Genomic DNA, 288,358 nt, shown 5'->3' with positions numbered 1-288,358 from the left:
ACTTTTTCTTTGAGTTATTTGAATCTTATTTCAGTTAGTTTTAATACAATAATTGTTGAAATGATTCCATTTTCTGTACCTACCTGAATCAAATCAACTGCTTATTGAAGAAGGAACTTTTAATCAAGCATTTATAATCAGCTTCCCAGCGATTTACTTATACAATTTCGTTATCAACATGCAGACACCCAAATCGAATCAGCCTAACCGCCAATACCAAATAACTTGGAAAATCTACCAATAAGGTGTCGGCACCTGTCATTCCACTTGTAATTTCCTACGCAATTTTCAATTCTCAGGATATTACATTAAAAGGGGCGTAGGCATATAAGTTGCCTCAGGCGGTAGCAGACTCACAATTGGCTAAGCCCACCGATGGATTTACTTAGACCCGTCTTGGAAAAAATCAAATTGACGAGGAAACTCTTCAAAATGCTGGGAGTGGTAATGAGTTTCCTTCCACAGGAATGGCGAAAATGGAAAATTTATGATTTATACTCACGAGCTAACGCCGAAATAAAGCATGGCACCTCCCTTCATTTCCGGACAATCTTTATGTTTGTAATAAAATTGAAACGATTTAGGAGATTTGGGAAATTAAAAATTTCCATTTATATGATTTTAAACTTTAACAGGTTGTTCAATAAGTTTTGCGGTTCGATAAGAAAAACATGTTGTGATTTGAAGTACCTAAACTTTATAGTCTCCCTGAACATCAATACACTTGTTTCAGCGAGAGTTCAATTTATAAATTCCATCAATGTAGTGAGCAACTGAAAGGGTTGCAAAATGAGTTTTCACAGCTGTTATGAACTTATCATTTGATAAAAAGCGTTCTCCACGCATGCATTTTTTAGGCATTAAAAAAGATAGGGGAGATATGCCTGAGATGGCATACTGGCTGAGATGGCATATCACGCGTTTTTCTTAAACTATTTCAAATTTGGTGCCTAGTGCGACAGTTTTCAGTTCCTCAAGTTAGAATTTGTCAACATTTCTGAACTTATGCATGTTAGTTTTATTTTGACAGCAGTAGCCTTTGGAATGTTTAATAAGTAGGACAATATATTTATTGGCTTTTTTTGTATCAAATTATAATTCGCGAGTCTTTACACCTAAAGTAGGTTTTTAAATTTTGTGATGTTATTTTACCTTATGCCTATCAGGCCTGCATCGATTTATATCTTAAAAATGTGCTTAAGAAAAATTAGGTTAAAAAAACGGTCTGACTGCAATGTTGCCTGAGATGGCATATTAAGTAGGTGGATTAGATCGGATTAGATAGCATACCTATGCCATCCCCTAAAACCTTATGCGTTTTTACACTGCATTAATTTTGTTATATGATTGGAGTTTATCGTTACAATTATGGGTCGTTTTAAGACGGGTTTTATGGTTTAATTCAAACCGACAAAATCGATTCCGTCGAAGTTGAGACAAGTGACGAGGAAGATGCTGCTTGCATTTTTTGTAATGGCCTCTTTTCATTATCTTGTTCTCGAGAAATCTAAGATGAAAAATTTGTGGCAAGTGGTCATATTCCGAATGTGCCGGTGTACCCAAGACTGCAAAAAACTTATTTGTGACTCATGTCGAGATTAGTGCCTTTATTTCATAGACCGATCAAAGGATAATCTGACCCAAAAAAAATAAAGGAAGGGTGAAAATTTGGGTATAGGTAGTCGAAATTGTCTATTATTATATAAGAAAAAGTTTACAATTCCACATCCCCTCCATTTTACAAAAATGGAGGGGAATACCCCTTCTCGGGGGTGAAAAAATATACATTCAAAATTAGTTCGGAATTGGATAAATTAACTAATTCTAATTAACTTTTGTTCTATAGAGCTTTTACACTAAGTCAATATTTTTTGAGTTATTTGCGAGTGAATATGTTCATTTTTAACAACAAAAAACATGTTTTTGGACGGTTTTTCGCAAATAACTCAAAAAATAAGTATTTCGTAGGAAAAAATATTCTTAGTAAAAATATAGATTATAAAAAGTATGGTGTACGCATGAAGTCTGTATACTCATTAGAAGCGGAGTTGTAGCTAATGAAAGTAGTCTAATTCCAAATCGAATATTTCAAAGTGAAACAACCAAAAAAGGGAGAACTTTCCGGGGAAAACTTACTACAACTTTTTTAAAGTGTTTAAACAAAGGTTTATTTTTGTTTTTTTTTTAATTTTTTAACATTAAAAGTAAGTGAGTTACGCTCAAAATATTGTTGCTTCCTTTTATATTTTGGTAAAAAGCAATCGCGAAAATCACCCCCTAATTAGCATCCCAAATAAAATTAATTGTTATCGCTTCACAATGTTTATGTATTCTTTATAATGATCTATAAGTTTCATTTGTTTAAACGGTTCGGTTTAAAAAAAATTGGTTTTAAAATAAATTTTTTTTTCTATATTTGAAAAAGATTCCTTTTGTTTTGAAAATAACTTAAAAACTATTAGTGATACCAAAGATCTCAAACAGTAATAAAATGTACGTTTTACTTTTCAAAATATTTTGGATTTTTTGTTTTCCTGGTAGATAAAAATTGGTTATGCTATGACTGTTCAAAATTTGCATACACTCGTGATTAGTGACTCGTTCAAGCCATTTTGACTACAGCCTTTTCAAAAAGAAGCACTTTGAACCGATGAAGCTTACAGATAATATAAAGAATATATAAGCAAAGTAACTTGTGAGGCGGTAACGATTAATTTTATTTTGAATGATAATTAGGGGGTGAATTTCTCGATTTTTTTACCCAAAAATAAAAGCAACCAACTATATTTTGAGCGTAACTCACTTAGTTTTAATGTTAGAAGATTTTTAGAAAACAAAAATAAACCTTTTTTAATTACTTTAAAAAAGTTGTAATGAGTTTTCCCTGAAAAGTGCTCCGTTTTTTGGTTATTTCACAATGAAATATTCGATTTAAAATTTGACGAAGAACAACCTACTTCTCATTAGCTATAACTCTGCTTCTGCTGGGTCAACAAACTTCATGCATACACCATTTGTTTCACTTTTTTATAAGCTATATTTTCGCTAAGAATATTATTTTCTAAAAAATACTTACTTTTTGAGTTATTTGCGAAAAACTGTCCAAAAGCATGTATTTTTTTTTGTTAAAAATTAACATATTCAACCGCAAATAATTCGAAAAATATTGACTTGGTGAAAAAACTCTATAGAACAAAAGTTGCTTAGAATTAGTCATTTTATCCAATTGCGGACTTATTTTGAATGTATATTTTCTCACCCCCGAGTAGGGGTATTCCCATCCATTTTTGTAAAATGGAGGGGATGTAGAATTGTAAACTTTTTCTTATATAATAATAGACAATTTCAACTACCTATTCCCAAATTTTCATCCTTCCTTTATTTTTTTGGAAGTTTTCGTAAAGTTTTGTGTTCCTTGATCGGGTTATCAAGGGTATGCCATCTTACCCACATGTATGTGGGTGAGATGGCACATGTAATACTTTACAATTTATTTTTTCAGAAAAAACTATAATATGTACATTGTTAAAAAGTAATGTTATATTTATATAAATGGTCCTAGCACTGACTCTCATTTTTATTACATGTCTAACACTATCGATTATTGATTACAAAACATTTAAAAAAAAGTATGCCATCTCAGGCATACCCTAGAAGTCGCTAGGGGCCAAATATGATAAATGGGGTGAACACTCCAACAATTCGAACTTTAATTCATGGACTTTAGCCATTGTTAGAATGCTCATATAACACGATGCATTGTTCGGATGAAAAACATTTTTTTTTCTCCTGCAAACTTGGTAGAATTTTTTCCTTCAGCTCTTCTAAAAGGTTAAAACAATATCCTAAATTTATTGTTTTACTAGTTTGTAAGTAATCCACAAACAAAATTCCTCTCGTATCCTAAAAAACTGATACTAATACCTTCTTAGCTCATTTCTGAACATTAACTCTTTTAGAAGCCGAGGAACCAGGTTCACACCATTCTTTAGCATCTTGTTTTGATTTAGGATTATCGTAAAGATCCAAGTCTCACCCACAGTAATCAATTGACGTACACAATCTTTATTCTTTAGAAACCTCTCTAAATGTTGCTGAGAAAGTCGCATTCGAATGTGTTTTTTTTTGTTGTTAGCGAATGCGGCACGCTTAACCCATCAACGCGCAAAGAATGTACGCATCGTTCTATACGGTACAAGAGATAGCTGAAATCTTCTCTTTTTGAGATGACCTGCGGCACTGCCATCAGAGTAGATGGCGCTCTTGTACTTTCTCACTGAAATTGTGAATTTCCTCAGACACGTCGAGTCTCTTGTGGTTACGATTTCGTGTTCTACTCGGTTGGCTGATGAGTGACGAGAGTCCGAAACAGCGCTGTATCATCCTATTGAACACCAACTCGTAACCATGAGAGAAATGATGTGTGCTGTTTTTACCATTTATTTAAAATTTTTATTTATTTTGTATTTAACATCCTAGCGTTAGGCAGCGCTCTCTCAGTGAGACAGTACAAGAGCGCCATCTACTCTGATGGCAGTGCATCTCAAAAAGAGAAGATTTCTGCTATCTCTTGTCCGTACAGAACGATGCGTACATTCTGGATTCGGCAGACAGCGCTCTGCGCAATATTGTTTTAATTTTATTAAAAGCAAAACTTTCGCTAGTTTTTAGCAGATGTCGCCACGACATCCGTACTATCATGTTATTTCGTTGTACATCGATACTAGCAGCCCGAATATTAGTCTGTTTAGAGATAATCATATACGCACTCTCTGATGATAACCTAATAAGGTTTGAAATCGGGTGATTATGATGCTTTCTGAACAAACAGAAATATATGACTGCTCTTGTTTCGTTATACAACGACAAGATTATTTATTTATATCAGTTTTACTCTTATCTGAGTATGCAAGACCATTTTTCGTGGGAATTTTACCGCGAGGAACAGGCGAGAAGTGAGATGTAGCTTTTAGATCTCCCTCAGTCTTTTTTGTTCCAGCAATTCGTTGGTTTGCAAAATTTTAGAAACCTTGAAGGTGCTACCAGAAAATTGATCCCAATAAAGTTTTGTTTTTAATATTATTTTAATTTTATTAAAAGCAAAATTTTCGCTTGAAATAAAATTATGTAAAAACGCCAATAGTTATAGTATACAGTCGAACCCGCTTAATGGAATAGCCTTCGTGCCAAGCAAAAGTATTCCTATAACCGAGTTATTCTAATAACCGATCATTTGTGGCTAGTAGAAACATTTCGGGATTTCAAATTTCTATTCCTTAAACTGGGATATTCCTATAACCAGTATTCTAATAAGCGGGTTCGATTGTATTTGAAAAATATAAACCTTCAAACGTTAGCAGTTAAACAACACATTGTTTCTTCACGTAAAAGTAAATGCTTATGTGCCACGACTATATGACTAAACATATCAAACTTTGTATATTATGTTATTTGTGACTGCGGTAAATAATGTATTTCACCAAAAAATGACTCTTTCCCGAACTTATATCGCAAATCCGTATAATACCAACTTTTGATTGCCGGGATAAGTTTTTAATTGGATACACATACAAAACGATGGATCTCGCTAAAATTGAGTTCGGAGTTAAATCATAACATAATATTTTATGGTAATATCCGGATCTATTCCCGCATTTGTGATAAATAAACTAATGCTTTCATTTTTTTGTTGCAGGTAGGTGAGTTGGTGAAAATGGGTGAGTAGGAAATAGGAAACCTGGCATATATTTGTTTTATTACAGAATAATGTTCAGTTTCATTTAAAAATAAGATTTACAAAACTTCACGCCGCAAAAACTAATAGTAACTTGACAATATAAATTTAAAATCTGCTGTGTATTTAAATCATTTCAAACGATCAAAAATGCGCTCGAAACCTTTTGACGTCATACAGCGGTGTCATGGTGCGGGAACGCGTGGGAACGCCGTTCCGGCACTGGTTAAGGAAAGAAGAAAAAATAATAGAGAATTTAGGTTTTGTAAACAAAAATTAGCAGTGCGTTCCGGCACTGCGTTCCGGCACTGCTAATTTTGCCATGACACCACTGACGTCATATCATAATATTTTGTAATGACAGTTGTCATGTCTCATATAATATTATATACCATTTTGTATACTTTCAGCAGTTTAATTTAGTTTTTGAAGAGATAGTATTGAATTGTGTGTGTGTGTGTGTGTGTGTGTGTGTGTGTGTGTGTGTGTGTGTGTGTGTGTGTGTGTGTGTGTGTGTGTGTGTGTGTGTGTGTGTGTGTGTGTGTGTGTGTGTGTGTGTGTGTGTGTGTGTGTGTGTGTGTGTGTGTGTGTGTGTGTGTGTGTGTGTGTGTGTGTGTGTGTGTGTGTGTGTGTGTGTGTGTGTGTGTGTGTGTGTGTGTGTGTGTGTGTGTGTGTGTGTGTGTGTGTGTGTGTGTGTGTGTGTGTGTGTGTGTGTGTGTGTGTGTGTGTGTGTGTGTGTGTGTGTGTGTGTGTGTGTGTGTGTGTGTGTGTGTGTGTGTGTGTGTGTGTGTGTGTGTGTGTGTGTGTGTGTGTGTGTGTGTGTGTGTGTGTGTGTGTGTGTGTGTGTGTGTGTGTGTGTGTGTGTGTGTGTGTGTGTGTGTGTGTGTGTGTGTGTGTGTGTGTGTGTGTGTGTGTGTGTGTGTGTGTGTGTGTGTGTGTGTGTGTGTGTGTGTGTGTGTGTGTGTGTGTGTGTGTGTGTGTGTGTGTGTGTGTGTGTGTGTGTGTGTGTGTGTGTGTGTGTGTGTGTGTGTGTGTGTGTGTGTGTGTGTGTGTGTGTGTGTGTGTGTGTGTGTGTGTGTGTGTGTGTGTGTGTGTGTGTGTGTGTGTGTGTGTGTGTGTGTGTGTGTGTGTGTGTGTGTGTGTGTGTGTGTGTGTGTGTGTGTGTGTGTGTGTGTGTGTGTGTGTGTGTGTGTGTGTGTGTGTGTGTGTGTGTGTGTGTGTGTGTGTGTGTGTGTGTGTGTGTGTGTGTGTGTGTGTGTGTGTGTGTGTGTGTGTGTGTGTGTGTGTGTGTGTGTGTGTGTGTGTGTGTGTGTGTGTGTGTGTGTGTGTGTGTGTGTGTGTGTGTGTGTGTGTGTGTGTGTGTGTGTGTGTGTGTGTGTGTGTGTGTGTGTGTGTGTGTGTGTGTGTGTGTGTGTGTGTGTGTGTGTGTGTGTGTGTGTGTGTGTGTGTGTGTGTGTGTGTGTGTGTGTGTGTGTGTGTGTGTGTGTGTGTGTGTGTGTGTGTGTGTGTGTGTGTGTGTGTGTGTGTGTGTGTGTGTGTGTGTGTGTGTGTGTGTGTGTGTGTGTATGTTTACTAGGGAAAATAAAAGTAAATACTATGAAAGTGTTGTTTAGTACCATTGTGTTAAACTACAACCACTAAAACCTCAATAAAATATCTATTAGATTACCAGTCGATTAATAAGCTTTAAAAATATTTTGTATATGTATAGCTGGGACATTGACAACGAAACTTGTGGTTTCATTTGCCTAATCATATTTGAAATTGATTCTTAGTACAAAAACCAACCGGTTACTAAAGTCATTCATTATTGTACTCATTTGCCCTCATTTGCTGCAGTAAAGTAAAACTTTATTGTACTGAAAGAAGAATTTTACTTTACCTGCCGCGATAAATCTAATTAACCGAGATTGAATGTAAGTGATCGATGGCAGTAATCGAATGGCGAGTATTTGAGTGAACTTAAAATTTATTTACTTTAATTATTAAAAATATTGTACACAATTGGCGATATTATCTATGTCAAAAAGAAAAATTCTGTAGTAATTTGTAATTATATTCTTAAAAAATAAATTAAAACTTTACCGATTTAGTAATTATTTAATATTGATAACTATCGATTAAAAATCGAAAGCGTCCATCTTGCAAAAGTTGTCTGTCATCACTGTCATGAAATTATTATAACGTCTAAAATTAAAAAAAAAATTTAAATTGTAAATTGTAAGTAAGTGTTAAAACCAATATGTAATATATGTAACATAAATGTAATATAACAGAAATGTAATAAATGTAAAGAGCATGAGAGGAGCGGACTGTAACTCTGACCACTACTTGGTGAGAGCAGAATACAAAATCGAGCATAACATAAAGCGAAACAATAAAACAACGGAAAAAATTGGAAAACAATTCAACATAGGACCACTAAAAGATAACAACACACAGAAGAAGTATGAACAGGGAATAACCAACAGACTAATCAGGGAACAAGAAACGTCAAGCCCAGACAAACAATGGCAAAATATCAAAGAAGCAATCTTGAACACAAGTAAAGCAATCCTAGCGAAAACCAAAAGAAAACACAAAACAAAAGATTGGTATGATGAAGAATGTCAAGAAGTAGCAGAAGCAATAAGAAAAGTAAGACTCAAAAATCTCACAAATGACGACGAAAGCACTAGAGAGGAATACAGAGAATTGAGAAAAATCATGAAAAGAAAATGTAGAAGCAAAAAGAGAAAATACAATGAGAACAAACTGAAAGAAATAGAAGAAAAATTTCAAAAAAAAAGAAATAAGATCATTCTACCAGGAAGCAAAAAAATGGAAAGAGGATATCAAAAAAACAACCCATATATGAGAGATGATAAAGGGATGTTGGTAAATGAGCCGGAAAAAATAATGGAAAACTGGCAAAACTATTTCACAGAATTGCTAAATAAGAGAGAAGTACAAAAGGAAACAAGCCATGAAATTGAAGATGATCAGATAGCAATAGAAATACCCACAGAACAAGAAATAAAGAACGAAATAAAGAGCTTGAAAAATAACAAAAGCCCAGGAATAACAGAAATATCGTCCGAAATGATAAAATCAGGAGGGAAAACACTACAGAAAGAGATATATGACCTGATAAAAAGAATATGGGAAGTAGAAAAAATGCCAGAAGAGTGGACCATAGCAAGAATATGCCCTATACATAAAAAATGTGATAGAATGCTATGCGAAAACTACAGAGGCATCGCACTATTAGAAATAGTTTACAAAATCTTGGCACAAAGTATAAGAAACAGGTTAAGTCATTATTCGGAAAAAATACTGGGGGAATACCAGGCAGGTTTTAGAAACAACAGATCAACGATTCGTCACAGAAAGAGATATATGACCTGATAAAAAGAATATGGGAAGTAGAAAAAATGCCAGAAGGGTGGACCATAGCAAGAATATGCCCTATACATAAAAAAGGTGATAGAATGCTATGCGAAAACTACAGAGGCATCGCACTGTTAGAAATAGTTTACAAAATCTTGGCACAAAGTATAAGAAAAAGGCTAAGTCATTATTCGGAAAAAATACTGGGGGAATACCAGGCAGGTTTTAGAAACAACAGATCAACGACTGACCAAATATTTGCCTTAAAAGAAATACAGACTACCTGTTACGAACATAAAACAGTACTATATGCTTTGTTCATAGACTTTAAGCAGGCTTACGACACAGTAAATAGACAGCAGATGTACGAACTGATGAAAGAACTGGGGATACCAAGTAAAATTGTTAGGATGATAAAGATGACGATGGAAAACACAACAAACGAAATAGCTTGGAAAGGGTATACATCCAAAAAGTTTGAAACCAAGGAAGGATTACGACAAGGAGACCCACTATCAACAATGGCATTCAATCTAACATTGGAAGGAATAATCAGGAAAAGCAGAATAAACATGCAAGAAACGATATTTAAAAACGACCACCAATGCATAGCATTTGCAGATGATCTGACGCTATTAGCAACAAGCAAAAAAGAACTACAAAAGTTAATGAAAAACACAATAACGGAAGCCAAAAAATTCGGACTTAAAATAAATGAAGAAAAGACAAAGTATATGATAATGGGAGAGATCCAAAAATAAAAAGAGAATAACATCATAGTACAAATAGATGGAGAAAAAACATACTCGTTCAAAAGAGCCAAAGAAATTATTTACCTGGGAGCCAAAATAGATGACAATGGTCATGAAGAAGGGGAGATAAAGGCAAGAATAGCTAAAGGAAATAAAAAATATGGAGCATAACGCACATTATTTAAATCCAAATACGTATCAAGAAAAACAAAAATAAGAATTTATAAGACTGTTATCAGACCTGCAGTAACATACGCAAGTGAAGCATGGGTGCTCAAAAAGTCAGAAACAGACCTATTAGAAAGATGGGAGAGAAAAATCAAAGAGCAATATATGGAAGTGTGAAAATAGAAGGTCAGTGGAGAAGAAGAACCAATAAAGAATTGGAAGAACTATATCAAGAGCCAACGATTACGACGACGATCAAAGCACAGAGAATACGATACTTGGGGCACATAGAGAGAATGGGAAGTAAACGAATGCCAAAAATGGTACTTTCATGAAGACCAATACAAAAGAGGAGGAAAGACAGGCCAAGGAAAAGATGGAAGGACAGTGTATATGAAGACTTGAAGAAAAGTAACATTGAGAGATGGAAAGAACTAGCATTGGACAGAAGGAGATGAAGAGAGGTGGTGAAGGAGTGTATAAAAAGACTGAAGTGTATTTAAATAAAATTTACAAGTTTTATAAGTTGTGTAAGTTATACTAAGTTATTTATTATATTATTTATGTAATCAGAAATTAAACATTTTAGCCCTAGGCCTACAAGGCCTGTTGCGCTTAATAAATAAGTAAAACCAATATCAAATTGCTAGCGATAAAATTTTATATGCTCCACGTCAGTAAAGACTCTTTATCGAACTCGTCTGTTACTCGCCTCGATCGCTATGCTCGCTCTTCTCATAATATCCGACTCGTTCCATTAAGAGTAACTTTACTGACTTGGTAAATAATAGTATATTACTTTATGAGGCAGAGAAGCATGACTTTTCTTGACGCGCCCGATATTACGCGCCGAACGAAGTGAGGCGCGTAATAGAGGGCAAGTCAAGAAAAGTCGCTTCTTTGCCGAATAAAGTATACTATTTTTTCTTCAAACGTAACAATTTTCAATCATAAATAGTACAATTCATACGCTATTTTTACTCGAAATTAACTGTGACAACTATCAAAGTCGTCTAGATGTTAGAAATTAAAATAATTAAGTCGTCGGAATGATTGCTGAAAGTTGTGCTCGACCATCAGTATCATCAACAATTACCAATGCGTATCAAGAGTCGGGAACATTTTTGCACGGTTTCAATTTTGAAAATGCCTCATTAACTAATTGTTCTTTTAATATTACTATAAATAAAAATGATGTTTAATTGTTGTTAATGACATTTGTATTGTTGCTCTGTGACATGTTTCATATTGTTGCCATGACAACAATAATTGTTGGATAAAGAAATGAAAAAAAAAACTGCTGCCGGCGGAGACATCAAACTTTGACAGGATCAAGTTAGATAAGTAATGTCATCATTATTTGACGTTTGAAGAAAATAGTTATTAATGTACCAAGTCAGTAAAGTGACTTTTTATCGAACGAGTCTGATATTATGAGCCGAGCGAGCCTAGCGAGCGAGGCGAATAACAGACGAGTTCGATAAAGAGTCTTTACTGACGTGGTGCATACAAAATTTTATCGCCAATCATAAAAAACATTAACACTTACTTAATTACTACATCCTAATAAAAAAGGGTGTGTGTACTTGGTACGCACGTAAGACGTTATACTTCTGTTATGATTTCAACGAAATAAATATATTTTAAACAGTTTAATCGTATAGGTCTGGATCCCGCGTATGAAAAAAAAGTTGATTAATAGCAAGCTGAAAATTTGTTAATAGCTTAAGGGTGTCTAGTCGAACAAACTTTGATTTATAGGAACATTGGAACAGGGGCAGTTTTAATTGTGGAACAGATTAAAAATTTGGAACGGTCACACCACGAAAACAGCACATTTATTTTGTCCGACAAAACAGACTTAAACTCTCCGAACAGAGATTAAACTCTCATGCAAAACTCAGACTGCTATTTATCACAGAATGGGCGTTTTAATGAGTGGAACATGTAGAATATGTCAAGTGACAGGAATTATGACAGGTGATAAATAGCTTTCTGATTTTTGCATGAGAGTTTAATCTCTGTTCGGCGAGTTTAAGTCTGTTCTGTCGGACAAAATAAATGTGCCGTTTTCGTGGTGTGACCGTTCCAAATTTTTAACCTGTTCCACAATTAAAACTTCCCCTGTTCCAGTGATCCCATATATCAAAGTTTATCCGACTAGACACCCTTAAGCTATTAACAAATTTTCAGCTTGCTATTAATCAACTTTTTTTTCATACGCGGGATCCAGACCTAGTATTTTTATTTAAAGTTTAAATCAACTTTAACACTTAAAATAAAATACCAATAATTTAAAATACCGTTAATAGTTACGTTACGTTATGTTTATGAAGTGTAGCCTACCGTAGCGCAGTTGCTTTTCCCTTGATGAATAGTAGAAAATCTAAATAAATTTATTTGCTCACAAATTATCATTAATATCTGTCACTGTCCTATATACATATAATCCAATTAAAAAAAACACCATTTCATAATATAAAATTTGTATTTGAATTAATACAAAACTTAAAATATTTAAGAATTTTATTAATTTTAGACGAAATAAAAATTTTGTGTGACAGTAATGACGATGACAGAAAGCTTTTGCATGATAGCCGATATCGATGTTTAATCGATAGTTGTTATCAATATTGAATAAGTACCTAATTACTAAATCTGTACAGTTTTGATTTATGTTTTATACTAGAGAATTTCAATTTCTGACATAAATTTAATTAATAATAACGTAAATTTTGTACAATATTTTTAATAATTAAAGTAAAAAAATTTTAAGTTTACTCAAATAAATAATCGATTACTGCCATCGACCACTTACATTCAATCTCAGTTTATTTTGATTAATCGCGGCAGGTAAAGTAAAATTCTTCTTTCAGTACAATAAGGTGTTACATACTTTACTGCCGCAAATGGCTTCAAATGAGTACAATAATGAATGATTTTAGTGACGGTTGGCGATAAATATAGTCGGTTCGCTAAACTCAGACGCAACTGGCTAGATATTTTAGTCGATGATTTTTTTGTTTTTTGTCAATTTTGCAAAAATTGGCAAAATTACTATTTAGTGATTATTAACTATTTATTTATTTATTTATTTTCAACGGGACACTGCCCAATAAGATTACAAGTTTTGTAAGTTCAATATACATAATACATGTGTCAATAATAATAAAACTACAATAATATAGTAATAATAAAACAATAATACAATAAAATATAAATATCACAAACTTAATCACATAAATCAGATTCATATATCACAATAATGAATATCCAACAACTACTCAAACAAACAAACGTCTGAGGCCAGAGATGAATTCAGACTTCGGTGCAAAGAAATCTAGATCAGGTTGAGTGTTTGCCCATCTTAGTGCTCGAGATAAAAAGTTGTTATATGCATAGTTGGTTCTATGGATAGGAACATAGAATGTTTGATTTAATCGAGTTCTGCGGAGAGGAACATGGAGACCAACCTACTCAAGTAGCTGAGGACACAAAACTGTTGAATTAATTATGCCATAGAGCATCCTTGCGTCCTTAATTACTCGTCGGTCACGCAATGAGAGAATACCCACTTGGGTTTCAATTTGATAATAATTTAACTGATTTAACTCAAAAGGTATACTCAGTTTATATGCTATGCACCTTAAGAACTTGTGTTGGACTGTCTCGATTTTTGTTATGTAAATATGGTAAGATGGAGACCAAACACAAAAACAATACTCTAGATGAGGTCTAACTAAAGAACAATATAGTAATTTAATTGCATCAATATTCTGAAAGTCTCTCTATTTAGTAATTATTTTTTGCCAATTTTACTAAAATTGGCAAAATTACCGACTAAAATATCTAGGAAGTTGCGTCTGAGTTTAGCGAACAGACTATAACTATTATCACAATAAAAATACGGTAAAATCTACATTACATGTACAATAATATTAACAAACTTATAAAATAACGTCATTTTTCTAACGTGTTCAGTTTTCTAATATCCATTTTCATATCCAATATTTATATTTTCCAGTATTATCCAGTGGTTATATTTTTTTCAATATTTATTTTCAATATCAACTTATTTATTTATTTTTTAAGTAACTTTTATAATTTTCTTTTTTACGAATACATATTTTTTATCATTTTGACATTGACATTTAGTATGGTATAGTTAGACCCAAACCCAGACATCCAAAGTGAAAGTTATCCTCCAACACCAAATTGTTCTATATGGTCCACATAATGTTCAGAAAAAAGTCACACCATTTTGAGCGTCGGGTTTGGGGGGAGAAGCCGGTAAATTCGTAGTTTTTTACGTTTTTCGTCAATATTTCTAAAACTAAGCGGTTTAGCATAAACAGCCTTCTAGACAAAATTGTTCTACATTAAATTTGAAATAAAAAGGCCGTATGCATAACCCTTCTAAAATGAACGGTGCCAAAGTTACGGAGGTAGTATAGTATAATTGGTCCAAAAAAAGGCCTAACCCAGACATCCAAAGTAAAAGTTTTCCTTTAACATCAAATTGTTCTATATGGTCCACATATTGTTCAGTAAAAAGTTACACCATTTTGAGCGTCCGGTTTGGGGGGGGGGGGGGGGGGGAGATGGGGGAGAAGTCAGTAAATTAGTATTTTTTTTTTAAGTTTTTCGTCAATAATTCTAAAACTATGCTTTAGCGTAAGAAATGTTCTATAGAAAAATGTTCTACATAAAATCAAAACAAAAAATGTTCTATACATTAATTGTTATAAAATCAACGGTTCCAGAGTTACGGAGGGAGAAAAGTGGAGGTTTTCGATACTTTCTATATCTTCCGATTTCTCCCCACTCTCCCCCCTAAACCCGAAGCTCAAAATGGTGTGACTTTTTTCCGAACATTATGTGGACCATATAGAACAATTTGGTGTTGAAAGATAACTTTCACTTTGGATGTCTGGGTTTTTGGTATAGTTATATCATAAATAGGGAGCGGATTTTATGCTAACTGCATATTGCTTGCATATTTCGCATATTTGAGAACTTTACCAAATTTTGCATATTTTTAAAGAAACATGCATATTATGTGTCTATTTAAAAACATAATTGTCTAAAAACAAATAAATTCTAAAAATTTTTAATTCGACACAATTGTTTCACCGCACATGCGGTCGTATCTTTTCGAGAACTACCTGAAGGGGGCGCATTCACTGCCTTTTCGGTGTTTTTTAGAAAATACCCGATCTTTCCCCACAAAGTGCACATAGTACGCCGTCATCAAATGATTTACTGGATGGTTTACTGGGAAATTTGGATTTTATTTAATTTTTTTAACTTTTAAATATCCGATTAAGAGAATTTAGTAGTTAATATTTACTTATTTTATGATATAAGTGTTAAAAATACAATTTTAAGGCACGCATGTGAAGGTTTGCAGAATGAGCGAAGCGAATTCTGCAATTCACATGAGTGCCTTAAAATTTATTCATTCTCAATTACAGGACAATACCTACAAAAACTTTTACTTGAACTTGACTGACATTCCATTTTTATATTTTTCTTGACATTAAATCAAAATTGCCTGTACTGTCAATACGTAAATCATAACAACTATAGAATAACATCTACTTTTATTGTTGTATATTCTAACAAATTTTAATAGTTTTTTTTCTACAAACGTGTTAAAAATGCCATAATACAGTTTAAATTAAATTTTAAAAAACCTTCTAAAAAACCTTTTTCTAATTGCGCAAGTTGTACTGTTAATAATAATGTTTATAATTGAAATATAAAAAATATTTTGACGTTTGTTTTCAAAATTTGATATTTCAATTTTAACTGCAGTGCCTTAAAAATTTTAAAGCACCAGTGCTTTAAAGAAAAATTTTTAACGCTCCTATGGGGTGCTAAAAGTTGCATTTTTAACACGTTTGTAGAAAAAAGTTTTAGTATCTGTTCCAGAAAAAATAACGGCTTTAAAACTTTGAGGGGCATTTACTTATTTTTTGACGGAAATTTTGAAATTGGTTTTGGTGTAGAATTTTCGGGTTTAACAAGCTATTTTAAATATGCCCCAATTATCTCTGTTGATGTTGAAAGGAGTCTTTCAAGTTATAAAAATATTTATCAGATCAAAGAAATTCGTATTTCCTTCCTAAATAATTTGGAAAACACATTGTAGTTAATTCTAATAGGTACATACCTATTTTATTATTGAATCAGTTTTTGTAAAAAAAGGTGAATAAATTGCGTATATATAAACAATAATGTTTTATTTCAAATTTATAAAACCCACTAGGTACTTAGTCCTTTTTTTGAATTTTTGTGCATATCTTGCGCATATTTCGTAATTTTTTACAGCATATGTATGCGCATATTTTATCAAAATTGATCGCATATAAATCCGCTCCCTAATCATAAATATTGCCCAAAAAATATATAAAGTATCGAAAACCTCGAATTTTCACCCTCCGTAACTCTGGAACCGTTGATTTTATAACAATTATGTATACAACATTTTTTGTTTTAAATTTCATGTAGAACATTTTTGTATATAACATTGTTTACGCTAAAGCATAGTTTTAGAAATATTGGCAAAAAACTTAAAAAAACTACTAATTTACCGGCTTCTCTCCCATCTCCCTCCCAAACCGAACGCTCAAAATGGTGTAACTTTTTACTGAACCATATGTGGACCATATAGAACATTTTGGTGTTGAGGAAAAGTTTTAATTTGGATGTTTGGGTTAGGCCTTTTTTGGACCAGTTATACTATACTACCTCCGTAACTTTGGAACCATTCATTTTAGAAGGATTATGCATAGGGCCTTTCTTATTTCAAATTTAATGTAGAACAATTTTGTATAGAGGGTTGTTCATGCTAAACCGCATAGTTTTAGAGATATTGGCGAAAAACTTAAAAAACTACGAATTTACCGATTTCTCCCCCCTCTCCTCCCCAAACCCGACGCTCAAAATGGTGTGACTTTTTTCTGGACATTGTGTGGACCATATAGAACAATTTGGTGTTGAAGGATAACTTTCACTTTGGATGTCTGGGTTATGCCATCTTTTGGATCAACTATACTATACTAATTGACGAAAATTCGAAGCTATTTTTGATATAATTCTATTTTTTAAATTCTGCCAGTTTTGTGGTCGATCCATGTAAAGTTTTGATTGTCCGGTACACCTAAATTGGCTTTAGGTGCACCGTCTTGCTTACATTTGGTAAACTACGATCATTTTCATTTGGAAAAATGTCTGTAAGTAAAGGCGATTATAAATCAAGATGTACATTTGCCACATATAAGAGGCCCATCGAAGGAAAAAGGTCCTGTAATTCTATTCTCGAACATCCCTGTCCGTAGGTTTATTTTTTAAGGGTGTTGTGTATCCGCCATAGTCATCCAATGAGGATCATCTTTTTCTCATTATTATTATTCTCATATTACGCCAGTCAATGGGAGCAAGCATAGGATGTTACCTCCGAATTCTATCCTACCGCATGGATCTAAATGAAATTTTGGGAATAGTCTCTACTTATCTCTTTATTCAAAATCTACCCTATACCAATGTGTGCTTTTATCTTGGGGGTGGTTCCCACCCCTTCTTAGGGGTGGAAACATTTTTGGTTAAAATTACAACCGAATTCGCTAGAGAACCTAATTCTAAGTAAAAACTGTTCTATAATTTTTTTTTTGAAAACTCGATACTTTTTGAGATATTCGTGGTTGAAAATTTGCCATTTTCATTGAAAAATGACACCTTTTCGAACGGTTTTTTGCGAATACCTTAAACACTATGCATCTAACTAGAAAAACTATATTAAACATTTTTGTAGGTTATAAAAAACAATGGTAGGGGAGCAAAGTATGCTAAATGTGTTATGGGGGGCGTTATGGGGAGCGTTATGGGGACCTATTGGGTTGTGAAGAGTAGGTCCTAAAACCAAAAAAAGTTAAGTAAAATTTTCCATTTTAGTGGGCGCTTGCCATTTTTTAATTTAATTTTCCATTTCCAATAATCGTTTTTTCCGATTTTACCGCCATCTATCCATAATTCGAAAAAATATTTCGAATAAAAGTTACTTATTTTTACGTAAGGAATCCAAATCTGCAATAAAAAATGGGGGCTTCTATTTAAGATTTTAAAGTAATCCCCCCACCCACCTCCTTGGGGAGTCGTGTTTGGTGCCATTCGATAGATTTTTTAAAAGTATCGAATAAGTGTATTTTACAGTTTTTCTATCTGATGTTCATTTCGCGAAATATCGCGGGATTCGTATTTAAAATATTAAATTTACCCCCGCCCCTCTCCGTGGGAAGTCGTGTTTGGTATCATTCGATAGATTTTTAAAATATATTGAGCACATATTTTTTAGTTTTTCGATCTGTCATTTATTTCGCGACATATTCGCTTATTTATATAATATACACTCTTTTGCATGTACTTAACTTACCTTATCTTAATCTGACAATTTCGAGTATTTTTAATGATAGATTGTTTTTTCGGGCCCCCCTTAACGAACTCCCCTGTGTTAAGAGCCAATATAGGGTAGAGGTTCATCTGCAGGGTACCAGGTTTCTCCCATATGCTAATCTGACGCGCTCGAGTAACTGCAAAAATCCCCGCTTGGGCTCCCCTACCAAAAGAGACACTTGCCTTCATAAATCTTCTAGTTATAATACAAAAAGAGATATGGTAGGTGAAAATAATTTGTTTTTTTGGTACATTCTCAAATTGGTGTATTCAACTTGAAATAACAGAGAAACGGTCAACTTTAGGTGTTAAATGCTACTAATACCTTTTGTAGTGCTTGAAAAGACCTTAAAAATGAGTTATATTAAAGGTCCATTACATTAAAACTAAGCGAGATATGCTGCAAACAAAATTGATGACTAATGTATTTTAAGAAAAAAATGAGAAGAAATTTTAACCCCCATCCACCAAAATGTACATGCATCGTTTTCCTTCGCAATACCTTTAGTGTTATTATAGTGTTATTTCTATGTTTAAAAAGTTAGACGGGTTTAAAATGAATGGTTTTTGAAAAAAAAAATATAGAGCGCATTTTTAAAATTTCTTAAAAATCTTTCTTTTCCTCCATGTAACTTGAAAATAATAAGAGATACAATAATGAAAAACAAAAAGAAAATTTATATCTGAAAATGCTCTACATTTTTATGTAATATCTTTTTTTCGTATCTCTTATCTTTTTCGAGTTACATGGAGGAAAAGGAAGATTTTTAAGAAAATTTAGATTGCGCTTTATAATTTAATCTTATTTTTTTCAAAAACAGTTCATTTTAATCCAGTCCAACTTTTTAAACATAGAAATAACACTGTAGTAAAAAGTTTTGTAGAAGCAAAACGATGTATTTAAGTTCTGATGGATGAAGGGTTAAATATACTTCTCATTTCATCTTAAAATACATTAGTCATCAACTTTTTTGCAGAATATCTCTCTTAGTTTGAATGTGATCGACAATTAGTATTGCTCATTTTAAAGGACTCTTCAAGCGCTACAAAAGTTATTAGTATCATTATACACTTAAAATCGACAGTTTCGCTGTTATTTCAAGTTGAATAAACCGATTTGAGCATGCAGCAAAAAAAAACAAACTCTTCTTACCTACCATACCCCTCTTTGTATTTTAACTAGAAGATTTATGAAGGAACAAATCTCTTTGTTTTTTTATAACCTACAGAAATATTTCATGTAGTTTTTTTGTTAGATGCATAGTTTTTAAAGTATTCGCAAAAATCCGTCCGAAGAGGTGTAATTTTTCAATGAAAATGGCCAATTTTCAACCACGAATAACTCAAAAAGTATTGAGTTTTCAAAAAATAATTATAGAACAGTTTTTGCTTAAAATTAGGTTCTCTAGCCTCTTCCGTGGCTATTTTAACCAAAACATTTTTCACCCCCGAGAAGGGGTGGAAACCACCCCCAAGATAAAAGCGCACATCGGCATAGGGTAGACTTTGTTTCTTGAGCTATTCCCTACTTACGGTGAAAATATCAAGTGAATCGATTTAGTAGGATGGAATTCGGAGCCAAATACTCTCATTGACTGCCCTATATCCTTTGGCATCTCAGACGTCGGATTGGGATTTTGGTTCTTCCTTTTTTTTTCATGTATTTCTATTTTTGGCCAACGTCTCTAATACTTACTTTCCCTTTATTCCTTCCCTCTTCGTCGATCTAATCTATTGATTCTATTCTGAGTCTTTACCTTCTCCGAGATATTTTTCCCTTCTCGGTCTTTACCTACAGGAAATGATGTACCTTCAAAGGCCATTTACAGATGTTGCTCATTTTTAAAGAGTCATTAAAGAATGGGTTCGTGCGTATATTACTTCGGCTATGGTAGACAAGGTATATATGACAACAAAATCATAATTAAAACAAGCTGAACATGCGAGCATTATCATAATGAAAACTTTGTTTATTTACGTATTTTTTATAATATGGAAAATTTATATTATGAAAAGTTGTTTAGTATTAAAAGCTATGTTTTAATACACAATTATATCCTTCTAATTTAAATATTGTGAACTATAAAGGTACTTTACTCTCGAGCGAAATTCATATTTTTAGACATACCTCGAATATAATTGATAAAATTTGATATACATGTATGATGATTGCATCTTAGATTTTAGACCATGCAAATCTTTTTATGAAGAATAACTTTTCTTCGTTAAATTAATAATAAAAGAGTTATAAATGAAAATGTTGTTGGTATCCGTAATTTGAGAAACATTTTCAAATATTTTTTTCATTAGAAGGGTGTACAAGTAATTGCATATTTATATTAGAACATTGTGAAAAATTAAGATACTTTAATTTTGATCGAACGTCATATTTTTAGACATACCTTGTATAATGTAGATATTATTTGATATCTCATGGTCGAATATTTAGTTTTAGACCATATTTAGAGGAATATTTATAATCAATGACCATACAGAACTTTTTATGAACAATAACATTTTTCGTAAAATTAAAAATAAAAAATTTCCCATAATATGTGTCCAATTTAAGTACACACGCTGTATTATAATAATACATAATTACACTCCAGGTCAACTGTCATTGTATACCAGGTGTACGAATCAAACTGTGTTTTTTTCTCAAAGTTCGCATCACCCTGTGGACTATTTATAAAATACTGAAATTAAAACCCAACTATAGCCTCAGATCTTCTTAACATTCTGTTTTTAGATTCATTCGCTTATGTTGGATAATAAAAAAGTTAGGTCTTTTAACAACTGCCTATGTTCGTCATCAGTACAGGGTGTTTATAAATAAGTGCGATAAACTTTAAGGGGTAATTTTACATGAAAAAATAAGGACAGTTTGCTTTATAATCTTATGTCCGCAAATGCTTCGTTTCCGAGATACGGGATGTTCAATTTTTTTTACAAACTGACGATTTATTTATTGCTTAAAACCAGTTGAGATATGCAAATCAAATTTGGTGGGTTTTAAGACGTAGTCATTGCACATTTTTTGACTTGCACATTTTTTGACATACAATTAAGAATTTAATATTCACTATTGGCGTGCATACGGGTAATATGATCGGTCATAACACCCGTTTGCGCGCCAATGGTGAATATTAAATTCCTAATTGTATGTCAAAAACTGTGCAATAATTACGTCTTAAATCCCACCAAATTTGATTTGCATATCTCAAATGGTTTTAAAGCGATAAATAAATCGTCAGTTTGTAAAAACAAATTGAACATCCCGCATTAGTGGAGTCACTGAAGGTTTTCACCTCCGATTTCGTTGAACCTCCATCGATTTTCATGAAAATTGGTGAGTGGTTAGAGGATACCTCAAGCAAAAAGGTGACATGATGCAAACTTGTGCTTTTGCCATGGAGGTGGAAGCCACCCCTTCTCGGGGTGAAAATTATTTTATCAAAAATAATACCATAAATCGATCTAAGTATAAATTCTAAGCAAAATTTGTTTTATGAAGTTATTAATATAAATCAATGCTTTTTGAGTTATTGAAGATCAAAGATTTTATTTTTTCGTAAAAAATGCATACTTTAAAGCTGTTCTTCACGTATAACTCAAAAACTATAAGCTTTTTCAAAAAAGTTATTATTACCAAAATTGAAGATAATTAAAAACTGAATGCACTCCTCACTTAAAGAACTAAACTAATGTTAAGTCAAAGTGAGTTATAGGTAATTGAATGTAAATTTTTTTCGACGAGTACTCAAATCTAAGTATTCAAGCTTATATAACGGGAAAACGATGCATTTTATAAAATATACCTGTTAAACAGTTGTCAAAATACTTCGGATTACCTATCAATTGAGCTTCAGAAGAAGTTAATAGCATTAAAATTAAGAAAGTTATGATGAAAATAAGAGAACCCTTTCGAATTTTTTAGGAAAAAGTGAAAAATAAAACATACGCCATTTTTACAAAAATTAAAATTTATAGTAATCCTTACAATAATTTCTTTATATTAGCATAAGTAATGATATCAACAATTTTGACCGGTTTAGAATGAAAATTTTTGAAAAAAGGTATACTTTAAAAAAATCAGAATTTTTAAAATGATCATAATTTTCATTTTCTTTTAATAATAATCCCAAAAATACTCAACACACGTAAAAATGATAAGTATGTTATTTAAACAAATTTTAGTTTTTTCTGTATCAGATATTTTACCTGTTTTATTATTTCTATAGGGTACAAACTAACCGAGATAGAAACGTTTAAAGCTTAAATTTTGCTACGAGAACCATGTAACCAGGGCCATTTAACCTTTTGTTTTTAAAAAAGTAATGAGTCTAAAAGATTAAATTTAACGCCGTTTAATTGCCCTTGGAATTAACTTTCAAATGGTTATTATGCGAACCTGATATCCTAAGAATTAACGGAGTTATTAAAAAAAACAATAACATTTTTTGGAAAAAAATTTAAAAGATAAATTTGAAAAAATTTTGGAGCATAAATTTTGGAGCAACTCAAAAAGTTTTCATTTATGTTAATAACTTTATATAACAAATTTTGCTTAGAATTTGTCCCTCTATCGAATGGTGGGGTTATTTTCAATAAAATCATTTTCACCCCTGAAAAAGGGTGGCATCCACCCCCAGGGTAAAAGCGCAAGTTGGCACCATGTCACCTTTGTTCCTTGAGATATCCTCTAACCACTCACCAATTTTTATGCAAATCGATGGAGGTTCAACGAAATCGGCGGTAATAGCTCATATCCACCTTCAGTGACTGCACTATATCTCGGAAAAGAAGCGTTTTTGGACATATGATTATAAAGCAAACTGTCCTTATTTTCTAATGTAAAATTACCCCTTAAAGTTTTTGGCACCTATTTAGAAACACCCTGTACTGATGACGAACATGGCCAGTTGTTAAAGTACCTAACTTTTTTATTATCCAACATAAGTGAATGAATCTAAAAACAGAATGTTAAGAAGACCTGAGACTGTAGTTGGGTTTTAATTTCAGTATTTTCCAAATACTAAAATAGCCCACAGGATGATGCGAGCTTTGAGAAAAAACACAGTTTGATTCGTACACCCAGTATACAACGACAGTTTACCTGTCTAGCAACAATATTATTACAGCGATATTGTTAATGACTATAACAATATATGGCTGTAACATGGCAAAAAAATCACTTAAATCGGAAAACGGGTTTAGGAATTTCGTGACATCAAATTGATCAAATTTTTAAGTGGATCGATTTTTTTGGCACGTGAGTGTATAATATAATATAAGTTATAATATAATATATTATACACATATGTCCAAAAGTTTGGAATATTGGAATATTTCATCTTTTTATTGATTTTTATATACAAACTCTTCTGAATAGTTAAACATAATTTTGTTTCAATTCTCAACAATATTAAATAAACTTCAAAACCAGATAAACGATATGCAAAAAAATGATTTATTCTCTTGAAGTGAAAAACTTACAAAATACTTAAATGTACAGCTTACATTTAAAACTAAATTAGTATAGAAAAAAATAATTTTTAATAAAACTAATAATTAGTATTTCCTCCATTGGCCTGTATGATGCATGTCTGTAGGCGATTTGGCATGCTGCCGATTAACTGGTCGAGCTGGGCTTGCGGAATTCTCTCCCATTCTTCACGAGCAGCATCTTTTAGTTCTCGAAGTGTAATAGGAGGATTGTTTCGCTTCTTGATGCGTGTTTTCAGAATGTCCCAAGCATGTTCAATAACGTTCATGTCGGGGGAATACGAGGGCCACTGTAATGTGTAGATATTCCTTCTTCTTCCAGAAAATTTTGTACTGCTGCTGTTCGATGAGGAGCAGCGTTGTCATGCATAAACACAAATTCAGCACCTACTGCCCCTCAGTATAGACGTACGACAGGATTTAAAGCTTCCTCGATGTACACAGCACCAGTGACTCTTCTCTCCAGAACCATCAGTGGCGTCCGTGTACAACTCATAATACCACCCCAAGCGATAATACTACCACCTTCAAATGGGACACGCAGTTGGGCTGTTTCTAGTCGGGCTTGTCGTTCTAGGGCCCTCCAAACCAGTGTTCTTCGCCAATCAGATACCAATTCAATTTTTGACTCAGCAGAGAACATCACGTTATTCCAGTTAGGACCATGATGCACCATTTCTCTAGCCCATTGGAATCTTATCATTTTGTGTTGGTAGGTTAGTTTAGGAACATGTAGGGGTCTTCTACGATACAAATTTACCGCATTTAGTTGGCGTGTAATTGTTTGCCGTGAAATATTCAGTCCTTGCAGCCTAGAAATTTCTCTGGATATACCACTTGTAGATTCCAGACGATATCTACGACGTATCAATGTTATCTGCCGGTCTTGCGCTGCTGTTTTACATCGACTTCTACCACTTCTGGGACGATCCTTTACGTCATTTGAATCTTGGATTTTTTTTTAATTTTCGATACAGCACTCTAAGTAACATCAACAATATTCGCGATATCACTTTGACGAAAGTCCTGTTGTAATAAAGCAATTACTCTGGATCTGTCAAAATGAGATATCACGTTTCTAGGCATTTTTAAACGGCTCAATTCAACTTTAAACAAAGACTGAAATAACGTGTAAATACGCTAATCAGTTGAATGTGACCAAAATGATACAAAAACGATTGAAATTTTTTGCCGTTTTCATTTAAAAACTCTCTAGAATGAATATCAACAACAGTTTTGAAACCACCATAGGCGTAGATATATTATTTGTACGTATTCCAAACTTTTGGACACGTGTGTATCATTGAGTAGACAGCTCAAATAAAAAAAGCTTCTCGGGCAGGCCGGGATGATTACGACTACAGACGTTTATAGCCGAAGCCAGCCGAATGTGATGTTGCATATTTATATTTATTTATATAAATATTTGCCAGAAAATTAATATTTAAACTATTTTATTGAAAAAATATATAAATACAAAATAAACGAAGTTTTCGTTGAAACTGGTGAACTTTAACTTAACATTACATTAACATAAATAAATAAAATTTATTTATTTGACGTTTCAATTTTATGTTGACGTTTAGTTGCGTCAAACGAAAACAAGTTGAGTTGACGTTTAGGTGTGTCGGAAGAAAATAAATATTTGAAGAAGGATTGTGACGTCACAATGATGACTTTTAGGTAGGATATCTCGAAGATGGTTAAAGATACCGAAATGCCGTTTTCAGATTTGGATTCAGAAAACAAAACTACATAGGGCTCCATCACTAGGTGGCCTCTAAATATTGCAGGAGCGGCGACGGACGAACGAACGAACAGAATTTGAGAATTTATTAACGAAAAGTTTTCGTTGATAAAAATCAATCTGTTTTGGGATTTGTTTCCAAAAACACCTATTCTCTAAAAAACAAAAATATTCCCAATTTTGCTCCACACTGTATAAATTAGTTCAATGGTAATATTAATGTAATTTTATCTATCGTTTTTCAGAAGAGTTATACCCTCATTTCAGATTTGTTTCGAGATTCCCTCAGTTATTACTTCTCCGCCATTAAAATTATGACGTCCAACACGTTTGATTAGAATTTAATATCATCGAAGAGGTGCCTTAATGAAGCATAGAAGCATGCTTTATAATCAGACACCCTTGCAACAGCGTCTTGTAATGAGAAATTAAAGCCCACGGTTTTCTACTAAAACACCGAATGAAATAGAGAATCTTTAGCTCGAGAGCTTTAAGGCATACATACCAAAAGCATCTGTGATGCTTTTATAGTACAGTCACTAAAGATTTTGACTTCGGATTTGTTTGAACTTTCATTGACTTTCATAAAAATTGTTGAGTAGTTAAAGGATACCTCAAGAATTAAAAATACCATTGTTCGAACTTGCGCTTTTCCCCTGGGAGTGGATGTCACCGCTTGTTGTGGGTGAAAATTATTTTATTAAGAAATAACCCCACAAATCGATAGAGAGACAAATAATTCTAAGCAAGATTTTTTCTTATTCTTCCGGTGCTCCTGTTGATGTTCTACTCATAACATTAATATCATCGGCATAAGCGGCCAGTTGAACCGTTCGGTTAGTCAGTAGGTTTCCTCGTCCAGTCAAGGTAGCATACAAATACCTAAAAAAGATAAGAAGTGGGTATAAACCTCAAACAAGTCTATGTAAAAATGAAAGTGGGCAAATAATCAGTGACCAACAGAAAGTCACAGAAACCTGGAAGCATTATTTTTAGACCCTACTTATAACACAAGTAGACACGGAAGATGAAATGGGTATGGATTATGTAGAAGAGAATGAAGTAGATAATGGAGTAGAAGCTCCAACTATAGAGGAAGTTCTCGAAGCTATTAAGGCCCAGAAAAACAATAAAGCTCCGGGAATTGACGAAATACCAGCAGAACTTATAAGGTAGGTGGCGACCACCTAGCAAGTCACATCCACGCGATCATCTAAGACATATGGCAAGAAAAGGAAATACCCGACGACCGGAAGAAAAGTATAGTATTTCCGATCTATAAAAAATGAGACAAACTCCAGTGCAAAAACTACCGTGGAATCTCTCTACTAGTACAGCATATAAAGTCCTCACGTATATTATAAACCAGCGGCTCCAACCACTAGCAGAAAATATTATTGGAGAGTATCAGACGTCCTTCCGACGGGGAAGATCGACACTGGATCAAATATTTACAGTCAAACAGATCTTGAGCACATCATAGGAACACGATGTTGATATTCACAACGTGTTTGTAGACTTCAAACAGGCATACGACTCAGTAAAAAGAAACAAACTATACTATATATTGGCTGAATTGGCAATACCACACAAGCTAATAAGACTCATTAAAGCCACAATTGATGAAAATCAGTTATGTGTACGAATACAAAACCACCGGACAGACTTTTTCAAAATTTCGCAGGGACTAAAGCAGGGAGATGGGCTGGCCCCAACATTGTTAAACATGACACTGGAGTATGCGGTTAGGCAAATGAAAACTGGACGAGGACGAGCGAGACTTTACCAAAATAAAATTCAGAAAATTTCGAAAAACCGAACGTCAACAGCAGTGTGCATCCAAATCTCAAATATAATACAAAGTGAATCTGGTGGGACTGTACATGATACTCGCTGTAAAATTTAGGTTTTGAACGTTTTTATCTGTTATTTTTTATCCTAAAAGAATTTAAAAAAGTAAAATCTATACGTATATCGGGTATTTTTGGAGTTATCGAAAGAAAATGAAATTTACTAAAATTTAAAAAATTATAATTCTATTAAATCATATTTTTTTTTTCAAAAATATGCAAGGAAATATAGCAGTGAAAATTTTTGAGGTTATTCAGTTGTTATTAACTTTTTTGTAAAAACTTTAGATTTGAGTTTTTGAGTCATTTATGAAAAAATGCATTTTTTCACCAAAAATCAAAAGTGTTGATTTAACGTTTTGTTGACCAAAAAATATTTATTTATTTTAACAACTTTATATAACAAATATGGCTTAAAATTGGTCAACCTACCCATTTCTGGAGTTATTTTCCACTCCCGAGAATGAGTGGCATTCACCTCCAGGATAAAAGCAAAAGATGGCACTACTTCACTTTTGTTTCTTAATACATCCTCTAACCACTCACTCATCACTTGGAAGATGAAGTAGCCGGCATAAAAATAATTGGCCTACCCATATGTGAAATTAGATACGCCGATGACATAATACTCATAGCAGAAACTATTAGAGATCTACAAAGAATTTTAGATAAGGTTGTTGCAACTAGTGAAACATTTGGTCTGTCACTAAATATAAAGAAAACGAAATTCATGGTTATATCAAAGAAAAATATTAGAAACATAAATGTACAGGCAAATAATAAGACGATAGAACGAGTTCAGAATTATAACTATTTAGGGATAAACATTAGTGAAACAAACGATTATACCAAAGAAATCCGAATTAGAATAGAACAGGCTAGAAGTGCATTCACTAATATGAAACAAATATTATGTAGTAGACACCTCAGCCTAAATCTTAGAAAGCGAGTACTAAAGTATGTATTTCCTGTCCTTTTGTATGGTGTGGAGACATGGACTCTCAATAAACAATGCCTCAATAGATTGGAAGCATTTGAGATGTGGACGTATCGAATAATGCTGAGAATCTCCTGGACAGACAGAATAACCAATGAGGAAGTACTAAGGAGAATACAGAACAGCAGGGAGATACTGGATTCCATCAAAATAAGAAAACTTTAATACTTGGATCATATAACACGTGGTGACAGATATGAACTCCAAAATTAATTATGCAGGGAAAGATTCAAGGAAGGCGCAGCATAGATAGGAGAAAAATGTCCTGGCTAAGAAATTTCAGAGAATGGTTTGGATGCAGCTCAACTGAACTCTTTCGGGCTGTAGTATTAAAAGTGAGAATAGCAGTGATGATTGCCAACCTTCGTCGCGGAGATGGCACGTAAAGAAGAAGAACCACTCACCAATGTCCATGAAAATCGATGGAGGTTCAAAACGAAATCGGAGGTGAAAACCTTCAGTGACTGCACTAAAAAGCATCTGTGAAGCTTTTAAAGATTTAGAAATGAATCTTGTCTATTGTTCTCTCTTCCTTTCTAAACTGGAATTATTAAGACAACTACAATGAATTCAATTATTTCCGGCCGAAAAGTTTATTGTTACGAGAATTTCTTTTAATTAATTTTTTCTTTATTTCGCACAAACAGTAAAAAACGAAACAATTACGTGAATTTTAGCGTTTTCTTTGTAATTTTAAGCTTTCTGAATTGGACCGTAGCTAAATTATATATTTATGAAACACACAAAAAATATTCTTAACGTTGTTGTACATTTAGAGCAATTTAACTTAAATTTTGTTGTTTTTAACAGACCAGACCAATTTGTAATTTTACTCAGTAAACAAAATTATCTTGACAAAGTTAGTAGCTGAAGAAAACGTTGGGCAAATGTTTCAGTAATCTTACCACAATAATTTTTACAGACTTTTAGTAAATATTTTATATTTATTCAAAAAGGTTGTTTGAAGAAGTTGGACAAAAAAATGGAGGGGGAGAACAATGTAGAACAATATGTAGACAAATTCATAAGATTCATTTATATTAATGACGAAATTAATGATGACTTAAGTGTCAAAAAACTAATCAATACTGTGTGTCTCCAGGTGCTATCTTAGGTGCCTTTTACTTTATCCCTAAATGGCTTGGCAGGAACGAAAATAAATGCAAATATTAAATGTTTTGCTGACGATACGGTTATTCTTTACACCAGTAATTTTGGAGACAAACTTAAAATTTTAGCAGAATAAGAAACTGTGAAAGAGTACTAGTGGTATGGTATAGCTAGACCCAAACCTAGACATCCATAGTGAAAGTTATCTTTCAACACCAAATTGTTCTATATGGTCCACATATTGTTCAGTCAAAAGTTACATCATTTTGATCGTCGGGTTTCGCGGGGAGGTGGGGGAGAAATTGACAAATTAGTAGTTTTTTACGTTTTTCGTCAATATTGCTAAACCTACGCGGTTTAGCGTGAACAATATTCTGTACAAAAATGTTCTAAATTTGAAACAAAAATTTTACTGTTGAAAATATATTTATGCGACATTGTTCATATAAAGTTTAGAGTGGGTTTCTTCCTACCAGAGATTTATATGGCCTAGGCCTGTAGAAGCCTCTTGAAGATGGTGTGGTTGACGTTCCTTCAAGAGCTTATCAGTAACATACCACCGGTTTAAAAATCCTGTTAAAAAATTAGTTTTCTCAGTAATAATACTATAATTTGCCCAAAAAATATAAAAATTTGGAAGAGCTCCACTTTACACCCTCCGTAATCCCGGAACCGTTGACTTTAGAACAATAATTATGCATAGAAACTTTTCCGTTTCAATTTTAATGTAGACAGTTTTTAATAAAATATTGTTCACACTACAGCGATTACGTTTAGAAATACATATTGACGAAAAACGTAAAGAAACTACTAATTTACCGACATCCTTACCAATAATAAACGATTTTAACAGTTTTCCCCAGCTTTGCTAAATTATCTACGTACAGGTTCTTTGATAAGGATGAACTTTATATTGTTCATTAGAGATGCAATAAATATGATGTTGATTTATTACATAACGATTCGTACTCATTTATATATGATTTACTTAGGGGAGTAGGCCTAAAACTTACTTAGGGGAGTAGTGCTAAGAAAACGATTAGTATGTTGTATGTTTAAAAAATTTAAACGTGGAATGACAGATTACATTATTACCGAGGGCTGAAAGTCCCTTAGAATATCCAAAAATTTTCTTTTGAATGAGATATTTGAAATTAAAAATCACACTAAAGTTTCTTTTTTTTTCACCCCTGTAGCACAGTGTAGCTTATTAACCTTGAACTACCCGCGCATCAAGTTATAATAGTAAAGTACACGCGTGACGTACTTTATACGCCACAAGGGAATACTCTTAAAAACAGCGGTTTTGTTTATTATTTTGTTTTAATACACTTAGTTGTTTCTTATACACCTTATTCGGTATAGGCGAATGCTTGCTTTTCCTTCTCAGTAAGCCAATTGGGAATTCTAACTGGAATCTGATCCGTTGAAAAATAAAAGAACTAATAAAAAATTTCTTTAAATGTGATTTTTTACATGAGAAAAAGTATTGTTTATAAAGAAAAATATATTTTGTGCCATATTGACTAAAAAAAAAACAATTGAAATATGTAGGTACTTATATTACTACAAGCGTGCCGTATTTTGTACACCACCGGCAACAACAAATAATAAAATGGTAATTACGATCTTCTCAGAAGGCCGATTATAACGAAACTAAAATCAATTGTAAAGCACATTCCAGTGATAGGCTAGATAGATAAACAAGGTCAAAAATTAAATATTTAAATAAATTTGCAGTAAAATTCTTATATCTGGCGTACAAAATACGCCAGCGCGTGTAGTTAAAGGTTAATATAAACATTATAGAAGTTCTCAGGGACTTTCGGCCCTCGGTAATTATGCACTCTTTTATTCTGCGTTAAAATTTTTCAAAAATATCTACTTATTAGTTTTTTGAGGATTCGAAAAACGTGAATGCATTTGAAACACATTGGCGCTAAATTTTGCGCCTACGCCTTTAACAAGTAAATCAATAACAAAATTACTAACTGCACTAACAACATTCTACAGTTTCCAAGCATAATAGATTTCTTATACTGGGTAAGAATGGGCCATAGCTTAACCTTAGATTCCTGAGGTTGAAATAGGTCGATTTAAGCTAACTTACCTTAGTACAAAAGTTGATAATAACCGAGATATAGGGTGTCAAAGTTAAACTTTTATTTTATTTATTTATGAATATTTCCTGACAAACATGGGACAACAACACGAAATTGGTAAGTGGAGCTGGTACTGTACACCCTACTATATTATGTTAAACAAACGTTTCTGGCTGCCACCAGAGATGTACGACGGGGGAACGTGAATGGTTGACCCTTCCCAAATTCTACGCCACTGGTGGAATTTCTATTTTAGTGCAATTTTTTGTTTCTCCAATACTTTCTGTGTAAATAATATACTCCTCATTCGTAACGATAAAGCCATTAGTTTTCGAGATATTTGAAGCAAAATACGAAGGAGCATAATACATTAATCAAAATTAGTTTGCCTTTTTATTTTTAACTTCAAGTATCTCGAAAACTAATGACTTTATTATTACGACTGAATGACTTTCATAGAAAGTATTGGCAAATCTAAAAATTATGCTAAAACAGCAGTTTCATCAGTGGCGTAGAATTTGGGAAGAGTAAACCATTCATTTCCCCTGTAGGACGCCTCTGGTATTAATCACTAACGATTATTTAACATAATTTAGTAGGGTGTATAGTACCTACATTTTCTGTCAAGTACCACAAGGATATTATGTCAAATAGTTTTATAATACCAGGCACACATACATAGTTCTGAAAGTTTTAAATAAAGAATAAATTATTAAAAAAAAAAAAGAATATTTTAAAATAATTTGACATATCCGTGTGATACTTGGCAGAAAGTGTAGACACTGTACACCCTACTAAATTATGTTAAATAATCGTTTCTGGCTACTGCCAGAGGCGTACGACAGGGGAAAGTCAATGGTTGACCCTTCCCAAATTCTACTCCACTGATGAAACTGCTATTTTAGCATAATTTTTAGATTCTCCAATACTTTCTATGCAAATAATATACTTTTCATTAGTCTTCGAGATATTTGAAGTTAAAAATGAAAAGGAACACTTATTTTGATTAATGTATTATGCTCCTTCGTTTTTTGCTTAAAATATCTCGAAAACTAATGGCTTTATCGTTACGAATGAAGGGTATATTTGTTACATAGAAAGTATTGGATAATCAAAAAATTGCACTAAAATAGCAATTTCGCCAGTGGCGTAGAATTTGGGAATGGTCAACCATTCTCGTTCCCCCGTCGTACGCCTCTTGTAGTAGCCAGAAAAGCTTATTAAACATAAGTTAGTGGATTGTACAATTACAGCACCACTTTACAATTTCGTGTTGTTGTACCATGCCTGTCAGGAAATATTCAAAAATAATTAAAATAAAAGTTTAACTTTGACACCCTGTATTTCAGTTATTATCAACTTTTGTACTAAGGTAAGTCAGCTTAAAGCGACCTATATTAACCTCAGTACTCTAAGGTTTAGTTATGACCCATTCTTTACCAAAAACCCTGTATTTTAAGGTTCTTTTTCCATCTGTGCTATGATTGAATCGGATATTATATCTAACAATCCATATTTATTGAAGAACTGCTGTTTACTAAGGGTCGTAAAATTTTTATTTTCTCTTACAGTATATTTTCTTTAAGATATGATAGCCCATTTCTTCAAGCACTATCTTCATTACGGAAATTGGAACTTATCCTTACTTACTATATTATTGAAAGCAATTGCTCTAAATCATTATTTTGGGCTAAAATTCTCCTTGGTGCTTCAGCTAACTTTTTTTATATTATTTCTTTAACTCCTCTTTATTTATTTATTCATTCCTCTTATTAATATTCTGACGGTCTATCCAAGAGACCTTAAGATGCCATCTAAACCTCCACATATCAAAGGAGTTAAGTCTTCAATTCATGGTTCTGATATAGTTCTAACGAAAGCTAGTTCCAGGTATTTATGATATTTATGTTGTAGACAATATATTTGAGCTTTTCTATTGTACTTTCGCAAAATCTGCACTTTGTTCACTTTGTTTATTGTACAAAGATGATAATATTCAAGTGAGTAATATCATTAGATTTATCTATTGTACCCCTTGATGTACTCGTTCTACATTAATATTGGCTTACCTACAGAATTTTAACGAACCTTGTCAAAAAGCTGATCACCGTGTTCAATACAAATTACATTAGCACTGAACTAGAAGTATAATATATTAATTTATGATTTTGACCTGAGAAACCAAATTTATATTACCTTAGAAATAGGTATGAGTCTATAATGGTAGGGGAGCAAAGTATGCTAAATGTGCAGTCTCTCGAGCGCTTTTGAGACCTATTGGGTTGTGAAGAGTAGGTCCTAAAACCAAAAAAAGTTTAGTAACATTTTCCATTTTAGTGGGCGCTTGCCGTTTTTTAATTTAATTTTCCTTTTCTAACAATCGTTTCTTTCCGATTATAACGCCATCTATGCATAATTCGAAAAAATGTTTCGAATAAAAGTTACTTATTTTTTCGTAATGAATTCAAATGTGCAATAAAAAATGGGGACTCCTATTTAAGATTTTAAAGTAACCCCCCACCCCACCTCCGTGGTGGGTCGTGTTTGGTGCCACTCGATAGATTTTTTAAAAATATTAAATAAGTGTATTTTACAGTTTTTCGATCTGATGTTCATTACCCGAAATATCGCGGGATTCGTATTTAAAATATTAAATTTACCCCCCACCCCTCTCCGTGAGAAGTCGTGTTTGGTATCATTCGATAGATTTTTAAAAAATACTGAGCACATATTTTTTAGTTTTTCGATCCGTCATTCATTTCGCGAAATATTCGCTTTTTTCTTGTGAAACTTTGGGACTCGCCCATTTCCTTACGCCCAGCTCAAATCGTCAGATTTTTTAAGTATACACTCTTTTGCATGTACTTAACTTACCTTATCTTAATCTGACAATTTCGAGTTTTTTTAAGGATAGATTTTTTTTTCGGGCCCCCCTTAACGAACTCCCCTGTGTTAAGAGCCAATATATGGTAGAGGTACATCTGCGGGGTACCAGGTTTCTCCCCACATGATAATCTGACGCGCTCGAGTAACTGCAAAAATCCCCGCTTGGGCTCCCCTACCATAAGATACCTGCTGACTATAAAACTGCAAGGTTAACCTAATTATTTTACATGGCTTTTATAAATAACTAAAAATAATTTTATCTATGAATCAGATCCGCTAAAACATTGTAAAGTTGAATGTATTTTGGCAACAGTTCAAATGAATTCCATTTCACACAATATCGTTCAAAACATATATATTACAATACTATTATAACTATGATGTTTTCATTGATATGCTGTTTAATATATGTCAAAAGACTTTTATATTAAAGACAAGAAATAAACAATAATTAATTCATCAAATATTAAAACAAATCTAGCAGGAAGAAAATGGGAAACATTCAAACACCCTGAGATAGCAATGATATACCTAATCCATAGTTTTGCTGTATTATTTAAAACACCTTTAATGCAGAACTTACAGTTTATCTTTATAGTTAGTTATCTTTATATAATTATTAGAAACATTACCCAAAAATACCCCGTTTTAGCAAATTATAGTTATAATGAAATCGAATTATCACGGAAACTAGGAAAATTTGTGGCAATTTTACAAGCGTTCCTAATTAACGGAGATATTAAAGTCAGTGCGCAAAGCTTAGGGCGGAATTTGAGCTATTTAATCTTCTAGTTGATTTAAAAACACGTCCATTCCGTTTTCTCAGCAACGACCCATCCGCAGCATTCCTAATAGCACACGCAAGTGCAATAAAAGTAGTCAGAGAATAGAAACGGTGGAGTCAGGTATTTTAGTAGCCATAAAATCAAGTCAGTGGTGATGTTAAGTATTTGAAGCTGTGCCATCAAAATGGAAAAAAGGTACTAACGCTGATACATGTAGAGACTTTAGAGGTTGAAGTTCCACAGAAAACAACCGGTTTTACAGGATCGTGTAATTACATTATGGCTGACGAGATGTGAAATTCTGGTCTTGTCAAATGTAAGTTGAGTAGTTGTGCAGTAAGCGTTAAAGCTGTATGTATGAGGTTCTCGAGTATATGGGATTGCAAAAGTCTTTATTTGAGTTTTAAAGCAAACACATAAACACTGTTCATGAAAATAATACCTTTTATATGTGTTAGAACTAATCTTTTAAACACTTGATGTTTAGCGAGACCTACAGAATAACTGCAAGCTATCGAATATGAGAATAAAAACTATACAGAAAATCAGGTGAGTTATACTCGAGGTGGCATCCCCATTATCTAACTTATCTAGCTATATATTGTTAATATGTAAACCAATATATAATCTTTTGTACAAGTTTATGGTCAGCTGAAAAAGCAACTGATCAGTAAAGAGATGGTTGAAGTTAATCCTATATATTTCTAAATAGAAATACCTAATTATACTAAGATTACTTGCTTAGATCTAATTCGAACAAGTTCGCGAAAAAAAGATAGGTCTTGTCTCCTAGACAGGCATACCAGAAGTGTCTGTCCTGCCTTTAGAAAATTTTACCAATTCTCCTAAGAAATTACCAATGACTTTAACTTTTTCTAATTCTACCGAAAATCTATCAATTTAGAAAAGGGTAATTAAAATTAGAGAAAGTATGGTGTGTCTAATTGGAGACGCTTTCAAGTATCGAGTAAGAGATTAAAAACTTTATGAAGTCTAAGTCCGGCGGGCGGACTAAATATTTTTTCCATGACACCGAAAAAAAGAACTTAGTCACTACAGGTTTTTGATCGTTAAAATTTATAACGTTTTCATTGAGATAGGACAAAAATCTTTAGGCAACTGATGGAAAAATACAGGAATAAAGAGACCAACGCTCATATGGTATTCATTGATCTTGAGAAAGCATATGATAGAGTTCCTTGAGAGCTTCTGTGGTTGGCACTCAATAAGAAAGGAGTCCCTGGCGAATATGTAAAGATTGTGAGAGATATGTATGAGGAAGTAACGACTAGTGTTAGGACAGGTGTGGGAGAGACTGATAAATTTTAGGTGAAAGTAGAATTACACCAAGGCTCGGTGCTTAGTCCTTATTTATTCTCATTAGTTTTGGACCAGCTAACAGCGAAGCTACATGGTAGCATTCCGCGGTGCCTAATGTATGCTGATGATGTAGTGTTAGTAGGAAATAGTGAAAGAGACTTAGAACAAAAACTGGAACAGTGGAGACAAACTCTGGAGGAAAAAGGCTTAAAACTTAGTAGGACAAAAACAGAGTATTTGGAATGTTCATTTAAAGATGGAGTTACTACAAATAAAATGGTATCTTTGGATGGTGAAATGATAGTGAAAAGCAATAGGTTTAAGTACCTAGGATCGGTATTAGAGAGTAGATGAGATGCATGCAGTAGAATTAGGGCTGGATAGATGAAGTGGAAAGAAGCGTGTGGTGTGTTTTGTGACAGAAAAATTCCAATGAAGCTGAAGGGAAAATTCTATAACACAGCCATATGACTGGCTATGATGTACGGAACTGAATGTTGGGCAGTGAAAAAGAAAGAGGAACAAGGAATGCATGTGGCGGAAATGAGAATGCTTAGATGGATGAGTGGAGTGACAAAGAAGGATAAAATTAGAAATGAGTATATTAGGGAAAGTCTAGGTGTGGCACCAATTGATGCCAAAATGAGAGAGTAAAGGTTAAAATTGTTTGGTCATGTTCAACGTCGAGATGTTAATCACCCAATACGAAGAATAGCTGAAGTGTAGATTCCTGGAAGGAGTAGGAGAGGAAGACCAAAGAAGACTAGGGCCCAGAGCACGCCAAATAGAATTCTATTTTGCTGACGTCACAAAATAGAATTTCATAATGGGAGAATCGACGGTTGCTAGGCAATGTGACGTTACTAAAATAGAATTCTATTTCGCTTGCTCCCGTACCTAGGTGGAGACAATAAGGTAGGACATGTTGGTAAAGGGGATTAACATTGATATGACCCAAGATAGAATTGTGTGGAGAAATGCAATTAGGGAAGCCGACACCGCATAGGGATAAGGCAAAGGGAATGATGATGATGAGGACAAAAATATGTCCTTTTTTTCACTTGTGAAGAAGTCGGTAGAATCAGTCCCTAGAACACGAGACTGTGATCTCAGGGTCGTGAGGACGGGTCCGGGTTGGGCGCCAGTTATTATGATATTTAAATCGATTAGAAAATTAAATAAATTAACAGAAAATTAAAAACTACTACAGAAATAAGCCGCAATTTAATTGTTTTGCTTACAAATGGACTTTAGATCAAAAAGTCCCTATCTCTTTTTGGTTACCAAAATTCCTCTTATCAATGAATCTTCCTAAGAATACTAATTTGTTTGTACTTACAGATACTGTAAATTCTGCCAATCAGCATTCATAGACCAGAACTGCTACCACTCATTTTAATACATATTTACTGCTTTATGTTAATGTAAACAATTGTCCAACATTTTACAAAAAAATCCATATACCAATTACCTTAAATGTCAACAAAAAAGGGCATAACAAAAATCCGCTATAAAGAATGCGATAAAAACCGATTTTTCTTTCTTGATATGCTTTTTCTTTGTAAAGCCATTAATTTCCTGAGACTCATAAACGTTTCGAGACAATATTAATGAAGACGCTAAGTCCGGCGGACGGACTAAATATTTTTTCTATGACACCGAAAAAAAGAATCTATTCGCTACAGGCTTCTGATCGTTAAAATTTATAGCTTTTTCATTGCGATAGGACGAAAATATGTTTCTTTTTCACTTGTGAAGAAGTCGGATTCCAATTTATTCGTAAATGGGCACTCGTATTATCATGATTTATTATTTTCCAGTCAAGTAAATCATTGGAATGGCGTTATACTTTTGTTTTTCGGAAATATCAGTTTGGTATTTACTGAACGGAAAATAGTACAGGCAACGTTTAATCGTGCGCGTCTGTATTTATGTTTTTGCAGGGACATTTATTAACATTTAATAAAATATACATATTGCTTTATAATTATTTATTTTCTCAAGGTTTATTTATTTTAACAAGAAAGAAATTCCTGTAGCTGGCTGTATACCATTAAATTACAAGTAAAATTTAATAAAAAATGTTGTCCTGGTAAAAGGTATATTAGTTTAAAAAGACCCTATAGGGCTACAAACATATAAACAAAACGTTTTCGCTCTGTAACAAGAGCGTCATCAATTTTACCTAAAATAAGTATAAACTTATTAAAATAATGTACTTTTATAATTCCAACACACAGATGTTAGCTGTTATCATTGCTTGCACAATTAACAACTTTAAATTTTATTGGCTAGTGTAACCAACATTTCATAGAACTATAAGTTTTATTGAAAATTGTCGTCTTGACATCAGACAGATTCGCTTTGAAATCTCATCTGCTATTAGTTTCCTGTCACCTCTTATAACACAATGACCTAATTAATTGACCCACTTACCAACTGTGGGAGTCATATGTTGCCCTAAAGCCGCATCCATTGGAATTTTATCCATCCTTTGACCCCAAGTACCTATCTTATTCTTTGTATTTTTGGGCATGTTCTTTACGATTTGCTTTTCATTTCTTCTTGGTATTTTGTCTTCTCCATCATTTTTTCGCCTTTATTTCTCCGTTTAAAATGTTTAACAATTTTCTTTCTGATGGCCTATAACCACCTTTTATATACAGATGTACGGTTGCTCAGACTATGACCTTGAATACCGGGTGTCCACTTATATTTTCCCCCATTTTAACTGCCTATAACTTCTAAACGGCTCAAGAGAGAAATATGCGGTTCTCGCTGAAATGTTTTATTTTAGCAAAAGTTTTGTCTGAATGGATTAAATTTTTTATATCGCTTTCAAATACGAAAAAAAAATGGCGGATTTTTGAAAAAAACGTGGTTGCTTTTTTTTAATGGAATACCCAGTATATTTTTTTGTAAATTGAAAGAAAGGTCATTCACCTATCCAGTGATATAAAATTTTTCAAAATCGGTTGTCAAATCACTGAGTAATTAATTTTTAAAATGAGAGGTGCAAAGTGGATGTCACATACCTAAATAAAATGACTAAACAAATTGATATTATGTTATGTGATTTCCACATTGCATCTCTCATTTTAAAAATTAATTGCTCAGTCATTTGACAACCGATTGTAAAATTTTTTATATCGCTGGATAGGTAAATGACCATTTTTTCAAGTTACAAACAAGTATACTGGGTGTTTTAATAAAAAAAGTCAAAAACGTTTTTTTTTTTTAAATCCGCCATTTTTTATTTAAAAGCGTTATAAAAAATGGTCATTTACCTAAAAACTTGAAAAAACGTTCATTTACCTATCCACCGATATAAAAATTTTTAAAATCGGTTGTCAAATGACTGAGCAATTAATTTTTAAAATGAGAGATGCAATGTGGAAATCACATAAATTGATATTATGTGATGTGATATCCATGCTGCACCTTTCATTTTAAAAATTAATTACTCAATGATTTGACAACCGATTTTGAAAAACTTTATATCGCTGGATAGGTGAAGGACCTTTCTTTCAATTTACAAAAAAATATACTGGGTGTTCCATTAAAAAAAAATCAACAACGTTTTTTTCAGAAATCCGCCATTTTTGTTTTCGTTTTTGAAAACTATATAAAAAGTTCAATCCATTCAGACAAAACTTTTAATAAAATAAAACATTTCAGCGAAAACCGCATATTTCTATCTTGAGCCGTTTAGAAGTTAAAGGCAGTTAAAATGGGGGAAAATATAAGTGGACACCCGGTATTATACCTTTAAGTTTTCGTGGAATATATTTTGATTACGTGTTTAACTTTACCTTCTAATAGAGGTCTTCTGTAATTAATCTTAAAATATTCATATACCCATAAAATTTTTAGATGTTACGTCTTTATTGTCCTTTCCTACAGAGTAAGAAGTTGGAGCCCATCTTTAATTAACCCAAACTGAGGTTGAATCCAACTTTACGTATTTTTTCACTTGGTAAGGAATCTGTGATGTCATATATCACAAGTAACACCCTGGTAGTGTTGGGTTTCCAACTGAATCGAGATCTGTCCGACCACATTGATATTATGCTTCTTCGTCTTTCCACACTCTAAGACGAGTGGAATCCACTAAACCCTTCCCCTCAATGCTGTTAACGAGGCAAAAGTCTCCTTTTTGGGGTATACATATTATCATCCCGATGCCCATAATTATGTCGATAATTGGCGATATATGTTATAGCTCCTGATCTCTTCGTTCGCTTCAAACTCTCGTTTGCTCAAGACATCGACCAGTGATCTCCCACTAGTTCGCTCTCAGTCGTCTCGCTTATTAGATCGTGCATTCATCTATACGTCTTAAGCTGGGAGGTCCCCCAGTTATTAGGAGCGACCCCATTCAAAATACACCCCTTCTCTCTTTCTGGTTTCTGAGAACCCTAATCACTTATTCACAGCAAGTTTCAAGGCGTGTTAATTCATCCAATTCTGATGCACTCTATACCCGATGCATGAGTCATACCGAGAACGTCCACAAATGTTTAGGGGGTAACAACCTCCCCAAATTCATGATTCATATCATAACTTCGTCAAACGTCAGGTTCCACAACGTCGGAAGGAGAGTTTCCTGATCCCTTAGCTGTGTTTCTGACCAATGGATTCCACTATAGCCATTATAGTCACAACTACCCTTCTTTCAACCATAATTTGTCCCTTGAAGAGATAATTTGAAACTATATTACTGAGATACTTAGACCATTACCGTCTTCCCAAGAAACCAATGACGCAGCTCTACGTCAGTGTGTTACAAGCTAAGTGTTCTAACTGCCGGAAATCCATTACCGCATCCATTGTAAATTTACCCTTGTAGAAACTACACGGTCTGTCTGTGGGATAAGTCCCAAGACTCAATCACCTCATTTGTTGTATAGCTTATTCTCTATTAAATTTGACTGATGCTCGAAAGAAAGCAAATCGTCAGATATTTTCTTGTCCTTTTATGGGATCTTATCAAATATACAAAGTACGTTAAGCTAACTTAACCAAAATGTACCAATTAATACCAATATTTGCGAATTTTAAACACAAAATGATAAAACTTTGATTGGAGATATCTCAATAACAAGAATCTGAATCACAAAAGCTTTTGCAGCATCCTATTAAGTGTCATATCCTAGTTTACTTGTCTGAGTTCCAGAAATAGACTACACAAATAAACACAAATATTCTGGTAACCACACAAACAAACTATGAAATCATAGCGAGGTTACGGCAGCATGGGTACCAGAGCACGAGGTTTGTTATAAGTAAAGCTCGGATTATAGGCAAAATGTCTTTTTTTGCCTATTTTGCCTATTAAAATGGTTTTTTGCATTTTTTGCCTTTTTTCGTAAATTCCGCCTATTTGTGCCTTTTTTAAAATTTCATGGTAATACCCATGATACTATTCTATTACTAAACCATTCTATAATAAAATTTTGGGTCAATAATAAAATATCAATAGTTTGTTTATATAACAGATTTCTAGGAAAATGTACCTGATCGAGACTTGAGGGTTAACTATTTGGAAATCCCTAAGCTTTATTAGTTTATTATCAGTTGTACAGTCGGTTACTGTATCAGAGTTTAGTCACAAATTGCTATATCCTAGTTTAGTTTTGTTGCGTATACCGAAAAGCAAAGAACACGTTTTAAAACGTTTTAAACATTTGTGTGAAAAGATGACATCTAAATTAAGGCTATGGATCGCACCTTATTCGGAACTTTCTCTAGAAGGAGATGAAGCATTTTGTAAACCATGCGGCAAATCGGTAAGTTTAATTTTTTCTCTTTTTTCCTTGTCCCACAACATAACTAAATTCTAAAGCGGTTTTAGAATTCTAATTATTTTTTTTTAAATTCTCAGATTTCAAGTAGAAAGAAGTACTTTATTGACCAGCATTGTGGAACCCCACTTCATAAACGTAATTTGGAAAAATTAAATTCCTCTAAGTTAGCCCAAATATCTCTGCGGGATAGTTTAAGCAGTTCAAAAAAAAAGGAGGAAGACGCATTTAAATTTGATTTATGCCAGATGATGATTGCATCCAATATACCTATATATAAAGTTAATAATCCTAGTTTTAAATGCTTTTTCGAAAAATATCTTAATAAATCCTTACCGGACGAGAGTACATTGAGAAAACATATTGTGGAAAAATTTTATGTGGAATGTATTTCAAAAATTAAGCGGGAGTTAGAGGGCAATTTTTGTATATTATCGTAGATGAAACGACAGATGTATGCGGCAGGTATATAGCTAATTTAATGATTGGAATTTTGAACGAAAACTTTGCGAGAAAACCTTATTTAGTTGCCGTTAAAGAATTGGAAAAACAAACAATTTAACAATAAGTCGATTTATACAAGATAGTTTAACAAACCTCTTTTTACCCAACCTTATACCAGTGAATAAAATAGTTTTAATGCTTTCAGATGCTGCGGCCTATATGTTAAAAGCTGCTGTTAATTTAAAGATTTTTTATTAAAATTTAATTCATTGCACTTTGTAGCCCACGGGGTAAATAGAATTGCTGAAGGAATGAGAAATCTGTTTCCGTTGGTAAATAATTTTATAAATTTTATGAAAAAAGTTTTTGTAAAGGCTCCGTTGAGGGTGCAAATATATAAAGAAAGACTTCCCGGTGTCCCTTTGCCACCTAAACCAGTAATGACAAGGTGGGGAACCTGGCTTGAAGCAGTTTTTTTTACTTTGAACACTACAATGAAATAGAATTAGTTATGTTAGAATTTTATGATATTTCCGAAGCCATTCGAGAAGCAAAAAAAATATTAAAAAATCCCAAATTGAAATAGGAACTCGCTTATATCAATGACAATTATAAATTAATAGTTACCACAATTACCTTATTAGAAAAACAAGAGATAAATTTATGTGAGTCAGTAAAATTAATAGATAATTTAAAGACGAAAATTAAATCGGCACCTGGAAGTAACGGTCAATTAATTTAAAAAAAAAAATGAAATATGTTTTCAACAAGAATGAAGGTTTTTCGTTTTTATCTAATGTTGCTAAAGTTTTGAATCGGACATTTTCCGAGGAATTACAAATTATGCCAGATTTATTATCCGCTCTGAAATATCCTCCAATTACATCTGTCGATGTCGAACGTTCGTTTTCAATGTACAAATTAATTTTAAGTGATCGAAGACATAGTTTTAAGACCGAAAATATTGAAAAATATTTAGTTGTTTCTATTAATGATAAAATTTTAAGTGGTTACAATGTTTAATTATTAATTAACAGTTATTTAGCTACTAGTTTATTTATACTAATGTTATGATTATGATGTGTAAATATACCCGCCTTAAGTTAATATTACGTTAATTCACTTTGTACAATAGATAATAAGTTATATTCCTTCATTGCCTATATTTTGTCTAAATGTTAATATTCCTGCCTTTTTTAATAAAAATCTTTGCCTATATAGGCGACTTTTTCTTCAATTTTTGTTGCCTATAAATCCGAGATTTAATCATAAGGGCAATTAAAAAGCAGATGGTTCATTAAGCCCTTTCATTGCACCGGAAGCCTTGTGCGGCATTACAAATAATACAAAGGCATTAACAAGAACGGATACAAGAACATAAATAGTTGACAAAACTATAGAATGGTGGAGGAATATATCGGTACAAAGATAGGCGAAACAATTCAGTATAGAACATTCGCCAAAATTTACAGCAGACGTAATAAACAAAGACAGGAAAACAGTCAATGCACTAGTAGGTCTTCTAACATTTCGCTGAAAGCTGAATAGGCAGGTGAAGCTGATAGGATTGGCAGATGATGACCGGTGCATATTCTGTCACCTTGACACACAATCTTTTCGTCCTCTCTGTGTCGGCTCGTGTTTCTGCGTATGTCATTATTGGTCTGATGACTGTTTTATATATTCTGCCTTTCATTTCTGTTCCGATATTTTAATTTCTCCATATTGTGTCATATAGTCAACCTGCGGCTCTGTTTGCTCTATTCACTTGATCTTCCACTTCTGTTTCGAGCCTTCAGTAGCTAGATAGTGTGATGCCTAGGTATTTAAACTCCATTACTTCTTCTATTATCTGACCTTCCAACTCTAATTTACATCTTATTGGATCTGCTGTTATAACCGTGTATTTTGTCTTTTTTGGAGAAACTAACATGTTAAATTTTCTGGCGAATTATTAAATTGGTGCAGCATACGTTGTAAATCATCTTCATTTTGACATATTAGTATTGCATCGTCTGCATAGCAGATTATTTTAAGTTGTTTGTCTTCCATTTGGTATCCGTTTTTAGTTCTTCTTTTTTTATTATTTCGTCCATGATCAGGCTCAACAATAAAGAACTCAAGGAATCCCCCTGTCTTATCCCATTGTCGGCTTCAATTGGGTCAGTTAGTTCATCTTCCACTTTTGCTTTTATTGTGTTGTTCTGGTAGATGTTTTCGATGGTTTTAATTATTCCTACAGGTACCACTCTCGAGTATAATAAGTGGATAACGTCCTTTAATTTTACCCTGTCAAATGCTTTCTTAAGGTCCAAGAAACAAAAATATGCCGGTTTGTTCTATTCCAACGATTTCTCTTAAACTTGCTTCATTATAAATATAGCATCAGTCCATGACCTTCCCGAACTAAAACCTTGTTGTTCTTCTGCTAATGGTATAATTTCATTCAATTGGTTATATTTTGGTTGTTAATTTTAATGTTGTGTTTAATAAGTTAATTCCTCTGTTTTTCTCCTGGTCCGATTTGTCTCCTTTTTTGAAGAAAAGTTTAGGATGCTTGATCTCCATTCTTGTGGTATTCTGTTTTGTTCTATTATTTTTGAAGTTATGCTTCTTTACGCGCGATATGAGGGTGAATTTTTATATGTTAAAACCTACGATCCGGGCGCATGCGCATTATATCTTTGTTCTGATTGGATGTTCAAATGACATGTCAAAAATTATTCAATATGGCGGCTGTGGCACAGCTGTGGTTTCATAGAGAAATAAAAAAATGTTGTTTTTATTTCTCTATCTGTGGTTTGATTATTTATGGTTGTTGCGTTTTGAAATTTGTGGGAAAAGAAACAGCAAACAAAAGTTAGTTAATAGTTAGCCTTTTTAAATAGTTTTCATATATATTTTTGGACTTTTGGACAAGGAAAACTCATTCTAATTTGGTAAGTAGTTTTTATTATAATCATGTTGTAATTATACATTTGGATTAGGTTGGAATAAATTTATTTTCTCAAGAATGGGGATTCTAGAGAGAAATCCGAAATTAGGTCCGATTTTTATTTTTAAATTATGATTTTTTGGCGTAGATTTATTTATCTAGTAGGTATGTAATGCTTTGATTTACATACTTAATTTGACTACCAACAAAAGTTCTACCAATCTTCATCTAATATATTGTTTTCTTACTGCTTTGTCATATTTTAATATTTTCTTCCACAAAAATCAAACTACATAATTTGATTAGGTAAATTCAGAACAACTGTCAAACAGTAAAACGTTCAGTTGCCCTATTTTTCCACATGACAAATAATGTGTAATTGGATGAGTGAGCGAGTCTAGGCTTCGATTACGAATCAAAGCGTCCCCAAATTCGCGGGTTCGAATCCCGATGCAAGTTTTTATTTTTTTATTTTTTTATGCATTTTATGATTGTAACTATATTTGTTATATATTTTTTTTCAGAAAATGCGTATTTAAAATTTTTGCCAACAATTATTATCGTTCAGAAATCATTTTTTCTTTTGTGGCATTTTTCAATGTGTTTGTGTGCGTTTTATTCTTTTATCTTTTAAAATTTTTGGTATTGTCTTAATAAAAAATTTTGGAAAGTAGTAAGTATTAAAATTCGTTTAATATTTAAATGAAATATAAATAAACTGTTTAAAGTACATTATATCAATTTCGTTAAATTCACATAATATGTAACAGAAATATAACTTCTTACGTGCGTACAAAGTACACACACATTCTTTTTTTGTATTAGTTTTAATCGTTGTTTAGTTAGATTCTCTCCTCCGTACTTTAGGAGTTCGTTCGAATATAAAAAAAACAACAGACTAAATTACTATGCAGCTAGCATCCAAATTGTTATTTTGTTGACTGTGCTATGACGGCAAAGTGGGAATGGAGGCGAGAGAACAGTCTATTAGGTCTGAATTTGATAAGCAATGCTCTATCGACAATAAGTATTCGAAATGATATTGGAAATGAGAGAACGTTATCTTTGTTGTAAGATGTATTACGTGGAAAGAATATTTTGGATTTCATTTTATAGCATCTTTAAATATTTCATAGTATTATGGATATTATGATAAATCACTTAGCGGATTATCGGTTTTACTTTAAGAAGGAAATTTTTAAATTTGAATAAAATTTTTATATTATTATTGTTTTTATTATAGCTTGAGAACATTGCTTTTTAATATAGTAATGGACAAAATCATAGAAAACATTAAAACTACTGGAAAAGGATATAAGATGGCAGAAAAACAAATAAAAATCCTCTGTTATGCTGAGACGGAATCTTAATCTCCGATAACGAGGATAATCTACAGCGAATGGCATAAACTATCAATACAGTGGCGAAGAACTACAGCATGAAAATATCAACAGCTAAGACAAAATCCCTGGTAGAGTCAAGGGAACCCATAAGATGCAAATTAGTAAATTAACAACGAACTAATTGAACAAGTCTCGAGATTCGAATATCTGGGAGTCGAAATACCTATGTAGTTATGGAAAGGTTAAAGAGAGCGTCCGAAAGCGAGCAAATAAAGCCAATTACGTGTCAGGATGTCCGAGGGACGTCATCTGCAGAAATAAAGATATAAATCATGTGTAAGACCGATCATGACGTACGCGATAGAAACAAGATGTGACACAGCAGAAACCAAGAAGACACTGAGAACTTCAGAAATGAGAACGTTGAGGTCAATAACTGAGAAAACACTGAGAGACCAAAAGACAGAGAAGATGAGAGTGGAATCAGCATGTGACAAGAATGGACAGCGAGAGAATAGCCCGTATAGCCAGACATTCGAAGTCAACAAGCAAGAGACCAATAGAAAGACCGTTTAAAAGATGGTGAGATAGCTCTGGCAGTCAACATCACACCTACGAATACAAGCTCAAAATCGGTCAAGAACCGCCAAGAGGCCTAATATAAGAAGAAGAAGAAGAAGAAGAAGAAGAAGAAGAAGAAGAAGAAGAAGAAGAAGAAGCAGAAGAAGAAGAAGAACAAGAAGAAGAAGAAGAAGAAGATATTATTATCAAGGATCATTGATTAATATTTAATGAATGAGTAAAATGAGTACTTACAAAATGATTAATAAATAAACGAGGACGATTGGGGACGAGGAAGAGCACACATAACACACTTGAACTTGAATTAGTGTTGGGCCATTCCCATTTAAAGTCCCCTAGACATTTAACACCCCTCACATTATCGAAAGGGACAATAATTCGAATGACTGTGATAATGGTCCGTTATAATAAATTATTAGTAACCGTTTATGATTATTACCAAAACACTGAAATGCGTTAAACGTTTTCGCACTCGAACGTTTCTATAAATTTCTTTTGTGTATTTAATTTCAGAATAGAGTTGCTTTATTAGTTTTTACTTAAATTCTGGAGTACTTTGCGACTGGCATATTAAATTATGTTATCTCCTTCGGTAATCATGTGTAATTGATTTTGCTGGTAATTAGATAAAAAAAAAATGTCTGACAAAATGCCTAAGAGACTCAATATTATTAATGGCTCCAGTCATCCGAAGCTCGAAATGGTATCAGATGCAGTGTAACCTAAATATAGCTTAGAAAAGCCGTTTACCTTCCTCTTTCCAGGAAGGGATGAATGGGAGTCGATTAACACGAATCAGAAAATAGCAGATGAATGTTGGTATAAAAATGGCTCTGAAGCCGATGAAGGGGTTGGAACTTAATTAATATTAAGCAAGAATTAATATTAAAATTAAACAAACCAGGCTTCCGGGTTAAACAGCGTCGATATTCACAGGGCCCAGCTTTCGACATCCTTTCTGACGTCATCTTCAAGACTTCAGAGGTCTCAGTCTCCTGATATCCCAGACACTATACTGTACTCGTGTGTTTAATACTAGGTCAATATATTCTGCAAATGTCAATTTGCTCCTCCTCGATGGAATACTGTAGTCGGTTTCTCGCTTCTTGCTCTCCTGATTATCTGTTACAGAACTAAGTTGATGAGTTATAGTGAAAGGGCATTTTTCTGTTTAAGTTCATTGTTCATTTCAAATATCTTCGAGTGTTGTTGTCCAACTTTCAGCTTACATCGTACCCTTCCATACATATCCGTATCAAATTAACTATTTGTGTTGATAAGTTAAGTTCTTGCATCACTGCCCACAGTCTAAACTACTCCAGCTGAATGTATACCTTTCATACTATACCTTTCATACTCCAAGTATGAAAGACGTAAACAAACAAGAACCGAGGCAACAAGAATAATGAAAAGGGAATAGAAGGAGTACCAGGAATAAATAATCATAAATATAGAAGAAAATCGAAAGAACAATCAACTAAGACTGACTCTTCAAAGAAGTTTCAGAGATCAGGCCCAGGTATGAATCAAGAACAGGAAACTTATTTAAAAAACAATAGCAGATAGCGTATCACGTAGCCTGGAAGGAATACTTTTGTCAACTGCTAAATGAGAACTCTAGCAGAAATATATGAAACATAAAAGCGTATACAGCTGGAATAGAAGACTAATACCCGACATACGAAGAAGTATAAATTAAAGTAAAGGGTCATTGTACGAATTCATAAAAAGGAAACAAAAAGTAATGTATCAACTACCGGGGAATAATGATCCTAAATACTACCTACAAAGTCCTTGCAGACATCCTGCAAGAAAGAACCATAATATAGACAAATAAAATCGTTAGGAATTATCAATGCGAATTTAGATCGTGCTGCTCTACTATTGACCAGATATTCCCAATAAAACAGATAATGGAAAAATGCTGGGAGTTTTATAATGAGCTTAACCAGATGTTCATACATTTTAAGAAGGCATTTGATAGAATATGCAGGATTAAACTGTCGACCGCGATGAAAGGACTTGGCTTTCCAAAAAAACATGTTAATTTTATACTGATGTGCATGAAAGGGTTGCGGTATAACGTGAGAGGGAAATGCACTTTCACCAGAACTCTTCAACTTAACTCTGGAACAGATAATCAGAAGGGCAATAAGAATCGAAAAACAGACTGGACAGGACACCTCAGAAGACATTCTGACGAAAGAATAGCAGGGCTGGTATGGGAACAAGTTACAAGTGGAAGAACACGTGGACGATTTCAACTACGGTGGTGAGATAATATGGCAGAAGACCTTAAAGAAATGGACGTGGAGAATTAAATGTCGATTGCTCAAGACAGAGAGAAATGCAGGCATGTTGTAAAGTTGGCTAAACCTCAAGAAGGATTGTAACCCCAGGGAGTAAGTAAGAGTATAATATACGAGTATACCTCCTTGAGAATATTTTATAGTAAAATGTATAAACATTTTCAATTTCGAAAATGCAGCAGATTCATAATACTCTGGTTAAATCTGAGAATGCAGGAAGAGTATATACCGGTTTCAGAGGTTTTTTTCCTCCTCATCAGTAGTCCCATATCTTCTGCTCTCCGATTTCCCCAGGTATCATACGAATTACAAAGAACGAAATGCCGCGGATGAACTAGAGCCATCTACCGAAAAACAAAATAAGTCATCAATCGAAGTAGCACAGAAAACGACAATAGATATCGTTTCCATACCACCAGATTGACAACAGGTGGAACACTTTCCTTGGTTATAACCTCCTGAGATTTTCAAAAATTATAAATCATACAGGATGCCGAGGAAATTGAGATGAGAGAATTTTAAATAATTCACAACCTATCTGCTCAGCGTGGTAAAAGTTTCAACAAGAAAGATTCCTTAGTACTCAACAAAAGAGTAAATGAATTAAAATGTATATACATTTTCAATTTCTTTGCAATACGAAAATGCAGCAGCTGCATAATACTCTGGTTAAATCGGAGAGTGCAGGAAGAGTCTATACCGGCTTCGGGATTTTTTCCTCCTCATCAGTAGTCCCATATCCTCTTCTCTCCGATTTTACCAGGTATAATACTTTGGGCCTTTCCGAATTGCAAAGAACGAAATGCCGCGGATGAACTAGAGCCATCAGCGACAATAAATATCGTTCTCATACCACGAGATTGACAACAGGTGGAATACTTTCTTTGGTTACAACCTCCCGAGATTTTCAAACATTATAAACCATACAGGATGCGGAGGAAATTAAGATGAGCGAATTTTAAATAATTCACAACTCATCTGCTCAGCGTTGTAAAAGTTCCAACAAGAAAGATTCCTTAGTACTCAACAAAAGAGTAAATGAATTAAAATGTATAAACATTTTCAATTTCTTTGCAACACGAAAATGCAGCAGCTGCATATAACTCTGGTTAAATCGGAGAGTGCAGGCAGTACCTTAACCAGAGAGTTATGCAGCTGCTGCATTTTCGTGTTGCAAAGAAATTGAAAATGTTTATACATTTTAATACATTTACTCATCATCATTCTCTTTGCCTTATCCCTATGCGGGGTCGGCTTCTCTAAATTGCATTTCTCCACACAACTCTATCTTGGGTCATAGCAATGTTAATCCCTTTTACCAAAATGTCCTGCCTTATCGTCTCCCCCCAGGTATTCTTTGGTCTTCCTCTCCTACTCCTTCCAGGAATCTGCACTTCAGCTATTCTTCGTATTGGGTGATTACCGTCTCGACGTTGAACATGACCAAACCATCTTAACCTATGCTCTCTCATTTTGGCATCAATTGGTGCCACACCTAAACTTCCCCTAATATACTCATTTCTAATTTTATCCTTCTTTGTCACTCCACTCATCTATCTAAGCATTCTCATTTCCGCCACATGCATTCGTTGTTCCTCTTTCTTTTTCACTGCCCAACATTCAGTTCCGTGCATCATAGCCGGTCTTATGGCTGTTTCATAGAATTTTCCCTTCAGCTTCATTGGAATTTTTCTGTCACACAACACACCACTCGCTTCTTTCCACTTCATCCATCCAGCCCTAATTCTACTGCATGCATCTCCCTCTATTTCTCCATTACTCTGTAATACCGATCCTAGGTACTTAAAACTATTGCTTTTCACAATCATTTCACCATCCAAAGCTACCATTTTATTTGTAGTAATTCCATCTTTAAATAAACATTCCAAATACTCTGTTTTTGTCCTACTAAGTTTTAAACCTTTTTCCTCCAGAGCTTGTCTCCTTTGTTCCAGTTTTTGTTCTAAGTCTCTTTCATTATTTCCTATTAACACTACATCATCAACATATATTAGGCACCATGGAATACTACCCTGTAGTTTCGCTGTTATCTGGTCCAATACTAATGAGAATAAATAAGGACTAAGCACCGAGCCTTGGTGCAATCCTACTTTCACCTGAAATTTATTAGTCTCTCCCACACCTGTCCTAACACTAGTCGTAACTCCCTTAAACATATCTCTCACAATCTTTACATATTCGCCAGGGACTCCTTTCTTATTGAGTGCCCACCACAGAATCTCTGAAGGAACTCTATCATGTGCTTTCTCAAGATCAATGAATACCATATGAGCGTTGGTCTCTTTATTCCTGTACTTTTCCATCAGTTGCCTTACAATGAAAATTGCATCTGTTGTTGATCTGCCCTGCATAAAGCCAAATTGATTATCGGATATTTCTGTTTCTTCGCGTATCCGTCTATCAATTACTCTCTCCCATATTTTCATGGTGTGGCTAAGTAGTTTTATAGCCCTGTAGTTTGTGCATTGTTGTATGTCTCCCTTGTTTTTGTAGACAGGTACTAATATACTGCTTCTCCATTCGTCTGACATTTGTCCAACTTCCATAATTCTATTAAATAGACCTGCTAGCCAACTCATTCCTGTCTCTCCCAATGCTCTCCATACTTCCCCAGGAATATCATCTGGTCCGACTGCTTTTATAGCTGTCATTTAATAAACTGTCAAAATACTTTCTCCATCTCTTTTTGACATCCTTTTCGTGAATTAGTATTTTATTATTTTCATCTCGGATACATCTAATCTGATTAAAATCTCTTGCATTCTTTGCTCTTTGTTTGGCTATTTTATATATCTTTGATTCGCCTTCCCTGGTATCAAGCTGATCGTATAGGTTTGAATACGCTTCTGCTTTAGCTTTTGCTACTGCTACTTTCGCTTCCTTTTTGGCGACCATATAGTTTTAAAGATCTATGTCCGATTTAGTTTCTTGCCAGTTTTTATGTAATTTTCCCTTCTCTTTTATTTTTTCTTGTACTTCATTTGACCACCACCAAGTCTCTTTATCCTCAAATTTCTTTCCTGACGTTTTCCCAAGTATTTCAATAACCGTCTCTCTAATAATATTGGCCATTTTTCTCCAAATTGTGTTAGGGCTTCCTTTCATGTTCCAACATATTTTTTTACTATTCTTTCCCTGAATAGATCTTCCTTCTCATCTTTTAGCATCCACCACTTGATTTTTTGTGGTCCTCTCCGATATTTTTGTTTAGTTTCGCTTTTTACTTCGATATCCAGAACAAGCAGCTTATGTTGTTGGCTTACTGTCTCACTAATTATTACCTTGCAGCCCTTGCATTCACGTATTTTTTCTTTCCTTTTCATGAAGTAGTCTATTTGGGATTGATGTTGTCCACTTTTGTAGGTAATAAGTTGAGTTTCTCTCTTTTTAAAGAACGTTTTAACAATCGCCATATCCAATGCTGTTGCTAATTCTAGCATGTCATCTCCAGCTTCATTTCTAGTTCCAAAGCCTAATCCCCCATGTATTGTTTCATATCCTGTCTTGGCTTCGCCCACATGTGCATTGAAATCACCTCCTATTATAACTTTCTCCTCTGCTGGAATATCACTCAGTACGTCTCCTAATTGGTCATAGAAAGCTCTTCTTTCATTCTCACCCAGACCTGTTTGAGGAGCATACACACACACACACACACACACACACACACACACACACACACACACACACACACACACACACAACATTCAATACCTCTTTATCAATTACAAATTTCACTGACATCATTCACATCCACTAACTCCAGACTCTTACCTGTAAGACTACCAAGATTCCAAGACCCTATCCTGATTTTTCTAACCTGTAATGGTGTTCCCCCTGAGATAGTCCTCACCCGGAGATCCGAACGGAGGCTCATTTTACTTCCGGAATATTTTACCTCAGGAGATGCCATCATTTCAGTATAAGTTTTTATTGCGTTTGGAGAAGGTCTTTTCATTATTATGACCTGAAAAGATTTTTGGATATTTGATGCCTGAATGCCTTTTCTATCAGCACCATACCCTGCCCTGCACGTTTAGCCAATACACCACCAATGCAACCAAAGTGCAGTATTGCCCCACACCCGCCTGCATTTTTCTGTATAGGCCAGGGTCCCTACTGTAAGGATTGCCCTATAAGCCAATGTATTGTTGCCCGTATCCCGCCACTAGGAGGCACGTTCTTTATTCGGGATACTAATACATTTGATGATTTTAATTTGATGATTTTAATACATTTACTCTTTTGTTGATTACTAAGGAATCTTTCTAGTTGGAACTTTTACCACGCTGAGCAGATGGGTTGAGAATTATTTAAAATTATCTTAATTTCCTCGGCATCCTGTATGATTTATAATTTTTGAAAATCTCGGGAGGTTGCAACCAAAGAAAGTATTCCACCTGTTGTCAATCTCGTGGTATGGGAACGATATTTATTATCGTTTTCTGTGCTACTTCGATTGATAACTTATTTTGTTTTTATTTTATAGTACTTACTTTATGTATAATTATCCAATTATTATTCTTCTAGATTTTGGCTACTTTTAATATTTTAAATGCCACCTCTTTTGTATTTTTAGTCATTAATTTGAATTCTGATAAATCGTTAAGCTTTCTAATAGCAATTTAATATATTAAAGCCACAATTAAAGCTTCTTTTCTAGTACAAAGCCCGTCTAATCCACCTGCTACACCAAAGGCTAGAGTCTTTTGTTCAAAATTCGAAATTTAATGTCTTTCGGGTCTAAAATTCCCTAAAAAGGCCCAGCAAGCCCGCAATTATGAACTTTAAATATAATATCCTGCAACAAACATTGAAATTTTTCGTAATCGCATTTTAAAGGTCGAATTCCCCGTTCCCTGTTCCAGCTATAATAAAGGGAAGGGACTGAAAGTGACGACATATTTTGGGAATTAAACGTGCCAAATGCGGCCCTATATGTCGGTAGGTTTATGGTTGAAAACAATTTTGAGCACTGTTAACCGCCATTTCGGTTTTTATCGTAAACATGCGTTTTATATTCATGGCATTAAAAGCTGGTTATCAAAGCTAACTTGTTTTTACAAGTTATTTTTAAAACAAGTCTTAATTTTATTCGAATTCGGGCGCTCTGCGACACAAATTACGGATTTGAAAAATGTTCGTCAGATTTTAATTTAAAAATAAAGAAAACGTAATAATATAAAAATAATATAAAAGTAGTATACAATAATTAAAAAAATTCGAATTTATAAATTACTATTTATTTTTATTTTACAGAAAATACAAATTTCTTATATATAAGGTATAAAAGAATAACTTAATGGATTTACTGATTAAATGAACATAACTTGCTTTAATCAAATATATCTAGTAAAATGTTTAATTCAAACAAAATATCAAATGGGCTTTTAAAAATGAGATACTATCTCATCATCTGGAGGACTGTGGTACTCCGACTTCGGCCGTGTCTTCAGTGGCGTATACTATGCCGATTTATCCATGTAGATGTGGCATTTGTTTTCTGTTGTTTCTTTAGATATTCTGTAGTTTCCACACATGACCCATGTTCTGCTCTTTTCTTCTTGTTGTTTCACGTGGTTGTTCTATATTTCGCTCGCGTGTTTTTCGAGTTCGTCTTTAATCTGTCTACTTATGTATTTGCTCCGTTCTTGGCCGCATGGACTCTTATTCTACTGGTTCTTTTCTTTGCTCTCTCTTCTTCCTAATTTGTTACCGTAGCTCTTGGCTTGGCATCTCCGAATGTACCTCTGTTGCTGGTATGTTCCTCTTCGGTAGTCCTGATATTTATGTGTTCTAAAATGGGGCCTCTTATTCTGTCCTAGAGGATACAACTTAATTTTTGCTGTAGCACAGCTCGAATGATTCTAGTTTTTTCATCGATGCAGCATTCAAGGTCCAAGCTTCCATTCCATAAAACAAAGTCGAAACAACGTAGCACCTAGCCAACCTAACTCTTAGCTCCAACTTCAAATCTCTTGTGCAGAGCACTTCACTGATTTTGATTTCCTGTAAGTAATCTCCTGTGGAGTTGATCATTGTTCCAAGGTATGCATATTGGTCGACTCGTTCGATATTGGATCAGTTTATGAAGATATTTTCGTTATTTATTTGAGTTTTCGATATTCTCATAAACTTTGTCTTCTTGACATTTATTGTTAGCCCGTATTCTTGTCCAAACTCTGCTATTCTGGTCACTAGCCTCTAAAGATCCCCAATATTTTCAGCTAAGATAACAGTGTCATCCGCATATCTAATGTTGTTAATGGGAACTCCATTTACCTTTATTCCAGCTGTTTCACCCTCAAGAGCTTTTTTCAAGATCTCTTCCGAGTAGGCATTAAAAAGAATTGGCGACAACACGCATCCCTGTCTCACTCTACGTCTTATTTCAATTTCCTCTGACAGCTGGTAGTTAACACGTACTTTTGCCCGTTGCTTATAGTATAAATTCGATATAATCCTGAGGTCATTGTAGTCCAGCTTCTTTGATTCCAGGACATTCATTAATTGTTCATGTCGTACTTTGTAGAATGCTTTATTATAGTCAATAAAACACGATATTCGATATTATACTCAGACTAATATTTTTGTTTACTTCGAAATGTACGCAATACTTTCTTAATTTAACTAAATTCTTATCGTTCTCTAGCCCTTGCTTTTAATTTACGTTACCTTTGCTTTGAACTTTTCCATCTAATTTGAACTTCATTCAACTCGCATATAGCTCTTGGCCCATCTCCTTCCTTACCTAATCTCGGTGAGCCATCATGACACATTCAAAGAAATCTTGTTTATCTTTGCCACGAAATGGTGTCTACCTTAGAGACTAAAATTGAATAAATGCTTCTAGCGTTTAATAGCAGAGGCGTAGCTCAAACTTTGCTAGATTGATCGAATTTTAATAACAATTTAAAGAATATCCAGAAAAGTACTAAAGTTTGCTTGCTATTTAGGTATTGAAATAAACAAGGAAAACGAATATATTATATCATCGGAAATAAAGTTATAACATAACTTTACAAAGCATTTTAGTAAAGCTAAATAAGCTGTTTCAAGTATTTTATTCTTTCCGAAACAGCTTTTCTTTCAAGACTAAAACTATAATACTTAAGACTAAGTTTTCAATCTAATAGCACATAAAATAACACTAAAAATATTACTCTATATCCCACCAGATTGAAAACAATGGGAACCTTCTCTGGTTACACCTCCGATGCTTCTAAAATTTGCAAGCCATAACGGATGCTGAGACTAAAGAAGATGAGGGAATTTTACAATTTATAATTCACGTCCCATCTGCTCATCGTGGTAAAGTTCCAACGAGAATGGTTCCCTTCGTACTCCAATCAGATTAAACATGTAAATCACAAATGAATAACCATTTTCAATTTCGTTGCAACACGAAACTACAGCCGCATCATATTCTAATTCAATCACAGAGTGCAGCAAGCACAAAATGTGCCTCCTGATGAGAGTAATAAGTTTAGAAACCGGTAGAGGTGCTTGCTGCACTCTCTGATTGAACTAGAATATGATCCGGCCGAAGTTTAGTGTTGCAACGCAATTGAAAATGGTTATTTATTTTTGATTTACATGTTTACTCTAATTGGAGTACGAAGGGAACCATTCTCGTTGGAACTTTACCGCGCTGAGCAGATGGGACGTGAATTATAAATTGTAAAATTCCCTCATCTTCTTCAGTCTCAGCATCCGTTATGGCTTGCAAATTTTAGAAGCATCGGAGGTGTAACCAGAGAAGGTTCCCATTGTTTTCAATCTGGTGGGATGTAGAGTAATATTTTTAGTGTTTTTTTATGTGCTATTAGATTGAAAACTTAGTCTTTTGCTAGCAGTTGCCGCTAGGGCATCCCTGCCATTTCGTTCGTTGCAATACGTAACTGTACGCCGGTGTTTGTGCTGGTTGGGTCAGAGAGAGCAGCATATGTGCCTCCTGATGAAAGAATAAGAAGTTTCGAAACCGGTAGGGGTGCTTGGTGCACTCCGTGATTGAACTAGAATATGGTGCGGCTGCAGTTTCGTGTTGCAGCGAAATTGAAAATGGTTATCCATTTTTGATTATAATACTTCAATTTTAAATTAGTTGAAAACTTTATGTATAATAAAAAGTGATTGAATTGTTCTAAAGCAGAACTTATTGTGTGTCAACGAAATAGCCAAAGAATAACAGGTAGAACAATAAACAAAAAATATCATACTGCATATCACGAGCATTCAAAGATATTTACATGTATCGATTTTAGAACGTCTTTTCGACGTCCGATGCCCAACTTCCACATCCTTCTATCATCCCATTGCCATCTCTAAGATCCCTGGCACTCATCGCTTTGGTTACCCATTCTTTCCATGTATTTTTGGGTCTTCCTTGTTTTTGGTTTGGTGGTACCCCTGCATAATCTTTTGGGCAATCTTGTGTCTTCCATTCTTTGAACATGACCATACCAAATCGACTGTTTCCTCTTAATGTCTGTTGTTAAGTAACCGTCTATTTCCATTCGTCTTCTTACTTCCTCATTTCAAACTCTTTCCCTGCAGATTACACCGAATGATCTTCTAAACACATCCATTTCTACAGCTTCTAATTTTTTTCTGTTGTTCTCGGTTATTCTCCAAATTTCTGCTCCATAAAGTAGGCTGCTTTTAATTAGTAATTCATAAAAATTGCATTTTCGCTTTTTTCCTCGAAGCTCCAAAATATTCCATTTAGGCAGTCAATTATTCTTCTAACTTGTGTTATTCTTTTTTTATATCCTTGTCGTCTTTTCCCGTTCTATCTAAGATTACTCCTAGGTACATGCATTTACTACAGGATGTGATTTCTTCATTATTCTCTAGTTCTATATTGGATTACTCATCTCCTATGGGTAGGTATTTAGATTTTTCCACATTAATTTTTAAGCCCCACTGTTCATATTTCTGCTTTAGTTTTCTTGCCATATACTCTAGATCATCTTTATCATTAGCTATGGTGACTTGGTCACAAGCATTCAAAGGTAAAAAACTCTAATTTCAAAGCCTTGTCGAAAGGAATTGCTTCTGATGAAACTTCTTCTTGTGTTATTCCAATGAAATACCACTTTTTTCAAGCGCTTTATCACGAGATAATTATACCGAATCATCCAGTCTTTTTATTGAATTTAACCAGTTTTCTACTATTTGTAACCACCAGGACTTATCGTAAAGGCTTTAGGACTTTATTTTAGCTAGACAATTCAAATCTACGAAAGATTCATAGATCTTGATATCCGTGACAACTGTTGGGGATGATCATGGAAATCTTTATCTTATTAGCAGCAACGCTTGAAATCTGCGCAAATGTTTAATCCTGTTCTTAGGTTGTTTCACAGGATCTTAAATATTCACAGATATAGCCACATCACAAATGGTTTAAATATTCTGTACATATCTTCGTTCTGTCGCAGCATTCTTATTTTTATACCAAGATAGAGGTATATAGAGGCTCTTGATGAAGACCCCATCCGGTTAAAGGCGGATCTGGCTTTTTCGATGCGCGCTCTTCTGGCTGTTAGTCCATTCTGCATTTATTATGGTGCAGAGTTAGTTGCCTCTTCTTCAATAATGATTCCATAAGAAATAGGACCACACGCAAATGCTGGATATCCGTTAACACATGGGTGGTCCAATAAGTACTTAGCCTCTTCGCCTGATAGCGCCACTATCGCAAGAAAAATTTAATATTGTGTAATACATTCATCTACACAGCATATGTCCAAATCTCAGCCAGATCGAAGTAGTAGTTTTGTTTTCACCGCAGATGGAAGCGGACGTGCCTGAAAATTTTAGAATAATGAAATAAGAGCAATAAGATTGGTGCCTATACTAAATTTATACAATTAAGATGCAGTAGCATCTATATGAAAATTCTACATCACAAGTAAAAATTGGCAACACACTATCTAAAAAGTTCATCGTTAACAAGGGTCTGCGCCAGGGCTGCTTTATTTCACCAACTTTGTTCAAGATATATGTTGCAAAAGCACTAAACCAGTGGAAACGTAAATGTCACGGTATGGGTATAAACCTCGAAGAGGCTTGTTTATATACCTTACAATTTGCTGATGACCAAGTCATCATAGCTAATGATAAAGACGATCTACAGTATATGGCAAGAAAACTAAAGGAAAAATATGAACTGTGGAAAAATTAATGTGGAAAAATCTAAATACCTACCCATAGGAGCTGAGTAATCCAATATCGAACTAGAGGATAATGAAGAAATCACATCCTGTAGTGAATACACATACCTGGGAGTAATCTTCGATAGAACGGGAAAAGACGATGAGGAAATAAAGAAAAGGGTAACACAAGAAAGAAGAAGAATTTTCTGCCTAAATGGAATACTTTGGAGCTTCGAAATAGAAATACAGTGAAAATACAATATCTATGAAACACTTATTAAAAGCAGCCTACTTTACGGAGCAGAAACTTGGAGAATAACCGAGAACACCAGGAAAAAATTAGAAGCTGTAGAAATGGATGTGTTTAGAAGATCCTTAGGCATAACCCGTAGGGAAAGAGTTCGAAATGAGGAACTAAGACGACGAATTGGAATAGATGGTTACTTAACAACAGACATTGAGAGAAAACAGTTAATTTGGTATGGCCATGTTCAAAGAATGGAAGACGCAATATTGCCCAAAAAGATTATGCAGTTGGTACCACCAAAGAGCAAAAAACGAAGAAGACCCAAAAAACATGGAAAGAAGGGGTAACCCAAGCAATGAGTACAAGGGATCTTAGAGATGGCCAATGGGATGATAGAATAACGTGAAAGTTAGGCATCAGACAATGTCGAAACACGTTCTAAAACCGATACATATACAAGATGCAGTAGAAATAAACAAACCAAGACACGTTAGATACTACTAGGAGCACTTTCGAATTATAATTTACAATGTATATACATTGTAAATCCCAAATCATGATTTCCAAAGTTTATACATTTTAAATTATGACTCGGGAGTGCTCCTAGTAGCATTTAACTAGTAGCATTAACCTCTTGGTTTGTTTATTTCTACTGCATCTTGATTTTAATTTTAGTACATATAGATTCTTGTATAGATAGTTCTTTAGTATAGATCCACGACATTTTTATAAATGAGGTCATTCTTCTGTAATGATAACTTGCAACTTCAACTTCGAAAGCGCATGATTAAATGTTACATTTGGTCAGTCCTCTTGTATGGTGTCGAAGCATGGACGAAGCCACATTTGAAATGTGGCTGCACACACGTATACTGAAAATACCATGGACGGTTATGCTGACAAATATGGCAGTCCTTAAAAGAGCAAATGCTGCCAGCGAGCTGTTTGATAACATCAAATATAGAAAGATGGCCTATTTTGGACACGTAGTAAGGGGAGACCGTTATAACATTCTTCAACTTATTATAATGGGTAAAATCAAAGGACACAGAGGAATTGGTAGAAAGCAGGCCTCTTGGTTGAAGAATATCCGGGAGTGGACGGGAATAAAGAAAGCAGAACACCTATTTAGAATATCTCGAGACAGAAAGTTTCGCCATGTTAAGAAGAAGATAGATTCTTGTTTTTTAAGATAAATCGCGCAGCTTAATCAAAGTGCCCTTAAATACTGTGTACGATGACTATTCTTCTTCGATGATGATCATCAAAATTTAGTTTTACGCGTTTCAATGTGTATCGGTTTTTTATAAGTCACACCCAAGTGCTCCTAAAACGGCTACCATGAAGGATAACGTGAAAAGAAATCCACGATCTCGTATGGCAGACCACCGACTGAAGGTACGCAAGATAGCTGAGATGGTAGGCATCCCAAAAAATCGCGTGGGTCATAACCTGCATTAAATTTTGAGCATGAGAATGCTTTCGGCCTGATAGGTACCGCTTTTGCTCATTCAGGACAAGAAGCGCTACAATGAGCCCATGATAAGCGTAATCTAAAGGAATGAATTAAAAAAAGACTTACTCTCAATCTGTAACTTCCGATGACCGGTTTCGCTGTCTAAAGTATGCAGAGCGTCTTCAGGTCTACGGTTACAAGTCACTAAATGCTACAAATAAAAACCAGAGTTCGAACAATGTCTGGTTGTAAAGGATGCTAAAGATCCATAAGATCAACCCGATATTGAACAACATACATAAAAGTAGTTATGACAGCAGACAAATACATATGCATGTACAATCGGGGACGGTAACAAACGTCCCCAAGCAGATGTATGCAGATGTATGTCGTCTGTAATCATGCAATGATAACGTGTCGTACATACATTCGGTTACAAGGAGCTACTTCCTGAGTATTCATTAACATGATATCTGTTACCCGTTAACTTAAGCAAGATATGAATTAATGAATTAATGAATTAATGAATACTTCCTGAGTATTCATTAACATGATATCTGTTACCCGTTAACTTAAGCAAGATATGAATTAATGAATTAATGAATACTCAGGAAGTAGCTCCTTGTAACCGAATGTAAGTACGACACGTTATCATTGCATGATTACAGACGGCATACATCTTCATGTGTTTGTGAGCTTGGGGACGTTTGTTACCGCCCCCGATTGTACATGCATATGTATTTGTCTGCTGTCCTAACTACTTTTATGTATGTTGTTTAATATTGGCTTGATCTAATGGATCTTTAGCATCCTTTACAACCAGACATTGTTCTGGTTTTACAACTCTGGTTTTTATTTGTAGCATTTAGTGACTTTTAACCGTAGAACTGAAGATGCTCTGTATACTTTAGAGAGCGAAACCGATCGTCGGAAGTTACAATAAATGATTGAGAGTACGTCTGTTTTTTACTTCATTCAAAATGAACTCTCACATTCAACCCATTCAACATTTGTAATCTAAAGGATTTTTTACGTTATTTCATAACCGTTCACGAAACATGAATCCACTGTTATAAACCAGAGACCAAGAAACAGTCAATACAGTGGACGTACTCAACGTTTTCTGGAATTCACAAGGTGTGATCTACACCAAACTTCCTCTGATAGGGAAAAATGGTCACAGGTCTTCACATTGAAGCATTATTGGATCGATTCGACGACTTTCAGAAAAAACAGCCCCAGTTGCGGAAGGAAAAACTGCTCTTTCACGATGAAAACTCACCTGCTCGCACCTCCGCCGTCGCCATGGCCAAATTGGTCGAATATGGATATGCACTTCTGTCCCATCCACCGTTTTCTCCAGATTTGGCCCTGTAGGAATTTATTTTATTTCCAAACTTAAAAAAGTCTCTCGCCTGGAAGCAGAAAAATGGTAAATCTGACAACACTGCAAGCATCAAATTTGAAATCTCCATATTTATCATCATCACGTAGCGCTACAACCCTGGGTGGGTCCTGGCCGACTGTACAACTTTCTTCCAATTTGTTCGGTCTTCCATCAACCTAGGGCCAAATGGGATGTTCATTTTTCGGAGATCTGCTTGGATGTTATCTCTCCATCGTATTCTGGGACTTCCAAGTGGTATTTTGCCTATAGGAATCTCCTCCCATACCAGTCTTACAAGTCTCTCGTTATGAAGTCTGTACACGTGGCCTGCCCATCTTAGTCTCTGTGATTTAATTTCTTGGACAATATCGGTGTCATTGTAGAGTTCTTTTAATTCGAAGTTGGTTCTGATCCTATACTGGTTTGTGTTAATGTCGTGGTGAGGTTCGAAAGTTTTTCTAAGTATTTTTCGTTCAAAACGTCTGATCTTCTCTTCGTTGGATTTGGTCATGGTATACGTTTCGCAGCCATATATTAGTACAGGTCTGACGATGGATTTATAGATTTTGATCTTGGAACTTCTTGTAAGCTTTTTTGATTTTATAAGCTTATCCAGTGCGGGATAGACAGCGATTTGCTGATTGGATTCTGTCTTTTATTTCTTCAGTAACATCGTTGTCAGCTGTGATTACGGCCCCCAGATACTTAAAACGTTGTACTCTTTCGAAATTGAAGGTGTTGACCGTCACATTTTGTCCTATCCTGTCTCTTCGTGTCGCACATATATTTCGTCTTCTCTTCATTAATTTTCAGCCCTACTTCGCCTGTTGCTCCTTCCACCTTGTTGAAAATTGCTTTTGTGAATAGGATGGAGTCTCCAACGAGATCAATGTCATCTGCGTATGCTAGTAATAGCTTGGGACCTTGAACCGATAGCAGTTCTCTTTGTATTTCGGCGGACCTCATGGCTTTCTTTAATACAAGGTTAAAAAGTAGTGGAGATAACGCATCACCCTGTTTGAGTCCACTGATTTCGAAGCTGTCAGAGAGTTTATTATTTACACGTACTTTTGATATTCCAACCTCCGTACGGACTTTAGTCATCCGAATGAGTTGCTTTGGTATTGAGAACTCCGCCATGGAATTCCATACTTGGCTTCTTTCTACTCTGTCATATGCCTGTCGGAAGTCTATGAAGATATTGTGTATGGGTCTGTTATACTCCCATCCCTTTTCTAGAAGCTGTCTCAGCGTGAATCTCCATATTACAGAATAGATATATCCCGGTACCATTCAGACAATCCATTTAAGGGATAATTAGAGACTTTTCCTTTACCCAGTATATAATTCATTGCTCTGTCCAAATCAACTTAATTATCCTGGAATGAAAATTCAACAAACATCAACATCATTTGGATTGAAACCTTGTTTTGTAATTCCCGTTAGGACGCCGTTGGTAATTTCCATGGAGATGGCAAGTTTATCACGATGAAAGTGAGCGTTATCGTAACTAATTTAATATGGGAATGAATTCATTAGCAAATAACCATTCGCAGAAACGTATTCCTTAGATGCTGAGCCGTTGGGTTCGGTCTCGTGGAAGGGAGACTTAGTTCGTGCTGGTCGTGACTTCCTAATACTCTAACTACCGTGTAATTTATTTAACAGGTCCAAACCACTCTAATTAAGGAAGTAATAAAATTGTTAAATATTGATGTAAGGTGAATGCCAGTGTTTAATGTTTAGTCTTCATTACTCAGTTGATGGCAAACATTTGAACTAGTATCTAACTCTGTAAGGTGATTTAACCTTTATACAAACAAGTTTGTTTAGATGTTAACTTGAATCGGAAATTCCGAAACATCTACAATTTTTTTCTTTTGTGATTTGTGACAGACTATGCAGTCTGTTCCTTATTGTATATGTCAGATAGCTTTTAAATTACTTTTTCTGAAAGACGTGAAAAATTTGCCATAACATTTATAGATCTTACGGCTGCCTATGACACTGTGTGGAGAGAAGGCCTTATTTCTAAGTTGACGAAAATCATACCCTTCCTCAAAACTTGTCAGCTGATAAACAATCTACTAACTAACAGACTGTTTCAGGTATATATAAATGATGCACGAAGTAACGTTAGAAAACTTAACAATGGCTTATCTCAAGGTTCAGTGCTAGTTCCTTTATTATTTAACCTTTATACGGCAGATTTACCTGAAACAATATCGAGAAAAGTCGCTTATGCTGACGACCTGGCCATTGCCTTCCAAGATAATAGTAAAGAAGCTGGAGAGCGAGCTCTAAACTAGGAGAAGAAAAACTGAAACCTGTCTCTTTCACCTGTCGAATCAACTTGCGGGCGATACTCTCAATGTAACTGTAAATAATACAGCTATCAAACATAACAACGAGCCCAAATATCTAAGCGTCACACTTGACAGAACACTCACCTTCAAAAGCCATCTTACAAACGCAGTCGGTAAACTGAGAAGAAGAAACCATATAATAACAAAACTTGCTGGAACAACTTGGGGTGCTTCTGCAGATACCCTTCGGACCTCTGCTCTAACTTTGGTTTTTTAAGTAGCAGAATATTGTGTACTAGTATGGTTAAATAGTGCACATACAAACAAAATCGATGTCCAACTTAATCAAACCTTGAGAATAATCACTGGAACAATAAAATAAACCTCAGTGAGATGGCTGCCTTCGTTGATCAATATTGCTCCACCAGATTGACGCCGTACAGCAGCATTATTGAGAGAGTACCAGAAAATTGTAGCCAACGTACAATTACCAATCCATCAAGACATACCAGACATCTCAAAAGAGCAACAGCGACTGAGGTCTAGAAATCCTCCAATCGGATCTGCCCGAAAAATTGGTGATTCCTATGATATACAAAGGCAATGGTCCACAAGATGGATGCCAACAATAGCAGCAGACTATATTCAGATATCCACCCCAACCCAGGGTTTCATCGAATCGGGTCTGCCCCGATCCACCTGGGCGAGGCTATTCGCATACGTACCGGACATGGTAAATGTGCTGATTCTCTGTTCAAATGGGGTCGTGCCGAAAGTCCAAATTGCGATTGCGGATCACGTAGACAGACCATAAGCCATTGTGTTTCAGATGCCTAAGTCATGCCTGCTGTGGAAACCTCCAGGACTTTGTGGAATGCTCCCCAGGAGTAATTGAACGGCTATGTAAATTTAACATTAATATTTAGGTTCATTCATTATATTTCAGTGTTTGAGTAATATATCATATTTGTGTATTTATCGTACTGTGAAAGTCCATACGCTAAAAAAATAGTTATTTATGAAACAGTTCGTGAACCATGCTTTTTGCGAACGCACGCGATGTTTAGAGCACGAGCGACAGGGGAGCGAGTGCTATACATCGCGTAAGTTAGCAAAAAGAACTTTACGCACAGTTTCATACAATATTTTATCTACGATAAACAAATAAAAAGCTGTAACTCTTCGTCACTAGAATTCATTTCTATTCTACAATTTGTAGAATTTCGACATTTAAAAATTCTAACTTCTTTCAAACCACAAAACTGTCAAAACTTTTGTTGTAATTTATTGTTCACATGTCATTACAATGACAACGCGAATGTTAAGGATATTTGATTATATGAAAGTGTGCCAAATAACAGTGCGAAAAATTAAATCCCATTTAAAATACATTGTTACTTCACGCACATTATAAACCATTCACGCACTGCTAACTGCTATCTATAATGACAGTTTTCACAAACTAACAACTTATACATAATGTGACATAGAGTAGATAAAATACTTTTTCTTACGTTCTTCATGACTCAAGGGACTTTAAGAGCTTTTGATTTTCCCCTTTTTGAGGTCTATCCTCTGTATAAGATTGAAAATTATCATGGTTATAGGGATCTTGGTGACCACCGCTCTAAAAAATTCTGAGTTGCTTCATTCAAACCATTCCCTCCGGTTACATAAGCCATGATATTCTTCGTCTTTTCTCAGATTTTTCCTTGCACATTCAGTTGTAATAATGATTATTTTGAAAAAATTTAAGAAAAACATTTTCTGTGTAAAAGGTATATTTATTTGAAAACCCCAATAAAGGGCTACATTAAAAAACAGAACGTTTTCGCTCTAAAGAGAGCATCATCAGTGTTCTTTGCAAGCTCTACATGCTAAGCCACCAAAAATACATGGGTTAAAACCCTTAAAATGTCGACTAAAAGTCTTACGTTGACATGTTGCCTCAGCAATTTTCTACATTTTTTTTTGTTCTCAAGTGACTCGAGTAGAGCCATCTAACTAACGCATTATTAAATGTCAAGCTTGATTTGTTTTGTTATAACTGATTAATTCATTTATAAGAAAAAAACCACAAAGTTTTTCCAGTTAAATACTTTTTTTAGATAAACTTACTACAAGTGTACCTTTTAACGTTAAAAACACAAATATTCTCATTTGAAAGCTGTATAATTATTTAAACAATCTTTATTTAAACAAATTAAAAATTTTTGTTATAATGAATAAATTAATTTATTATAACAAAACAAAAGTAATTTGGCATTTAATAATACATTAGTTAGATGGCTCTACTCGAGTTACTTGGAAACAAAAAAAAAATGAAGAAAATTGCTCCATGGGAAGCCGAGAAAAAGCATTTTTTTAACGTATACCGATTTTGAACTTTGAGATTACATTTTCTCCAACCTAATTTTTGATCAGAATTTTGCTATTTTTGGGAATTTTCACGTATAATATCGATAGTCTTTATTATAATAATATATGTTATACAGGGTGTCCCGAAAAGAATGGTCATAAATTATACCACACATTCTGGGGTCAAAAATAGTTCGATTGAACCTAACTTACCTTAGTACAAATGTGCTCACAAAAAAAAGTTACAGCCCTTTGAAGTTACAAAATGAAAATCGATTTTTTTCAATATATCGAAAACTATTAGAGATTTTTTATTGAAAATGGACATGTATAATTCTTATCTCAGGAACATCTTAAAACAAGATTATAGTGAAATTTGTCCACCCCATAAAAAATTTATGGGGATTTTGTTCCCTTAAACCCCCCCAAACTTTTGTGTACGTTCCAATTAATTCATTATTGTGGTACCATTAGTTAAACACAACGTTTTTAAAACGTTTTTGCCTCTTAGTATTTTTTCGATAAGCCAGTTTTTATTGAGATGCGACTTCTTTTTCAATATATTTACGTAAAAATTTTATGGGGGTTTTGTTCCTTTAAACCCCCCTAATGTTTGTGTACGTTCCAATTAAACTATTATTGTGGTACCATTAGTTAAACACAGTGTTTTTAAAACTTTTGTCTCTTAGTCTTTTGTTCATAAGTCACCTTTTATCGAGATGTAGCTTCTTTTTCAAAATATACCTAAAAATGTAAATTATAAATAAATTTTCAGATTATTAACAGGTCTCTATAACCGTACTTAACCATATACAAATATGTGGTGGATTCGACAAATATTCAAAATATCTCGATAAACACTGGCTTATCAAAAAATTACTAAGAGGCAAAAAAGTTTTAAATATAATGTGTTTAACTAATAGTGCCACAATAATAATTTAATTGGAACGTACACAAAAGTTTGGGGGGGTTTAAGGGAACAAAATCCCCATAAAATTTGTATGGGGTGCACAAATTTTACTTAATTTTTTTTTAAGATATTGCTGTCGTAAAAATGCCACATGTCAATTTTCAATAAAAAATCTCTGAGCGTTTTCGATATATGAAAAAAAATCGATTTTCATTTTGTAACTTCAAAGGGCTGTAACTTTTTTTGTGTGCACTATTGTATATAGGTAAGTGAGGTTAAATCAACCTATTTTTGACCCCAGAATCTGTGGTATAATTTATGACCAATCTTTTCGGGACACCCTGTATATGTTATTGTTTATTATTTTAAAATATTCTTGAGGCCGCTTAAATAGTACAATTTCAATTCTGTAAAGTATATTAAATAGGTACAGTGTCTTTTTATATAAAAATCATAGTGATTCGTATGTATCACAATTATTGTGGTTATAGCGACCGTAAATTTTTAATTACCAATTCAATTGTTGCTAAACTGTTCATTCAATTTCCATCGGCTTCTGGAATTATAATCTGTATGAAAATAGCTTTTATATTACCAATTTATTTAATTACTCGTAAACAATTACTTATCTAAAATTTTAGTTGAAAATTGAAGATTTTGTAGGCAAAACCTGAAGTTTCCGGGAAAAATTTTCGTCAAAGTAAATCGGGAAAAACACGTCTCTATGTATAATTTAATTACGGTGAATTTTTATTTGAGTGTTTTTGGTGCAAAGTTAAAATCTTTGGATTTATAGAGCAAAAATTGAAATAAACACGATTTTCGGGCGCCATTTTGTTTATAAAAAAAGTAGCACACTATCTGCGAACTTCGTATACCTATATTATTAATATATACAATCATAAGATTCGATTCCAGTAATAAAATTGTTTGTAAATAACTCTTCCCAAAAATGGCCTATTCTCCGGTGATCTGCCTAGACTATTTATTTGTTCGGGATTTCTTGTGTATGATTTTTTCTATAGATCTATAATATATATTATTTATTAGGTATTAGGTATTATTAGTCTTAATTATGAGTAATGATTTAATTTGAATAAATATAGTTAGTAGTCCATTCTTTTACGGTTTTTGCTCTAAATTTTAAAGAACCGCTTGGATTGACATGAAATTTGGCATACGTATAGCTTACATATCAAAGAAAAAAAGTGATATTGTGCCGATGTGTGCTTTTGCCCTGGGGGTGATTTTCACTGACTAATTTTAAGTAACTTTTATTCTATAGAGCTTTTTCGCCAAGTCAACACTTTTCGAGTTATTTACAAATGAATATTTTAATTTTTCAACAAAATAACCACATTTTTAGACGGTTTTTCGCAAATAACTCAAAAAGTAAGTATTTTGTCGAAAAAAACGTTCTTGGCAAAAATATAGCATATAAAAAAATAAAAAAAATGGTGTACGCGTTAGGTCTCTGGATCTCGTAGAACCAGAGTTATAGCCAATAAAAAATAGATTCATATTCACCAAATTTCAAATAGAATATGTCGACGTGAAATATCCAAAAAATTAAGCACTTTTTGGGAAAAACCTATTATAACTTTTTTAAAGTGTTTACAAAAAGCTTTATTTCTGTTTTTACAAAAAGTTTATAGCATTAAATTTAAGCAAGTTACGCTCAAAATAAAGTTGGTCCCTTTTGTTTTTGCAAAAAAAATCGGGAAGACCACCCCCTAATTAGCAACTTAAATTAAATTAATCGTTGCCGCTCCACAAATTATTTTACTTATGTTGTGTTTATATGATCTGTAAGTTTCATCGATTTAAAGCGCTTATTTTTGAAAGAATTTGGTTTCAAAGTAAAATTTTTAAAAATTGAAATTTTTCAAAATAACTTAAAAATTGTTAGATATACCAAAAATCTCGAAAAACAAAAAAAGTCAGATTTACTTTTCTGAATATCATGTATTTTTTTGTTTTTCTGTTAGACAAAAATTGATTAAGATTTGTGGTTTCTAAATTTGCATACATTCGTGATCAGTGACTCGTTCAACCCTTTTATCTACAGCCCTTCCAATAATAAGGAATTTAAACCGATGAAACTTACAGATCATATAAACAATATATACACGAGTCAAGAAACTTGTGAAGTCGTAACGATTAAGTTCATTTAAGATACTAATTAGGGGGTGATTTTCTCGATTTTTTTACCAAAACCACAAGGGACTAACTTTATTTTGAGCTTAACTTGTTTAATTTTGATGCTAGAATTTTTTTTATAAAACAAAAATGAAACGTTTTTAAACAATTTAAATAAGTTGTAATGAGTTTTCTCCGAAATGTGCTTCATTTTTGGTTATTTCACGTTAAAGTATTTCATTTCGAATTTGACTAATATGAACCTATTTTTCATTAGCTATAACTCTGCTTCTATTAGGTGTAGAGACGTGATATTCTAAACCATTTTTTAAACATTTTTACAGGCTATATTTTTGCTCAGAATGTTTTTTCGACAAAATACTTACTATTTGAGTTATTTGCGAGAAACCGTCTAAAAGCGTGGTTGTTTTGATGAAAAAATGAACATATTCACTGCCAAATAACTCGAAAAGTATTGACTTGGTGAAAAAACTCTATAGAACAAAAGTTACTTAAAATTAGCCAATTTATGCATTTCCTGACTTTCTTTGGACGAATATTTTTTCACCCCCAAGAGGGGGTGAAAACCACCCCCAGGGCAAAAGCACATATCGGCACAATATCACTTTTTTTCTTTGCCTTGTTAGCTATGTGTATGCCAAATTTCATGTCAATCCAAGCGGTTCTTTAAAATTTAGAGGTTTTGCAATATTTTACCGTTAAAGAACGGAATATAGTGTATTTTGAGGTCTAAACACTTTTTATTATACTAAATAAATTATTGAAAATTTGATTCAACAAAAAATTAATTCAAAGTAATATTTATTTATTCTCTTCGATTAAAATCTATCCACTGCCGGTCTTTGTTTATCTTTAACTCATAACCTAAAAATATTTTCATGCCGGGGAATATTATCATTCAATTTATATTCATTTTCTTCATAAATGCTTCGTTAAAAATATGCCTCATCCGAATAAAATGTAAATATATGCAAATAAACTGAAGCCATTATTTTTCTATGTTAAAGAAACAGCTTTTCGATTCCCAAATGAAGCGTTTCTGGCGGGGGCTCAATTTAAAATTAAATGAGTCTGGGATTCAAAACAACTCAAATTCTTGTTTAAACGTTACGATTAAATTTTTAATGTCTGCCTGAAAGAAAAAAAAATCGTTTAAGGTTTTCATTTGATGTGTTTGTCTTCGAATTATCGAGACTTATAATTTAGCGACAATATTTATTCGCATTTTTTCAAATCGAACGGAAAAATTAGGTTATATTATTATATTGGAAATTTTCTCATTTTATCTACAGTCACCCAAAAATAACAAGAATTCCTTTCTTTTCTTTTTATAAAAATGACTTCAATTTTGTGATCCGTTTCTGTTTTTTTTTTTATATTTTTTTTATGAAATTCGGTTAATTTTATGAATCATCAGACAAATTACCTAGGAAAAATGATGTGAATAAAATAGAAAGTTTTTTTTGTTTTGTTTTCTGGCCTTGGTTTAGAACCTTTAGCCACATAACTACATACAGTTGAGTCCGCGAGTCTTTACCCGTGCGTCATCACTTAAAGCATACGAAATAATTCGGAAATCTATTTCACGCAACAACAACTGACAGAAAGTGGCTACTGTTCCGATTACGGGTTTTATTATAAAATTTGACGTTATCAAATATATAGAATGTCAAATGTAAGTTTTGTAAAATGTAAGTAGCTTAATAAATTCTTTTATTATTATTGATTAATAAATAAATAAACAATTTATAAAAAAATCCAATAACATATTTTATTTTTGTTATTTTATTCACTTTGACGGAAATCTAAACACAGTCATTTCTTTACTGTGTGAGTGACGTTAGCTTTGTATGTTTTAAATATTAATTGCCTAAATATAATTATTTACCTTAAAATTTCAAAGCCCAATATAAAATTAGTTGTGAAAACAACTGTTTGTGTAATATAAAGAAACTTCAAAACGCAAAAATTCGACAAAAACCGCAAAAAGTTCAACTGACTGACAGCCACAAAATTAAACAAATCAGAAACGTCAAACAAATTGTTAGTCCATTCTTTCACGGTTTTTGCTCTAAATTTTAAAGAACCGCTTGGATTGACATGAAATTTGGCATACGTATAGCTTACATGTCAAAGAAAAAAAGTGATATTGTGCCGATGTGTACTTTTGCCCTGGGGGTAACTTTCACCCCCTTTTGGGGTGAAAAAATATATGTCCAAAATAAGTCCGGAAATGGGTAAACTGACTAATTTTAAGTAGCTTTTGTTCTATAGAGCTTTTTCGCCAAGTCAACACTTTTCGAGTTATTTGCGAGTGAATATGTTCATTTTTCAACAAAATAACCACATTTTTAGACGGTTTTTCGCAAATAACTCAAAAAGTAAGTATTTTTTCGAAAAAAACGTTCCTAGCAAAAATATAGCTTATAAAAAAGTAAAAAAAATAGGTGTACGAGTTAGGTCTCTGGATCTCGTAGAACCAGAGTTATAGCCAATGAAAAATAGATTCATATTCACCAAATTTCAAATAGAATATTTCGACGTGAAATATTCAAAAAATAAGCACTTTTTGGGGAAAACCCATTATAACTTTTTTAAAGTGTTTAAAAAAGATTTATTTCTGTTTTTACAAAAAGTTTCTAGCATTAAATTTAAGCAAGTTACGCTCAAAATAAAGTTGGTCCCTTTTGTTTTTGCAAAAAAAATAGGGAAGACCACCCCCTAATTAGCAACTTAAATGAAATTAATCGTTACCGCTCCACAAATTATTTTACTTATGTTGTGTTTATATGATCTGTAAGTTTCATCGATTCAAAGTGCTTATTTTTGAAAAAATTTGGTTTCAAAATAAAATTTTAAAAAATTTAAATTTTGAAAAATATCCTTTTTTTCAAAATAACTTAAAAATTGTTAGAGATACCAAAAATCTCGAAAAACAAAAAAAAGTCAGATTTGCTTTTCTGAATATCATGTATGTTTTTGTTTTTCTGTTAGACAAACATTGATTAAGATTTGGTGTTTCTAAATTTGCATACATTCGTGATCAGCGACTCGTTCAACCACTTTTAACTACAGCCCTTTCAATAATAAGGACTTTGAACCGATGGAACCTACCGATCATATAAACAATATATACACGAGTCAAGAAACTTGTGAAGTCGTAACGATTAAGTTCATTTAAGATACTAATTAGGGGGGATTTTCTCGATTTTTTTTACCAAAACCAAAAGGGACTAACTTTATTTTGAGCGTAACTTATTTAATTTTGATGCTACAAATTTTTTTTATAAAACAAAAATGAAACTTTTTTTAAACACTTTAAATAAGTTGTAATGAGTTTTCCCCGAAATATGCTTCATTTTTGTTTATTTCACGGTAAAATATTCCATTCGGAATTTGACCATATGAACCTATTTTTCATTAGCTATAATTCTGCTTCTACTAGGTGTAGAGACGTGATATATACACCAATTTTTAAAAATTTTTACAGACTATATTTTTGCTAAAAATTTTTTTCGACAAAATACTTACTATTTGAGTTATTTGCGATAAACTGTCTAAAAGCGTGCTTATTTTGTTGAAAAAATGAACATATTCACTGCCAAATAACCCGAAAAGTATTGACTTAGTAAAAAAACTCTATAGAAGAAAAGTTACTTAAAATTAGCCAGTTTATCCATTTCCTGACTTTCTTTGGACGGATATTTTTTCACCCCCAAGGTGGGGTGAAAACCACCCCCAGGGTAAAAGCACATATCGGCACAATATTACTTTTTCTCTTTGACTTGTTAGCTATGTGTATGCCAAATTCGATACTGAATCTTCTTTTTTGTACCTATCTCTTTTCAATGCACTGAGTCAAGATGGTTCATAAAAATAACATGTGTTGTTACTTAATAACAAACGGCAGCTGGTTTGTCATGAGTTTCATGCGTGGAAGAGAATGATGCTAGATAAAAAGTATGTGTTTTATCTCGCCAGGTATTAATGACGCACGGGTAAAGACTCGCGGACTCAACTGTATACAGGGTGGTGCTTAAGTAATTGTACAAAAAGAAACAGTAGATTCTACACTCTAAAATATTACGATTTAACCCAACTTAATTTAATAAAATGTTGATATTAAGAAAGATACAGGGTGATAAAGTTGAAATTTAAAATTTAATTTTTTGCGGTAACTTTCATGTTTATGGAGATTTATTTACAAAAATTTATAAGTAGAGGTTTTGAGTACGAGGGATTATAATTTGATGCATAATTTGATGTATCTCATAGAGGACGCCACATATTTGGCATACATTTGCGCTTAACTTTGTTGCTCTTCGAGTTTACAATATTTTTCTGATAAAATATTAAAGATACGATATTTCAACAAAAAAAGGTATACTTGTTATTATGTAGCTTCAGAACTGAACAGTTTTCCAGATAATCGCATTTTACAAATCAGCTGCATAACTCTGATTAACGCAATTATTCCAGGCAACGAAGGAAAAATAGAAAAAAAAAACATCAATACTTATAAATTTTGGTATGGAATACCTTCAACTAAAGTTGATAGTTTCCAAAACATTAAAGAAAAAATAGTATACGCTATTATTTTTTTACATACATCATTAAGATAATATTAATAATCTGTTATTGGAATCAACTACATAATAATTCTTAGTTGTGATATTTGTGCATTAAAGCACTGAATATCTGATAAATGCTTCATTTAGAGCCAGTTTGGATGTCATCATTAGACAACCCCATTCTTATTTAATTCATTACGGCAAGTTTTAACATAGTAGGCCGATATCACGAATGATTTTGACAACTTAAAATAAGTATTGTTTCATTAATCCTAATGCGTATAATGGGTGGGTAAAAAATGTCCACCTAATGCGTATTCCCTTGTAACATTTTTATTACGTGTTTAAAAATTTTTAAGAAATTATTTATTGTTAAAAAGACAGCCCTTTATGGAATGTTAAATTGGTTCTACCGATATTTTTGAAAATAAAAGTAGCATCTTGAGTTAAATATGGGTGGGCATAAAAAGTACACCCTTGGTAAAACTTGTTACTAAAGGTTTCTATATAATTTCTCGTTGGTAGGAAGATAATCCATATAATAATCGACGTAAAATTACATAATCTACATAATTATCCGCCAACGAGGAGGTGAAAAGGAAGAATGTTGAGAAAATCGACAAATCTGAATTACTGGCTTTTACTGATATTATGTTAATTTTGATGTACATTGTAATTTTGTTGTAAGGTTTGTAAATTGTTTATATTGATGTTTTAGAAAATGCTGTGTTTATTAAGCATAAGATTCTTAAGATTAATCCATTTCCAACAACTCTCAATAAATATATTAGCTATTTTCGAGGTGGACATTTTTTACCCACCCTTGGGCGTACATGGAATCTAAAAAAAGTTGGGCGTTTAAGGGTTACATAGTAGGCTGATGTCACTAATGATGTAGACAACTTCCAATAAGTATTGTGTCAATAAATGAGTGACTTTTGAAATATTTAGTTTATTTTGGTTTATTAAACAAAAGCAGGAAATGCCGAGGCATAATAATTTTTCAAATATCGGTATGAGAGATATGATTGCTATTTATTGTCAGCAATATTTTAACGGGCGTGCAGCGAAAAGGGAATATTTAAGACCATACCCAGACAGGCTGCAACCTAAACACCAAACATTTCAACATATATTTCGGAATTTAGGCAAAAGTGGTTCATTTCGCCCTAAACGTGACAATTTAGGCCGACCGAAAATGATTACGCCTGATCAAGAAGATGAAGTAATGGTTCGCGTTAAAGATGATTCTCAAGTAAGTACACGACGTTTATTTTCAGCGTTAGCAATCAGCATAATTTCACTTTTAAAAATCCTACACCGCGAGCATTTTCACCCTTACCACTTTACACCTGTACAAAATTTATTGCCAACAAATTTACCTTTAAGATGCAGATTTGCAAATGATATCCGAAACAGGCAAAATCTTGACCACTACTTCGTCGATAGAATATTATTTAAGGACGAAGCTACATTCACACGCCGTGGGGTTTTTAATTTAAGGAACAATCATTCCTGGGATATTGAAAATCCTCGTGTTAAAAGAACATTTTCTACATGGATTCAAAATAAACGTATGGTGTGGAATCATTGGAAATCATTTTTTAGGGCCATGCGCGTTACCTCGTAATTTGAATGGTGGTAACTATTTACATTTTTTACAAAATAATTTTATTGATTTGCTGGAAGAATTGCCATTAAACTTAGGGCAAAATATGTGGTTCATGCAAGATGGTGCACCACCACATTATACGAGAGCAGTGAGAACATACCTAGATAACAACTTTCCTGGACGCTGGATTGGCCGTGGTAGTCATTTTCCTTGGCCACCACGTAGCCCAGAATTTAATCCGCTCGATTTTGGTGTATGGGGAGCAATAAAACAACATGTCTACAAGAATGTCATAAACACTCGCAACCAACTTTGGGAAGAAATAAATTCTCCAGCTGTTTCTTTTCAACCAATATGAGACGATCTTTTATGGAGCGCATTGATAAATGCATTGAAGAAAATGGTGGACATATCGAACACTTACTTTGATAAAAAGTTTTATGTTATTCAGTTAAACTATTTCTAAATTTCAATTGAAAATTAAATATGATATTATTATGACTTTTAATTTAAGATGAAATGTAAAATGTTTGATGTCAAATCCAATAACAGATTATTAATTATCTTAATGATGTATGTAAAAAAATAATAGCGTATAATATTTTTTCTTTCATGTTTTGGACACTATCAACTTTAGTTGAAGGTATTCCATACCAAAATTTATAAGTATTGATGTTTTTTTCTATTTTTCATTCGTTGCCTGGAATAATTGCGTTAAACAGAGTTATGCAGCTGATTTGTAAAATGCGATTATCTCGAAAACTGTTCAGTTTTGAAGCTATTAACAAGTATATATTTTTTTTGTTGAAATATCGTATCTTTAATATTTTATCAGAAAAATAGTGTCAACTCGAAGAACAAAAAAGTTAAGGCAAATGTATGTCAAATATGTGGCATATGTGGCGTCTTCTATGATATACATCAAAATTATGCATCAAATTATAATTCCTCATACTCAAAACCTCTACTTATAAATTTTTGTAAATAATTCTCCATAAACATGAAAGTTATGGCGAAAAATTAAATTTTAAATTTCATCTTTACCACCCTGTATCTTTCTTAATATCAACATTTTATTAAAGTAAGTTGGGTTAAATCGTAATATTTTAGAGTGTAGGATCTACTGTTTCTTTTTGTACAATTACTTAAGGACCACCCTGTATAATACCGGGTGTCCACTTATATTTTCCCTCATTTTAACTGCCTATAACTTCTAAACCGCTTAAGATAGAAAATATGCGGAGTTTGCTGAAATGTTTTATTTTAGTAAAAGTTTTGTCTGAATGGACTGAATTTTTTATATCGCTTTCAAATACGAAAAGAAAAATGGCGGATTTAAAAAAAAAAACGTTGTTGACTTTTTTTTAATAGAACACCAAGTATATTTCTTTGTAAATTGAAAGAAAGGTCATTTACCTATCCAGCGATATAAAGTTTTTCAAAATCGGTTGTCAAATCACTGAGTAATTAATTTTTAAAATGAGAGGTGCAACGTGGATATCACATACCTAAATAACATAACAAAGCAAATTGATATTATGTTATATGATTTCCACATTGCATCTCTCATTTTAAAAATTAATTGCTCAGTCATTTGACCACCGGTTTTAAAAAATTTATATCGTTGGATAGGGAAATGACCGTCTTTTCAAGTTTTTAGGTAAATGACCATTTTTATGTCGGTTTTAAATAAAAAAAATGCGGATTTTTGGAAAAAAAACGTTTTTGACTTTTTTATTGAAACACCCAGTATATTTTTTGTAGCTTGAAAAAACGGTCATTTACCTATCCAGCGATATTAAATTTTTTAAAATCGGTTGTCAAATGACTGAGCGAATAATTTTTAAAATGAAAGATGCAATGTGGAATAATATCATTTTGCTTAGTTATGTTATTTAGGTATGTGATATCCACGTTGCACCGCTCATTTTAAAAATTAATTACTCAGTGATTTGACAACCGGTTTTGAAAAACTTTATATCGCTGGATAGGTGAATGAACTTTCTTTCAATTTGCAAAAAAATATACTGGGTGTTCCATTAAAAAAAGTCAACAACGTTTTTTCTTTTCGTATTTGAAAGCGATATAAAAAATTCAATCCGTTCAGACAAAACTTTTACTAAAATAAAACATTTCATCGAAAACCGCATATTTCTATCTTAAGCCGTTTAGAAGTTATAGGCAGTTAAAATGGGGGAAAATATAAGTGGACTTCCGGTATAAATTAATATTCATTCATACAAAATTGTACCACATACACTCATAAATAAAGAATAATAAAAAAATAAAGCTGAGAAATAACAATTTCTACTTACTATATTAATAAATACAATATTGCTATTTATTTCTTTTATTTTTTTTAAAATTTTTTTTTATTTTTTATTTATTTTTTTTCACTACGATTTAGTGAGATTCACTACTCGGAGATTTAGAACATCTTAATGATTTTTTTTGGTTGCTTTGGTCTGGGATAACGATAGTGTTTCGGGCCGTAAGTAATGACTGGAAGTACACATCGATCGAACGTCTTCTTTTCCAGATAATTAGACATATTGCTCTTGAAGATGTCTGAATGCGGCCCATGCTAAGGTGATTCTTCTTTGAAGTTCGGCAGTTTAATTGCCCCTGGTAATTGGGATTTCATGCCCTAAGTACTTATGTTTAGTGGTATTTCGTTGCAGCAGACTTTTGGATTTTCGCTTGGTACCAGGTTTGTTATGTATTGTGTACTTCCGAAATTTATGTTCAAACCATCTGCCTTACAAGCGGCATCTAATTCATCTCGTTATATAGTCTAGTAAAATAAAATTACACTACATGTAAATCAAAATGTAAATTCGTACATATTGAAACAAATTTTATATCAAAGTTTAGGTGGGTCCAAAAGATATTTTCAAGAAAGTATCCAAATCATACAAGGGGATCATTGTTTAAATAATTAAAAAGGGGTCATTTTTGCATAAAAATTACTTTTTTAACTGCTGAGGTCATCCAATTAGTAATGAAGGTCTATAGGATTGTTTTCTTTAAAGCTGAAGGGTAAATCTTTCACATATGACTTACTAAATTAAATTTGGCCCCCTATTTATTTAAATAATTATACATAAAACTTTAAAAAAAATTTACAAAAAAATATTTTTAGCGTTTTAAATAAGCATTATAAAATATCTTATTTTAAAAGATAAGTTGCGATATGTTATCAGTAATAATAAAAAAAAATTGGTGCAAAAATATTTAATATTTTTTGAGATATTGAATTTGTTATTAAATATTACTCTATTTTCAATTTCAAAAACGCGGTTGTTGCAAAAGAAATATTAACCTGTATTAAATCTTATTATTTTTATTTTTATGTATATTTTCGATAAATGTATTGATAAATTGAAATTTCAATTAAACTTCCCCCTAAAATGGCATTTGAAAATTATTCAAATTTGTTTATAATTTGTTTTTTAATAGCGTCGCGGGGATTAAATATTTTGAAATGCCGTTTCGATAATTGGGTTCCTGGGAATTTTTCACAAATTAACAAATTTTTTTGTCTTTTTTCCTTTTCTTTTTTTTTCTTGGAATTATATTACTACGGGCCCTTTTTGGGTTAAGTTTCATTAAGAATGTCGAATCTCTAAGTTGTAGATTCTAGACCTAAAAATATTAAGATTGGTCTAAAATCACTTAAATAAAATGTGAATACTTACTGAGCTACAGGGTGTTTTATTTAAAAATTTAAAAATTATTTTTACAGAGTACTTTCAAACTATTTGGCGTATCCTTATCATACTTGACAGAAAGTGTGAGTACTATACAGTCTACTAAATTGTGATAAATAAAAGTTTCTAGCTACCACCAGAGGCGTACGACAGGGGACAGTTAATGGTTGACTCTTCCCAAATTCTACGCCACTGAGGGATTTACTATTTTAGCGAAATTTTTTGATTCTCCAATACTTTCTATGTAAATATGTAAATAATATACTCCTTACTGGTAACGATTAAGTCATTAGTTTTCGAGATATTTGACGTTAAAAATGAAACGGCATAGTTATTTTGATTCATTCATTCATTCATTTTAAACTTACAATATCTCTCAAACTGATGACTTTATCGATACCAATAAAGTTATTTACATACAAAGTATTGGAGAATCGAAAAATTTCGCTACAATAGTAATTCACTCAGTGGCGTAGAATTTGGAAAGAGTCAATCATTCACTATTCCCTGTCGCACGCCTCTGGCACTAGCTAGAAACGTTTATTAATCACAATTTGGTAGGGTGTATAATAGCCACACTTTCTGCCAAGTATGATAAGGATACGTCAAATAGTTTTATAGTACTTGGTAACAATAATTTTTAAATTTTTAAATAAAACACCCTGTAACTCAGTAAGTAGCCACATTTTATTTAAAAGATTTTAGTTAAATATTAATATTTTAGGTCTAGAATCTACAACTCAGAGATTCGACGTTCTTAATAAAATTTAACCCTAAAAGGACCCGTAGTAAAATAACTCCAAGAAAAAAAAAAAGAAGAAGAAAAAACGGCAAAAAATCTTTGTTAATTAGTAAAAAATTCCCAGGAACCCAATCATCGAAACGACATTTCAAAATACTTAATCCTTGCGACGTTATTAAAAAAACAAATTATAAACAAATTTGAATAATTTTCAAATGCCATTTTAGGGGCGAGTTTAATTGAAATTTGAATTTATCAATACATTTATCAAAAATTTACATAAAAATAAAAATAATGAGATCTTAAGGAGGTGAATATTTCTTTGGCAACAACTGCGTTTTTGCAATTAAATATATAGTAACATTTAATAAACAAATTCAATATCTCAAAAAATATTAAATATTTTTTGACCAATTTTTTATTGCTTAATACAGGTAACATATCGCAACTTAGTATGTAAAATAAGATATTTTATAGTGCTTATTTAAAACGCTAAAAATAATTTTTTGCAAATTTGTTTTTAAAGTTTTATATACAATTATTTAAACAAATAGGGGGTCAAATTTCATTTAGTAAGTCTTATGTGAAAGATTTACCCTTCAACTTTGCAGACAAAAATCCCATAGACCTTCATTAATAAGTGAATTACCTCAGCAGTTAAAAAAGTATTTTTTTTTTGGAAAAATGACCCCTTTTTAATTATTTAAACAATGATCCCCTTGTATGATTTGGATACTTTCTTGAAAATATCTTTTGTACCCACCTAGACTTTGATATCAAATTTGTTTTAACCTGTACGAATTTACATTTTGACTTTTTTTAACTTTATTAGGCTAATAAAAATAATATAATTTTTCTACAACCACTATTCAAAGTGCACTTTTCTGCACGGTTTTATGTTAGAAAACTTGATATTTTCTCACAGTATAAGATATTTGACATTAGTGTGCAGAAAAGTGACGTTTCTGTGCCGCAAAGTGACGTTTCTGTGCTGCAAAGTTCTTTTCTGCACAGTTGACTACCTCATTCTGAGTAACGTTATATTCTGTTTACATCCGTGGACTACCGCATTCTGAGTAACGTTATATTCTGTTTACATCCGTGGTTAAACTTTAGACTAATATACAGGGTGTCCCGAAAAGATTGGTCATAAATTATACCACAGATTCTGGGGTCAAATATAGGTTGATTGAACCTCACTTACCTATATACAATAGTGCACACAAAAAAAGTTACAGCCCTTTGAAGTTACAAAATGAAAATCGATTTTTTTTCATATATCGAAAACTCTCAGAGATTTTTTATTGAAAATTTACATGTGGCATTTTTACGACAGCAATATCTTAAAAAAAAAATTAAGTAAAATTTGTGCACCCCATACAAATTTTATGGGGGTTTTGTTCCCTTAAACCCCCCAAACTTTTGTGTACGTTCCAATTAAATTATTATTGTGGCACTATTAGTTAAACACATTGTTTTTAAAACTTTTTTGCCTCTTAGTACTTTTTCGATAAGCCAGTGTTTATCGAGATATTTTGAATATTTGTCGAATCCACCACATATTTGTATATGGTTAAGTACGGTTATAGACCTGTTAATAATCTGAAAATTTATTTATAATTTACATTTTTAGGTATATTTTGAAAAAGAAGCAACATCTCGATAAAAGGTGACTTATGAACAAAAGACTAAGAGACAAAAGTTTTAAAAACACTGTGTTTAACTAATGGTACCACAATAATAGTTTAATTGGAACGTACACAAACATTAGGGGGGTTTAAAGGAACAAAACCCCCATAAAATTTTTACGTAAATATATTGAAAAAGAAGCCGCATCTCAATAAAAACTGGCTTATCGAAAAAATACTAAGAGGCAAAAAAGTTTTAAAAACGTTGTGTTTAACTAATGGTACCACAATAATGAATTAATTGGAACGTACACAAAAGTTTGGGGGGGTTTAAGGGAACAAAATCCCCATAATTTTTTATGGGGTGGACAAATTTCACTATAATTTTGTTTTAAGATGTTCCTGACATAAGAATTATACATGTCCATTTTCAATAAAAAATCTCTAATAGTTTTCGATATATTGAAAAAAATCGATTTTCATTTTGTAACTTCAAAGGGCTGTAACTTTTTTTGTGAGCACATTTGTACTAAGGTAAGTTAGGTTCAATCGAACTATTTTTGACCCCAGAATGTGTGGTATAATTTATGACCATTCTTTTCGGGACACCCTGTATAACGTATAAGACAATTATTATATTTAACTATAGCATAGAAACTAAATTATGGATGTTACAACTGTTTTATTTTACAATTTTATTCTTATTAAACATTTTATTATTATCAAATAACCAATAAGGATTTAGCAACCTGTGCAAGAGACGTCGAATGAAGTAGGTTTTGTGTAAATCCGTGACTGCATAAATATAATGTCAATAATGTGTAATAATTGTTTAAATTTAAACAAATTAAGGCAGTGCATTAATTTTTTAACTGATTTCTGTGCAATTTATTTAGGTATAAGGAATTTAAATTGATTAGTAGGTATTAATTAAATACAGTTTAAAATTTATCACAAAGGTACCTATTATAATTAATCGTCGTTTGGAAATTGTGATTTTTATTTTTAGGAAAAACTGTGCTTGTAGAAAAAGTATAGTGTGAAACACGTGCAGAAAGGTAATTTCTCACTCGTTTGAATTGCGGCACTCGCTTGCGCTCGTACCGCAACTTTTCAAACTCGTGAGAAATTAGTACCTTTCTGCACTTGTTGCACAATATACTATTATGCACGACTGGGCGGTAAAGTCCATATTATGTGCAAATTTGGCGGACGTAAAGTGCCACTTTAGCGCCCGTGGGCTTCTTTATCGCCCTCCGCGCGGTAATTTTAGATGGCAGGTGTGGTTAGTGAAACACAAAGTTCTTATTTATTGTATTTTATTTTAATAAAGAAATTATATCTTTAGCAATCAGACATAAGTTTCCTACATCTATAATTTTATATTTATAACACAATTTAAACAATTATTTATAATTACCGTCTTTAACATTCTCCAATTTGCACCAACTAACAAATTCATCGTAGACCTTATCGTATATTTCTTAGATTTAGCGGGTAGTAAACTTAATTTTGCATCTTCTGCTTCTTTAAAAATTTCCTGTGGTGTTCCAGAAAATGTTTCATCGTCACTAGTTTCCATTATAAAAGAACTTCTTAAAAAATGTGTCATGAAACTTGCAATACGATAAATAATGACTATTCTTGACTTATTTACTTTGTTGCTAGGATAACGCGAACATAGCTATAGAGATTACTGTTCTATCATATTATTATTTTTTACACATATTTCTTTCAATATGACATTTTTTATTAACCAACCAATTCAAATGATTCGGGGAATTGTTATACATGATGAGTTTTAATGAATTGAGCTATAAAGTTCATGCAACTTTTAAAACGGTATTTATAATAAATTGCTCGCAAAAGGTGGAAAGAAAAAGAAGCATTAAAAAATAATCACTAAGACGAACGTGCAAGAAATTTTGTATCTTTATTAATAAATGATCATTAAAACAGTTGTGCATAAAAATGTGTATGTATTTCGGGCGTAAACAGCGTTTATGGACCTTACGTGTTAATAGCCCTTGCCTATCGGCTCAGGCTCTTACTTACACGTGGCTGTCCATAAACGCCTATTTTACGCCTTTGATATACTACAAAAAACTAATATTTTTAAGGGCTATATATTTATATTGCAGGTCTACCTTTAATATTAAACAAAAAATTTCCCGGTCACCTTTAATTACCTTACTTCTCACCGTTTTTAGTTGAACTAGAAAAGGATAATTGCTCGCGCCAGTTAACTACGTTAGGTAGCTCGCACGGTGTGAAGCGAGACTTAAGGTGTTTTTAATAAGTTTATAAAAGGCTTAATGGATAAGTATGTTTTTGCTTTGCATAGAAAAACGTTTTGATTATATAGCTTCGCCGGCGGGCGAAAAGCCCTTGCGGATTTTATAGAGAGATTATTGTATTTTTCGCTCGGTTTTATCCCGTGTAGCCGGCTAAAGGCCAAGCAATTTCTTAACTTTGGCGACTAAATAACTTTTAGTGACGCAATTTTGGTATGAACACAATATTGTCAGAACGGGATAATGTTTCCAAGTTTCCATAACGGTTATTATTTTTAATGATTTACTATTTTTACAAATGTATTAAATTAATAACTTTTATAATATTTAAATATTATGTTCATACGAGATTAACAGATAAAACATAATATGGACCCTAATGTCCATAAAAAGTGAAAGAAATGACAGGTCCTTCCTTCAGAAGGAAATGAAGTTTAAAATTTAGCTTCTTAATCACGTTTATGTTAAAATTGAGACTACAAAAAAGTTTTTTGTTAAGTGTTAGCTCAAAATATTTTATAGAAAAAAAATAGTGCAACTTTTAATGTCGACATTAGAAATCCCCAATATAACGCTTATTTTTCGAGATACTGACCATGGGTTGTGAATGGCTAATTTTGGTCTTTGATTAGGTTTTTGACCGTGGTGAAAACGAAAATGAAATTTATTCTAAATTTTAGGTGGGGAAATATTGTCAAACTTGCAATTGTACCCTAAAATTAAAAAAAATGAAATCATGTTTTTTGCGTTTAGCTCGCTACAACTCTGGTCCGTTTTAATATTTTTTTCTAATGTTTGTACACTATATATCGCTCACTTTTTTTAAGACAATGGTTTCTGCTTTAAGCTTTTAGTCTTATTCTAGTAAAAGTTATGAATCTTTTAAAGTACAAGGTGCAGATTCGTGAATTGCATAAATAAAACATAAGTACAAAAAGTTTTCTGAAAAGTTTTGGATCAAAATGATTTATAGAAAACAAATGATGTAACTTTTAACATCTACGTTAAAAATCTCCAAAATAACGCTAATTTTTCGAGATACTGATCATTGGTGGTGAATGACTAATTTTGGTCTTACTTTATGTTTTTGATGGTGCTGAAAACGAAAATCAACTTTATTTTGAATTTTAGGTGGGAGAACATTTCTAAAAATAAAAAAAATTAAACCACGTTTTTCTTAAAATTAAAAGTTGCACCATATTTTTTTTATAACACATCTAGACCTAAAACTTCCCGTAACACTTCTTTGAACTCTACGGTTTAACATAAACGTAATCAAATAGATAAATTTTAACTTTTGTCACTTAATTTTTGCCATTTAACTTTGCACTTCACGAATCTGCTCCTTTGATTTTTAAAAATTCATAGCTTTTGTGTAGAAAATACTGAAAGACTACAGTTGCTTTCATAGCCTTCACAAAGGTGAGAAATATATATAGGGTGAGGCAGATAAAGGGCCTATTAGAAATATCTGGAGAACTAAAAGTAAGAGGATCATGAAAATTGGAATGCAGAGGTTTTGAGGTATGGACTATTTAATGAAAATCTTTTGAATTCTTTGCAACTTCCGGTTATACCGGAAGTTCATTGTAACTTCGTTTTTTCAAATGGGACACCCTGTATATTTTTACATTTTTGGATTCTGCTCGATGTCTTCTTTCTTAAAATATGAGGTTTTGTAATATTATTCAGGGTAGTTTAAAATATAATTACGGTTTTTTATAAATTTTATAGCAAACTTCACACCCTGTAGAATTGTACTGATTTGATATCAAAAACTCCATTTACACGGTCGAAACACGGAATGAGTATTATCTGAGTTTTCTTAAATGGAACACCCTGTATTTTAGTATTGTAATGAAATGATATTTTATAGTACTTTTTTATTTCTTAAGCATTCCCTATACCTAATTGCTTTAATTTGTAAGGTATTCGTAGTTCTTTAAGCCAAACATTAATTTTAACAAAAATTACGTGAAATTTTATTAGGTTTGCCGTGAAAATATTCAATCATAAATAATTTTTTTAAAATAAGTAACATGTTAATCTTGGATGATCCTTAATTTATTAATATTGGATGAGATACCAAAATGCCTACGTTGTTAAGATTGTTGGTGCATAAAATATTAATAAAAACAAACCATATTCTACTGAGTTGGCTATGACTTAGACACTAAACTTGATTAAACATTAGACATTATATTATTTTTATAGTTCCAGTTGTTTTGTTACCATTATTAATATAAATTTTTGTAATGGAGAACTGATTAGTAAACTTTTTGTTTTAGGAGAGTAAGTATAACAAAAATGTACTAATAGCAATAGGAATTTATAATCTGTAACTCCCTGATAGACGACAGCCAGGAAGAAAAACTTTACATAGTTTAGAAGAGAAACTTTTCCAAGTTTACTAGAATAGTTTCGACGTACTAGACACTTAGATTACGAGAACGTTCATACTAATATGCAGATTCTCAGTGGCAGTAACATTTAATTCATTTTAATTATTTAAAATAATTTTTTTTTGATCAGATTTCTCGTAATCTAAATTTCCAGTTCATTGAAACCGCTCTACATAGTAAATTTTAAAAAGTTTCTCTTTTTGGTTGTCATCTATCATGGAATTGCTGAGGATAAACTCTTATTGCTAGTAGCACATTTTTATTAGTTATACTCTCCTAGAACAAAAAAGCATCTGAATCAGTTCCTCATTAGAAAAATTCATATTAGCAATGGTAGCAAAGCAACTGGAACTTTAAAAATGATAGAATGTATAAGCAAAGCAAATGTTTAAGCATATTTATTGTCAGTCATAACCAACTAGATAGAATATTGTATGTTTTTATTAATATTAAACACACCAACAATGTTAACCACGTAGGTATTTTGATATATCAACCAGTATTAATAAATTAAGGGTCAGTCGAGATTAATATGTGTTTATTTTCGAAAAATTATTTGTGATTGAATATTTTCACAGCAATCCTAATAAAATTTCACGTAATTTTTGTTCCAATTACTGTTAGGCTTAAAGAACTACGAATAACTTAAAAATTAATGCAGGTAGGTATAGTGAATGCTTAAGGAAATTTCATTACAATACTAAAATACAGGGTGTTCCAGTTAAGAAAACTATGATAATACTCATTCCGAGTTTCGACCAACCCTGTATACTAAAATTAAACATTTCGCTATATTAATAATTTTTAATAATAATAGACTATATTAAAAATCACTTGAACATAAATGGAGTTTTTGATATCAAATCAGTATAATTCTACAGGGTGTGAAGTTTGCTAGAAAATTTATAAAAAACCGTAATTATCTTTTAAACTACCCTGTATAATATTACAAAACCTCATATTTTAAGAAAGAAGACATCGAGCAGAATCCAAAAATATAAAAATATACAGGGTGTCTATATATTTCGTTTTATACAGCTATCGTGGTTTTTGGATTATAGCAGGGTAGTCTGCTATATACAAGGAAGGTAACAGGGCCAGTGCTACGCTTCAACCGCCTATTATTACCCCCGGTTTTACCCAAGGTATTCATTTTTATTCAGGTTGAGTCGACCTGGGACCTATAGACATTTTCAAAATGCCTAGATGTTCTCACCGGCATTGGGTTTCGAACCCCTGCCTACCTGCGTAGAAGTCTGGCATTCTTCCGCCTGAGCTACCCGAGCCCTTCCTTACTCTAAATCCTATCCCTTCTTTACTCTAAATCCATGTTGTTCCTGCCTTCGATTAGGTTGAAGTTCCTTAGATGAAAATCCAAGTCTATATTGACGCTTAAATTGATCTATATTTCTGATTTTTTGTACTATTTAAATTATGATAGCAGTAAAAAATTGTCACCCTGTATAACTTCGGATAAGAAACACCAAACAGTAGATTTAGTTAATTTAATTCGTCGTTTGTAGAAGACGTTAAAAATCGAAGCGATATTAAGTTAATGGCGAAAGAAAAAAGACGAGCAGTTCGGGAAATAAAAAGCTGTTGGGGTTGGGAAAGACGAAAGATGTTGCGAGAGAGAAGCATGAGTGCAGTTTGTCGTGAAGGGTCGCCTCATGAATGTTACATGAATGTAAACTTGTCCGAACGGATGAGGATCGAGGATTGTGACCCACGTCTTCTCATCCTACAAGGATGTGTCTCGGTGTGTGTATGTGTATATGTGTCGTCGCAAGAGTCAACTTTTGAAATCCTGACTAGAACATGATATGTGCGCTATGATGTTGAATTATAAACGCGGGCTACCAATAAATTCTAAGCAGGATTTGCGTATTTATAAGAATGAAAAGAGAAATGTTGGCCTTGATTTAAATACATTGCCTTTTAATATTCCCCTTTTTATGGAAACACAACAAATATACTTTCAAAATTTACGCAAAGTGACATAAATATAATAATATACCAGAGAAATTCTTAAAAAAAAATCTTTTTCGATGGATGCTATACAATATGCAACTTCTCTCACTACTTACATACATTCAAAACGAACAATTCCTCATGCAGTGATAAATATTTTTTCTCACGGGTCCTCCTACGGTCTTTTATACTATGATCGCCATTTCCATGGTAACATGCACAGTACAAACACAATTAATGTTATCAAATAAATGTGTTAAAGCAAAACCTACCAGAATTACCTTTCAAAACTGTTCAAAAATAACTGTTAAATAGAATTGAAAAAATAAGGTATATAAATTTTAAGAATATTAAATACCTACATGTATATGTATTTTGATTCAATTTGTGCATACATATAATATACCTAAAAGCACCTAAACTATTTAATTTTGAAGTTTGAACTCTTGACAAAACCGCATCCATAGAAAAAGTACAGTGTTCAATACAAGAGAAAATGACATACTTCTCTCTCGCTTGATTTGCGGCCCTTGTCTCGTGCCTCGGCTCGTGCCAACAAACTTCTGCGCTCGTGAGAAATATGTCTTTTTTCTCACTTGTTGTACAATATACTATTTCGTGACACTCTTTGATAGAGGTATCTAACTACGAGTAGGGGAGCCAAATCGGGGATTTTTACAGTTACTCGATCGCGTCAGATTATTACATGGTGAGAAACCTTGTACCCTGAAAATGTACCTCTACAATATATTGGCTCTTAATGCAGGGGATTTCGTTAAAGGGAAACCGAAAAAAAATCTATCCTTAGAAAAACTCAAAATTGTCAGATTAAGATAAGGTAAGTTAAGTACATGCAAAACAGTGTATATTTCAAAAATCTGACGATTTGAGCGGGGCGTAAGCAAATGGCTGAGTCACAAAGTTTCACAAGAAAAAGCGAATATTTCGCGAAACGAATGACAGATCGAAAAACTAAAAAATACGCACTTAATATTTTTCAAAAATATATCGAATGATACCAAACACGACTTCCACTGAGAGGGGTGGGGGGTAAATTTAATATTTTAAATACGAATCCCACGATATTTCGCGAAATGAACATCAGATCGAGAAACTGAAAAATACACTTATTCAATATTTTTGAAAAATCTATCGAATGGCATAAATCACGATCCCCCACAGAGGTGGGGTGTGGGGTTACTTTAAAATCTTAAATGGGAATCCCCATTTTTATTGCAGATTTGGATTCCTTACATAAAAATAATTAATTTTTAATTGAGACATTTTTTTTGAATTATGGATACATGGCGCTATAATCTAAAAAAAACGATTGTTGGAAATGGAAAATTAAATTAAAAATGGACAAGTCCCCACTAAAATGGAAAATTTACTTAACTTTTTTGGTTTGAGGACCTACTCTTCGCAACCCAATAGGTCCCCAAAGCGCTCGAGTGACTGCACATTTAGTATACTTTGCTCCCCTGCCATATACAGTGTGTCCCTGTAAGTTGTATCCATATGGAAAACTTTTTTATTATTAATTTTACGAAAAAAGTTATTCTTTATAAAAAGCTCTGCATGGTCCAAAACCTAAGATTTAACCATAAAATACCAAATTTTTTGAATATTATACGAGGTATGTCAAAAAGTTTGAATTTCACTCAAGAGTAAATTAGCTTTATTTTTCACAATATTGAAAATTGCTATTATGAAAAGTTGTTTGGAATTAAAAACTCTATTCTAGTATGCAATTACATCCTTCTAATTGAAAAATTTTTTTTTGAAAAATTATGGATAACGTAACATTATTTTCAGTTATTTTAATTCAGATAACTCTTTTATTATTAATTTTACGAAAAAAAGTGATTCTCAATAAAAAGTTCTGCATGGTCTAAAATCTAAAATACAACCATCTTTTGTCAAATTTTATCAATTTTATACGAAGAATGTCAAAAAATATGAATTTCACTCAAGAGTAAAATACGTTTATTTTTCACAATATCGAAAATTGTTATTACGAAAAGTTATTTAGAATTAAAACCTATGTTTCAGTATCTAATTACATCTTTCTAATTGAAATATTCTGAACTATAAAGATACTTTACTTTTGATCTAAATTTATCTTTTTGACATACCTTTGACAGAACTTTTTATTAAGAATCACTTTTTTTCGTAAAATTAATAATAAAAGAGTTATCAGGATTGAAATACCTGAAAAAATAATGATAATTATCCATAATTTCTCAAAAATATTTTTTTTTTTCAATTAGAAGGATGTAATTGCATATTAGAATATAGTTTTTAATTCCAAACAACTTTTCATAATAGCAATTTTCAATATTGTGAAAAATAAAGCTACTTTACTCTTGAGTGAAATTCAAACTTTTTGACATACCTCGTATAATATTCAAAAGATTTGATATTTGATGATTAAATCTTAGGTTTTGGACCATGCAGAGCTTTTTATAAAGAATAACTTTTTTTCGTAAAATTAATAATAAAAAAGTTTTCCATATGCAACTTACAGGGACATACTGTATAATAAACAAAATATGCAAAAGATTAAACGTAATTTTTTAAAGTAAAGACCGGATGGAAAAGTCACAAAATTTTAATAATGAAAATAAGAATGAAAAACCATAGAAAATCTATTTTTTTTTAATCCACGAGGGAAATAAACTTCCTGTAGCTTGCTATATACCATAAATCACAAAACTACTAGATTTGTTGTAAAAGGTATATTTTAAAATATCCTAAATAAGGGTCAAAAGACAAAACGCTTTCGGATTAAAAATCCATCATCAGTGTTCTAAAAGCCAAGAAATAGCATGCCTGAGCCACCAAAATATGTTGGGTAAAAACCCTTTAAATATAAAAGATTATTTTATGTTACCCAGGGCAACACAGGAGTCTTCCCACGTGGTTGGAATTTTTTGGAGAAAATCTCACATATTGGATTTCAATGGCCAACTGACATTGTCATGTCAGTTGTCATGTCAATGTCAGTTGTCATGTCAACTGACATGTCAGTTGGCCATTAAAATCCAATATGTGAGGTTTTCTCCAAAAAATTCCAATCACGTGGGAAGAGTTCTGTGTTGCCCTGGGTAACATCCAGACATATCTAGAACATCATTTACATTTTATATAAATATGTAACATAAAATAATCTTTTACATTTAAAGGGTTTTTACCCAACACATTTTGGTGGCTCAGGCATGCTATTTTTTGGCTTTTAGAACACTGATGATGGATTTCTTAATCCGAACACGTTTTGTCTTGTGACCCTTATTTAGGGTATTTTAAAATATATCTTTAACAACAAATCTAGTATTTTTCTATTTTTTTTTAGTTGGTTTGTTGGTTTTTGCCTCTCACCATAGTACCACGTACGTGCCTTTCGAGCAGGAATGTGCATATCCTCTTAATGATTTTAATTCTTTTAACATCGACGACGATCTACGATTCATCGAACATGAACATGACGACTTAATGTCGTCATATTCATTAATTTAAATACTTTAATTATGTAATTTAACGGTTTTTCGTGAGTTTTTTGGTTTTTTGTGAGCTGCTTTCTGACAAATTCTGCGTATTCATACTACAAAAACATGATCGTTCTGCGCATCATTCTTCCGATTGTTCCAACATAAATTGTGATCGTCCAGTGACAGTTTTGTGACGATCATTTCAGTAATCGGAAAAATGTTAGTACTCGTTGGTCTGACTTGCGCACTAGAATCACTGTTTATATTAAAAATAAAAATTATTTTTTTGTCCGGCCATTTTAAAGAAATGTGAAATAAGGGGTTAATACGTGTTGCAAAATTGAAGACGTATATTCCAGAAAGCTTTTTTATCTAAAACGTTATTATGCGTAAACTGTTGCGTCGCGATTTTGATCTTATAAACATGTAATATAAAATAATCAACGCATAAACGACGCATTAACATGTAGGAGGTTAATTTTTTTATTCGTAATTTTGGCATTTTTATACAGGGTGTTTCATTGGGAAACGGAAATACTTTAATGGTGAATAGAGGTCACCGAGCCGTTTCTAGATATACTGCATGTTTTGCCCTACCGACTTTTATAACCAAGTTACAGCGTGTTTTATCGATTTTGCCCATTTTTTTCCTAAGCCATAACTTTAGAAACACCCTGTATATTTTTTTGATATTTGGTACACTTATGTCTCATTCAAAACCCAAATGACCGACATACTAACCATAAGAAAAATCCAGGTCCGGATTAACAAAAAATTATAAAGTAATTGTGACCTTAAAACAACACCCTGTATACTCAAATTTTAAAAATCTGTTTGCATATTTGAAAAGAGCTTTCAATTTTTCGGCCAGAAAATTTTCTGACTTTAATTTTGAAATTATGTTGAATTTTTTAAGAAGTCTGACATTAAAAAGGAGATATTTTTAACCTTTAGTTATAAATTATTAAAGTTAATGAATAAGTACTCATTTTAAAAATTAATCAATACTTATTTACCACATTGGAACGACCCAATCACTAATCACAAGAAAAATCCAGGTTCGGATTAACAAAAAAAGTATAAAGTCATTGTGACCTTGAAACAACACACTGTATATTGAAATTTTGAAAATTTATTTGCGTGTTTTAAAAGAGCATAAAAACTGCATTAAAAAGTGTATGTCAAATTTTTGCGCAGATAATTTAATTACGGCAATTTTGAAATCATATTGATTAATAGGGAACTTGCATAAAATTTAAAATTGGAAACAAATGTTTTAAATCACAACAGAACATAATTTAAAACATGTATCAATGATAAAAAAGTTTTGTTTGTCTTTCGTTTTTCCCCTAAAGACGATTAAAAATTCAAATTATTCCAGCCAGCAAAAAACGCGTCGTGACGTCATATGGTTTTGCATTTACATTTTACACCAAAAAGTAAACAAAATTAATTAGACATTATAAACGTCAGTAAAAAATACAGTTATGTGACGTTAAAAGTGTTTTTGTTCGTTTGAACTATTCATAGAAAATTTTTACTTTTACAAAATGGTTTTATTTTCAATAGTAAACCTTCTTTTCTTTCCTTCAAAAACTGTATCAAACTTTAATCTCAACAAACTGGTGTATATTATTACAACGACATACGATAAATGTCATTAGAATATAAATATTTTTCCTTTATTACTCTACGACGAGCTGGCCAAATACCCAAGTAGGTGGAGGCCAATAAACTAAAGAAGGAAAAGAAGAATATACCTAAATATAACGCTGTGTCTAGGTACACGCTAACGTGTACGCAAATAAAAAAGTTAGTGTCAGAGTGTTGGAATTTGTTTAATTGCGTTGTGTTTATACTTTAATTTAAATATTGATTAGTAAAGAGATTTCTTACTTTTTATTTGTTTAGTGTTTGTTTTTAAATTAACTATGCAGTGTCGACAATTATTTAGTTGTTTTAATGAGTTTAAAAACATTTTAAAACAGTATGAAAAAGTTAAGAGACTATAAATTAATATATATTTTCTTAGTTATGAGTGAAATACAGTATTTGGTATTACAATATAGTACAATATGTTACAATTTAGTATATACAATATTTAGTATTACCGTCCAAAATTAAAATAAAAGGAAGACCTAAAGCTTTCACAATAATAATTAACTTTTTATGAAGCTATTTCCTTGTGGCATTTTTGTAATCAACTATTCTAAATGGGAACTAAGCCACAATTTAACTAAAAAAATGATGTTATTAACGTTTCAACGTCTAAATCGGACGTCGTTGTCAAAATACAAAATATTATTAAATTAAACAAAAATGTTCTTGCTTAGTAAAAAATTTTTCTAATAATTTATTTAATCTGACTAATTTTTGTATTTTGACAATGACATCCGATTTGGACGTCGAAACGTTAATAAAATCTTTTTTAGTTAAATTGTGGCTTATTTCCCATTTAGAATAGTTGATTATAATAATTAACTTACGTATAAAAATTATTTTAGCAATATTTTGTACGTGTCATGTCAACTAAATACATATATTTATTTTGCTAACCTAAATATATACTTTTATTATATACATTGATTTATTACAATTAAGTTTGAAACATCTGAATAGTTCTGCTTCTCTTCCCTTAACAAATATTTTTCTATCAAACAAACACTAAACATATCAAAATAGCATGTATTTACCAAAATATACAGTCACTGCGTACGTTAAATAATGACGTCACTGGCTTGATGAAGTTTAATTCGCGTGTATGTACCTAACTTTTTTATTTGCGTACACGTTAGCGTTTACCTAGACACAGCGAAATATAACCATAATAATAACTAATGTAAAACTAGGTGACGTCACGGGCCGTTCGAACTACTTTAAAATACCGAAGACTTTAAATTTGTACTTCTAAGTTATTATGAGGTTTTGAAGCGTGAAATTTTGGAAATCTCATTTTTATACAAAACTGAACGTTATTATGTAATAAAAAAAAAATGTGCAAGTTCCCTATTCTGTCAAGGTGACAAGAAAATGCCAGAAAAAAATAAGAACAATCCCAATGTAATTAGAAAATCGATTCGAAATCTTTTAAAAAGAGCAAGAAAATGGATCTAACAAAATGGCGGACATTTTGAGTAACAGTTATAGTTCAAATATTTTTGAATTATGTTAAATTGTTGAATTATTGTTTAAACGAATTTTTTTGTATTTGATATAGCTGTTTTTTTTTTAAATTATTAACTAAATCATTAAAATATCAAAATTCTCGCAATTCTAATTTTTAATGATGTGCATACAGCTACAAATCCAGAGAATCTATGAAGCCAGCGTAGTAAATAAGTATTAAGTATTTTTAAAATAAGTATTGATTCATTAACATTAAAAGTTAATAACACCTGGTTTTTAATCTCAGACTTCTTTAAAATTTCAATATAATTTCAAAATTGATGTAATTAAATCAACGGCGCAAAAAATTAAAATGAACCTTTAATCACAGTTTTTTATGCTTTTTTAGATTGCGTAGACAAATTTTCAAAATCTCAGTATACAATACAGGTTGTTGGTTCAAGGTCACAATTACTTTATATTTTTTTGTTAATCCGGACCTGGATTTTTCTTGTTATTAGTAATTGGGTCGTTCCAATGTGGTAAATAAATATTGATTATTTTTAAAATGAGTATTTATTCATTAACTTTAATAATTTATAACTAAAAGTTAATAATACCTGCTTTTTAATGTCAGAGTTCTTAAAAAATTCAATATAACTTCAAAATTAAAGTAATAAAATTGTCTGGCCGAAAAATTTAAGCGAACCATTAAACTTATTTTGTTGTGCTCTTTCCAAATATGCAAACAAATTTTCAAAATTTGAATATACAGTGTGTTGTTTTAAGCTCACAATTACTTTATAATTTTTTGTTAATCCGGACCTGGATTTTTCTTATGGTTAGTATGTCGTTCGTTTGGGTTTTGAATAAGACATATGTGTACCAAATATCAAAAAAATATACAGGGTGTGGTTCTAAAGTTATGGCTTAGGAAAGAAATGGGCAAAATCGATAAAACACCCTGTAACTCGGTTATAAAAGTCGGTAGGGCAAAACATGTAGTATATCTGGAACCGGCTCAGTGACCTCTATTCACCGTTAAAGCATTTCCGTTTCCCAATGAAACACCCTGTATATATCTAAAAAAAAATCAATTTCCTACGACCCGCGACCCTTAAAATCCGAGTTAGTTCTATTTTATTTCAAAAACTAAAATTTCAAATTTTGTCAAAACCAATTTGAATACAATTTCTTATAAAAATAAGCCGTCCATGATTCTCCATAGATGAATGGCTTACAAACAAATGACTTATAGCCGAATTTTGTCGCGAATTGACCTTTAACTCATTATCAAAAAATAAAATGAAAAGTTCAAGTAGTGTTTTTCCCGCAAGATCATATTTAAAGTTTTCTTATTTTCGGTGCAAACGATCAAAAAACAGAAAATGTGTGTAAAAAACCAACTTTAGTCGTTCAGACATACACAATAGCTGTGTTAACATTTCCACAATGCTTTTTTAGCGAAGCTATATTATTTGAATAAAATACAATATTAAATAAAATATTTTAATTAAATGTTTATGGCCGTCAGTTGACAGAAAACAAATTATCAAAATTAAACTGAAATCATTCCAAGTTTTTGTGTAAATATTATTTCAATCGAGGCAAAATATTTGTAAAATTGTTTTATCAGTATTTGCAGTGTTGTGTCGAAAATTCTTTTTTGTATAGTTTTTCTACTGGTTATTTTAATAAAGTGGGGGTTCGAGTGAAGCTATCTCCCTATTTTTTCTCTCTATAATGTTTGCGGTTCGAAATCACTACCGGCTTGGTGATTAATTTGAAGTAATAAAAATTTTATATACAATATAATAATTACAAATATCCTATCAAATTTAATTAAATTTTGAACAACATACATATTATTAATCACAACATATTCGTTTTTGGTATTAAATCTAACGTTTACATACCACTTCATTAAATTTTGTAGCAATTATAATGATATTAATTGTATATTAAACATCTAGTTTAGAAAAGTCAACTTTTCACAGTCAAATATAGTGGTAGGGGAGCCCAAGCGGGGATTTTTGCAGTTACTCGAGCGCGTCAGATTATTACATGGAGAGAAACCTTGTGCCCTGAAAATGTACCTCTACCATATTGGCTCTTAATGCAGGGGAGTTCGTGAAGGGGGGGGGCAGAAAAAAAAATCTATCCTTAGAGAAACTAGAAATCGTCAGAGTAAGATAAGGTAAGTTAAGTACATGCAAAACAGTGTATATGTTACAGTTCAAGTTGATTATCCAGTTGGAGTTGACTCCAACTAGTTGGAGTCAACTCTAACGGCTGGTTTCAGTAAAAGTTGATTATAAATATAAAATGAAGATTTATATTCAACATTTACTAGTAAAAGTAGACTCCAACTAGGAAAAGTATACTCTTCCCAATGCCATTTAGTAAAAGTTGATTCTGATTCACACAAACAGCCGATTCTAGAAATTAAATGTTACTGAATATGTTCAAATTAGTCTAGGCTGTATCGTCGCTCGCGTTAGGTAAATTACTCCGATTCGAATTTTTTGCACAAACTTACTCAAAAAGAGGTCCTTATAACAAATCTACTGGGTGCCAGGCAGTACCTTGATCGATAAATTGTTTAAACAATTTTTTTTAGACAAATTCACAAAAATAATTTTTTCACTTCGAACAATTTTTTTTTTAGATCATTTGGGTTATTCTGAGCAAAAATAGTTATTTTTCTACAACCACTATTCAAAGTGCACTTTTCTGCACGGTTTTATGTTAGCAAACTTGATATTTGCTCACAGTATAAGATATTTGACATTAGTGTGCAGAAAAGTGACGTTTCTGTGCCGCAAAGTGACGTTTCTATGCCGCAAAGTTCTTTTCTGCACAGTTGACTACCTCATTCTGAGTAACGTTATATTCTGTTTAGATCCGTGGACTACCGCATTCTGAGTAACGTTATATTCTGTTTACATCCGTGGTTAAACTTTAGACAAATATATAACCTATAAGACAATTATTATATTTAACTATAGCATAGAAACTAAATTAGGGATGTTACAACTGTTTTATTTTACAATTTTATTCTTATTAAACGTTTTATAATTATCAAATAACCAATAAGGATTTAGCAACCTGTGCAAGAGACGTCGAATGAAGTAGGTTTTGTGTAAATCCGTGACTGCATAAATATAATGTCAATAATGCGTAATAATTGTTTAAATTTAAACAAATTAAGGCAGTGCATTAATTTTTTAACTGATTTCTGTGCAATTTATTTAGGTATAAGGAATTTAAATTGATTAGTAGGTATTAATTAAATACAGTTTAAAATTTATCACATACGTACCTATTATAATTAATCGTCGTTTGGAAATTGTGATTTTTATTTTTAGGAAAAACTGTGCTTGTAGAAAAAGTATAGTGGGAAACACGTGCAGAAAGGTAATTTCACACTCGTTTGAATTGCGGCACTCGCTTGCGCTCGTACCGCAACTTTTCAAACTCGTGAGAAATTAGTACCTTTCTGCACTTGTTGCACAATATACTATTTCCTAACAAGTGCAGAAAGTCATACTTTTCCGCACGCGACTGCAGTTTGCCGAACGACGCGAAGCGGGAGTTCGGCAAGCAGTCGAGTGCGGAAAAGAGACTCTGCAAGCGTTAGGAACAATATTTTTTCTACGAGTCTTTAAAAAATGACTAAATCTTAATCGATTAATTTAATTAATATGAAAATACATACACAAATTAATTCTTTGACAAAACCAAACTTTTAGCATAATTGGTTAGCATGACGACGATCTTGGTTTCCATGATGACGATTCAAAACCACTGTTATTGTCTACTGATTTGACTTTCGAATATTATGTCAAAATTATTTTATTTCATCGAATTCTCGCGTTAATTTCATTAATACATGAACACAATAAGATATATTTGAAATAAATTAGTAAATAATATCCAAATATTAGTTTATTGTATGTACTATAATTACTTTAAGGCCATATTAACATATCTAAATTAACACGCGTCCGGAAAAGTAAAACGCGTGCGAAAAAATAACACGCGTGCGGTAAAGTAAAACTTTCTAAACTAAAACGCGTCGCGAAAGTAGACATTTTTGCACGCTCGTAGAAAAAGGTATTTTGTGATTTTTCTCTAAAATTGATTGTTGTCGAGTTATATGCGATTTAAAATTTGAAAAATGCGAAAATAGCCATTTTCAAGGCTTAATAACTCGGTTAAAATCCATTATTATGAAAGTCAGAAAGTGATTAAATCAAAGTTTATAGCCCCCTCTACAAGATTCAGCAGAAATTTTTTTCACTATTTTATTAGTAAGCTTTATCTTTAATTATTAACAATGAGCGCTAAGTACGTATTAGGCGGCCGTCAATGGTGAGTGCTAAAGAGATGCACCATTCCAGCCGTCCAATGGTGAATCTCACTCGCACTCACATTGACGGCCGCCTCAATACACGGTTAGCGCTCATTGTTGATAATTAAAAATAATATCTTATTAATGAAATAATGACAAAAATTTCTTCAGGATCTTATAGGGGTAGCTTTAATCTTTGATTTTTTTAGTTTCAGACTTTCATAATATATAATATCGTATGGCATTTTTGCCTTTCGGACAGTTCCGGCGCCAATTACATCTTTAACCCTGTTTCAAGTAACTAGTGTCGATGTACACTAGCCCAGGGGGACCGACGGCTTAACGGGCTCTCCGAGGCACGGTGAGACGGCTCATGTCATTATTGGAATTGAAAATGGTTTGTCTTTAGCAGGGCTCGAACCCACGTGCACTGGCGTATGAGGCCAGCGATTATGCCGTTACTCCACGGCCGCTCGCTCGACTTTCACAATAATTATCTTTAACCGAGTTATTAAACCTTGAAAATGGTTATTTTGGCGTTTTTCAAATTTTAAGTCGCGAATAACTCGACAACAGTCAATTTTAGAGAAAAAAAGGTCAAAAGGATCTAAAAGAAATTTGTACGAAGTGAAAAAATTATTTTTGCGAATTTGTTTAAAATCATTGTTTATCGCCAAACGTCACTAAAATCATTCATTATTGTACTCATTTGCACTCATTTTCGGCAGTAAAGTAACACTTTGTTGTATTGAAAGAAGAATGTTACTTTACCTGCCGCGATAATAAATCAAATTAACCGAGATTGAATGTAAGTGGTCAATGGCAGCAATCGATTATTTGTTTGAGTGAAATTAAAATTTATTTACTTTAATTATTAAAAATATTGTACAAAATTTATCTTATTATTAATAAAATTTATGTCAAAAAGTAAAATTCTGTAGTGTTTCGCAATTATATTCATACAAAATAAATCAAAACTTTACAGATTTAGTAATTAGGTAGGTATACAATATTGATAACTATCGATTAAACATCAAAACCGGCCATCATGCAAAAGTCATTTGTCATTAGTCATTACTGTCATTCGAATTTTTTATTTCATCTAAAATTTAAAAAAATTCCTCAAAGTTGTAAGTAAGTGTTAATGTTTTTTATGATTGACGATACAATTTTGTACGCACCACCTCAATACTCTTTATCGAACGCGTCTGTTTCTCTGCTCGTAATATCAGACTCGTTCGATAAAGAGTCACTTTACTGACTGACTTTATTGAAATTGGTTAAACAATTTCTCGACCGTGGTACCGCGTGACACCCTGTGTCACGCGGTATGTGTTATAAGGATTTGTTTTAAGGATTGTTATACGGATGTATTTCTTTGAGTAAGTTTGTGCAAAAAATCGAATCAGAATAATTTACCTAACGGGGGCGACGTTACAGACTATACTAATAAGTAGTTGAAACGGTCAAAACAAAGAAACGCACACTCATCAAAAATGCACTTGAGATTCTCGTATAATCAACATTTACTGAATCGATCCAGGAAGAGTCAACTCCAACTAGTAAAAGTTGATTTAAATTTTTAAAATCAACTTTTACTGCTCGTTTCACTTGGAGTTGACTCCAACTAGTTGGAGTCAACTCTAACTGAGAATCAACTTGAACTGTAACATATATATAAAAAATTTGACGATTTGAGCGGGGCGTAAGGAAATGGGTGAGTCCCAAAGTTTCACAAGAGAAAAGCGAATATTTCGCGAAATGAACGACAGATCGAAAAACTAACAAACACGTGCTCAATATTTTTCAAAAATCTATCGAATGGTAACAAACATGACTTCCCACGGAGAGGGGTGGGGGGTAAATTTAATATTTTATATACGACTCCCGCGATATTTCGCGAAATGAACATCAGATCGAAAAGCTGAAAAATACACTTATATTCAATATTTTTCAAAAATATATCGAATGGCACTCAACACGATCCCCCACGGAGGTGGGGTGGGGGTTACTTTAAAATCTTAAATTGGAGTCCCCATTTTTTATTGCAGATTTCGATTCCTTACGTAAAGAGAATTATTCGAGACATTTTTTCGAATTATGGATAGACGGCGCTATAATCTAAAAAAACGATTGTTGGAAATGGAAAATTAAATTAAAAATGGAAAGTCCCACTAAAATGGAAAACCTTATTGAACTTTTTTTGGTTTTAGGACCTACTCTTCACAACCCAATAGGTCCCCATAACGCTCGAGTGACTTCACATTTACCATACTTTGCTCCCCTACCATAGCGTTTTAGTGACAGGATACTGCAAGAAAATAACTTCGAGTGTACCTACAGCATATACTGCGAGGCATAAGTTAGGGATATAGAAAATTTATGCTCATTCTCATAGTTCAGTTTTTTCGTGAACGGATTAACGGATTTCGGTAATTTTTTTTTATTTTAGATATTTCTTTAGTATTTACACAGTTGTTGAAACCTTTACTCAAACTTATTTTTTGTACTTATACCGGGTGGAAGAAAAAATGATTTTCTTATGTTAAGTTTGAAACACCCTGTAGGGAGGATGAGGTACAAATCTGAGTATACATCAGAATCTTATTGTATTCTTCTGTTTTGTGAATATTTTTTTAAATGTGCCTGATATCTTTAGAAGCAAAGAAAATATAGGGATTTTTAATTTAACATGTGTTTTAACCGAAATAAAAGTTTGAGACACCCTGTAGGGAGGAAAAAGTAAAAAGTTAGTTATGCATCAATACTATCTTTAATATCTTTAATAAGAAAGAAAATAGACGGTTTTACACTTTAATAGTCCAGGAACCGAAGCTTTTCACCTCGCAATTTTTACAGAATGGATCGATTTGCTTGAAAATTTGAGAATAAGTAGTAGATAGTCCAAGGATCAAAATCTATATAATGCGGAAAGGCGCTTCTACCATGGGGGTGGTTGCCACCCCACTTCGTTGGTTGAAATTTTTTATTATATTTTAACAACAAAAGTTGGTAAAAACATTCATTCTAAGCAAAAAATATTCTATACATTTTTTTGATAAAATTAATAGTTTTCGATTTATTCGCTATCGAAAATGTTAGTTTTATATCAAAAAAATCAATGTTTTTCGATATATACTCATTTAATATTCACTCAATTTTTACCACAGAAAAAATTTGTTAACACCAAGTTATTGGGAATTAAATACCCTACAATTTCTTATTAAAATATTTTTTAGTATATATGATGCTAATCTTTCTATTCTGAAGAAAATAGCATCTTTTACCAAACTACAAAAATTCGTTATTCGCTTTTTACTCCAGTTTTTTTAAAACTGATCATTCTAAGCCAGTCAAACTTCTAGACTCTATTACTAATACATAAATAAAGAAGACTGAATAAGGGCAATGACTAAAAACACCGCTAACTTACATTATTATGCTTCCAATTTGATTTATCCTTTTTTTTTCAAAAAAATTTATTGATTTTTTAACCGTAACTTTTTATTTTTTATCTTAGAAAGTTTAGTAAAAAAGAATTTTGTAGGTGTTTACAAGGTCTATAAGGCTGTTGAAATTAAATCCTTTTAAAATCCTCAGTCGGAAAAATTGGTGACTTTGAAAGGGTTGGTAAATGTGGTTTTTGCAAGTTATTACAAGTTTTAGTTATCAATAGCTCACTCAATTTTTACCGCAGAAAAAATGTTTGCAAACCAAGTTCTTAGGAATTAAATAAGCTACAATTTCCTATAAAAACATTTTTTCCACCTACCTCTACCGAAAGTATACTTTTCCGGACCTGATTGTAGGGAGCAAAGTTGTACTTTTCCTCCCTAGGGAGGAAAATATTTTTCCTCCCTAGGGAGGAAAAGTAAAAATGACGTCATGGTATTTCATTCATGAAATATAACTTATTGACGCCCTGTATAATATCTATTTTCTATTACGAAGTATCTATACATTTTAACGTTTATTTATAAAACATCCTGTATTTTGCAGAATGGTAAAAAACAGTAAATTGTTATTTTGATTTAACAATGTTTACATTAATAATTTGACTTATATTTGACAGTTGACAGTTATATTGTACCTACTTGTTGTTTTAGTTCTAATAAATTTTGTTGGTTAGTTACATAAATAAATTAAGTAAAAATGAAAAAATTACTTGTTACTTGAGGAAGGTGGAAAACCCATATGTATAACATGGGAGTAAAGTGCCTTTTCCTCCCTTGAATGATTACTGCCCTCCGCTACGCGTCGGGCAGTAAACTTCATTCTCGGGAGAAAAAGTTACACTTTCCTCCCTTGTTATACAAATAGCTATTTCGTATCTCTGATGCTAATCTTTCTATTCTGAAGAAAATGGCATTTTTTACCAAACTCCAAAAATTCGTGATTCGCTTTTAACTCCTTTTTTTTTAAACTAATCATTGTAAGCCGGTCAAACTTCTAGAACCTATTAATAATACATAAATAGAGAAGACCAAATAAGGTCAATGACTAATATTAATTAGGGTGGTGATTAGGGGGTTGCTTCCGATCACTTTTTTACTGAAAAAAATTAGAGACTGACAATATTTTCATTATAAGTCATTTAATTTTTGAGCTATAGACTTTTTTTATTTCTCGTGATAGATATTTGTAAATAATTTAAATTAGTTTGAACAAGTTATTCTCGAAAAATGCATAGTTTTCCCGTCTTTTGACTTTGAAACTACAATTTTTAGCATTTAACGAAGAAGAGCTAACATAAAATAAAGTATAGCTCGATTACTATTGGTCTTAAAGAAAACAAAAAAAAAACGGTTTTGTGTATTTTTTGAAAAGGTACATTTTTGTTATGCAAAGTTGTTTTGATAAAACAAAACTTTTTGAGTTATTAGCAGAAAACTGATTGAAAATCTTGATTTTTTCGATTTAAAACTAACACTTTTGATAGCGAATAAGTCGGAAATTATTAATTTTATCAAAAAAATGTATAGAACGTTTTTTGCTTAGAATGAATGTTTTTACCAACTTTTGTTGTCAAAATATCATAAAAAATTTCAAACCCTGAAGTGGGGTGGCAACCACCCCCATGGTAAAAGCGCCTTTCGGCATCATATAGATTTTAATCCTTGGACTATCTACTACTTATTCTCAAATTTTCAAGCAAATCGATCTATTCTGTAAAAATTGCGAGGTTTTGTCCTATTTTAAGCTTCATTACTTGGACTATAATATGTGTTTTAACTGACGACTGCGATATGTGACGAGGTTGTCTTACCACATCATTAAAATGGAATAATTATTTCCTATATACAGCATTATTACAGTCTTTAATTTTTAAGCATTTTTGACACTAGATTAATAAATTATAAGGTAGTGTTCTACTAAAAGTTTCTCTTGATTTAAGTTGGTGAAATACACCGTTTATTTTTGAAAAATTTTAAATTTTTTTTCAAATTTAAGAAAACGAAAAATTTTCAAATCGATTTTAATATAAATCGGTGGGTCTTACCGACTTAAAGTAAAAGTACCTTTTAGTACTAGAATACCTCAGAATGTAATAATCGAGAGCCAAAAATGCTTAAAAGTTAAAGACAAGAAAGTTATGCGATAAAATATCCATAGCCCTACCCAAAACGTACGCCTATGACTCGCACTATAAATTTGCAATAAATGGAATCGATTTACCTCTGGAAGACAAATATGTTTTAAGAAAAACTGATTACAAGACGCGATCTTCAAAGAGCTCCAGCTCCCTTAGGAAGCTATTTCGGACTAGGTGAATTGGGTTAAATTGTCTTAAAATTATCTGAAGAACGTAATGTATTCGTTTATCGGTAGAGTTTCTGGACACCCTCTATAGTGCGAAAGGAAAAGAGTATTCAAACAAAAAGAATATCTGTAATGTACCTCTCGCTATTTAAGGAGCCTCCACGCAGACACCAAATCAGTATTGCTTTCAGGAAAATTCCACCCCAAAACATCACAGAGCCTCCATTAATCAATCTCATCTCTCTTATGTTGCGCTGTGCATACCGCTTACCTGGTGGACAAATAACTCGTATAGGTGTCGATAAGAACTATTTACGTTATGTGCCATTCTGTTTTTAAAATCTTGTTAACTGTTATTTTTGTTGCTAATTTAGATTTGTTTCAGTTAAAACACATCTTAAGCAGTAAAACCACCTATTGCCTGTGTTATTTTCTTTGTTTATAAAGATATCAGGGAGATTCAAAAAACAAAATGTTCACAAAACATAAGACTATAATACGATTCCAAACTATACTCAGATTTATACCTCGTCCTCCCTACAGGGTGTTTCAAACTTAACATAAGTAAAACATTTCTTTTCAGTATAAGTACAAAAAATAAGTTTGAGTAAATATTTGCACAACTGTGTAAATACTAGAGAAATATCTAAAATAATAAAAAACAGTTATTAGCGAAATCCGTTAATCCGTTCACGAAAAAATCAACATGAAAATTAGCATACATTTTCTATATCCTTAACTTATGCCTCGCAGTATATAAACAAAATTAAACAATAATTAATAATAACAATAAATTTAAAACAAAAAAACTTTGTATCAGAAGTAATTAAAAAAGGCATGAGGCCACGGTATATTCCGAGCACATCTTTCGGAAAACCTTAGAATATAAGCCAATTTAAACTATTTCCTCTAAGTGCAGTGGCGCGACTTCGAACCACTTACTTTGCAATAAAAGTATTTCGAAATAAGACATTTTGACTGAATTTTTGGTTTATTGTTACCTTCGTCTAACAACAAAATAGTTACAGTTTAATTGTATGTAACGGTTTTCAATATAAAGCCTTAATAAAAATAAAAAAGATATAATTAATAAGAATAAATATTATTCTTTACCATTTTGTGACAGTCATAACGCCAAATAGTGGCATATTATACGTAGGTGCCTGCGTGGTTGCACAAACAAATCTTAAGTTCCAGCGTAGCCCAGCGCAACTTATAGATAGGGCCGCTTTAAATCTCACTTACGTTGCAACATTAGTCGAGGGTGCATCTGGTTTGAGATGGACGTTAAAAGGCGACTTATAATTTTTTGCAGCAATTATCCTTCCACTCAAAAAGGTCCGGAACATTGCTTAAATAATCAAAATGTCAAAAAATGAAGGAACATTTTGATTTTTTTCTTGTTTTTTTTTGTTATAACTTTAAAAGTGTTTACTTCCGAGAAAAGTTGCACTAATATAAAAGTTTCATAATTAAATTTACTACAATACAGGATTGGTTAAAAATTTTAAAAATTGTAACCCTTGTTGCAAAATAGCAATAATTTCGAAAAAACCATAAAAAACAAGTATTCGCATTTTACGTTTTTCAACCATTTATGCCACACTTAGGACCTTCATGTTTCACTCAGAAAAACTTTATGACATAGTAAAACAATAATGTAAATTTTATTAACATCGGTTCAATAGATTTTGCAAAATCAATTTTGCAATCCAGCTTTCACAAAAAAAATTCATTTCTTCAAAATGTTGCAGGACTGAAAATAAAACAGATAGCAAGTTTAATTTTTTTTACATAATATAGAAATATACTGTACCTTCCATTTGCAATTTTCAAAATTAAAATCTCTTAACTACCACGGCGACAGGATTTTTTTTAAATAAACATTAATTTTTGGTGCTACGCGCAGGACAGCGGTGTTCGATTCACACAAGTTGATTTCAACCAAAATTTCTGCCAATCTTTATCTAATATATTATTTTCTTACTCTATATTTTGTTGTGTTTTGATATTTTAATTCCACAAAAATCAAAATAATTTGATTACTGTTTGTGAAATATTGTTTAAACAGTTGCATATATTTAAAAATAATAAACCTTTATTCTCTTAGTTAAAATATATGAACACAGAAAGTTTTTGCTAAAAAAGTGTAATTTCAGAGTATGTGTTTTTATTTTGCAACAAACAAATTTATTTATTTATATCGAAATATACTAGAAATTAAAATTTATCAATCATTATCAAAGGTCATTGGAATGCACAATCAGAGCAAACGTATCCGCTGTCCAGCGCGTAGCACCAAAAATTAATGTGTATATAAAAATATTCCTGACTCCGTGGTAGTTAACCGATTTTAATTATGCAAGCTGCTAATGAAAATTACAGTATTCTTCTATATTTTAAAAAAAATTAACTTGCTGTCTGCTTTATTTTCAGTACTGCAATATTTTGAAAAAAATTATTTTTTTTGCGAAAGCTGGATTTTCAAAATTTATTTTGCAAAATCTATTAAACCGATCTTAATGAAATTTACAGTATTGTTTTACTATGTCATAAAGTTATTTTCGGTGAAATATGAAGTTTAGCATAAATGGTTTAAAAACGTAAAATGTGAATACTTGTTTTTTGTGGTTTTTTCGCAATTATTGCTATCTTGCAACAAGGGTAACAATTTTTAAAAATTTTAACTAACCCTTTATTGAAGAAAATTCCATTACGCAAATTTTATGTTAGTGCAACTTTTCTCGGAAATAAATACTTTTAAAGTTACAATAAAAAAACGAAGGAAAAATCGAATTTTTCTTTAATGTGTTGACATTTTGATTATTTAAACAATGTTTCGGACCTTTTTGAGTGGGAGGATAACTGAGTTATAACTTATAATAACTTATAATAAGGGAGGATAACTTATTTGAGTGCAAAAAAATATGAGTCACCTCTCAACATCCAAATGTACTAATATTTTTACAGATGCGCCCTGGTCTACATAATTTTAGATTCTTATCATCTCAATCCACGTGGCAATCCATTTTGGCAAGCTGAACATTGATCTAAGAATCAATGGTGCACTGGTATGTTTCGTAAACTGAGCGTAAGCGACTCTTAAGCTTAAGATATGTTAGTGCAACAAGGCCATAATATCTTTGGTTTTTATCTAATAACTATTTAAATTTACTAATACATTTTTTAGCACTGCACTGGGGGGAAGAAACAAATGCCTAATCGAACATAATTGGCTTTTACCTTGCTGCGACGTAATATTCAGTTATTCTAAAATTTGGTGGTATGAAGAGAATCCACCCAAATATATTTTCTTTCTTTTTAATATTAGTCACATTTTTTATAATATTCAAAAATCTAATGGTTAATCAGAAATTTATTTTTCCACCAACCTCTACCGAAAGTATACTTTTCCGGACCTGATTGTAGGGAGCAAAGTTGTACTTTTCCTCCCTAGGGAGGAAAAGTAAAAGTGACATCATGGTATTTCATTCATGAAATATAACTTATTGACGCCCTGTACAATATCTATTTTCTATTACGTAAGTATCTATACATTTTAACGTTTATTTATAAAACACCCTGTATTTTTCATAATGGTAAAAAACAGTAAATTGTTATTTTGATTTAACAATGTTTACATTAAGAATTTTGACTTATATTTGACAGTTGACAGTTATATTGTACCTACTTGTTAGTTTTAGTTTTAATAAATTTTGTTGGTTAGTTACATAAATAAATAAGTAAAATGAAAAATGACTTGTTATTAATTTGATGAAGGTGGAAAAACCATATGTATAACATGGGAGTAAAGTGCCTTTTCCTCCCTTGAATGATTACTGCCCTCCGCTACGCAACGATGGTTCCCTAAACGAGTGCATCTAATAGATTTCTCCATGTTTTTCTAGCAGTTAATATGGATTCATCAATAACTCTTTGCCTTAGCTTTGCAATAATTGCTGGTTCAGTTTTATAAATTCTACTTCTCAAGTATCCCCAATAAAAATAATCTTAAGGATCCAAATCAGGTGAACAGGGTGGCCACTTCATACTACCTAATATACCAATTGATGATCATTTCAAGACAAAGTTGGAGACCCGTTTTGCTGTCACCATGGCCCCGATTTTTGACCCTTTGCTTCGTTATCGAACGTATTCGCTTCGTATCTGTTTAGTATACGTAGCGAATACGTTCAATAACGACGCAAAGGGTCAAAAATCGAGGCCCAGGTCTCATTAAAATCGGTTTCAATAGTGTTTTTCCGGACAGGTATAATTTTATTCCTAAGTAGCATTTTATAATCATCGCTTTTTTAATCATCACTTTTACATAATATAATACATCTTCAAGGTTGGTTAACAGTAACGATAACATGAAATATACAAAAGGTGTTTAGTAATTATTATACTAATATCACTTTCTCAGTATTGACATAATTTCAATCAGAAACGCTGATAAATACTTAATTTAACTTCTTCTTCTTAACGTGCCCTATCAAGTCCCCTTGACGTTGGCGATTAACATGGCGAAACTGTCTCTGTCTCGAGCTATTCTAAATAGGTGTTCTGCTTTTTTTATTCCTGTCCACTCCCGGATATTTTTCAACCAAGAAGCCTGCTTTCTACCAATTCCTCTGCGTCCTTCGATTTTACCCATCATAATAAGTTGAAGAATATTATACCGGTCTCCCCTTACTACGTGTCCAAAATAGACCATCTTTCTATATTTGATGTTATCAAGCAGCTCGCGGGTAGCATTTGCTCTCTTAAAGACTGCCACATTTGTCAGCATAGCCGTACATGGTATTTTCAGTATACGTCTGTGCAGCCACATTTCAAAGGCCTCCAAACGGTTAATGGTGGATATTTTTAATGTCCATGCTTCGACACCATACAAGAGGACTGACCAAATGTAGCATTTAATCATGCGCTTTCCAAGTTGAAGTTGCAAGGTGTCATTACAGAAGAATGACCTCATTTTTAAAAATGTCGTGCGGGCTATCTCAATTCTACATTTTATCTCTTTATCTGGATTTAGTTGTTCAGTAATATGGCAACCAAAATATTTAAAACTGGGTACTCTTTGAATTATATGACCATCAACATTTAACCGTGAATCTTGATGGGCCAAACGGCTAAATACCTTGTATTTTGTTTTTGAACAGTTTATATTTAGGCCAAACTCTCTTCCCACTGTGTCAGTCGCATTTAAAAGGTGTTGTAATCCATTCATATCATCACTTAAAATAACTGTATCGTAATTTTGCATATTTCTGTTGATTTTCCATTTATGCAAGCTGTCGCTGTTTGACGCCAGTATAATTTTTCTATGATTCGTACATCTTGACTATCAGCTCCTTTATCCTTTAATATTTTAATTAATTTGTGATGTCGTAATCGATCAAAGGCCTTCTCATAGTCAATAAATACAGCAAATACGTCTTTCCTTTCCGATCCCTGCCAAAGACTGCAGAAATGCCGGATCTCGGCATTTCTGCAATAGCACATTTAGTGCAAAGAGTGCTTCCCGGGTTCCCAGTCCATTTCTGAAGCCAAATTGTATTTTATCCTGGTATTCTTCACATTTATCTCTGATTCTACTGTGGATGATACGTAGAAAGATTTTCAAAGTGTGGTTCATAAGGCTTATCATTCTATAATCGTTACAGATTTTCGGACGTTGGTTTTTTGGTAGGGTTATGAATTCGGACTTTAACCAATCTTCAGAGATATCACCAGTCAAATAAACATCATTGAAAAGTTTGGCTAGTATTTCAACGTTTTCCTCATTTATGAGCTTTAACATTTCTATAGGCATGTTGTCGGGACCAAAGGCTTTCTTGTTTTTTTGCCAATTTTATAGCATGTAGTATTTCTGATTTTAGTATTTCTGGTCCTTCACCTTCATCTAAAGTCTCCAGTTCTTCGGGTCTATCATCACTATACAGTTAATTTATATAACTATACCAGGTAGTTCCAATTTAGTGTTCGTCTGTTATCATTTTTCCCGACGAATTATAGTATGTGGAGTTTTCTTATGATAAAGACCAGCTACTTCTCTAACTTTTTAAACATATTAAACGAATCATGTTTTTCATTCAACTTTTCTAAATCCTTGCATTTATCCTCCATCCATTTTTCTTTAGCTACCTTTATTTTATGTTTAATTAGTTTCTGTTTTCCTTTGTATTCTGTTTTGTTATCTTTCAGTTTTCTTCTCTGCTCCATCAATTCCAGGATTTCATCAGTCATCCATTGTTGTTTTTTGTGCCTCTTCATCGTTGTTGTATATTTTTCCATTACTTTCCAGGTAAGATCTTTAAACGTGTTCCATATTTCTGTATTGTTTTCATTTATTGAATTCTTTAGCTGATTATTCAGGTCATTTTCTATTAGCGTTTTTTTGGATGCTGATATATGTAATTTTGATGTTTTGGGGCTTTCTTCGACTTTTTTGGGCTTCACTTGGATGTCAGCTATTAGAAGGTTATGGTCTGAACCGATATCTGCACCAGGATATGTCGTTGATATCTTGACACCATTCTTAAATCTCTTGGTTACTAGAATATAATATATCTGATTTCTAATTATATGAAGTAAGTTGTCTCCTGGTCCCTTCCATATATCTTCTTTTGTGTAATTTGAACCATGTATTTGCGATTATCATGTCATGTTCTCGACAGAACTGGTATAATCTATCGCCTCTTTCATTGCTCTCACCTAGTCCATATTCACCTATCAGGTCAGATCTTCGTCCTTGACCAATTTTCGCGTTAAAATCTTCAATAATATATGTGATTTCGTTCCTTTTTAGATTGTTAAGTGTCTGTTTCAATTGACTATAGAATGATTCAACATCATTGTCATATTTATTTTCTAATAATTCATTTAACTGTGTTACGAAATTATTCAATAACTTAAGTATTTTAGTACTGGATCCCGCGTATGAAAAAAAAGTTGATTAATAGCAAGCTGAAAATTTGTTAATAGCTTAAGGGTGTCTAGTCGGACAAACTTTGATATATGGGAACACTGGAACAGGGGAAGTTTTAATTGTGGAACAGGTTAAAAATTTGGAACGGTCAGACCACGAAAACGGCACATGTATTTTGTCCGACAGAACAGACTTAAACTCTCCGAACAGATATTAAACTCTCATGCAAAAATCAGACTGCTACTTATCACCAAATGGGCATTTTAATGAGTGGAACATGTAGAATATGTCAAATGACAGGAATTATGACAGGTGATAAATAGCAGTCTGGTTTTTGCATGAGAGTTTAATCTCTGTTCGGAGAGTTTAAGTCTGTTCTCTCGGACAAAATAAATGTGCCGTTTTCGTGGTCTGGCCGTTCCAAATTTTTAACCTGTTCCACAATTAAAACTTCCCCTGTTCCAGTGTTCCCATATATCAAAGTTTGTCCGACTAGACACCCTTAAGCTATTAACAAATTTCCAGCTTGCTATTAATCAACTTTTTTTTCATACGCGGGATCCAGACCTATTTGTTTCCCTTGAGTGTAACAAGAGACAGCAAATAAAATTTATGAATACTTTTATACTAAAAGTCTACATTTACACTAAAACGTCTTCACACATCCTAATCTATTCGATCCAGCTACGAAGTGTATTCAAAATTAAAATGATACCCAACCTTCTCTTAATAGATTATCTCTCGAAGGTTAGATACACGTGTCTAAATAATAGAGCTGCGGGAAGTCCCTAGCTCACCTTAAAGATCTATTATTGAAAATATACAGCTTCAGCGATTCCAGTTATAACTTCCAGGGATCAGGACAACTGTTCGTGGGGGCATTAATTATTTAGGCTAGTCATTCGTAGATATTGTGTTCAATATCGTTTTTTATCTGTTATTATTACCGGAACGAGAAATACTGATAGGCCAGTAAATGACCATTTTGGGGTGTAATTTTCAGAGTCACGAGGGATTTGCTTAAAAATTTGGATTTAGTTTTATCTTACTAGACCAGGGCGCATCTGTAAAAATATTAGTACATTTGAACGTTAAGAGGTGACTCAAATTTTTTTGCATAAATTGCTTGAAAATAACTCAAATATTAATACTTGAGTTATCCTCCCTCTCAAAAAAGTCTGAACATTGTTTAAATAATCAAAATGTCAAGAAATGAAGGAAAAATTCTCATTTTTTCTTCGTTTTTTTCTTATAACTTTAAAAGTGTTCATTTCCGAGAAAAAATGTACTAACATAAAAGTTGCGTAATTAAATTTTCTACAATATATAATTAGCTAAAAATTTAAGAAATAGTCACCCTTGTTGCAAAATAACAATAATTGCGAAAAAAACCATAGAAAAACAAGTATTCGCATTTTACGTTTTTAGGACTCATACTTCATATTACATATACTTTAGGACTAGGACCTTCATATTTCACCCAGAAAAACTATATGATACAGTTAAACAATACTGTAAATATCATTAAGATCGGTTTAATAGATTTTGCAGAATAAATTTTGCAATCCAGCTTTCGCAAAAAAAAATCATTTTTTCAAAATGTTACAGGACTGAGAATAAAGCAGATAGCTAGTTCAAATTTTTTTGTTTTCCTCGAAAAAGTGCTTCATTTCGTGGTATTCACGTTGAAATGTTAGATTTGGAATTTGACGAAGAAGAATCTAGTTTTAAAAGATACAACTATGCTTTTAGCGGTCTACAGACTTCATAAATACAGCATTTTCTATGAGCTAAATTTTTTCTAAAAATATTTTTTTGTAATGAAATACTTACTTTTTAGGTTATTTGCAAAAGACAGTCCGAAAACGTTTTTATTTTTGTTGAAGAATGAACATTTTAACTTGAAAATAACTCAAAAACTATTAACTTAGTTAGAAAACTCTATACAACAAAAGTTGCTTAGAATTAGCCAATTTACCCATTCCATCTCATTTTTAACATATTATATTCTTCACCATCGAGAATGGTTGGCGCTCATTCTTTAGTCGACTCAACCCTGGCCTTAAATTCAAAAGTGAAGTAGAGGGTAAGAACCACCCAAATCCAAATTTTCAAGCAAATCCGTCGTGACAAAGAAAATTACACCCAAAAAGAGTCGCTTACTGGCCTATAAATAGATATTACAGAAACCATTCAAACAATAGGCCTCTATACTTTATTATAATGGCAGTTTGATATTACCCATCATCTTTAATTACTATAATAATATTAAAATATGAGGTTAAGCGTTTATTTTTGAAATAAATGTTATTAATAAGATTATTAGAAACTATTATAAATATGCAGGGTAAATGCATGCTGGGTAGTTAACATAGTTTTGATGTTACAACCAAATGTAGAGAAATCTATTTATGTAAAAATAAGATTATTAATTTGCCAAAACTTTTTTTATTTTCTATCTTGCAATGTTTAAGTAAAATTTTTGAAGTTATACATACTTCTTTACGATCGAGGGTGAAATTTTATAATTGCCTGGCGCATGCCCAGACAGACAGTATGTAGTTCATTGCTAATCTTTCAAATAATGTATCAGCGCCAATAAGCCATTAAAATAATATATTAGTGTTTTTTAGTAAATGTATTATTTATTATAATTTTTATGTCTTTGGATTTGTCTTCCTTGGGCGCAAAATAATAAAATATCTATTTTTATATTTCACTTGTCACCGTGATGTGTAATTATGTCTGTATACCCGAAACGTCAATAACAGGCGCCTTGATAGGCTGGTTGGTAGAGCATTGGACCAGAGATCGAGAGATCGCGGGTTTAAATCCCGGACGATTCATATTCTTTTTTTTTTGGCATTGGTTAATTTTTGGTAATTATTGTTAACTTTATTTATTGTAACTGTTAAGTATATTTATTTCGTTGAAATTATATAATAGAATTATAACTTCTTACGTGCGTACAAAGTACACACACATTCTTTTTTTACTTAAATAATGCAATGTAAATATTTGAAATTTGATGTTTGTAACGTTATCAGATTTACCGTTTTTCTAATATTATTAGACAATTTGCTTTTTTTAATACAACAACCTGTATTATATTGTACTTTTATTTAAATCTTCATTTCAATACTATTTCAACCGTATACAATACTTTTGATTTTATACGCAGTGTATACATTGGAATTGCTAAATTATTCTCTGTCTAATTAAGTCTTAAAAATATATCATCTGTGGTTAATGTGACAGTATCCTAAACGATGTTAAAAAGCGTCTATTATATTTCTTCATTTTTCTCTAGAAATTAATGTGAATTCAAATGATGAAAGGGTTGCCAATGCGAGTCCATTATACAATTGAATATTGTAATTGAGTCAATACTCGCAATCTTAAGTTTGTATTTTTATTAGTTGTTATATAATCATGGGGCAACCGGTTTCGAGTCTTACAATATGTGACTCATCATCAGGCCCAGTACAAAAAGTCTTCTCAATACAACCTACAAGCTAAAATCACAAAAAGAGTGACATGTACATATACATGTCAGTCTATTGAGTTCAATACTATACAGTTGTTTGGCTTTATTGTATGTGATTAAAACCAAGATAAAGTTGTTTTTTATGTTTTGTATATGTATATGTGCATGTCTCTGGTTTTGTGATTTTAGCTTGTAGTTTGTATTGAGAAGAATTTTTGTACTGGGCCTGATGATGAGTCATATATTGTAAGACTCGAAACATGCCCCATGATTATATAACATCTAATAAAAATACAAACTTAATATTGCGAGTATTTACTCAATTAATAATATCCAATTTTAATATGAATTCATCGATAATTTTAAAAGTGTATAAACATTTTCAATTTCGTTGCAACCCGAAAACATAGCAGCATTATATTCTACTTCAATCAGAGAATACAGCAAGTTTTTTTTGTCAAATTTGGTAGGTTAAGGTCGCTGATTACAAATCTAACATTACATTTGTTTCGAACAAAATTTTCGAAAAGAAAATTTTATTTTAAACGCATATTTGTTTAAAATTTAAATTTTATATGGGACTTTTGAAATTGCTGGTTACCAATATATTTTCTTTACGAAGTACAATATTCAGAAACTATTACTTATGTACAACCGCCCATACATACTCAAAAATCACCAGAATCATGTAATATCGTCATTTCCCCTTTCGTATTTAAACAACAAGCAAGGCTTAGATATCTGGGAATAGATATAACCAGTTACGGAGATGTTGAAGAGGAAGTACGACAACAAAGCTTAAAAGCAAGTAAAGCGGCGGGATCTCCTAACGACACAATCTGGAAGAACAAACACCTAAGAAAAGACACAAAAACAAGAATCTAAAGCAGCAATTAGACCTATGTTGACATAAAAGGCGGAGACAAGACCTAACACATCCAAAACGAGACGACTACTAGAAACAACAGAGATGAAAACACTTCGACGAATATTAAGGTAAAGTTTGTTAAATAGGGAGAGAAGAGAAAACATAAGAAGATCATGCAATGTAGAAGACATTAATGGATGGGTGAAAAAAACGGAAACAGGAGTGAAACGAACACATTAGTAGAATGGTAGAGGATAGGATAGTACGAATAGCATGAGATAAGTCACCAAATGGGCGGAGAAGTATTAGCAGTCCAAGAAAAAGATGGTGCGATAATTTAAACAATTTAGGAGATTAATATTAAAGAAGAAACAGGCATTAAAGCCTACATACAAGAAGATAGAAGAAGAAGAAGTATTCAAACAACTGCCAGAAATGCATAGGCAGTTATAGGCAGCTAAACCAAAGTGAGTCTGTATCTTTTTGCTATATGTTTTAAGATTAATAAACATTAGTCGCAGAATTATGCAGAATTTGTACTTCTTGAATGTATTTTTACAAAATTTTGTTTATTTGAAGTATATTTTGACTATTTATGCATTAAAAAAGTTTAAGGCATTTATTGTTACTAAAACTTAAGTTAACTTACATATTACATTACTACATACTTAAAAAAGACGAATCTGATTGACAGCGATACAATTAATAAACTACAAAACGTTTTACAGCGCTTTCAATATGTGCGTTATTTTTCGCTTTCTCTGCCGGCCAAAATAACCTCGGACACAGCTCACTTATTCCTGAGATATGAATCAGAATACATCCAGTCTGATCCTTATACCTGCGTATTATGATCCTACGATAGTATGAGAAAACAACTGTGAACATGAAAATCCCTAGATTGGGACTTTTTTGAGCCTCATGACCACGTTTTCAGCATTTGGAACCACTGTGCGTCGTCTTATGGATGATAGGAGACTGGTTTGGAAAAAATCGTTGAGAAATTTGGCTACTTTAGTATAAGATCTTTGTCTCTCGCCGTAGCTTCTCATTATTAAAACAGGAATTTGCTCTTTTTGATTAAAAAATATCTTTATTTTAGAGGTTTTAAAAACATATAAGACAACTGTGTGCTTTAGTTATTAATACCATTTATTTTATAACAGTTTTCAATAAACTTCAATCAACTGCCAATTTTATGAATTATTGTAAAAATTACAGCATTCTCTATTTAATGAATTACTGGGTATCTTGTTGGAAAAAGTTTTGTTAGTACAGTTGAACCCCGACAAGTCAGCCTCCGATAACCCGTATACCGTATTTTATTAATTTTTACTATAATCTCCGGCTAATCCGGATTGTCGACCCGGATCGGCAGCGGTCCCGATTAATCCGACTTATCGAGGTTCCACTGTAGTGATATCCTAGTTAGTTGCTAGTTAGAGGTTAAAATCCCCATTACTTTGTTTATATTCTTTGCTGAAATTGTAGTTAGTTTTCCATAATCAAACTCTTTGTCAATTACCGAAATAAGTTTCCTTAAAGACTTTGATTATTTATTCGTCTTTTAAATGCAAATTATGTCCCAGGAAGCGTCCCGAGAAAGTTTTGGAACAAATTCGACACAGGTAACTTTTAAAGTTACTTCAGAACGGAACTGCAACAATTACAACATTGTCGTCGTCATCGCATCGGCTAGCAACAGCAGCGTCTGCATCCCAGCAGCGGGTCTCTGCGGCGTCTTTCGCTAAATTAGAAATGTTTCATTAATTTAGTGTTAAATTCGTTTCTCCAAGTTGGCGCAGTTTAAATCGGATTAGGGAAGATTTTAGGACTTGCGTATGCTGTATATGTAAATCATAGATACTGTTTTAGATTAATCGGTATTAGAATTAATTAAATAAAAGTTTATTTATAAAACTTTCAGGTTTTATAAAATATACGAATACTCTATTAGTTTATTTTTGTAGTTATTAGCTTTCTTCTACAATTTGTTTTCACTGTCACATATATTGCATGTTTACTTTACATACGGAGCGGGGCTAAATTATGGAATAAATTCATTTTCTCTAAAATGGATAATTTTGGAGAAAGATCCCAAACCAGGTAGATTTTTATGTTTAAATTATAAACTTTTGGCATATATCATATTAGTGACGTCATCCATTTGGGAGTTATGATGTAATCAATGATTTTTTTAAATAGTAATATGCGTCGTGTGGTAGCTCATTTGAAAGGGCGTTCAATTAACTATTCAGTAATATAAACAAAAACATAATTATTCATACAGGCTACTAGTAGTCTGGGCAGATTATCGGAGAATAGGCCATTTTTGGGAAAAGTTATTTACCAGCAGTTTTATTGCTGGAATCGTATCTTATGATTGTATATATTAATAATATAGATATGTAAAGTCCGCAGATAGTGTGCTACTTTTTTTATAAACAAAATGGCGCCCGAAAATCGTGTTTTTTCAATTTTTGCTCTATAACTCCAAAGATTTTAACTTTACACCAAAAACACCCAAATAAAAATTCACCGTAATTAAATTCTGCATAGAAACGTGTTTTCCCGATTTACTTCGACGAAAATTTTCCCCGGAAAATGCGGGTTTTTCCAACGAAATCTTTAATTTTCAACTAAAATTTTAGATAAGTAGTTGTTTATCAATAATTACATAGCTTGGTAATATAAAAGATCTTTACGTATAGATTATAATTCCAAAAGCCGAGGGACATTGAATGAACAGTTAAGCAACAATCGAATTGTTAATTAAAAATTTACGGTCGCTATAATAACCACAATAATTACGATACATAAGAATAACTATAATTTTTGTATAAAAAGGTACTGTACCTATCTAACGTACGTTACAGAATTGAAATTTGACTATTTAAGCGGCCTCAGGAATATTTTAAAATTATAAACAATTTTTTGGCTTATAAACAATTAGAATATCTCGGGAAATATTAAATTAAATTAAATTAAATCATGAAAACGGTATTGGAAAAAAGCGGCAGGACGCTTCTTTTAAAAGAAAAAACGTTTAAATGTGATGAGTGGTTCCTGAGATACAACCAGTCAAATTTGACCGGCATGTACGGCAAAGATATAAACAATAGGGTCATAATTTTCGAACCATCACCTTTTATTTTTGTCCTCTTTCTCCAAACCAATTTTTAAAACTTTAAAATTTTACATATATTATTATAATAAGAACTCTAGCTATTACGAGTGAAAATTGCCAAAAATAGCAAAATTCCAATCAAAAATTAGTTGGAGAAAATGTAATCTTAAAGTTCAAAATCGGTATACGTTAAAAAATGCAATTTCTCGGCTTCCCATGGACCAATTTTCTTCATTCTTTTTTTGTTCCCAAGTAACTAGATTAGAGCCATATAACTAACGCATTATTAAATGTCAAAGTTGCTTTTGTTTTGTTATAATAAATTAATTTATTTATTATAACAAAAAAATTTCATTTGTTTAAATAAAGATTGTTTAAATAATTATACAGCTTTCAAATGAGAATATTTGTGTTTTTAACGTTAAAAGGTACACTTGTATTAAGTTTACCTAAAAAAAGTCTACAACTGGAAAAAATTTGTAGTTTCCTTTTCCTTATAAATAAATTAATCTATTATAACAAAACAAAAGCAAGTTTGACATTTAATAATGAGTTAGTTAGATGGGTCTACTCGAGATACTTGGGAGCAAAAAAAGAATGAAGAAAATTGTTCCATGGGAAGCCGAGAAAGTGCATTTTTTAACGTCTACCGATTTTGAACTTTGAGATTACATTTTCTCCAACATAATTTTTGATTGGAATTTTGCTATTTTTGTCAATTTTCACTCGTAATATCGATAATTTTTATTATAATAATATATGTTATGAGTATTTTAAAAATATGAAAATTGGTGTGAAGAAAGAGGACAAAAATAAAAAGGTGATGATTCGAAAAATATGACCCTATTTTATATCTTTGCTGTAAATGCCGTTCAACTTTGACCGGTTGTATCTCAGCGTCTTGCCGCTTTTTTTCCAATACCGTGTTCATGATTTATTTATTTATTTGTTTATAAGCCAAAAAATTGTTTATAATTTTAAAATATTCCTAAGGCCGATTAAATAGTGCAATTTCAATTCTGTAAGTACAGTAGATAGGTAGATAGGTACAGTGTCTTTTTATACAAAATTCATAGTTATTCTTATGTCTCATAATTATTGTGGTTATTATAGCGACCGTAAATTTTTAATTAACACTTCAATTGTTGCTAAACTGTTCATTCAATTTCCAGCTGCTTCTGTAATTAAAATCTATACGAAAAGAGATTTTATACAGGGTGTTTGGTAAAGAATGGGCCATAGCTTAGCCTCAGGTTCCTGAGGTTAAAATAGGCCGATTTAAGCTAACTAATCTTAGTACAAAGTTTATAATAACCGAGATACAGGGTGTCAAAGTTAAACTTTTTTTTATTTATTATTGAATATTTCCTGACAGGTATGAGATAACAACATGAAATTTGGTATGTGGGGGTTTTTTGGGTCGAGAAAACTAAATTCCCTACCAAAAATTATGTATTGCCCAAAGGGCGCCACATACGCTTTTCAGCACTCATTTATTACGTTCAATTTTTTTATCCCTCACTCTGTATAATTCTGACATTAAAATTTTTATTCTCCTATTAGTTTTACTTAAAAAAGGTATACTTCTTTCATCTCCCTAAACTCAACCGTTTTCGAGATAAACGCATTTTAAATCTGCGATACACCATCATTTTTAGCATAATATCACTGTAGTTACACCCGAAAAATAACTTAAAACCATAAAATTATCCAAAAATGTATCGCAAATTTTTTCAAATGGAATTTGCGATGCAATGACGTAAATTTAAGAACTGGCACAATTATTATGGCTTTAAGTTATTTTCTAGATTTAGGGGTTTTCATTAATCCAAGGTTAATTTATACAATGATAAAACACAACGGGGCTATACCACTACATAGTAAAATTACCACAGCACTGATCGTATCAGCTCCCTATCTCAGTTAAAAGACGGACGTTTAAGCACTTGTATGTCAAATCTCTTTGAACTGTGCTATTTTACCGGACAGTTCATCGGAAATGATCCACGCGTTTGAGGACAATAAAAATAGGGTAAAGAGGCAATAACTTAGAGTTTGGTATTAACTTAAAGGTCATAAATATCGAATTTCAATAGAAATTTCGGGATTTCACGTTCCGTTGAATCTATTTCATTTCTATCTATTTCAGATCTTATCTTTTTCTGTTACATTTTTCTATTTCACTTGGCCTTCCGTTGCAACCTTCCGTGGAAGTTCTTTTTATTTTTGTAAGAAAGAATTAACATAACATATGAGTTTGCCGGCATTACAATAACTATTATATCTAGTTGATGATTTGTTATCATTTTGTTTCTGTAGTTAATTTTCAGATTTGTGTAAGGTAGCTTTTATTAAAATTGTTTATTGATTTAAGCTTATATTTCACCAACAATGCCCCGTAAGTAGGTACTAATGTTATTTGTGTTCTGCGTTTCGCATTATAATATACCAAAATCTTGCCAAAGGCAACACTTAAAATAACATTGGATTGTTTATATATAATGTATAAAATATATTTTGTACCTGTGTATCTAGAGCTGGTAATCAACCGATAAACAAGAAATCTTAAAATAAACACTTACTTTTATTTGCTTAATTAATTATAATATATACAAACCCCCTATTAATATAAACAATTAAACATAATATAGAACAGGGAATGCTCCAGTTTATCCCTGTGTTTATTTTAATTTACTTGTCTAAACAATTATCAGAATAGGAGTAATTATTGTCTAACAATCCAACTAAAACACACCAAGAGAGGGGATGACAAGTAATCCAGCCGTACTCCATGTACCTACATTATACAGGGTGTAACAAAAATACAGGTCATAAATTAAATCACATATTCTGGGACCAAAAATAGTTCGAATGAACCTAACTTACCTTAGTACAAATATGCACATAAAAAAAGTTATAGCCCTTTGAATTTACAAAATAAAAATCGATTTTTTTGTATATATCGAAAACTGTTCGATATTTTTTATTGAAAATGGATATGTGGCATTCTTATGACAGGAGCATCTTAAAGAAAAATTATAGTGAAATTTGTGCTTCCCATAAAAATTTTATGGGGGTTTTGTTCCCTTAAACCCCCCCAAACTTTTCTGTACGTTCCAATTAAATTATTATTGTGATACCATTAGTTAAATTTAATGTTTTTAAAACTTTTTTCGCTCTTAGTATTTTTTCGATAAGGCGTTTTTTATCGAGTTGTGGCTTCTTTTTTAATATGTTTACATAAAAATCTTATGGGGGTTTTGTTCTTTTAAACCCCCCAAATGTTTGTGTACGCTTCAATTAAACTATGACTGCGATAACATTAGTTAAACAAACTGTTTTTAAAACTTTTTTGCCTCTTTGTATTTTTTCGAGAAGGCAACTTTTATCGAGATATGGCTTCTTTTTTAATACGGTTCAAAATATACCTAAAAATGTAAATCACACATAAATTTTCATATTATTACCAAGTCTCCATAATCGTACTTAACCATATACAAATATGTGGTGGATTTGACAAATATTCAAAATATCTCGATAAAAACTGAATTTCCGAAAAGTACTAAGAGCCAAAAAAGTTTTAAAATATTGTGTTTAAGTAATGGTACTACAATAATAATTTAATTGGAACGTACACAAAAGTTTGGGGGGGTTTAAAGGAACTAAACCCCCATAAAAGTTTTATAGGGTGTCCAAATTTCACTATAATTTTTTGTTAAGATGCTACTGTCCTAATAATGCCATATGTCCATTTTCAATAAAAAATCTTTAATAGTTTTGGATATATTGGAAAAAATCAATTTTCATTTTGTAACTTCAAAGGGTTGTAACTTTTTTTATATGCACATTTGTACTAAGGTAAGTTAGGTTCAATCAAACTATTTTTGGTCCCAGAATATGCGATTAAATTTATGACCTGTACAGGGTGTCCCGAAAAGATTGGTCATAAATTATACCGCTCATTCTGGGGTCGAAAATAGTTCGATTGAGCCTAACTAACCTTAGTACAAATGTGCTCATAAAAAAAAGTTACAGCCCTCTAAAATTACAAAATGAAACTCGATTTTCTTCAATATACCGAAAACCATTAGAGATTTTTTATTGAAAATGGAAATGTATCATACTTATCGCAGGAAAATCTTAAAACAAAATTATAGTGAAATTTGTCCATCCCATAAACATTTTATGGGGGTTTTGTTCGCTTAAACCCCCCCAAACTTTTGTGTACGTTCAAATCAATTCATTATTGTGGTACTATTAGTTAAACACAATGTTCTTAAAACTTTTTTTCCTCTTGGTATTTTTTCGATAAGCCAGTTTTTATCGAGATGCGGCTTCTCTTTTAATATATTTAAATAAAAAATTTATGGCGGTTTTGTTCCTTTAACTCTCGTAAGGCGGTGCGGGGTGCACCTGCACCCCAGACCTCGTTTTTCTCACCTATCTTTTTTAATAAATTTTTTTGGTTTTTCTCCATTTTTTTATTCGTATTACATTCAATTCTAAATGTGTTCCACCCATTACAGCATTTAAAACTCTTTGCATTTACGTGCTTTTTTGGAAAAATGACTGTAGGGTGCAAATGATGAAAATTTCGTATGCTGAATTGAACGTTTCTGATATTTTACCTGGAGCTAACAGAGCTACGGGAAAAGGTCGGTGTTACTTATGTCAGAGAAAAAAACCGAAAATCCCGACATAACTGTATTGTGTGTAAAAACTTTGTGTTGTTCATGCTGTGAAAAATTTCATGTGTTTGTATTGCAACGATAATATTTTTTTTTTAAAAAGGAATGAGTAATTTTTTGTAAAATTATGTTTAATACCAGAAAAAATAAATCCTAATTATCTTTTAAATTAATTTCCCCGACGTTCATATAAAAAAATGGATTTACAGATGGGGTGCAAATGCACCTCGCACCGTCGTTTACGTAAGACTCTAAGCACCGTCTAGCGAGGGTTAAACCGCCCAAATGATTGTGTAAGTTCCAATTAAACTATTATTGTGGTACCATTGGTTAAACACAGTGTTTTTAAAACTTTTTTGCCTCTTAGTCTTTTTTTGATAAGTCACCTTTTATCGAGATGTGGCTTCTTTGTCAAAATATACCTAAAAATGTAAATTACAAATAAATTTTCAGATTATTAACAGGTCTCAAAAATAATCATACTTAACCATAAACAAATATGTGGTGGATTCGACAAATATTCAAAATATCTCGATAATCACTGGCTTATAGAAAAAGTACTAAGAGGCAAAAAGTTTTAAAAACATTGTGTTGAACTAACGGTGCTGCAATAATAATTTAATTAAAACGTACACAATAGTTTGGGGGGTTTAAGGGAACAAAACCCTCATAAAATTTTTATGGGGTGCACAAATTTCACTTTAATTTTTTTAAGATGTTGCTGCCCTTAGAATGCCACATGTCCATTTTCAATAAAAAATCTTTAAAGAGTTCTCGATATATAAAAAAAATCGATTTTCATTTTGTAACTTCAAAGGGCTGTAACTTTTTTTGTGTGTAATATTGTATATAGGTAAGTGAGGTTTAATCAACCTGTTTTGACCCCAGAGTCTGTGGTATAATTTATGACCAATCTTTTCGGGACACCCTGTATAAAGCGTGTTTTTGTAGAAGTATAGAAATATAAGTTGGCAACACTTTTTTAACCGAAACCGAAGCCGAAAGCTACGGCCAGATAAGCGACAATTTACGTCGCTGTAAGAGCAGTAAAATGAAGCGTGAAAAATGTGTCCTATTCTATGTTGCTATGTTGCTGCGCGATATTTTACAGCTCCATCTGGACATCCACTACACTCACCGTGGGACCCATTTTCGCGCTTCATTTTACTGCTCTTACAGCGACGTAAATTGTCGCTTGCCTGGCCGTAGCCTAAGGGGGTGGGCAAATCTTGGTCTAATGCTATTTAAATGCATTCATTTCTTTCGAATCCTGAGAAAACTAATATGTATTTTTGAAAAATTTAAACAGAAATTGAAATGTTACATTATTACCGAGGGTCTAAAGTCCCTGACTAAACTTGTATGTTTATTTTAATTAGTTACAGGGGTGAAAAAAAAAGAGAAAATTTAGTGCGATTTTTAATTTCAAATATATCATTCAAAAGAAACTTTTTTTATTCTAAGGGATTTTTGGCCTTCATTAGTAATATTATCTTTCATTCTGCGTTTAAATTATTCACAAATATGTATTAGCTTTCTCAGGATTTGAAAAAAATTAATTCATTAAATACAGGGTGATTGATTAGTGAGGTAAAGCTCAATAGATATGCTATAATAATAGATAGCAATAAAAGTTAATAACAAAAATTTTAGCCACCTTTGAGCTTCACATTACAAAATTAGTTAGAATGTTACAGGTTGTTCGATACAGTGGCAGACCAAACTTGTGTTTTTTTAAATGGAACACCCTATATTTTATCTTATATTCGAAATTCTGTTAACTTTTTCATTACAAAAATATAAAGGTTTGTTATGTTATACAGGGTATTTACAAAGTTATAACTAATTCTGTATGAAAATCATAACAAGTTCAACTCCCTGTATAAATGAAAATAAGCACAACAGCAATGGTTTATTATTGCCATATTTTTTTATTTATTGTCAAATTTTTCAACCATTATTGACATTGCTAATTTTCTTTATATCAAATACAGGGTGAGTCAAGACGCAAGTACATTATTTTCTCAGTAATGTTAAAAAAACACCCTGTATTTTATATCATTATTCAAAAGTAACATTACCTTACTTTAATTTTTATATGTCCCTGTGTCCAAATTTATTAGTTTTCGAGATATTTTCATTTTTCAAGCAAATTATTTTAGGTGTCTAAATTTTAAGTAAGCCATGACTGAATTGACAATTGACGATTACTGATTATCAATCTGGTAATCAATGTAACAATGTAGCAAATAAAAAAATAAAAATATTTTATTAATAATACATTTTACACAAAAACACAACCACAACATGCAACATTTTTGAAACAATTTAAAACTACTTTTTTATGTAAATGTAACAAATAAAGAATAAAGAAAGAAAATTAGTAATAAACTTTACAAAAAAACACACAAACACAAAATACAACATTTTGTGAAGACAATTACACACTACTTTTGCATGTAAATGTAACAATGTAACAAATATAGAACGAAAAAAAAATTATCAGTTATACATTTTGCAAAAAAAACATGTTTGAAAAAATTAGAAGCTACTTTTAATAAAATATTTTTAATATTTAATTACATAAGGTGTTCAAAATTACCTCCTAACACATTTATGCACGCCTAAAAACGATCATTGAATGAGCTACTTACTCTACGAAGCATTTGTAAATTAACACATCGAAATACACTTTGTATTCTATTTTTCATTTCATCCCTTGTTGTTGGAGGTATTTTATAAACTTCATTATTAACGTAACCCCAAAAAAATCAGTCCAGTTTATTGAATTCTGGTGATTTGGGTGGCCACGCTACTGGTCCATTGAAAAATGAAAATATCTCGAAAACTAATAAATTTATACATAGGGAATGTTATCTAAAAATTAAAGTACGGTAATGGTACTTTTTAATAGTGATATAAAATACAGGGTGTTCCATTTAAAATTACTGAGAAAATAATGTACTTGCGTTTTGACTCACCCTGTATTTGATATAAAGAAAATTAGCAATATCAATCATTCTTGAAAATTTTGACAATACGTAAAAAATATGGCATTAATAAACCATTGCTGTTTTGCTTATTTTTATTTATACAGGGAGTTAAACTTGTTACGATTTTCATATAACATTATTTATAACTTTGTAAATACCCTATATTATAACATAACAAACCTTCATATTTTTGTGATGGAGAAGTTAACAGGATTTCGAATTTAAAATAAAATATAGTATGTTCCATTTAAAAAAATATAAGTTTGGTCTGGCACTGTGTTATCGAACAACCTGTAACATTGTAACTAATTTTGTAATGTGAAGCTCAAAGGTGGCTAAAATTTTTGTTATTAACTTTTATTGCTATCTATTACTATAGCGGATCTATTGAGCTTTACCCCACTAATCAATCACCCTGTAGTATTGAACCAATATTTTGCGCCTACCCCCTTAACTGTGCACCAGATCTTACGTATTAGGTCACATTCAGGAGGTATATGTGTAATGCAAGGTATAATAATTCTGTTTGGTTGAACTTCTGATCATTCACAGTTCCATTTGGTCCCATGATAAAACATATGGCTGCGACTGTTTCTGCGGTGTATAAGGGAGATTTTCTGGAGCCCGTATCTTCTTTCATTTTCAAATTGAAGGCCTGAAGGCCACACTGTGGATGCCAATGCTCCCAATGTTGTACGACAAAGCTTCACTACAAAGTTTCTGAATGATCATATTTCTGGTTTTTGGCAACTCGGCAACTGTACTTAAATGTTCTCTAATACATGGCGCCGTCCACACTCTCGCCGAAGTCGATCGAGGTTCAACAAATACGAGAGTGTAGACGGCCACCTTGTGTAACTTTGCCTAACTTTGTTCTACTTCCGAAATCTGTCAGTCTGGCGCGTCCGAGTCAAAGGGATCTTTGTCGGTATCGCACCGCTTGAATGTGTTCCTCGCGAAGTAGAACGAGTGTGTAGAGAGGCACTTCGGACGTCGGTCAACTTTGGCGAAGTAACTTCGCCGAGAGGGTGGAGCCCGTTTAACGCTTAGAGTTCTGTTCAAAGACAAGCCTAGCTATTTTGGGTATTTATTTGTGGTTGAGTCGTTGTATTATTAAAGTGAACGTTAAGTGTTCTTGAAGCTAACTTGTTGTTTAGGTGAAAGAAGTTTACCTCAGTTTTTGAGGAGTTGGGTCGCACTACTACTGTAGTGCAGTGAATAATTAAGAGTGTAAGGTCTTAGTGCTCAGAAGACTGAGAGATCGCAAGCCCTGAGGAAGACATCAGAGAGGATGTCGAAAGCTCGGCACAGTGACAATCGACGCGAGTCAACCCGGAATTTAGTGTTCATTATTGTAATAACACACGGGATATAAGAATAATACATAATCTGTATTATGAAAAACAAGCTGTCATAAAAATAAATAATTTAAATACTAATAACATAGAAATTAAGAGGTGTTAGACAGGGCTTTGTCTTGTCGCCATCACTATATTGACATAGGTCAACTCAGAGGATATATTATTCAAAAAAGCATTGGAAGATAAAGTAGCAGGCGTAAAAGTAAATGGCCTACCCATATGTGAAATTAGATATGACGATGATACAATAATTATAGCAGAAAATATTACAGATCTACAAAGAATTTTAGATAAGGTTGTTGCAACGAGTAAAGAATTTGGTCTATCACTGAACATAAAGAAAATAACATTCATGGTAATATCAAAGAAAAATATTAGAAACGTCAATCTACACGTAAATAACAAGACGATAGAACGAATTCAGATTTATAACTATTCTGGGACAAATATTAATGAAATAAAATTATACCAAAGAAATCAGAGTTAGGATTGAAAAGGGTAGAAGTGCATTCAATAATATGAAACAAATATTATGAAGTAGGGACCTCATCCTAAATTTAAAAAAAAACGGGTACTAAAGTATTATGTATAAATCCAATGTTTCTTTTGTATGGTGTGGAGACATAGACCCTTAATAAACAATGTGTCAATTGATTTGAACCATTTGAAATGTGGACATATCGAAGAATGCTGAGAATCTTCTGTACAGACAGAGTAACCGATGGAGAAGTACTAGAAGAATAGAGAACAGTTGGGAAATACTGGATCTCATCAAAATAATATTCTGTCAGGAGAATAATATGATTGTATCTAATACATTATTTAACTTACCAAAGAGAAGACCTTATACGTGGAAATTACCCCAGGACAATGGCCAAAGAATAATTCGAAACCAGATTGATTTTTTACTGATAAACGAACGATACAGAAACTCCTTAAAATCCGTTAAGGCTTACCCAGGCGCAGATGTCTATTCAGACCATAACCCTCTGATAGCGCAAATGAGTATTAAACTAAAAAGATTGGAGCAGAAAAGAAGAGCAAACCAGATAGACGTCAGTCATTTATGTAACCTGGAGGTAAAGGAGGAACTGCAAAGATGTATTAATAATAATTTGAAAATACTTCATGAAAAGAAACATCTCAGCCAACGAACAACATAGATAAAAAATGGCAAAACGTAAAAATGGTGATAACAAGTCCTGCGAAGAAAATTCTGACTAAAGAAAAACTAAAAATAAAGCAAAGATGGATGATGACTGATAAAATCCTTCTCATGGACAATCGGAGAATAATGAAAGGAAAAACGAACAAAGGTATAAACAAATACAGAAAGAAATCAAAAAAGAAATCAGAATAGCAAAGGAAGATTTTTATAAAAGAAAATGTGAAGAAATAGATCAATTTTTAATGTACATAAAAAAGTGAAAGAACTTGCAGGTACACAAAAACGTGAGCAGCCAAATATCCTGTATAATGTCATCGGAAACATAATAACACAACTAGAAGAACAGTTGAAGACATGGAAAAACTATGTTGAAGAACTCTTTGCAGATGATAGACAACAATCTGAACTAAGTAACATACAAGGAGACGAAGGTCCAGAAATAACGGAAGAGGAAGTCATGTACGCACTAGAAAGAATGAAAAATGGTAAAGCCCCAGGTCCAGTTGAAATACCAACGGAAATCCTTAAACTGATAGAAGAAGACTCGATCAACATTTTAGCTGAACTTTTCAATAGCATTTAAACATCAGGAAAAATACCACAAGAATGGCTTTTATCCACCTTTGTTATTATACCAAAAAATATGAATGCCAAACAATGTAGTGATTACCGTACAATCAGTTTGATGAGCCACTTACTGAAAATATTCCTGAAAATTATACACACTAGAGTACACATAAAACTGGAAATGGACATCAATGATACCCAGTTTGGATTCCGAAATGGACTCGGAACAAGAGAGGCGTTGTTTGTACTGAACGTTATGTCTCAAAGATGTCTTGACATAAATCAAGATGTATTCATGTGTTTCATAGATTATAACAAGGCCTTTGATAAAGTGCGGCATAATCATCTAATCAGACTCCTGGCAGAAAGAATTTAGATAAACGAGACATCCGACTAATAGCAAATATGTACTACAATCAGAAAGCAGTAGTGAGAGTAGAGAATAATACCACTGAAGAAATTGAAATAAAGCGAGATATGTGACAAGGGTTTATACTGTCACCAACCCTATTTAATCTCTATTCCGAAGACGTAAGGGGTAGAACACTCTCTGAGCAATCCATAGGTATTAAAATAAATGGTGTTACATTAAACAATCTGAGATTTACCGACGACACCGTTCTGATCGCAGAAACACTTGAAGAGCTACAAACATTGGTGAATAAGATAGCAGACTGCAGCGAAGAATATGGACTATCTTTGAACATAAAGAAAACTAAATTTATGGTAATATCGAAATCAACACGAAATGTCCAAAATTTATATTTACACAATGAAATTATCGATCGAGTTAGCAAATACAAATATTTAGGCACTTTAATAAATGAAGACAACGATAGCTCAGCAGAAATCAAAATAAGAATAGAAAAAGCCAGATCCATATTCACTAAAATGAAGAGAGTGTTCTGTGGAAGAGATTTGAGCCTTGAAATGAAACTTCGCCTGATGAGATGTTACGTACTTTCTGTGCTGTTCTACGGAATGGAGCCATGGACGCTGAAAAAGAATGATACCAAAAAATTAGAGGCATTTGAACTGTGGACGTATCGCAGAATTTTGAGAATATCATGGACTCATGGAGAGAGCCACAAACGTCGAGGTCTTGAGAAGAATGAATAAAGAAAAGGAAGCTATATTTACGATTACGAGCTATATTACGAGCTATATTTACGAAAGGAAGCTATAGGCGAAAGATATGAACTGCTTCGAATAATTATGCAGGGGAAGAAAGCAGGAAAAAGGTCCATAGGAAGAAGACGAAACTCCTGGCTAAAGATTCTACGGGAATGGTATAATTGTATCAACAACGAACTGTGTCGGTCAGCAGTTTCAAAAATACGTATAACTCTCATGATCGCCAACCTTCGGAACGAAGATGGCACTTAAAGAAGAAGAAGATCAAAATAAGAAAACTACAATATTTGGGTCATATAACACGTGGTGACAGATATGAACTTCTAAATTTGATAATGCAGGGAAAGATTCAAAGAAGGCGCAGCATAGGTAGAAGAGAAATGTCCTGGCTGAGAAACCTCGGAGAATGGTTTGGATGCAGCTCAACTGAACTCTTTCGGGCTGTAGTGTCAAAAGTTAGAATAGAAATGATGATTGCCAACCTTCGCTGCGGAGATGGCACTTAACGAAGAATAAGACGAAGATTGTAATAATATTAAGCATAGTTTTAGCTTAATGTATATGTAATAATATATTATATCATAAAATTTATGTTGCCTAAAGAACGAGAAAACTTCATGCTAGTTATTATTATTACGAGTTCATAACATATTCACTCTACGAAATTTACGTAGAATGAATTTTGTTTAGGAAATGAGTACAGTTGAAATATTTAAAATTTAATTTCTCGCTAGCAGATTACATTATGATAAAATGTGCCGTGTCGCATAACACGTGACGAGAAACAGGTCACTGCAAAATTAAAGATAGGGATAAAAGGAGGTTCAAATTATTTATTTCCAGTCTCTAAAGTTTCCCGCAGGGCCTCATTTCTAAACAAGTAAATCCCGAAATGTGTCATCACTTTCCAGACCCCGACCAACGGCATTGTACCGGATACGGGGTGGAAATTCGACCTCAAAATGCGATTAGGAAAAATTTCAATGTTTGTCGCCGGATATTATATTCAGAGTTTATAATTGCGACGAGTACGAACCCCTCGGTGGGATATTTTGTTAGACAATTGCTGTCATCTTTTTTTCTCTTTTAATTTGTATTGAATGTATAAAATAACTTAATAAACAGGGAACGAAAGGACAATATTTTAATGCTTTTAACAGTCTTTCCTAATTTATTAATGCATTTTTACACTCAGTTTATTCAGTGATTACAATTTTGAAATAACCTTACAAATAAATACACATATAGTCCAGAGAAATAAGATTTTTCTCGTGACACATCCCCCTCCAGGCCGAAACCAAATTTTTTAAGTAGTATGGACATCTATATTAATAACCTTTACGTTTCCTGCAGCCGATTTTGATGATATACATAGTTATAAACAAATGAAGGTCACAAAACGGTAAATTTTCGCTTTTTTCGTCTATAACCAAAAAGTTAAGCATTTTAAACAAATTTGAGAGTAAGAAACTCATAAATCGTATAAAAAATTTAAAGATGGCGTTCGCTGAATATGTCTATCCTAATTGGTTGCTTAGAAAATTGCAAAATAAATAAAAAATTTTGAGTTTTTACAACTATTCATAACTTATGTGAAAATTAGCTCAGAACCTTCTTATTACACGAATTCCTGAGACTTCTGGTGCTTAAATTATATTTTAAATTTCAAAGCAATTGGCCAAATAGTTTAAAAGTTATTTAATTTGTTTATCCCAATTTCATCTTTTTTGCAACACTATAATTCAGAAAATTTTAAGGTTACAGTAAGACTTCTGACAGTTTATAGAAGAAGAAAATTTATACTATTGACTTAATTAAAAAAAAATGACAAAAATTGATTTAAAACAATGTAAAATTATTTTGCAAAAACACGTCGATTTTTTTCTTATTTATAACAATTAGAATAACTTTTTAACCGTTACCCGTAGAAAAATTATTTTTTCATATTTGGAAAGACTGAATTTTTATACACATTTAGAAAGAAAACAATTGTCCTAGGACAATTAGGGACGAAGTTAGCCCCCTCTTTTTTAATTCACATGTTTTTGCAAAATAATTTTAATAATTAGTTTGCAAATTTGCTGTTAATAACAGTATTTAGAATAATTTTTTGTCATTTTTTTTAATTAAATTAATAGTATAAATCTTCTTTCATAAACTATCCAAAGTACTAGTGTAACTTTATCATTTTCTGACTTATCGCGTTGCAAAAAAAATTAATTTGGGATAAATAAATTAAATACCTTTTAAACTATTTGACCAATTTCTTTGAAATTATGGGTATGATTTAAGCACCAGAAGTCTCAGTATTTCTTGTAATAAGAACGTTCTCAGTTCAGTTTTACATAAGTTATGAATATTTATAGATACTCAAAATTTATGATTTATTTTGCCATTTTCTAAGCAACCAATAGGAATAGACATATTCAGCGAAGGCCATATTGAAGTTTTTTATACGATTTATCAGTTTCTTACTCTCAAATTTGTTTAAAATACCAACTTTTTGGTTATAGACGAAAAAAGCGAAAATTTACCGTTTTTTGATATTTATTTGTTTATAACTATGTATATCATCAAAATCGGCTGCAAGAAACATATAGGTTATTAATATAGATGTCCATACTACTCAAAAAATTTGATTTCGGCCTAGAGGGGGTTGTGTCACCATCAGGATATTTTTTTCCTTATTTCTCTGAACTAATAGTCTTTGGAATTTACTCACAAGTAGTTTATATTGGTCAAACAAGTAAGCACCTGCATTCTAGGTTAAATTCTCATAAATATGATAAAAGTAATATTACAACCTTTACCAAACATGAAAAACAGAAAGATAACACTCTCGAATTTGAGCAAATAAAAATTTTAAAATTATATAAAAACGAACAAAAGAGAAATATATGAATCAATAGGTAGGTACATACATATTAAACAGTGCCTAAATGTTATAAATGAAAAAAGGATTACCTTATGTCAAAACGATGGTATACGTTTTAGATTATACAGAAAATTCCACACCTGTAATTTTGAACCAATCAAAATACGTTATTTTGACAGATCACCATGGCAACGGAGGTATTTTATCGGAAATTGTTTGCTCGTGGGGTACCCAACAGCGAATTATAGTAGAAATTTTTTGACGTTTACAATAACAGAATATTTTTGACAGACTGGTTTTTATTTGTTTACATAATTTAGTTTTGATTCATTTTCTATCACTTGTAGTTACTCAAAACTTATGTAAAATTGAAGAATATACTATTTTCTATCTTGAAATGGTATTCCCATGCAACTACAATGAGTAGAAATTACGAATTTGAAAGCCTAAATAATTGCTGACAAAGCTATGGCGCGCTATTAATCTGTTCATGCAGCTTTGGATTTTCAAATGCAAATTTGGTGTGGAATTTTCTTACTGAATACCACGCGTAGTCAAATTAATATCCGGAAATTTTTTTTTAATCATGAATATTTTTAGAAAATTTCCCTCGTCTGCGACTCGGGAAATTTTCAAAATATTCATGATCTCAAAAAAATTTCCGGAAATAATTTGACCTCTGGTGGTATTACTAGTGAAAAAATTCATGTATACACTTGAGTCCAGGGTTCTTTACCCGTGCGTCATCATTTAAAGCATACGAAATAAGTCGGAAATTTACTAAACGCAACAGCAAGTGTCAATATGTGGCTACTGCTCCGATCACCGAGATAAAATTTGACGTTATCAAATAAAATATCAAATATAAGTTTTTGCTTTAAAATTTTGGTGCAGAATTAAAGCTACATTTGAAGTAGCTTAATAAATTCTTTTAATGGGTCTATTGAATAAAAAGGAGTCTTTGCTTTTACTTCCTCGTATTTAAGTATTTACTTAATAGTAATTGAATAAAGCATTAAAGAAATGACTTTATTCAATTAGTATTAAGTAAATACTTAAGTACTTGTAAGTTAAAGCAAATACTTCTTTTTATTCAATAGACCAATTATCATTGGTAATTAATAAATAAATAAACAATTTATAAATAAATTCAATACCATATTTTATTTTTGTCACTTCGTACACTTTGGCAGAAGCTTAACACAACCTTCTATTCTTATTCTTTAACTGTCAACGAAACTTCCTTAACAAAATAAAATACACTTATCATAAAATTTCAAACTTAAATTTAAAACTAGTTGTGAATATACTGATTGTGCAATATAAAAAACTTATAACTATAAAAAAACTGTGCAAAAATTCGACAAAAAAAAACAGCAAAAAATTCAACAGACTGACAGCCAAAAAAGTAAACAAACCAGAAACGTCACAATGTACTTAAAATCTGAAAACATTCCTAAGCGTCTTTTTTGTATCTATCTCTTTTCAATATACTGAGACTGGAGTACTAGAGCGTTCATAAAAATATCATGTGTTTTTACTTAATAACAGGCGGTAGCTGGTTTGTCTTTAGTTTCATGCTTGGAAGAGAATGATGCTAGATAAAAATTATGTGTTTTATCTCGCCAGATATTAATGACGCACGAGTAAAGAACCCTGGACTCAAGTGTAGCTGACGCAAGTGTTATTGCGTTATTAGATTGTCTGGCGAAGAAAAAACAGTTGAAGCCCTGGCTTGGTTTGATAAACATTATTCGGACTCTGCAAAAATAGGCTACGGCCAACGAAAACATCAAAAATGTTAACAAAATAATTTTGGATGACCTTAAAGTGAAGTTGTCCGAGATAACTGAGACTCTAAATATATCAAAGACATATTTTGGATGTGGTTCGTATAAATACACACGACCAAACTTATATGGGATCACCATGTATTTCAAAGCAATATTTATTTCTTTTGAAAAAACTTATTATTGTTGCGAAAAATAATGGGTTTTATTGAAAATAACCAAATCGACAAGACAATCAGATAGTACAGATCGGTACAATATAGGTTATTTGCTTGAGTAGCAAATTGAATGAAAATAAATAAAATATCTTTTTCGTCCAAAAACGAAAATATGCCTCATGTGGGGTTATACAACTTACCACGGGAAAAGATTATTGGTCATGTGGAGCAAGTAATGTTCTCAGAGGGATATAGCTGCAGAACTAGGCGTAACACAGGGCGTTTTGTCCAAAACCTATGCTAGGTAACAGGAACTAGGACAGCTCAAATATAAAGCAAGGGAAAGTCGCCAAAAAGTAATACCCTCTCTCCACGATCGTTTAATTATCCAATAAGCTGCAAGACACAAAACCATTTCTCACCTGCAGCTTCAAAGGCAGCTTTTGGAAGCTACAAATGTAACTGTTTCATTTAAAACTATAAGAAGAAGACTTCGTGCCAAGAAGTATACAGCAGGAGACAGTTATAGGTTCCCGAGTTATCCAGGCAGCACAAGATTGATCGCCTAAATTGTTGTCTTCACCACCAAAACTAAAACATTGGGAATTGACAAAATGTGCTATATTAAAAAAAGTTAGGATTTGTTTAAAATTAGATGGCCCACGAAATCGTATACTTAGAGGTAGAGAAAAACAAGAAAGAACGAAAACTGTCAGATCTGTTCACAAATATAAAAGGGGAAGTGTAATGTTCTGGAGAGGCATTGTGATCCGTAAACAAACTCCTTTAATTTTTATCCAATCAACTGTAACTTCTCACAGGTATGTTGATAATCTGGAGTTAGGCTCTGGCGAGGTGAAACAAGTGAAAATTTAATTTTCATGTATGATAATGGACCTCTACATACTATTAGGGTGACTAGAGGTATCAAAAATAAAAATTCGTTTACTAAAGTGTTCTCCGTTCTTTTATATGGCGTGGAGTCATGGACCTTAACTGAAGCATCACTGAAGAGACTCGAAGCATTTGAGATGTGGTGCTATAGACGCATTTTGAGGATTTCCTGGATAGACAGAGTTACCAACGAAGAAGTTCTACATAGAATGGGTAAAGAGCGCGAACTAGTCGTAACCATAAAACGTCGCAAACTGGAATACCTGGGCCATGTAATGCGCAATGAACAACGATATGACCTACTTCGGACCATACTTCAAGGTAAAGTGCATGGGAAAAGAGGTCTAGGACGAAGAAGAATATCCTGGCTGCATAACCTGCGAAAATGGTTTAACTTAACCACTACCGGACTTTTCAGGGCAGCAGTCAACAAAGTCAGAATAGCCATGTTAGTGTCCAACATCCGTAACGGATAGGCACCATAAGAAGAAGAGGAATCAGTGAAGCAGAAGGTATCCCTTGTTTGGAGTGGCCTGCTTGCTCACCCAAGCTTAACCCTATAGATTATTTGTGGGATATGTTTAAAAGAAAAATTAGAGCTCGCCGTGACAATCCACAAAACACCGCACGACTAGTACAAGCTGCTCTTGAAGAAAGGAGCAACCTACCACAACAAATATTGATAATTTGATTAGGAGCGTGCCCACTCAAACTGAAGCTTGTATAAGGACTAGAGGTGATAACACTGACTACCAAAAAAAAATAATGTGTGTGTACTTTGTACGCACGTAAGGAGTTATACTGCTATTATATGATTTCTTAAAAATAAATATACTTTAAACAGTTTGTTTTAATTTTTTTTATACACCAAACTAATTTTGTGCTTACCGCTTTTAAAAAAATAAAAAAGTATAGGATTGCACTGGATTCGAACTCACGACCTCTCGATCTCTGGCCGAATTAGTCGAGGCATTAAAGCACAAAAAAGGCCTTACTGTCGATTTTTGGCGCAGTAAGACGGATTTTAATGCAGTTTGGTGCGTTGGATTCGTGAGAATGTCAGGAAATTTTGTGAACTATTGTAATGAATAAGAAATCTGAAATTGCATTTGTGCATACGAAAAATTCATTTCAAAAGTGCATTTTGAAATAGGCAATTATTATAAATTTGCAACTCGGTAAATAGTTTAGCAACATCCCGATTAATTATTTTAATTATTTTTAATCATTTTTAAGTCCATATAATAATAGTCTAAGATGTCAATAACCATTAATAATAAACGAAAAATTTTCCTTATGGGGGAATCGAACCAAGTACTAACAGGTCCGTAACTAGATACACATACTGCTAGCCTACGCAGACACTTGCTAGACAAGGGAGATATTAGGTATAAACAAAAACAAATAGGTAAGTAAAAATTGTAAAGAAAATTACTACATACTTTTTTTTTCTGATTCTGGCCTTGGTTTAGAACTAGAACCTTTAGCCACGTAATTGTATAACTTATCACTAACTCAGGTGTAATGTGTAGTGTGTGTGTTGAGTAAGTGTCTTGTTACTTTACAAAGTCACATACTTAAATGTATTATAAAATTAATATATTCCTAAATTTTAGAAGAAACATTCGTAAATAGGTATTATTAATATCTATTAATGTTAATAAGGAATGTTAATAAGGAAACGCCCCTGTCAGACTTCATTAGATTACAAAGATTGCAATGGGCCGGACATGTGATAAGAATGGGAGAGGATAGGCTACCAAAACGAGCACTGAATGCTAGAATGCAAGGAAAGAGACCGGTTGGGAAGCCACGAAAGCGCTGGGAAGACACAGTAAACAGCGACGCACAAGCCCTTTTAGGAGTCCGTGTTTGGAGAAGAGCAGCCACAGACAGGCAAGGGTGGAGGCAAAAAATAAAGGAGGCCAAGGCTCAATTTTGTCTGTAGTGCCGTAGAAGAAGAAGATTAATGTTAATAAATGAAATATAAATATTTTGACGTTTCAAAATTTGACAATTCACTTTTAACTGCAGTGCCTTAAAATTTTTAAAGCACCGGTGCCTTAAAGTAGCATTTTTAACGCTCCTATGGAGTGCTATAAACTGCATTTTTAACACGTTTGTAGAAAAATATATTTAAAAACACCAATATATTCTTTCCACTCCTTTTCTGGACTGATAAATACATAAATTAAAACATTTAGTAACGAACTCCATACTGCCTGTGTGCGCATGCGCGCAGATTACTAAAATTTCACCCTCAATGAAATCGCGCCTAAAGAAGTATAACTTCAAAAAACAAAAAAAAAAATAAAAACAATTTAAACATTATTTGTTTTACATTGAAAGTTGTTATGCTATTGACTTTAGAACAACTAGTTTCAATTTGTTTTTTAAATACTTTATTGTTTTATTTAATTCTGACGTATTTGTTATTAAATTGCTTTAAAATAAATATTGTTTGACTTCGTGTGTTCGTTTTTTTTTAATTCGCATGAAATAATAAGAAATATCAGATTATTCCATATAAGTTTGGTTGTGTGTATTTAAAAGTTGAAAGAAGAAGAATGTGCCATTTCATCAAAACAACCCATCGTGTTACAAATCACTGAAAATGATGGCAAAATTTCATTAATTGGACTTCGAACTGCTTCCGCAACCACCGTATTCACCTGATATGGCTCCCAGTGACTACCACCTGTTCGCTTACCTCAAGAGATTGCTCGCTGTAAAGAAATTTAGCACCAGTGAAGAGGCAATCGCCGAAACTGAGGCTTATTTTCAGCTTAAATACAAATTGTACTATAAAAATTGTATTGAAAAGTTGCATGACCGCTAAATTCGTTGTATCATAATTATATTGTATAATATTTTAATACATATTATTGTATATAATGAATAATAAAATTTTTTTTCTGTTAGTCTACGAACTTTTAGCCCAACGATTAATTTTTCTATATTATTTTTCCTAAAATTTCAATCATCTCCAGCAATCTCCCGTGGACCATTATTTTTATCAGCAACACCGCAGAGACATTCTTATACAATTTACGATATTAATTCCCTTTATCGAAAGAGACTGGGGACTCCTAAATTTGGCTAAAGGATAAAATTAAGCAATAAGGATTTCAATATTGCGGTACCTTTGGAGAACATGTGTTTCAAATTACGTCGATCTGCCGTATTGTTTCAATGGGATGAACTTTAAGAGATTTTGAATAGGAATTCTATATTTTCGATATCGTCGCTATATTAAAAATAAAAGAAATATGTTGATAAAGAACTGGAAATATAAATAAGAACTAATTATTTAAATTTACAGCAAAGTAAAAAATCTACAGTACATAAATAAATTAGTTGGGAGTTCGGCCCTGATAAATAAGTAGAAACAGTTGTTTGTCTCGGCTCTTGATATTTTGTATTTCATTACGAATATGTCAAGTGTTAATTACAATCAAAGTGAACCAACAGCCTTTAAGACTGTAAGTTTTATTGTTATATATTAGTTATTCCTAAATTTGCATCCTGAACTGGATCTATTGGTTTTTCATATGGTTTTATTTACCGTAATTAACGAAAATTTGTCGATAATAAACAACAACCAATATTGTTTTTTGCTGGCACAGAGAGGTATTACTTTTATGTGACTGCGTAAAAATAATTAATGGATATGTTTGCCGATGTTACTATACAGAACGTCTCTTCAATGAGTAAATTTTACTCCTCAGCTGCCTCCCAGCAGAATTTCTTTCCTACGAAAGAGCAGGCGATAATATTTAGTGCTATAAATAATGCCCCTATTCAATATTACCTCATTCCGTTAGGCACATTAGTAGATCAAAAAAATATTTTATTTTCTTCACGTTTATCCAATAACAGAATATGTATGTACCTAAGTAGCAAATTCACCGTAGATAACTTCATGGTTATCTACTTACGCAGAATTATGGTTCTATACAAGTACAAGGAGAAACCGTACGAGCTAGACGACTTATAACCCCAGCAGAAAGATTAGTAATATCCAGTGCCTGCCCGACAATCCCACACGATGTCCTCATCCGGGAATTGAAAGAAATTGGCCTAACTCTCGTCTCCCCTATAACCTTTTTAACAATCGGAGCTTTTCTAGCGGAATACAACCACATATTAAGCTTCAGAAGACCAGTATTAGTCAACCCACATAGCATCATTATTCCAGATTCTATTGTAATATATTACGAAAGCGTCACCTACAGAATTTTCATATCTCAAGACAATCTTACATGTTATACGTGTAAACAAACAAGCCATATATCAGGCAAATACCCAAACACCAACAATACAACATCCTCCACTCAAGCTCAAAATTAAACTCTACAAAACACTACTTCAACAATAATCTCCCACTCCTCCACGGATAATGGTTCCCAATCACATCAAGCTGAAGAAGGTGATCCAAACAACATAAATATTCAAACACCCTCTTTAATTTCTTCCACTCCTCAAATTCTACTGCCAACTACTTCTCACCGAAGAGAACATTCCCACTAAAACTCCATGTGAAAAAACCTCTGAAGTAATTAATCAACAAGCTTCACTCGGATTCATAGTAGAAAAAAAGTATTGACGAAACGTTATCTCCTCCTATCTAAAATCTGAATACTAATAATGAATTGTTTGCTCTTCCTGAAACATCTCATAAAACCAACATCCGAAAGCCCATAAAACCTAAACGCACCGCACCTACTCCTGACTCACTTAAATTTTTTATGAATCAAAATTCCACATCACTTCTATTACTATGATCAGCTAATGATACTAATTGAAATTACTCAAGGTAGCAATTCACCCATAGAAATTATTAAGGAATACACAACCGATTTCCCCGGTTTAATAAGGTTTCAGCGTCGTTTGTTTTTGTTCTAGTACGTATTGCTTCGTTTTGGATTCGGTCTCTCAGGGACACACCCAAGATCTGGCGCTCCATAGCCCTCTAAGTCACGGTAATCTTGTTCACTACCTTTTCTGTGTGTTAATGCTTCCGCTTCATGAGTGAGTACAGGCAACACACACTGGTCAAATATTTTCCTTTCCAAGCATATCAGTAAATCCAATTTAACTACATAGTTCAGTCTCCCAGACGCTGCCCAGGCTAATCCTATGCGACGTGTAAAATATAGTGTATATATACTAGTGGGAGGATATATAACATAATTTAAAAGTTTAACCTGTAACTACACGCGCTGGCGAATTTTGTACGCCAGATATAAAAATTCTACTGCTAATATATTTAAAAATTTAATTTTTGACCTTGTTTATCTATCTAACCTATCACTGGAATATGCTTTACAATTGGTCTTAGTTTCGTTAGAATCGTCGTTCTGAGTAAGTCGTAATTATTAGTTTGTTATTTGTTGTTTCCGGTGGTGTACAAAAAATACGAAGATTTTATTAATGTAAGTATATCTTTCAATTGTTTTTTTTTTCCACAAAATATATTTTTCTTTATAAACAATACCTTTGCTCATGTAAAAAATCATATTTCAAAGTTTTTTAATAGTAATTTTATTTTTCAAAGGATCAGACTCAGAACGGTTAGAAACATAGAAAAAAGTGTTGTGTGATTGGGTAGAATGCGATCTTACCCTTCCAAAAATATGTCACGTATTTCAGCACCTGGTTAATTGGAAGGATATTACAAATCTGGCCTCCACATAAGTGGTCTGTAGCTTCGACATGATAGGTGTGAAATTTTAAACGTTCTTGTTGTTGATTGGATAGGAAGGGTAGCGTAATCTAGCCTCCATGCTAGGTACATCATAGCCTCCATACGGTACTTCCAATATTTAATATTATTTTATTCAAGTGGACAATAAAGGTAAAACACAAACAACTTTTGTTTCTTAATTATTTATTTATACAATAATGTGACATTTTACATAGAAATATGAGTATTTAATTTGGATTAAATAAATGTTTACTTGTTGAATTTTTTCCCCGTCTGCACACAACAGCTGAACAGAGCCATTAGACCTAACAACAAAACGCGAAATAAAGTGTGTATTTTAAAACTGTTAAATAAACAGTACCTACAATCAGAAAATCTCTACCTTACAATCAGAAAAACTTACCTTTAAAAAGGTACTCGATTACAAAATAACAAAAATATCAAAAAACACGACTGAATATCAGCTTTTTATGGTGACACAAACACATCACATAACCGACCGCCGACCATATAAAATAACTGAACGACAACGAACGAACGAACACGAACACTGAACACAGATTCACAGATAGCGCAGGATTTGTCAAAAGTCATGTTCCACCAATCACAATGCCGACATCAGGGCCTCTGACAAAATGGAAGGAAAATAAATACGATTACATGTTTTTTATTAGAGTGCGCGGGGTATGGTTAGAAATCCCAATTAACTTACTGAGAAGGAACTCCAAGTATTCGCTGATGCCGAGTGAATTTTATAACAAACAACTTAGTTTATTTTTTCAAAAAAAAACAAAGCCGCTGTTTTTAAGTGGCGTATAAAGTACGCCACGCGTGTACTTATGATATAACTTGATGCGCGGGTAGTTAAAGGTTAAAAGGAAGTTAAGCCTTTTATGCGGGTAAAACACAGTTAAATGACTAATACACTGCTCCAAGACATTAACGCACCATCTACAAAACAAAAAAGCGATACATTGCTCTGTAAATTTAATTGTACCTATTTATTTTTGTATTGAAGGTACCATGTATTAAAATGATTTTATCAGGTTACTTGTATTTTTTTGTTTCAACCAGTTTCTGAGGAACACAAAACAAAGGTGCTGTAAATTTGTTAATGCCGATAAGAAGTGTCTAGTTTTTCTTTTACACTTAATAGTAGTATACCTTGGTTATCTGTCAAACACCCAACTCCTGTAGGCTGTTCTTGGAACTTTCGTCTCTCCTTTCTAATACATATCTGAAATCTCGTTTGTCATCCACGATTTTTTCTTTATTTGTGGTGATTTTAGGAAATATTCATAACCCATCACCAAGTTAAAAACATAGTTTTGCATAATAATTTACCATTACTTTATATTTATGTATGGTTTGTTCAACAGTAATTGGTTTGCGTTAAATTAGTGCGGTCGTAAATATTATTAAATTTATCTGACCTGGCCTATTGTTAAGACCCACCCGGAGCGATAAGCCACCGAGGTAGACAGAACTGGTCTTTTCCAATTAACACTGAGTAGACGGTACTCCCATAATAAAGCCTAAAATAAATTTTACCTGAAACCGGGCCTTTTATACTATTATCGGTTAATCCGGGCTGTTTATAGTGGTAACTAATTGAACTTAACCATTTACTGTTTAACATACCATACCTATACCACAATCACAATAAACATGCACTAGAAATAAACAAATCAAGACACGTTGAATGTTACGAGGAGTACTCCCAAATTATAATGTACAATGTATATACCTACATTGTAAATCATGATTTGGGAGTGTTTCTTGTAACATTCAACGTGTCTTAATATGTTTATTTCTAGTGCATCTTTATTGTGATTTTAGTGTAATATAAATTCTTATTTATCTATACATATGTAAATGCATCTACAAAGGTTCGTTGCAAGAGATTTCTCAAAGTGAACTCATTGGGGCACTCGTTAATAACAAGAATAACAAATTGGCCAAATCTAGACGTGTAAAAGCACGAATATATAAAACATCGACAGCAGGAACACCGTTGGCGTCGGCACCGACAACATCATTCAATTTTCCAGCGAGTTTGGATTAGCATCGTCGAAAAACCAATCAATAAACTGTAAAACCAAAATTACAAGTCGCTGCTTCCAAACAATGTACACACAAAAGAAAGCATAGGACGTGACCGTTTTGTCGTGTCTAAATTTAAACGTAGACACCAACGAAGGGTTTTGGATCCCATCATGATTTCCTATTAGCTGGGGTAGTATTAATATTTGAGGCTATAAGAGCAACAGTGGCCTAAACCCAAAAATGAAGTTTTGACATACATGCAAAATTTTTATTCGTATTTTCATTTTATTTATTTAGCGTTTGGCTACGTCATAATTTTTTATATATAAATAAAGAGGACAATAGATTGTAAATAATAATTAACTTTTACAAACAAAAATTTATATTGGTAGGGGAGCCCAAGTGGGGATTGTTGCAGTTACTCGAGCGCGTGAGATTATCATATGGGAAGAAACCTGGTACCCAGCAGATGTACCTCTACCATATTGGCTCTTAAGACAGGGGAGTTCGTTAAGGGGGACCCGAAAAAAAAATCTATCCTTAAAAATACTCGAAATTGTCAGATTAAGATAAGGTAAGTTAAGTACATGCAAAAAAATTGTATATTTCAAAAATCTGACGATTTGCGCGGGGCGTAAGGAAATGGGCGAGCCAAAAAGTTTGACAAAAAAAATGAATATTTTGCGAAATGAACGTCAGATCGAAAAACTAAAAACTACGTTTTCAATATGTTTCAAAAATCTATCGATTGATTCCAAACATGACCGCCTACGGGAGGGGTGGGGGTAAATTTAATATTTTAATTACAAATCCCGGGATATTTCGCAAAATCAGATCGAAAAACTGCAGAATACACTTATTCAATATTTTTGAAAAATCTATCGAATGGTACCAAACACGACCCCCCAAGGATTTGTGGTGGGAGGTTACTTTAAAATCTTAAATAGGAGCCCCAAATTTTTATTGCAGATTTGGATTCTTTACGTAAAAATAAGTAACTTTTATTTGAAACATTTTTTCGAATTATAGATAGATGGCGCTATAATCGGAAAAAACGATTGTTGGAAATGGAAAATTAAATTAAAAAATGGAAAGTCCCCACTAAAATGGAAAATTTCACTTAACTTTTTTTGGATTTAGGACCAAATTATCACAACCCAATAGGTCCCCACAGCGCTCGAGTGAGTGCACATTTAGCACACTTTGCTCCCTACCAATACATAGTTGACAATTTTGTTCAATGGACTGCCATGGTAGGATCTGATCAGGCACTCCTCCACTAGGTTTTTGCTCTGCTCATACCTTCTATCTAAAATTGGCAAACTCCTACATTGAGTCTGATTTCTTTTGTCAGTCTTCCCTTAGAAAGTTCATTTTTATTAGTTGTCATATTTAATAATTAAAAAACTTCTTTCTGTCATGAGATCATGGGAAAAATTATCTGACATATTTCCATTATGTTCATGGGATGGCGTTTCAAATTATGTAGCGCTATCTAGCCAAATATAGAGATATGTTGTGTAGGCCTCTGTAAATTTGAAGACTTAATGTTGCTACTTTTATTGATATATTAATCTAAAAATGCTCAATTTGTGGCTTAGGCCATTGTTGCTCTGAGGGCCTCATTTATAAGTTCAATAATGATAGCACAGAATTTTACAAGAAAAAGCAAAATCAAGTTTATAAAAAGGCTTAACAATATCACTGTTTCCACGCTTACCGATATTCAGATAATATTCCAGGATCCGAAGCTTTTCACCTCGCAATTTTTACAGAATGGATCGATTTGCTTGAGAATTTGAGAATAAGTAGTGGATACTTTAAGGATAAAAATCTATATGATGCCGAATGACTCTTTTGCCATGGGGGTGGTTGCCACCTTATCTCGAGGGTGGAAAATATAAAAATATTCATTCTTAGCAAAAAATGTTCTATAAACTTTTTTGAGAAAATTAATAGTTTTCGATTTATTCGCTATCGAAAGTGTTAGTTTTATATCGAAAAAAATCAATGTTTTTCTATAATACTCATTTACGATTCACTCAATTTTTGCCGTAGAAAAATTTTTTTCAAACCAAGTTCTTGGGAATTAAGTAACCTACAATTTCATATTTAAACATTTTTTCCTATCTCGGAAGATAATCTTTCTATTCTGAAGAAAATGGCATTTTTTGCCAAACTACAAAAATTCGTTATTCGCTTTTAACTCCAGTTTTTTAACAACTAATCATTCTAGTCAGTCAAACTTCTAGCATCTATTAATAATACATAAATAAAGAATAATGAAAAAGGCCAATGACTAAAAACATCGCTAACTAAAATTATTATGCTTATAATTGGATTTTTCCTTTTTTTTTTTTAAAAGATATATTGATTTTTTCACCGTAACTTTTTTATTTTTTATCTTAGAAGGATTGATAAAAGAGAATTTTGTAGGTATTTATAAGATCTATAAGCCTGTTTATATTAAATCTCTTTAAAATCCTCAGTCGCAAAAAGAGGTAACTTGGAAAATGTTGGTAAGGGTGGTTTTTGCATGTTATTACAAGTTTTAATTGTCAATAACTCACCCAATTTTTGCCGCAGAAAAAATTTTTGCAAACCAGTCTCTTGGGAATTAAATAGGCTACAATTTTATTTTTAAACATTTTTTCGTATATCAGTTTCTAATCTTTCTGTTCTGAAGAAAAAGCCATTTTTCCAAACTACAAAAAATCGTTATTAGCATTTAACTCCGTTTTTTTTAAACTAATCATTCTAAGCCAGTCAAACTTCTGGAACCTATTAATAATACATAAATATAGAAAACTAAATAATGTCAATTACCAAATTTAAATTAGGGTGGTGATTAGGAGGTTGCTTCTGATCACTTTTTCGCTGAAAAAAATAGGGACTGACATTCTTTTCACTATAAGTCACTTAATTTTTGAGCTAGAGACTTTTTTGATTTCTTGAGATAGATATTTTTAAATATTTTAAATTAGTTTGAACAAGTTACCCTCGAAAAATGCATAGTTTTCTCGTCTTTTGACTTTAAAGCTACAATATTTAGCATTTTACGAGGAAGAGCTAACATATAATAAAGTGTAGCTCGATTACTATTGGTCTTAAAGAAAATTTAAAAACACGGTTTTGTTTATTTTTTTAAAACGCACATTTTTGTTAAATAAAGTTGTTTTGTAGAACGAGAACTTTTGGAGTTATTAGCAGAAAACTTATTAAAAACATTGATTTTTTCGATATACAACTAACACTTTCGATAGTGAATAAATCGAAAACTATTACTTTTATCAAAAAAATATATAGAAAGTTTTTTGCTTGAATTTAGAATTGCTATAAAATGAATTTTCCAGTATAATATGTTAATTGGAAAATTGGAAAAAACTATTGTCTACTGATAAATGTCGAACATCAATAATTTATGATAAAGATGGTCAAAACAAGGTTTACAAAAGGGCTGGAGACGTTATAGTGTCTCATTAATGTTTGGGCAGGGATTTCTTTTGATGCAGACAGGGATCTCCTATTGGTTGAGATCGCATATTAACAGCGTAGAGGTATAATTATAATAAAAATCCTGCAATATTATGTGACAAGATATGCTGGGTTTATTGGCAATGATTTTACGCTAAAGCAAGATAATGCGAGACGACATGGCAAGGAATGTAACAATTTTTTTAAGATATTGGTATTCCAGAAATTGACTGACCTGCTCAAAATCCAGACCTTAATCCTATTGAGCATATATGGAGCCTTCTCAAAAGGCGTGTAAGATGGCTTATCCTGCCCCAACAACATGTGAAGAGCTTCGGAAGGCTCTCATTGAGAAATGGGCCACTTCTCCCCAAAGGGAGATCCAAAACTTGGTTGGCTCTAGGCCAAATCAAAAGATGAGTGTCATACAGAACCTTGGTGATAACAAACATTATTGATACGAGTTTTACTTGCCTCTTTTGGACTTTATAATTCAATTATTATTAGAATTCTAATTGTAATGAAATTTTCAATACATTTAATATGTTCTCAAATTTTAGACTGCTCTCCATTTGTTACTAATTACAATGTCGAGTTACGTTTACTACTGCTACAAAAGTATTTGACTACAATAAAAAGTTAAAAATTTGTTAAATTTTGTGGATGGTCCGTTTTAACCCTTAAGTACTAACACCCCGTCTCTCAGACGGCATCGCTTGTCGAAAGTGGGATATTTCCCTTCCTAGAAAATTTTGAAGGTCACCCCTTTATGACTTTTCAAGTAGGGTTGTTCTTTAGTAGTATTGAATTCGGCAATTTACGGCAGGCTGTTATTCGAAAGATATTTAGGCTCAAAGTGTGATTTCCGTCTAATAGACGGGTTGTTAGTGTTTGTGCCCAGTTCGTCATTACACATAATGTGCCCCAGTTCGTCGAAAAATATCAAATAAGGGATACTCCAGGGAAATAAGGTTTTTGTCGGGACACTTAGCAGCCAGGTTGCAAAGGGGTTTTTTGGGTACTATGTAACTAATACATTATACATACAAAAATGCCCGTCACAGTTCGGACGAGAATTTTAGTTATTAACAAATAAGGGTCAAAAATGGCAGTTTTTTCGTTTAAATCGCTGCAGCTAAACATAGGATAATTAAATATAATATTTATAGTATTCTTCTTTTAGTAGATGAGCCAATGTTTAAAACGGCAGTTTTTTAATTTTGGTCCGATCATTTGTTGCTTCGAAAATTGCAAAATAAAACTAAAATTTCGAAAATAAAAAATTTGCTATAACTTTCGCGAAAGTGACCTTACGACTTTTATATTTCACAAAAAGTTGAGTCAAAGAGTCCATATACTGCTCAAAAAAATTTTAAGACGATTCGTCAATTATTTTAAATTTTATTCAATTTGTTTATCCCAAAGAGCTTTTTTTTGTAATGTTATTGTTCAGAAAATAATAGTTATATAGAAATTCTGTGAAAACCACATGAAAGAACAATAGTCTTGTTTTCAAATTATTGAAGAAAATCATTAAAAAGTAATTTTTGTCACTACGAAAACATTTTACTAAAGTAGAGTCATTTTTGGCTTGAAAACAATTTGAATAGCTTTGTTAATTTTGACTGTAGAGTAAATTTACCTTGGAATTTCAAAAGCTGGTATTTTTACACAAATTTTCAAAAAAAACTTTTCGCCTATGTTAATTACGGTCAAAGTTAGCCACTTTTATTATTTAATTCACAGTTACTTCAATATACATTAAATTCTCCTGTAACAGTGTTAGTTACCATACTACTCCGAAACGGCTTGGCCGATTTTTATGAAATTTTACAAGTATATCCTATGAGACTGAGAATAGGTTTTAATCTATTTTTCATACCCATAATTTATAAGGGGGGTTGCCATTCTGACATTTTTAAAAATTTTTTTGGACAAAATTGTCTATCTTAATTTTATATGATGTAAGCTTAAAAATACATACAACCTTTAATTTACACTTTTCCATCACCAACCCCTATTTGTTAATACCCATCTATATATTTACCTCTATAAAATTCTCCTGTCATAGTGTTAGTTGTCATACTCATCCGAGACCGCTTGACCGATTTTTATGAAATTATATTATATTCGGTAGGTCTAAGAATCGGTCGTAATCTATCTTTCATATCCCTGAGTGATAAGGGGAACTCCCCCTAACATTTTGAAATGTTAGGTGGGGATTTACGTACATAACGTACTCTACAAGACTACGAGTACATACAATTTAAAAAAATTATGATTAAAATCCATCAACAAGCTCTGGAGATATTAATCGCAGCATATGTTTGAAGAATCAGTTTCATTTTTTGAGTGCACGGATTTTAATATTTATTCCCACCGACCACAAATCGATTTCGTTAGAACGTTATTTTTAAAGCTTTATTAACAACTCTGTTGAAGTTTAAAGATTACCCGAACTTTTACACATAAACTATATACCTTCAACTTCGAAATTGCGCTAGTTTGGTTGCTTAATTGTTATAAACAAAGTAGCAGTCAATTAAATAAAAAAAGTGGCTGACTTTGACTGTAATTAACCTAGGCAAAAAGTGTTTTTTTTTTGAAAATTCGTATAAAAATACCAGCTTTTCAAATCCCCAAGTAGTTTTAATCTACAGTCAATATTAACAAAGTTATTCAAATTGTTTATGAAATAAAAATGAACCTACTGTAGTAAAATGTTTTCGGAATGATAAAAATGACTTTTTAAAGATTTTTTTAAAATACTTTGAAAACATGACTTTTATTCTTTCATATGGTTTTCACAGAATTGCTACTACATTACTATTTTCTGAACAACAATATTGCGAAGGAAAAGCTCATTGGGATAAACAAATTGAATAAAATTTAAACTAATTGACGAATCGTCTTAAAATTTTTTGGGCATTAGTATGAACTGTTTGTCTCAACTTTTTGTGCAATATGAAAGTCTTAAGATGATTTTCACAAAAGTTATAGCAATTTTTTTATTTTCTAAATTTTAGTTTTGTTTTGCAATTTCTGAAGCAACAAATGATCAAACCGAAATTCAAAAACTGTCATTTTAAACCTTTGCTCATCTACTAAAAGGAATAATAGTATAAGTAAGATATTCAATTATTCTATTTTTACCTGTAGCGATTTAAACGAAAAAACTGCCATTTTTGACACTTATTTGTTAATAACTAAATTTCTCGTCCGAACTGTGACGGGCATTTTTGTATGTATAATGTATTAGGTATAAAGTTCAAAAAAAATAATTTGCAACCTGGCTGCTCAAGTGTCCCGAACATGGTATATTTTTGCCTTATTTCTCTGGAGTAGGAATAAAGACCCTAAGGAAACTCTTTTGAAATTGTTTGATGAGGTAGAAGACGACATAAGCGAAGTGGAATCAGTTTGTGATGAAAATGTTGCCACTGACTACCATTGCTACACTGTACTAATTATAGTACCTGTCAGTTTTTTTTGTTTTAACATTTTTTAAAAACCTTTTTATTTTAATTTTTCTCAGTCTTTGAACTTGATTATAAATTTTTATTAAGATTTTTTAATTTATTTAATTTTTATCACACTTTTTTTCAGGAGTAAAAAGGTACACAAACAATCCTTCCATTCTCGTTATAATGTTTTTTATTTCAATAAATACAGAAAAAATAGATTAATTACTGTGTTTTCTAGATAATCAATACTTTCAGTATGTCATCGAGACATTTTTTTTTGCATTAAAATACACTCACAGACAAAAATATTGCATATTTTATTTTTGAAGTATATCTTTTTCCTTTTAAAAAATGTTGTACTTTTTATTGCTAAATAAGTTGAGCTGAACTATCCTACGTATAGTTATTGTCAAGTAACTTGCATATTGCAGAGTCACAACTAATTTGTAGAGAAGTTAATGAAATAGTCTGATTTTGCTTATAACATTTAATTAGAAAAAGAAACAATAACGACAATAGAACAATTTTTTACGTCAACATTGTAACAATTTAGTACCTAGTATTTCCCCTTCTAGCTCTAATGATTGCCTGCATCCTTCTAATGCTCCTCAGAATATCTTGGATTGCGGAAGTCGATTCCATTCTTCCTGTGCAGCAATTCTTACTTCTGCAACTGAGTTTGGAGCTGGATTTCTTGCTCGTATACGTCTTTTTAGGATGTCCCATATATGTTCTATGGGATTTGCATCAGGACTCATTGGTGGCCAGTCTAGAGCCTAAACTCCAACATCCTCAAGATATTGTATGACTGTTCCTGCGGTATGTGCACGGGTATTATCATGCATTAGCACAAAGTTATCATACCCAATGAAGCTGGCATAAAGAAAAACATGCTCTTCAAGGATGTTCCGTATGTACCAGTCAGCATTCATTCTAATATTCACCTCAATAAGCTCCGTACGACTCTCCCAACTAATACCACCCCATAGCATTATGGAACCGCCACCATAACTAACATGCTGTACAAGATTACATTCTGTGAAACGTTTCCCAGACCTTCTGTATACTCGATCACGTCCATCTGGCTTCCATAATTGTATCCTCGTTTCATCTGTGAAAAGAACTCTTCTCCATTGATGTTCGTTCCAGTTAGCGTGGGCTCTTGCAAAGTGCAACCTTTGAGTTTTATGCCGTGGTATAAGAAGTTGAACTCTGGAAGGCCGTTTTGGATTCAAACCAACCTCTTTAAGTCTTTGAGTCACAGTTTTGGCACTTACATTAACTTGTCTTGTGATTAATAACTCATTTTAGAGATAAGAAACTGTAAGTGTACTATTTCGCAAAGATTTAAGTCTTAAATATTGGTCATCTCTTGGCGTTGTACATCTTTTTCGTCCTTAACCAGGTCGCCTTTTGTATTCCCCAGTCTCATTTTATCGCTTTACTATACGAGAAACAGTCGACTGATGGATATTCGCTATCCACGCAATATATTCTTGTCTGTAACCGTCATTTCCTAAAATAAAAATTCTAGCACACACTACCTCACTTAAATGCGGCAAATCAGAAAGAAAACTGCAGAATCGAAAAATAAAACTCTCCAACTGACATATTCTAACTAACCATTCAACAAAACAGGAATTGTCAAGTCGCCAAAGCACACTTAAACCGGGAGATATTAACAGAAGTTCAACCACGATTTTCTAAGTCCTGCCCTTTGCAATACTGGAAGGTTAGGGAAGGTACTTACAATTTGTGAAAAAATCCACGGGTTTCCCGTGACATTTTTCTGTGAAAATTAGATTTTCCATGAATAAAAAAATTGGGAGTTGCGATGAATTTTTAAGTCCTGCCATATCCATAGAATAACAGGATACTATCTATTTTATGAAGAAAATTTTTTGGGCAGGACGGTCGCAAAAGTACTTAGGGAGTATACATATATACAAATATGTAATGAAAATAATGAAATTTTCATGATTTTCTAAGTCCTGCCAACTTAATAAATTAATTATATTTATTTCAAAATGACCAAAAAAAAATATTGGCATGACGTCACCTAATGTTTAACTGCACTTGTTTCTTGGAAAATTTTGTATAAAATTTTCACTCTGGTTCCGTGATTTTCTAAGTCATAAAATAAATTTTGTTACAAAATAAATAATTTCAGTATACATTATGCAAAATGGCAGGATGTTTAGTTACACCTTTTTTACTATATATAGTTAAAAAATTTGTAAGATAATTCGTGGAAAATTACACGATTTTCTAAGTCATGCCATTTCGCACATATCTCAAGAAGGTTAATATAAATCTATTTTCAAAGAGGCAGGATGGTTGTATAGTTATTTCGTATAAAAAAATTAAATTATCTGTCTGTAAAATTATTTCAGGGTGTTATACAAACATATTCATATCACCACATTTTTCTTGAGTCATACCATGTCGAGTATGCTTAAAAACACTAATCTAAAACCGTTTACAACTTTACAAATGTCATCAGACCATCTGGTTGGCGGACGACCTCTACTTCGATATGCTTCGTCTAGATCTAGAAGAAGCATATCGATGTCTTGTAATTAGTTTCTTTAAAATAGCTGCAGAACGCTTTTATTTGGAAAAACGAAAACTGGTACACTTATTTATCTTCCAGAGGTCAATTGTCAAATGTCAATTATCAATTGTCAATTTTTAGTACCGGTCATGGGGGTCCGTTTGGGTACGGAAACGGATATATTATCGAATAACTTTTCTGTCTAACTTTTAAGCATCTCTGACACTGGATTATTGAATTCTGGGATAGTTTTGTACTAAAAGGTACTTTTGCTTTAACTCAGAAGAATACGCAATGCAGTGTTCTAGAAAAATCGATGTGAAAAATTTTTCGCTTTTTGGTTTTTTGAGTTTAAAAGAATTTAGAAAAATTCTATTTAGAAAAACGAAAACTGCTACGTTTATTTCTCTTCCAGAGATGAATCGATTTTATCAATTGTGAATTTCTAGTACTGGTCATAGGCCTCCGTCTATTTAAAAGTACGCCCACCAATAAAACGAGTGTGATTCATGTGCCTGAAACTTTTTTATCTTCGAGAGGCCCCACACCAAAGAAACATAAAACATGACACGTTTCATGAAAATAAAACACAGTTAAACAAATTGAAGTCCGCACACACAAGAAGCGAGTGTGATTCATGCACATAAAACATTTTTATCTTGGTGAAATCTGTTTCAGGAAAGAGATCGTGTTGTATTTTTCGGTTTCAGTTTCATTGTTTTGGACAGTTAATTACGTGCGTAATATGAATTCCAACCAAGAATTTAATATTGCATTGGTTTCTGTTGTAAAGTAGAATGAAGAGTTGTACAATTATTATAACCTGGAGAGGTACTCGAATAGGTAATGATAAGAAAATATCAGTTTTCTTTAAACCAGGACCCACAATAAAACAATGTAGATGTTTGAATACTCAGTCTATAAAATTATTTAAATTTGGGAAGATGATTACTTAGTTCGTTTGCAACCAAATACGTACTATGATTATGATGTTGGGCAGTAATAAAAAGTTGCCACAAGAGTAACAACCTCGTCATCATTACTTTCCATTGTTGGCTATACAAATTTTCATTTTGTTTCTTTGATTAGTATATAATATGAAACGGTTTCGTCCTTCACAATTCATTTTGTTTCATGTTTTACGTTTTATGTTTTACTTCACGTTTCTTTGATCTGCGGCCTCCCTTAGAAAGTAATAAAGGTTTGCCATGACAGCAACGACCTCGTCATAACTTTCCATTGTCGACTATACAAATTTTATTTTTGTTTCTTCGATTAGTATATCACATGAAATCAAATGTTTTTTCACAATTAATTTGTTTCTTATTTCAAGTTTCATGTTTCACGTCTCATCTTTCACGTTTTATGTTATTTTAATCTGCCTTAGGAAGCATTTTCAGATTAGTTGAATTGTGTTAAATTGCCGTAAAATTATTAAATTTATTAATTGCCTTTATTGAAATTATTAATTGCCTTAAAATCAATTTGTTGTTATTAATTTATTTTGTTGCATAGCAATTTTATCCCGCCTTCTTACTTGTTCGAACACAAAATACACACGCATGTAACAGGCGCTGAGTTGCCGCACTCAACTCGTTTTCCTAATATTGTAGGATTGTAGGTATTATCCTGATATTGTTTCCTATATTTGATAGCAAAATTTACTAACACTAACAACACCAGAATAACGATTTTTAAATACAGCATCTATCTACTTGCAACTTTTTGCATTGTGTTCAGGATAACATCAGGAAAAGGTGTATAATATAAAAATGGGTAGAAATTGCATTTTAGTGCATAGCATGCATCCAAAAGTGCATAAACCTGTCAAAATCGGTGTATGAAGGGCAAAATTTTGTTATTTTTGAGGTTTATGGAGTTACGAATACGCAAGCAGAACCGACCTCTGAATCACCTAGTGCCCAGAGTTGCTGCTAAGGCACGCCATCTGGAGTTTCGTGGGATATCGGCAATAAATTAAAAAAAAAAACAGAATATTCGATGGTTTTTGGGATGGCCGAACACGAATATGACATTACAACCAACCCTCGGAGCACCTGGTGCAAAGGGTGACTGATCTCGAATTTAAGAGAATTTTTGGAGGTCGATTCTGATGGCGTATTCATGTTCAGCAACCACAAAACTCTTCGAGAAATCGACTTGCATCACTTTAGTGTCTGAAAGCCTCGAAATTTAAGAATACGGCGTGTGTATCAGTCACCCCGGGCACTAGGTAAAGATCTGTTCTAATGTGACATTCTTGTTCAGAAACCCCAAAAACCACCTGAGTAATCTGTCTGTATCAATTTACTGCCGAAATTAATATATAAATATGGTATAGAAAATGCTTAGCAAATAAAAAGGTACCATAAAATATCATTTTATTATAATACTAAAATACAGGGTGTCCCATTTAAGAAAACTCAAAAAATACTCATTCCGAGTTTCAAGTTTCAACCAACCCCGTATACTAAAATTAAACATTTTGGTATACTATTAATAACTGACAATAGTAGACTATATTAAAAATCGTTTAAACATAAATTAATAGAAGTTTGGATATCAAATCACTAACAATATGTATAGGGTGTGAATGTTCCTACAAAATAAAAAAAAAACGTAATTATATTTTAAACTACCTCGTATAATATTTCAAAACACTATATTTTATTAAAGAGAACATCGAGTAGAATCCAAAAATGTAAAAATATACAGGGTATTCCATTTAAAAAAACATAAATTTTTGTCACCCTGTGAAAACGGGTAGCCCTGTATATTAGAAAATACTGTTAAATTATAGTCCTATCTGTGGCACATGTTTTACCTAAATAACTTTTTTCGTATATCTTACGACAAACGAGTAATTGGACTAGCCCACACTAATGCCCCACCCTGTATACAAAATAACCATAAAACCATCCTGCCTCTTTGTATATAGACTTATATTAAGATTCTTGAAACATGTGCAAAATGGCATGACTTGAAAATCGTTGACTTTTTCACGAATTTTCTTACAAATCTAGGACTCCTGCCGTCTTACAAGAACTGTTTAACCTTCCTGCCGAGTACCGAAAAGGTATTGATTGTATTTGAGTATTATAACTTTTTAAAAGCAGGACTTAGAAAATCACGGAATCAGGGTGAGAATTTTCCGCAGAATTTTCCAAGGGACAAGTATACTTAAACATTAGGAGACGTCATGCCAATATTTTTTTGATCATTTTGAAATAAATATGTTTAGTTTATTAAGTTGGCAGGACTTAGAAAATCATGAAAATTTCATTATTTTCATTATATATTTGTATATATGTATACTCCCTAAGTACTTTTGCGACCGTCCTGCCCAATAAATTTTCTTCATAAAATCGATAGTATCCTGTCTATCTACGGATATGGCAGGACTTAGAAATTCATCGCAAAACCCTGTTTTTATTTTTTGGGAAAATCTAATTTTTACAGGAAAATGTCACAGGAAATTTGTGGATGTTTCCACAGATTGTAATTACATCGTCTACCCTTCCAGTATTGCAAAAGGCAGGACTTAGAAAATCGTGGCTGAACTTCTGTATAATATCTCCCAGTCTAACTTTCCATACTACGCAATGATTGTTAGTTTGTTACATTATTGCATATTCAGTTATAAAGACTATATTCAACCATTTATTTATCTCTAATAAATTAAAATACATCAAATAAATAAATAAATAAAGTAAATAGATAAATAAATAAATAAATAAAATACTTAACATTTCAAAGATAAAAAATTAACAAATAATAACGATTAAAGATAAAATATGCAATATTTTTGTCCATGAGTATATTTAACAAAAACAAAAATTACCACTAAAATGTTGAACCCGTCTGTCAGGCGGTTAGTTAGTGTTTACGTCATTGATTTAAGATGTTAGTACTTAAGGGTTAAATATGACGCGCGGTGTACATCTGTAGTCCATAAACCTTCGACGTAATTTATTATACATATATTTCTCCATTTTCCATTTTCGTTCCTCTACTAAAAATAATTTGTTTCCGTTGTTTATACAGCCTCTGCACGACCTTTAGCAAATTCCAAAACTTTTAAATCGATAAACCAAACAAATTTATTCCTCCTTGTCTATAAAGTTGATTCTACGTTTTGGTGTGTGTATAACTTCAGGAGAAAAGGGAACACCAACTAACGATGAAGTCAAATGCACTTGCATATATTTGCTCAGAAATTGCCCATCTGCGGGACCATTAGGGATATAGTCAATAAAGGGAAATGAAGTTTTCCCTTCCTGCGCTCCCGTTTCTAGTGTTGCTAATTTTAAAGTGGGTCTACTGTTGTGGAGGTGAATTCAGGGATAGCTGTTTTTAAATTACGATTACAGAGTAATAATCTTTAATTGAGGCCAAATTGGGTATTAAGGGATGTTGTACGCTATGATTTTGAAATTTGCCAATTATTAGAAGTACTCTTCTCATCACAATAACATTTATTGATTTTGCCGCTTGTAAAATCCTTAGCGTGTGAACGAAAGTGGTTTTATAAAACTAATTATCTTGTTTGTAAAACAGCATGGGAGACATTTACAAATACATTATTAGATTTTTTCTAATTGTGAGACATTTATGGTTATTATGCTTCTGAAATTTTGATAGGTACTGGTAAAAACCATTTAGTGATTTTAAAAACCTTCAACATAGACCAGGGCATTTAGCATAAAATAAATAATTTTTTAAATACAGCACCTAGAGACTTGCAGTTTTTTGCATTATATTCAGGATGACGTCAGGAAAAAAGTCTACTATTCAAAAATGGGTGGAAATGCATAACTGCACTGTAAAGTGTATAAAATACATCCAAAATTGCATAAATATAAAAATAGAGTCAAAATCAGTATACTAAGGAACAAAATTTATTATCTGGTGGGTTCTTGAGGTCACTGAATATGATTACGCCATCAGAACTGACCTCTGGATCACCTGGTGCTCAATGTCATGGCAAGAGACGTCATCCTCTGGAGTTTCGATGATTTTAGGGTCGCTACTAAGGCACGTCATCTTCTGGAGTTTCGAGGGATTTCGGCACTAAATTGATGCAACTGGACTATTAAGGGGGTTCTTGAGGTGGTTAAACACGAATATGCCATCAGAACAGACCTCTTGATCACCTGGTGCCCAAGGTTACTGCAAGGGACGTCATGTTCTGGAGTTTCGAGGGTTTTCGGTATCAAATTGATCCAAACGGATTAATTACGGGTTTTTGAGGTCGTTAAACACGAATATCCCATCAAAACCGACTCCCTGTGCACCTGGAGTCCAAGTTCACTGCAAGGGGCGCCCTCTTCTAGAGTTTGCGAGATTTCGGCATTAAATTGATAAAAATGGATTACTCGGGGGGTTTTTGAGTCGTTAAACACGAATATGCCATCATAACAGACCACCGGATCACCTGGTGCTCAAGGTCACTGCCATGGACGTCATCTTCTGGATTTTCGAGGGTTTTCGGCTTAAAATGGGTGCAAATGATTTACTCGGGGGGTTTTTGAGGTCGTCAAACACGAATATGCCATTATAACAGACCCATGGGGCACCTGGTGATCATGGTCACTGCAAGGGACTGACTGTGCTATTCAATTTTCTTACTTATGTATATATAAAATTTATATAAACTTTATTTATATCTGACAATATTTTTTCTTTATTTATTTCCAGATCGATTTACTATATTCTATTATGACAATGTTATTATGCGTTGGCGTTATTATTGATCATCATAATCACTAGATATTCCAGAATCCTTCATCTAAGTCATACTCGTGTTCACCAACCCCAAAAACTCAAAAGTAATTTGTTTGTATGAGTTTGGTACCGAAAACTCACGCAACTTCAGAAGATAACGTGCCTTGGGCACCGGGTGCTCCAGTGTGTGTTCTAACGGCGTATTCGTATTCAGCAACCCCAAAAAGCCATTAGAAATCCGTTTGAATTCATTTAGTACCGAAAACTTTCGAAACTCAAGAAGATGGCGTGCCCTAGGTACCCGCTGGTCTGGTGTCTGTTCTGATCGCATATTCGTGTTCAGCAACCCCAAAAACCTATAAGTAATCGGTTTGCGTCAATATAGTACCGAAAAACCTCGCCCAGACGATGACGCCCCTTCCAGTGACAGCGGGCACCAGGTGCACAAGGTCTCGATTCTGATGGCATATTCGTGTTTAGTAACCTCAAAAACCCTCCAGCAATCCATTTGCATCAAATAAATGCCGAAAATCTTCTAAATCCCAGAAGATGACGTATCCTAGTAGCGACCCTCGACACCAGGTACACCGGAGCTCAGTTTTGATGACATATTCGTGTTTACCGACCCCAAAAAACCAGTAAGTAATCCGTTTACATTAATTTATTGCCGCAAACACTCGAAATTCCAAAAGATTACGTGCCTTAGTAGCGATCTTGGGCACCAGGTTCTCCTGAGTTCAATTCTGATCGCATTTTCGTGTTTAGCGACCCCAAAAACCCGTAACTAATCCATTTGCATTAATTTAACACCAAAAGCCCTCGAAACTCCAGAAGATGACGTCCCTTGCAGTGACATTGCGCACCAGGTAATCCGGTGGTCTATTCTGATGGTATATTCGTGTTTAACAACCTCAAAAACCCCCCGAGTAATCCGTTTGCACCAATTTGATACCGAAAACTCTCGAAACCCCAGAAGATGACGTCTCTTGCCGTAACCTTGGGCACCAGGTGATCCAGTGGTCTGTTCTGATGGCAGATTCGTGTTTAACCACCTTAAAAACCACAGAATAGTCCAGTTGCATCAATCTAATGCCGAAATCCCTTGAAACTCCAGAAGATGACGTGCCTTAGTAGGGACTCTGGACACCAGGTACTCCGGAGGTCAATTCTGATGGCATATTCGTACTTAGCGACCCCTAAAACCGGCAAGTAACGCGTTTGCATCGATTTAATGTAAAAAAAAACCATCGAAACTCCAGAAGATGACGTATCTTACCGTGACCTTGGGCACCAGGTGATCCGGAGGTCAGTTCTGATGGCGTAATCGTATTCAGTGACCCCAAAAACCCCCCAAATAGTAAATTTTGTTCCTTTGTATATTGATTTTGACTTTATTTTTGTATTTATGCAATTTTGGATGCATTTTATACACTTTACAGTGCAACTATGCATTTCCACCCATTTTTGAATAGTAGACTTTTTTCCTGGCTTCATCCTGAACGCAATGCAAAAAACTGCAGGTCTCTAGGTGCTGTATTTAAAAAATTATTTATTCGGGTGTTTTTAGTGCTAAATGCCCTGGTCTAACATCGAAGTAAAAAACTTGTGTTGTAATTGGTAGACATATTTAGTAAAACTAAATTAAATTAAAAACAAAGGAAATGAAGATGTAGTATGTCAAAGTGTGTAAATAATTTATTTCTTTAGCTGAGCGCTTTCGACATAAACGTCATCATCGGAGCTAATGGTCAAATAGTAAAAAAGTACCGCCACATTGAGGTGTAATCATGTGCATCTTATGAATATAAATATGAATTTTGATTGCAAATGCTAACCGCTTTATCCTCCGTACAACACCAAACAGTAAAAAACAGGAAAAACGGCCACATGCACGTTGCACAAACACATAAAAATTTATTCATTTAAGTGTGTACAAACTTATCAGTCGTTCAACTAAATTAAAAATGAAAATGAATTACAATAGTTGTTCAAGTCGAACGTTTTCGGACTTATCAGTCCATCTTTAGTGAACTTTGAAGTGCTTGCGCTAATAACCGCAAAGACCATCAGTGGTATGTAATTATATTTTTGTCTTGGTCTGCCAACTCAATTAAGAGTTTGATGTTAACTATTTTTGGGTGTTCCTGTTTATTAAATTGCATTTATGTACCTAAAAATGAGTAGAAAAAAGTTATAGCACAAGAATAAACGGAAAATGACCCAAAAAATGGTGTGAGCGGCAAACCTTGAAAAATATTGTCTCAGACACCCATATTTGTGTTGCACACTTGAGTGTTACACATTTATGGCGCCCAACGTGGGGGTTTCTTTCTTCTCCTTATTCACGTTGTCTGACAATTTATTGTAACATTTTATGACACCCAACGTCTAAGCTTTCGTTATTCCTTGTTGTTTCCATGGCTCTCTAAATATTCTTGGCAGCGACCATTGTCTGGTTCAGTTTTTTCCGTTTAACCTACATGCCAGATATGAACACTCAAAATTTAATGTCACTTATATAGCGCCAACCAAAAGTTTTAAAGGCTAGGAAATTATAATGACATAAATTAAATTTTTTTTTTAAAACGTATTTTGTAATTTCTGAAAAAATAAAACGTAAAATCTAATTCTCACTATATTCAATTTTGATTAAGTCGCTTATTATAATATTTAACTTAGACAAGCTACAAGAAAATAGTTTCAGTTTATTATTAGGCTAGATTTTCAATATTTTGTCCTCTTGCAGAAGGGTTTTTTTTTGGGTCTAAGAATGGCAGTTTTAGATATAAAGGAATTCAACACACACTAGATTTGAATCGATTAACAAAAACGCGAAGTATTGGCCATAAAAACAATAAATACGTAAAATATCCCCGACCTATCAAGACCGTTCCAGTTTTATTAAGTTCATTTAATCAAGAAATTTCTACGACAAAATTTTAACAGTGGTTTTTCGGAAAGTACCGTGTTACATACCTGAGTTTTACTTAGGTGTTACTCATTTATGGCGCCCAACGTGGGGTTTTGTCAGACTATTTTTATCACGCCCAACCTCTAAGCTTTCGTTCTAAATTTCCTTGCTTCTATCAATATTTTTGGTATCGACCATTTTGTTTGGTTTAGTTTTCTCCGTTTGACCTACATTTAGAGTGAACAGCTGACTTTTCAATTTCTCTGTTACGAAGGTATTTCAAAATTTTCTTGAGAATCTGCTAAGTTATTTTTCTGTTTTATTACCGTATTTGCTAACATTTTCGCTTACGAGCTTACGAGAGGAAAGGCTAGAATGGTGAGGTTTAGATTCGTTCACCTGAAGACCTGTTAAATTAAAAATTAATTGCTAATGATAGGGGAGCCCAAGAGGGGATTATTGCAGTTGCTAGAGCGCGTCAAATTATCACAAGGGGAGGAACTTGGTATCCTGTAAATGTACCTCTACCATATATTGGCTCTTAATACAGAGGGGTTCGTTAGGGTGGTCCAAAAATAATTATCCTTTGAAAAACTCGAAATCGTCAGATTAAGAGAAGGTAAGTTAAGTATACATATACAGAACAGTGTATATTTAAAAAATCTGACGGTTTAAGCGGGGCCTAAGGAAATGGGTGAGTCACAAAATTTCACAAGAAAAAAGCAAATATTTCGTGAAATAGACGTCAGATCGAAAAACTAAAAATACGTGTTCAATATTTTTCAAAAATCTATCAATGATACCAATCACGACCCCCCATGAAGAGGGGTGGGGGTAAATTTAAGATTTTAAATAGGAACTTTTAATTAGGAATAGAGAATAGGAATATTTCGCGAAATTAACATTAGGTCGAAAAACTGCAAAACGCACGTATTCAATATTTTTGAAACGTCTATCGAATGACACCAAACACGACCCCTACGGAGGTGGGGTGGGGGGTTACCTTTAAATCTTAAATAGGAGCCTCCATTTTTTATTGCAGATTTTGATTATTTACCTAAAAATATGTAACTTTCATTCGAAACATTTTTTCGAAATATGGATAGATAAAGCTATAATCGGAAAAAACAATTATTGGAAATGGAAAATTAAATTAAAAAATTGAAAGTTCCACTTTAAGCATACCTTCCTCCCCTTATATAACATTATTAGTCTTGTAGAAGTAGTAGAACTTGTGTTCACATAATCTTACATATTTTTCTAATTGGACTAAACACATGCCACACAACATAATAATGATATGAACACTCAAAAGATAATGACGTTTAGTACAGCGCTGACAAAAAGTTTTAGGATCGAGTGTACGCCAGTTTCTGGTACGCCGCCACGTGCACGGGGTTTGAAAACAAGTCAGGGGTTTGCCAGTCTGTGCTGGGCAATCAGTGAATACACGTTGAGCGCGCGATGGATTTCAACGTAGATACAGAGGTTTATTTCTTCCTTGTATTGACGCAAAGAAACCGGTCAAATGTATATTGACGGGAAACCTTAAAACAAGCAGCTTGCTTGCAGCGTGCACGCAACTTGAATACACGCAAATGTGCATTGAGCCTTAGGGGTTAGAAAATTATACTGCCACACATTTAATAACTTCTTGATATGCATAAAATTTTTTAAAAACGATTTTTGTGATTTTTGAAAAAAAAATGTAAAATGTAATTCTTACTATACTTCAATTCTGGTTTATTCGCATATAATATAATGTTTAATAGTCTAAGAGCTAGTGAACCCTCCGACTAACGGTCGTCCTTTAAGGCTAGAAATTTGTCTAGTGATAATTCATAGCACACCAAGGCTAAAAACCGTGACCTGGCAGGCATCAGCGGTGCACGTGTATCTACCAGGTGAATCGAAAAGTGCAAATTTAGGGGGTAAAATAAACTTTCTCCTGTAAGGTTTAAATTTAAGTATGTGTTTGAGTAAGTCATTTAGGAGAAATGTGTACAATTACAGGCGATTCTGAAGAGCATAAGACTTTGCCAGGCGAGGGGAAAGATTAGGGGTTTTTCCTAAAATTATTCTTTTTGCCTCGAACAATTTCTTTTTAGGTTTTTTAAATCATTCCAAACAGAAAAGGTCTTTAGTGATTTTTCTCTTAAGTTAACAGCTTTTGTTATATAAGCGATTGAAAATTTTGAAAATTGCGAAATCGGCCATTTTTAACCCTAAATCGGACATTTATCTAAAAATTTCAAAGTTGCCAAGGTAGGTAGATATTCTTTAAACATTGATTGATGAAATCCCAAAGAGTTTTTTGCAATACAATATCGGAAACCCCTTTGTTTTTAATTGCTATTCAAGCGGTCGCGACACTGTAGTATAAGTGAGGACGTTTGAGTTGGCATAAATTCATTATCTCGAGACTGGGCAAATTTCAAGAGAAATCCTCAGACAGGTCGATTTTTTTTTAAATTTGGGCTTTTTGGCATATATATAATACTAGTGACGTGATCCATCTGAGCGTGATGACGTAATCGATGATTTTTTAAATGAGAATAGGGGTTGTGTGATAGCTCATTTGAAAGGTTATTTAATTCTCTATTGACTAATATAAACATTAACATAATTATTTATACAGGGTGTACAAAACATTTTTTGGTATTAAATTAACTTTGATTCAATTTGACAAAGAGAAGAAAAAATTTTTTGTACACCCTGTATAAATAATTATGTTAATGTTTATACTACTAAATAGAGAATTAAATAACCTTTCAAATGAGCTATCACACAATCCCTACTCTTATTTAAAAAAATCATCGATTACGTCATGACGCCCAGATGGATGACGTCACTAGTATATATGCAAAAACTCCTAATTTAAAAATAAAAATCGACCTGTCTGAAGATTTTTCCTGAAATTTGCCCTTTCTCGAGATAATGAATTTATGCAAACTCAAACGTCCTCACTTATACTACATTGTCGATCCCGCTTGATTAGCAATTAAAGAAAGGGTTTAAAGAAAGAAAGTACAGAAGGGTTTTCGATATTGTATTGCAAAAAACTCTTCGGGATTTCATGAATCAATGTTTAAAGAATATCTACGTACCTTGGCAACATTGAAATTTTTAGATAAATGTCCGATTTAGGGTTAAAAATGGCCGATTTCGCAATTTTCAAAATTTTCAATCGCTTATATAACAAAAACTATTAACTTAAGAGAAAAATCACTAAGATCTTTTCTGTTTGGAATGATTCAAAAAACCTAAAAAAAATTGTACGATGCAAAAAGAATAATTTTAGGAAAAACCCCTAATCTTTCCCCTCGCCTGGCAAGGTCTTATGCTCTTCAGAATAGCCTGTCATTGTACACATTTCTTCTAAATGACTTACTCAAACACATAATTAAATTTAATGTGCACTTTTCGATTCACCTGGTAGATACACGTGCACGGCAGATGCATGCCAGGTCATGGTTTTTAGCCTTGGTGTGCTATGAATTATCACTAGACAAATTTCTAGCCTTACAGGACGACCGTTAGTCGGAGGGTTCACTAGCTCTTAGACTATAACTTACGCAAGCTCTAAGAAAAGAGTTTCTGTATAAAAGTTGTTGTTAGGCTAGATATTCAATATTTTGTGCTCGTACAGAAGGGTTTTACTGCTTTTTTTCTGTTTAATTTCTCTATGGGTCTAACTTTTTTGGGTCTAAGAACGGCAGTTTTGGATCTAAGGGAATTCCGCACACACTAGATTTGAATCGGTTAACACAAACGCGAAGTATTGGCCATAAAAACAATAAGTACGTAAAATATCCCCGACCTATCAAGACCGTTCCAGTTTTATTAGGGTCATTTAATCAAGAAATTTACAGCAGATGTTTTTTGTTTTATAGCAGTTGCCAGTCGTAATTTCTACGATAAAATTTCAACAGTGGTTTCGGCGAAACCATTAGTTTCTAATTCACTTTGTCATATAAATTTTATTTCTACCCTTATGTTATAGGCCAATACTAAAGGGAATTTTATAGCTTTAGCTAAAAGTGTATTTTTTAAACAGCTAAAACTAAAACTATACGATGTGCTGAAATTCTTTCTTCAGCTAATACATTTTTATTACAAATACTTTACGGATGATGTGTATATGGTACATTCCATGTCAAATCACTCAGGTAAAAAATTTTGGATATCCGATTTGTCTGAAAATTTGTATATAGCTTCTGCGGGACGTAAAAATAAGATATTTAAGGTCAAAAAATCTTCTTCTTCTTTTTTCCTCAAAATGTGATTTTATGCGATTTTACAGTGATTTGGTGTTTATTTAAACAAATTTGCATTTTCTGTCGTAAAGTATCAATGAAAAACATAATATTTTAATCATGAAAGGACTCAAAAATGTCATTATATGGCATTATAACATGGCATTATATAATCAGTTATTTTGAATCAAAACGAGTTTTTGATCAAATTTTATAGTGTAAAAAACGTTAAAATACCGTTTTTTACATTTTCCTCCATTCCCAAAATACATCATCATCGATTTGGCTGAAAATTTTCCCACAGATATCCAAAAGATAGAACTTTAAGTGGTTAGAAGGATTTGAATTATATTACAATACCAAAAAAGTTGCATGCAGTAATATCAGACTCAAAAGTATGTATTAGTCCAGTCGGGATAGCATTTGACCTTGAACGCCGAGCTGCCCAAAATTTTATTTTTCTGATCTTTAAGGGAGTCAATAGTAGCCTAAATTTAAAATCACGAATGAATTCCTCCGTTACGTTAGCCGCCATCTTGATTTTAAAGGAGAACCTGTTTGGCTCAATATCTCCCCATTTTTAACTTTTCGACAAAAATGATAGGAACTGAAATTGTTCCAAATAAATCGTATTTACAATTATTACAATTTCTTTTTAACAATTTTTGTCGTGAGGTCGATATTTTCGAGTTAATTTTACTTACAGTAGACGCCTATATTTTTGACTATAATATTGCATGTAACTTTTTTGGTATTGTAATATAATTCAAATCCTTTTCACCACTTAAAGTCCTATGTTTTATCTATCTGTGGACAAATTTTCAGCCAAGTCGATTGTGATGTATTTTGGGAATGGAGAAAAATGTAAAAAACGGTATTTTAACGTTTTCTACACTATAAAATTTGATCAAAAGCTTGTTTTGAATCAAAGTAACTTGTTATAATGCCATATAATGACATTTTTGAGTCCTTTCTATTAAAATATTATGATTTTCATTGATACATTACGATAGAAAATGAAAATTTGTATAAATAAACACCAAATCACTGTAAAATCGCATAAAATAACATTTTGAGAAAAAAAAGAAGAAGAAGATTTTTTGACCTTAAATATCTTATTTGTACGTCCCGCAGAAGCTATATACCAATTTTCAGACAAATCGGAGGTCCAAAATTTTTTTTGCTCCAAAATTAAATGATTTGAAATGGAATGACCTATACAGTGCTAGTCAAAAGTCCGTACCCCGCCTCGTATCTTTTGAACGGTTTTAAATATAATAGTGAAATTTAAAGGGAGGAAATAAACGGACATAAGCTTCTTAACTAGTCATGACAGGTGACGTAATTATGACAGATGACTTTACAGCGCCACTGTGACAGATAATTTTAAATGGGACCTTATGGCAAGTGATACCTCGTTTGAAAGGTATTGAAAATACCTATTCAGTCCTACTAATTTTGTTTGAGTTTAAGCTAATTTTGGTGAATAAATAAAATAAATATAAAATTGTAGTTTCGCATTTAACTAATAAAAATTCAAAATTCCGCAGATAATTAATTGTCAAAAAGGTTGACGTTGACGTAAAAACTACTAGAGAATTGAAAAACCTCAATTTTTTTGACAAAAAAACCATAGGCGGACATTTGAATTTTTATTAATTAAATGCGAAACTATAATATTATATTTATTTAATTCATTCACCAAAATCAAAATCAACTAAAATCCAAAAAAGTTAGTATGACTGAATAGGTATTTTAAATACCTTTCAAACGAGGTATCATTTGCCATAAGGTCCCATTTCAAATTATCGGTCACAGTGGCTCTGTAACGTCATCTGTCACTATTACGTCACCTGTCATGACTAGTTAAGAAGCTTACGTCCGTTTGTTTCATCCCTCCAAATTTCACTATTATAGGTATAACCGTTCAAAAGATACGAGGGGGGGTACGGACTTTTGACTAGCACTGTATATCAATATTAGAAATAGTTGATTAATGAATTAATGCTGGAAAAAAATGCCAAATATGATTGTAAATTAAAATAAAAAAATATGAAAAAAATATTTTTAAGAAACGCTTTCCTTTAGTTACGAATGACTACAATTAAACATATTATAAAAAAATCAACTAAAAAGCAAAAAATAAAAAAATTGACAAAATCTAACACATTCATCAAAGAAAAGTGTGGCGCGTCTTCATCGAATAAACGGTTTTCGCACCACACTTTTCTTTAACGAATGTGTTAGATTTTGTCAATTTTTTTTTATTTTTTTGCTTTTTAGTTGATTTTTTTATAATATGTTTAATTGTAGTCACTCGTAACTAAAGAAAAGCGTTTCTTATAAATATTTTTTTCATATTTTTTTATTTTCTACTTTTTAGTCTTACACTTTTCAAACATTAAAATATATCGTCATGTTTATTAAAATATGTATAAAACATATGAATGATGCACAAACATGAAAAGTAGTCGGAATCGGCAAAAAATTTGAAACTTTATTGTTTATTTATGAAGCATAACGTAAACAATTAACGTAAAAAGTGAAATTATGTATAGTTCATATAATTAACTACAATCTGTAAAAGTTTCAAGTTTCTTCATTGTAAAAAACAAGAGAATTTAAGCATTTTCCGTTAAAATCGTTTTTTTATTTAAGCAATTAATAAACAAAAAAAATTTTATTGACTATTCGTGTATTGTCCCCGCGAATGCATATGTCCGCAAATTTTTAGTCATTTGCATTGAAGAAAAGGCAGTCAAATTAACGTCCAAAAATTTAACCCAAACGATTGAACTAAAGAAAAGCGTTTATAGCCCAGTAAATGAACGGGAAATTCGGCGATTCCGTGTAATTTTCAGGGGCAATTCCGAATTGCATAAAAATTTGGATTTAGGTTCTACTTACCCTCCACTTCAAAGTTGAAATTGTGCCGTTGGTTGCTTTTACTTGGGGGGTGACAGTCACCCCTTCTCGGGGGTGAAAAAACATACGTTCAAGATAAGACCGGAAATGGATAAATTGACTGATTTTAAGCAACTTTTGTTCTATAGAGTTTTTTACGTAAGTCAATACTTTTCCAGTTATTTGTCATTGAAAATGTTGATTTTTCGACAAAAAAAACTACGTTTTTAGACGGTTCTTCGCAAATAACTCAAAAAGTAAATATTTTATCGAAAAAAATATTCTTAGCAAAAATGTAGCTTATGAAAACCCCAAAAATGGTGTATCAGTAAAGTCTATCAATTAAATAAAAACAAAGTTGTAGCTCATGAAAAATACGTTCTTATTCGTCTAATTCCAAATCGAATATTTCAAGGTGAAATCACCGAAAAATTAAACACTATTCGGGAAAAACCCACTTAAACTTTTTTACAGTGTTTATAAAAAGCTTTGTTTTAATTGTTAACAAAAGTTTTAGCATTAAAAATAAGCGAGTTACGCTCAAAATAAAGTTGGCCCTCTCTTTTTTGTAACAAATCATGAAAATCTCGCCATGTTTAGCTACCCAAATGAAATTAATCGCTACCGCTTTACAAATAATTTACTTACCTATCTATTTTTTATATGATCTGTCAGTCTCACAGGTTTAAAGTGTTTATTTTTGGAAGGGTTATAATTAAGAAAGCTTGAATGGGTCACTAATTACGAGTGTATGCAAATTTTGAACAGCCATATCTTAACCAATTTTTGTCTTACGGAGAAACAAAATAAAACTAGCATATTTATAATAGCAAAACCTACATTTTTTTACTCTTTAAGATTTTTCTTATCACTAATATTTTTTAAGTTATTTTGAAAAAATAAAATTTTTAAAAAATTTTTAGAAAATTTTTTTTTACTATAAAACCAAATGTTTTCAAAAATAAGCACTTCAAACCAATCAAACTTATAGATCATATAAACAATACACATACCGTTAAAATAGATGGTAAAGCCAAACGATTAATTTCATTTAGGGTGCTAAATAGAGGGAGGTTTTCACGATTTTTTTTACCAAAAAATGGGTCCAACTTTTTTTTCAGCGTAACTCGTTTATTTTTGATGCTGCAAACTTTTGTAAAAAACAAATAATAAGCTTTTTTCGATACTTTAAAAATGTTAATAAGGTTTTCCCGAAAACGCTTCTTTCTTCGGTGAATTGGCGTTGAATTATTCGATTTGGAATTAGACGAATAAGAACGTATTTTTCATGAGCTACAACTTTGCTTCTACTTAATTTGTAGACTTTACTTGTACACAATTTTTTTCGTTTTTTATAGGCTACACTTTTGTTAAAAATATTTTTTTCGATCAAATATTTACTTTTTGAGTTATTTGGGAAAAACGGTCTGAAAACGTAGTTTTTTTGTCGAAAAATCAACATTTTAATAGCGAATAACTCAAAAAGTATTGACTTACGTAAAAAACTTTATAGAACAAAAGGTGCTTAAAATAAGTAAATTTATCGTTTTCCGGCCTTATTTTAAACACGCATTTTTCACCACCTAAGAAGGGGTAAATGTCACCCCCAAGTAAAATCAACCAACGGCACAAATGCAACTTTGAAGTGGAGGGTATGTAGAACCTAAATCCAAATTTTCATGCAATTCGGAGTTGCCCCTGGAAATTACACTCCAAAACGGTCATTTATTGGGCTATTAATTAATTAATACGAAAAAACGAATTCTAATGTTAATTGTAGCACAAAACGTCTCTACCGGGGTTTTTCTAAGACTACGATAAAAACACGAATTTTTTGTTTTCGAGTTTTGGTTGAAGTTTTGTTTCGTATCGTATTGAAATTTGACACGAATAAACGCCGATTTATATATAAGCAAATACATGAGCGTTCAAAATTTGAAACTTTATTGTTTATTTATTAAGCATAACGCAAAGAATTATCGTAAAAAGTGAAATTATGTATAGTTTATAACATTAGCTACAATCCGTAAAAGTTTCTAGTCTCTACATTGTAAAAAACAAAAGAATTTAAGCATTTTCCAATAAAATCGTTTTTTTTTTATTTAAAAGATTAATAAACATAAAAAATTTTTTATTGTCTATTCGTGTATTGTTCCCGCGAATGCATATGTCTGCAAATTTTCATTCATTTGCATTGAAGAAAAGTCAGTCAAATTAACGTCTAAAGATTTGATGCAAACTATTGAAGTATAGAACAGCGTTTAATTAAAAATCTATTGACATAACTCAAAAATGATTATTATTAATTAAAACGAAACGCACTTACCATGTTTGAAATGTTGTAGTTGGCAGGATAAAAGACATTGAATCTTGCCATATTATGCATTGTGACGACGCATTCTGGTTCCAAATGCCGAAAACGTGGTTGTGAACATTTATGCATGGCTGCACAGAACTCTGCATACACTTCCCGTGGTTTTAACCACATTGTATAAATCTAGGTTAGGTTAGGTTTGGTTAAATATCGTTGATTGGGAAGAATAGTATGATAAGTCAAAAATCGTTCATTTTTAGTTTATATCAACAAACTACTCAGAATGAATGGATCTATTATGGAGAAAAGTATTGTAAGTGCATTTTAAAGGACAAGCACTAGAGAGCTCTGTGACCAAGTATGGCATCTCCCACTTCCACACAACCAGTGCGGAGGAGACTCGGGTAACTCAGTTGTCTACAGTTCGTGCTAAGCTTAGGTCATTTTTATTTAATCAATACTATTATAAGTCAAAATATTAACACTGCTTGCATCTTTTTTTTTTCTTCTTGCATCTTATTAGTGAATATTTTTGGAACAAGAGAATTACATTTCAAGATATCATACTCTTCTTTAACAGATTAGTATTTATTTTTATTATAATTTTGGTCAGTATGATGATTACAAATAATATGATACTCTTGAATAAAATAACTACACCTGTGGGCATTTTATTTTTATTTCATTTTGAGTTTACATAGTTTTGAATATAATTTTGCCATAAGTATAACGTGATATTTTTAGTTAACATTGTCTTCAACATAATTTCACTCAAATCCAAGAAATTATTTCGTTTTATCATTCTATTCCTTAAAATATTTTTTTCTTACTAGATACTTAATAACGCATTTTTTTTCACATACGCAGGAGAAAAAATTCGTGTTTGCAAATCCTTCTTTATGGCAACTCTTTGCATTAACTCTCAAGTAATTGAGACCATTTTACGCAAACAAAATAATGAAGTAAATGGAATAATACAGGCAGATAATCGAGGTAGACATGAAAAACGCGGAATGGGACGTTTCGGCGTCGCCGTTTCGGCGTGGCCATTTCGGCGTGGCCGTTTGGGCGTAGAGCCGTTTCGGCGTAGGCCGTTTCGGCGTAGGCCGTTTCGGCGTCGGCCATTTCGGCGTCAGAAATTTTATTTTAGTTGACTAAATACCTACATTGAAGTTTATTGGTCAGGCAATTTTTTGGAAAAAAATCTTTTAATATAGTTATTTAAATACATTGGAGTTCATTGGTCACACAATTTTAACATTAATGGTCAAGTAGAAAAATAAACTAAATATATTTCTTTTATAAACATTTTGTTATATTTTATTCTGCAAATACCTATATTGGATTTTTTATTAATGCATATTAATAATAATTGCTGTTCTCTTAATTGTCCCAGAGCTAATTAGATGATAACTGACATTTTTCAACTTTAATTAGACATACATTATATGGTATATAGACGGAGAATTTTAATATTGTTAAAATATCTTTTTTAAGCAAAAATATTTGCAGAATGTATATTTTTATAACCCTACATGGGGATGGCCCGTTTCGGCGCCGGCGATTCGGCGCCAGCGATTCGGCGTCGGCGTTTCGGCGCCTGCCGGTTCGGCGCCCGCCGATTCGGCGCCCGCCGATTCGGCGCCGGCTGATTCGGCGACAGATACTTTGGCAAAGTGAGAGAGAAAAAAAATAGTTGTTAATGTATGATAGTCTGAAATTTTCTTTAACAAAAAATGTAGAGTCAGGAGAACAATTTTCGACATTTTAATTTTAGAAGATGTAAAATAATACCCGAAAGTTAGGTTTGGACCGAAGGGTTAGGTCTTCCTCCTTTGAAAATTGTACTGTATAATATATAATATATATATAATATATTAATTTTTTAATTAATTATGTGCAATTAAATAGCTTACATTTACAAAAGTTGGAAAAAATAACATTTAATATATTTTTTTAGTGTGGTATAGATATAAATCAAGAGCCTCTTAAATTTCTAAAAAAGTAACGTAGGTATAATCTAATGTCTTACTAATAGACTCCAATGTAGGTATTTAGTCAACTAAAATAAAATCTCTGACGCCGAAATGGCCGACGCCGAAACGGCCTACGCCGAAACGGCTCTACGCCCAAACGGCCACGCCGAAATGGCCACGCCGAAACGGCGACGCCGAAATGTCCTAGACCCTGAAAAACGTAGTGTTCCTGAGGAGTTGAAAGAAGAAGTGCGTAGTCATATTCGATCTATTCCTTGAATGGAGAGCCACTACTGCCGATCTCAATCAAAGAAAGAATACATTGAAGGAGGAAAAACTATTGCCGACCTGCACAGAGATTATAAGCAGCGTTGTAAAGAACTCGGGAAACCTAACGTAAACTACTTGATGTACTCCAATATATTCAAAGGAGAGTTTAATTTATCTTTTTTTATTCCAAAAAAAAAAAAGATAAGTGTGATTTTTGCCAGGGTTTTATTAATGCCTCCGAGGTAGAAAAACAAGAACTTCAGGAACAGTACAATAACCATATTGAAGACAAAGAACTGGCAAGAAAAGAGAAGGACAAGGATAAAAGTTCTCCGGATAAAATTGACGCTGTTTATGATATGCAGGCAGCATTGCCATGTCCACAAGGGGACTCGTCTTCTTTTTATTATGTGTCAAAACTAAGTATGTATAATTTAACATTGTACGAGCTTAAAAGTACGGACGAAATGTGCTTTATGTGGCACGAAGGTCTTGCTCACAGAGGTGCAAATGAAGTGGGTTCGTGCGTTTGGAATTATTTGAAGTCTGTGAACGACAAAAATAGTGAAATGATAGATGTTGTATTTTATACTGACAACTGCTTCAGACAAAATAAGAACTGCTTCGTATTTGCTTTATACGTCTATGGAGTTTCTATTCTGGAAAATATTAGGTCCATCACCCATAAATTTTTAATTAGTGGTCGTACTCAGAACCAGGGAGACCACGTTCATTCTGTTATTAGAACGTTCAATTTATAGAACATATAATGTTATAGAACGTTTACGTACCAGATAAATATGTAACATTGGTTAGACAAGCAAAGAAGCATGGAAATCCATTCAACGTACATGAAATGGGTCATGAGAATTTTTTTGATCTAAAACAACTATCAAGTGATATGGGCATAAAGGATTCTTTTAAGACGGAAGAAGATGGGTCAGTCCCTCTCTCAGGAATATGCGTTTTAAAAGTTATCAGAGAAAATCCTAGTCATATGCTATATAAAATGTCGTACAAAGAACAGGAATTTAAAACCATAAATGTTCTTCAAAGCAAACGACGACTTCCATCAGCACGTGACGTTACTCTAAAACAAGCTTACAAGAAGAAAGTGGGAATAAGTGAAAAAAAGAAAGCGGGCCTGCTCTCTCTTTTTGAAAAGAAAAAAGAATGTAGCGGTTATGCCACAATACTATAGGGATTTTTACACTTGTAGAGACGGAAACTTGTAGAAACTTTCATTTTTTTTAATGGGAGCCCAAATTTGTTGTTTTTTTATATTGGTATTGTACTATAACTGCGATTTTTTCATTAATTGTTGTTTAAACTCTAATAAAACATCTAAACTGTTCCGTTTTATTGTCCCTAATAACCTTATAATTGTGAAATAGTACAAAATTTTTATAAAGAAAAGTATTATAACTCAAAATGGGGATGAAAAATATGAGTTGGGGATGGTATATGGATTGGATGTAAAACCCATATTGTCAGTTAATACTGTAAGTTTTAATTATTCTGATGAAAAGGATATTTAATATTGTATTGCTTAAGTAATCCGATCTCGTAACCCATCTCAATCTTTAATTGTCTTTTCTGCAAACTTAATGTTTTTGAAATATCATACTATTCTTCCCAATTAACGATTTATTGCTTCTCCATCTCCATATTTTGCTTCTCTGGAGATGCAAACATCTTAAGAGAAGCGAAATTGAAACTATACCGTGATCCAAACCACAGTCCTTTACGAAAGCGGATCATGGGTTATGAACAAAAATCAAGAATATGTTGAACATCTGGGAGCGAAGTGTTCTAAAAAAGATATTCTGCGGAGTAAAAGGCGATGAAGACGTTTGGAAGAGACGAATAGATGCAGAGATCAGAGAAATCGGATCGGAAATCAAAAATTAGCGAGAATAACAGAACAAAGAGACATAGATTATGGTTCTTATCTTGCGAGAATGGCTGACGGAAGGTGGGTAAACGACTCGCTGCTGAGAGGAAAAGTAAAGAAGGGAAGAAAACGATCACGAAAAATGGCTAGAAGCGTGTAAGGAAGACCTAGAACCAATCGGGATAACGAATTGGAAAACTGCTGCCATGGATAGAAGAAAATGAAGTTTCTTTACTAAACCATTGCTGTTATTGGTTGTATCCAGATTTCCAACTATTTTAAAACTTTAAAAGGGTAAACCCTGTAGTTGGCTGTATACCTTTGTTAAGACAACGTAGAATGAAGTAAACACTTCTGTTGTATGTAGGTATATAATTTATTAAAAAACTCTTAAAATTTATCCACAAGGGAGTGGAAGTACAACAAAACGTTTTCGGTCAAACTGACCATCCTCAGTGTAAACCTGGAAATAAGTGAACCACTTAGATTGAAATGCAAAAGGGTGAAATTTTGACAGTTAAATAAAGAAAATGTGGTTACTTACGTCCAGTGTACAAGTAATTGAAACTAGCCACTTGAATAGGTGTAAAACCTCAAAATAACATTATTGCTACATTATGAGCTGTGTAGTAATCGACAATAAGTCGATGTCTTAAGATTAAAAATATATCACATGTGGATGTATGTCATCCTTGCTCGGAATTTACACAAGGTTGTGATCAGGTGAGAGGTTAACAACCAACTGATTAGACAGATTGGAGCCTGAAAATTCATGACAAGATGTCAAAGATTCATCTTGTCATGAATTTTCAGGCACCAATCTGTCTAATCAGTTGGTTGTTAACCTCTCACCTGATCACAACCTTGTGTAAATTCCGAGCAAGACATACATCCACATGTGATATATTTTTAATCTTAAGACATCGACTTATTGTCGATTACTACACAGCTCATAATGTAGCAATAATGTTATTTTGAGGTTTTACACCTATTCAAGTGGCTAGTTTCAATTACTTGTACACTGGACGTAAGTAACCACATTTTCTTTTTTTAACTGTCAAAATTTCACCCTTTTGCATTTCAATCTAAGTGGTTCACTTATTTCCAGGTTTACACTGAGGATGATCAGTTTGACCGAAAACGTTTTGTTGTACTTCCACTCCCTTGTGAATAAATTTTAAGAATTTTTTAATAAATTATATACCTACATACAACAGAAGTGTTTACTTCATTCTACGTTGTCCAACTATTTTCTGTCGAAGTCAAAATTTGACAAACATAGCACAAAACTAATTGCTAAATTTACTAGACAGTTGGAGGTGAGCTCAGTGCACAGAGTAAAATGAACATTTTATTTTACAAAACTTTATAATGTATTACGGAACAAAATTTTCTAAAAGCTCGTATAAACCATTAATTATCAAAGACACACATATGCACCCAAACTTCGCAACTTTTCTGACCTCGACAGAAAAAGTGGCTTTGCCAAACATCACTTTATAATGTAGTACCGCATAAAAGAATAAAAATAATCTTTCTTTGTTTTCCACATACACTTCACGTCATTTTAAGCGCATTGCATAAATTTGGGTAAAAACATGTTTTATTGCTTCTCTATCTCCATCTTTTGCTTCTCTGAAGATACAAACATCTCTAGAGAAGCAAAATTTAGACTATACCGAACAGTGATTCAACTCACATTTTTTACGGAAGCGAAACATGGGTTATGAACAAAAATCAAGAAAATATGCTGAATATCTGGGAGCGGAGTTTTCTAAAGAAGATATTCTGCGGAGTAAAAGACGATGAAGACGTTTGGAAGAGACCAACAAACGCAGAGATCAGATAAATCGGATCGGAAAACAGATATTAGCCAGAATAACAGAACAAAGAGACGTAGAAGGTTAGGTCATCTTGCGAGAATGGCTGACAGAAGTTGAGTAAAGGACTCGTTGCTGTGAGGAAAAGTAAAGAAGAGAAGATGACGATCACGGAAAAAATGGCTAGAGGCGTGTAAGAAAGACCTTGAAACAATCGGGATAGCAAGTTGGAAAACTGCTGGCATGGACAGAAAAAATGAAGTTTCTTTACTAAACTATTGCTGTTTTTGGTTGTATAAAGATTTCCTACATTTTGTGTCGAAGTCAAAATTTGACAAATAGCACAAAACTAGAAAGAATATAGTACAATGAACATTTTATTTTACAAAACTTTATAATGTATTATCTAACAAAATTTTCTAAAAACTCGTATAAACCCTTAATAAGCAAAGATACACCTATGCACTCAAACTTGGTAACTTCTCTCTCTGACCTCGACAGAAAAAGTGGCTTAGCCAAACACCACTTTATAATGTGGTACCGCATAATAGAATAAAAATAATCTTTCTTTGTTCTCTGCGTACACTTCACGTCGTTTTAACCGCAGTGTATAAATCTGGGTAAAAACGTGTTTTATTGCTTTAACCCTTAGTAGACCCTAATCAAAGCTGGGGATACATAAGTGTGTGTATGCACTAAAAGTTGTAGCCAAGCAGAGACGAATATGTGAGCTGGATTAAAGTGTGGAATAAAATGAGTAGGCCGGATCTTTACACAAAGAGACAACTAAAATGGTTTGTTTTAGCTTCGGATGACAATGCTTTTGGTGACAGTTAGTTAAGACTTATACTAGTTGCTTATTTTGTAAGCGTAAAAAATATAATATCAGTTATAAATATATCATTACATTGAAACAGTATTGGCTATGCAATTGACATTTTATAACTTGTTACATTTGCGACTTGGCATTTTCAATATAAAGTTTAATTAAAGAGTTGGAAGAATTCCTTTACGCGACGAGGGGAGTTCATTATACAACACTTAAACTCTTTCAATTTTATTAAAATCTGTAAAAAACGTAATAAATAAAAACGAAATTATTTATTCAATTTTGAAAATATTATTTAAATTTTGAAAATACAGAACACACAGTGTGAAGTCTCGCGCTAGTCTATAGTGCAGATTATTGTACAACTTTTTTTAATTCTTGTTAAGAAAATGTAGATATTGTATTAATATAGCAAGACGTAAGAATTAACAAATGTTACTGCCAAACATATGTAAAAGTCAGTGGCCAGTGGGAATATTGATAGGTCTGGATCCCGCATATGAAAAAAAAAGTTGATTAATAGCAAGCTGAAAATTTGTTAATAGCTTAAGGGTGTCTAGTCGGATAAACTTTGATATATGGGAACACTGCAACAGGGGCAGTTTTAATTGTGTAAAAATTTGGAACGGTCAGACCACGAAAACGGCACATTTATTTTGTCCGACAGAATAGACTTAAACTCTCCGAACAGAGATTAAACTCTCATGCAAAAATCAGACTGCCATTTATTACCTGTCATAATTCCGGTCATTTGACATATTCTACATGTTCCACTCATTAAAACGCCCATTTGGTGATAAATAGCAGTCTGATTTTTGCATGAGAGTTTAATCTCTGTTCGGAGAGTTTAAGTCTATTCTGTCGGACAAAATAAATGTGCCGTTTCCGTGGTCTGAACGTTCCAAATTTTTAACCTGTTACACAATTAAAACTGCCCCTTTTCCAGTGTTCCCATATATCAAAGTTTGTCCGACTAGACACCCTTAAGCTATTAACAAATTTTCAGCTTGCTATTCATCAACTTTTTTTTCATACGCAGGATCCAGACCTATGACTAAAACAAACACTAACAAATCAAAAAAGAAAATCCCATGGTTTAGAGATAAAGTGGACAAAATGTGAAGAAAATAAAGAAGACTTTTTACAATAGACAATACAACAAACACAAGAAACATACAACTACTATAAACGAATGTGACATATAAAAAATAATTTAGTCAGACAAATAAAAAAGAACAGGGTAAAAATTTCTCAAAACAAATAGACCAGTACTTCCACGGAAAACAAAGAGTTCTATTGTATTTGATTGCACAGTGAGGGTTCTTGTTCTTATGAAACTAGATAAAAATATGATTTCCGCTATAATTATGCTTAATACCTACTAATATATTTTTCTTTTTTTTTTCAGGTAATGAATTTTAATATGCAGAGAAATCAGAATGTAAGTCCGATTAACTTACCTATGAATAAAAATGTGTTGCAGATATTAGAAAATTTAGCATATTCGTATAATATAATTCTTATTGAAGGTAAAAACGAGGACATACCATTTATGTGTACCAAAATAGAAAAAATACATACGTTTGATGCTACCCGATTTTTATGGACATGTGTGCTTCTATAAAATCTTTTACTTTAATCGATGTCATTATTTGTTTCCAATAACAGTTCGAAATAGGTGCTATATTCTATGCTCGATACCATGTTGCATCGACCTAATGTTTTGATATATTCTGTATGTATTTGTTCGAATAACAGAATATTTTTCTAGTCAAAAAAAAAAGAGAAACTTATCTTGGAGTTTACCTTAACATCTGAAGACACCTCGCACCAAACCTAAAGCCAGTCTTCTTGAATGTTCTCGAATATTTTCTTTACTAGAAGTGTCAATGTCAGTTAAATATGAAGTCTTTGGATACATCAAGAAAGGCTACAGAGCAACAAGATATCTCTATTTAAATTGTTATTTACTTACCGCTCTATATATTTGCTTTATATAGAAGCCGAATTGGTGATCTGGGATTATCTTGTTTTCGTATATTACAGTTTGTAGCCTTTTCACATACAGGTTCTCAAATATCTTTGAAAGAACTGGTAACAAGCCTATTGATCTGTAGGACTTCAGTATCATAACAATCTAGTCAATTTTCATTGATCCGTAGTACGGCATTGAATGTGTAAGATATAAGATTATAATATTTTTCGGATAGTTCTTGAAGTAATTTTCCAGGGATCAAGTCAGAACTCTTTTTACGTTAATCTAATTGTTTGCTTAACTGTGGTGATATCTTGTTCTTCATCATCTATATAAATAAAAATGAATGTTTGTATGTATGTATATAGATACCCTATAGACTCACAAACCATGCATTTGATCGTAAAATGACCTTAATCAAAGTTGTTGTGCATGAACCCGGGATGGTTTCTGGAGTGGTACTATCTACCTAAGCGAGAAGGGGGCTTGCCCCCCCGAAATTTTTTAAAATTTTTTTGAACAAACTCTTTTTCCTTAATTTTATACGATGTAGAACCAAAATATACATACAATCCTAAATTTAATTTTCACTTTTTTTCCTTTAACCGTTATTTTTTAATAGCCATTTAAATATTTTACATCTATATAAATAAAAATGAATGTTTGAATGTATGTATGTACCCTATAGACTCACAAACCATGCATTTGATCGTAAAATGACCTTCATCAAAGTTGTTGTGCATGAACCTGGGATGGTTTCTGGAGTGGTACTACCTACCTAAGTGAGAAGGGGGCTTGCCCCCCGAAATTTTTTTGAACAAACTCTTTTTTTTTAATTTTATACGATGTAGAACCAAAATATACATACAATCCTAAATTTTCACTTTTTATACAGAAGCATAAAATCAAAGCCTATTGTTAATCACAAAATTTTTCTATAAAATATTTTGTAGAACACCTACGTTTTTTAGAGTTTATACAATTATTCTAGAGAAAAGCAACTGCCAAAAGGCCACATTTACTCGAATTCAATTGCTCGAATAAAAAAGAAAATTGTATATCTAAAATATTTATTCACAATAGTACAAAATATAGACATAAGAAAGATAGTATAATAGGACAAATTATATGATATTCCACGTATATAATCGTATATTAATTTATGCTGAAAACATCTTTATTATTGGAAATATAATAAAAATAACGGCGGGCTCTAGAGCAAGAACAAAGTTTAAATGAACTAAAAATTGAACAGTGTGGTCCTTCTCAGAGGCATTTTTCAGTATGTCACAAGTGACCGCAAAAAAGGCAAGTCCGTGATAATACACATTTATAACATTTATTATAATCTGACATTTAAGTTAAATGTGACAGTTGTCAGAATCGTAATCAGCCAAATATAAAAAGGGTATTGCAGTTTAACCATTTAATTCGCAATTTGGTATAAAAACAAATCAATTGTGTTTATTGCATTTACTAAATGGTATTTTCTTTGATTTGCATAGTCTTATAAATTGTACAGATTATATTCGTATATATAATTCGTAAATCACTTTTTGTTCGATTATAGCGCCATCTATCAACAATTAGAATAAATGTTATAACAAACTGTAATCACGGACGTATCTTTTTTCTGTCACTTACAACTTAATGCGTTAGAAAGAAATCGAAAAACTGTGATGCACTGAAAGATGCCTCTGAGAACGAGTACATATCAATAAGTGGCAAACAACCTCAAAATGGTCATAGAAGATATAGAGATAGTGTTGATAGGTTATTGCGTTTAATAAACAATTATTATGAACCACAAATTAATATCTGTGATTATATACGTGGAATATCACATAATTTGTCCTATTAAATTTACCTCTCTTATATACCTACAAATTTTGCATTATTTTGAATAAATATTCGGACATATAATTTTCTTTTTTATTCGAGCAATTTGTATTTCGATCAATTTTTATATCGAGCAATTCATTTTCGAGCAGTTGATTTTGAGTTATTGATCTCTAGCAATTGCGTTCGACCAATTGATCTAGAATTAAAATTATGCCACATTATCTAATTATGACCCATTATCTAAGGTGCAACGAAGTTCACCGGGTCAGCTAGTCATCTTTATAATTCTTATGAAAGGACGTCAAAACATGATTTGTCGTTTCTGGTCAAGGTTTTTTTATTATTTTTGACTTAGAGCTAGAAGACCGTTTGAGCTTTCGTGTTGCTTTCCACAGCGAGTAATGTGTAGCTTCCGTTGGTGTGAGGCTTTTCACATTCTGGATTCCCTGATTTGGTCTTCTATGATTAATAATAATTTTCTTTTATTTCTATGCAATTATTTTCGCAATTGTTTTTTATTGTAATATTTTCTCTGATTAAAGGAGCTTTTCTATTTTTTTTTATTTTTTATTTAGCTAATGCCTCGACAACTAATGGCCATTGGCATGGTAGGTACGGTGAATTTTTGCAGTTAGGCACATAGTGTCATGTGTGTGTGTTAAGTAAGTGTCTTGTTACTTTGCAAAGTCGACGTCATTGTCTTTGCAAAGAGACGCTAATTGTATCCAAACGTCTGCGGTCCCTCCGGTGAGTACCGATCCCACAAGGACAGAAACTGTTTTCATTTATTAATTTATAAAAAACGAAAAATCTCTGACCCTGGTGAGATTCGAACTCACGACTATTCGGACCTTTCGATCCAAAAGTAGGCCTTGCCTCTGAGCCACAGAGGGGGTGCTTTTTTATTTGTCCCTCGACGCCTTTTATAATAATTAGTGGTAGCACTTAACTGTTTAATGGCAGATCTAAAGTGATTAAATGATCTAGTTTTGCTTAAATACTTTTCAGTCGGTTTTATTGTTATGCTGGGATCGCTGCTTTGACTTATACTAAATTTACAATCAAGACGCAGCAGAAATAAACAAACCAAGACAAGTTAAATGCTACTAGGATCACTCCCAAATCGTAATTTCCAATGTATATACATTGTAAATCCCAAATCATGGTTTCCAAAATTTATACATTGTAAATTATGATTCGGGATTGCTCCTGGTAGCATTTAACGTGTCTTGGTTTATTTATTTCTACTGCATCTTGATTGTAAATTTAGTATAGTATGTATTATTATTGCTCTACTTTTTCTATTTATTTAGATTAATTAGCAAATTCTTAATTAATTGATTATCCAATTATTTTATTTATTGCCTATGTAAAAACACATCTAAATTCCAAATAAATTTTCCAATCAATTTTATTCTCAGGGCTAATTTAGTATTTGATACAATACCTGTGATCTGTGGCTTCTAGTATTTCTAGTTGCTTACTTCTTCCAGGGTAGAAACAGGGAAATTGAAAACACTCAAAATCATATAAATGTAATCTATTGTTTTTATCAATTAAGCCGTGTACATATGATTCAAAAAATACTAAAATTTAATTTTGTTTCAACAATCTCTAACTTAATAAATTTAAACTCTAACTCTGATACCTCCTTGTTTTGACAAAAATATTTATTTAATTAATTTCTTATTTACTCATACTAAATTGAATGAATTTTACTTTTCTTTTTTGAATTGATTTCTCAAATTTGAAATGACTAACTGCGTTAAAATTGTTCAATAAACAAATAAACAAATATGGTTTTGATATAAATAAATTTTCTCCATTCAGACAAATGATTTGACTAACCTTTTATTCTTCACTCCCTCGTTTTCTGTATTGCGCCGTCCTTGATTCTCTCAACACGTACTCTCTGGTTGTTGCGAAAAAGTCCCTCTCGTCAAAACTGCTTTCAAGAACAACACACAGGGCTTGCTCGAATATCTTGTGCACAAACGGATAATAATCAGCTACTCGTTCTAGACAAAACAAAGGAAACTCCCTCGGACCAGGAAAATTAACTCTTCAACCGGTCGACGATTTGGTTTCAACTTGATTCTGCTCGCAAAGGCCGATCACACCACTCTACACTGATTATACACTTTTAAAACTCGACTGCCTTCTTCAGATGTCAATTACACAGTGTCTTTCTTTTCCTCTCAAATCCATATTCTCACATTCATTATCCCTTCTCCTGATATTTTCCATCCAATAAACAACAACCTCTCTCAAACCATTTATTTCTTAAGAAACCAAATATCCTTCCATATAACTTTCCCAATTTGTCAAATTTCAAAGAATATCATAATTAGTTCTTTACTACTTTCTACTTTTACAACTAAAAACTAATACAGTTTGTTTACCACATTAAAATACCTTCCCGGAAGGATCTTAAAACCGTCTTTGTTTTCGACCACGATGTCCAACTCTCTAATCACCGCAATGTTTGTTCATGTCCCGTGCATTTCGTCGAATCACTTATTAGTCGTTACACTTTTTCCCGAAACATTTGCTTAATAGCAAAATTAAATTCTAAAAAATTTTGGTGATATACAGGGTGATGAAAAACTATGATTTCATGGTCGTTGATATAAATTTAATTTTTTTCTGAATTTCTTTACAAAAAAAAAAACAATTCTACAACAGTATATATATGATCACTGGAAAATGATCAGATGATAAATCAAACCAGAATTTTGCTATGAATTTTTTTTTGGCAATGCTTTTTGATTAATAAATCAATTGCGATAGGTATCGCATTCATTTATATCATAATAAATCAAAATAATTTTTTTTTTCAGTTTCAGACTTGTTAGTTAAAATCAGTTCGTATAGTTGTGTAAAATTTAATGAACTAACAGACTAAAATTTCTGAGACTCATACATGTGATTATATTTCAAAACCTTATGCAGTATACAAATTTATTAAAACATTTGCTTAATATCCCACCAGGATAGAGGCATGGACAACCTTTTTATCGATTAAAATGAATAAATAATACGTACAATAATGGTTTGTGTATAACATGAATTTTCATGAAACATCGATCAACTCCATCAAAAATAAAAAAAAAAACTGTTTAAGAAAAATGATATGACGAGGATATCCTAGATTTATTTCTGTAAAAACAACAAAAATTTCCCTGTTTACATTATCTGAATAAAATACCGGCGTCCAACTCCAGACAATGGCATCTAAAATTAAATAACATTATTGTTGGATCGAGCACTTTGTTTACTGTATATCCATTATTCAAAAGTTTCAAGCACGAAAGTTCCGTTATTTACTCGTATTCTTAATGAATTACTGTCTAAAAGGTTTTAGGAAATTTATTTTAATGCCCGGTATACAGTACAACGATTTATCGTAACGATGTGACCACGCAGTTCGTTTGTCGATGGCTTAGTGTGAAAACCTCGTATCTCAATTTTTTTCGAAAATGACGTTTTGGTGCTTTTAGTTTGAAAACCTTGTATCTCACAATTTACAACTGTTAGAAAAAATCCAAATACAGTAGACTATTTTCTACAGCCGAAAAAAGAAACCACGTGTATCAATTGCTCTCTTGATTTAGTATGAATACCACGTATATATAACCAAGAATTTGGTACTTAATTTGAAGTGTTTGTTTGAGAGATTCTACTTGGAGAAGTGTTTTTTTTGTGAACAACAAAATGTAGTCCGGCATGTAGAAACATTTTATGAATCTTAAATCAAAAGATTTGTATTGTATCGACCTAGTATTTGGAGGTGTGCAATAAGCTATGAAAAATGAATACCTCGTAAATAATAATAAACACAACCTCATTTGAGATGAAAAACATGTATATCAAGATATACGAGGTTATCATAGTTACTTGGGCAAAGGCTCTATATACTGCAAGGATATTTACGTGTTTTTCATAGTTAATATTTGTATTTCCAATTTAATAGCGATATTTAACACTTTTAGCTCTGGGCCAATATCAGATATTTGTCTCAATGTGCTCAACTTAAAAATACGTAACGTAATTTTTGTTTTTATGTTATATTATGCTGAAAATCAGTTTTTGCCTCTCCTGTAAAATTGTCATTTAATGAGATACGAGGTTTTCACACTAAGCCATCGTTGTGCAGTTTATCGAACGTCAATTTTAGTATACACATAACCAAACTTATATGGAATCATCTAATATTTCTTATTATTTCGTGCGAATTTATAAAAACGAACACACGACGTCAAACAATATTTTTATTTAAAAGCAATTTAATAACAAATACATAACAACTAAATAAAACAATAAAGTATTTAACAAACAAATTATTGAAACTAGTTGTTTTAAAGTAAATAGAAAAATAAATTTCAATGTAAAATTAATAAACCTGGATCCCGCGTATCAAAAAAATTTTATTAATAGCAAGCTGAAAATTTGTTAATAGCTTAACCGTATCTAGTCGGACAAACTTTGATGTACGAGAACACTGGAACAGAGAAAGTTTTAATTGTGGAACAGTTTAAAAATTTGGAAAGCCAGATTACGAAAACGTCCCACGTATTTTGTCGGACGGAACATCCAATTGATTTGTTACCCTCTCATTAAACTCTCATGCAAAAATCTGATTGCAATTACTAACCAACATGTATCCTGTCATTTGATATGTTCTTCGTGTTCCACTCATTAAAATGCCCAGTTGGTGATAAACAACAGTCTGATTTTTGCATAAGAGTTTAATGAAATGGGAAATCAATGGGAAGTTCTGTTTGACAAAATACATGGAACGTTTTCGTAGTCTGACGTTAAAAATTTTTAACCTGCTCCACAATTAAAACTTACCCTGTTGCAGTGTTCCCATACATCAAAGTTTGTCCGACTAGACACCGTTAAGCTATTAACAAATTTTCAGCTTGCTATTTATCACCTTTTTTTGGCACGCGGGATCCAGGTCTATAATAATGTTTAAATTATTTTTATTTATTTTCTTTTTATTTTTTTTGGTAGTCAGTGGTATTATCTTTAGTCTTATGCAAGCTTCAGTTTGCGTGGGCACGCTCCTAATCAAATTTCAACATGTGGTAGGTTGCTCCAATCTTCAAGAGCAGCTTATACTAGCCGTGTGAAGTTTTGTGGATTATCCCGGCGAGCTCTAATTTTTCTTTTAAGCATATCCCACAAATACTCTATAGGGTTAAGCTCGGGTGAGCAAGCAGTCCACTCCAAACAAGGGATACCTTCTGCTTCAATGATGTCTCTAGTCACTCTAGTGGTATGTGGAGGTCCATTATCATGCATGAAAATTAAATTTTCTCCTGTTGCATCTCTCTAGAGCCTAACTACAGGTTATCAACATACCTGTGAGCAGTTAAAGTTGATTGGATGAAAATTAAAGGAGTTTTTTTACGGATCACAATTTCTCTCCAGAATATTATACTTCCCCTAGTATATTTGTGAACAGTTCTGGCAGTTTTCGTTCTTGCTTGTCTTCTTCGACCTCTAAGTACACGATTTCGTGGGTCATCTGATTTCACACCAATCCTTACGTTTTCTGAAAATAGCACATTTGGCCAATTCCCAATATTCCAGTTTTGGCGATGAAGACACCAATTTAGGCGATCAATCTTGTGCTGCCTGGATAACTCTGGAATTCATAACTGTCTCCTGCTGTATACTTCTTGGCACGATCTCTTCTTCTTATCGTTTCAACTAAAAAAGTTACACTTGTAGTTTCCAAAAGCTGCCTTTGGAGCTGCAGGTGAGAAATGGTTGGGTGTTTTCCAGCTGATTGGCCAACTAAACGATCGTGGCGAGCAATCATTACTTTTTGGCGACTTTCTCTTGCTTTATTTTTAATATTTCCTAGTTTCTGTTATCTAGCATAGGTTTTGGACAGAACGCCTTATGTTAGGCATAGCTCTACAGCTATGTACCTCTGTGCACATTACTTTCTCCACAACAGCAATATATTTCCCCGTTGTAAGTTCTATAACCCCACATGAGGCATATTTTCGTTTTTGGGCGCAAAAGTTAGTTTATTTATTTTCGTTCAATTTGCAACTCAAGCAAATAACCTATACCGTACCGAGCTGTACTATCTGATTGTCTTTTCGATTTGTTTTTATTGTGAAAAGAAATAAATATTGCTTTAAAATAAATGGTGATTCCTTATAAGTTTGCCCAAGTAGCAATTTTTCGACACATTGGTTGTCAGTACAAACAAATGCAGTGTATATAACGTTGCCCGATAGCATTTTCAGTTGTTTCGGCCAACGTCCCCTATCCCGACTGACATTACGATGTTACAACTTTAAGTAATACCTTTAGTTATACGGGCAACTAATTTATTACCATTGTGACAACTACATATCACAGTTCAGTTTTTTCAACAATCGCAACGACTTAAAAACTTTATAATGCTAAACTAATTTACGCCCTGGCCGACTCTGAAGTTGTCTGTCACGATCCTAGGTGTTGTTCTAGGTGTGTGACACCTTTGCGGCAACTTCAGAAGGAGAAAAAGAATTTACTTTATCACCTTATTTTTGTCTTATTATTATGTTTTATTTTGCTGGAAATTTTCGATTTATTTAACAATCTGTTTGTTTGTTTTTTTAATAGCTGGTTTCCATTCCATTGTCCAGTGTTTTATCAGTAGATTTGATAACCTTAATCTTTCAATCTTTGTATCAGCTTTGCTAGACGGGGTTGCCAGGTCAGTTTTTACTTTTTCAGTAGTTTTGCTTTCACAAAATCAGTAGATTCTTTTTAGGCCATGTAAATACAGTATACTTATACAGTAATCTGCATATCCGTCTTAACTGTCCCAAGAGGAATTCCAAAAAATTGGAAACCTAATTATTCCAGAACAACAACTGGTACTTAATTACCATTTTTTAGCTAAAATCTACTAAATCAAAAACTAAAATATACTTACGGATTTTTGGGATATATTTGGGATTTTTGATAAAAAAAAACAACAGCTAACTTAAGGCGCAAAATGTCGCCCGTTAAAATGTTCAATATATTTCAAACTAATAAGTATTTTGAAAAATTTAAACGCAGAAAGAAAGATTACGTTATTCCGAGGACTGAAAGTTTCTGAAAACTTCTATAATGTTTATTTTAATAAGTTACAGGGGTGAAAAAAAGACAAAATGTAAAAAAAGACAAAATGTAGTGTCATTTTAATTCCAAATATCTCATTCAAAAGAAACGTTTTGGTTTTTCTAAATAATGCAGTCTTTCATTCTGCGTTTAAATTTTTCAAAAATACTTATTATAGTTTCCTCATGATTCGAAAAAAATGAATAGGTACATTTAACAACTAGAATATTTTGTCATCCACTAATTTTTATGCACTAACAGCTGCATGTCTGGATCAAATTCTTCAAACAATTGTTTCGCATTTAACATTAGAAACACGTGAACACAACATTTTGTGTTTTGCAAAGTTACATATGTTTAGATATTTTAGTTTTCCATCGTTAGCTTCTAATAGGCTCACCGAATGCCAGAACTCTTCAATAACACCTGAAATACTGCTTGCACTGTTACTTGAAATCTGCAAGTTTGTTACACAAGAATCCAGTTTCATTTCTCTGTAATATTCATTATCTACGTCCTGAATCTTATTTTCGGTAATGACCTATTTATTCTGAATCTTATTTTCGGTCTTATTTTCGGATTGGGAAATTGTAACCAAATGTGTGAAAATTAATTTAGAAATGGGGTAAATACTATTAAAAAGCAAATTTTATTTTAGTCATAACAAAATGTTGAAATATACCAAAAATCTACTAAAGAATATTACCTACTAGAGTATTTTAAAAAATATCAAAAATCTACCAAAAAAGTAGAAATCTCCTAAATGTGGCAACGCTGTTAAGGAGAATGCTACACTTTTGACACTGGTCACACACTTTTGCCACGCGGTAGACAACGTTGTCGCGTCGACAAATTGCTACTCGGGTGGTTATGTGTACATACGTCTACCAAAGGACACCGCACACATCTTGTGGACAATATAATGTCACTCAAATTCAATCAAATTTACATGAATAGATTCGTCCCAAAATTACAGTCATCTCATATCCTTGCTTCAAGTCTGAGTTTTGATTAATAACGGCGCAAATTCTAATTAAAATTTATCGAAATCACATTTTTGAACTACATAAAAATGTCATTCATAAAATCATAAATACTATTAGTCTAGGTGCTATTCAAAACCGTTTAAACTCAGCATGAGCTAAACCGATTAGAGCTTAAGTCGTTGTCCTTTATTATCTATAAGAAAAATACCTGCATAAGATTTGTGGAGTAATTAATTATTATAATCTATGACGGCTCATATTACCCGTAGGCGCACCAATATTGAATATTAAATTCTTAATTGTATGTCAAAAAATGTGCAATAACTACGTCTTACCCACCAAATTTTATTTGCATATTTCAACCGTTTTTAAAGCAATAAATAAATCGTCAGTTTGTAAGAAAAATTTCAACGACTCCTATCCCGGAAACGAAGCATTTGCGGACGTACGTTTATGAACTAAACTGTCAATATTTTTTCATGCAGAACTACCCCTTAAAGTTTGCCATACTTATTGAAAAACACCCTCTGTTGATGAAAGACATGGCTAGTTGTTAAAGTACGTAACTTTTGTGCGGTCCAACATAAGCGAATGAATAAAAAAACAGAATGTTGGGAAAACATGAGGCTATAGTTGGGTTTTAACTTCAGTATTTTATAAATAATGCAAGAATATTCCACAGAGTGATGCGAACGTTGAGAAAAAACACAGTTTGATTCGTACACCCGGTATACAATGAAACCTGTTTCTGTTTATCAACAATATTATTACAGCGATATTGTTAAAGAATAAGGCTATAAAAAGTATTTAACAAATCACTTAAATCGGAAAACAAGTCTAGGAAATTCGATACATCAAAATGGCCCACTTTTAAGGTGGGCGGTTAATTTTGCCCCAGAGTGTTAATAATATTTTTTAACAATTTTTAAATATTTTATAAAAAATGGGTTCTTTCGCTTCGAAATTAGGGTTTTTGATCATTCGAGTTATTTAAGACGAAAATTATTGTTGTATTTTTTTGTAAAATGCTTTTTTCTACGAGCCTGCAAAAATGTCTAGTTTTACTTTTCCGCACTGCATTTAGATATTTTAATATGGCTTAAAATAATTATAATACATGCAATAAACTAATATTTAGATATTATTTCCTTTTTTATTTCAAATGTATCTTATTGTGTTCCTGTTTTAATGAAATTACGCGACAATTATTCGATGAAATAAAATTATTTTGACATAATATTCGAAAGTCAAATCAGTAGACAATAACAGTGGTTTTGAATCGTCGTCATGGAAATCAAGATCGTCGTCATGCTAACCAATTATGCTGAAAGTTTGGTTTTGACAACCTTGTCAAAGAATAAATTTGTGTATGTAGTTTCATATTAATTAAATTAATTGATTAAGATTTGGTCATTTTTTAAAGACTCGTAGAAAAAATATTGTTCCTAACTCTTGCAGAAAGTCTCTTTTCCGCACTCGACTGCTTGCTGAACTCCCGCTTCGCGTCGTTCGGCAAACTTCAGTCGCGTGCGGAAAAGTATGACTTTCTGCACTTGTTAGGAAAATAACTATTTTATTCGTAAAATGCAAATAATAATCAATTAGAAGTGTCGAAAAACGCCAATTTTACTATATTGATGTCATTTTTCGTGAGGTTGGACAAACAATTTAAAAAAAGACAAAAAGTATAAGATGGCAATTTGAAAATGGCGTTTTTTTCTCAAATGATAAAAAAACAAATAAAACTGTCTAAAAACTATTCGACTCGACCGATTGAGTTAATCATTTGCACACTACATAAAAACTAATATTGTGAAGTGTGATTTGAGTACTTTTATTGTTTATTTTAATAATTATAAACAATTGAAAAACATGTTTACAAGACAGCTGAAAAATACAACACTACAGCATAAAAACTCCTACATCGAAAATTATCTTCAAAATTTAACACCAACAGCAGATACCGATTATTCACTTTGGAAGGCAACCAGGAAATTAAAACAACCCAGTAAACACATACCAGCATTAAGAAATCCAGATGGCTCATGGTCGAGAACAGATCAAGGAAAAGCAGAGGCATTTGGAAAATATCTTGAAGAAGTTTTTCAACTTCTGCCCTCTGTCAGTGCTGAAGAAGATGAGGCTATCTATGAAAGTCTAGCAACAATCCAACAGCCAAGTGAGCAAATTAAACCAGTAACAAAAAGAGATGTAAAAAATACTATTCAATATAGATTAAAAACCAAAAAAGCTCCTGGCTGTGACTTTATAACAGGAACTATCTTAAAAGAGTTACCAGATAAAGGTGTAGTTATGATAACCCAACTATTCAACGCCGCAATAAGGCTGAAAATTGTACCAACGCAATGGAAAATTGCTGATATAATAATGATCCATAAACATGGTAAACCACCTCACGAACATACCTCTTGTCGTCCTATTAATCTCTTACCGGTACTAGCTATACTATTTGAGAAGCTATTAGCGACCAGGCTAATGAAGATAATAACTGATAATAATCTTTTTCCGGATCACCAGTTTGGTTTCAGAGAGAAGCATTCAACAATAGAACAAGTTCATAGAGTCGTTGATATAGTAAATAAAACTTTTGAAGAAAAAAAGTACTGTTCTGCACTTTTTCTTGACGTCAGTCAGGCTTTTGATAAAGTCTGGCATGAAGGGTTGCTCTTCAAGATAAAAATGAACGTTCCTGATTCAATGTTTACTATACTAAAATCATATTTAGAAGAAAGGTACTACCGTGTCAAGCATGAAGCAGATACATCAAAAATCTACCCTATACGATCTGGAGTCCCTCAAGGTAGTGTTCTGGGTCCTATATTATATTTAATATTTAAACACTACATACCAACAAACGAAAATGTAACGACTACAACATTCGCAGATGACACAGCTATGTTAGTCACAGATGAAAATCCCGCAACAGCTACCGAATCTCTTCAAAGGCATATTAGGAACACTGAAAAGTGGACAAAGAAATGGCGAATAAAGATAAATTAATCAATATCACAACATATCACATTTACAAAATGTCGTAAAATATCACCTAATATAGAAATAAATAACAAAGCAATTCCACAAGCCGAAAGCGTTAAATACCTTGTTATGTACCTGGACAAAACTTTGACATGAGAACACATATATGAAAAAAGCGCCAAGAGTTAAATTTAAAATTTCGTAAACATTATTGGATACTGGACAGAACATCGAAGTTGTCTATGCGTAACAAACTGTTGGTATACAATACAATATTCAAACCGGTCTGGACCTATGGGATCCAGCTATGGGGTACAGCAGCAAAATCCAACATATCCATAATGGAAAGATTACAATCCAAAGTGTTACGCTCTATAAGAGACGCCCCATGGTTCGTGTCAAACAAAGACATTTATTGTGATCTAGAAGTACCTACGATCAGTGAAGTGATAGTTCAGTGTAGTGTTCGGTACATAAAATGCCTAGAAAGCCATCCAAATACCCTGGCAATAAACTTGCTTGATAATAGTCAACAAACTCACAGACTAAAACGTAAAAATCCACTGGACCTTATTTATAAATAAGTTTTATACCTCACCGTAATTGTGTTTATATTTTAGATATATGTATTGATTGTAAATGTAAAATGTATGTTTGTATGTAGCATATTATCGGAATGTCATGTTTGTTCCATACTAGAGGTCCAGTCATTGGACTGACCTCTCTAACGTCAATTCTTTTTTAGTTCAAACCCCAAAGACGCTTATTGTTAGAATTTTTATAACTAACAGATTGCTGAATAAAGGTTTCAAAAAAAAACTTTGGTTTAATGTGCATCCACTTTTTTATTTATAAGCATTTTTAATGTATAAAATCTACTTTTAAAGAGCAAGTTATTTCAAGAATGTATTGTGTTGAATATTTTGATCTATAAGCAATGCGCAGATTTTTCACAATACTGAAATGTATTTAAAAAAGTTGTTTTTGCTTAAATTTGAATAAAAAAGCCGTGACGCAGTAAAAAGTTCAGTACCCAACAGATGGTACGCCTTTTCTATTAACTTCCTCCAGATATTCCAGTTAAAAAATAGCGCCCAGTAGTTTTTCGATTTTCAGTGCTTTTTCGGCTTCGTTTCTTGAGATATAATTCAAAGTTTGAATCAAGGAAATTTCGTTATTTACTCGTACAGTATAATGAATTACTGTCTAAACGGCTTTAGGTAATTTCTTTTTGGGTGTTAGCACATAAGACGATGTGGCTTGTACGCACATCTTGCCGTACCACAAGTATACGTACGTAGATGTCACTTGCCTTATGTTACAGTATTGTAGCACGTGCTAGTATCCATGTGGGTTGTATACTTGAGAGGAATGTTTAACCATAATATAATTAATTAAGCCGAATATCTCAGCTTTACCTTACAAGCTCATGAAGCGATAATTAATTAAATGTTCAAAATGCGTAGAAATTGTAGATACTGTGATTAAATTATTTTTAACGTAACAACACCAGAAAATGATGTAATTTCATCTAGCTATATTATCCGTTTCTATTTATACAGTGATGAGTGCGCTAAGAACCAAAATACCGCAAATAATAGAAAATAAATATGCTAGTAATAGAGCTAGTTCTTATACGTGGCTAGTTGACTTCAGTCATAATTATAGGTTTGACGTCGAAAAATATTTTATTTTAATTCCATAAAATAATATGTCATCTTAACAAGAGTGGTTTGTTTGGTAGTATGGATTGTGGTAGTTTGTGAAGATGAGGTGGCTTAGAATCTTGAACAACGCTGTCGTGCTATATCTCTCCAATGAAAGTTTTTATTATGGCTGAGTTTTAAATTCAGGTCTCAATCGTATGTGTGAAAAAATGAAAAAAATGATGGATGGATGTATTACTCATTGCTTCTTATGTAATTATGCACCTAAGTACACTGCGATTCAGAGAAAGCGGTTCACCCATAAAATAGGTCATTTTTTATGTCTTGAATTTCCTAAACCTGTTGTCCTATTTAAGTGATTTTTTAATTTAGCTTTATTCGTTAACAATATCATCATCATCATCACGTAGCGCTACAACCCTGGGTGGATCCTGGCTGACTGTACAACTTTCTTCCAATTTGTTCGGTGTTCCATCAACTTAGGGTCAAATGGAATGTTCATTTTTCGGAGATCTGCTTGGATGTTATCTCTCCATCGCATTCTGGGAAGTCCGAGTTTTCTTTTGCCTGTAGGAATCTCCTCCCATACCAGTCTTACAAGTCTCTCGTTAAGAAGTCTGTGCACGTGTCCTGCCCATCTTAGTCGCTGTGATATTTCTTAGACAATATCGGTGTTATTGTAGAGTGCTTTTAATTCTAAGTTGGTTCTGATCCTATACTGGTTTGTGTCAATGTCGTGGTGAGGTCTGAAAATTTTTTTAAGTATTTTTCGTTCAGAACGTCTGAGCTTTTCTTCATTTGATTTGGTCATGGTCCACGTTTCGCAACCATATGTTAGTACAGGTCTGACGATGTGTTTATAGATTTTGATCTTGGAACTTCTTGTAAGATTTTTTGATTTTATAAGCTTATCCAGTGCGAATAAACAGCGACTTGCTGATTGGATTCTGTCTTTTATTTCTTCAGTAACACCGTTGTCAGCGGTGATTACGGCCCCCAGATACTTAAAACGTTGTACTCTTTCGAAATTGAAGGTGTTGACCGTCACATTTTGTCCTATCCTGTCTCTTCGTGTCGTTCTATTTATACACATATATTTCATCTTCTCTTCATTAATCCTCAGCCCTACTTCGCTTGTTGCTCCTTACACCTTGTTGAAAATGGCTTTTGTGGATAGGATGGAGTCTCCAACGAGACCAATGTCATCTGCGTATGCTAGTTGAAACGAGTAAGCGATTGACTACCCATCTAATTGAAATAACATTCGAAAATATTACCCCAATCAACTAAGATAGCCATCGTTACACCCTTAGCTTAGCTCAGTCACTCAGGTGTGTGTTCGTCTTGTCCTAACCTTAGATATGAACTCTGAAAATTTAGAATGGTAGCAAACAAAACAATATATTTTAACCAATCATGTTTATTGTTCATAAAGATATAATAAATAAAATGACTTAGTAAATTGCATTAACAAATGTATTCAAATTCTTGCCAAAAACTAACAATTCTGGATTATACTTATGGCTTTTGGTAGCTGATGGTATCTTTTTGATGTCGAATGGTACTGCTGTTGTAGACTTCTCGTAGGCCTGGACGGATCTTCGGCCCTAGGCCCCTGCAGCTAGAGATGGTGGTTATGCAGTCTACGTGTCATGGTCTCACGTTGTCAGCCATCTGGTGCATCGCCGGCGATGGGCTTCATACTCCCGAAAAGAGAAAGTAGATTTTATTCCCAAAAACTATAAGATAAAGACACATATCAATCATCAAGAAGAAAAACCAACGTGTGCCATCTGCCGTTCTAATCGTCAGAAAGAGTAGCATTAATCGTCAGAAAGAGGTTAGATAAAAAACATTAGAAAAACTGTTAGACGGAGAAATATAATTACAATATAATATATCTTTACCCCAAGAGGAAGATTTGTTGAAATGAAAATGATTTAATTTTGGAATTACATGCCTTTTTAAGGATTAATTTTTCCCTTCCAGTGTATGTCAGGGAGTAGGGGTCAAGTCTATGAAGTGACAATGTCATTGAAAACGACATTTAAAATGACAACCAAGTACTATGAAGTAGCGGCATGTTCCGTATTGAAAATACAGATATTTGGAGAGTATGAATATACGAGGTATGTTCAGTAAGATGATTTAAATGAAAGAGATATATTAATTGAAGATAATAAAAGAGGGTAAAAAAAGAGAGCGCCAACCGATTTTTAAAGGGGAAAATGGGTAAACCAAATAGAAGAAGATAATGATTAATGAAATATTAAAGAAAATAAGGCAAAATAATTATTTCAAAATAAAATATCAAAGATGTGACGTTTGTAACGTTACACACTCCTCTCACCCATCAGAAAAATTTTGAACATACGTGAGAAATTTTTCTCAAAGAAAACAAGAATGTTACATAGTAATAACTTGGGACCTTGAACCGATAGCAGTTCTGTTTTTATTTCGGCCGACCTCATGGCTTTCTCTAATACAAGGTTAAAAATTAGTGGAAATAACGCATCACCCTATTTGAACCCACTGTTGATTTCGAAGCTGCCAGACAGTTTATTATTTACACGTACTTTTGATACCACCCTCCATACAGACTTTAGTCATCCGAATGAGTTTCTTTGGTATTGAGAACTCCGCCATTGCATTCTATACTTGGCTTCTTTCTACGCTGTCATATGCCTGTCAAAAGTCTATGAAGAGATTGTGTATGGGTCTGTTATACTCACATCCCTTTTATAGAAGCTGTCTCAGGTTTCAGGTTTCATATAGGTTCTCTGAATCGCATTTTGGAATATTTTCCTAGCGATGCCTTTTGATATTTTCATATCTGGGTTAACAGAAAACTTGAATCGAGTCGACATTCATTTCACTTATTCCCCGTTAGAGTGCGTCCTAACTTTACTCCGGTATAAATAGTTTTATTGTATACTGAGAAATACGAAAGTTTTGATTTAAATTTGTCTTCTTGCATAGCCTCCTTGACAACAGGTAGATCTAGAAATAGCGCTATCGGGGATGGCGGGAGACAGATTTAAATCAAAACGAAACCGTATATTTTTCTATTTTTATTGTGAATCTGTTTGCCCTAAAACCGGCTTGATATTCTCCTAGGACATTTTCAGCATAAGGTGTTAGTCTACATAAATGATGTTTGAGAGGATTTTATATGCCGTGTTTAAGAGTGAAATTACTCTGTAATTCGCGCATTTTGTTTTGTCCCCTTTTTTTGTAGATGGGCACTATGATGTTTTCCTTCCAGCTTACTGGTATTCTTTCTTCTAACCATATTTGAAGAATGGCAACGTGGCATTAGATAGAAAACAAAGTGTTTTAATTTTCGCCTGCATTTTACCCGATTTTCGCGTGGTGCAGCGAACATTGAATGCTGAGTGAGTGAAAAAGGAAAGGTATAAACTGTGCCCTACCTAATGCAAGAATAATATAAGTAAAAACGGTAAAAAATAGTATAAAATACTAAACGGACAAATAAAAGTGAGGTTAACAGCTAACAGATAAGCTTATAAACACTGGCGAACGCTGGTCAAATTTCAAGCGGTGTTGCCGGATTTAAAAAAAATAGAAACACCTGCCGAAAAACAAAAGCAATTTTGGTGCGTGGATAATTGGGCATACCTCCGCGTGGTTGAAACGGGTGTGCCCAGTTAACGCTACGTACAAAATGGCTGAGAACGAGTATAGTGTGGACGAAAAGACAAGAAAAAGAGGAGATGAATCGGAAGATGAGGCAGACGATAGCAGAAGTAAAAAAGTACATCGGTCGCCTGGGAATGATAGGCAACTAGAAAAAATATTGGAGAGCCTAAATATTATCACAATGGAAATAAGGGAACTAAGAGAAGAACAAAAAGAGTACAGAGCGGAAATGAAGGAACTCAGACAAGAAAATGAAAAGCTGAAACAGGAAAACAGAGAAACCCAACAAAAAATGGAAGAATTGGAAAATAAAATAGACAGAATGGAAAAGGACAAAAGACGAAATAATATAATACTGCAGGGAGTAGATATGGATACCTACGATCAAAACATAACAAAAGATAACGTCCAAGATTTTTTATGCAATGCACTAAAAGTTGAGACAAAAATAAAAAGCGCAAGAAAAATTGGAAGTAAATCCTGCTTGATTGAGCTCGAAAATGCAACGGACAAAGAAGAAATTATGAAAAATAAAGGCAAATTGAGAGACATAAAGGGAAAAGAAATATATATTAATGACGACATGGACAAAAATGAACGGATGATACAGGGTAAAATCAGAACGAAGGCAAAAGAGGCTAAATTGGAAGGAAAAAACGTCAAGGTAGGATTTCAAAAAATAAAAATAAATGAGGAGGTATGGACATGGAATAAACATCAGCAACAACTCTTAAAAATAGAAAACCAAAACAGAAACCAAAAAAACTAAACGACGTAAATGAAACGGTAGCAACAACGGCAATGGACAAGGAGACGATTGGGATTAAAAACAAGAAAATGAAAACTAATTTGGGAACATGGAACGTAAGAGGCACTTATGAAACGGGAAAACTTAAAGAATTAATTAGAGAAACAAAAAGATATGAAATAGATATATTAGCTTTACAAGAAACAAAACAATTAGACACAGAAATAGTAGAAATAGATGATATAGTATTTTTTAAAAGTGGGGGGAATAACAGATTGCTAGGAACAGGCTTTATCATACAGAAAAGATGGAAAACCAGAGTGATGAATTTCAAGCCGATATCAGATAGAATGTGCACAATCAGGTTAAAAGGGAATCAACGAAACATAAGCATAATAAATGTACATGCACCAATAGAAGACGCCACCGAAGAAGACAAAGATGCATACTATGAGCAACTAGAGAGAGAATATGACAGATTACCAGCATTTGATATCAAAATAGTAATGGGAGACTGCAATGCTAAAGTGGGAAAAGAGGATATATATGAAAATATAACAGGAAAATACAGTAAACACGATGTATCAAATGATAATGGTCAACGAATTATAGGTTTTGCCACAGAAAGACAAATGGTAATAAAAAGCACATACCAACGCAGAAAAGATATACATAAAGGAACGTGGATTTCCCCTGACAAAAGGACAATAAATCAAATAGACCACATATTAATAGAGAAGAAGCACGCCCATAATATAATAAATATAAAAAGTATGAGAGGAGCGGAATGTGACTCAGATCACTTTTTGGTAAGAGCAGCCTATAGAATAAATGCTAATATAAAGAAAGACAATCAAAGGGACAAAGAAATCAAAAAACAATTCAACACAGCAATGCTAAAAGATAATATGACACAGAAGAAGTACGAACAACAAATAACCAGCAGACTAAACGAAGAACCAGAAACACTAGACCCGGAAGAAAAGTGGGAAAGCATAAAAGAAGCAGTTTTAAACACCAGTAAAGAAATATTAATTAAAGGTAATAGAAAACAAAAAGCAAAAGAATGGTATGATGAGGAATGTCAAAAAATAGCAGAAGAAATTAGAAAAATAAGAATAAAAAACTTAAGAAATAATAGTGACATTAGCACACAAGAATATAGAGAATTGAAGAGAATTATGAAGAGAACATGCAGAAATAAAAAAAGAAAATACAACGAAGAAAAACTCAAAGTGATAGAGGAAAAATTCCAAAAAAAGGAAATAAGATCCTTTTACCAGGAAACAAGAAAAATGGAAAGGGGATATCAGAAACATAACCCATATATGAAAAATGAGGAAGGAATATTAATAAATGAACCCGGGGAAATAATGAGAAATTGGCAAACTTATTTTACACAACTTTTAAACAAAAACGAAGAAGAAAGGGGAACAATCCAGGAAATTGAAGATGACCATATAGTAATAGAAACACCTACGAGGGAAGAAATAGAAAATGAAATAAGAGGGCTAAAAAACAATAAAAGCCCAGGAATAACGGAAATATCGGCGGAAATGATAAAGGCAGGAGGAAAAAGACTACACAAGGAGATACATAGCCTGATAAAAAGTATATGGGAAACAGAAAGAATGCCAGGAGAATGGACCAGGGCAAGGATATGCCCCATACATAAAAAAGGTGATAAAATGAGATGTGAAAATTATAGAGGTATCGCGTTGCTAGAAGTCGTGTACAAAATATTGACAAACATCTTAAGAAAAAAGCTGAATCAATACACGGAAAAGATATTGGGCGAATATCAGGCAGGATTCAGAAGTAATAGGTCGACGACAGACCAAATATTTGCGTTAAAAGAAATCCAAACTACGTGCTACGAACATAAAATAGCAGTATACGTCCTGTTCGTCGACTTTAAACAGGCCTATGATACGGTAAAGCGGCAACAGATGTACGCACTAATGAAAGAAATGGGCATACCAAGTAAAATCGTCAGGATGGTAAAGATGACTATGGATAACTCCACAAACGAAATAGCATGGAAGGGACATAAATCAAATAATTTTGAAACAAAGGAAGGATTAAGACAAGGAGACCCACTATCAACGACTCTTTTTAATGTAATACTGGAAGGAATAATCAGGAAAAGTAAAATAAGCACACAGGAAACGATTTTTAAAAATGGCCACCAATGTATTGCATTCGCAGATGATCTAACATTATTATCGACAAGTAAGAAAGAGCTAACAAAATTAATGAGCAATATAATAAAACAAGCCAAACCTTTTGGTCTTCTCATAAATAAGGAAAAGACAAAATACATGATAATGGGAGAAACAGATAAAGAAAATGAAGACAATTTCACATTGGAGATAGAAGGAGAAAATGTATGCGCATTTAAAAGAGTTTCAGAATTTACATACCTGGGTGTAAAAGTAGATGAAAAGGGACATGGGGAAGGGGAAATAAAAGCAAGAATAGCAAAAGCAAACGAAAAGTATGGAGCATTGCGTCCATTAATGAAATCCAAAGATGTGTCAAGAAAAACAAAAATAAGAATCTACAAAACAGTTATCAGACCTACAGCTACATATGCATGTGAAACATGGGTGCTTAAAAAATCAGAAATAGACCTTTTAGAAAGATGGGAGAGGAAAATACAACGAGCAAAATATGGAGGCGTGAAAATAGACGGTCAATGGAGAAGAAGAAATAATAAGGAACTTGAAGAACTATATAATGAACCAAAAATAACGACGGCAATCAAAGCACAGAGAATCCGATACTTAGGACACATAGAAAGAATGGGAAAGGCGAGAATGCCAAAAATGGTTCTATTACGTAAGCCAATACAAAAAAGAAGAATTAGGAAGACCAAGAAGGAGATGGAAGGACAGCGTATATGAAGACTTAAAACAAAGTAATATTGTAAACTGGAAAGAAAAAGCTTTGGACAGAAAACAATGGAAGGAAGTGGTGAAGAAATGTATGGAAAGACTATAATGTTAAGTGTAGTATTAAGTGTTTTATACAAACAAATGTAATATTGTATATATTATAGTAGTATAGGATATAGCATTATATATAAATATGTAATAGTAATTGTAAGGAAAAATTAAATCTTTCAGCCCTAGGCCTTCACGGCCTGTTGAGCTTAATAAATAATAAATATAACCATATTTGTGTTATTAATTGGTGGATTTGGCGATGTAGTGTTTCTCCGCCATATTTCAGAAATTCTGCTGGTATCTCGTCCGTACCCGGCGCTTTGTGATTTTTCAGCTTATTTAAGCCCTTTCGGGTTTCTTTAAACCCGAAACAATATCTCTGTAATAATATTGTTGCTAGACTGGTAAACTGTCATTGTATACCGGGTGTAGCAATCTAACTGTGTTTTTTCTCAAAGTTCACCACACCCTGTGGAATATTATAGCATTTATAAAATACTGAAATTAAAACCCAACTACATCCTCAGGCTTTCTTAACATTGTGTTTTTTGCTTCATTCGTTTATATTGGATAATAAAAAAGTTAGGTAATTTAACAACTAGCCATTTTCTTCATCAATTCAGGGTGTTTCTAAACGTGGGAAAAACTTTATGGATTAATTCGGCATGAAAAAATAAAGACCGTTTGCTTGATACACGTATGTCCGCAAATGCTTCGTTTCCGAAATACGCGATGTTCAATTTTTTCTTACAAACTGACGATTTATTTATTGCTCTAAAACCGGTTGAGGTATGCAAATGAAATTTGGAAGGTTTTAAGAGGTAGATAGTTATTTCGCATTTTTTGATATGCAATTAAGAATTTTATATTCACCATTTTCGTGCATACTGGTAATTTTACCCGTATGTATACTCAGTTTGAAGCAAAATAAAATTATAATTTTATTTTGAAAGACTTTTCCATAGTATTTGCTAAATTTGAAGTAAACTACGCTACAAAAGAGCCTCAAACTGTAAAATTTATCGAATGTGCTCTTTTGTGGTGCTTTTTACTTCAAATTTAACAAATATCATGGAAAAATCTTGTGTTTTATTTTACTTCAAACTGAACATACATTTTTGAGCTACATAATAGTCATATGAGCTCTTTTGTAGCTGGAATATTGTGGGCGCCACTCATTTTACTGAGCTTAGTGGTTTTTTATTCTTGTAATAGAAAATACTTGTGGAGGGACGGAACAATTACAATCCTCCTTGAACAAATTAAAGTGATTACAGGGACAATCAAAAGGAAAATCTCGAAAAACCAACGACTAAAATAAAAGGAATACGAGATCCACTAATAAACGCAAATGCAAACTTTAGAAATTATTCATTTCGCCAGTGAAAGCACTTAAAATTCATTAGCGCTGTTACATCATCCCGAAACGAAAATAACAAAGAGCAACAACACATTTAAAACTAACATAAATTAGCGCTCTTGAAAACAGCAATTGTAAGGTAAAATGTCGGCAAGAGATATGATTTATTTACGACGAGAAGTATTATTGTTTTAGTTTCATGTAAGCGAGTTTTGATTTAATTTACTCACAAACGTCTTCTTGCTTGTTTCAATGTTGTCTGTTGTCATTCTGCTCCACTCTACCTCTCTACTTAATCATTTCAGCGTATTGCATTTGCGGTATGAAGTGAATAATTTACCCACTCTCGCACTGTGCCCATATACTTATACACACAGAGATATACATAAAATTGTCTGAAAAATATTCTAATTTAGTCATTGCGTTAGTGCGAATGTCATCAATCCTTTTTTCCATAACTAGGTGACAGATGCCGGAAGTAAACATTTCCGAAAGTGCTGGTTTCCTAAACTAAAACCTCAGTCACGTCGACCAGCTGGGCCCTAAGTCTGACTTCCCTGCCCTCCCTAACTCCGATGTGTTCGGTACCCGCTAAATTCCACCCCTCTCATACTATGGAATCGAGAAGGAATCGCTAGTTAAAGCATAACGTCCTTCTTTTGCTCAATTAAAGTCTCTTGCCATCACACATCAGCTTCCGTCTCTCGGACTCATACGACCATCACGTCTGCGACTCTGCCTAACTAGATTTGTCCTTGGCTATCCTTCCTACACATACATACATACCTCCCATCGTTATTTCAATGTCAGCGTGGTTCTACCTCCAAGCGGATCCCAGAGCTGCAATAAGCTGTCCCGTATGGTTTTTATCATCTTCCGTTTGGACCTCAGTCGAGTTTTACCTCATTTCACTTGCCCTGTCGCTCTCTCATGCCTGCCGCCATTTCCACCATTCCCATTCTATTATTCGTGCTTGCCTTTACACCTATGCTGTCAAACTCTCCTTCTTCCTACCTCAGTGGGCCCAGTTCTGTCTCCTCGATTCCTGCTAGAACTGCATCAAGCTCCTGCTCTTCCTTCTCTTTTATCGACTGCACCTTTATCACATTGTTGTGGATTTTGGTCCACCATCGCTCATCCATCACCATCTTTTCTACCATTTCCCTCACCGACTTAACCACTCTCTGTAGTTCATTTCTTTGTCTTGCCCACCTGACACACTGCAAAAGGGCATGTGACACCATGTAAGAAGCTCCACAATACAGACAATTATCCGATTCAGCCTTTTTGAATATGGGCAAATAGCTACGAAAACTCCCGTGTCCTGTGAGCACAACGAGAGAAAAAATTCTTGACATAAAGAAATTTTATGTATATTTAAGAAATATCGACTTGGCATATTGTCTAAAAAATATATCTTTGTAGGTAATATATAATTTTTTAAAATATTTCAAATAAATTTTAATATAGTTAAAGAAATATACCTTAAACATGATTGAACTATCACTTTCTGGCAAACTTCAAACCCATTTATCAGAAATAAATTACACTTGATGTTAATTGATTTTATTAGTCATAAGAATATATTTTCTTGACATTACAAAACTATTCTTTATGAGGAATAATATTTCTTAGTAAGAAATCTTACTATTAATAATTAATATATTTAATGTTAAGATATATTTCGCAGATATAATCGTATATTTAGAATTAAGTTAATATTTGTTGAAAATAAAGTGACATTACATACGGCGCAATAAATCATTGTGTTAAGGTAAAATCATTATTCATTAATAAAAACAAGATATAAAACGTTATTATTACACATAAATATTTTCTCCACTCTTAAACCACTGGCTTCTACACAACAATAAAAGGATGGAGAGGCAAATCCAACTTCTTCAATTTTTCCTTCTTTTGTTAATAGCACTTTGTATCTTATTTTAATAATTTTTTTTATAAAGACATAGATATTTATTTTGACAAAAGGAAATACAAAAAAAAAACAAATACACGGCCCCACAAAAGAACTATTAATACTAATAATAATCAATCATATTTAGTTTAAACATGGCATTATTTAACCTACACATCTTTGTTTATTTTTTTCTTTTTGTTAATGAAATATTAATTATTTATCTGTTTAATATTAAGTCACACAGTAAACATTGTTTAGCTAAAACAAGAGGGAAAATACAACCAATGTAAAACATTGAAGCAGACATAACATGTAATTTTCTTTGTTTTTATAATCTAAAAGAGACAGCTTACCTAATCATTAAGAAATTTTATTACGGGAAAGTCTTATTAGTTTACATTTTAAGTTATTTAATACATATTAACTAATTCACAGTTTTCGGCAATAAAATTTATTAACCATTAAAATATTTCTTTCAGGCTAACTGATTTCTTTATCACAAATAAATGAACAGAAACATCCTCAGCGTTGCACTCGCCATGTTTGATATAGCGTTGTATTGTATATTTTTATAGAAGACGATACATTCAAGAAACCTATTATAGTTAATATATAAGTATCCACATTTTTAAAAAGGTACTTACATGTATAAAGTTCTACAATTTCTGGAAGGCCCCTCAGTTGGTTAATAGCTCCTTTCTTAATATTGTTCTGAAGCTATATATTATATTATCATTCTGTCTCAGCTTTAAATTATTGTGGCTTATTTCCCAGTTAGAATAATAAGCCCCTTTCTTTCAGAGTTGTCCATCATTATAATTAAAAAGCATATAAAGATACTATTACGTTTCTTTTATAACCATTCGGATACGCAACAATATTATTATTACATCTTAAACTACTCAATTTACTTTTATTTAATACCTATATATTATGTACCGGGTGTCCCAATAAGAATGGCTCTCGGCCATATCTCAGGAACCGTTTATAGTAGAGCTTTGAAATAAAAAATTTTATAACAAAAGTTGCCTCAGGAAAAGGCTGGAAATTATTTTCATAATTGTGGGTCCACCGCTAGAGGGCGTAATTGAATATCAAAAATAAAAAAATCTAAATTTTACAAAATTTTCCTAATGAAGGGACACTGGAAATCCGATTATTGTATTCTTCATCAAATTCTGCGCATATTTGATTTAACCAAGTTTAACTCTACCTTTGCAAATAAGAGGTAGGGGTGAGTGGGAACCTTGTTATGAAAAAATGGCTGTAAGTCCGGTTCTGCTAAATCAAATTTTGAAAACTGGGTCTTGTTGAAGGCAGATGTTTTTTTTTTCAATGTAAGCGTGATAATTTTGAACCATCCCAATAAGTAATAAGCCAGCTGGGAGGCGTTATTTAATTTTTTTTTCAAAAATCTAGTTTTCTTTGGAAAATATTAATACAAGTATGCATTTTTAATCATACTTTATAAAATTAGATTAAATTAGCAATAGAATAGCGAAAACCGCATGTCGACACTTTTTCTCTATCTCAAGATATCTCGAGAAACGTGTAAATTTTATACGTAACTGTTACTATCACCGGTAAACTAAGTTAATGAAAAGTAGTGTGCTGTGGAAAAAAACAAAATAACATTTTCCAGATGTCAACGTATAAAAATATAATTAATTAAAACAACAATATAAAGAGAAACAATACTATTAAAATTAAATATAACACAGAACAAAAAGAACTACTTAGTGACGACCTAAATATTCAAATTGTTGCCCATCATACACTACTCTAGAATACGTTATCCAGAGAATACTAAACTCCATTCAAAGCATATCGAGAGCAGAAATTGAGACTGCTGTTCAATGTAATCTTGAAAGAGTAAATGTTTGCAACGAACATGATGGGCAAAATTTTGAACGTTTATGTCATCACTAAATAGTTGTTTTTATTTCTTTTTAATATGGCTTTTCAACGCTTCTCATTTGTTTCGAGCCTCTGTCATATGCCGTATAAAATGTGTATAATATTAATATACGAGATATGAACGAGGCTCGAAACAAATGAGAAGCGTTGAAAAGACCTAATATACGTTGACAGCTGGAAAATGTTTCTTTGTTGTTTCCATAGCACACTACTTTTAATGAATTTCGTTTACCGGTGATAGTAACAGTTATGTTTTTAAATTTACACGTTTTGTAAGATATCTCGAGATAGAAAAAAGGTATTAACATGCGGTTTTCGCCATTCTATTGCTAATTTTGTCTAATTTTGTAATATGGTATTAAAAATGCATGTTTGTATTTAATATTTTCCAAGAAACACTAGATTTCTGAAAAAAATTAAATAACGCCTTCTAGCTGGCATATTACTCAGTAAGTTGGTTCGAAATCATAACTTTTACATTGACGAAAAAGATCTGTCTTCAACAAGACCAAGTTTGCAAAATTTGATTAAAAAGAACCGGACTCACAGCCAGTTTTTCATAACAAGGATCCCTCTCACCCCCACCTCTTATTTCCAAAGGTAGACCTAAACTTGTCAAATCAAATATGCGTAGAATTTTATGAAGAATACGACGATCGGATTTCCAGTGCCTCTTCATTAGGAAAATTTTGTAAAATTTAGATTTTTTAATTTTTGATATTCAATTACGCCCTCTAGCGGTGGTCCCACAATTATGAAAATAATTTCCAGGCTTTTCCTGAGGTAACTTTTGTTATAAAAATTTTTATTTCAAAGCTCTACTATAAACGGTTTCTGAGATATGGCCGAGAGCCATTCTTATTGGGACACCCGGTACGTACCTTCAAAATATCCTTTAATTTTTAAAGAACACCAACAAATCAAAAATCCTTCTATATGAACATGAACTAATATCACGCCACCTTGATAAACACTGACGACTAAATCATAAATAGTTAATCTGCGCAATTCTTTTGTGGAAGAAAATCTCTTTGAAAGTAACATTTCGGCTTAATGATAAAGTTTTTATTTTATAACCACAGTTACTACAGAGGGTATTTCTGAAGAATTATTTCTTGTGGTTTAAAATATTTATTTGATTGCAAGAAAATTTCTTGTTCACAAATATAAATATGGATTAACTTATCATATATTTCTTATCTGCAAAATATTTGCAGTTTTCAATTTAAGAAACAAAAACTTTAGGATAAGAAAATTAAATGTAACCATTAATGCATTTCTTATTATTGAAGAAATTACCTGTAAGAAATTATTGAGTTGTGTTTAAAAAACTCGTTTCTTTATATGTGAACCGATATGTTTAATTTAATATGATATATTAATTTTAAGAAAAATGGCTCAAAGAAATCAGTGTTTTAGGAGAAAAGAAATTATTCTCTCGGTGGCACGTACGTCAGAGAGTAGTCTGAGTGTAGCGTTCCGCTACGTTTACGAGTAGCCACTCCCGACAACCGTAATAATTAACATCGAATAACAAAAAGTTACCTTACGATCGAGGTAGGAAAATGAAAACAGAATTAGTGCTAGCTAACCAACGACTTAAGAAGGTCAAATACAGACAAATATGTGTTGGAGAAAAAACGGCAGATGTCATACATAAAAGAATAGGAGATATTCAATAAATCTATTTTGGAATTGCAATTACAAAGCAAGCTAAATATATCTGTAAAGATATAATATTCCTAAAATGAACGTCTGGTAAGTGATTTTATTTTAAAATTTCTTTTGGAAATTTAGGAAACACATATATCAAAATGAATAATTTTATACCTTAAAAAGTCAAATCTAGCAAAGCTACTTTTAGAAATATATTACTTAAGTAATAATGTAATTTCATTTTGGATAAATGACCTTCCCATTTATGTGGAAGAATATGTTCGGTTATCTTTTGTAACCGGTCTGTCTCACCTTGTATCCAGGAAAAAATTTCTAGATACCTAATGAGAACCTCTCTTTTTAGCCGTACCTAGAGAATTATAAAATAGAACCAAGCTTTTAATATCCCACAAAGACAACTTATATGGAAAATGCACTAAGAATAACATTCCTATTAATTATCTGGAACGTAAATCTTCCCTAAGATGTGTATACTCATAGAGCCGCTTACCGTCTGATAAACCGGCACGTCCATAAGCCAACACTTGGAATTAGAGCTGAAGGAATTTCATCTAGATTGGAACAAAGATAAGTGTACTTAATTAATGTTCTCATTTATAGACCGAATTGTGTTCCGCAATATATTATATATTTATTCTACATTTGTTGTTAAGCATTAGATTATTTTTTAACTTCCCTTATCATATCTTTTACTATCGGTTGTGTCTACACAACAAATAATATTTTGTCAATTTTTTATCTAAATCTCAATGCATGTAAGGGAACATAAGTACTTATAGACCTAGAGCATTGGTCTCTATAGGGTTCATTACATAATAACTTAGGTATTGTGGTAGATAATATACAAGTATATTAATACGGTATTATGAAGAATATCATCTGGTTCTGTTGACTAGCACTCACTATTGTTTTTCTGTCTCTTTATTGTTTGTATCTGAAAGAAACGTAAACTCATAGAAATCATTTAATAGTCGGAAACTTTTACGTTATCTGCTTATATTTTGGCAACCAAAATTTTAACATTACTCATATTCATTATTTATATTATTAATTAAATTTTACTATTATATATTCATCTTGCAAGCCAATGTTTTACATTATTATACATTATTTATATTTTTAGCTAGAAATTTTACATTATATATATATACATTAGTTACCAAAATCTTACTTTACATATATCTAGGTATTTTTTTTACACAATAAAAATAAGGTATACCTATTGGGTTTGTATCATTTCACCTGCACCTGATATCTCTCAACTATATGTGTTCATATAATATTTTATTTCAGGATTAAGTTATTTGGATTGTTTATATCTTTCTCCTTATTTCTCTCTCTCTCTCTTTCTCTCTCTCTCTCTTTCCCCCGCTCTCTCTCTCTATATATATATATATCTCTCTCTATATCTCTCTCTCTATATATCTCTCTCTCTATATCTCTCTCTCTCTCTCTTTTCTAGTCTCCCACACTGTTCTATCAACGAAGTAAAGGCTCTAAAAGGCATTTACTTCTGGCGCCCATCTTTGGTTTATTGATCATAGGTCAGTTCTTTTCTTTTAAGTATTTCATTACTTTTTAATTTTTCTGGTTTCTTCCTTTATCACTATCTCTTTCTCCCCTAAACAACAGCACGAAAATAAGCCGATCTCCACTTCCTGAGCTTTTACGTCTCATCCTCATCCTCATAATTAATTTGTTATCTTCATTCTAATTTTAACTTGTTAAGCCGTTTCTCACTACTCCTTTCTCTTCATCAATTAAATTTTAGTACCAAAAAAAAATATAACCCTACTATAAGGGTTACAAAGTGGCGCCCAACGTGGGGCTGTTGTTTTTCATTTAGGTGGTGATTTAGTGTCAGTTACACTACATTCTCTTATTCAATTTGGTTATTGCGAATTATCACTTACAGTTTGTTTGTTGTTTTGGAATAAAAAAAACAGAAAAAGTTGATAGTAGCAGTGTATCAGTTTGTTTTTTTTGAGAGAGTATACAGGTGTAAGGGAAATTATTTTAGAATTGAGGATATAGCATTAATTGTTGGGTGGTATACGAACATAAGTTAAAAGGTAATATATAAATGTTATTGAAGGTGACGTTAATATTTAATAAACTGAATTTTTACATTTTTATACGTTACATATTTTTTGGTATCTTATAATTATTATGATATCCTGTACTGGCACTTGTATCCACACAATTATATATTTTGGGTTATAGGTATATGTTTATTAGGTTCTGATTTCTATCTCAATTTTAGATTACTGTATGCGATTAAATTTGCGGGTATTGTGCCAGTTGTAAAATTTTTTTATTGAGTTTATCCATCTAAACTTCATTGGGGTGTTTTGTCTTGATACTGAAAGTTTCTTTTTTAAAATGTCCACTTTCAAAGTTGATCATTTACTGGTAAAAGAGTTAGATTACGAGCTTAAAATCCGAAGTATTGATGTTACTGAATATCCTACCGTCGAGGCTAAACGCAAAATATTGCGTGGAGCTCTGCGACAGGAGAAGGAAAATAGGAGTTTTCGGCAAATTTCTTCCTCCTGTATTCCCTTTGACAAACATAAGGAGGAGATTGAGGACACACTGAAAGACCTTACCCAGAAAATCGGGATATTCAGGGGTACAATACTGGATCCTACCTTTGCTAGATTGTCGTCTAGAGTAGCTCATTTATCTGAACGAGTAAGTCGCTTAGAGTGTGATACCGATGAACAGGAATTATACCAGAAAACCGTCGCAGTCAAAATCTTGGATATTGAAGGTGACCTCGATGCTCGGGGAAACCCAGCTGCTACCTCCACTCCAAATGCACCCATACACAATGCGTCACCCTTCCCATTTTCTAAATCTGCCCAAGTTCATAAATGGGGTATTTCTTTTTCTGGTACAGGTGATCGTGATACTGTTGTCGCTTTCTTAGAGAAAGTTGAATGTTTACGAATCTCTAGATGTATTCCAGAGGATGACTTATTTGCAGCCTCCGCTGAGTTGTTTACCGGTCCTGCGTTCACTTGGTTTATGAATAATCGCTCTAACCTTTCTTGCTGGAAAGATCTGGTGCAAAAACTTAAAGCTGATTTCCTACCATATTCCTACCAAGATGATCTTTTGGATGACATTAAAAAGCGGAAACAACTCCAGAATGAACCCGTTACTATGTTTATCAACAACATCCTTGGGTTGTGTAGTCGTCTTGACATTCCTCTCACGGAATCCGAAAAGGTAAGAATCATCATGAAATCTTTGTTACCCTCATATCACTCTCAACTAGCTCTTGTAGAAATCCGTAGTATCGACGAACTTACGGAAAAATGTAAGCGGTTAGAAGAAACATTTTCTTGGTCTAATCAACCCTCAACTGTAGTTTCGTCTCGTCCTTTCCCGTCTTCTAGTCAGAATTCCTTTTCACGAAATCGATCATGGCAAAATAAAGTACCGAAACACAATGTATCTACCGTTACCTCCACGATCGTATGTTGGAATTGTTATACTCAGGGACATGCCTTCTCTGCATGCCCAAACCCCAGATTGCGTCCCTTTTGTTTTGGGTGTGGCCTTGAAAATACCACTAAACCCAGGTGTAGGAATTGTCAGGGAAACGGTCGTTTAGAGGATTGTACCCTGAGCCCTCCTCTGACAGTCTCTCCATCAGGGAATTCCGTAACTTCCATAAACAATACAGGACTCAACACGTCAAGCCCTCCCGTACCTTCTACCAGTCGAAAAGGGAAAGGTATTTCGTCCAAAAAGACAACAACTTCAAACAACAACCTATCTCAAGATTAAGTTATCTGAAGCAGACACCCTTTAATGTCGAATCAGATAATGATAGTGTTTCTTTCTCAGTATCTTCATTAAATCTCCCATCTCCTTGTCTCGAGCAAGAACTTAACTCTGCGTTAATTCCGTTACCTTTACCTTCTTCTTCCAGAAAAATTAAGGAAGGAGATACCTGTCTACCTTTATCTCAATTTTCTGGCAACACCATAGTGATTGATAAAACAACCTTAGATTTAAATTCTCTATTAGTTAGGAAACATAACGATAATCGTCCGTATCTCCCTATCGAAGTATTAGGTCAATCTTGTTTAGCACTTCTAGACAGTGGTTCAAACATATCTTTACTAGGTTCTTTATCTCTTCGTTTAATAGACAACGATAAAGTCAAAGTTAACCCGATTTCTTCTCTTCAAGTATCGACTGCTGATGGCACTGTACAACCCATCACGGGAAAATTCGTAACAGAAGTCTCTGTAGCGAATATACGCAGAAATGTTACTTTTTATGTTATCCCCTCAGTGCAAAATTCAGTTATCCTTGGAATGGACTTTCTTAATGTTTTTAATAGCACACTTAACTGCTCTGATTTTTCTATGTCTATATCTTCATTTAATATTTCGAGCTTGAATGCCGTACAAGATTTTTCTAGTTTATCAAATGAGGAACAAAATCAGTTACAAGAAACTATCTCCAAGTTTAATTCTATCTCCTCTACGGATAAGTTAGGCCGTACTACCTTGCTTTCCCATTCTATTGAAGTGAATAATCCCACACCATTTAGGCAATACCAATATCCGATACCCCAAGCGTGGCAAAAAGATTTAGACCAAGAGATTGATGAAATGCTTAAACTTAATATCATCGAACGGTCTACCTCTTCCTATAGTAGTCCATTATGGCTCACGAAAAAAAAGAATGGATCATTTAGGGTCTGTTTTGATGGACGTAAGTTAAACAGCATCACAGTAAATCGGGATGCTTACCCGATCCCTCGAATTGATATTATCTTGAGCAAACTTCAAAACTCGAAGTTCATATCGTCTATAGATCTTTCAAAAGCTTTTTTACAAATACCTCTTAGTACTGAAAGTAGGAAATATACCGCTTTTGCCGTCAATGGTAAAGGATTGTTTCAATTTGTAACAATGCCTTTTGGGTTAGTATCTGCTCCCCAAACTATGAGTCGTCTCATGGATATAGTAATAGGTCCTCAGTTAGAGCCCTACGTGTTTTATTATCTTGATGATATCTTGGTAGTCACCCCGGATTTTTCTACTCATATCGAAATTTTGAATAAATTATTTGTCCGGTTAAAAGAGGCCAATTTAACGGTTAATCTTGATAAATGTCAATTTTGTCGACCAAGTTTGAAGTTTTTAGGCTATATGGTTGATAACCAGGGTCTTAGGACAGACCCTGAAAAGGTCGCCGCTATAAGAGATTTTCCCATCCCAAAAACTACCACCCAAGTTCGCAGAATTTTAGGCATGTGTGGATATTATCGTCGGTTTGTTCCGTCTTATTCTACCTTACTATCACCCCTTACTGATCTTCTGAAGGATAGGAAAAAAGGCCAAACGATTATTTGGACTCCTGAGGCCGATGAAGCGTTTAGGCGCGTTAAAGATGCACTAACGAGCGCTCCAGTCATGATCTCACCTAATTTTAACGAACATTTTTATCTGATGACCGATTGTTCTAACACCGCTTCTGGTGGCGTGCTATTTCAGGTGAAAGATGGCTCTGAACACCCAATAGCTTATACAAGTAAGAAACTGAATAAGGCGCAGAAAAACTATTCGACTACGGAGAAAGAACTATTAGCTATTATTCAGGGTTTAGAAGCTTTTCGTTATTATTTAGAGGGTCGTAATTTCACGATAATTACGGACCATAGTTCTTTGGTATGGCTTCACAGCATGAAAAACCCTTCTCAGAGACTTTCCCGATGGATATGTAAACTGACTGCCTATTCGTATAAGATTGTCCATCGAAAGGCAGCCGGAGTAGTGGTTGCTGATGCTCTTTCCCGTGTTTTTGATATTAATGTTTTAGATCTATCTTCATTAACTCCTGATGCGTGGTATCAAAATATGGTCGATAAGGTTACTCAAGACCCACAAAGATATCCCGATTTTAAGGTGGAGAACAATGTGCTGTACAAACACATTTTAAGTCCTGTTGAGGTATTATCGAATATGACCGAATGGAAAATAGTTGTACCTACGCCAAACAGGGAAAATATTTTGCGTATGTGTCATGACGAAGTTACTGCTGGCCATTTTGGTTTCTATAAAACTTACCACCGTATTGCTGAGTTATATTATTGGCCTGGCATGCGCAAATCCATTAAAAGGTACATCTCTAAATGCATAGTTTGTGCTACTTGTAAACCAAGTAACTTACCACAAGCTGGTCTTATGGGTTCTTTTAGAAATATTAATTTCCCTTGGCAGATGATTTCTCTCGATTTAATTGGTCCATACCCTCGTAGCTATACAGGAAATACTTATTGTCTCGTAGTAGTGGACTATTTCACCAAATTTCCTTTGGTTTGCCCTCTTCGGAAAGCCACAGTCCCAGCAATTATTAAGTATTTGGAAGAACAAGTATTTTTAGTATTTGGTGTTCCTCAAATTGTCTCCTGTGACAATGGGCCCCAATTTATCTCGAACGCTTTCAAGACTCTTATGTCCAAATATAGGGTGCAGAAGATTTTCTATAATGCTGCATATCACCCTCAAGCGAACCACTCAGAACGTGTAAATCGTAGTATTGTTACCGCTTTAAGGTCTTATACATTTGAGGACCATAGGTCGTGGGATCAATACATTCATTCTGTTGCCCAAGCCATAAGGACTTCCACTCACGAGGTCACTAAATGTTCTTCCGCGTATCTTAACTTTGGTCGAAATGTTCCTCTCTCAGGCGATTATTTTGGTTTAATTTCCGATAATGCAACTACTTTACCACAAGTTTCTGAGAATCTTCATCGACTAGAGGATCTCCAAAACCTACCCCCTATATTTGCCGATATTCGGAAGAGATTGAAATCTTCTTATTTACGTTCCCAGAAATATTATAATTTAAGGAAAAGACCGTTACGTTTTTATCCTGGAGACCGAGTCCTAAAACGAAATTTTGTGAAATCAAGTAAAAATGATGCCATAGCGGCGAAATTTTGTCAGAAGTATATTCAATGTACGGTTTTAAAAGTCATATCGCCTCTTGTCTATGAACTAAAAGACAATTCGTCCAATAAACGAATTGGTCGTTTTCATGTCAAAGATCTCCTACCTGATAAAACAGTCATGGATTCTGAGTCCTCGACCTCAGAGGATGATTAGGTATTAACTTGCGTTCTGCATTAATTTTGGAACCTTTTATCGCAGTCTGCAATTTGCTAGTTTCCTAAAAAAACTCTTATTTTTGCTATTTGGTAATTATTATTTTTACCTCTGCTCTTGATTTTACCTTGATAGTTAAGTGTTCACATATATTATGGACTCAGCGTTTGCACAGGGAATGTCATAACATTTGTCTGGTGTAATAAATGCATTATACAGGGTATTCCATTATTATCACTTCTCAAAATATTAGACTGTTATAGGTAAATTGCTTTTAAATATTGTCTTTTCACTTTTATTAGTAAATTTTGTTGTATATGGGTATATAGGTGTATCTAAGCATAATACGTGGGTTCGAATTCGTTGATCAAATTCCGGACTAGATCGTTAGCGGATTTCGTAATCCATGCTATATTTTGTGATGGATGTACTTTTACCTGGAGTCGCTATGTGGCGAATATGGGCGTTGACCATCTTCGGTTCTGTAGCATAGATTAAGTCTTCATCAAGTTATACAATGGATTTTTTTCTTGTACAAGGCGATAACCCAATACCTTTAATATTAATTTCGTTGATGGTTGTTATATCAATAATTTTGGAAAATACATTCATTAGCTGTTGTTTAGTGACTACTCTAATATTTGGTTTTCGTTTTCTTACGCATTGGTCCACTATAGTAGTCCAGTTCGGACCTCTTCTGTCATTGATTTTAGGAACTGATCTATAAATATACGGTTTCAGATGAAATTGTTTGATTTTGGTTCTTAAATTTTAGTTTTACCTTTGAGAAATTGTAGTTAAGAACTTACTTGTGTTGATGCTTATACATGTGTTAGTATAAAAATACACTGATTATCAAACGTTTTGGTATATCGTACACTGAAATCAGCTGTAGCCTTAGGCTATAGATTTATCGGATACAGATATTAAGTTAGGTTATCTTTAGGTTACCTTTCAATGATTATTACCTGTGATTATATTAAGTCAATTCGGGAATGGATTATGAATTATACTGACGGAACCATATTTGGATGGATACGATAATGGCTATCCATTTGTGGAACTGTTTTGTTTGTCCATTTTTTGTTTTGCTGTGCATTCTTAACTACCTGGTTTATATCTGCATTGGATATATAATATATTTAACTTAGCATATCGTACTTCACTTTATCTTATCTTATCTTATCTTACCTAAGAGAGTTATGTTACATCTCTATTTCCTTACCTTAAGTTATCTTTGATACCATGTTTTGAATCGGTTGGAGAATATCCTGGTTACTCTCGGTTGAATATGTCAACAATAAATTTTGTGTTCATCTTTGGATTAACTTAGGTGCTAATATCCAAATCGATAGTGAGTCCGATAGTGAGTAAGGCCAAATTTAATGGTTCTTTATGTAGTTGGGTGGATACTTTGTTTTAGTCAGGAATATTTTTTTCTAGTACCTTTAGTTCACGTTGATCACAATTTGGGGTTACGTGTAATCTAAGCCTTTAATGTGAACGATTTAATAAGTTTAATTGATGTAAGTAATGGTACAACAAGAATAACTATTAGTAAACTTTAAGATACCTAGTATACGGTTCATTCGTAAATAAAGTCTGGATGCAGATCATCAGACTAGTCCTTGTCTACGTTAAGGAAGGAAAAGTTCCTTTCTCGCGATCTCCGTAAACCATACCGGTTCCGGAATCTTGGGAACTTACCTTGATGCACTCTTGTGTTGGATCCACACAAGTGTGTCATACTTTTGTGCCCGCACTCTTCCATGCTCGGAAGCATGAGAAGTGTTGCCTTTTATTTCCCTTGTGTAAATATGTGGTATAATGTGGATGTTTACCCACTTTGAGCCAAATTCAAAATTAATGTTTTAGGTTAGATTAGATTAGTTAGTTGATGTACTAATCCTATCTTTAACTTTGTGGAGTGGTTGTGACTGTAACTACAGCTACAACTGCTAGGAGCTACTACTCCTGACCCATATTAAAGTACTAACCCTGCCAAGAATAAACTTCGTTTTGGTTTTTGCCAGAATAATTTTCTGAAGGAAAATTATATCGAGTGGAGGGGGAATGTAGCGTTCCGCTACGTTTACGAGTAGCCACTCCCGACAACCGTAATAATTAACATCGAATAACAAAAAGTTACCTTACGATCGAGGTAGGAAAATGAAAACAGAATTAGTGCTAGCTAACCAACGACTTAAGAAGGTCAAATACAGACAAATATGTGTTGGAGAAAAAACGGCAGATGTCATACATAAAAGAATAGGAGATATTCAATAAATCTATTTTGGAATTGCAATTACAAAGCAAGCTAAATATATCTGTAAAGATATAATATTCCTAAAATGAACGTCTGGTAAGTGATTTTATTTTAAAATTTCTTTTGGAAATTTAGGAAACACATATATCAAAATGAATAATTTTATACCTTAAAAAGTCAAATCTAGCAAAGCTACTTTTAGAAATATATTACTTAAGTAATAATGTAATTTCATTTTGGATAAATGACCTTCCCATTTATGTGGAAGAATATGTTCGGTTATCTTTTGTAACCGGTCTGTCTCACCTTGTATCCAGGAAAAAATTTCTAGATACCTAATGAGAACCTCTCTTTTTAGCCGTACCTAGAGAATTATAAAATAGAACCAAGCTTTTAATATCCCACAAAGACAACTTATATGGAAAATGCACTAAGAATAACATTCCTATTAATTATCTGGAACGTAAATCTTCCCTAAGATGTGTATACTCATAGAGCCGCTTACCGTCTGATAAACCGGCACGTCCATAAGCCAACACTTGGAATTAGAGCTGAAGGAATTTCATCTAGATTGGAACAAAGATAAGTGTACTTAATTAATGTTCTCATTTATAGACCGAATTGTGTTCCGCAATATATTATATATTTATTCTACATTTGTTGTTAAGCATTAGATTATTTTTTAACTTCCCTTATCATATCTTTTACTATCGGTTGTGTCTACACAACAAATAATATTTTGTCAATTTTTTATCTAAATCTCAATGCATGTAAGGGAACATAAGTACTTATAGACCTAGAGCATTGGTCTCTATAGGGTTCATTACATAATAACTTAGGTATTGTGGTAGATAATATACAAGTATATTAATACGGTATTATGAAGAATATCATCTGGTTCTGTTGACTAGCACTCACTATTGTTTTTCTGTCTCTTTATTGTTTGTATCTGAAAGAAACGTAAACTCATAGAAATCATTTAATAGTCGGAAACTTTTACGTTATCTGCTTATATTTTGGCAACCAAAATTTTAACATTACTCATATTCATTATTTATATTATTAATTAAATTTTACTATTATATATTCATCTTGCAAGCCAATGTTTTACATTATTATACATTATTTATATTTTTAGCTAGAAATTTTACATTATATATATATACATTAGTTACCAAAATCTTACTTTACATATATCTAGGTATTTTTTTACACAATAAAAATAAGGTATACCTATTGGGTTTGTATCATTTCACCTGCACCTGATATCTCTCAACTATATGTGTTCATATAATATTTTATTTCAGGATTAAGTTATTTGGATTGTTTATATCTTTCTCCTTATTTCTCTCTCTCTCTCTTTCTCTCTCTCTCTCTTTCCCCCGCTCTCTCTCTCTCTATATATATATATCTCTCTCTATATCTCTCTCTCTATATATCTCTCTCTCTATATCTCTCTCTCTCTCTCTTTTCTAGTCTCCCACACTGTTCTATCAACGAAGTAAAGGCTCTAAAAGGCATTTACTTCTGGCGCCCATCTTTGGTTTATTGATCATAGGTCAGTTCTTTTCTTTTAAGTATTTCATTACTTTTTAATTTTTCTGGTTTCTTCCTTTATCACTATCTCTTTCTCCCCTAAACAACAGCACGAAAATAAGCCGATCTCCACTTCCTGAGCTTTTACGTCTCATCCTCATCCTCATAATTAATTTGTTATCTTCATTCTAATTTTAACTTGTTAAGCCGTTTCTCACTACTCCTTTCTCTTCATCAATTAAATTTTAGTACCAAAAAAAAAATATAACCCTACTATAAGGGTTACATGAGCACCTGTACTGTCCAGTCAGCTCCACAGATTCGTTATCAGCGACTTCTTCTACTGTGTCACATTCTCCGTTGCATCCCACTCGTTTTGCCACATCCCAGTAGATACGGGCCTTTCCTCGCTTCTAACGTTCTACTAACTAAATTAACATAAATTAGCGTTCTTCAAAACAGCAATTGTAATGTAAAATGTTGGCAAGCGATATGATTTATTTACGACAAGAAGTATTATTCTGATATGATTTAATTTCCTCAGAAACGTCTCCTTGCTTGTTGCAATGTTGTTGTCATTCTCTCCTCCACTCTACCTCTCTACTTAATCATTTCAGCGTATTGCATTTGCGGTATGAAGTGAATAATTTACCCACTCTCACACTGTGCCCATATTACACACAGCAATACATACAACTGCCTGGAAAAATATTCTAATTCAGTCGTTGGTGCGTATATCATCAATCCTGGAATCCCCAGACTCTAGACGGATGGAATTCATAGGCGTATCGTACAGAGTATGGATATAAATATTTTATAGGTTAAGATGAATGTTAACACGCACTCAAGTAGTATATAAGGGTTTTTATCTCCACATTATTATATGTATTTATTATCTTCTTCTTCTTTTTCCTGTAATAGGACTATGTCCTGTTTCTTCTGTTACAGTCTTTGCTGCGATCCGGAGCTCCAACTCTCGTACCATCGTTTTTGGGTCTTCCTATGGGTCGCTTGGTGTTGGGCTTCTGTGTTTTCGCCCAATGCGCCATACGTTCAGGGTCCATCCGACCTACGTGGTCCCTCCACATGCGTCGTCGCGCTCTTGTCCATCTCACTACGTCCTGAACGCCTAGCTCTCTCAATGTGTCTTCGTTTCGTACTCTATCTCTGAGTGTGATACCTCTTATGGATCTTAGGGTTTTCATCTCTGTTGTTTTCATTATCTGTTTGGTCTTTGTTGTCTCGGCCCTTGTCTCAGCTGCGTATGTCAGTACGGGTCTAACACATGTCTTATAAATGCGGCCTTTGCTTTTGGTGCTCATATATTTATTCCGCCAGATTATATCCCTCAGGAAACCAGATATTCTCGCTGCTTTCATTGCCTGCTGTTTTGATTCTTGCCACAGATGCCTGTCGCTAGATATTTCCACACCTAAGTATCTGCAATCCATTACCTGTTTGATTATATGGTCGTCCACTACTATCTTACATCTAATTGGGTTCCTGGATATTACCATCGATTGGGTTTTCTCTTTGTATTTATTATGTTATTTATTTTTACGCACAACAGGCCTTTATGATATAGGGCATTTTTTTAAAACACAATCAGAAGATTAACTGATTGCAACTATTTTAAACAATACAGTTGCTCTTCATTTAGGTCCAATCTGAATCTCTGTGCTTCTTTAATAATAATTTTCTTGACTACTTTTCTTAATTTTTTTCGTGGTCGTTGCTAAAATCGTTAATTGCACGAGTGCTCATTTTTCGTGATTGTTTCTTCCACATTAACCCATTAACGCTTACGGGTACCATATGGAGCCAATAAATTGCGTACGCATCGGAGTCTATTTACCATATTATTAGGTAAAATTTGGCAGAAAAGATTCGGCCTATTTGTAGTTCAGGGTTACCTCTTATTGAATAAACAACCCAAATTTAGTTTTATACATATTTTCCAATGTAATGCATTTTTGAATTTACGGTTGGTTTTGTATGTGCCAAAATATGGACATTCGTTTCGTGTGTTTTCTTTAATATTTTTTTGCATTATCCCCGTTTTTGTTTTCAAAAAACTGTTCTACAAACTTTAATAAATAACTTGTACAATATGTTATCTTTGGTTTTTTCATAAATAGGCCAAAATATGGGTGTTCCCAAATGGAACCGCTAGGCGGTTTGCTGAATATGTTGTTTTCACTATTATTTTTTTACTTTTCTTATTTTTAGAGAAATGTCGTTGAAAAAAGGTCTCGATATAGCTTTTGAGGAAAACAAAAATAATAATAATGTTTCTGCCGTTTACATAGAATCTCCAGATACTAAAATTTTGAGAGACGAAAATTCGGCAGATGAAAATGACGCGGGTTTTATTGATAATCGAAATCGTACCCAGCTGTCTTTAAGCGCGGAAATTGGATTTTCGAATGATACTAGAATCAAAGGCACTGCTGAAGACACGATCGTAGAAAAAACCACTTAGATCCACCCCGTACTAGCAGAGCAATTCCATCTCTTCCAACTGATGGCGATCTAAATTATGTTCACGCTGCAGCAAAATGCAGGTTTTTGCAAAGAAAGGGATTTGGTTTCTACAGTTTAAAATTTTCTGGAGTCTGATTACTCAAAGTATGCTGGTTCAAGCCCTTCAAAACCTTTTTGATTACAGCAACTAGAGCTGTTAAAAGGTTTCAAGACAGGAGAAAGAAATACATTGTTGTTACGAGGCCAAAAATATTGTTTCAAAATACAATAATAATATAGGTCGTACCGATTTGATGGAGCCATATATCTTGCTATCGAATTGGAATCCGTTCCAAAAAATGGTATTGGCCTATTTTTACATACCTAGTGGACGTGAACATTAAAAATGCATGCAAGTTGTATAGAAAATCTGGTCATAATATTAGCCGATTAAAATTTACACGGGATATTATCCAAATGTATCCAATAAGATATAAAATCCCACCGAAAGCACCAAGCACCAGGAAAAGTGTCAGCAGCTGCAAGAAATGACTCTCGAATTGGAGATATTCGGTAAGAAGGGATTAAATTATTTTGTGGTTAGGTACCAGACAACAAAAGAAGAAGATGCGCACGCATTGGATTTTTAAGCCGAGAAAGAACAATGTGCTAACCCTTAAGTAAACCTTAACGAACATCTACCGGGTTCACGCCTAGTGGTCCCATATGGGAACAGTTTTTTTCTCAATAAATATTTCATTTACAAAAAAATTTCTTGTTACGATTTGTACAGAATACTGTTACATTTAACGATTTTTAATAAATTTCGTCGAAAACAAAAGTTTCTTTTCTCAGCGTTAATGGGTTCATGCTGCATTTGCTTATTATCTACAGTTTCAGATTCAACACTAAGTTAAATAATGTACTGGATAAACGGTTTCCCAGTCTCAAGCCTTTTTCAGCGTTAAATTCATCTGAAATATATGTTCGTTTTACCATTTAGTGTTAATCTTACTAGTCTGATCAATTTTATTGTCTATCATATGCTTATCTAAAATCCACAAAAAAAACATGCAGAGTAACTACACTTTCGTAACAAGTTGTCTATATCTATTTTAAGGACAAGGTTAGCTCTTTACTTGACTTTTCCAGACTTGCTTGAACATTGAAATTAAGCGAAAAGCAATGTTTATTTATCAAAAAAAAATTTTTTCTGTTTTCTGACAGCTGTAGAGTGTATTTTGAATTAAATAAATTACATACATTCGTCTTTTTGTGTCAATTGATTTAATTCAAAAACATTTTTCTTGGACACCCTGTATAAATAATTATGTTATTATTTATATTACTGAATATAGAATTGAATAACCTTTTAAATCGTCTAATATATGTCAAAAAATCAATTTGATGCCAGGGAAGGCGAAACGAAGATATATAAAATAGCCAAACAGAGAGCAAAGAAAGCAAAAGATTTTAATCAGATTAGATGTATCCGAGATGAAAATAATAAAATACTAGTTCACGAAAGGGATGTCAAAAAGAGATGGAGAAAGTACTTTGACAGCTTATTAAATGAAGAATTTGACAGACAGCCTGTAGAGTCAACGGAGACAGTAGCAGCAATGGTCACCAAAAATAACCAACGAGGAAGTGGCTCAAGCGCTTCAAAAAATAAAGAATGGAAAAGCGGTAGGACCAGATGATATTCCTGGGGAAGTATGGAGAGCATTGGGAGAGACAGGAACAAGGTGGCTAGCAGATTTATTTAATAGAATTATGGAAGTTGGACAAATGCCAGATGAATGGAGAAGCAGTATACTGGCACCTGTTTACAAAAACAAGGGAGATATACAACAATGTACAAACTACAGGGCTATAAAACTGCTTAGCCACACCATGAAAATATGGGAAAGAGTAATTGATAGACGGATACGTGAAGAGACCGAAATATCCGAGAATCAATTTGGCTTTATGCAGGGTAGATCAACAACAGATGCAATTTTCATTATAAGGCAGTTGATGGAAAAATACAGGAGTAAAGAAACAAACGCTCATATGCTATTCATTGATCTTAAGAAAGCATATGATACAGTTCCTCGAGAGATTCTGTGGTGGGCACTCAATAAGAAAGGAGTCCCTGGTGAATATGTAAAGATTGTGAGGGATATGTATGAGGGAGTAACGACTAGTGTTAGGACAGGTGTGGGAGAGACTGATAAATTTCATGTGAAAGTAGGATGGCATCAAGGTTCTGTGCTTAGTCCGTATTTATTCTCATTAGTTTTGGACCAAATAACAGCGAAAATACAGGGTAACATTCCATGGTGGTTAATGTATGCTGATGATGTCGTGTTAGTAGGAAATAGTGAAAGAGACTTAGAACAAAAACTGGAACAGTGGAGACAAGCTCTGGAGGAAAAGGGTTTAAAACTTAGTAGGACAAAAACAGAGTATTTTGAATGTTCATTTAAAGATGGAGCTACTACAAATAAAATGGTATTTTTGGATGGTGAAATGATTGCAAAAGGAATAGTTTTAAGTACCTAGGATCGGTATTACAGAGTAATGGAGAAATAGATGGAGATGCTTGCAGTAGAATTAGGGCTGGATGGATGAAGTGGAAAGAAACGAGTGGTGTGTTGTGTGACAGAAAAATCCCAATGAAGCTGAAGGGAAAATTCTATAAAACAGCCATAAGACCAGCTATGATGTACGGAACTGAATGTTGGGCATTGAAAAAGAAAGAGGAACAGCGAATGCATGTGGCGGAAATGAGAATGCTTAGATGGATGAGTGGAGTGACAAAGAAGGATAAAATTAGAAATGAGTATATTAGGGGAAGTCTAGGTGTGGCAACAATTGATGCCAAAATGAGAGAGCATAGGTTAAGTTGGTTTGGTCATGTTCAACGTCGAGACGTTAACCACCCAATACGAAGAATAGCTGAAGTGCAGATTCCTGGAAGGAGTAGGAGAGGAAGACCAAAGAAGACCTGCGGGAGACGATAAGGCAGGATATGTTGGTAAGGGGATTAACATTGATATGGCTCAAGATAGAATTGTGTGGAGAAATGCAATTAGGGAAGCCGACCCCGCATAGGGATAAGGCAAAGAGAATGATGATGATATGTCAAAAAATCATAATTTAAAATCGACCTGTTTCAGGGGTTCTCCTTACAGTCGCTGGCTTCCGAAATAATGAACTATTTATTCCAGACATTTGCACCATACTGTATGTCATTTTTCTCAGGATTATTTTTTATTTCTTGTGTTGGCTTCACCACCTTTATATCTGTAGGCTGCCTTTCAACTATCTTATCTCCTCCAAGTGTCCAGGTGTCTACTACTTCACGCTCCTTCTCACCATTCAATAATTTTTGAAGTGTTTTTTCCACTCCTGCTCTGGGCTAATTAGCAAAATACAAGGAAAAGTTATTTACCAACAATTTTATTGCTGGAATCGAATCTTATTATTGTATGTATTAATAATATATATATGCAAAGTCCGCAGATAATGTGCTACTTTTTTATAAACAAAATGGCGCCCGAAAATCGTATTTTTTTCAATTTTTGCTGTATAACTCCAAATATTTTAACTTTAGACCAAAAACACTCAAATAAAAATTCACCGAAATTAAATTCTGCATAGAAACGTGTTTTTTTCCGATTTAATTCGACGAAAACTTTCCCCGAAAAAAGCGGGTTTTTCCAACAAAATCTTTAATTTTCAACTAAACTTATAGATAAGTAGTTTTTAATTAATAATTAAATAACTTGGTTATGTAAAAGCCCTTTCCGTATGTGTTATAATTCCAGAAGTCTATCGACATTGAATAAACAGTTTAGCAACAATTAAAATGTTAATTAAAAATTTACGGTCGCTATAATAACGACAATAATTATGATGCATAAGAATAACTATGATTTTTTCATAAAAAGACACTATATCTATCTAATGTACTATACAGAATTGAAATTGGACTATTTAAGCGGCCTCAGGAATATTTTAAAATTATAAACAATTTTTTGGCTTATAATCAAGTAGAATATCTCGGGAAATATTAAACTAAATTAAATTGTGAAAGCGGTATTCGAAAGACAGCGGCAGGATGCTTCTTTTAAAAGAAAAAACGTTTAATTATAACGAGTGGTTCCTGAGATACAACCGGTCAAAGTTGACCGGAAGTTACGGCAAAGATATAAAGAAGAGGATCATAATTTTCAAACCATCACCTTTTTATTTTTGTCCTCTTTCTCCACACCAATTTTGATATCTTTAAAATCCTCATAACATATATTATTATAATAGAAACTATCGATAATACGTGTGAAAATTGCCAAAAATAGCAAAATTCCAATCAAATATTAGGTTGGAGAAAATGTAACCCTCAAAGTTCAAAATCGGTATACGTTAACAAAATGCATTTTCTCGGCTTCCCATGGAGCAATTTCCTTCATTCTTTTTTTGTTCCCTAATAACCTGAGTAGAGCTATCGAACTAACGCATTATTAAATGTCAAACTTGCTTTTGTTTTGATATAATAGATTAATTTATTTATAAGAACAGAAAATTACATATTTTTTCCAGTTGTAGGCTTTTTTTTAGATAAACTTACTACAAGTGTACCTTTTAAAGTTAAAAACATAAATATTCTCATTTGAAAGCTGTATAATTATTTAAACAATTTTTATTTAAACAAATTAAAGTATTGTGTTATAATAAATAAATTAATTTATTATAACAAAACAAAAGCAAATTTGACATTTAATAATGCGTTAGTTCGATGGCTCTACTCGAGTTACTTGGAAATAAAAAAAGAATGAAGGAAATTACTCGATGGGAAGCCGAGAAAATGCATTTTTCTAACGTATACCGATTTTGAACTTTGAGGGTTACATTTTCTCCAACCTAATTTTGATTGGAATTTTGCTATTTTTGGCAATTTTCACACGTATTATCGATAGTTTTTATTATAATAATATATGTTATGAGCATTTTAAAGATATGAAAATTGGTAGGAGAAAGAGGACAAAAATAAAAAGGTGATGGTTTAAAAATTATGATCCTATTCTTTATATCTTTGCCGTAAATTTCGGTTAACTTTGACTGGTTGTATCTCAGGAACCACTTGTCATATTTAAACGTTTTTTCTTTTAAAAGAAGTGTCCTGCCGCTGTCTTTCGAATACTGTTTTCACAATTTAATTTAGTTTAACATTTCCCGAGATATTCTATTTGTTTTTAAGCCAAAAAATTGTTTATAATTTTAAAATATTCCTGAGGCCGCTTAAATAGTCCAATTTCAATTCTGTATAGTATATTAGATAGGCACAGTATCTTTTTATGAAAAAATTATAGTTATTCTTATGCAGCATAATTATTGTCGTTATTATAGCGACCGTAAATTTTTAATTAACATTTCAATTGTTGCTAAACTGTTCATTCAGTTTCCATCGGCTTCTGGAATTATAATATATACGGAAAGGGCTTTTATGTTGCCAAGTTATTTAATTATCGATTAACAACTACTTATCTAAAGGTTTAGTTGAAAATTATAGATTTTGTTGGAAAACCCCGCTTTTTCCGGGGAAAGTTTTCGTCGAAGTAAATCGGAAAAAACACGTCTCTATGCAGAATTTAATTGTGGTGAATTTTTATTTGAGTGTTTTTGGTCTAAAGTTAAAATCTTTGGAGTTATAGAGCAAAAATTGAAAAAAAACACGATTTTCGGGCGTCATTTTGTTTATAAAAAAAGTAGCACATTATCTGCGAAGTTTGCATATCTATATTATTAATATATACAATCATAAGATTCGATTCCAGCAATAAAATTGCTGGTAAATAACTTTTCCCAAAAATGGCCTATTCTCCGATAATCAGCCCAGACTATCCGTCATTGTTTCTACCAGATCTCTAATTAAATTTCAGTCTTTGCCTTTCATATAACTACAGTGATTTTGGTAAAGTTTTCAGATCTTCTTAGCTCCTTGATGTAACGACCTCACCTCTTTGTTTTTGAACTTTTCTTCTATCTCTTTTAATTTCAACTCATTATGGAATCTCTTTTCTTTTCTGCACAGAGCTTTCAGTTTCCCCTGAATTATTCTATCTTGTTAACACTCTATTATCTGCTAGTAATTGTTGTCTGGTGTTCCTCTTTTAATTCAGTTTCCATTATTTAATCTGCTTTTATTAATGATGTTTACCCACTTATTTATTTCCAAAATTCTCATCAAAAATTGAACCTAATTGCTCTAAATTTTTAAATGTTAAAGTACTCTAGGGAATTTTCATCTGTAAGCAAACATCTGTCAGAAATCAGTTTGCTATTAATAAAGTATTAGCGATGAAAACAATTCGACAATAAATTGTCAGAAGTGGTTTTAATAAGTTGTGATGTAATTACACTACTAGATTGATTAAACAAATGTTTTCCACTGGTGATGTACCTATTACATTCTAAATAATGTACAATCTCTTCCAGTTTCAGATATTGTTTTCACCCATTTTACAACATTAACATGTGAAAGCTTTGAATTATCAATGCCTGTATGTACGTCCGTAAACACTTCTCCGTTATTACAACAGATAGAATGACAAATAAGGTGTCGAATGAAAGCCTATATACATATTTATAACACATAGGTGGTTATGAAGCTGAAAAATTTGACCTCGTACTACCTATTGCAGAGTTGCAACTGGAGATACTGTTCTAAAGTCACTGTATAGTACAAGCGATATATTATTAGTCTCACCTTAGGAAGACTCGAATAAAGATCTACTTCCGGCTTTTATATAATTCCCGGTTAATAGTTGTACCCGGAGGTTCAAATTATAATTGCGGACATACTACATTAGGAATGGGAAAAACCTGCCGGTTTTAATCTAAAACCTGTTTTTTTACTTCGCAACAACCGGTTTTACCGGTTGTTTTTTGTCCCGGTTATAACCGGTTTTTATTTTAATTAGGTTTTTACGGTGATTAGGATTAGGTTAGGTATTATTTTGGATCCCAATCATAATTATTATTCTCAAGTAATTATTCCAAACAAAACCATAATTCAAATTTTATTTTATAAATACAGAAGCAAACTGAAAGTGCAAACTCACATCAGCCATAAACAATTAAGTTTTATTATAATATTTCCTTGAAAATGTATTTGTAATCATAATATTTACATTAGAAGTGATCTGGTTGAAGTAGACGCAAACATCATCTATTTTTCACACTTGACTCTTGACATTGAAAGTGGGAGAATGACTTTTTCTGATTACCAAAAATAATGTTCTGACTATGAATATCGAATTACCGATTACGAATACGAATCTCCAAGGATTTCCCTACGTTTTCAAAACGATACACCCATACAGGAAGTATTAAATGAGTTAAAATGTAGGTACGTATTATAGAAATTATATATACAAACGCGGGCTTAACAGAAATACATGATAATTTTTTTTTGATGGTAGTAAAAATAAAAGATAAATTGCATTATCCAATGTTTTAAGTAAAATATTTATGTTGATAATATTTTTTTTTAAATCCCAATTGAAAGAGTCTGGGAAATTTTTTATAAGTTGAAATGGTTGGGTTAAATTGTATATTATTGCAATATGTATATATTAATCTTACGCTATATTATATTTAATAATAATCAATAAATATATAATATTAATAAAATAATAAATAAATATAACAATTAATAGAATAAAATGGTTTTATTAAAAATTGTATTTTATTTATATTGATGTTGATGTAATTTTGATAGTACTAATTTTGATCATATTGATATCGAGTATCGAGTCAAGTGGAGTATCGCAAACTAAAGTGCATTGTAAAAATGTAACATTGTAACCTATTGGATTAAAAAAAACCGAAACCCGGTTTTTGCAAAAGCCGCCAACGTTAACCGCCAAGTTATACCGTAAGCAAAAAAACGGTATAACCGAAAACCGGTGTTTTGTCAAAAACCGCCATTCCTATACTACATATAATATATCAATCGACACGTGTTGAAAAGGCGAGCTCGAGTATTTTGTTCCGGTTTTGATATCATTTCCAGGCAAAAGGTTATGGTCAACCGGAAATTTGGCAAAAATAACTCAAAATTAGTGAAATCGAATATTAAATAATACAAAGAATGATAAATTACACGAATAGTTCAAATATTGATTTCTGATTCTAATTTCGGTCATGTTGGTTTAAAAACTAGAACTAGGACTCAAAAAAACCAATAGAAAGGAAATATCACGATTAGTAAATCAATATAATGTTATTTACTCTATAACAAACATATAAAATCACAGTTCGGCGTTAATTTTGAGAGTAAACTAGATTTAAGACCAGATACTTTCCATGTTGGGATCGTAATCGATCCCAGCAATCGCACATAATCGGTAACTACCGTTTTTCTTCTTTACTAAGACAATTGGTGAGCTGTAGGGGCTGTTAGACTCTTCTATTACTCCTTCTCTCAACAAGGTGTCTATCTCGTCGTTTATGATCTGTTGTATGCCGGGGTTCCTCGGTCTGTATCTTTGTTTTATTGGAGTGTGGTGTGTCAGTTTAATCGTGTGTTTGATTAATGGGGTTACTCCTGCGATCTTTTTCAAATCTGGTCACTTCTCTTTTTAAGAAATGTTCCAATAGTTTTGTTGTTCTTGCGTTAAAGTGGGTTTAATGTTGAATTGGCTTTTTGCGACGCCGTCGTTGTAAGTACTTTCTGTGAAGTCACTAGTATCTCGTTCTTGTATTGCGGGAACCAATTCATCGACTTGTGTTGCAAATTCGGTGTTGACGTCTTTATTGTCTTTACTGCCGTTGAAGTTTTTCGAAAAATCCATGCAGAATCCACATTTCCGTAGGTCATCGATGCCTAGTATCGCATGTGAGGAGAGATTTGGCATGTAACAAAACTTAATTTGACGCCATTTGTCATTGATTAGGCACATAGTATGACAGCTGTGCCTTATTCCTTGAGTGCTACCATCTGCAAGCCTAATATGTGTTCTTTTCTCTTCTTTGGTTATGTTATCTTCTAACAGTGTCTTTGTAAGCCGTCGCTGTAAGTACTTTCTGTGAAGTCACTAGTATCTCGTTCTTATATTGCGGGAACCAATTCATCGACTTGTGTTGCAAATTCGGTGTTGACGTCTCTATTGTCTTTACTGCCGTTGAAGATTTTCGAAAAATCCATGCAGAATCCACATTTCCGTAGGTCATCGATGCCTAGTATCGCTTGTGAGGAGAGATTTGGCATGTAATAAAACTTAATTTGACGCCATTCATCATTGATTAGGCATATGGTATGACAGCTGTGCCTTATTCCTTGAGTGCTACCATCTGCAAGCCTAATATGTGTTCTTTTCTCTTCTTTGGTTATGTTATCTTCTAGCAGTGTCTTTCGAGCTGTTTCCCCGATGAAAGATTTCTGTGATCCAGTATCTAACAGTGCTAGAAACGTTTCTCCGTTTGTGAACGTCAGTGAACAATGCGGTCTGTTGTCGAAATTGGTTGTTTGATTACGGCAAGATGTGACAGAGGACCTTAATTCTGGTTTGGGTTCGAGATGCCTCTGGGTGTCTCGACCCTTGTGTCGTTTCCCGGATTTGGGCAACTGCAATGTTTGTGTGAGATATTTAATGTTCCGCATCTACTGCAGAAAAGTATCGGCGTTGAATGGCATATATCACGATTGTGGCCCTTTCTTCTACAATTCCAGCAGCAAGTTCGTCTATCGAAGTTGAATAGTTTGTTTGTTGATGTTTTCTGGGACATTCTATTAAAACGGGAGCTTCTCCTTTGTGAAGTGTTGTCTACCTCTATTTTTCTAATGTTGCTTTAAATCGTTTCGTATTCTTCAGTCTGGCGTATAAGGTCTTTAATGGACATGACATCTTTTCCTTGATGTATAATTTGTAATTGGGGTGCATGTTTTTGTAAATTCTTTTTAATTTTTAAAATTCTCTCATCTTAATTTTCTCGGCACCTGTATGACTTATAAATTGTAAAAGTCTCAGGAGGTGCAACCAAAGAAAGTATTCCACCTGTTGTCAATCTGGTGGTACGGAGGCGATATTTATTGTCGTTTTCTGCGCTGCTTCGATTGATAACTTAGTTTGTTTTCCGGTAGATGGCCCTAGTTCATCCGTGACATTTCTTTCTTTGCAATTCGGGAAGGCCCTAAGCTATGGTAAATGGTTAAAGCGGAGAGAAGAGGATATGGGTTTACTGATGAGGGGAAAAAGATCTCCGAAACCGGTATAGACTCTTCCTGCACTCTCCGCTTTAACCAGAGTATTATGCAGCTGCTGCATTTTCGTTTTGCAAAGAAATTGAGAATGTTTATACATTTTTAATTCATTTGCTCTTTTGAGTATTAAGGAATCTTTCTTGTTGGAGCTTTACCATGCTGAGTAGATGAGTTGTGAATTATTTAAAATTCTCTCATCTTAATTTTCTCGGCACCTGTATGACTTATAAATTGTAAAATTCTCAGGAGGTGTAACCAAAGAAAGTATTCCACCTGTTGTCAATCTGGTGGTACGGAGGCGATATTTATTGTCGTTTTCTGCGCTTCTTCGATTGATAACTTAGTTTGTTTTCCGGTAGATGGCCCTAGTTCATCCGTGACATTTCTTTCTTTGCAATTTGGGAAGGCCCTAAGCTATGGTAAATGGTTAAAGTGGAGAGAAGAGGATATGGGTTTACTGATGAGGGGAAAAAGATCTCCGAAACCGGTATAGACTCTTCCTGCACTCTCCGCTTTAACCAGAGTATTATGCAACTGCTGCATTTTCGTTTTGCAAAGAAATTGAGAATGTTTATACATTTTTTCTTTTTAATTGTTGTGTTTTGTCCATTTTGCCATACCTTCTGATTAGTGTTTGAAGCTCTAATAGAAAATCTTTAAACTGTTCGTTTGTTTTCTGCGTTCTCGTTCTGATTTGGTCTTCCAAATCGTCTAACCAGTTTGCTGATTTGAAAGCCAAATTAAAGTCCTTCGTAAAATTGTTCCAGTTTTCCCAGGAGTCTACGTTTTTTTGGAACCATAGTATCGTTTTTCCCCTGAATACTTCTGGTAGTGCTTTCAATAAAGCATCGTCTCGAATCCGGAACATCTTTTAAGTTCGTATAGCCTCTCCAAAAATTCTGTGGGGTCTTTGGATCTGTAAAAATGTAAGCCCCATTTTCTAACTGTGTCCATTATTTGACTGTGTTTATTTTCCGTTTGTGTGTTGTCTGTTTTAGAATCCTCAGTTTCGATATTGGTAACTGTGCCGGTCTTTTTTGAGCGTAAGTGTAAGACCATTCTTGATCGAAGATCGTCTAATTTACCTGTTGTATCTAAGTTAAATTCTGCCAAAACGTTGATTAATTCCTCTTTATTTAGTTTATATATCCAGCCTACCGTCTCATCCGCTATTTCTAAACCCACCGTGCCGTCTGATTCCGCCATATTTTACTATAAATTCGTATAATCCGTTTAAATGTCTTAAACCCTTTTAAAATATCTGATAGGGCGCCAATGTAACGAGGTCGTTGCGTTTCGTTGCTCCAGATAACTATCAGTCGAAGAAAAAGAGTTCGCTTTTTAAAACATTTTTATTTTTATTCGGAATCAAAATAAACAGAAGATACCATAATTAGCCTTAATTACTCATTAAGTTTGTTAATAAAATATATTTATAATTTCTACGCATCGAGCTTATTGTTCGGGCCGATGTGACGATATTTTTGTACATAAATGAATGATTCTCACGATCGCGCAAAATAGGAATTGCTTTTATTAATACGACATGGATGTATAAGGAAAGGGGAGAAAGGAGATCCCGCTCACCTCGCCGGATTGAAAAGACATATAAAGGATATACAGTACGTAAATCGTTCAGCTGGACATAGGGAATATACATTGAGAGAATTGTGGTAACTGCGCTAACCTGTGTTCAAGTACGAGTTTTTGGTGTAGTAGAGCTTCTAGAACGAATAGGATGAGTGAGTTTTGAAGCAAGGCTGTCCATAAATAAATCAAAAACAAAGTTTATGATTGCTGAATTTTACTTTAATTTTTAAAATATTTTTTATTTGAAAAATAATTTCAAAACTAAATAGTTTTCTTATTCCCTTAGGCCCAAAATATCTAGCTGCTACATTGTCATCTTTTGACGTTTATTTGTGTCAGACGAAATGAGTCAGTTGTAAAATTCATGCCCGTTAATGCTAACAACCATATTATTGTCATCGAGAGAGCTCAGTTGCCACAATCATCTCAATATAATACAATGCATGTATTTATGTATCTAAATATATACAATGTATGTTCCCTATGTCCAGCTGAACGATTTACGTACTGTATGATCACCGCTCATATAAGGATAGGTAAAAGGATAGGTAAGAAGAAAACTGTCGGATTCGCTCAGCACGCCAAAATGACAGCGGAAAATAATCGGGAAATACTACCTACATAAACTCGCCTCTTGTACCTCGCTGTTGTCTATTATTCTTCGATCAACGCTCCAAGAATAATAATCAACTAGGCTTTTCGATCCGATTTTTATACCGTTCGAAACAGTACAAAAATTTGTTTTACTTAACTCATTGGCGTACTCTAGACGATAAAATTATATTATCGTCACATGGTATTTTTTGATGAGACATAAGATCATTACAGCTCCTCCGCCATTAATGACTAATAGCTGGTATAGGTGAAATTTGCTAATCATCAGTGGCGCATCAAACTTTCCACTTATAAATTCAATTTTGTTTTCATTTTTTTTTAAGTTTTACTTGATTAACAAATAAGACTTAGCGTAATTTTAACCCACCACCCCTTTGCTCTTCTCCCAGCATGAAAAACTTAATTTTTTGTTTTTATTTTTTTTTTAGGTGGGATGCAATCAATTTTCACATTTCAAAAAATTCACACGCATAGTGTGACTTTTAAAAAACATGTCTTTTTTCTATGGACCTGTAAGTTGGGTGTATATAACCTCAAAAAAATTATTTAATTTTTTTTTCGGAAAAAAGCATATAACTGTTTTTTGGGGATGGCTGCAGGTCTAATTTTTTTAATCTTGTTTATTTCATCAAACACTATGTTTCTAATTTTTACCAGATTTTTCCGTATGCTACCTTAAAAAATCCGACAAACTATTTTTTATAGGTTTTTTTGGAGAATTTCCTCATTTTGTAGTCTTCAAAATAGACCAAATAAATGTTTTTATAGGTTATATGAAAATTGAAGTAACTGAGTTCCTTAGAACATCTAAAAATATGAGAAATACGTTCAAATTTCTCAAAACCCCCTAAAAACAGTTTTTTGGATTTTTGAATGTGACGAACCTTACAAAAAAATCTGAAAAAAATTTGAAATATAGTGTTTGATATAATGATAAATTATATAAGACTAAAAAAATAGATTTGCTGTCTAAAAAAAATAGGTATAAGCTTTTCTCCGAATTTTTTTTTGTAGTTATGTATATTCAACCTACGGGTCCATAAAAATAGACGTGTTTTGTAGAAGCCTCAACAATGCGTGTGAATTTTTTGAAATTTTAAAATTGATTGCATTCCACCTAAAAGAAATAAAACGAAAAATGAAGTTTTTGATGGTGGGAAAGGAAGAAGGGTGTGGTAGGTTAAAATTACTTCTTATTTGTTAATCACATAGAACTTAAAAAATGAAAAAAAATTGAATTCTGGTAGTGAGGGAGGGTACCTACCTTTTAATTGATTTATCCCGTCCGTAAGTAGAAAGTTTGATGCGCCACGGTCGACGCATGTGCCACTAAAAAGTGACGGCACAGTGTTTATACGTTTTCTTTTAGGTTCTACTATTTAAGTTATAGGCTCTTATCGTGCCTAAAATGATTAGCAAATTTCACCTATACCGGCTCTTAGTGTATCTTAGATTTTGCACCAAAATACCAATTTTTATTTTCCGGCATAACAAATAAATAGTGCAGAATCAGTGTTAAGCATTTCTTTTATTTATGGATTTAACAATGTACTCTTCGGCTAGCTCATGGATTGTTATAAACTTATCCGAATGAACCTTCTGTGACTCCTCTCATCCTGAATAAATGGCCCTTCGATCGCTTTAGCATGTCGACTGTCCATTCGTCGCCTTGTCGTAGAATAATGTCCTTCTTAGGCGCAAATACACCGGCAGATGGATACATTTCTGTAAGAAATTTAACCACCTTTATTGTGTTGTTATGCCTCTGGTGGTATTATTATTATTATTATTATTATTATTATATTATACTTTTTACCTGCAAAAGATGGTTTTACCCATCAAAAATTTGCACCCAGAAAAGCCTGGGTACAAATGGGTTCAAAATGTGGTTTTACCTGCCTAAAAGAAATTTCCTCTAAATTCCTGATGGACGAGGCAGTGATAATTTCAATGTAGTCACTAAGCAGTTAGTATCAACTTGTAATCCAGCGTAGCTAGACCAAATCGCCCATTGGAAGAAGGTCATTGGGACGACCGAGGAAAATATGGTCAATTGAGGCTAAAAACCGAAGTAAAACAGGTATTAAGCCTATTTATAAAATAGGAAGAAGAAAAAGAAGAAGAACAAAGTTAGTCATTAAAATTACATTTTTGTTGATGATTGTATTCTTTTATTCTCACGTTAGTTGTTGATCCTTCGAATTGTATTTATTACATTAGTCACTACTCTCTAATTGGTAGTAAGATCGCCATTTTAATTTATTGTTCATCTTCTTATATTTTCTTAATGCAGAATATGTTGAACATATTCTGCCACTACTGTTGGCCATCTTCGAACTGGATTTTGTACAAATCTTCTACTATTTTTGTTACTAAAAAAATGGTAGAAGATTTGCTGGATTGCAAGTGGATACTTTTGACGCAAATATGCGAGAGTACTAACTCTAAACTAATAAATATGACGACCAGTGCTCGAATTCTAGATGAAAACTAAGATTTTTAAAATCCTTGTGTTAGAGGTATTTATTGGGAATAGAAGTACTTTAAGACTAGTGTAAAATATTTTTTTAAATGAATCAATTTGTCTTAAATATTAAGTGATAACGTTTCATATCGCTGTTTAAAATTTATTTTATTTTATTAGCAATGTACTCTTCCTTTAGCTCACAAATTGTTATAAACTTATCCGAGTGAACCTCCTGTGACTCCTCTCGTCCTGAATAAATGGCCCTTCGATCGCTTTAGCATGTCGACTGTCCATTAGTCGCCTTGTCGTAGAATAATGTCCTTCTTACGCGCAAATACACCGACAGGAATTGCTGACAATACAATTTACTAAGCAAATCCCTGAACGTTTCTTGGCTGGGGATTAGACTTAGAACCGGTTTGGGTATTAAGACAGATCAAAGGAAGTTGACCATTAAAATTGCATTAGGTGTATTGTAGACGAGAAATTATAACGTAATACTGAAATATTAAAATATGATGGTTTCCATTGATTACAGTAGTAAGACAATATTGGCTAATAAATATTTATAAACAAAATTATTGTTTAAAATTCTCATTTCCAAGGAACATTTTATATTTATTTATATTTTACACTACGTGTTGAGACACGTGTAGTACACTATAATTTACATATAGTTTACACTACCGCAAGACTATTAAAAGTTGAGATGGAAATGGCACATTAAGGCTCTAAAATAATATTCATTAAAATAAAACAAATAAGAAACAACAGAGCGTCAAAATAGGCACTTTAGATTACTTAAAATAGGTTCTTCTTCTTCTTAAGGTGCCTTCTCCATTACTGAACGTTGGCTATAAGCCTACAAGAAATTGCTCTGTAAGACAAGTAAGACAGCATCCATCCATCCAATGGTACTACAGCCCAAATCGAGCCTTGGCCTCCTTCAAAAAGCTTCTCCAATCATTTCGATTTACCGCTGTTATTTTCCATGAACGCGTTTCCAGGAAGTTCCTGGCATCCTCATCGACTTCGTCTTCCCATCTCTTTTTATGTCTTCCAACAGGTCTTTTTCCCTGCATTCTTGCATTTAGCAATTTTCTGGGGATTCTATTCTCATGCATGCGGACCGCGTGCCCTGCCCACCGTAATCTCTGCAGTTTAGTGTATTGTGCTAGATTTGGTTCGCTATATTGCTCGTATATTTCTCTATTATACCTAATTCGCCAGTTGTTATTTTCACTTATTGGGCCCAGTATCCTACGTAATATTTTTCTTTCAAACACATCTAATGCATTGGCAGATTTCTGTGTCACCACACATATTTCGCAGCCATAACTTACTATGGGTCTGATTATTGTTTTATATACCCGGAGTTTTGTTTTCCGGTGTACGTCTCGCGAGTTGAATATGTGGCCCATCGCAAAATAGGCTTTATTTGTTGTTCTGAAGCTATTTTCTTGTGGCATTTTTATAATCAAGTATATTCAAATGGGAAATAAGCCACAATTTTACCTAAAAATGATTTTATTAACGTTTCGACGCCCAAGTCGGGTGTCGTTGTCAAAATACAAAATAATACTAAATAAACAAAAATGTTGTTGCTTAGTAAAAAACTCTTCTAATAATTTATTTAATCTGACTCATTTATATCGGCAATTCAGACACGTATTATACATTTTAAAGTAGACGACTTTAAAATGATATTGCCAATATTGATGAGTTGCGTTCCTGGGACGACTTTACTAAAAGATAGTTCATTCGATTACATGAAATCAATCCCAACTCAAGAATATCCGCCACAAAAAATTATAGCATGTGATCTGTCTTTAAAAAGACAACCAAATGCAACGGTGGCACTGAAATTCTCGCGTTAGAGATTCCATAGTAAATCACGAGGGAAAATCATGTTTTGGTCTCAAAGAAGGATACTGGATATGAGACTCAAGTGTATAGAAAACCAACACACACCAACAGATATCTCAATTACAAATCAAATCATAACATCAACGTTAAAAAGGGAATCATTAAATCCTTATATGATAGAGCCAAAATTACTTGTTCTACCGAAAATTCATTTTTAGAAGAAAAACAATTGTTAACATCTGTTTTATTAAAAAATGATTATCCCATATCGTTTATAAATAAGGAATTGTCAAGATTGGATCGAATGGAACAGAACAATTTAGAACGGGATCCTACAACATTCACAAGAAATAATACGAGGAAAATATCAATACCATATGTAAAAGGACTATCCGAGAAACTTAAAACAATAGGAAATAAATTCAACATATCAACAACATTCAAAACAACAAACACATTGAGATCTATTCTATCTAAAACTAAACCTAACAGTGAACAAGAAAGAACAAAGAATTGTATTTATAAAATACCTTGTGAATGCAAACAATTTTATATAGGTGAAACGTCAAGACCATTATACGTTAGAGTAAATGAACATCAGTCTTATATAAAAAATAGAGAATTTGACAGATCTCAAATATGTCAACACGCATGGGATAATGAACATAGAGTTCAGTGGAGAGATTCAAGTATAGTCCTAAAAGAAGCAGATAGTAAAAAGAGAAAAATCAAAGAAGCGGCTCTAATTATGCTAAATGAAACCAATTGTGTCGCAAATTCCTCAGTAAAATGCAGTAGGATGTGGTTACCCATATTAAAGGAGGAAGTCAATAGAAAGAAAATACCACAATTAGTAAATCAGTAACATATCGAGTTAGTACATATTTAGTATTTTAGTATTATTTAAAATTTAAAATATCAAGTCAGAATTTGGTATTAGTTTTGAGAGTAAACTAAATGTAAACCCAAATACTTACGATGTCCGGATAGTATCACGAGGTTTTTCCTGGTTTTCCCTCGTGACTTACTATGGAATCTCTAACGCGAGAATTTCAGTGCCACCGTTGCATTTGGTTGTTTTTTAAAGACAGATCACATGCTATAATTTTTTGTGGCGGATATTCTTGAGTTGGGATTGATTTCATGTAATCGAATGAACTATCTTTTAGTAAAGTCGTCCCAGGAACGCAACTCATCAATATTGGCAATATCATTTTAAAGTCGTCTACTTTAAAATGTATAATACGTGTCTGAATTGCCGATATAAATGAGTCAGATTAAATAAATTATTAGAAGAATTTTTTACTAAGCAACAACATTTTTGTTTATTTAGTATTATTTTGTATTTTGACAACGACACCCGACTTGGGCGTCGAAACGTTAATAAAATCATTTTTAGGTAAAATTGTGGCTTATTTCCCATTTGAATATACTTGATTATAGGCTTTATTTGCCAGCACATGCCTTCTATTTATTTACGGTTCTTCTTCATTGCTTGCAACCAGATTCATTCCTAGGTACGTGAATCTATTCTCATGTTCTATATCGTCAATAAAGTGTTGTTGCGCCGGTCTATTTGAGCTGGTTTGTATGAGTAGTTTTGTTTTATTTGTATTTATTGCTAGCCCTACTGCTTCTGCACTCTGTTTCAACTCAACATAGGTTTCTTCCGCTGCATTCATTGTTCTGCTCATTATGTTTATATCACCTGCAAGTATAAGAAAACGTGAGTCCCCATATTGCTCGACAAACTATGGAAATTCTACAAGAAGCCGGAGTAAATTTTCTCCACGGGGCCACCCGGTTCATCGGATTTAAATCCTGTCGAACATGTGTGGCATATGATGTGAAGGAGACTGTCCACTTTGCACCATCCTCCATAGACTCTGGCACAGTCAATTCACTGGCACTGAAGTTCAAGTTGCTTGGAAAAGGAGCCACAAACATACATCGATCATCCCATTTTGCCAATGTTTAGACGTATACAGAAGTGTATACAGCTACAGGGCCAAATACGCTATTGTTTATGTGAACACCACTACTTTACAGATTTATACAGGGTCAAACCACACTTGTGATGCACATAGTTAGCAACACATAAGCCAAGCATATAGTGCTGACAATAGAAAGCTAATCGAGGAGATAAAAGCAGTTATCGTAAGGGGGCAACCTATCGATGCAAAACTATGAGATATAGCTTTGACAATCAATTCAAAATAAATATACCAGGCGGCTAACACTGGAAGGAAGGTGTACTCATCTGTAGTCCAGAGACATAAGATTTTTCTCGTGACACATCTCTCTCCAGACCGAAACCAAATTTTTTAAGTAGTATAGATATCTATATTAATAACCTATATGTTTCCTGTAGCCGATTTCAATGATATACATAGTTATAAACAAATGAAAATCAAAAAACGGTAAATGTTTGCTTTTTTCGTCTATTCCTAAAAAGTGAAGGATTCTAAACAAATTTGAGAATAAGAAACTCATAAATTATATAACAAATTCGATGCGGCATTCGCTGAATATGTCTATCCTTATTTTATAAATGTTCATAACTTATGTAAAAATTAAGTTAGACCTTTCTTATTACAAGCAATGCTGAGACTTCTTGTGCTTAAATTATATTTTGGTCAAAATAAATATCTTCAAAGCAATTAGTCAAATAGTTTAAAAGTAATTTAATTTGTTTATCCCAAATTCATTTTTTTGCAACACTATAAGTCAGAAAATTATGAGGTAACAATAATACCTCGGACAGTTTATGAAAGAAGAACATTTATACTATTAACTTAATTAAAAAAATGACAAAAGTAATTTTAAACAGTAAAATTATTTTCTAAAAGCATGTCGATTTTTTGCTTACTTATAAACAATTAGAATAACTTTTTATCCGTTCCCCGTAGAAAAATAATTTTTATAAAGACTGACATTTTATACACATTTAGAAAGGAAAACAATTGTCCTGGGATAATTAGGGACGACGTTAGCCCCCCTTTTCTTAATTCACATGTTTTTGCAAAATAATTTTGCAATATTTTCTTTTTGCAATTTTCCTAAATTTTCTTCTTTCATAAACTATCCAAAGTCTTACTGTAACTTCATCATTTTCTGACTTACAGTGTTGCAAAAATATTAATTTGGGATAAACAAATTAAATAAATTTTAAACTATTTGAACAATTGCTTTGAAATTTAGGGTAAGATTTAAACACCAGAAGTCTCAGAAATCCGTGTAATAATAATATTTTAAGTTAATTTTACATAAGTTATAAATATTTATTTATAAAAATTCAAAATTTACGAGTTATTTTGCAATTTTCTAAGCAACCGATAAGAATAGACATATTCAGCGAACGCCATATTGAAATTTTTTATACGATTTATGAGTTTCTTACTCTCAAATCTGTTTAAAATGCTTAACTTTTTGGTAATAGACGAAAAAAGCGAAAATTTACCATTTTTTATCTTCATTTGTTTATAACTATGTATATCATTAAAGTTGGCTGCAGGACATATAGGTTGTTATTATAGATGTCCATACTACTCAATAAATTTGGTTTTGTCCTGGAGGGGGTTGTGTACACTGATACATTGGCCTCAAAATATCAAAGGATGTACGAGCCGGTATAGTACGGACAAATTAAGGGATACATTTCCTGGTAAGTCTATCTAAGGACGCCACCACTGTATTTTCGGAAATAAAATTAATACATCAGAGTCCTTAAGGAACTCAACCCTGTAGAAGTCAATTCTAAACTTGTGTGGAACTATGGGTACCCTAAAAAAGCTAGAAAACCTTCGCAACGTCATAAGGCTCATTAATGCCATTTATTTTTTCTGAACCCTTTTACGGCGTTGCAAAAGAAGTAACAAGAACTGGTACTAGAAAACGGATAGCTCACAAATCTCTGGAATGGTGGAGGATATCACCAGAACAAAGGCTGGCGAAGTGGCGAGACAGCTTATTACAGAACATTCGCCAAAAATTTACGGTAGACCTAATAAGCAAAGATCTTCTAACAGGACACTGTAATTAACTTGAATAGGCAGTCGAAGCTGATAAAATTGGTACATGATGCCTTATTCAGATTCTATCATCTAGAGAAAAAACACCAGAGCTCATTTTTGTCAATGTGACAGCCGGGAAAATATGCGTTAGTTTACATTAGGCAAATAAAAGCCACCGAAAAAGAGCTGCAGGAAAGGTTAGGACTCAAAATTATTAGTTCTTTTAAAATGGTCAGGCTAGAGAATAAAATCTAGGGTTGAAAGACAACCATAGGTCCGAAAAAGTTGCAGTAGACATTAGAGCAACACTCACAGAATTTGCAAATAGAAAAATAACAACAAAGTCATTATGTGTGCTAGATCATAAAAATTGTGCAGTATGCCAAAAAGCCACATAATATTAAATGTTTCAAAAACGATAAATACACTTAGTGTAGACTTATGGGAAAATATGCTAATGCAAAAAAAAAATTTTCTGTTTCACCTCGTAGTATTTTGTCTACAATTTAGAAATTTTTTGGAGTGCTATCTACTGGACTAACACTATAGTGTAGGAAACAGAGGTTGAACCTTGAAAAATGGACACAAGTCCGGTTTTATTTTTTTTTCTGGCATATCAAGGGGTGCTTATTATAAGACTAACTTTCTGAAAAAATTTCGCCCCGGAACCCTCCTTTTCACCCCTTTAAAGGGGGTAATTTATGGTTTTTGCAGAACGTAGCCCTTCCTGTACCTTTTACAAAAATTTTATAGAAATATGAAGAGGACTATATTTTCTAAGATTTATTTTCAACAGCATCTCTCTATCATCCACCGTTTAGCAAGGGTGGCGCCCCCAAGGGTGGTAATGAGAAAATCGTAAAAACATGCTCGCCAAGGGATAGGGGTAGTTTCGGCAGTATATTTTCAAGGATAGGGGTGGTTTTCGCAGAGATGGTGCAATAACCATATATATTTTTAAAAAGCACTATTGATGAAGCATATGCCCATAGGGCTCAAAAAGCAAAAAACAAAAAAAAAATTTCAACCCCCCATTTTATTTTTTTTTGCTACAGGGGTTGCACTAGGAAATTGCTTTTGGTGTCCATGCATGGGTAATAATAACGTGCACAAAGTGATATATGAAGCATATTAATAAAGGGCATTGTGTGTGAAGGATTCCAAGAAAATCAATTTATTTATTAATTCTTCTTTTTTTTGGGTGGTTCCGGGGAAAAAATGGGGGTGCATTATACAAATTTGTAAATAGCACCAGTACATGGGTAATCGCTGAAAGTCTTTTTACTCTAGCATAGACGGTTCAGATGGTATAAAAAGAGGTTTTTTAAAATGTAACACCCTGTAATTAAAAAAAGGGCCATTACCGTTAAGTGAAACCTATACTAAAAAATCAGTCAATTATTTGTGAATAATTGTCGCAGGATTTCTTCTTAATTTCCGTTACAGTTAGGGAAAAATATATTTTTTTTAAAACATCTTTTTTAAAAACTTGTCAACTTTAGGGCGCCACCCCCGCTAAACGGTGGATGATAGAAAGATGGTGTTGGAAGTAAATCGTAGAAAATATAGTCCTCTTCATATTTCTATAAAAGAAATTTTTTGTAAAAGTTACAGGAAGGGCTACGTTCCGCAAAAACCACAAATTACCCCCTTTAAAGGGGTGAAAAGGGAGGTTCCGGGGCGAAATTTTTTTAGAAAAAGTTAGTCTTATAATAAACACCCCTTGATATACCAGAAAAAAAAATAAAACCGGACTTGTGTCCATTTTGCAAGGTTCAACCTTTGTTTCCTACACTACTATGATGCACAATTAATTACTTGTGATTAATACGACCCGTTTACAATTATTGAAACCGTTTGCAGGACTGTAATCCAGTGCCCTATTACCCCTATAATCCTGCTGGTAAATCACAATTATTATTATCTATGATAATTATTAGGTGCATTGACCTAATTAAAGTTATATATCTATTTTATCTTAAATACATGTACAATATTAAAATTAAATTATTTATTCCAAATAACTTGGATTATATAATATTATTATTAATTTTAATTATTTAATTAAATTTAAGTCCAACTTTATTGCTTTCCAAATCAACTTGTCAGGATCTTCTGTCTCTCTCTATACTTTCCGCATTTTAATTCTTAAATTTTTGTTATTTTTGAAGTTATACTTCTTTAGGCACGAGGGTGAGTTTTTATTTTCCTGGGCGCATGCGCACACCGACAGTATGGTATTAGTCGCTCAAACGTTATACGGGATCTGATTGGGTGTTAAAATCATCTGTCAATAATTGTTCAATATGGAGATTATGGATAAACAAATTAGTATATTAGTTTTTATTGTTGTGATGGCAGAAAAAAAAGCAAGTCTATAATTATAGTGACTTTTTAAATAGTTTTTAAAAGCAACAGGTACGTAATAATTATAAATGTTTCAGTATCCTAATAAAAAATTACATAGGTACTTACCTATTTGAAAAATTTAAAATGAACCTACCAAAATAGTATGTAATGCTTTGATTTACGCTTATGAATTTGATTACCATCAAAATTTCTACCAATATTTACCTAATATATTGTTATTCTACAAAATATTCCTTTAATTCCACAATTTGATTGAATTCATATAAGCAATAAACAACTGTCAAGAGTTTATGCTGTAAACGCTCAGTTGGTGTATATTCCCACATAACAGATATGCGAAGGTGGCGCAATGGAAAAGCACTTTGATTTTCGATCGGCGGGATCGACGGGAAGCGGGTTCGATCCCCTATGTAAGTTACTATTTTTTATTTTTTTATATATTTTATGATTGTAAGTATATTATTATATAATTTTTTTCTGAAATACGTATTTAGTTAAAATTGTTGGCAACAATTATTGTTCCGAAATAATTTCTTTGTGGCATTTTTCAATGTAATTGTGTGTGTTTTATTCTTTTATTTTTTTTTTTAATTTTTGGTATTGTTTTAATAAAATTTTTTAAATAAATTAAATATAAATAACCTGTTTAAAGTATATTGATTTCGTTGAAATCATATAATAGAAGTATAACTTCTTAAGTGCGTACAAAGTACACACATTCTTTTTTATTAATGTGGCGTATTATCATACTTTGCTTCGTTTCTTCTTTCTTCGGTAAGTTTGGTGACCGAGTAAAAGTAAAATACAGCTTCACCCAGCAACGACAGATACAAACTCAGGTACCACGATACGTAAGTCGTGGATATATCGAGTGTTGACGTTGGATATTATCCTATTTTAGTATTATGCTTATTTCGGTGTGTCTCCTTACTTCGGCAGAAATTTAACAGATCACGAAAAAAGATAGAAAAATAATAGAAGTAGTATTTAGAAATGGATTATCCAAGGAAAGCGTGTGGTTTATCCAAAAAAGAACACATCAGGAACGAAGATATTATAAGGACGACAAATACTGTACAGGGTGAGGCAAATAAAGGGCCTATTAGAAATATCTCGAGAACTAAAGGCAACAGAATCATGAAAATTGGAATAAAGGGGTTTTGAAGGATGGTCTATTAAATGAAAATATTTTCATTTCTTTACAACCTCCGGTTATACCGAAAGTTGCTTATAACTTCGTTTTTTTAAATGGGACACCCTGTATATTTTTACATTTTTGGATTCTCTTCGATGTCTTCTTTCTTAAAATATGAAGTTTTGTAATATTATACAAGGTGTTTTAAAAGATAATTACGTTCTTTTATTAATTTCGTAGCAAAATTAACACCCTGTAGAATTGTAGTAGTTTGACATCTAAAACTCTACTTACGTTCAAATGATTTCTAATATACTCTACTATTGTTAAGAATCATTAGTATAGCTAAATTTTTAATTTTAGTATACAGGGTTGGTCGAAACTCGGAATGAGTATTTTCTGAGTTTTCTTTAATGGAACATCCTGTATTTTAGTATTGTAATGAAATAATATTTTATGGTACTTTTTTGTTTCTTGAGCATTCCCTATACCTAACTGCTTTAATTTGTGCTTAATTGTTAATCGCACCAACAATCTTAACTACGTAGGTATTTTGATAGCTAAACCATTATTGGTAATTTTAAGGACCAGTCTGGATTAATAGGTATTTATTTCTGAAAAATTATTTGGGACTGAGTATTTTCACGGCCAACCTAATAAAATTTTACGTATTTTTTGTTGCAATTATTAATGTTTAGTTTAAACCATCAATAACTCACAAATTAAAGCAGTTAGGTATAGGGAATGCTTAAGAATTAAAAAATAACTATAAACTTTCATTTCATTAAATAAAAAAATACAGGGTGTTTCATTTAAGAAAACTCAGAAAATACTCATTCCGAGTTTCGACCAACTCTGTATACTAAAATTAAAAATTTAGCTATACTAATGATTCTTAACAATAGTAGAGTATATTAAAAATTATTTGAACGTAAGTAGAGTTTTAGATGTCAAACTACTACAATTCTACAGGGTGTTTATTTTGCTACGAAAATAATAAAAAAATCGTAATTATCTTTTAAAATACCCTGTATTATATTAAAAAACCTCATATTTTAAGAAAGAAGACATCGAATAGAATCCAAAAATGTAAAAATATACAGGGTGTCCCATTTAAAAAAACGTAGTTATAACCGGAAGTTGCAAAGAGATGAAAATATTTTCATTTAATAAATCATCCTTCAAAACCCCTTTATGCCAATTTTCATGATTCTGTTGCCTTTAGTTCTTGAGATATTTCTAATAGGCCAGTTATTTGCCTCACCCTATATATTACAGTGTAGATAGAATTGAATCGAGACAACTAGTGTGGTATGGTCACGTGAAACTAATGAATGAAGATAGATGGCCAAAGAAAGCTTTAAATTACATACTACAACAAAGAAGAAGAAGGGGAGGCCTACAGTTGCTTGGGAAGAAAATGTACAGCACATCATGAGAGATAGAGCCATTAATGAAGACGAATGGATGGACAGAAAAAATGGCGGTCTAAATGCGAGCAGCGGCAGAGGCTGTAGGAACCACACTTATAGATAGATAGTCCTTACTTCGATTGCCTTTTAAATGACCACCAGATCTAAACATTTCTTCCAATTGCCGAAAAATAAATTTTCAATAATATAAAACAAGTGCTCACATTAAAAGTTTTATAACCCAGCTATCGAGTTGCAGCTACACAGGTCACGCGTCGCACGAGTTGTTGTCTAAAAACGAGTTTTAGCGCAGATAGATACCGTTACTTTGTTTTTATTTCAAATTTCTTAATAAAATTCTAGGACAAATTATAAGACAGAAATTCAATTCTGTGACACTAAGAATTTTTTTACTTAAACAAACAAAAAATTGATTTTTTTAAAATTTATATAGTAAAAATTCTCTTAATACGTATAAACTAGGCGATCAATAGCATTGTTCGTCTGCTATAACTTTTACCATGCGTCACGATTCATTTTCAAACAAATTAAGTCAAAACATAAAGTGGAACGTACGCCGATGTGTGTAGTATATAGTATACAGTATACAAAATGTATTGTTGTGATCTGCTTCTAATTTAATTTATATTAATTATTATTTATTTGATTAATTATTTAATTGTCGCAAATCATACATCAAAATTGAATAAAAAATCTCAGGGTGTTTTTTTATACTATTAAAAAAAATCCAAATTATCTCACGTTATACTTATCTTCTCTCGTGGGTTCAGTATCTCTGAGTTGATCCTAATCGGGATAAAATAGGGAAAAGAAATAAAGCAAAATATTAAAATAAAAATACAGAATTGTCTTTTATTTATCAAAATTAATACTATGAAATCTATCGAATCTAAAAACCTGTGGACACAGATGTCCGAATGAAATTTATACTACCTAAATTTATTATCGTTACAAAAAAAAACAATTTATCGGTTTGTTCCCGATGATTTTGGTAAAACAAACTAAACCAAACAAATTATGTCTTCGCAAGATTACCTATATTTACTATTTATATTTTGAAATATTGGAATTTTAATTCATATGCTTTTTACTCAAAAATCTATTTCCCGAACATAAAAATCTCTTTCACATAAATTGACTGACCTTTTTGCTTCCCTCACTCGGATGTCTTCTCGTGACACCAAACAGCTCTCCCTCGTTGATTATGTTAAAGGCTACTCATCAAAGCCTCTCTCCGTTGTCCAGCTTCAAAACTATCAGCATACCAGCACTATTCTCCAACAAACCGTGTCTCTTTGACCCGTTCTCGATTCAAACAAAACTCCAAAAATTCTCTGCTCTCCTTCTCACAATAATACAGAATCAAAGAGGTATTTCGTCTCGATTTGATCTGTCTCTCGTTCCACTTTTCAACACTATTCTCCACTATCAACCAGCCACTGATATATGCTAACTATCTACTCCACTTAACACGTCGAAAACCGCTTCTTCTCGCTGCCAACAACATAATGCCTAATTTTTCAACCTCTCTCCATCATCCAATCCATCTTTTCCCCTTCCACATTCCAAGAATCAAAACATTGACTCTTCCATTTGACAAACAACAGTCACCCTCAAATTTGTTCCGACAATCCTAATTACCTTCGGAGAAACTCTCCCACATATACTCGTATTGAAATGAAGATATTAAAATTCCAACTTTCTTTTCAATTATCAATTTCGAGAAATATTGATAATTACCTATACATTAAACAATTTTTTTCCATTTTAAATCTAAATACATAGTTCTTTTCACTTTAATTATTCACAAAAGTCTTTAATGGTTCCGCGGAAAGCTCGTTAAAAGAGAAATCTATTTACATCCTAACTAAATTCTAATAAATTTTAAAACAGCTCAATATACAGGGTGTATCAAATTTATGTGCCCGCGTTATTAAAAAAAATTAATTTAATTTTTATTTTGCTTTTGATTGATAAAATGCAAACACAATAGTATATACACATCGACGTTTGTTTCACTTTATGTTTTGACTTAATTTGTTTGAAAATGAATGGTGACGCATGGGAAAAGTTATAGCGGACGAAAAATATACACTGTTAAACCATACTATTGAACTTTCTACCATTTTTGTTTATTCACAAATATATGAAAATTTGTGCCTTCTCAACAACTTTGAAAGACTGATTAACTTTAAGTCCAGAAATGTTCAATCGAAGACGTCTTTGAACGAGACTTGGAAAATATAAAAAACTGAAAAATATCTAATTCAAATAAAATATAAAATCCTAAAAAACGTATCAAAAACAACTTCAGGGCCCTTGTTTATTTCGTGTGTATCACACACGAGCAGTATTTTTCTCCTTTCTTTTGTGAATAACTGATTTCCCTGTTGGAAAATCTGGAGTTCACTAACGCCGATCTCGATGGAAAATGGAAATAAAGAGATGGTTAAATTGTGAAAAGCGTGTCAGGGAGCGCGAGCAATTTTCTTTTGCAGTTAATAAAGGACAGCAACTGGGTTGAGACGTGACAATATTCAATTTTCTATTAAATGAGCTTATATTGTTAAAATAATTTATTCATAAGTTGTGAAAAGTAGAATAAGTTTATCAGAAAATACGTACTAGTCATTTACATAAAATATTGGACGATAAATATCGTTTTGAAAATATTTTCTTATACTGTGGGCTAATTAGGAAAATGGAAGGAAATGTTATTTACCAGCAATTTTATTGCTGGAATAGAATCTTATGACTGTATATATTAATAATATAGGTATGCAAAGTCCGCAGATAGTTTGCTACATTTTTTAAAAACAAAGTTGCGCCCAAAAATCGTCTTTTTCAATTTTTGCTCTATAACTCTAAAGATTTTACTTTTACACCAAAAGCCCTCAAATAAAAATTCACCGTAATTAAATTCTGAATAGAGACATGTTTTTCTCGATTTTTTCGACGACAACTTTCCCCGAAAAATCCGGGTTTTTCCAACAAAATCTTTAATTTTTAACTAAAATTTTAGATAAGTAATAATAAAAACAATGCATTTTCTATATTTAAATAACTTGGAAGTAAGAAATCTCTTTTCGTATAAATTATAATTCCAGAAGCAGATGGAAATTGAATGAACAGTTTAGCAGCAATTGAATTGTTAATTAAAAATGTACGGTCGCTATATATAATAACCACAATAATTATATGTAATACATAATAATAACTTCAATTTATGTATATAAATACACTGTACCTATCTAATGTACTTGGCAGAATTGAAATAGGGCTATTTAGACGGCCTCAAGAATATTTTAAAATTATAAACAAATTTTTGGCTTATAATCAAATAGAATTTCTCGGGAAATATTAAACTTAATTAAGTCATGAAAACGGTATTGGAAAAAAAGCGGCAGGACGCTTCTTCTAAAAGAAAAAACGTTTAATTGTGAATAGTGGTTCCTGAGATACAATCGGTCAAATTTGATCGGCATTTACGGCAAAGATATAAACAATATGATCATAATTTTTAAACCATCACCTTTTTATTTCGGTCCTCTTTCTTCACACCAATTTTCATATCTTGAAAATACTCATAACATATATTACTATAATAAAAACTATCGATATTACGAGTGAAAATTGCCAAAAATAGCAAAATTCCAATCAAAAATATGTTGGAGAAAATGTAATCTCAAAGTTCAAAATCGGTGTACGTTAAAAAAATGCATTTTTAATTTGTTTAAATAAAGATTGTTTAAATAATGATACAGCTTTCAAATGAGTATATTTGTGTTTTTAACGTTAAAAGGTACACTTGTATTAAGTTTATCTAAAAAAAGTTTACAACTGAAAAAAATATGCAGTTTTCTTTTCTTATAAAAAAATTAATCTATTATAACAAAACAAAAGCAAGTTTGACATTTAATAATGCGTTAGTTAGATGGCTCTACTCGAGTTACTGGGGAATAAAAAAGAATGAAGACAATTGCCATTGGAAGCCGAGAAAATGCATTTTTTAACGTATACCGATTTTGAACTTTGAGATTGCATTTTCTCTAACCTAATTGTTGATTGAACTTCTGCTATTTTTGGCAATTTTTACTCGTAATATCGATAGTTTTTATTATAATAATATATGCTATGAGCATTTCAAAGATATGAAAATTGGTGTGGAGAAAGAGGACAAAATAAAAAGGTGATAGTTTGAAAATTATGATCCTATTGTTTATATCTTTGCCGTAAATCCTGGTCAACTTTGACCGGTTGTATCTCAGGAACCACTCATCACAATTAAATGTTTTTTCTTGCAAAAGAAGCGTCCTGTCACTTCTTTTCAATATAGTTTTCATGATTTAATTTAGTTTAATATTTCTAGAGGTAATCTGTTTGATTATAAACCAAAATATTGTTTATAATTTTAAAATATTCCTGAAACCTCTTAAATAGTCCAATTTCAATCTTGTAAGGTGTATTAGATAGGTACAGTGTCTTTTTATACAAAAATCATAGCTATTATTATGTATCATAATTATTGTGGTTAATATAGCGACCGTAAAATTTTAATTAACAATTCAATTGTTGCTAAACTGTTCATTTAATTTTCACCGCCTTCTGGTATTATAATCTATAAGAAAAGATCTTTTAAATTACCAATTATTTATTTATAGATAAACAATTACTTATCTAAAATTTTAGTTGAAAATTAAAGATTTTGTTGGAAAAACCCGCATTTTCCGGGGAAAATTTTTGTCGCAGTAAATCGAAAAAAACACGTCTCTATGCATAATTTAATTACGGTGAATTTTTATTTGGGTTTTTTTGGTGTAAAGTTCGGGCGCCATTTTGTTTATAAAAAAAGTAGGGCACTATCTGCGAACTTTGCATAACTATGTTATTAATATATACAATCATTGGATTCGATTCCAGCAACAAAATTGCTGGTAAATAACTTTTTCTTGTATTGTGCTAATTAGCCCACAGTAAAAATGCATTCAACGATTTCATCTTAATTTTTTGTAAGATAGATCTGTCTTTCCAAATTTAAGTTTCCTATATATAAATATTGTGTGCACGTAGTAAAACACCCTGTATAACTCTATACACTTCTGCACTATCTCCGTTTTTAAATTGCGATTACACAAAAAAATATTGAAAAATTAAACAAATTTGTATTTAATCTGAATTTACGCCTTCTGTCTTCAATTTATACCTAAACAAGTACTTATTGATTTTGTTTTGGCATGAATAATAGAAAATCCAAACAATTAAAATGGTATTAAACACTTATCTAGTTATCTGGGATTTACTTCCTAGCAGGAATAGCAGGAAATCGGTCGATCGACGAGCAGACACTAGGACGTGCTCAATTCTGCGAGAAATGTGTTCGCAGAGTTCAAGCCTCTATGGGGCTTTAGTGTAAATCGTTTAAAATCAACACTTAAAACACCCTGAGTTTGTTTTAAATATCGATTTTTACAGGCTTATAAATATATCCGCGAGTTTAAAGACTTTAAATTTCAAAAAGTAACTTTATATATACTCTTTCAGTAGTAAGAAGAATAAAAAATGATCACTGGGAACGTTTTTGGAAAGAAAGGGAATATGATTCTTATGGTCTCCAAATGGAAATATGGCGCTTTATAAGAGGTCAAAAAATGGAGGTAAAGGAACTAATAGAACCAAAACACGTAGAAAAAGATACATGGATTGACTATCTTAAAAAGCTCTATGCAGATTAAGAACAAATAATGCTAGAACCGGAAACATCAGAAATTACCACAAATGAAGATGTTAATATAAGTACACAGGAAGTTCGAAAACACTCGAAGAGCTGAAGAAGATAAAAGCTGCAGGTAAGGATGGAATACCAAACGAATTACTGATATATTGTGGAGCAGCAATGACAGAACAATTAACAACTTTAATTAACAAAATCATAAAACACAATAAAATACCGGAAGAATGGAGAACGAGCGAACTAATTCTACTATTCAAAAAAGGAGATAAAAAGCAGCCAGAAAACTACAGAAGTATCAACTTGTTAAATACTACCCTAAAACTTACAACTAAAATCTTACAAGACGTAATGAATCAAAAGATAAGTTTAGCAGATGAACAACAGGGTTTTCATACTGGAAGATCTTGTACAGATGCAATATTCGTTATAAAGCAAATTACTGAGAAATCACTAGAGGATAATAGACAAGCATTTCTATGTCTGATTGACTTAAAGAAAGCATTTGACAGAGTAAGACTCAAAGATGTAATCCATCTTCTGTATAATAGAGAAGTCCCTCTAGATACTATTGAGAACATCTACCAAAATAACAAAATGGAAGTCTGAATAGATGGACAACTTACAGAACCTATAGATATAGGCAGCGGAAAAAGACAGGGAGACTAATTGAGTCCCATGCTTTTTAATTTAATCATGGATGAAATCATCAATAACGTCAACAACGGAAGAGGATATAGAATGGGAAACAAAGAAGTAAAAATACTCTGCTACGCAGACGACGCAATATTGATAGCCCAAGATGAAGATAGTCTGCAAAGATTAGTCCACAGGTTTAACATAAGAGCAAATGAATTCAATATGACAATTTCTTCTCAGAAATCCAAAACAACAGTAATCAGTAAAGAACCAATCAGATGCAAAATAGAAATTGATGGTATCAGTAATGGAAGTAAAATACCTTGGAATTACATTGTCAAGTTACGGAGACCTAGGCAAAGAAGTGAGAAATCAAGTACAAAAAGCAAATAAATTGGCAGGATGCCTTAATAACACTATATGGCGAAGCCGACATATTAACACTGAGATGAAGTCAAGGATTTGTAAAGCCAGTGTAAGACTAATAATGAGATATGCATCAGAAACAAAACCCGATACAGCCACAACACAAAGACTACTGGAAACGGCAGAGATGAGAGTACTGAGAAGAATTACAGGAAATACACTGAGAGATCGAAAGAGGAACGAAGATATTAGAAGACAATGTAACGTATAGTGTATTAACGAATGGACACTAAATAGAAAAAAAGATGGAACAACCACATTACCAGAATGGGGGAGACACGTGTGGTCAGAATAGCACGAGATAAATCATCAATCGGTAAAAGAAGTATCGGCCGACCGCGCAAAAGATGGAGTGACTACCTTCCATAGAGGTATCAATCCGCCAATGAACAAGCAGAATTGCTTATAAAGAGGAAGAAGAAGAAGAAGATCTTTATATATTTCGTTTGACGTTTATGTTGGGTGGATAAAGATTAATTTGAATCGGCTATGAATTGCTAACCAAAATTTTAATAAGGCGTGGAGTGAGAGAAAGATTGGTAAGTGGGAGTTAGTCTACTCATTTTCAACAGGGAGATAGGGGCGAATGTAATAACTGCAGAGGTATAACACTACTATGCAACCAATCCAAAATTTACGAGAGCCTATTTTTTATTAGCTACATATAACTCTGCCTATACTGGGTCTAGAGACCTCACACATTAACTATTTTTTAACAAAATCAATGGGAAAATATCCAGTAGCTGTATACCATAATTAAAAAATCATACAGAAGTAAAAACTTCGTTTGTACAATGGTATAAAAAAGTTTATTAAAAACTATTAAAAGGCATCCAAAAGGATTCGCAAAACGTTTTCGATCTAGATCAGATCATCTTCAGTGCCTAGAACGAAGTATTTCCACGTTAGAATGAATGCAAAAGGTTAAAATTGTGACTAGTTGAAGAAAATCCGTCATACATTTTCCCAAACACAAAGTTATATTGCCATCCCTAACACAGTTTACCTTCTTTCTTTTCCAAACCTCCTTCATAAATTTTCCCAACCACAGAGTTATATTGCCATGCCTCGTGTCTCTGGTTTTTTCGGTTCCCCTTGCATTTCTTGCTCTAGTTATTCTTTTCTTTTTTCAACATTATTCATTAATTTCCCTCGACAATATTTTAATCTGTTACTCCATTACTAACTATACAATTTCAAATTTTCAGTTTACCAATTCAGTGAATCAGTTCATCTAGATTTTTGCTTCATATCGACAATAACCCCAACTTTCAACCTGGATTATATAACTATCATTCCAATGTACACTCACACGCTAACGATTTTGTTTGGTTGCCTCCTATGTTATAACTCATTAACTTCATCTATCCCGTTTCAAAATTACAATTATTTGACACATAATTCACTTTACATTTCTGATATTAACAATCATGTTATTCCCTCTTTATCTAGATTATTGTTAATCATAATTTTAGTTTATCTGACTGGTTTAACATCTTTTAGGTCATTATCATTAAATACATACTATTCTTTCAGTATTTTAATTAAAATTATATTTTTCAAACTATCATATCAGGCAACCACCTTTTCTTGTTTCCAATCTGCTTCTGCCAATCACTCTGCTCTCGTTGAAACTTTTACAGTAATATATATTTCATCCATTTCAATCTGTTTATTCCATTACCTCTATAGATTTTAAATTATCAGTTCCCTAATTCAGATAATAAATTCAATTAAAATATTTTTTTCAATTCGTTAACAACCATTACAACCACAATAATAGGCAACCAACAATACTCTTTTTATTTTTACATCATTACCCTTTTATTTTTACAACATTACTATGTACCTTACCTTTAGAGGTCTTTAAGTTGTTCACATTTAATTATTATTTTTCTTTCACTTTTTATTTCAAACTAAATTAAACTTTCGTCTTCTTCTCAAAACTGTTATCAGTGACGTCACTGACACTACTATGAATAATATTTTTATCAACTAAAAGGGAAGTTCCCTAGGTATATTGATATCCCTAGGAAGTTCCCTAGAATATTTTTATCAATTTAACATTAATAACAGTTCTTTCTGTAATAGAGAGTAGCCTTTCCTACTTTTTCGTTAAAATCTAATTTATTTTAATTTAAATTTCACTTTAATACAGTTATTAATCTACATTCAGTTTAACTAATAGTCTAAATTCTAAACAACACTATTCTTAAATTCATAACCAAAAATTGACCCCCTGTCTTGTCATGCCGCTTCTGTCTAATAATTGGATTGTCATATCCTTCACCTTTGTTGGTCTGTGTCCATTGAACAGGCAAGAACCACAAGTTTTTATCGAGCAGGGAACCATGTTGCCCTTTGAGCACTCCTAACACATTTAATCTTTTAACATCGACTTGGAGTGGCTGTAAATATTATATAGTTATCATGTAAACCATATTTCTCGATATTACCAATTTCATAAGGTTGCTAGTTTTATGTACTAAGCAGAACGTAAGTATTACCACATTTTTTTTTCAACTAGTCTTAATAATTTTAACCTCTTGCATTCATTCTAACGTAGAAATACTTCGTTCTAGGCACTGAAGATGATCTGATCTAGATCGAAAACGTTTTGCGAATCCTTTTGGATGACTTTTAGTCGTTTTTAATAAACTTTTTTATACCATTGTACAAACGAAGTTTTTACTTCTGTATGATTTTTTAACTATTTTTTACTTTTTTGTAAGCTGTATTTTTGCTAAAAATGCTTTTTGCAATAAAATACTTAGTTTTTGAGTTATCTGCGAAAAGCCGTCTACAAACGTGTTTTTTTTTGTTGAAAAATGAACATGTTCACTCGCAAATAACTCGAAAAGTATTGACTAAGTGAAAAAATTCTATAGAACCAAAGTTGCTTAGAATTAGTCATTTTTTCCATTTCCGGACTCATTTTGAACGCAGTTTTTTCACTCCCGAGAAGAGGTGATACTTACCGCTTGGGCACATCATCATCATCATCATGCAACCTCTTTCGTCCACTGCTAAACATAGGCATCTCCCATTTTTCGCCGCTCTACACGATTCTTTGTGTCTTGTTGCCATTTCTTGGACATTCGTTTAATGTCGTCAACCCAGCGTGATGGTGGTCGTCCTCTGCTGCGTTTTTGTTCTCTTGGGCGCTAGTCAATTAGTTTACTGCTCCATTTTGAGACTTTTAGTTAGCTACGTGACATGCCCAATTCCATTTCTGCTTGGCTATACGTTCGACGCAATCGGTGATACCTGTGGTTTTTCTTAGGTCTTGTTCCTTTTTTTGTCACACTGAGAATCGATCTTTCCACGCACCTTAGTGCCACTCTCATTTTTAGTTCTGTTGTCTTTGTGAGCGTGAGAGTTTCTGCTCCGTATGTCATAATAGGAAGAACAAATTGGTCAAATGTCTTCCGTTTCATATCTATCGGGATGTTGCTCTTAAATATGTCTCTTAGTGAACCATACGCCGCCCAAGCAAGTGTTATTCGTCGTTGAAATTCACAAGCCTGATTATCCTTGCTTATTTTGATTTCATGACCAAGGTATATGTACTTTTTTGTCAATTCGATCACTTGATTTTTGATGTTTAGGTGTTAGTGGGAACTAAATTTGTCATAAATCTGATCATATTGAGGTTCATTTTTTTTTGTATCGGAGATGAAAATAATAAAATACTAGTTTACGAAAAGGATGTCAAAAGAGATGGAGAAAGTACTTTGTCAGCTTATTAAATGAAGAATTTGACAGACAGCCTGTGGAGTCAACGGAGACAGTAGCAGCAATGGTCACCAAAATAACAAACGAAGAAGTGGCTCAAGAGCTTCAAAAAATAAAGAAAGGAAAAGCGTTAGGACCAGATGATATTACTGGGGAAATATGGAAAGCATTGGGAGAGACAGGAACAAGGTGGCTAGTAGGTTTATTTAATAGAATTATGGAAGTTAGACAAATGCCAGACGAATGAAGAAGCAGTATACTAGTACCTATCTACAAAAACAAGGGAGATATACAGCAGTGTACAAACTACAGGGCTATAAAACTGCTTAGCCACACCATGAAAATATGGGAGAGAGTAATTGATAGACGGATACGTGAAGAGACCGAAATATCCGAGAATAAATTTGGCTGTATGCAGGGCAGATCAACAACAGACTCAATTTTCATTATAAGGCAGTTGATGGAAAAATACAGGAGTAAAGAAACAAACGCTCATATGGTATTCATTGATCTTGAGAAAGCATATGATAGAGTTCCTCGAGAGATTCTGTGGTGGGCACTCAATAAGAAAGGAGTCCCTGGTGCATATGTAAAAATTGTGAGGGATATATATGAGGGAGAATTGCACCAAGATGAGAATGCTTAGATGGATGAGTGGAGTGACAAGAAAGGATAAAATTAAAAATGAGTATATTAGGGGAAGTCTAGGTGTGGCACCAATTGATGCCAAAATGAGAGAGCATAGGTTGAGATGGTTTGGTCATGTTCAACGTCGAGACGTTAATCATCCAATACGAAGAGTAGCTGAAGTGCAGATTCCTGGAAGGAGTAGGAGAGGAAGACCAAAGAAGACGTGGGGGGAGACGATTAGGCAGGACATGTTAGTAAAGGGGATTAATATTGATATGACCCAGGCTTGAATTGTGTGGAGAAATGCAATTAGGGAATCCGACCCTGCATAGGGATAAAGCAAAGAGAATGATGATGACTGAGGTTCATTTTTAGACCTATGGTTGAAGGTGCGTTTTCTAATTCCTTTAGTATGTATTGTGTTTTAACCAGATCTTCAGTAATAAGTACTATATCTTCAACAAAACGCATATAATTTTATTTCTCTATTTTCCCACTTTAGCATTTTCAAGGCGCATTCGAGAACCCTTATAAATAATTTAGCTGAGAGAGTGTCGCCCTCTCTCACACCTCGCTCGATATGAATTTCCCTGGTGCTATCATGTAGTTTTACACGCATTGTGGCAATTTTGGTACGTTTTTACTAACTTTGTAAACCTTTAGTCTAATCGACTATTTTTCAGACCAGTTATAATGCTATTTAATTCCACGGTGACGAAGGCTCTGTGAAAGTCTACGAAGATAACTACCAGTGATTTGTTATGGAAAAGTACACATCGGCATAATATAACTTTTTTTTTGACATGTTAGCTATGTGTATGCCAAATTGCATGCCAATGCAGGCAGTTCTTTAAAATCTAGAGCAAAAGCCTTGAGAAAATGGAGTATTATAGGATGTGAGTAAAACAATAAGACTAGTGTAACTGACTATATTGATGTAAAACAATGACAACAAACGATTTATTTAATAAATAATACGTCTGTTTCAAATTGTTCATCAAACGATCAATAAGGATATTAAGCATTTATTCTTCTAATTGCACTTCTAGTTTTAGTGGGATTACACGACTGCTCCAAGTCAAGCTTGTGTGGGCTTTTTCTCTCGCAAAGAACAAAATGTTCTTCATTTAGATTACCAGTGTTAAATTGAAGACGATTGTCATCATATGTGTATATAGCTTGAAGGCACGTCTCGTTAGCAGCTAGGCCCGAACCAGCTTCAAGTTTGTCGCCAAAATAAATTGGACTTCCATCTCTCATCCATATCCATTCGTTATTAGCCATTGTAGTTCCTGATGTCCAAAACCGGTATGTGCCGCCCCACTTGCCCACTGGAAATAGCAAAAATAAATAAAAATTTTAGACTACATGAAGATAATATAAAATACACTTATCCAAGAAATGAACGCACCACCACCAATGTTTCCTAAACCTGTTGTCCGATTTAAGTGAATTTTAAAATGATATAGCCTTATTCTTTAACAATATCGCTGTGATAATACTGTTGCTAAACAGGTAAATTTTCATTGTATACCAGGTGTATTAATCAAACTGTGATTTTTACTCAATGTCTGCGTCACCCTGTGGAATATTCTAGCATTTATAAAATACTGAAATTAAAACTCAACTATAGCTCAATGTTTTCTTAATATACTGTTTTTTTAATCACTAACAGTTTTTCTGTGGCTGTATAAACTAGCCATGTTTTTCATCAATACAGCGTGTTTTTTAATAAGTATGGAAAACTTTAAGGGGTAATTTTGTTTAAAAAAAAAATAATAACAGTTTGCTTCATAAACGTATATCCGCAAATGCTTCGTTTCCGAGATAGGGGGTTCTAATTTTTTTTTTATAAACTGACGATTTATTTATTGCTCTAAAACCGGTTGAGATGTGGACATGATTTTTGATGGGTTTTAAGAGGTAATTATGTCGAATTTTTGACATACAATTAAGGATTTAATATTCCCCATTGGCGCGCATAAGGGTATAAGGCTAATATACAATTCTTAATTGTATGTTAAAAATGTGCAATACCTACCTCTTAAAACTTAGCAAATTTTATTTGCATATCTCAACCGGTTTTAGAGTAATAAATAAATCATCAGTTTGTAAGTAAAATTTTCCCACCCCTATCTCGGAAACCAAGCATTTGCGGATATAAGTTTATAAAGCAAACTGTCATTATTTTTTCATACAGAATTACCCCTTAAAGTTTTCCATACTTATTTAAAAACATTCTGTATTAATGAAACATTGGTCTAGCTGTTAAAACCAACCTCACATAACTTTTTTATTATCCAACATAAGCGAAAAAATTAAAAAAACAGAATATTAAGAAAACATGGGGCTATAGTTTGATTTTAATTTCAGTATTTTATACATGCTAGAATATTCCACAGTGTGTTGCGAGTTGCTTTGACAAAAAAACACAGTTTTATTGGTAGCTGGTACTCCCGGTATATACAATGACAATTATTTACCTATCTAGCTACAATATTGTCACAGCGATATTGTTAAAGAATAATGCTATAACATATTAAAAAAAATACTTAAATCGGACAACAGGTTTAGGAAATTCGAGATATCAAGAATTACCTATCTTTCAGGCGGCGGTACTTTAACTTCTTACTATATTATATTATAAAATATAGATGAAGGGAATTCAATTTTATATACTTTTGAACCCCTTTCAGTAAAGGCGCTAGCGTGAGACCTGTTTGATTTTATTGCAATGGTTTTTGTTCAATATCTCCGCCATTTTCAACAGAAAGTATGTCTAATCTTCGGGCTCAGTGGAGGATGATCGTCTGTTATTGAAACACCAATATAGCCCAGTCGGGATACCATTTGACCTTGCATTAGGAGCTGCCTCAAATTTTATTTTTCTAATCTTTAGGGGGGGTTAATAGTAGTATAAATTTAAAATCTCGACTGAATTTGATTGTTGCGTTAGCCGCCATCTTGATTTTAAACGAGAACCGTTTTTGCTCAATATCTCCACCATTTTCAACTTTTCGACAAAAAATATACAAACTGAAATTGTTGAAAATGATTTTCTATAATTTCGTTTATTATAATTTTTTTCGTGCGGTCAATATTTTCCGAGTTATGGGGAAAAACAGTGACAGTTAAAGAATAATTATTGATATATCGAATTATCTCGTTTATTATTATTTTACAACAAATTTTAACCTATACAAAAATGAAGATATGTAAATTTTGTACAATTTTGATTTCTTTCATTTTTCTGATTAAATCAATATTTAAGGTAGTACATATGCGGTAAAGGCGCGAGCGTAAGACCCAATTGATTTTAAAGCAATTGTTTTTATTCAGTATCTTCCACATTTTCAACTTTTCGACAAAAAGTGTAAGGACTGAAATTGTTGCAATTACGATTTACTACAATTTTTCGGGAGCACCAGTGGCGGGTCTAAGAGGGGGGATGGGAAAATTCCCCCCAACGGGGTCCAAAATTAAAAAAAAATTGTTGAAATATTAAAATATGTTAGCTGACATGAAACTTAATTATCGACAGACAAATTCAACCAATAATACCCGCTAATTAATAAAATTAAGTGAACTTAATGCATATAAGTTATTATTTATGTCTTTTATGTACTTAGTTTGGTTGGTGTGTCATTGGAGGTTTCAAAAATTGTATAAAATATAATTCTCTTTATTCTGTTTATGTACAATTATGTCGTAAAGTTAATAATAAATGAGACAATTCAATAATTGTGCTTCCCCTCCGCTTCCACTATTTACCTCCTTAACTCGGAGAATATTGATCGCGTAAAAAAATTGTGGAAAAGAAATTGTAGGAAATTGCGTTTCCAACAATTTTAGTTCCTACAGCTTTTGTCGAAAAGTTGAAAATGGCGGAGATATTAAGCAACAACGGTTCTCCTTTAAAATCAATATGGCGGCTAATGCAACCGCGGAATTCAGTCGAGATTTTAAATTTACACTACTATTGATCTCCCCTAAAGGATAGAATTATAAAATTTGGGGCAGCTCGGAAAAAAGATTCAATTCAGTAATTATGCTCCCCCCACCACATTCTACTATTTTCCCACTTAACTCGGAAAATATCAACCGCATGAAAAAAATTGTTAAAAAGAAATTGTAGGAAATCATATTTCGAACAATTTAAGTTGAAAATGGCGTAGATATTGAACAAAAACAATTGCTACAAAATCAATCAGGTCTTACGCTCGCGCCATTATCGCATACATACTACCTTAAATATTAACTTTAGCAAAAAAATGAAAGAAACTAAAATTGTGTATAATTCAATTCTCTCTATTTTTGTATAGAAACATTTTTGTCGTAAAACTAACAATAAACGAGATAATTCAATCATTATGCTCTATTTATATATAACTATCACTATTTTCCGCTATAACTGGGAAAATATCGATGGCACGAAAAAATTGTAAAAATAGAAATGATAGACAATTACATTTTCAACAATTTTGGTTATTATACTTTTTGTCGAAAAATTTAAAATGGCGGAGATATTGAGCAAAAACGGTTCTCGTTTAAAATCAAGATGGCGGCTAAAGCAATGGCGGAATTCAGTCGAGATTTTAAATTTACACTACTATTGACCCCCCCTAAAGATTAAAAGAATAAAATTTGGGGCAACTCCTAATGCAAGGTTAGGCCTGTTATTCGTCTAACCCGACTGGAATAATAGTACTTAGATACTTTATTGATAGCGACTGACACTAGGGTAGTAGAACCAATCCCGGGAGAACGTAAAGGTACTGGCGCCGACCCTCGGTCCCTGGTATCCCTCGTACTGCTCGTACCATATTATCGATCGCCAGATGCATTATTTTAAATGGGAGCGTTCACCAAAATGAAGAGTAGGATACTAAGCTCTAGGATAGGATACGATGCGATGGTCTCCGTAGTAAACGCACCCTGAGCCTGTCTCTCTAGCTGAGATATCATAGTTTTATAGAAGCTAAATTTGGGTCATCGTTGACATGAGGACCCCGTGTTTCGTGTATCTAACAAAGGTAATTAGTTTTACTTTCGTCAGCGATTTTGTATAATATCCAAATTATATTGTTTACGATTGGTAAATAATTATCGAAAATTAGTAGTCCACATGTGTAAATATAATAACAAATTATTCCATGTGATCTACGGGGTGATAAAATTATACTGTTTAATACCGGATATTAATTCTGAATATTTGGTATTGAACAAAGTATGAGGACTGAAATTGTTGCAATTGCGGTTTCCTATAATTTTTCGAGAAAACTAGCGGCAGTTCTACGGCGGGGAATGGGGAAATTCCCCCAAGGTCTAAAATTGAAAAAAAAATTGTACAAAAATATATTAGAAGACATGAAACTCTAGACAGACAAACTCAACGCAATAAACCCGCTAGTTAATAAAATTAAGTGAACTAAGTGTATATGTTACCGCCAAACCCGATTTCAGGACAAACTAGTTTATCCTAATATAAAGACGCACACTTCAGGCCAAACTAGTTTATCCTGACATGTATGTTTTTATATCAGGATAAACTAGTTTAGCATAGTCTAAACCAATTTAATCTAGTCGGAAGTCATTGATTACAGATTGGTTGCTGATTTAAACGTAAGTTTAGAAGACCCTATTAAGAGTTGTAAGACTTTTAAGTATTTAGGGTAACTGATAGACCGAAATGGCGCTTGTATGAAAGATATAGAAATGAAAATAATACGGGGAAAACAAGCCACGAAAGCACTCCATGGAGTAATATGGAAGAACACTCTAACCAAAATAAACAAAAAATGATTTTTCAGGGCATAGTGCTGAATATTACCCTACAAGAGCGGAAGAATGGTCAGTGACAAAAATAATGCTAAATAAAATACGAACAGTTGAATTGGAGTTTATGAGAAGGTGTCTACAAATTACCAGGAAGGATAGAATAAGAACAGAGGAAATATGAAGCAGAATAGAAGTAGAATGCTCAATTACAAAAAAGTTGTGGTAGTAAAAGTAGAGCCCTGAAATTGTACGGGCATGTACAAAGAATACCGGAGCACAGGTGGCCGAAAAGATTACTGGACTGGGGGACCCGCGGGAGGAAGACCTGCTGTGAGATGGAAAACTCACATAGGAAATACTATGATAGATAGAGAACTCAGAGATGGCGACTGGGAGAATAGAGTGCTATGGAAGACGAAAACGGCAAACTCATTATGGGAAAAACTCTAGAAGAAAAAAGTAATTCAGCGAACTAGTACGGCTTAATATAAATAATAAATTAAATAAAATACTTTGTTCTTGGAAAAATAGTCATTTTTATTAAAATTATAAATATTCGTAACAAACAAACAATAATATTGAGTCATATTCGCGGTCGGACGGACAGACAGCCTAGGTCAAATTTCTCACATTCAGTACCATCCTTGGATTATAAGCTTTCATTTGACACCTCATTTGTCATTCTACCTGGTATAATGACGGAGGAGTTGAGTTCAAGGACAGACATACAGACGGATGAACGGACGGACGGACAGAGGGACGTGGACAATTCAACTTTTTCACATTTTTTCAAACTGGGTGAAAACAATATTAATTCGTACTCCATTTTATTTGTAAGTGTATGTTTTCTTTTAATTTTTGGAGAAAATCTCATCCTTTTATTTATTATTTTTTAATATTATTTAATTATTCAAGAATATATTGATTTATAGCATGTATCAATATCTTCATTCGATGTATCATATGATACAATATATCGATGTATAATTTGTTTTACCAACCCTGTTGGGACGTGATTTGGGAATTCCCCGCATGCAAAAGTCCTTACATGTTCGCTCAATTTCTTTCGACTCGGCTAAATAAATTGGTTTAGACTAGGCCGTACTAGTTTATCCTGAAGTCTGAGTCTTTACTATATCATGATAAACTAGTTTGGCCTACGCGCAATAGGACAATCTAGTTTGGCCTAGGCCATACTAGTTTATCCTAACGTGCTTAGCACAAATCTGGTTTGGCCGATAACATAAATATGTTATTATTTAGGTATGTCTTTTATGTAGTTTGGTTGGTGTTTCATTGGAAGTTCCAAAAATTTTGTAAAATATAATTTTGTCTATTTTTATATACCTGTTAGGTACATTTGTGTCGTAAAACTAATAGTAAACGAGATAATGCAATAATTATGTTCTACCTGTCACTATTTCCCCCCATAAGTCGTAAAATATCGATCGCACGAAAAAATTGTAATAAAAGAACTATAGAAAACCATATTTTCAACAATTTTAGTTGTCATACTTTTTGTCGAAAAGTTGGACTAATAGTTTTAGAACCCTATTAGTGCACACACTGAAGTTGGATATGAGCTATTACCTCCGATTTCGTTGAACCTTTATCGATTTTCATGAAAATTGGTTAGAGGTTAGTCGATACCTCAAATAACAAACGTGACATGGTTTTCACTTGTAGTTTTACCCTGGGGATGGATGCCACCATTGCCCCCCCGTCTCATGGGTGAAAATTATATTATTAAAAATAACTCCATAAATCGATAGATGGACAAATTATAAGCAAAATTTGTTAGATAAAGATAATAAAATCAATAATATCAATTTAATAAAATAATTTCCACCCCCGAGAAGGGATGGCCTCCCAATAGTTAAAGCGCCATATCACTTTTATTTCTTAAGATATCTTCTAACCAATTACCAATTTTGATGTGAAAACCTTCAGTGACTGCACTTTATATTATGTAAATTTAGTATTAATAATAACATCACACTTACAGTATTGTTTCATCAGAGCATACAGATCTGCGTTTTCTAAATCGTCTCTAATACTAACTAAATCCTTACCAAGCGAATTGCAATGTTGTAGTGCTTGGTACCAGGTGCCCTAAAAATAAAACAAAAAAATATTCAGTTTATACAGCGTGACTCACTAAGAATGTCCAATTTCTAAGTTTAAGTTTCTAAACCTCAAAATATTAAGACTTTACCCAAATCACGCTCTTGAAAAATCGGCATAAGTCCGGCAACGCTGATAATTCTGGCAACGATGTCGAAAAATATTAAAATGAAGCATGTTCGTGCTTCAGGCTTCAGAAGACTGTTGTGTCGGTGTCATGATAGCACGTGGCCGTCGAGTAGATGCCTTTTCAGAATGAATAACCGAAACAAGTTTTCGCTTCAAGAGAGAGTTTTTTTTTTGTTACGTTGTATCTTGGTACACACGATTATGTGACTTGACACTGACACCCTGTGATTTCTTCGTGTGGATTTCTCAAGGACGACGTTTTGTAAGAGGACCGTGCACCCTTCCCGACCTCTGAACTGCAACTGAAGAAGAATTTGACAATCTTAGCGAACAGCTTGACGTGGCCGGATCTGGCTCTACATTGACAAACCTTGCAGTAAATGCATTGATCAACATGGGTAATAATTTGAAGACTTACAGTAACCATTTTTTGAATCCCTTCTTAATTTCTTTTAATAAATGCATTTTGACGCTGCATTTTTTTCTTAATGCAAATTTGTTGCCTGACTTATGCCGACATCCTGTATATCAAATGTTAAAAAAAAAGAATGTATGTGTACTAGTTGTGTACTAGTACTAGTGTACTAGTACGTAAGAAGTTATACTTCTATTATATAATTTCAACGAAATAAATATACTTAATAGTTACAATATCAAAAATTAACAATAATTACCAAAACACAATACAAAAAATACAAAAAAAATATGAATCGTCCGGGATTTGAACCCGCGATCTCTCGATCTCTGGTCCAATGCTACACCAACCGAGCTATCAAATCCCGTGCTATTGACGTCTCGGATACAATTACACATCACGGTGACAAATAGATCAAAGTGAAGTATAAAAATAGATAATTTGTTGATAACTATTTTTAAACATTTAAAAATTATTAAAAAAAATTAAAAATTAATATTTTGTCGACAAAATATTAAATAGGCATCTCATCTTTATAAAATTTCAAAGTTTGATCAGTGTATCATAATTATTTTGGTTATTATTGCGACCTTAAATTATTAATTAACAATTGAATTGTTGCTTAAAATATTCGTTAAATTTTCACCAGCTTCTGGAACTACAATCTACACCAAGAAAGCTTTTATGTCACCGAGATATTTAATTATTGGTAGATAATTACTTATCTAAAACTTTATTTGAAATTTAAAGATTTTGTTGGGAAAACCCGCATTTTCCGAGGAAAATTTTCGTCGGAGCAGATCGAGAAAATCATGTCTTTATGCAGAATTTAATTTCGGTGAATTTTTATTAGGGTATTTTTGGTGTAAAGTTAAAATGTCCGGAGTTATGGAGCAAAAATTGAAAAAAACACGATTTGTGGGCGCCATTTTGTTAATAAAAAAAGTAGCACACTATCTGCGGACTTTGCATACCTATATTAGTGATATATATAATCATAAGCTTCGATTCGAGCAATAAAATTGCTGGTAAATAACTTTTCCCAAAAATGGCTTATTCTCCGATAATTATAATCAGCCCAGAATAAACATACTTATCAGTCTTAACGATAAAATCATTATTTTTTGAGAATTTTTAAATTTAAAATTAAACGGCACGGGAACGGAGCAAAATGCAAAATTTTGACGCATGTCAAAATTTTCAATGTGTTTTTTGAATGTATTCTTTTTTTTTCGAATCCTGAAAAAACTAATAAATATTTTTGAAAAATTTAAAATCACAATGAAAGATTACATTATTACCGAAGGCTGGAAGTCCTTGAAAACTTTATAAACTATACAACACAAAACTATCAGGTTTATTTTAATAAGTTACAGGGGTAATAATAATAATATCGTATGGCATTTTTGCCGGGGAGATCCTTTTGGACAGTTCCGGCGCCACTTACATCTTTAACCATGTTTTAAGTAACTAGTGCCGATGTACACTAGCCCAGGGGGACCGACGGCTTAACGTGCTCTCTGAGGCACGGTGAGACGGCTCGTGTCATTATTGGAAATGAAAATAGGCAGGGATCGAACCCACGTGCACTGGCGTATGAGGCCAGCGATTATGCCGTTACTCCACGGCCGCTCACGGCCGTGTTACCAGTTACAGGGGTGAAAATAAAAGAGAAAATTTAGTGTGATTTTTAATTGCAAATATTTCATTCAATAATCTACTTATACATTATTATACTGGGAATAAATTACCTATTTTATTTGGGAAATAAGCCACAATTTAACTTGAAAAAACAATTTTATTAATGTTTCGACTTCACTGGCTCATTCACATCGGCATTTTATTCTTAATAATTTATCTCATCATATTAATTTATTAATATTTCGTATTTTAACAACGACGTCCGACGTGGAAGTCGAAACGTTAATAAAATTAGTTTTTCAAGTTAAATTGTGGCTTATTTCCCAATTAGAATAGTTAAATACAAAAATGCCACAAAGAAATAGCTTCAGAACAATACTGGGAATAAATTTGAAGTATTTTGTTTCTGTCTAATTCCAACGAGTTTCCTAGTTTTAAAAACTGTCACATTTAAGCAAATGAACCACAATAATCAAATCAAAATCAAATATTGAAATCACGAGGAAAATAGAATTGGCAATTTTAAGCGCTGGATTGGAATTCGGTAACAATATTTCATGAATAAAACTGTTCTTATAACTAATTTTAACCAATTTTAATTTTATTAATAGATTTAAGAAGCGCTTTTGACATAAATAATTGGACGAAAATGATGGAGGAGTTAGAGAATCTTGGAATCCCAGAAAAATTAAGACATGTTAACAGTGAGCCCAAAGAACATCACAACAAAGATCAGTTTCAACAAATACAACTTATTAGAAGATCAATGTAAACAAAAGCGTATAACAAGGTGACTCTATCTCACAAAGGGGCATATGTTCTATTTTTTGAAAAAAATAGAACATATGCCCCTTTTCACAAACATTTTATATGAAAGCCTAATAAAACTTATCTAATTATTACTAGTAATTTATTATTGTTAATAATTATCCCCTGCTAGTTATTCTCGTGGTCAGATGCATCTGGCAAAATATCCATTGCCTTACACTATCTGACTTATATTTGTTAACCCAAACGTAAATCAGAAAAAAATTGGAACGCTTTTGATCATATGTGAACATATACCTCTATTCATAAAATATTTCATTTATTTTGACATATAAGTATACATAAGCCCTTATTACTTTAAAAATCTTATTTTTAGTCAGATATAGGTATCATTTTACACATATCAAATCGCACCTAAATTTGTATGGAATTACTTATATCTCTTTTGTTCTAGGTGTAATATCCATTTTTGGAATGTACGGTGTACTTAGCTCATTTTGCGCATTTGTTTGAATCGCTTTCCCCATATACCCGCCGATTGCCTCTAGGTATTTAAATTCTTCGCATTTTTTTATATTTCTAATCAAGTGGTGTGGGTCTCTTTCTTCGTCCTTTATTCTACGATATTCTGTTTTGTTTATATTGATTGTGATTCCCCAATTTTGGTATTCTTCGGTTAACTTCCGAATCATATAATCCATGTCTTACTCATCATTTGCCATAATCACTTGATCATCTGCGAAGATCGTTTTCTTTATTTCAGAATTTTAAAATTGAGTCACGTTGACCCGTCAATAGTAACTAGGAGGTAACTTTTTGTCGGCAGCAGTTACAGTTTACAAGATAATTACAGTTCCTAATACTAATATCTTTAATACCTAAAATTCAATATCATAATTTCTAGAAAAAAAAACTAAGTTTTCAATCTAATAGCACATAAAACAACACCAAAGGATGTTACTCTACATCCTAGCAGATTGAAAACAATGGGAACCTTCTCTGGTAACACCTCCGAGGCTTCTGCAGTTTGCAAGCCATAACGGATGCTGAGACTAAGGAAGATGAGGGAATTTTACAATTTATAATTCACGTCCCATCTGCTCAGCGCGGTAAAGTTCCAATGAGAATGGTTCCCTTCGTACTCCAATCAGAGTAAACATGTAAATCAAAAATAAATAACCATTTTCAGTTTCGTTGCAACACGAAACTACAACCGCATTATTATTCTAGTCCAATCAGAGAGTGCAGCAAGCACCTCTACCGGTTTCGAAACTTATTAGTCTCTCATCATGAGGCACATATGCTGCTCTCTCTGACCCAACTAGGACAAACCCCGGTGTGCAGTCACGGATTGCAACGAACGAAATGGCAGGGATGTCCTAGCGGCAACTGCTAGCAAAAACTAAGTTTTCAATCTAATAGCACATAAAACAACACCAAACATAGGTGTTACCTAGGTAACACCTACCGAGGCTTCTACTTAGGTAGAAGCCTCGGAGGTGTTACCATAGAAGGTTCCCATTGTTTTCAATCTGCTAGGATGTAGAGTAACATCCTTTGGTGTTGTTTTATGTGCTATTAGATTGAAAACTTAGTTTTTGCTAGCAGTTGCCGCTAGGGCATCCCTGCCATTTCGTTCGTTGCACTCCGTGACTGCAAGCCGGGGTTTGTCCTAGTTGGGTCAGAGAGAGCAGCATATGTGCCTCCTAATGAGAGACTAATAAGTTTCGAAACCGGTAGTGCTTACTGCACTCTCTGATTGGACTAGAATAATGATGCGGCTGTAGTTTCGTCTTGCAACGAAATTGAAAATGGTTATTCATTTTTGATTTACATGTTTACTCTGATTAGAGTACGAAGGGAACCATTCCCATTGGAACTTTACCGCGCTGAGCAGATGGAACGTGAATTATAAATTGTAAAATTCCATCATCTTCCTTAGTCTCAGCATCCGTTATGGCTTGCAAATTGTAGAAGCCTCGGAGGTGTTACCAGAGAAGGTTCCCATTGTTTTCAATCTGGTAGGATGTAGAGTAACATCGTTTGGTGTTGTTTTATGTTGGGTCAGAGAGAGCAGCATAATATGTGCCTCCTGATGAGAGACTAATAAGTTTCGAAACCGGTAGAGGTGCTTTCTGCACTCTCTGATTGTACTAGAATAATGATGCGGCTGTAGTTTCGTGTTGCAATGAAATTGAAAATGGTTATTAATTTTTGATCATAATTTCTCTTAATATTTGAATAAATCAACTGTAACTTAATTGTCTATACAGCGTTTCACGTTAAAAATAGAACATGAGTCGAATGAAGAATGGAAGATTGAATCTTATACAGGCAGTCGAGTAACCACCCGTGCCCGAGAGGTTTGGCAACACTGATCTCCATAGGCGTAACTTTCTATTCTTAACGTGAATCAAAGTGTAGTAAGCATTTGAGCTACATAATAAAAAAAAAATTACCTTAAGTGGAGATGCAAAGTGATAATAATCACGGTCATATCCCACACCTAAAACATCAAATTTTTTATTAAGAATTTAGATAACACAAAAACTTGATTTATATCAACCGGTTGAACAGGCGAGATTTAGAAAAGGGTTTAGTACTAACGATCACTTACAAAACAGTTCACTGGTAAAAAAACCACAGAATATACTGTACCATTACATAATATGACATTTACTGACTTTCAAAAGGCTCTCGATAGTATTGAATCCTAACCCTTGTTGGTCAGCCCTGAAGGATGCTCGAACAGACTCACGGTACATTACACTCATTAAAAACATTTATGGGCAGGCCACATTCCACATCAAAATCAATGAAGACAAAAAACTAACAAAAAGCGCCTTGCTAAAGGTATTAGATCCTTATAGATCGAGTCACTAGAGAATGCTCCAATAACGGACTTAACATAAATGCAACAAAGACAAAGTTACTTGTGGTTAGTAAACACGACGTCGGCCCTATGCAACTAATTGTCAATGATGAATCAATAACAAAAGTTAACCATTTTAAATACCTAGGATGTTGGATAAACGAGACACTAAATCCGGATGAAGAAATTAAAACTCGTATAGAAATTGCAAGAGGAGCATTTATGAAACTTAGATCTATTCTGAGCAACTCTCAGCTGAACTTACAACTAAGAATCAAGTTCCTAAAATGTTATGTGTATCCTGTATTACTATATGGATGCGAAACCTGGATCATGAAGTTTAACATGATGAACAAATTAGAAGCCTTTGAGATGTGGTCGTATCGTAGAATGCTCAGAATATCTTGGGTTCAACGCATTTCAAACAGAGAAATCTTAAACAGAGTAGGTCAAGGCGAAGGTGACTTAATGAAGATGATAAAAAAGAGAAAACTTGAATATCTGGGGCATATAATGAGAGGTAGCAGATACAGGATGCTGCAGTTAATACTCAATGGAAAGATCGACGGAAAAAGAGGAATTGGTCGAAAGAAATATTCATGGCTCCGAAACCTTCGTCAATGGACTGGCTTATCAGCAGATCAATTGTTACATGCCGCACAAGATCGAGAACGATATCGGCAAATTGTTATGGAAGCTACCTACGCCTAAAAATTTGGGCACGGTACTTAAAGAAGAAGAAGAAAGGTATTAGACGAGGTGATACTATTTCACCAAAGCTTTTTACCTTAGCTTTGGAAAATGTATTAAAACAGCTTGATTGGGAGGAAACAGGTTTAAACTTTTGGGTCGTTTTGAGAAAACGTTTGGGTCATTTGAGGTTTGCGGATCATGTAGCATTATTTAGTACAGGTATCAGGGAACTGGAGCAAATATTGAAGGAATTAAGCCAGTAGTCAAATAAAATAAGTCTCATAATAAACCTTCAGAAAACAAAAAAATTATGAGTAATTTACAAACTAATCTTGTTATTGACAACGTCAGTCTGTAAATATAGACCACTATATTATATATCTTGGACACACCATTAAAATCGGCAAAGAAAACCAAATAGCCGAAATAAAAAGACGCATACAAAATTGTCTTGGGTAGCTTTCGGCAAGTTAGCTTTACTTTGAAGAATACAGATATACCAATGTGTCTAAAACGTAGAATTTAAGACAAATGTCCTTTACAAAAAGGACCTTAGAGCAGATCAGTACAACCGAAAGAGCGATGGAGAGGGCAATGCTAGGGACTAGTTTGAGAGACATAATTCGAAATATTGACATTCGTAAAAGAAGAAAGATTACTGATGTTGCAGAACGTATAGCAAGGCTTAAGTGGCAATGGGTCAGACTTGTTGTCCGACATAATCCCGAAAAATGGACACAGAGACTAACAAAGTAAAGACCAAGAGAGAACAGGCGAGGAGTATGCAGACCGCAGAAGCGGTGGGAAGATGATATCAAACAAGTCGCGGGCAAGCAGTGGATGAGAATTGCCAAGAGTAAAAATTGATGGAACCAAATGGAAGAGGCCTATGTCCACCACTGGACGAACACAGGCTTAAGAAGAAGAAGAAGAATATAAAACTATTTATAATCTTTAATACATACCATTGGCATTATTCAACTGGATATTGAATAATATCGTAAAGAATAGAACTATGAAGTGATTTTTCATTATGCTTAACTTTGATCGCATACGAAATACACTACAAATTTCGATGTGTTCGTCGTCCATATATTTATAGTCCGGCTTAAACAACCATAACGTTATTTCTATACAGGGAGATCTAATGTTTATATAGTTGAAAATTTTTTATTAAAAGTTTATTATACTGGGGCGGCCAGATAAGTACTTGGTAAATTTTGGAAAAGTGGTGATATATTTCTGAACGTAGTCTCCTTTTGCTGTATTTATTGAGTATGAAAAGGCCTTTGATCGAGTACAACATCACAAATTAATTAAAATATTAAAGGATAAAGGAGTTGATAGTCAAGATGTACGAATCATAGAAAAATTATACTGGCGTTAAACAGCGACAGCTTGCATAAATGGAAAATCAACAGAAATATGCAAAATACAAAGAGGTGTCAGACAGGGTTGTATACTGTCCCCACTGTTATTCAATTTATACTTAGATAGAATATTTAAGGAAGCGCTGCATAATTTGGAATGGGGTGTGAAAATTAACGGAATTCTAATAAATACAATCAGATATGCAGACGATACAGTTATTTTAAGTGATAATATGAATGGGTTACAACATCTTTTAAATGCCATTGACGTAGTGGGAAGAGAGTTTGGCCTAAACATAAACTGTTCAAAAACAAAATACATGGTATTTAGCCGTTTGGCCCATCAAGATTCACGGTTATATATTGATGGTTATATAATTCAAAGAGTACCAGTTTTAAATATTTTGGTTGCCATATTACTGAACAACTAGATACAGATAAAGAGATAAAATGTAGAATCGAGATAGCCCCCACGACATTTTTAAAAATGAGGTCATTCTTCTGTAATGATAAATTGCAACTTCAACTTCGAAAGCGCATGATTAAATGTTATATTTGGTCCGTCCTCTTGTATGGCGTCGAAGCATGGATATTAAAAATAGCCACCATTAATCGTTTGAAGGCCTTTGAAATGTGGCTGCACAGACGTATACTGAAAATACCATGGACGGCCATGCTGACAAATGTGGTAGTCCTTAAGGGAGAAAATGCTGCCCGCGAGCTGCTTGATAACATCAAATATAGAAAGATGGCCTATTTTGGACACGTAGTAAGGGGAGACCGGTATAATATTCTTCAACTTATTATGATGGGTAAAATCGAAGGATGCAGAGGAATTGGTAGAAAGAATTGGTAGAAGAATATCCAGAGCCTATTTTACTTCAAATCAGGCCCGAGGCACTACATAATTTTCGGGCCCCTGACAAAAATTTAATAGTAATAACAGGCGCGGATCCAAGGGGGGGTCAATGGGGTCAGTTGCCCCCTCCTTGAGACTTCGCATGGTGTCGCCTTTTTTTAAGAAAGAGATAATTACGATTGAAAATAAATAGTGAGTTTTGTGTACTGTTGACAACTGAATAACGGAATGAAACATAAAACAGAATTCCTTCTCCAAAGTACGTGTTCTCGGTCTTACTGTATGATGTCGAGTCTTGGACTGTGAATAAAATCAATCTACTTACCTAAATCGCCTTGAGGCTTTCGAAATGTGGTTCTATAGAAGAAAAAGTATCTTGGGTGAAGAAGATTCGAAACTCACAGTACTAGAACGTCTCATCAAGACTACTGAGATTATAGTATATAGAGTATAGAGCATCAAGAAGAGAAAAGTGGAGTATTTTGGACATGTAATGAGAAGTTTCAAATATAGGTTGCTACAAAATATTATGCAAGTGAAAATAGAAGGCAAACGCAGTCCAGTACGAAAAAGCACTTCGTGGTTGATTTAGGGTGGCAGTGAATAAAATTAAGATAGCTATGATAGTAACCAACGTTCTGAAAGGACATGGTACATGAAGAAAAATAAAGTAACAGCCCATACCGAAAGAGAATCCTGCGTACACGAGTGACGAGAAAATTTTTATTTCATTGCCCCCTCCTTGCAAGGTTGCTGGATCCGCCGTTGAGTAATAATAATAATTTTTTAAATGTATTAATTATTTAATAGAAATATAGTTGCACCAGAATCTTAAATTTTTATTACCAATAAATAAAATTTATATTTAACATTGTTGAATTGTTTTAAGGTGCAAAAACTACCATGGAATTTCTCTACTATGTACAGCATATTATTATAAAGTCCTCACGTAAGTATATTTTAAACCAGCGGCTCCAACCACTAGTAGAAAATATTAATTGAAGAGCAAATATTTACAGTCAAGCAGGTCTTGAGCAAATCATGGGACGCGTCATTCATGTTCACAACATGTTTGTAGTTTTCAAACAGGCATACGACTCAGTCAAAAGGAACAGACTATACTATATGAACAGCTTATTTCAGAAAGGGACTCGGAGTCATGTTAACTAACTTTCGAAATATGTATATGTCTGGATATAAACTGCTTTTCTGTAGTAAACGAAAAGAACGCCATACGATTTGTCTATTATTATAATATATTTAACCTGGTTCCTTTCTACAATAAACTATATCTCTACCGTCATAGTGAATGAATCCACTCTTAACAAAAAATAACAAAATACTGACTTAGGTCCCTTTCTGAAATAAGCTGTTCATATATTGGCTGAATTGGCAATACCACGCAAGCTAATTAGACTCATTAAAGCCACAATGAAGATATGAAACTCAGGCATGTGTACGAGTACAAAACCACCGGACAGGCTTTTTCAAAGTCTCGCAGGGATTGAAGCAAGGAGATGGGCTGGCCCCGACATTGTTTAACCTAGCACTGGAGTATGCGGTTAGGCAAATGCAAACTGGACGAGGAAACCTCCTGACCAACAAAAACGTTTAACTGGCCTCTTATACCGATGATATTAATATTATGAATAGAACATAAACAGGAGCACAGGAAACATACGCAGAGTTATAAAAGAAAACGAAAAGACTAGGTCTGGAAATTAACATAGAAAAAAAAATGATGCAGACGACAAGAAAAAATATAGTCCCACAAAACATTGCTAACTGAAGATGACATTGAAAGGGTTGAAAAGTTTACATATATAACTGGGAGTAGAAATATATGCCGACAGATCAGAAGATGGAGAAATACGGAAAATAATACCGCAGGCACACAGAGCTTATTTAGTCCTCTCCAATATATTTCGGTCTAAAAGTGTCTACCGAAATACAAAGACGAGAATCTATAAAACCTTAATTCGACTAATAGCATACTATGGCAGTGAAGTTTGGGTCCTTAAAGAAACATCCAAAAACAAACTCGACACATTCGAAAGGAAAGTACTGAGGAGAATACTAGGACCTGTGAGGGAAAACGGAATCTTCACAATTCGATACAACAACGAGCTTGATCAACTTTATAAGGAAACACCCCTGTCAGACTTCATTAGAATACAAAGATTGCAATGGGCTGGACATGTGATAAGAATGGGAGAGGATAGGCTACCCAAAAAAGCAATGAACGCTAGGATGCAGGGAAAGAGACAGGTTGGAAAGCCTAGAAAGTGCTGGGAAGACACAGTAACCAGCGATGCATGCACAAGCATTTTTAGAAGTCAGTGTATGGATAAGTGCAGCCACAGATAAAAAAGTGTGGAGGCAAAAAATAAAGGAGACCAAGGCTTAATTTGGGTTGTAGTGCCATAGAATAATAAGAAGAAGATAATGGGAGGACGAACTTCCTTTTTGTGCACTGTTTTGAGGTGTAAAATAAGATAAGATCTTTTTGTACCTGCCGTTTCTGTTCTCTTAATTTTTGCTTTTTTCGTTTTTCACTGTCGCTTAAATGATTGTAACTCATGATAATAACGAAACGATTACTTAGATAAGAAAGAAAAGTGTTTAAAGAAATTTGATAAAACGACTAATGATTAATGAATAGATTAGTTGAACTAACTTAAAAAGCACAGGACTGAAAACTAATACATACAAGCAAGCCTTATCTTTGCATAAAACGGCATTAAACATCAAACTAAATATTAAATTTAAAATTGCATTTTAAATAAATATGACAATACGTGACGATACCTCTTTTTAATCTTACCTCTTGTTATTCCTTCGGAGTGGTGTAAAAATTTTGCTTATTGTTATTGGTGCCGACAAGGCAATCTATTATACCTACTCTTATTGCAGTCTTATGATGGTTTATGGTTTAAGAATGGTTTATGAATATCACTCTAACCTAATTTCTTATTATTTATCATTTACTGTTCGTAAAATGAAATAATTTTGAAAATTTATTTTGTTTTTTCACTAAAAATTTTCTTTTAGTGATGTTTTCGGGTCCCATTAAAATGTGGGCTCGAGGCAGGGGCCTCATGGGCCTAGTGGTAAAATAGGCCCTGAGAATATCCGGGAGTGGACAGGAATAAAGAAAGTAGAACACCTATTTAGAATAGCTTGAGACAGAGACAGTTTGGCCAGGTTAATCGCCAACGTCAAGGGAACTTGATAGGGCACGTTAAGAAGAAGAAGAAGTCTGCTTTTAGCTCTATACACTTGACCCAGCGATGCTCCAACTTCTTTAAACCGTCTAAAAAATACCTTTTCTCGAGGTTTACAAAATAGGCCTTAGTGACGGTAAATAACTCCTTATTTGACTTGAATTTCTGCCCGGCGAGTGACTTTTGCAAGTTTAGAAACAAAGTCCTACAGGCCCAAATCTGGAGAATACGTTGGATGGAACAGCAGTTTGCAGCCCAGTTCGTCCAATTTGGCCATGACAATAGCGGAGGTGTGAGCCGGAGCGTTGTTATGGTGGAAGACTATTTTTTCTTCCCCAATTGGGGCTGTTATTTCTTAAATTCGGCGTCGAGGCGGGCCAATAATGCGGCATAGTAAAGCCCTGTGTTTATTATTAAATTTATTTATTAAACAGGGAAAATCTACGTCGAAACCATTCCCTGTTAAAAAGTTTAAGGCAAGATTGCTGCTTATCGCCAACACTATTTAAAATATAAATCCAGAAAGCTCTGGAGCAATGGAGGAAAACAGTTGCTGGGATGGGAATAATGATTGAACAAAACTGCTTAACAACTTTGTTTTTTGCTGATGACCAAGTAATTCTTGCCAACGATGAACATGATATGGATTATATGCTACGAAAGTTACAGATCGAATATGAAAAATGGGGCCTATGTATGAACATGGAGAAAACGGAATATTTGAGAATACGAGAGGAAACCGAAGATCCGGAATTAGAGTTAAAAAATATAAAAAAATGTAAGGAATATAGATATTTAGGAAGCATAATATCAGAAGAAGGAACTACAAAATGAGACATATAACTTAGGATACAGCAAGAAAGGAAAGCAACTCGTATTTTAAATGGTCTACTATGGTCTAACAAGGTGAATCTGAACACAAAGTTAACACTCTACAAAATAATTGTGGGACCTATTATAACTTATGGAGCAGAGTGTTGGCAACTCACAGGAAAGGAAAGAAAAAATATAGAAGTAGCGGAAATGGATTACTTACGTAGAGCACGCAGAGTGTCTAGATTAGAACACGTACCAAATGAGGAAATAAGACGACGGACAAAGAGTTTATATTGCACGGTTGACCATATAGAAACAAAGAAATTGCTATGGTATGGTCATGTTATGAGGATGTCAGAGGAAAGATGGCCAAAAAGAGCATTAAATTACACACCCATAAATAGAAGAAGAAGAGGAAGGCCTACAGAAACATGAAAGAAAGGCATAGAACAGTCTATGGCAGATAGAGCTACTGACGAAAACGAATGGGTGGATAGAAAACGATGGCGAGCGAAATGGGAGGTGCGGAGGAGACCGTAGGAACCCCACTACTTATATATAAAGCCCTGTGTCCGTTTTGATCATTTTTAGGAAATATATATATATATATATATATATATATATATATATATATATAGATCAAACCTTATAAAACCCAGAAAACGGTGGCCATCACCTTTCCTGCCTTCCTTTCCTTTGGACAGTCTTCACCCTCCTCGGAGCACGTTCACGAGGTGACGTCCACTGTATCGACTGTTCCTTGGTCTCTGGTGCATACCAGTGGAACTATGTTTCGTCGACGGTTATGAAACCAACGTAGAAACTAATGTGAATTACGCTTAAACAGCATCAGACACTGCTTTGAACTGGTCTTATGGTTGCGTTCATTGTTCAAAGTTAGAAAATGTAGCAGCTATTGCGCCGAAAGCTTTTTATGCCCCAAATTCCATGCTCAAAGAGATAGTTTGAGATACCTACTGTCTCAGCTATCTCACGCACCTTCAAAGAGCGGTCTATCAATACCAGATTGTGGATTTCTTTCACGTTATCCTCAGTGGTACCCGTTATCGGGACAACTGGGAGTGACTTATCAAAAACTGTTCTTCCATTCTCCGTCTCTAAGGTCTCGTCTTTCAATGAATTTGAATGGCCTCGTCCATATCATCCCTCCACGACCTTCGGGGTCTACCTCTTCTTCTCTTTCCTATTGGGCTCCAATCCAAAATATTTGATATCCACCTTTTACGATCTGTTCTTCTCACATGTTCATACCAAATTAAACCTTTTTCTTCGATGTTCCTGAGGATGTCCTGTTTTACTGAAATTCTTCGTTTTATCTCCTTATTTATAATGCGATCTATTCTTGTCACTCTGCAGCTTCTTCTCATGAACTCCATTTCAGTTGCTGTAATTTTGGACCAGTTTCAATTGTTTATTACCCAATTCTCTTCTCCATAACTCATTACACTACGTTATAATATATTCTCTTTTTTGTATTTATGGTAGTCTGTCTATCCCACATTACCCCGTTCATTTGTTGAATACATGTTCTTGTCTGTGCTAATCTGCTGGTTATGTTTTGCTCGGTGGCTTTATTCTTTGAGAGTATGAATTCTAAATATTTAAAATTTTCAGTGCCGTTCATTTCGTTATCATCGTCCATTTCGAAGTTTCTCACTGGTGCTTGTTCTATTGTTAAGTATTCGGTATTTGGCCATGTTATAAGAAATTAACAGAGATATGGCTTGTTGTAACTCATCCTTCAGAGAAAGGTATTTGGAAAGAGAGTCCTCCTCCTCCTAAGTGCCTTCTCTATTGAGGTTGGCGATCAATATGGCAAATTTCTCTCTCTTCTGGGCTTGATGGCTTAAGTCATTCCCTGGTATGTGGGTCCAATATCTCATGTTTCGTAGCCAGGATTTTTTTCTTTCTTCCTATACCCCTTTTACCTTCGATTTTGCCTTCTAATATTACCTGAAGCTGCTCAAATTCCCTATGGCGCATTATGTGTCCTACATATGACGTCTTTCTAATTTTGATCGTATTGACCAGATGAGGACGTGTGTTCATTATTTCCAGTACTTCTTCATTTGTAGTTTTGCCGGTCCAGCTTATTCTTAGCATTCGGCGGTACATCCACATTTCGAATGAATTCAGTTTGTTGACGTCATACTGTTTTAATGTCCAGGCCTCACAGCCATATAGTGTAATAGAGACCACACATAATATTTAGTGTTCTCAATCTTATTGTGACTGATAGCTTGGGGTTATAGAGTATTTTACGCATGTTCATTAAGCTGGCTTTCAATTGCTGCTATTTCAATGCGTCTTCTAATTTCTTTTGAGTGGTCTAGCTGACTGTTTAGCTCTCTGCCCAGGTATGTGAAGCTTTTGGAACTCTGTTTGTTTCTTGTGGAATACCATGATTTTGGTTTTGGAAAGATTAATTTCCAAGCCCAGTCTGTGACTTTCTTCTGATAGTATGTTCATCAATATATTTAGTTGGTCTTCTGTTTCCGCTAATACTACGGTGTCATCGGCATATCTTACATTGGTTATGATAATTCCATTGACTCTGGCACCTTCAGGGCGATCTTCGAGAGAAGCTCTGATAATATGTTCGGCATAGACGTTAAATAGTAGAGGGGACAGAATGTACCCTTGACGCACTCCTCCTTCTATGTTTACATAATTGGTATTTCCGTTGTCTATTCGAACACATCCTGTGTGGTTCCAGTGTGTATTGCTTATTATAGCTATGTCGTGTCCGTCCAGACCTACTTTTTTTAGCACCTCAATCAATTTTTCGTATCTAATGCTGTCGAAGGCCTTTCTATAATGGACAAAGCACTCATACAGCTGTTTTTGAATCTTGAGATACCTTTTTGCCATTAGTGTCAATCTCATAATTGCTTCTCTGGTGCCTGTACCTTTTCTAAAACCATATTGAGAACGACTCAGGTATTCTTCACACTTATTGTGAATGCGGTTATAAATTACCCGCATAAAAATCTTAGCGACATGACTCATTAGGGATACAGTTCTGTGATCTTCACATTTCCTTGCTTTTTGTTTTTTAGGAAGAGCTACATATGTGATGTTAGCCAGTCATGTGGTAGAATGCCATGTTCATATATAATGTTAAAGCGGTAGGTTAATTTCCTGACAGCATCGTCACTTAGGTGTTTAAAATGTTCGGCTGTTGTTAGATCTTCGCCGGGTGCCTTGTTGTTCTTTGCGTTTTCTATTGCCCGCATAACTTCTTCGGTTAGAATATTTAGTTTTCCATCCGTATCTATTTGTGGGGGCTCTTCTGTTTTCTGATCACCAAACAAATCTTTAAGATTTTGTTCCTATATTTCTTTCTGTTTTTCAGGGTATAATTCCATTTGGTTTTTCTTGTTTGTTATAATAGATAAATGTTTGGGTTTCCATATTCCAGCGACTTCTTTAACCTTTTTGTATAATTCTCTATATTTATGCTTCCTTTGCAGATCTTCTACCTCTTTACATTTTTCTTTCATCCACTCTTCCTTAGCTACATTTATCTTTCTCTCAATTTCCCTGTTGAGTTCTTTGTATTTTGTTAAGTTTTTGTTTTTTACCATCCATCTCTTCTCCATAATTTGTAATATTTCGTTTGTCATCCATGTTTTTCTTTCTGTATATTTTGGTTTGCTGCCTCCAGGACAGTATTTTTAATTTTTCCCACATGTCTTCAATGTTTTCTTTTATTGTCTTCTTTTTAGTAAGAGCTAATATCTTAGACTCTAACTGCGTGTCTACCATGTCCTTATACATATGTTTTTGTCCTTGGTCAGCACTACTCCATGCTATTCTTTGACTGGGTTTAGCCTTGTCTAATCTTTTAAGTTTTATTCTGACAGTTGCGGCTACAGGGTTGTGGTCTGAATTTATGTCACAACTTGGGTACGTTTTAACATTTAGAATACCATTGAATACCATTACGGAACCTTTTGTTAATTGTAATGTAGTCGATTTGGTTCCTCACAATATTTCCTTCGCAATCTTGTGGAGACCTCCACGTATGCAGACGTCTTTTAGGTAAAAAATCCACAAGGAAAAGAAAAAGGTTTTCCTGTAGTTGGCTGTATACCATCAATCACAAAATTGGAAAGAAATCCTTTGTAAAAGGTATAAAATTTTTTTTATTAAAAATCCCTTAAAAGGGCTACATCACAACAAAACGTTTTCGATTTTTATAAAAAATCATCATCAGTGTTCGATAAACTGGATGCTAGCTGAGCCACAAAAGAAAAATATTTGGGTAAAAACCCTTTACATAAAATATAGATGCCTTAAAAGTGCATACTTCAGTAAAAAGGCCTGTGATGGTCACATGGCAAATAGGATAATGCCCTAAGGTAAGGTATACAGGTTTCCCAACACGTGGGATCCAAATCGAGTTGATCACATTTCAATGACTTAATGGCAACTCTTAAGTTCATATTATTAGTTCGCTCTTATTAGTTGCCATTAAGTCATTGAAATGTGATCAACTCGATTTGGATCCCACGTGTTGGGAAACCTGTATACCTTACCTTAGGGCATTATCCTGTTTGCCATGTGACCATCACAGGCCTTTTTACTGAAGTATGCACTTTTAAGGCATCTATATTTTATGTAAAGGGTTTTTACCCAAATATTTTTCTTTTGTGGCTCAGCTAGCATCCAGATTATCGAACACTGATGATGATTTTTTATAAAAATCGAAAACGTTTTGTTGTGATGTAGCCCTTTTAAGGGATTTTTAATAAAAAAATTTTTATACCTTTTACAAAGGATTTCTTTCCAATTTTCTTTTAGGTAATTTTTCGGAAAGAGAGTACCAGCGAGAAAAACAATACCCTGGCTTCAAAATCTGAGAAAGTGGTTTAATGCATCGACATCTGGATTATTTCGAATAGAAGTAAGAAAAGTTAGGATAGCCATGCTGATTGGTAACATCTGCGTTATGTGTCAGATATCTTCCATCAGGTCACACACGATCAACATTTTTGCCAATTAGTCGAATTAGACAAAATTTATTCTTACTACATATTCCTTATTCCTCTTATCTTTCTCTGTATTATTAATCTTAGCATTTCATATATCTGAACCATAGAATAAATAACCATACAGAAGCGAAACTCCTGCCGAAAACGGTAACATAATTTTCATGCTCATGTGTCAACGTAACTGGTGCAACCTCACTTTTGCGACTGACGTGACAGTTGTTTATAGTTAAATTTTATATTTATATATGTTTTATTTTATAGTTTATAGTTAAATTTTATATTTCATATTTAATCAATAACAACTTGTCAAAAATATTACCTAATTTGGAATGGTCTATTCCTTAGAACATCAAGTTCTATTCTGTAACTGGTGGACAAGGTCAAATATTTCGGTCCCAACAAAATCAGTGGAAACGACAGTCAGATTCGCTTCTGTGTGGTTATATATAGCTTAACCTCAGGTTCCTGAGGTTAAAATAGGTCGATTTAAGCTAACTTACTTTAGTACG

The 288,358-nt window shown here is 33.0% G+C and overlaps 1 protein-coding gene across 1 annotated transcript; it reads right to left on the bottom strand.

Annotated features, from left to right (window-relative positions):
• Positions 1 to 263,056: 263,056 nt before the first annotated feature.
• Positions 263,057 to 277,665, bottom strand: LOC126892598 (uncharacterized). Its single transcript, XM_050662165.1, has 4 exons — positions 277,528 to 277,665; positions 275,457 to 275,503; positions 269,924 to 270,032; positions 263,057 to 263,473 (listed from the first exon to the last, which is right to left on the bottom strand). The coding sequence occupies exons 1-4, from the start codon at positions 277,652 to 277,654 to the stop codon at positions 263,160 to 263,162; spliced, it is 597 nt and encodes a 198-aa protein (XP_050518122.1). The 5' UTR covers positions 277,655 to 277,665; the 3' UTR covers positions 263,057 to 263,159.
• Positions 277,666 to 288,358: the final 10,693 nt, after the last annotated feature.

Source organism: Diabrotica virgifera, chromosome 9, assembly GCF_917563875.1.
Source record: "Diabrotica virgifera virgifera chromosome 9, PGI_DIABVI_V3a".
Classification (NCBI taxonomy): domain Eukaryota; kingdom Metazoa; phylum Arthropoda; class Insecta; order Coleoptera; family Chrysomelidae; genus Diabrotica; species Diabrotica virgifera.
The sequence above is the reverse complement of the archived record's forward strand: the minus strand, read 5'-3'. Positions and strand labels throughout refer to the sequence as shown.

What these genes read in the sequence shown, in the direction of transcription:
- LOC126892598 (XM_050662165.1), bottom strand. Translation starts at nt 277,654, where the DNA reads ATGGACGACGAACACATCGAAATTTGTAGTGTATTTCGTATGCGATCA. An exon ending in CCAGTTGAATAATGCCAATG is followed by an intron (nt 275,504 to 277,527) that starts GTATGTATTAAA and finishes TTGATGTTTTAG; the next exon opens with GTGTGGGATATGACCGTGAT. An exon ending in TGCTCTGATGAAACAATACT is followed by an intron (nt 263,474 to 269,923) that starts GTAAGTGTGATG and finishes TGCTATTTCCAG; the next exon opens with TGGGCAAGTGGGGCGGCACA.